The sequence below is a fragment of the Ctenopharyngodon idella genome, chromosome 22, assembly GCF_019924925.1.
Source record: "Ctenopharyngodon idella isolate HZGC_01 chromosome 22, HZGC01, whole genome shotgun sequence".
Lineage (NCBI taxonomy): Eukaryota > Metazoa > Chordata > Actinopteri > Cypriniformes > Xenocyprididae > Ctenopharyngodon > Ctenopharyngodon idella.
This window is the reverse complement of record NC_067241.1, coordinates 15,063,255-15,351,612: the sequence shown is the minus strand read 5'-3', so window position 1 is coordinate 15,351,612 and position 288,358 is coordinate 15,063,255. Positions and strand designations below refer to the sequence as shown.

At 37.1% G+C, this 288,358-nt stretch overlaps 8 protein-coding genes and 1 long non-coding RNA gene across 23 annotated transcripts in view; 5 read left to right on the top strand and 4 right to left on the bottom strand.

The window, feature by feature from the left end:
* Window positions 1-11,681, top strand: part of LOC127504484 (interferon-induced very large GTPase 1-like) — a 16,244-nt gene extending 4,563 nt beyond the window's left edge. The window contains exons 2-6 of the mRNA XM_051879139.1: window positions 227-268; window positions 544-1,232; window positions 3,699-5,053; window positions 5,209-5,964; window positions 6,385-11,681. Coding sequence (XP_051735099.1) covers window positions 1,040-1,232; window positions 3,699-5,053; window positions 5,209-5,964; window positions 6,385-11,043 — 6,963 coding nt within the window. The 5' untranslated portion in view covers window positions 227-268; window positions 544-1,039 and the 3' untranslated portion in view covers window positions 11,044-11,681. The remainder of the gene's footprint in view (window positions 1-226; window positions 269-543; window positions 1,233-3,698; window positions 5,054-5,208; window positions 5,965-6,384) is intronic.
* Window positions 11,682-15,822: 4,141 nt separating this feature from the next.
* On the top strand, window positions 15,823-34,978 carry si:rp71-80o10.4 (uncharacterized protein LOC100307105 homolog). Of its 5 annotated transcripts, none has more exons than XM_051879140.1 (4): window positions 15,823-16,108; window positions 16,193-16,564; window positions 17,771-17,919; window positions 33,494-34,978. In XM_051879140.1, exons 1-4 carry the CDS (start codon window positions 16,075-16,077, stop codon window positions 33,572-33,574), a joined length of 636 nt encoding a protein of 211 aa, XP_051735100.1. In that variant the 5' UTR covers window positions 15,823-16,074; the 3' UTR covers window positions 33,575-34,978. The 5 variants fall into 5 exon arrangements, 3 of the variants coding, with proteins under 3 accessions (XP_051735100.1, XP_051735102.1, XP_051735101.1); XM_051879142.1 differs by lacking the exon at window positions 33,494-34,978 and adding an exon at window positions 18,953-20,303; XM_051879141.1 differs by lacking the exon at window positions 33,494-34,978 and adding an exon at window positions 18,833-20,303.
* Window positions 25,551-28,232, top strand: LOC127504487 (uncharacterized). Its single transcript, XR_007927395.1, has 2 exons — window positions 25,551-26,049; window positions 26,731-28,232. It is a non-coding gene; the product is annotated as an uncharacterized LOC127504487 (long non-coding RNA).
* Window positions 34,979-36,375: 1,397 nt separating the features above from the next.
* Window positions 36,376-40,467, bottom strand: LOC127505308 (SLAM family member 5-like). Its single transcript, XM_051880772.1, has 5 exons — window positions 40,331-40,467; window positions 38,821-39,147; window positions 38,619-38,672; window positions 36,932-37,174; window positions 36,376-36,515 (listed from the first exon to the last, which is right to left on the bottom strand). The coding sequence occupies exons 1-5, from the start codon at window positions 40,365-40,367 to the stop codon at window positions 36,376-36,378; spliced, it is 801 nt and encodes a 266-aa protein (XP_051736732.1). The 5' UTR covers window positions 40,368-40,467.
* Window positions 40,468-49,432: 8,965 nt separating this feature from the next.
* Window positions 49,433-56,729, bottom strand: tgm2a (transglutaminase 2, C polypeptide A). The gene is made up of 12 exons (XM_051880175.1): window positions 56,552-56,729; window positions 55,434-55,661; window positions 54,735-54,853; window positions 54,434-54,562; window positions 53,995-54,172; window positions 53,480-53,609; window positions 53,052-53,155; window positions 52,733-52,975; window positions 51,457-51,732; window positions 51,213-51,373; window positions 50,013-50,149; window positions 49,433-49,580 (listed from the first exon to the last, which is right to left on the bottom strand). Exons 1-12 carry the CDS (start codon window positions 56,727-56,729, stop codon window positions 49,433-49,435), a joined length of 2,031 nt encoding a protein of 676 aa, XP_051736135.1.
* A 1,412-nt stretch (window positions 56,730-58,141) lies between these two features.
* si:dkey-65j6.2 (pleckstrin homology domain-containing family G member 4B) lies at window positions 58,142-95,488 on the bottom strand. 4 transcript variants are annotated; one of them, XM_051881128.1, is made up of 25 exons: window positions 95,175-95,488; window positions 77,382-77,579; window positions 74,386-75,561; window positions 74,022-74,189; window positions 73,274-73,397; window positions 73,102-73,195; window positions 72,914-73,000; window positions 72,675-72,791; window positions 71,508-71,606; window positions 71,214-71,365; window positions 70,888-71,026; window positions 70,163-70,285; window positions 67,902-68,093; window positions 67,075-67,375; window positions 65,711-66,143; window positions 64,904-65,153; window positions 64,718-64,801; window positions 64,261-64,485; window positions 63,861-64,031; window positions 63,126-63,303; window positions 62,866-62,982; window positions 61,100-61,276; window positions 60,788-60,996; window positions 59,092-59,150; window positions 58,142-58,853 (listed from the first exon to the last, which is right to left on the bottom strand). In XM_051881128.1, exons 3-24 carry the CDS (start codon window positions 74,927-74,929, stop codon window positions 59,103-59,105), a joined length of 4,032 nt encoding a protein of 1,343 aa, XP_051737088.1. In that variant the 5' UTR covers window positions 74,930-75,561; window positions 77,382-77,579; window positions 95,175-95,488; the 3' UTR covers window positions 58,142-58,853; window positions 59,092-59,102. The 4 variants fall into 4 exon arrangements, 3 of the variants coding, with proteins under 3 accessions (XP_051737088.1, XP_051737086.1, XP_051737087.1); XM_051881126.1 differs by lacking the exons at window positions 58,142-58,853; window positions 59,092-59,150 and having other exon boundaries at window positions 60,017-60,996; XM_051881127.1 differs by lacking the exons at window positions 58,142-58,853; window positions 59,092-59,150; window positions 95,175-95,488 and adding an exon at window positions 80,845-80,984 and having other exon boundaries at window positions 60,017-60,996.
* A 20,590-nt stretch (window positions 95,489-116,078) lies between these two features.
* Window positions 116,079-252,262, top strand: dlgap4a (discs, large (Drosophila) homolog-associated protein 4a). Of its 6 annotated transcripts, none has more exons than XM_051879836.1 (13): window positions 116,097-116,359; window positions 152,382-152,482; window positions 217,382-217,746; window positions 219,036-219,884; window positions 221,548-221,786; window positions 224,147-224,303; window positions 227,295-227,514; window positions 242,087-242,511; window positions 244,333-244,421; window positions 246,178-246,575; window positions 247,896-247,987; window positions 249,577-249,792; window positions 250,916-252,262. In XM_051879836.1, the coding sequence occupies exons 3-13, from the start codon at window positions 217,453-217,455 to the stop codon at window positions 251,138-251,140; spliced, it is 3,204 nt and encodes a 1,067-aa protein (XP_051735796.1). In that variant the 5' UTR covers window positions 116,097-116,359; window positions 152,382-152,482; window positions 217,382-217,452; the 3' UTR covers window positions 251,141-252,262. The 6 variants fall into 6 exon arrangements, with proteins under 6 accessions (XP_051735801.1, XP_051735796.1, XP_051735798.1 ...); XM_051879838.1 differs by having other exon boundaries at window positions 116,098-116,359; window positions 219,039-219,884; XM_051879842.1 differs by having other exon boundaries at window positions 116,114-116,359; window positions 219,039-219,884; window positions 249,577-249,729.
* Window positions 252,263-257,591: 5,329 nt separating this feature from the next.
* Window positions 257,592-264,148, bottom strand: myl9a (myosin, light chain 9a, regulatory). Of its 2 annotated transcripts, none has more exons than XM_051879816.1 (5): window positions 263,975-264,148; window positions 263,158-263,364; window positions 260,982-261,143; window positions 260,591-260,801; window positions 257,592-258,143 (listed from the first exon to the last, which is right to left on the bottom strand). In XM_051879816.1, exons 2-4 carry the CDS (start codon window positions 263,342-263,344, stop codon window positions 260,626-260,628), a joined length of 525 nt encoding a protein of 174 aa, XP_051735776.1. In that variant the 5' UTR covers window positions 263,345-263,364; window positions 263,975-264,148; the 3' UTR covers window positions 257,592-258,143; window positions 260,591-260,625. The 2 variants fall into 2 exon arrangements, with proteins under 2 accessions (XP_051735776.1, XP_051735778.1); XM_051879818.1 differs by having other exon boundaries at window positions 260,630-260,801.
* Window positions 264,149-266,309: 2,161 nt separating this feature from the next.
* On the top strand, window positions 266,310-287,474 carry pfkfb2a (6-phosphofructo-2-kinase/fructose-2,6-biphosphatase 2a). 2 transcript variants are annotated; one of them, XR_007927446.1, is made up of 16 exons: window positions 266,310-266,474; window positions 266,588-266,728; window positions 268,361-268,486; window positions 269,307-269,403; window positions 271,409-271,475; window positions 272,117-272,191; window positions 272,905-272,961; window positions 273,395-273,519; window positions 275,401-275,608; window positions 276,933-277,079; window positions 277,451-277,555; window positions 279,807-279,936; window positions 280,182-280,244; window positions 280,967-281,031; window positions 284,168-284,284; window positions 284,438-284,582. XR_007927446.1 is itself a non-coding variant. In XM_051879815.1 (16 exons), exons 2-16 carry the CDS (start codon window positions 266,671-266,673, stop codon window positions 285,924-285,926), a joined length of 1,560 nt encoding a protein of 519 aa, XP_051735775.1. In that variant the 5' UTR covers window positions 266,310-266,474; window positions 266,588-266,670; the 3' UTR covers window positions 285,927-287,474. The 2 variants fall into 2 exon arrangements, 1 of the variants encoding a protein (XP_051735775.1); XM_051879815.1 differs by lacking the exon at window positions 284,168-284,284 and adding an exon at window positions 285,882-287,474 and having other exon boundaries at window positions 284,438-284,629.
* Window positions 287,475-288,358: the final 884 nt, after the last annotated feature.

The window sequence follows — 288,358 nt, the reverse complement described above, 5'->3', positions numbered from 1 at the left end:
AACTTCTTTTAAAAACATTAAAAATCTTACCGATCCCAAACTTTTGAACGGTAGTGTGTGTGTATATATATATATATATATATATATATAAATACTGAGGTGCAATAACATTATAAATAAAATTTAAAATTTTGTTCTTTTTGTGTGAATTATTCCTTTAATAAAGATGATAACAGCATTTGGTAAAAGTGAAAATTTTAAATTGTGCATGTTATTTTATTTGCAGTTAAAAAAGGACCACAAAATCCATCTCTTGACCGACCTAATCGTAAGTCAACAATTATATGGAATTTGCACTCGTTTTCAGTGAATATTAACACAAGTGCATTGACAAGCGCTGTTAGACCGCTAAGGCAGACCAGCCTAAAAATGTAACTTTTAAAACTTTTTGTCATCCTAAGAACAAGCAGAGCAACAAACATTGTCCGCCTCAATGTTGATGGTGGTTACAGCCCTGCCTGATGTATGCGATTTGAAATCTGTTGTCTATTCCCATGGGTTCAATTCGTCAAGTGTTACTGTTAATTGTGTTCTGTGTTCCAGTGAGTGATTTGAGGATTGTTCTGCTGGGAAGAATGTAACAGAAAACAACAGAGTGGGAAACTTCATCTTAGGAAGAGCAGCGTTTGAGAGTGAAGCACCTGCTGATGTAGAGCTGAACATTGAGAAACACAGAGGAAAACTGAAGGACAGAGACGTCACAGTCATCAACCCTCCTCACCTGCTGAGGACAAATCTGTCAATCACTCAGATCACACAGGGAGTGAAAGAGTGTGTGAATCTGTCTGCTCCTGGACCTCATGTGATCATACTGGTACTGCAGCAGAACGACTTCAGTAAAAAGGACAGACATAGAGTGAAATCTGTGCTGAATGAATGCAGTGAGGAGGCTCTTAAACACACTATAGTGTTGACTGATGAGAGAGAGATACACAATAACCGTATTCATCAATTAATAAAGGAATGTGGAGGTGGACATCTTCAGTTTGATGAAAGAAAATCAGGATTGCACTCTGAGATACTTGAAAGAGTTCAGGAGATGCTTGAGGAAGAAGAAATCAAAGTTATCTGTGACTCGGAAGCGGGAGAAGGAACACCAGAGGATGAAGATCAGAGCAGATCTGGAGGTTCAGTCACAGCAGAAGAAGAGAAGGATTATGATCATGAAGATATTAAAATCAAACAGAGCAACAAAGAGAAAAAGGAAGTCGCTGTCCAAATGAATACCTTGAGTAAGTTTTGTTGGCAAGAAAGTTAGTTTAATCTACACACATACACCAAGAAAACAGTGTTACCATTTTATAATGTCTTCAGCAAACATATACAGAAAACTTACAGATATACTCTCTTTAAAAATGGTTTTATTTGACTGCATATTAGTTTGGGGAGATTTGGAAAAAAATAAACTGATAAAACAAAACATTTATGGTTACTCATGTAACCCTGGTTCCTTGAGATAATGGAGCATTGTGTAGCTTGCTGTGCTACTACGCTCCACAGTGAATCATGCTAGATAGAGATAATGGAAACAAGCATTGCGTTAGTTCACTAACGTTTATGGTGAAAACTCAGTTTTGTCCGAATCCTGAAGAATGATTGGTTTACATCTGTGCAAGTGCACAGACAAATGGCATTTCAGCCTGTCGAAAGGGGCGGCGTTGGTTTCCTGCCTGTATAAGCCATGCGGAAATGCCCATTTGTTAGGATCTTTCCACTGAGGAGCAGTGAGTAGAGAGGCTTCTGTTGTCTTTAGAGTCAGTGAAGAGATTGTCTTGAAAATCAGGAAATGTTTATGTCGGAACAATGAACCAAGGAGTAGATATGCGGACATTCACTACCGTAAGAGGGAAAATGTGCACATAATCTCAGTCAGAGCATTGCACAGCCAAAAAGCCTGTTATTTTCTTCTTAAGAAAAAAATATGTTCTTAAGAAAACATGAGAACTTCTTAAAAAATGTTCAAGAATTGCACTTAGGAACATTCTTACAAGCTTTCTAGAATTTGCCCTTAAAGTCCCCCCTGAGGTGAAAATCAAGTTTTTAATGTTTATATGTATATGTGGTGTTTTTAATATGCTTTAAGACAAATGTGCAAATTCATAAGTGTTACGTGCTTAAGGATATTAAATGGAATGAACGCAACATTTAAGTGAGATGCAGTTGTTGCAGTGTGAGGGAGATCAGATCAGACAACAAGGTTGCAGAAAAAAACCCAATGTTTATTAACACGGGGAAAAGGGAATACAAGAGAAACATGAAACTCAAATTAAAGAAAAAAAAGAAACGAGGGTGTCGCTAAACAAAAGAAATAATCAAAACAAAACCCATTAACTAACGCCCGAGCCCCTAAACTGACTACCAAAAAGAAAATGTAGAAATAATACCGCAAGCTTCGGCGTGTGCGACGCCTTAACTAAACTATACTACATAAATAAACAAAAATACAATAGAGGCGAACACCCACACACTAACTAACATAACATAGCTGGGGTTTCGAGCCAACGTCATGTACGCCGGAATTAACAATTGTCAATGAAATTGAGATTAACACTGGGTAGGTTTGTACATAACAAAGGGATCATTATTTGTCAATCAAGACCGAATCAAGTGGTTAACAGCGTTCTGCGAGGTGGGCAATAATAATAAGTTCTACACGAATGCGCACATGCAATGAACTGTGAAAATTGAAGCACGCTCTTTCTCCATCAGGTTAACTAATACACGAGTGCATCTAACAAACTCACAGGAATGCCGTCTCAATAAACCACAGACTAAACGAACAGTTTAAAGACTCGCTGGCTGGTAGCACGACAAAAGTGAGTGAGGTCCGAAGCCCAAACGCTCACTGCAGGTGTAACGCCTGCCACAGCCTTTTAAACGGTCAGCAACCCTGCAGATTGGCAGAATGCTGGTCATGACCTCAAAACGTCGTGACGTCACCAAGATTTTAAATAGCTGGTGTTTCTGACGTCACAAACTACCTTGTAACCAATCATGTCAACCTTTAGCATATCATTACTATGCCGTGAAGCAAATTAGTCTCAAGAAAAGCCAGGTTATCCTGGTATTTTTTTCTGTTGACATGAAAAATCATGTAGATTTAGCAATATAGCATGAATGATGTATATTATGATGTTTTGATAAACTACTCCACTGACGTTTTAAGTTGTTCAAAGCATTTCTAAGGATGCTGATTTTCAGAAGGCTTTGACTCTGAGGTGGATTAAATATCATTTTAATGATCAAAGATGAGTTTTAAAAGATACAGTTATTCACTATTCAGGGGGACTTTAAGAACTTTCTTAACTTTTTAAGAAGATTTTCATTAATCCAGCCTCTGGAGAGGCTGTGGCTTTTATGCAGAATTTGGTTATGGTCATAAAAGATTTACAACCCTACATAGTTACTGAAAAAGTTGCATTGAGAATTGTTTTGAAATGCGATCATAACACCCACTAAACAGAGTTAAAAATCAGTTTCAGTGGGCCATAAAGAAATGTTAGTTTGGAAAACTATAATAGAAGTATCTGGAATTTCAGAGATGATGTGTTAAATACGTGTTCTTCATGTCACAATTAAAGAATCACATAATTGTCAAATTTACATAAAATTCAAATTCAAAATGTATTTTATTTCAGTTTGTAGGACGTAACTTTAAAAGACTTGCAGCATGACTCAAGCAGTTTTTTCTTTTTCAGATTCAAGAGAGGATTCAGATGATGTGAGGATCGTCCTGCTGGGAAAAACTGGAGTTGGGAAGAGTGCAACAGGAAACATGATCTTAGGGAGAGAAGCATTTGAAGAAGACTTGTCTCATGAGTCCATTACTAGAGAGTGTCAGAGTCGGACAGCTGAGATCGATGGCAGACACATTACTGTGATTGACACTCCTGGACTGTTTGATACTAAACTTAGTCAAGAAGAGATCCAGAGAGAAATCAGCAACTGCATCTCCATGATTCTGCCAGGACCACATGTGTTTCTGTTAGTGATCCCAGTGGGACGATTCACTCAGGAGGCGGAAAACACTGTGATGAGAATTCAAGAGAGTTTTGGTGAACACTCATTAATGTACACCATAGTGCTCTTCACCAGAGGAGATGATCTGAAGGAGAAGAATAAGACCATTGAAGAGTTCTTGGGAAAACCTGGATCTGCTTTGATGAACCTCGTTGGACAGTGTGGAAACAGATACCATGTGTTCAATAATAATGAGACTGGAGACCGTGAGCAGGTGTCTACATTACTGCAGAAAATCAATGACATGGTGACAGCAAATGGAGGGAGTTACTACTCATGTAAGATGTTCAGGCAGATGGAGAGAGAAAAACAAGAAAGAAAAGAGAAGATGCTAATGGACAAAGTGGAGGAACTGATGAGAGAGAGAGAAGAACTGCTGACCAAACATGAAGAAGAGAAAGTAAAAATGAGAATAAAGATAGAGGAAGAAAGACAGAATTATGAGAAAAAGATGCAGGAGGAATATTACAGATTTAAAGAAGAGAAAGAAGATCTTCAGGCTAAACATGAAGTAGAAATAGAAAAGATGAGGAAGATGATGGACGAAGAGAGACAGTATCATGACACAGAAAGGAGGAAGAGAGAAGATAAATTCAGAGAGAATGAAGAACGATACAAAAGAGAAATTAAAGTAGAACAAGAGAAATGGGAGAAAAAGATGCAAGAGGAAAAACAGAGAGGAGAAGAAGAATTTGAGAAAAGGAGGGAGAAAGAACAAAAAATGTGGGATGAATGTTATCAGAGACTTAAAGAAGAGAGAGATGAAATCAAAAGAGAGAAAGAGGATCTTCAGGCTAAACATGAAGTAGAAATAGAAAAGTTGAAGATGATGATGGAGGAAGAGAAACAGAATCATGACACAGAGAGGAGGAAGAGAGAAGAAGAATTCAGAGAGAATGAAGAACGATGCAAAAGAGAAATTAAAATAGAACAAGAGAAATGGGAGAAAAAGATGCAAGAGGAAAAACAGAGAGGAGAAGAAGAATTTGAGAAAAAGAGAGATGAAATCAAAAGAGAGAAAGAAGATCTTCAGGCCAGAAGAAGAATTCAGAGAATGAAACGATACAAAGAGAAATTAAAATAGAACAAGAGAAATGGGAGAAAAAGATGCAAGAGGAAAAACAGAGAGGAGAAGAAGAATTTGAGAAAAAGAGAGATGAAATCAAAAGAGAGAAAGAAGATCTTCAGGCCAAACATGAAGCAGAAATAGAAAAGATGAGGAAGATGATGGAGGAAGAAAGAGAGAATCATGACACAAAGAGGAGGAAGAGAGAAGAAGAATTCAGAGAGAATGAAGAACGATGCAAAAGAGAAATTAAAATAGAACAAGAGAAATGGGAGAAAAAGTTACAAGAGGAAAAACAGAGAGGAGAAGAAGAATTTGAGAAAAGGAGGGAGAAAGAACAAAAAATGTGGGATGAATGTTATCAGAGACTTAAAGAAGAGAGAGATGAAATCAAAAGAGAGAAAGAGGATCTTCAGGCCAAACATGAAGTAGAAACAGAAAAGATGAAGAAGATGATGGAGGAAGAGAGACAGAATCATGACACAGAGAAGAGGAGAAGAGAAGAAGAAGTCAGAGAGAATGAAGAACGATACAAAAGAGAAATTAAAATAGAACAAGAGAAATGGGAGAAAAAGTTACAAGAGGAAAAACAGAGAGGAGAAGAAGAATTTGAGAAAAAGAGAGATGAAATCAAAAGAGAAAATGAGAGAATAAAAGAACAAATGCAGAAACAACATGAGATACTCACAAAAGAAATCCAGAATGAGAAATCTCTGAGAGAAGAACAATGTAAGATTTATGAAGACAGAATTAAGTTAATAGAACAACAGAAGGAAGATGAACTAATGAGACTAAAACCAGTGGATTATGAAGAAGACAGAAGAAAAGACATGGAGAACATGAAAATGTGCTGCTCCCAAACAGCCTCTTCTCTAAAGGTAAGAGATCAATGAAAATCAAGGGTCAGGAGCATTTAGAGGACTTAGAGTTTTTATAACCATTAAGAGTTGAGTTCAGATTCCCTCATTCACAATTTAGTTTTTTTTCTGTATGGACAATACTACAGATTATTACAGAATATTACAACCTACAAACATGATCTATACACTTGACTTGCAAATATAACACACTACAGAGAATTACATTTTCATTAAATGTAACTTAAATGAACTTTATTTTGTCTATAACTTTAAAATGCTTATTGCAAAACTATTTCTTATATAGATTTTCATTGCCGTAGTTCTTTAGTTCATTATCATATTTTTTTTTTTTTACTAATCTGTGTTTATCTCTGCTAATGTTACACAATAACAAATTAAATTTACTTGTTTTATGTGAATCTGTTCATGTATTTACAGAAAGTGGAATTCGGACCAAAAACCACTGAACAGCTCGAAGAACTCTATGATAGACTAGATCTGACAAAAAGTCTGACACAAAGACGTCAAGATAAAATGAAGACAGCAGACATTCTTCAAATCACCAAGTCATCATTTCAGTCTCATGAACCACAGGATGAGAATGAACTGGTGAACTCATTCCTACAAAAGCTGATTAACATAGACTACAGAGCAAGATACACAGCTATAAAACACAGAAAGAAAGAAGGTAACAAAGATATTCACCCAATGGATGTTCAGATGACCGTGTTTCATTGTGCTGATGGTTTCCTGAAGCAGCTGATGGTGACTAAACTCTCACAGTGTCAGTATTCACTGCCTCTGCTTGTTCCTGATCCATTCACACAACAGATTGAGTTTCCTCTCTGGACATTTAGACAAATCAACAAGAGCTGGAAGAAGAAGAACAGCAACAATGAGATCATCAGTCAAACTCAACCGGTCTACAAGGCTGAGACTCCAATGGTGGCTTTCTTCAGGTTTGGTTCAGTGTCTTCATCTAAGTCTCAGCTGATAAACGGCCTCATCAATGAGAAACACCACACGTTCTTCCACAGGAACTGCTCAGGCAGCAGAAGAACCAGATTACTGATGGATGGAGTGGTGGAGATCGCCTGGTACTGCCCTTCTGGGAAAAAGATGGATTCATTTGATGACTGTGTTGCTTTCTGTAATCTTCATGGTGATGCAGCAGCCAATGAGAAACAATATGAGATTCTGACCAGTATGTCTTCTGTGAACGTCCTCTTCTTACCTGATTTTGGACAGAAGAACCAGTACAAGGGTTTGGTGAGATCACTCTTCAAATCTCCTCAGCCTCTCATTTGTCTGCTCACTGACAATGACTGTGATAAAACTGAACTGGGGGATGAAAAATTAATAATTGGTCTTTTGGACAAAAACCAATCTGATTTATATTATCAGATTAAAGAGACTATCAGAGGGGCTTTAACTGAGCAGAAAAAGACCTTCAAACTTGAAGATGTGGCCGAACACACAGGAATCAGAGTAGATGAGGAGGATCCAGAGTGTCAGATAGGGAAAGAAGCAGCGGTCCAGATCATGGGATCACTGAGAGGAAAAGATCCATCAACAGTGAAGGAAACAAACCTGCTCTGTCAGGGGAAACTGTGGCATGACTGGTGTAAAATCAACAAAGAGCTGCGTCACCTAGAAGGAGAAAATCTAGAGGAAGATAAAAGTACCAAACTGAAGAACATGAGAGAAATAAGAGAAAAGCAAGTGGAACAAGGACTGAGTGAGTTTATGAGGACATTTATTGAAACAATGAAATCACAGAAAGACAATGAAAAAAACTATTTCCTCAGATGGATGATGAACCTGTTGGATGACTTCACTTCAGAGAAGCTCTGTGATCTTCATAAGGAGTATGCTGTGAAATGGCATGAAGTTTTAGCACTGAAAAAAAAGCCTGACAATTTAGATCAACTGCAGACTGAACAAACAAACCTGGAAAACATTTTAGAGCAAATCAACATAACAGGTTTTGGCTTAGAGCACATCCTGAGAGAGTTTGGTCAGATCTATGAATCGTGGTCATCTGTGAAGAAGAACAAGAAAGACAATCTGCAGTTTGACTTCCGTTCTCTCCCGAGTCTTGCAGCAGAGTTGATGATCTCTGGATTTCCCATGGAGCTGATGGATGGAGATGCTGCTCATGTTCCTCTCACCTGGGTAACAGCTATTCTAGATGAACTTGTTAAGAAACTGGGAGACCAGAGAGTGTTTGTACTGTCAATTTTAGGGATTCAGAGCTCTGGGAAATCCACCATGCTGAATGCCATGTTTGGACTGCAGTTTGCCGTCAGTGCTGGCAGATGCACCAGAGGAGCTTTCATGCAACTGGTCAAAGTGTCAGAAGAGATGAAAACAGAGCTGAAGTTTGACTACATTCTGGTTGTTGATACTGAAGGACTTCGAGCACCAGAACTGGCTGGAAGGTCACATCGTGACAATGAAATGGCCACATTTGTTGTTGGTCTTGGAAATATGACCCTGATCAACATCTTTGGAGAAAACACATCAGAGATGCAGGACATTCTTCAGATTGTTGTTCAGGCTTTCATGAGGATGAAGAACTTTAGACTGACTCCCAGCTGTATATTTGTGCATCAGAATGTCTCAGATATCGCAGCTGGAGAGAAAAACATGGAGGGAAGGAGACGACTGCAGGAGAAACTGGATGAAATGACAAAAATCGCTGCTAAAGAGGAAGTCTGTGATGCAGAAGGATTCAGTGATGTGATTGAGTTTGATGTACAGAATGATGTGAAGTATTTTGCTCAGCTCTGGGAGGGCAGCCCACCCATGGCACCACCAAACCCAAACTACTGCGAGAACATTCAAGAACTGAAGGAATCTATTCTTACACATGCTTCAAAATCAGATGGCATAATGATGACACACTTAAGAGACCGTATTCAAGATCTCTGGGAGGCTTTGCTTAATGAACAATTTGTGTTCAGCTTTAAAAATTCCCTGGAAATCGCAACATACAAGAAACTAGAGACTGAATACAACAAGTGGGCCTGGAGCCTTCGGAGTGCCATGATGGACATTGAAAACAGAGTACACAATAAAATAGAAAATAAAGCAGTTCATGATGTTGAGGAAACTGATCTTCAAGCAGAACTAAATGCCAAAAGTGAAGAATTGAAAAAGACAGTGTCTGATTTCTTTGAGAAAGACAGAGATGCAGCTGTACTGAATCAGTGGAAAGGTTTCTTTGAGATAAAAATCAAACAGCTTCAAGAAAACATTGTGAGAGAAACTAAGAGGAAATTAAATGGGGTTCTTCAGCAGCGTCACCTGAAGAAAAAGATTGATGATCAGAGGACACATCATGAAAACACACTCTTTGAAAAGAGCAAAGAGCTTGCCTTAAAATTCAAAGAACAAGCAAATGATGAAAATGTCATGAAATCACAGTTTGATTCCTTTTGGAAACAACAGACAGAGATCAACAGAGACAATCTTTTAGTCAAAGATATTGACATAATAGGAGATGTGAAAAAGCTCTTCAGTGAGACCTATGCAAGTCTCTCTTTAGACCGTATAAAAGAGAGCCGTCAGCAGAAAGATATGATCTGTTTGCCAAGCTATATAGAATATGTACAGTTAAAGAAATCCAGTGGAATCACAGGAGCTTTGAAAAGTGCTTACAAACGAGGTAAAGAGATGATTGGTCGTGTTTTATCTGAGGAAAATGAAGTCCAGATAAGATCCTTAATCACAGACACCGCTGAACACACAGATAAAATGATTCAGTCATATAACATTGCAAAGATGAACTACGACATCAGCTACATTCAACAACTCATGGATTACATAAAGACAAGAATAATGCAGCATGAGGAAGAGCCAAAAGTGAAATATGTGTTCAAGAGAGAATTCTTCGTGGATCTGGTACTTTTCATATGTCACAGAGCAAACAAGACATTCACTGACCAACACAAAATGTTCAGGGAAGCCAATGATCCTATTGTATATTGGGGAAGAAAGAAGCAAGAGTACTACAGGATTTTCCAGAAATACTGTCAAGGAGCAACATCAACTGCTATATTTGGTGAATTTGTTTGTAATAAACTTAAAGAACCTATTCAGCAGAATGTCTACAAAAAAACTGCTAGAGATTTAGCAGATGAAATGACAACAAACTGTGAATCACTAAATGGGAACCGATCAAAACTGGAAAAACACATCCTGAGGACGCTGGCAGAAAAACAGGATTTCAAAGCGTGCTTGACCTATATTAATAATCCCAGAAAACACTTCAAGAAATTCATCAGAGAAGAAGTCAATCAGTACATCACTGAAAGATTTGAAGACAGTGTTGTACCAAAGATGGAAAACAGCATTAAACTGCTGCAGCAGAAGATCACAAACGCAGCACATGAATCCCACAAACAGGCTGTACAGATCAATGGAGATGCTTATTCGTGGTTGCTTCATTTCACACAACAGCTCTCTGATGAGCTGGTATTGTCTCTAAATGATCTCACTGGAGTGAATCATGAAGACGTTGAAGTCAGCTTCCTAGAAGATGTGATAAAGAAAGAACTTCCTTCTATAATGTCTGACATACGCAGTGAATTCAGTACAGAAACTTTTCCAGTAAAGCTGGAACACACAGACAGACCAGATGAGCTTCTGATCAATCACTTCTGTCAGTGCTGTTGGGTTCAGTGTCCTTTCTGTAAAGCCATCTGTACAAACACAATAGAAGGCCATCCTGGAGATCACAGTGTTCCTTTCCATCGTGTTACTGGACTGAATGGGTGGTTTTACAGAGGAACAACAAACCTATCTATCAGCATCTGTACATCAGCAGTAGCCAGCGATCGATCTTTCTGTCCAAATAGCTCAGATGATAGAGTCCTCTGGAAGGAATACAGAAAAGGAGGTCCTGAATATGCTTCATGGAGTATCACCCCGGATCTCTCTGAGCTGCCGTACTGGAAGTGGTTTGTGTGCAGATTCCAGGAAGATCTGGAAAAGCACTATGGAAAAACCTTTCAGGGGAGTGGCGAGATTCCAGATGAATGGAGAAAATACTCTCTAGAGGAAGCTATTGAGAGTCTGGATAAATACATTTAATGAAGCAATTAACAAGGACTCTGATACATAATACACAGATGAAATGAGATTATGTCCATACTTCAGTGAATGTGGCATATACTGAACTAAATATAGCATACTGAAGCTGCTCAAAGTAGTAGTTTACAAAATAGATTAAAAATTTTAAAGATATAATCAAAGTGTTCTGTTCTACACAGCAGTAACTGATCTATACTTAAAGACAGATGATGTTTGAAGAATACACCAAATATATTTTTATATAATTTTTTTTACACACTAGTTTGTCTCCTGTGGATGTATTGCAAGATGTATTGTACTGCTCTACAAATGTCATTTATTCGTCATGCAGCTATGAGAAAATGCATTTCACTATATTAACATGACCAAAAGCATGCAAAGTTGAAAATTTTACATCATTGTGAAAATAAAACTTGCTTTCTGTTCTCAGTTAAGTAGTAAAGTGCTGGCTGTTTGTATTCCACTTACATACCTTATCATTTCTCCCCGCCCTGCTTTTTAAATATGGAGACATCCTTGCCTGCTGTTCCTTAAACATTTTTTACCTGTTAGCTCATGACATTCTTTAATGTATCCTTGGCATTGACTATAATGTACCCTATCTGAACAATAAAGGTCTGAAGAAGCTTGAACATGAACACTGTCTTCTGTGTTTCTTCCAGCACTTGTGTATTCCTGATTGAAGGGGCTGAGAATAACAATCATCTAGAGAAACCAACCAGACTGAACATGAACTGATCCTCAGCCTTTTTCAAGCAGACTTGTTAGTGAGCACTGGGTTTGGAAGAATTAATTCACACCAAATAAACTAAAACAGACTCGTATATACACTGAATGGTCCAGTGTAAGAAATGCTACTGCCTTTGTTTAAACTATGTATACAAGTATTGATTTTTGCCTAAATTTAAGAAGGATGCAAGAAAATGTAGAATATAAACAAATGAGTGCAAATTTATTTATTCAGCTTTATGCTTAAATGATTTAGTTGTAAATCTAGTTGTATTTTTGCTCAAATGTTTGCTCATTTGAAGTCTTTGTAAGAGGCTGTGTGGTCATCCCGAGGTAGAAACAAAGGAAAATGGAAAATAATTAGCATAGATGCTGTTCATAACATTTCAAGCAAAAGATTTTTTATGCATTTAATCTGATATAACTGGAATTCATGTTATGAGATACATTATGTGAATGCTTGGCTAAAGAGATGTCTTTAATCTTGATTTCACTAGTTCGATTGCCCATATAATCTTTAAGCTATTAAGGTTAAATGTATTTGAGCTTAGATAAACCCCCAGTGGGACTATGTGCTTGGAGGATGAGTCTGGTATCAAGATGATATCTATATTATGTTGGTGTTGGCGAGGAGGACGGATGCTAAAACAGCTGATGCCAGAGCAAGATGAGCGGCTGTTTTGTGATCTTAAAGAGCGTGAAGGATTGTAGGACGATAGAAGATCGGTTAAATACACAGGAGCTGAACATTTAGGGCCTTATAGGTCAGTAGCAATACTCTGCAATCGATACAGAACTTAACCAGTGTAGAGATGATAGAATTGGTGTTATATGATTATATTTTCTTGACCTGGTAAGAACTCTTGCAGCTGCATTTTGGACTAATTGTAGCTCATTTATTGAGGATGCAGGACAACCAGAAAGTAACAAGACAGCAAGCAATCATTGAAACAATGTTGAGACAATGGTCATGTGTCAATGCTGATTGTTGGTTCAAAATCACTTTTGCACCCGCAAATGATGTTGAAACAATGGTAAGATTTCAATGAAACATTGAATCAACATTACAGTATGATTGATTCTACATCACTGCTGTTGAATCAACAGTGAAATGAACAAAAAGAATCACTGGTAATATTGTTCGATCAATGTTGGTGATGTTGATTCTAAACCACTTTTGTTGAAACCCTGAAAATACAACTGAAATGTAAATGTCATCATTAAACAATGTTACCATCTGATGTACCAAGTTAATGTTGAAACAACATTAATATTTCAACTAAACTTCAATGGTACGTCAACAAATTTTTGACCATTTCAAAGTTTGGGGAAAAACTTTTAAAGTATGACACCTTTCAATTTAGTCTATTTAACAGTTTAGACACAATCAATGACAAAAAGATAAAAAATAGAAGTCTGATAACATTATAACTACAAGAGGTCCATGTTTTCATCAAACTACTGCCTCTTTTCATTTGGGTTCTCTGAAATCTGAAAAAGAAAGCATGATGTTTAAGATCAAATCAGTTTAGCAGTCACACAGTCACATTCAAGAATATGCTGAACACAATATGATTCACTTCTTTTTAATTGCTCAACACAAAATAATCAAACTATGATTATAGTATTAAATTCTGTTTATTAAATATATAGTATTAAATTCTGTTTATTAAATCTATAAATCTAAAATCTATTAACGCCAGCCGAGATTAACTTATTAAGTAACACACACACACACACACACACACACACTATTCATTTGTGTCTATTTATTAAATGAGTCATTTTATTTTTTAAGCATACATCTACTCCTCCATAATGGTCAGCAGGAAGCTGTAGGTGAGTGAAACAGCAGACAAATGTAAATAGAAATAGAAAAGTGACCCATTTTTAGTTAAATATACTGTATGTCGCGGTGTGGCACGCTAACCAGCCACTGTTAATTTTATTCACAAGATATTCAGTCCACCATCACAAGATGGCAGTGATTGACTCTCAAAAACCGGTCCGACATAACGACCTTGGAAGTTAATGTAATATTCAACTCAATGAGTGAGTTGTGTATATTATTTATCATAATCAGGGGAAAAGCCTGATTATGACAAATAACATACACAGCTGTGACGCAACTAATTTAAAGCAATGTAAAATGTTAATTAAATGACTTAATTGTCTTAAAACAATAAATAAAATCAACACAATTTCTAGTTGCAATCCTCATTGAGTTGAATATTACATTATTTTCGAAATTAAAATACAAAATCTGGTTTTGTTTTCATTGTTTGTTGAATATCTTTGGTTGAGTAAATGGTACAATAACCCATGGGTTAAAAAAAAAGTTAGATTCATTATCAGGGAATATATTTTCTTAATATTATTATATATATAGCCTATATACACTATATTGCCAAAAGTATTGGGACACCCCTCCAAATCTTTGAATTCAGGTGTTCCAATCACTTCCATGGCCACAGGTGTATAAAATCAAGCACCTAGGCGTGCAGACTGCTTCTACAAACATTTGTGAAAGAATGGGTCGCTCTCAGGAGCTCAGTGAATTCAAGCGTGGTACCGTGATAGGTTGCCACCTGTGCAATAAGTCCATCCGTGAAATTTTCTCACTACTAAATATTCCACGGTCAACTGTTAGTGGTGCAATAACAAAGTGGAAGCAATTGGGAACAACAGCAACTCAGCCATGAAGTGGTAGGCCACGTAAAATCACAGAGCGGGGTCAGCGCATGCTGAAACGCACAGTGCACAGAAGTCGCCAACTTTCTGCAGAGTCAATAACTACAGACCTCCAAACTTCATGTGGCCTTCAGATTAGCTCAAGAACCGTGCGTAGAGAGCTGCATGGAATGGGTTTCCATCCAAGCCTTACATCACCAAGTGCAATGCAAAGCGTCGGATGCAGTGGTGTAAAGCACGACAACACTGGACTCTAGAGCAGTGGAGACGTGTTCTCTGGAGTGACCAATCACGCTTCTCTGTCTGGCAATCCGATGGATGAGTCTGGGTTTGGTGGTTGGCGGTACTTGCCTGACTGCATTGTGCCAAGTGTAAAGTTTGGTGGAGGGGGGATTATGGTGTGGGGTTGTTTTTCAGGGGTTGGGCTTGGACCCTTAGTTCCAGTGAAAGGAACTCTTAATGCTTCAGCATACCAAGACATTTTGGACAATTTCATGCTCCCAACTTTGTAGGAACAGTTTGGGGATGGCCCCTTCCTGTTCCAACATGACTGCGCACCAGTGCACAAAGCAAGGTCCATAAAGACATGGATGAGCGAGTTTGGTGTGGAGGAACTTGACTGGCCTACACAGAGTCCTAACCTCAACCCGATAGAACACCTTTGGGATGAATTAGAGCGGAGACTGCGAGCCAGGCCTTCTCGCCAACATCACTGCCTGACCTCACAAATGCGCTTCTAGAAGAATGGTCAAAAATTCACATAAACACACTCCTAAACCTTGTGGAAAGCCTTCCCAGAAGAGTTGAAGCTGTTATAGCTGCAAAGGGTGGGCCAACTCCATATTAAACCCTACGGATTATAAATGGGATGTCATTAAAGTTCATGTGCACTTAAAGACAGATGTCACAAAACTTTTGGCAATATAGCGTATATATATTATTAAAATTACCATTTAAGATTTTATTCATTTCAACCATTTTATCAATCATTTATAACTGTCTCAGTATATTCTAAATCACTCTAATCCCCATATTGGGGACTTTTGGTATTATTCCAGAATCAGCAACTAAAAAACTCTTTCCTGTTTTATGTTAAAGCGACTCTGCTTATAAAGGTAATTATCCTATGTTTCAGCGTTAAACAAACTAAAGCTTATAATCTAATTGTTATTTATGCACAATAGTTTATATGTAGGCTATATTGTTATATGGTGTCATGTGTTAGCTATGTTTGGTATGATTACAGACTATGTTTTGCCAGAGGTGTCGTTAGGATATGCTAAACGAGCCAATGGCATTTAAGTAGCCTAATTTTCACTTTCTCCCAACGTGCATTCATTTAAATCCGGCTCCCCGCCTCTCTCTGTCGCTCTGTGTACCTGACCTGTACCACTACACTCGGAGCGTGTCCCCCTTCCTTCTTTTACATAATGGTATGGTCCTAGTCTGTCACATAATGGTATGATCTAGAACACCGGCATTCGCGAACGACACATCGCTGTCACCGAAAATCTGTTTCAGACTATAAACTCTGATTTGAGCAGTCGCGTGATAGACTATCATCAAGTCAAGTCATAGGACATTATCACGTCGTTTTCCAAAAGACTGGAGATGATACTGTTCGTTGTAGTAACGTGTTGGATTGGTAAGTAATGTGCCGGTTTGACAGTTACTCTCACAGGTTAATTTATACCGGGTGCAGTGTATTTACGGTTCAAAAACTTTTTAGGCATTGCTGCTGCTGCTGCTGTTGCTACGACTGCTGCCGGTGTTGATGATGATAAAGATGAGAATGAGACTCTCGGGGTTTCTGAAGGAGGAAACCTCACCATCTCTATTCACATCAATAACAAGGACGAAGACCCTCAGGTTTTGGTTACCCGTCTCAAAGGCTCCTCACAGGAAGCGATAGCACAGCTAATCTGCCACAATCGAGTCTGTGAGAGCGAGTACTGGATATCCGGAGTTTCTTTAGTGTCTGATGGAGAGAATGTAACGCTGTTCCTGATGAACGTCAGCCACAATCAAACGGGGCGTTACGAAGTTCGCAAACTGAGCGGAACACAGCTGGAAAACAAGATTTACACCATTATAGTGAATCGTAAGTATTATACGAGCATGTCATATTGTCTTTGATTGAAGTATCGCGCAGTGTTTCATGATGAAATATGTTATAGTAGTTGCTAATTTTATTTTGAGGCATTTTTACATCCAAAAACTTTCGGAAAGAACGAAATTGCTATTTAATTACATTTTTATACATATTAAGAACAGTTCCTGATTTTGTCTCCGGAAGCTGAAACAACATTAGCCACTGTATGCTATTGAAATGAATGTAGATATTTGCACACATTTAGCCGTAGAGGAATAATCTTTGGCTTCACACTATGAATGACTGAACTCAAGTGACTTATGGGTGGGATCGATGATGTGATGTTGCGTCGTAACACTCATGGTGTAGCGGATGTGACAGAGAGCGCTGACTGAACCGAAGCAACCATTGTTCTGGTGAAGGAATGCTGTAAGTTTATGCAGCAACATATATATATAAACAGTGATTGTGGACTAGAAAAGGAAAGATCGCCAAAACAAACTCATTTGAAAGTCTTCACGTTATTTGGGTGATTTTTAATATGGGGTTTTTCCTACTCCCTATAGTTAGTAGTACTATATACTGTTGGATGTATTATTTATTTATTTTAATCATTTCTTTATTATTAATTTAGTTATTTAAATCAATTTTAATGTATTTAAATTACATTTTATTATTATTGATTTATTTCAATTAAATGTGTAAATTGATTTTAAACTAAATGTATTTATTTTTTAAAACTGTTTTTCTCTAAACGTTTTCATAGACCCTGAACCCCTGATTTGTACTTAATTTGTCTTATATCTGGATATTTTGTTGTGTTGTTCTTGTTCTAAAACTTTAATTTGTTTCTTCCATGGAACACAAAATTATATTTTCTTGAAGAATATCCTGGGCACAATAAATGGGAATTCTGGTTATAAAAGTACTCATAAAAATATAAAGTAAACCATATGCCTCAAGCACTCATCTGAAACCATACAACAGCTTAATGTGAGAAATGTGGTGATGTTTGAGAATAACCTGCTCAGGTTTTTATACCAGTTGCACCACTTTCATTGTACATCACTGGTGTTGATCAGAGATGACCACAGGACATAAATTATACATTCTTTTGTACATATATATGTTAATCTAATTTGTGAAAATCCATGGACATTTAATACAGTTATTTAAGAACCCACTAACAGTTTTTGTTCGTGTTGTCCCATACAGAGCCTCGACTCAGTACCATCAGCCCTGAACTGCTGCCGTCTGTCAGGAACAGGAAGTCATTCACTGCAGGTGTAACCTCAGCTGCTGTGAGCATCTTGCTGCTCATCACTGCTGCTGTCATTGGTGTCGTTTATATGAAACGCAGGAAGGCAAGTATCATCACAGAGAAATGTATCTTAATCTGTCAAATCATGATGACATTAAAGATGACAACTTATTTTCTCTCCTTAAAGGAATAGTTCACCCCAAAAATATGAATTTGCTGAAAATGTACTCATCCACCCTCAGGCTATCCAAGATGTAAATTAGTTTGTTTTTTATCTAAAGAGATTTGGAGAAATTAACATTACATCACTTTCTCACCAGTGAATCCTCTGCAGTGAACGAGTGCGTCAGAATGAGTCCAAACAGCTGATAAAATCATCACAATAATCCACCTGACTCCAGTCCATCAGTTAACATCGTGCGAAGTGAAAAGCTGCGTGTTTGTAAGAAACAAATCCATCATTAAAGCATTTTAACTTTAAATCATCTCTTCTGTCCAAAATACCAGTCCATGATCAAAATCTACTGACATATTTGTTTAGATCAGTTTTGGACTGTAAATGGTGTTTGATCTGTGCATATTTCTCTCCTGATTCAGACAAGGTGAATATTATAGATAGAGGACTCGTATTTTAGCAAATGATGGATTTGTTTCTTACAAATATGCAGTTTTTCTCTTCACAAGATGTTAATTGATGGACTGTAGTCGTGTGGATTATTGTGATGCACACATTCACTGCAGAAATCCATCGGTGAGCAAATGATGTAATGCTAAATTTCTCCAAATCTCTTCAGATAAGAAACAAACTATCTACATCTTAGATGGCCAGAGGGTGAGTACATTATAGCAAATGTTTATTTTGGGATGAAATATTCCTTTAAGAATTTTATTGTGCAATGGCATGGTTTAGATATTTTAACCCTAAAATAGTTCTTGATTATGCTTTTGCATCTACACTATTATTTTCTCTTGGTTTGCATTACATCCAGTAATTGTGTTTTTGTATTAACTAACAGGCAAAGTGTCACACGATAACGGATCCCTGAGTGTTATTGATACTTATTGAATGTGGGAGAGTTATTTAACAACTGGCAACCTCATCTGGCCGGTTGTTTTTTCCATGTTAAATCATAAAGAGTCAGCAATAAGGATTCAAATGATGTTTGACTGCCTGAAGAGTGTAACCACTGGGACACTGGTGCTGTGTTTTGAGTGAGATCCAACCAGTGTGTGGATCAACCAGTGGGATGTGTGGAAAATCCCAACTTTCAAGTGATTCTGCATCCTTTGAGCAGCACGTACTGGAACAACAGCTGTTAGTTATAATGATGTTTATGTGTCCTTGAACTGCACAAGAATGTCCCATTTGTACATTTATAATTATTTTAGCATTATTATTAAGGGTTTGAACACTTAAGATTGTCCACTAGAGGATGCCAAAGGGATAAAAAAAATCCTGTTAAGTCTAATTAATAATTAATATAGCATTAATGTGAATGCCAAATAACTACTGATTTTATTTGTACAGTAGGACCATTGTGCACTGACAATATCTCCTTTGTTGTGCATAATTATTTAGGAAAGAATTATGTGATCTCCAAAATGATGTATAGAATATTTTTATAAAAGCACAATTTTGTAATTGAAATTACGTTATGCATTTATAAGTATTAATACAGATACTGTAGCACATTTTCTACTCAACAGCTCATAAGCAGCGACTGTGAGAGTCAATCACTTTATCAGAGCTTTTGTGATCTCTGAGTATAAGCTGTCAGTTTTTTTTTTTAATTTTTAATTTTTTTTTATTATATTTAAACATTTATTTAGGATGTTTTTTAGGACCTACATGTTTTTTCTTAAGCTGTTTCATCAAACCCTGACTTATCAGTGGAGATTCAAGATTGTTGTATTTGAAGATATACAGCATTTGTATCACTGAATCATTTACATGATGGTTTTGGTTTTGGATTGGACCACGATAACTGATAACTATAGGGTGAATTCAGGATTTATTGTTATATAAATTGTGAGCAGTGCTTTTTTTTTTTAATGCCTTTTATTAATTAGATGTATTGTTTTTATTTATTTTATTGTATACAACTACAGTTGTTTAAAAATATTTATACTGAAGGATGTAAGGATTCTCAATAGTTTGTATTACAACCATACATCTGTGTTGTGTTTGTATGGTTTAATTATACTATTTATAATTTAATCATTTTATTATTACTATCGTCATTTTATGTATTTTATGTTTCTAATTATTTCTTTTCTATTGTTGTTCATTCTTATGATAGTGTGGCATTAAGGGATGTTTGTCTCCATTTCAAGGTTTTTAACGTCCCAGGATGATGTTGTGAAGTATTAATTTTCCATGGTTTTTCTCTTGGTATAACAACACTTGTTGGATTTGTACTGGTCAGACGAAGTCTAAGCATTGAAACTAAGATTATTGAATAAACTCAGCTGTTTTTATTATCATCACTTCATCTCCTGCTTCTTCTCTTCTCTGGCTTTCTCAGTCAAACTCTCAGATGACTGTTAAAGGGTTAGTTCACCCAAAAATGGTTTTTGAAGCTTTACGAATCTTGAGCGTATATCAAACTGCCAAAGTCATGTGATTTCAGTAAACAGGGCTTAGTTACATTATAAGTGTTTCAAAAGTTCAATAGTTCACGTGACTTTGGCAGTTTGATTCACGCTCCGAACCACTGATTCGAAACAAAAGATTCGTAAAGCTTCATGAAGCAGTGTTTTGAAATCGCCCATCACTAGATATTGTTGAATAAAGTCGTTATTTTGTTTTTTTGGCGCACAAATAGTATTCTCGTCGCTTCATAACATTAAGGTTGAGCCACTGTAGTCACATGAACTGTTTTAAATATGTCTTTAGTAGCTTTCTGGGCATTGAAAGTGTAAAATTATCTATGTCAATGTCAATGGAGGCCTCACTGAGCCATCGGATTTCATCAAAAATATCTTAATTTGTGAAGATCTAAAGGTGAACAAAGGTCTTATGGGTGTGAAACGACATGAGGGTGAGTAATTAATGACTGAATTTTCATTTTTGGGTGAACTAACCCTTTAATAGAAAACAGAAATCTTCTGACAAGATCCAGCGTCTGATTTTACATTTCTGAAGTGGGGATTTCATCTGATCTAACACTGCTCTGAACAAAGACATTCACCACAGTGTATTTCTTAAAATCTCAATTGCCTATACACACACACACACACACACACACACACAAAACGTTTTATAATCTTCATATTCATACAAAGAAATATCTTCACAATTCTACAGGACAGATTAAAATGATTCTATATTATATTATTTTTAATCACTTTCAACTTTAACTTTACATTCTGTCACTCCAAACACATTTTGATTCAGAAATGATCAGATTCATATTAGTGTCCATAATTGTAATAATAAAATAAAAAAGTGCAGCAATGGTATGCACACTATTACCAGTTAAACACTGGTTAACCAATGAGTTAAGGAACAATTCCTGATATGAACTTAATGTATTCAGCTTGATTCATTCATATTGAGTCAAGTTAAAAATATCTATTTTACAAGTTAATTTAATGTTACCACATTATGTACATTTTTGGTTTGGACAAAACATTTTAAGTGTTTTGTGTATATATATATAGCAGTCAGTGCCCACAGAAGCAGTCACAGGCTTCACCTGTAACAACTGCAACAGACTCTGCCGCTCTCGTATCGGACTGTTCAGCGCAGATACTCCATTGTCTCTAGAGACAGAAGGATGCCATATATATATATATATATATATATAGTCTGTCACGATCACCAGTGAGAGTGCCAGTCATTGCCATCAGAGGGCACTCCAACCTGGATTACTATGATTGTCAAAGACTTCATTACCCATAACACACTGCCTGGTCTATCTGCCATTATTGTTCACAGCTGTTTCTCATTATTCTCATTAGCCCTGTCTTCATAAGCCCGTTTCACCCTGTTACTCACTGTGAGGTTTTGTTAGTTGTTATGCTGCATCTCTGAGCACTCTATCTGGTTTCATATCTCTTGGTTTTTTGAATTTCTTGCCTGTCTTCTGGATTACCCCTTTTGCCTGTGTTCCCTGATTTGTTTGCCTGTTTGGATTGCCTGCCTGGATATTGACCTATTGCCTGTTCTTTTGGATTACAGTTCTGGATTGTCCCTCTATTAAAGCTGCATTTGGATCTTCACTGTCTCGGAGCAGTTCGTGACACAGTCAAACCAAAAATTATTCAGACATTTTGATATCTGATATATTTTTAAGAGTGGTTGCAGGACACTATAGTTCATTTATGTAAGTGCCGACAGCAAAATAAAGTAAACTTGACATATTATACCCAAAAATTCTTCATACAGTGGGACTACCAGTAAAAAACCTGTATAAGTTTCTTTGTTCTGCTGAACACAAAAGAAGATATTTTGAAGAATGTGGGTTACCAAACAGTTGACTTTCATTGTATTTTTCCCCAATGATAACTTACTAAAATATTTTATAGGGAAAAAGGCAACAAAAAATATTTTTTGTGAAAAAGGTCAGAATTCCTATTATGATTTACATTTTTGAGGGGCACTCTTGTCATAAATTAATCTATTACTGTTCCTACGTAATTTGTAACAAAAAACAGTGGTCAAATATCTATTTAGGAGTCTTAGACCTTTCCAACGATATATAATTTGTCATTAGATTAGATTTTAATTGTAATAAAGTGAAGTAAACTTAGGTGTCCCGTATACGGGACGGTGACAGTTAAGAGGAAGCCCTTTTATAGCGTCTTGACCTGTAGGATTTGTAGTCCCTCTAATTTGTAGTCCTTGTACCCCATCACAAATAGATTACTAAGGTTTATGTGGCAATATTAAAGCAATATATAAATTTCAACTGTGTACTAGATAAACGAAAGACTGTCAAGACAACTGTAAATCCTGATTACTGAATGATCAAACATCTTTAACTTTTGTAGTCTCACAATAAACAAAAATTTCTTTATTCACATTATTTGGGTAACAGGGGTTTTCAATCTTTAAGATGCCAAATAAGGTCAATCCTAAAATATGTACATGTATACAATTTAACCTAAATCATTAAAATACATGGACATTTATTACAGATATTTGCAAAATGTGTTGTCCTTTACAGAGCCTCCACCATATACTGTCAGCCCAGAACAACCACCACCTGCCATCTACAGTAAATCATTCACTGCAGGCTTAACCACATCCGCTCTGCGCATCTCTGTGGTCATCACTGCTATCATTGGCGTCTTCTCCTGATAACACATGAAGGCAAGTATCGCCATGAAGCTAAAGAGAATGACACACAACTTTGTTTCTCTCCGTAAAGGATTAGTTCACTTTCAAATGAAAATTACCCCAAGCTTTACTCACTCTCAAGCCATCCTAGGTGTATATGACTTTCTTCTTTCTGATGAACACAATCTGAAAAATATTAATAAATATCCTGGCGCATCCGAGCTTTATAATGACAGTGAGCGGGATCAATGAGTATGAGCTGAAGAAAGTGTCTCCATTCACATCCATCCATCATAAACGTACTCCACACGACTCCAGGGGGTTAATAAAGGCCTTCTGAAGCGAAGCGATGCGTTTGTAAAAATATCCATATTTAACAGGTTATGAAGTAAAATATCAAGCTTCCGCTAGACCGCCTTCCATATTCAACTTACAAAAAAAAATGGAGCTGGCGTTGTGTCAGTTAAGCTTTTTCCGTAAGTTGAATAGGGAAGGCGCGGGACGTATAACGTAAGCTTTTCGAACTGTGAGAGATTTACACTTTCTTTATAAGGTGAATATGGAAGGCGGTCTGGCGGAAGCTATATATTTTGCTTCATAACTTGTTAAAAATGGATAATATTTTTACACAAACGCATCAATTTGCTTCAGAAGTCATTTATTAACCCCCCGGAGCCGTGTGGAGTACGTTTATGATGGATAGATGTGGATGGAGACACTTTCTTCAGCTCATACTCACTGAACCCGCTCACTGCCATTATTAAGCTCGGATGTGTCAGGATATTTATTCATATTTCTCAGATTGTGTTCATCAGAAAGAAGAAAGTCATATACACCTAGGATGGCTTGAGGGTGAGTAAAGCTTGGGCTAATTTTCGTTTGAAAGTGAACTAATCCTTTAAGAATATTATTGGATTGGTTTGGAATTCTAACAATGGAATAGTTTGGATATTATAAGTCTAAAATAGTTTATGCTTTTGCATCTAAACTATTATTTTTACTTGATTTGACTGGCATCCTGTAACTGTTTTTTATATTGACTTACAGGTAACACATGAGAAACTCTACGTCCAGTAGAAGTGACCATCACACTGAGCCTTACATACAGGTGCTGCGGTTTACTGGGTGTAAGATCCGCTTACATTCCTCTAATATAACACTGGAAACCTCATCCACAGGACTAAGATGAATGTAATAACAAGATAAGTCCTTTTTTCAATGACTACATTTACATGTGCACCAATAATGTGATCATTTCAAATAGTCAGAGTAAGAACTTAATCACAGTAAGATGTTTACATGACACAAGCAAACCTCTTCAATCACGTTTACATGCACTTTTCATTATTCCTCTAAGAGTTGTATTCACAACACAAGTTATACAGCCCAAAGGATGAACTAAATAGAGTAGGCGTGTTACTGCTCACTGTTTTGTCAAATGCAAAACGCATTTTTATGGTATATGGCATTAAATTTATGTTGCACAACATTGTCAACATGAACTCCGTTTCTTTAGCACCCCAAAAATGTGATGCGTTCTTCATCTCTGATGAATCTGCACATGACGGCATCATCCGTGTTCATCACAAGCACATGTGTACTTTGGCCAGAGTGAAGTAGATGTGATTAAATTGTTTACATACCTGCATACAGCACATATTTTACTTTAATCATGGTTACTATTAATCGCATCAATTTCATCAAAGTATTGTGTTTACATGAGGTGAAGATTAATCGTCTCGTTATGATTCACATTATGAGGGTGCCTGTAAATGTAGTCAGTTATAATAAGTAAGCTATAAGTAATCAAATGGTACTGTTTAATGGTACTGCTTATTGAGTGACCCGACATGTGCATCAGCCAGTGGGACATGTAGAAATTCACAAGAGATTCTGCTGCCTTTGAGTGGCACATACACTCTTAAATATAAAGGTTCAAAGAGGTCAATTTTTGTGCCATGGAACAATCTTTCAGATGAACAGTACTTTAAAGAACCATTTTTTTTCTTGCTGTGAAGAACATTTTAATAAGCAAACAGTGGAAAGTTTCCATGGATGTTAAAGGTTCTTCAATGAACCGTCAATGCCAATAATGAAGCTTTATTTTTAAGAGTGTGGTGGCACAACAGGTGTTACTTTTAATGATGTTTATGTGTTCTTGAACTCCAAGAGACCAAAATGTGTTCCATTTATCATTTTAAGCACTGAAGGTTGTTCACTAGAGGGCGCCAAAAGATAAATCCTGTTAAGTTCACTTTCATATAAAAATTTCCTGATAATTTACTCACCCCCATGTCATCCAAGATGTTCATGTCTTTCTTTCTGCTGTTGAAAAGAAATTAAGGTTTTTGAGGAAAACATTCCAGGATTATTCTCCTTATAGTGGACTTCAATGGTCTCCAAACGGTTGAAGGTCAAAATTATAGTTTCAGTGCAGCTTCAAAGGGCTTTAAACGATACCAGACGAGGAATAAGGGTCTTATCTAGAGAAACGATCAGTCAATTTCGAAAAAAATGTATATGCTTTATATAAACAAATGATCGCCTTCCAAGTGCTTCCACCAAAACCGCACTTTCGTATTCTTCAAAAAGCTTACGCTGTATGTCCTACGCCTTCCCTATTCAACTTACGGAACGAACGCAGCGCCAGTTAAATTTTTTCCGTAAGTTGAATAGCACTTGGAAGGTGATCATTTGTTTATATAAAGCATATACATTTACATTTTTTTCGAAAATGACCGATCGTTTCGCTAGATAAGACTCTTATTCCTCGTCTGGTATCGTTTAAAGCCCTTTGAAGCTGCACTGAAACTATAATTTTGACCTTCAACCGTTTGGAGTCCATTGAAGTCCACTATAAGGAGAATAATCCTGGAATGTTTTCATCAAAAACCTTAATTTCTTTTCGACTGAAGAAAGAAAGAGATGGACATCTTGGATGACATGGGGGTGAGTAAATTATCAGGAAAATTTTATATGAAAGTGGACTAATCCTTTAATAACTACTACTTTTAGGACCATGACAATATCTGCTTTGTTTTTATAAATAGCTTGCTAAGAAATATATATCTGCAAAATTCTTGTAGATCATTAAATGTTAACATATTTTTATTTCCTTTTTATTAAGTTGCCATACATGATTATATTTTGCAGTATGATTAAAGTGAAGAGACAATATTATTTGTCTCTTTTAATATATTGTGTAGAATGGTATTTCAGTAAAAGCACTTTTTTTGCACATAAATGGGCAACTTAATTATTTCTAAGCTTTTAAGTATTATTACAGACAATGTAATCCATTCTCTTGTAACCTTGTAAGAAGCAATGATATTGCAAGTGTCAATCTCTATAGATTGTTGTGATTCTGAGATTCAAGGCAATTATATCACCTTACACAAGCTTTTAGTTTTGCACCAAGATAATTGATAAAAGATTAGCATTATACGATTTTTGTATTACCCATTGTATTGTCCATGTTCATTAGAAACATTGTATGTTTAATTATATGATTTTTTTTTATTTTTATTTATTTATATATATTTTAAAAATAAAGTTATATGGAAGACTATCAATTTTGTTAGACTGTTCTGAATGAAGGCATTTACCACAGTGTGTTTCTTAAAATCTCAGTTGCCTACACATACATGGATATAGAGATGAGCCAAAACATTAGGACCACCTCCCTAATATCCTGTTGGTCCTCCGTGTGCTGCCAAAACAGTGCCGACCCGCTGAGGCATGGACTTGTTGGTCCAGCACATCCCACAGCTGCTCGCATGGATTGAGATCTGGGGAGTTTGGAGGCCAGAGCAACACCTTGAACTCTTCATCATGTTGAGTGTGTGGTAGGGTGTATTATCCTGCTGAAAGAGGCCACTTCCACCAGTAAACACCACTGTCATGAAGGTGTTTCCCAGCAGAACATAGAGCATCATGATCACACTCCCTCCATCGGCTCCTCGTCATCCCACAGGAGAGGCTACTCACTGCAGAGCCATGGGTGGAGTATAACCTCCAGCTCCCCCTCCCTCGACCTACTGTGGGCATGATGGGTGGAGCTGCATCCTCCAATTACACCCTACCCTACCCATAACCCTATCTCTCCATCCATTAAACAGTTGAAGCTCCACCTTCATGCTCCAGAGAGGTGGAGTTGGAGGTCATTTGGCTCTGCAGCGAGCACCACTTGTCCCACAGTGATCCTGGTGCATCACTTCCCCAGGTAAACGCCACACACATCCATGTGATTTAAAATAAAACGGGACTTATCGAACCAGATGACCTTCTACTGCTCCAAGTTCCAGTTCCGATGCTCATGAGCCCATAGGTGCTTTCGACGGGGGACAGGGGTCATCGTAGACACTCTGGGATACACAACTCCATACAGAGCAAAGTGTGATGCATTGTGTGTTGTGATACATTCATCCCATAACTATCCCGTCTGGTCCGTGCCAACAGAAGCTATACTGTGACGCAAGTCACATAAATTGTAATGGGCATTTGGACGTAAACCCGGGAGCGCTGCACTGTGCTTACTGTGTCAACTACGTAAGAGACTGCCAGGGGAGAGAAGAAATTATTCAACAAAGTTGTTATTTTTGATTTGTTTTTGGGTTAACTAACTCTTTAACTGTGTAAATTTATAATTTCCTTTTCATTATTTTTTCATTTAAATTTGAAGTTAAAATAAATGTATTTTAAAATTTAGAAATACAGCCTTGCTTTATTAGGCAATTGCGCAGTGAAAATTACCCCAAAGTACCACCTACTGTCCAACCTTGGGATATTTTACTTTAATATAACAATTTTTGTTTGGCAGCCATTGCAGCCAGTCATTTGACCGTTTTGTTTTTTTTCATGAGAAATTATGCCAACTGTCCTTTTGTGCCATCTGGTGGTGATTGTGAAAATTATATTCAGTCCAGCATCACAAGATGGCAGTGTTTGACCATTCTTATACTCTTAAAAACAGGTCAGTCACTTTGGAAGTTTTTTTTCCCACCTGATTATGATATATAACACACAACTGTGACACAACAAATTTAAAGCACATATATTGAGTGTAAAATGTTCATTAAAAGACTTTCTAAAAATGTCTTAGAATAATAGATAAAATCAACACAATTTCTATAGTTGCAGTCTTTTGTTTTCATTGTTTGTTGAATATCTCTGGTTGAGTAAATGGTACAATAACTCATGGGTTAAAAAAAAGTCAGATTCATTATCAGGGAATATATTTTCTGAATATTATTATATATAATATTATAATAATATTTCCTGAATGCAACAGTGTTAATTTACCAATGTGAAGCAGACAGAAAAGATGTTTATTTGAGATCAAACTATATTTAGGCCTATACATTTTCTTGATTTTATATAAGATTTTATTAATTTCAACAATATTTTCAATCTTTTATAATTGTCTCAGTATATTCTAAATCACTTCTCATCCCCATATTGGGGACTTTTGTGTACCAACTGTATTATTTCCAGAATCAGCAACTAAAAAACTCGAACTTATGCTCTTGGAAGCACATCTCAGTGGGGTGATGTGTGTGGTGTGATGTTGTGGGGTGGGGTGGGTTGGGTTGGGTTGGTTAGGAGGAGAAAGTGCCAAACCATAGATAAATATAAGTAGATGCTTCATGACTGACTAATGGCCGCTATGCGTAAGCCGTCCGCCATATTGGGACGGTCAAAGAAGTGATCTTTATTTATTTTATTTTTTTAAAGCCACGAGTACTTGAGTTGCAACCTTGACATGAATATCTATATCTGCAATCAGCAGATGAGTTTTGTAGTATTTAGTTTATCATTTATGTTAGATGATTCTACATGTGCTAAAAATATTGTTTAAAGCACTTTTAAATATTATTATCAGAGAACCTTGCGGCCAAATTGCTCTTAGCTTCTAATGAAAGCAGTGATCTGATTATAAACATTCTCACATGTTAAATGTTATCCCATTTCTTTGGCAAATTAAATCGGCGGTTGTGGCAATGTGGTTATAAAACTCAGTTTTTTTTTTTTCCTGAGTGAAGACGGCATCTGTACTGTTGACCGTTCAAAGATGGCGGACGCGTTCACGTGTCTATAGCAGTTGAATGAGGAAACTACTTTTATATACATCTATGTTTAAAGTGCCGGTGAATTTGAGACCGTTCGCCATCTCTGATTTGAGCAGTCGCGTGAGTGATAGACTACTAGGGTCTGTCAAGTCAAGTCATTGGATTATCAAGTGTTTTCCAAGGGATTGAAGATGATACTCTTCGTTGTAATGATCGGTAAGTAATGTGCCGGTTTGACCAGTTACTCTCACAGGTTAATTTATACCGGGTGCAGTGTATTTACGGTTCAAAAACTTTTTAGGCATTGCTGCTGCTGCTGCTGCTGTTGCTACGACTGCTGCCGGTGTTGATGATGATAAAGATGAGAATGAGACTCTCGGGGTTTCTGAAGGAGAAAACATCACCATCTCTATTCACATCAATGACAAGGACGAAGACCCTCAGGTTTTGGTTACCCGTCTCAAAGGCTCCTCACAGGAATTGATAGCACAGCTAATCTGCCACAATCGAGTCTGTAAACGCGAGTACTGGATATCCGGAGTTTCTTTAATGTCTGATGGAGAGAATGTAACGCTGGTCCTGATGAACGTCAGCCACAATCAAACGGGGCGTTACGAAGTTCGCAAACTGAGCGAACCGCTGGAAAGCAAGATTTACAACATTACAGTGTATCGTAAGTATACGAGCATCGTATGTTTATGATTTGATTGAAGTATCGCGCAGTGTTTTCATGATGAAATGTGTTATAGTAGTTGCATCATAAAAAGTTGCATCATCATAATGTCATAGGACAGCAAGAAAGCAGCAGTATAGAGTTTGCTATTTTAGAGAAATAAATGTTTATTTTGAGGCATTTTGACTTATGCGGGCATCTAAAAACTTCGGGAAAGCATGAAATTACATTTTATACATATTGCAAAGAACATCCGGTTTTTGTCTCCGGTAAGCTGAAACGACATCATAGCCACTGTATGCTATTAAAATGAATGTAGATATTTGTGCACTTTTAGCCGTATAAATATAATAACTTAAAGGTTTTGACTTTATACGATGTATGACTTAACTCATGTGGCATGCGTGGGAGGGATCGCAAGTTTTGACGTCGAGTCGTAACCTTGCGTCATCACGACGCAGCGTTCGTGTGCGCGGACATGACAGAGAGCACTGAACCGAAGCTAGCATTGTTCTGGTGAAGTTGTCATTCATTCACAATATGCAAAGTTTATGCAGCAACATTAAAAAAAAAAAAAAAAAAAAAAAAAAAAAAAAAAAAAAAAACTTAATCGTAATTGTGGGCTAGAAAAGGAAAGATCACCAAAACAAACTTTTTAATGTGGGCATGATGACAAGCTAAGTAATCAAACATCTTTAACTTTTGAAGTCCCACAACAAACAAACTCACTTGAACGTCTTCACGTTATTAGGTGATTTAAAACAGGGGTTTTCAATTGTTTAGATGCCACAGACCCCAAATATGATTATCCTCATGAGAAGGCCACAATCCTAAACTTTAAAAGGCAGCTATATATTTTCTTGTAAAAACCCAATTCATACTATATGAAAAATAAATACTTTAATAAAAAAATGTGTAAAATATTATTTATGAAATAGTTTGTTCCTATTACATTACATTTTTCCTGCTCACTATAGTACTATAATGTTGATGTATTATTTATTTGTTTGTATATTTATTTTGATCATTTCTTTATTATTTAGTTATTTAAATCTTTCAATGATTTTTTTTTAGTTTATTTAAATTATATATATATATTTATTATATGCATTTTTTTTTTTTTTTTTTTACACTGTTTTACTCTAAACTTCTTTGCAGACCCCCCTAGCATTTACTTGTGGTCCCCAGACCCCCGTTTTAAGAAACATTTTTACTTCTGTCTCATACCTGGATTCACTGAAAATGATTTTTTATTGTCCTAAAACTTAAATTTGTTTCTTCCATGGAACACAAAATTATATTTTCTTGAAGAATATCCTGGACACTTAATGAAAATGAGTAGGACTTAAGGTTATAAAAATACTTCAACACCATAAAAGTATAAAGTAGTCCATATGGCTCAAGCACTTATCTGAAGCCATACAACAGCTTCATGTGAGAAATAAGAAATGCGGTGATGTTTGGTCATGAGATGTGAGAATAACCTGCCTGGATCTTTATTCCAATTGCAGTACTTTCATTGTATAGATTATCTCTGGTGTTGATCAAAGATGACCACAGGACGAAAATTATACGTTTCTTTGTACATATATACATGCTAACCTAAATCGTGAAAATCCATGGACGTTTAATACTGTTATTTGTTAAGAACCCAATAACAGTTTTTGTTCGTGTTGTCCCATACAGAGCCTCGACTCCGTACCATCAGCCCTGAGCTGCTGCCGTCTGTCACACACAGGAAGTCACTCACTGCAGGTGTAACCTCAGCTGCAGTGGGCATCCCGGTGCTGCTCATCACTGCTGCTGCCGCCATCATCGGTGTCGTTTATATGAAACGCAGGAAGGCAAGTATCATCACAGAGAAATTTATCTTAATCTGTTAAATCATGATGACATTAAAGATGACAACTTATATTCTCTCCTTTTAAAAAATGAAAATTATCCAATGATTGACTCACCCTCAAGCCATCCTAGGTGTATATGAACACAAATGGAGCTATATTAAATAATATCCTGGCTCTTCCCAGCTTGTTATGGCGTTGAATAGAGCCCGAGTTTTTGAAGCTCCAAAAAGCGCATCACAACAGTAATCCATACGACTCCAGTGGGTTAATATTTGTGTTTTGCAGAAAGAAGAAACCTATTTCCTTTAAAGAAATAGTTCACCTAAAAATGAAAATTTGCACCCTCTGGCCAACCAAGATGTAAATTAGTTTGTTTCTTATCTGAACAGATTTAGAGAAACTAACATTACTTCACTTTCTCACCAATGAATCCTCTGCAGTGAACGAGTGCATCAGAATGAGTCCAAACAGCTGATAAAAACATCACAATAATCCACACGTGAATCAATCCATCAATTAACATCTTGTGAAGCGAAAAGCTGCGTGTTTGCAAGAAACAAATCCATCATTAAAGGATTAGTTCACTTTCAAATGAAAATTAGCCCAAGCTTTACTCACCCTCAAGCCATCCTAGGTGTATATGACTTTCTTCTTTCTGATGAACACAGTCAGAGAAATATTAATACATATTCTGATGCATCCAAGCTTAATAATGGCAGTGTGCGGGTTCAGTGAGTATGAGCTGAAGAAAGTGCTTCCATCCACATCCATCCATCATAAACGTACTCCACACGGCTCCGGGGGATTAATAAAGGCCTTCTGAAGCAAAGCGATGTGTTTGTGTAAAAAAAAAAAAAAAAACAGATTCATATTTAACAAGTTATGAAGTAAAATATCTAGCTTCCGCCAGACCGACTTCCATATTCAATGTATAAAGAAAGTGTAAAACTCTCACAGTTTCATAAATCTTACGCTACGTCCTATAACTTCCCTATTCAACTTACGGAAACAGCTTAACTGACGCGACGCCAATTTTTAACTTTCTTCGTAAGTTGAATATGGAAGGCGGTCCGTTACTAAATGAAAATATGTTTTTTTTTTTTTTTTACACAAACGCATCGCTTCGCTTCAGAAGGCCTTTATTAACCCCCCGGAGCCGTGTGGAGTACGTTTATGATGGATGGATGTGGATGGAGACACTTCTTCAGCTCATACTCACTGAACCCGCTCACTGTCATTATAAAGCTCGGATGCGTCAGAATATTTATTAATATTTCTCAGATTGTGTTCATCAGAAAGAATAAAGTCATATACACCTAGGATGGTTTGAGGGTGAGTAAAGCTTGGGGTAATTTTCATTTGAAAGTGAACTAATCCTTTAAGACGTTTTAACTTTAAATCATCTCTTCTGTCCAAAATACTAGACCATGATCAAAATCCACTGACATATTTGTTTAGAACAGTTTTAGCTTGTAAATGGTGTTTGATCTGTGCATATTTCTCTCCTAGTTCGGACAAGATAAATATTATAGCTAGAGGACTTGTATTTTTTTTTCTTACAAACATTCAGCTTTTCACAAGATGTTGATGGACTGGAGTCAGGTGGATTATTGTGATGATAAGAAACAAACTAATTTACATCTTGGATGAAGTCTTTATTTTGGGGTTAGCTATTCTTTTACTGTGCAATGGGATGGTTTGGATATTATAAACCTAAAATAGTTATGTATTATGCTTTTTCATCTACACCATTATTTTCACTTGGTTTGTGTGGCATCATGTAATTGTGTTTTTGTGTTGACTTACAGGCAACTTTTTACAAAGTGTCACAAGATGACAACAGCGCAGCCAGCAGTCTTTGTGGATCCCGGAGTGTTATTGATATTTAATGAATGTGGGGGAATTATTCACACTTAGAAACCTCATCTGGCTCAGGACTAAGCTGGAAAAACAGGGCATGTTGTTTTTTCCATGTTAAATTAGAAGCCAGCAATAAGTAATCAAATGATGTTTGACTGCCTGAAGAGTGTAACCACTGGGACACTGGTGCTGTGTTTTGAGTGAGATCCAACCAGTGTGTGGATCAACCAGTGGGATGTGTGGAAAATCCCAAGTGATTCTGCATCCTTTGAGCAGCTCGTACTGGAACAACAGCTGTTAGTTATAATGATGTTTATGTGTCCTTGAACTGCACAAGACCACAGAATGTCCCATTTGTATATTTATAATTCTTTTAGCATTATTATTAAGGGTTTGAACACTTAAGATTGTCCACTAGAGGATGCCAAAGGGATTAAAAAAATCCTGTTAAGTCTAATTAATAATCAATATCGCATTAATGTGAATGCCAAATAACTACTGATTTTATTTGTACAGTAGGACCATTGTGCACTGACAATATCTCCTTTGTTTGTTATTTCCAAAATTATTTAGTATAATATATAGAATATTTTTATAAAAGCACAATTTTGAAAATTGAAATTAAGTTACCCATTTATATGCCTAAGTATCTATACAGATACTGTAGCACATTTTCTACTCAACAGCTCATAAGCAACGACTGCGAGAGTCAATCACTTTATCAGAGCTGTTATGATCTCTGAGTATAAGCTGTCAGTTTTCTGTGTTTTTATTTATTTTTTTTTTTTTTACATTTTTTATTACATTTAAACATTTATTTATTAATTTTTTTTTAGGACCAACATGTATTTTCTTAAGCTGTTTCATCAAACCCTGACTTATCAGTGGAGATTCAAGATTGTTGTATTTGAAAAGATATACAGCATTTGTATCACTGAATCATTTACATGATGGTTTTGGTTTTGGATTGGACCACGATAACTGCAGCCTGTGACTATAGGGTGAATTCAGGGTTTATTGTTGCTGTTGTTATAAATTATGAGCAGTGTTATAGGATTTTTTAACTGCATATTATTTAAAAAAGTTATTTATGTGCTGGTTTAATCTGTGTTATTTTTATATGGTTTAAATTTACCATTTATCGTCATTTTATGTTTTTATATTTTATATTACTTTTCTATTGTTGTTTAATCTTATTATTGTGTGGCTTTAAGGGATGTTTGTCTTCATGACTATAAGAGAATGTCTCCATTTCAAGGTTTTTAACGTCACAGGATGATGTTGTGAAGCATTAATTTTCAATGGTTTTTTTCTTGGTATAACAACACTTGTAGAATTTGTACTGGTCTGACAAAGTCTGAGCACTGAAACACAAAACTCACTATTCAATAAACTGTTTTTTCAATAAAGCTGTTTTTATTATCATCACTTCATCTCCTGCTTCTGCTCTTCTCTGGCTTTCTCAGTCAAACTCTCAGACGACTGTTAAAGTGTTAGTTCACCCAAAAATGAAATTTCTGTCATTAATTACTCACCCTCATGTTGTTCCACACCTGTAAGACCTTCGTTCATCTTCAGAACACAAATTAAGATATTTTTGATAAAATCTGATGGCTCAGTGAGGCCTGCATTGACAACAAGATAATGATGCCCAGAAAGCTACTAAAGATATATTTAAAACAGTTCATGTGACTACAGTGGTTCAACCTTAATGTTATGAAGAGACAAGAATACTTTTTGTGCCACAAAAAAACAAAATAAAGACTTTATTCAACAATATCTAGTGATGGACGATTTCAAAACACTGCTTCATGAAGCTTTGAAGCTTTACGAATCTTGTCGCTTGTCTCTCGTCGCTTCATAACATTAAGGTTGAACCACTGTAGTCACATGAACTGTTTTAAATATGTTTTTAGTAGCTTTCTGGGCATTATTATCTTGCTGTCAATGCAGGCCTCACTGAGCCATCGGATTTTATCAAAAATATCTTAATTTGTGTTCTGAAGATGAACGAAGGTCTTACGGGTGTAGAACGACATGAGGGTGAGTAATCAATGACTGAATTTTCATTTTTGGGTGAACTAACCCTTTAACAGAGTTTAGGGCACCAGACAAGACTTTCTGTTGACAGGTTTTACTGGTTTTGGACACCAAGCAAAACAGAAATCTTTTGACAAGATCCGGCGTCCAATTTGACATTTTTGAAGTGGGGTTTCATCCGATCTAACACTGCTCTGAACAGTGTATTTCTTAAAATCTCAATTACCCATACACACACAGAGAACGTCTTATAATCTGCATATTCATACAAAGAAATATCTTCACAATCCTACAGGACAGATTAAAACTGGTTATGAAACAGTGTCTCTTGTTTTAAAGATGGAAACAGAAGCAAAAAAGTTAAAAGATTAAATAAAACACTTAAAGATTTTATTTTTAATCACCTATAATTTTAACTTTACATTCTGTAACTTAACACAATTTAACACTTAATTCAGAAATTATCAGATTCATATTAGTGTCCCTATTTGTAATAATTAAATAAAAAAGTGCGGCAATAGTATGCACACTATTACCAGTTAAACACTGGTTAACCAATGAGTTAAGGAACTATTATGATTTAACTTAATGTATTCAGGTTGAGTCATTCATATTGATTCAACATAAAAAAAAAAAGAAGAAAAAAAAAATATATATATATATATATTGCAGAGCTTATTTGTTGTTTTTGTTAGATAGAAACTGGTATAAAACACAGCAGAACCAAAGAATCTTTTTAAGAGTGAAACAAGAGAAGGCAATTACACTAAATCTCACAAAAGTATCATCATCACACAGAAGCAGCAGCTCTTCTCTGAACTGAGCAGATCCTCACATGTTCGACCAGAAAGAAAACAGTGGCGATTCCCACCAGACCAGACAGAACCAGTCGAATCAGAGCTTCGGTGACGCCACAATGATCCAGACAATCTGAAAGAGAAGAGACTTATTCATTATAGACTTATTATTATACTGAGCCGGCGTTCTGACATAGAACCAGGAAGCGCTGCACTGTGTTTATAACTTCAACAGCATAGGTGACTGACAGGGAAGAGAAGAAATAGTTGAATAAAGTCATTATTTTTGTTTTGTTTTTGCGCACAAAAAGGTTGAACAACTGTAGTCACATGGACTATTTTAACAATGTCTTTCTGGGCCTTGAAATTTGTTATGACGTTGCTGTGTATAGGGAGATCAGAAAGCTCTCGGATTTCATTAAAAATATCTTAATTTGTGTTCTGAAGATGAACGAAGGTCTTACAGGTGTGAAATGACATTAGGGCGAGTAATTAATGACATAATTTTAATTTTTGGGTGAACTAACCCTTTAAATGTAGTTCTCGTACCTTCATGTCGTGGGCAGATCTCTTTCATGTGAAGACTGACGCTCTTGTTGCTCACTGGATTTGCAGCCGTGCAGCTGTAGATCTCTGAATCATTATAATGAAGCTCTAATTGTAAACTGAGGTTGATGCTGAGATCAGGATTGCTGGTTTGATTCACAATTTCACCCCCTTTATACCATGAGATGAACACGTCTCGATCATTTCTCACAGAGCAAAGCACAGAGCATATTTCCTCTGATGTACCTGAAAGACATGAAAGACCGATTCAGAAAGTGCTTACATTCCTACTGTCATAATTTACAAAGAGTCCAACAAACTACATCATATCAAAAGTACTCAAAGGGATGTCATTTTTCTGTATTTTTGCAAAAGTTCTGGAAGCAAACTATGGAAACTTTTTTTCCACAATGGAATACAAAATTAAAAAGGTAGGCCAATTATGACATCACAATTATGACTTTTTTTCCTTGCAATTGTTAATATTTTTTCAAAATTATTAGACATGCAGAATTCTGAGAAAAAAGTCAGAATTGTGAAACAAAATAAGTCAGAATTACGAGATGAAATGAAGTCAGAATTGAAATAAAGTCAGAATTGAAATAAAGTCAGAATTGCGCAATGGAGGAAAAAAGTCAGAATTGATAAAGTCAGAATTGCAAGATGAAAGAAAAAAGTCAGAATTGCGAGATTAAATAAAGTTAGAATTGAAATAAAGTTAGAATTGAAATAAGGTTAGAATTGTGCGATGAAAGAAAAAAGTCCGAGTTGTGACATGAAATAAGTCAGAATTGCAAGATGAAATAAAGTCAGAATTGCATGATGAAAGAAAAAAGTCAGAATTGTGAGAGGAAATAAGCCAGAACTGTGAGATGAAATAAAGTCAGAATTGAAATAAAGTCAGAATTGCAAGATGAAAGAAAGTCAGAACTGAAATAAAGTCAGCAATGCGAGATCAAAGAAAAAAGTCAGAATTGTGAGATGAAATAAAGTCAGAATTGAAATAAAGTTAGAATTGAAATAAAGTTAGAATTGAAATAAGGTTATAATTGTGTGATGAAAAAAAAAAGTCCGAGTTGTGACATGAAATAAGTCAGAATTGTGAGAGATGAAATAAAGTCAGAATTGCATGATGAAAGAAAAAAGTCAGAATTGTGAAAGGAAACAAGCCAGAATTGTGAGATGAAATAAAGTCAGAATTGCAAGATGAAAGAAAGTCAGAACGGAATAAAGTGAGAAATGCGAGATCAAAGAAAAAAGTCAGAATTGACAGTCAGAATTGCGAGATGAAATAAAGTCAGAATTAACAAAGTCAGAATTGCAAGCTGAAATAAATTCAGAATTGCGTGATAAAAGAAAATTCAAAATTGTGAGAGGAAATAAGCCAGAATTGTGAGATGAAATAAAGTCAGAATTAGGAGATGAAACAAAGTCAGAACTGGGAGATGGAAGCTCAGAATTCTGAGAAAAAAGTCAGAATTTCAAGATTTTATAGCCTAACTTGCAATTATAAAAGTGCAATGAGGTATAAACTTGCGACTGCAAGAAAAATGTCAGAATTGTGAGATAAAGTGAGAATTACATTTTTAAATATATATATATATATATATATATATATATATATATATATTCTTCCTGTTGCGGAAATAAGTTTCCAGAGTAAATTGTATTATTACTCATAAAGTCAGACCTGTAGATTGATGCAGAGCTGAGCTGCTCCTGATGGCAGGTACAGAGACAGGTGCTTTAGGACGAGAGGAAACATGTACATCACCTTTAAAAGGCCAATAATGCAGTGGCATAATTACCATTGAACCATATCTAATCAATTACCATCTTTACATTTACATAGACCCTATTATTAATGTTATTTTTCAACAGTGGCAACTTACCATAAACATCAACTTTGTACCTCCGTCCTGAGATGTGTGTATTGATGACGATTAATGCTTTATACAGTCCAGATTCATTAGTTCTGATGTCAGTAATGGTTAAAATCCCTGTCTCTTGGTCTAGCTGCACTCTGCCAGTGAGTCTCTTGTCATAATGAGTGTATATTTTTCCTTGATGCATCTGTGCGACACGAGTACTTTGTCTGCCGCTTTCAAACGTCCACAGTATCTGAACGTCTCCGTTAGGATCATGAAGTCCCGGATTCAGATTGAGGAAACCTCCCTCTTTCACTTTCACTGTTTCAATGTCATCAACCTCTCCACACACTGAAACGATATGAAAATAGCATATACAGGTAGACAAATTATTAATATGATATTGACCATTTTGGTTTCTAAACACCTGTTGATTTTAAATGTTTACATATTCTGGGCAGCCAATAAAACGCACTGTGGTTGTTGATTTTGTCATCACTTTTAGTTAACTGTGATGTGGTGCTGATTTGAACTTGATTCATTTGTATACATTTACATTTATGCATTTGCAGATGCTTTTATCTTCTATACTGTGTGTTGATTGTCACTGTCATTGAGATTTGTGTGTTAAGTGTTGTGGTTTATGTGCAACCAAAGATGCACAAAGATTCAAGCTTCAGATAAAAAAAGAAGACTGTAGAGTTAATTTCATATAAATTCAGATTTAAGCTCTTGTGCAGCTTGACCAACAAATAACTGGTTGAACTATGATATGTTTTTTAATCAATGATAAGACCTTTGATGACTTTTTCATGCATGTTTGTAACATTGCAACACTAGCAGGTCTGCGGTTAGACAGGGCATGATCTAAGGAGGGATAAAGGAAGTCATACTTTTTGAGGTTTCAGACAGTGCTGCATGTAAATGCCTTGACCAGAAGTTGTTTCTGTTCTTGAAAAATGAAACCAACACATAGAAATAAAAATATGAAACATTTTACTTTCATCAATGCAACAGTTTTGCAAGGAATTACAAAAATCCTATTTAAAAAAGAGTTTTGTGTGAACATCAAAGACACAGCCCATAAGTTGACAGGAAATTGTTATGTCACTCTCTCCACTGAGGTACCTCGTGTATAATTTTATGTAAATGTTTCATTTTTCTTTTTCTTTCATGATCTGTGAATGTCATGGCAACATCAAGAGGATGTCCACAACAAATGTGACTATTAAACAATGACTAAAACAAAGAAATGTCAGAACAATCATTTACTGTGCATATTGATTAGTTTTGTTATGATTTGTGTATATTTACTGAAGATGAAGCAGTAATTTATGCTGCTTATTGAACATGACACATGTTCACCTGCACTTTCACACAAAAGTTCATGGTTATGCAAGTCAAGCAGGATGTTTGCTTCTTCATGATTTTTCTTACGGACAGTAAACTAAGTTTCCAGTCAAAATTTGAGAGCTTTTATATTAAGGAAAATTAAAGAAAATTTCTTAGAACACAATAAATGTGTGTATCTTACCCTCCGCACAGATGAAATATAAGATGAAAGCCCACATACTATTGAATGTTTTTGATGTGTTGTTCTTCTCGATGATGCTCCTTCAACTCAACTGAGCAGGATCGACACCTGCAATGAAATCACTTACATTGGTCCCACCAAAAGGTGGCACTGAAAACTGACTCTCAAAAAAACTCTTTATATATTTTTTCACTTGATAGTAAAATTCATCAACAAGGCCATTAAGCTGTCTAGGAAGCTCACCGAAACAGACAGATGATTAGCTTTTTCTTTTTCAGATTAATTCCCCTGGTAATGTGTTTGTCACTTTTGTATTCCTTTTTTTCCCTCTTTTTTCCCTATACATATGAATTTGTAAAAAAAAAAAAAAAAAAGAAGAAGAAGAAGAAAAAAAAGAAATGTCATAATGCTGCATATATTCGAGTATTCTTAAAAAAAAAATCTACTCCTTTTTTTTAAACTGATATTTGGACGATAACCCAACATAGCTGATTTACCGTTAAAACTTGGGCGGGAAAACAGTGCGTGACGACAGAGAGCAAAAAGTGCACAAAGTTTTCATGTGAGGTCATTGCTGTCACATCGAAAATCATTCAGAGCTGCAGTCTGCTCTATGAATAAGACGTAATATTGCTCATTAAATGCTGCAAATTGTAGCTTTTTCCAGCCTTTTGTTCCGTAGACAAATCTGTCTGAAGAACGAGGTTTTTGTCGACGTTTAAGTCGGAGCTGCGCCACTCCCAGATCATATAAGCACTGAATATTAAGACCGTTAGTGGGGACCTTTTAGTTTTGTCTCCAGTAACATTTATTTTAAAGTGTATAATTTTTCAATATCTAATCAAATCCTGGCTCAGTTTGCATACACGGTGAGCTACATAGATTTTGTTTAAATTTAGTTTTGATAACTAAATTCTTAGGTTTGTTTAATGCAAGAAATAAATTCTCTATAATTAAGAAAAACACAAATAACAAGAAAAGCAATCTGTCTTCTTTTTCCTTCATTTCTCCCCATCTGTATTCCAACTGGGCATGACATTTGTCAAGCTATTGGAAAAAAGAGAATAATAGCCAAGATGCCAAAACATATTTGACTTCACTGATTTTATACGTATTGGTTCTTGTGTGTCTTGTAATTGATCATAATATGGTAGGTTTGAATATGTCCAAACTAGGCGAGTGAGATTTGAGAGCTATTGCAGATAGCAGGTGTGCTTGACTGAACTCATCATGCATGATGAGTGGTTCTTATATGGCATTTCAATGCAGATTGCTGTTTCATAAATTATGGTAAATGCACAGGTGAAACCACAGACTTTGAGTTGAGAGGCATACAGGTTGTGATGTTAGAATATTATTACATGATGGTTTTCTAGGTTAAAACACTTATTATTGACACAGCTGGTAGAACAATCAATAAAAGATACAAGCACACCAGACTAAATGACTGGAAACTATGTAAATTGTGCAGAAACCCGAACTCTCTAATCTTCATATGGTTTGGCTGCATGTTGGATCTGGGGTCTGACTTCATGTGGAGCATTCACATACAACCCAAAACTCAATCAATATCAGAACCAAAATGCAGGATGCTTTTATTTGGCATTTGGGTTGATGTGAAAGCAAACAAAATTATTCCCTTATAAATTTATGACATACTTTAGTACATATATATATATATACACATACACACACTGTATATTGTGTATGTGCTGAGGGTGTGTAAGTTTGATGTTTTTGGATACTGCAAAAACATAAAACAAATGTAATGTCAACATTTTGAAATATTTTTTATTTATTTTTCAGAAAACAGAAAAAATATGCATTTTGGGAATCTCATTTTTGGCAATCTCTTTTATACAAATATTTATTCAAACATGTATTCTGTTCCTCTTTAACTACATAGTAATGGTATTCAGAATGCATTCATTTCAGGTCCTTTATGATTCAAAGTAGAGCAGATCTGCTAAACACTGCTACATCAGACAGGCTTTTGCAAATTGGACATTGTTGTATTTTTATGTACAGACATTTAGAGTTAAGGTACATCACAAGTATCCATAGTTTTCTTTTTCAACAGTTTATTTTCTTTTTCTTTTTTCCTCTCTTTTTTTTGTTTTTGTTTTGTTTGGTAAGGTACGAGGTAAAGACGGGCGCGGGAAGCTTGCCCTTTTTGGTGGCTGTGCATCTCTAAGGAGCATCTCAATACTACCTTTCCCTCCGACGAAAAGCAGAAGCGTGTGGATGAAGTAATGATACACTGAGTTCCTTCAGTGTATTTAATAAATGTGTTGTTTCAGTTTGATTTTGCCGCCGCTACCATTTTGCATTCTGATGACCCTGACCTCTTGACGCGCTGACGTAGACACAAAGTAATCAGTTCAATGCGTTTATGGCAGAATTTTTATTTTGTTCAGTTTATAGAAAGGTTTATCCCACCTCTCTCAAACCAATTACAATTTCATTTGGTTTGGCCATTTTTATGTTTATATGGAGCATTTTCATTTGGATTGGACTTTTAAACCGATTACAATGCTCCATGTAAACGCACCTATTGTTGTTTAGACCACAACATTTTTCAAAATATCTTTTTTGTGTTCTGCAGAAGAAAAACAATGTATGTTAGAATGACATAAGGGTGGTAAATGGTGTCAAAACCTAATAGTTCTCACAAGAAAAACATTTTGTCTGTCTAATACTTTTTGAAACAACAAAATGTACCCTATATGAGAATTGCCTCTAGCAAAATGGCAGTTTTTTAACTCTTTTGAGATAGAGGAAAGGCTGCACAAACCCTAACATGAGCCCAAAGCACAAGGCCCCAGACCAGGACAAAAGAAACATCTCTAAATCCATAATGTAATAAAGCACAAGAGAGATGATCATAGGACCGTACATAAGCACAGCAGATGCCCACACGATCCGAATGATGCGAAAAGCCTTGAGTTTGTCTTGATTCACTCCATCTTTCCTCTTGACCTTGTCACTAGGTCCAGGACGCTTCAGAGCTTTCAGGACCATCAAGCAGCTGAACGCTTTAATAGTGAAAAAAACAAGGAGCTCTGGCAAGACTAAGCTATATAGTTCAATGATGTTCACTGAAACTATTAAGCTTGAGCTGATGGTCAGAATCCATCCAGTGACGGAAATGGCAATCCTGTATTTCATGGGTTTGAACTTCAGGAAGGTCACAGGATGGAGAACCCCTATGTAACGCTCCACACAGATGCAGCTCTGAAACAGAGGACGACCAACCAACAGCACCAGTCCAGGAAAGTATATGCCAAACCTACAATCGGCACAATTAAAGAAATACTGCTCTATGACAAAAACATAGGAGGAACAGAAGAAGACCTCAACAAGTGCTGCATTGAAGACAAAGATTTCGGTGGACTGTCCTTGAATCATCTCCTTCATGCTCAGCCATAGGATGTAACAGTTTGCTGGAAGACCAAGAACCAGGTTGATGCTGAGAGAGACGGCGATAAAATAGAAGGGTGTAAAGTAACACGAGCTGGAGTTCCTTGAGAAAATCGATGGTATGCATGTTGAAGAATTAGTTGCATCCCACATCACCATTTTTGTATTTTCTTTTAATCTATAAGAAAGCAAAGGAAAAAGTGGAGAGATAAATAGAAAACAATAAGTGTAAGCCTTTTATTAAAAAAAATTGAGTATAAAGAATGTTTCCTCACAAGAAGCTCCTGGTTCGGTAGATGCTAGTTTGACTCCAGCTGATTGAAGTGAACCGAATGTGGTTTGTTTTAAATGCTGAGAGTTTGAGACTTTTGAGCAGTTTTGCATTGATGCAGCATTCAAATTCTGTTTTTCTAACATGAGAAATGCACATCAGGTATGCAAACGAAAAGGCAATTTATTCAGACCACACTTCTATTTGTAAAGTGGAATCATTTTTACTGTGTTCACAGTAATTATAATAAATCAACAGTATAGTCTGACTGAACAGCTCCGGTTAGAACGTCACGGGTTGCCATCTCTTAATTACGGTAGTTATGGCGTGAACACAGCATAAGCTTGTTGTTTTAATTTGGTAGGAACTGTAAAAGGTGGCTGCTGCTTGTTTGATGACATATGATGTCTGTGCGAACAGGGTGTGTGAGGGTATGTAAAAAAACGTCTCCAAAAAGGGTCGCCCCTTGGTCCTGAGCCACAACTGTAAAGGTCCCATGTACAGCAGGCCAAAAGGTATCATGTTGGATGCAGTTGCCATGAGACCCAACAGCTGAAACTGTTTCACAGTTGCGGACAGGCCTAGTTTTAACTTGTTCACGGCTGCTAGAATCGATATGACCAGGGGAAAGATGTGCCTGCGTCATCCTTGCGTTGAATCCCAAATCACTCCTAAAAAAGTGGTCCTTTGAGCTGGAACAAGCACACTTCTTGGAATTGAGGCTTAACCCCAGTTTTCTCATGTGGTCGAGAATGACATCTCGATGTCGAACCACCAACTGCTGACTGAGCCAGAATGAGCCAGTCGTTTATTGTTAATATTTTCCTATAGGGAGATGACCACAGCACTTAACCCCAATTACCACCCCCCTTCCAGAGGGACATTATCAAACACTCTTATACCTTCTTGGTATGAAATTGGGAAAAAAAAGAAAAAAATTCATGTCCTTGCCAGTGTTCCCAAAGTAGCGTTAACCAGCGATGGATGGACAAGCCTGACACAAGATCACTATATTAAGAAAGATCAGCTAAAACAGAAAGTTCTCACCATTCAAGCTGTATATGAGTCTCAGAGCGGTCCAGTTGTGGCAGAGGAGATAGGAGAAGTCATTCAAGAATTCGGTTTAAGAGAGAAAGTAGTAGCAATTACTGTAGACAATGCTGCAAATATGGAAGTGGCCATACGGCAGCTACAGATCAGAAAGCTTGGGTGCTTTGAGCACACCCTCAACCTTGCTCAACATCCCAGCCGTCTCCAAGTGGTCTGCAAAAATAAGGGGTGCCATTGTATGGATAAAAAGTTCATCCATTGTGAAGAACATCTTTGAGGAGAAGCAGCGTCTCTTGGGTAAGAAAATTTTTTGTCATTGTTTCAGTTTTATTCATGCATTAGTTACTATTAATGCATGAATGCACTGGTGCTTATTAATGCATATTAATAATTATTCATTTAAATTTATTTCAGTTGGCCATTATGTTTCAGGCTTTCCAAGCCATTCCTTTGTCCTGGACTTCAACATCTTTTCACATCATGTCTTTTTGCACCAAATTATAGAGAGTAGTATCGATAAGAGTATCGATAAGTACCGATATCGATAAGCGGTATCAGTATCGATAAAATGTAAACGATACCCATCCCTAGTTCCCACGCTGCCAAAAATTTTACTAAGGGAACCAGTCTCTCGACACTGGTCTCCGGTTTTGTTTGTGCAGACACCTTGGCACCCAGAAGCAGCGAATCAGCAGGGAACAACCAAACCGGGTGCCGAGAAACCCTCCTCAGTGGGAGCGAGTGTCCCAGTGACACAGCATCGGGGGACCAGCCCAGCGATGTCTTTGACGCAGCCTTGTGTGACTGGGTCATGCGCTCGCTGGAAACCTCTGTGTTCCGAAACAGAAGGTTTCGGGGTTGGCAGAATGGTCTTCTGAGGGCATCGTATAATGAGGTGTAATCTGTTTCGGCCGGAGGGGACTGCCCTCAGAAGCCCGACACCACTGGCATCAGGACTTATTTTCTGAAGCCTTCTTTGAGATGATAATGGTCCTCAGATCCGTTCTTCCCAAAGCTGGCTTTGGCTGAGTGTGCCAGCCCGTCTTTCTAAAGGGCAGTATGGGTTGCGACGGTCTGCTTTTGCTGCGCCCGGTGCAAGGAGCTCGTAGATGGCTTTGGCTGCTCCTGCTCAGCAGCCACAGAGACCTGAGGGTTCTTTAGAGGAAGAAACTTAGAGAATACTGCAGCTTGTTTCTTCAACTCTTGGAACCACTCAACGACAGTTGTAACTGTGTCGCTGAAGAGGCCCATGGGGGAGACAAGGGCATCAAGGGGAAATACTTTATCATGTTCCTTGATGCTTGAGAGGTTCAGCCGTAAGTGCCTCTCCGTGGCCACCAGGAGACGAATCAGTAGCTTTGCGGAGCTCAACAACTTCAGGGCCTGCACCCCCACGCTCATCCAGGTCTCTGAGCAGGTCGGCCTGGTATGCCTTCAAGATTGACATGGTATGCAGACATGCTGCGGCCTAACCTGCTGCCAAATACGCTTTGCCCACCAGCGCTGTCAAGTACATGCAGACTCAGGGGAGAGACAACTGGCAGGTGTCTCTTCAACTCCAAAACCATGCTTTTTAACTCCTAAGATATTAGAGTAATTCGATGTTTAAGGGGAATATACTCTATAGGAGACCAGTTTTCTCCATGACCTCGACACCTCAGTGTGGAGGTCAGGAAAAAAAGGTAAGCCCCGACATGGAGGTTGTGTGCGAGATGGAAGAGAACGTTCATCAAGCTTGCTTTTCTGACACACTTCTTGTTTCTCTGTTCCGTCACGCCATTGGACTGATTTTACACGTTGACAGGCACGTAGGACATCGTATTATTTCATTTGGACCGAATATAATAATTGGATGAACATTTTCCTATGCCCTCCACAGATGATATATTTTTTATAAAAATACATTTAGACCATTTAACACAGTAATTGCTATCAGGATATGAGGAGACTTTCAACCAGTGTAACGAAATGTTTTTACATACTTTTTTAACGTGGTAGTTCATTCTGATACATATTTGAAGCTGACAAGATGTGCTACCCCTGTTTTTACATCCTTTATTAAGGTGGTAGTTCATTCTGAGATGGAAGCTTATATTGTTATTTTAACATGACAGCTTGAACTACCAGTAGCACATCCTGCGCGGGTAGCACAGATTGTCAGAACGGCGGCACACCACGGCAGAATGAATGTAGCGGAAACACTGATATATAGTGTATATTGTGGGTTTATAAGTTTGACTGTTCTTGGATAATGCAAACATACACAAAACAAATGTAATGTCAACATTTTGAATGATTTTTTTATTTATTTTTCAGTAAAAACAAAATGATAAGTATGCATTTTGGCAATTTCTTTTTATTCAAATTGCTTTCATTCAAACATGCATCCTCTTTAACATAATGGTATTCAGAAAAATGTAATTTCAGGTCCATTGTGATTCAAAATAGATCAGATCTGCTAAATCTCGTATGCACTACTACATCAGATGTGCTTTTCCAAGTGGGACACTGTAGTTGTAATTTAAGCACAGACATTTAGAATAAAGGTACATAACTAGTGTTCATATGTTTATTTTTCAACTTTTTTTTTTTGTTGTTGTTGTGTTTTTTTTTTTTTTTTTTCTTTTTGAATGAGTGTAAAAAGCCTTTACTGTTACAAATTTTTATTTTTAAATCTGTATACATTTATTTGTCTATAAAAATATGAAGGTCAGTGTTGTTTAGACCCCAACATTCTTCAAATATCTTTTTTTTTGTGTGTGTGTGTTCTGCAGAAGAAAAAAAAGGATGTTAGAATGACATGAGGGTGGTAAGTCGTGTCAAAAATATAATTTGTTAGATCACATCTAATAGTTCTCACAAGAAAAACATATTGTTTCTCTAATACTTTTTGAGACAACAAGATGTACCCTAAATGGAAATTGCCTCTAGAAAAATGGCAGTTTTCCCACTCTTTTGAGATAGAGGAAAGGCTGCACAAACCCTAACATGAGCCCAAATCACGAAGCCGCAGACCAGGACAAAAGAAATGTCTTTAAATCCATAATGTAATAAAGCACAAGAGAGATGATCATAGGACCGTACATAAGCACAGCAGATGCCCACACGATCCGAATGATCCGAAAAGCCTTGAGTTTGTCTTGATTCACTCCATCTTTCCTCTTGACCTTGTCACTAGGTCCAGGACGCTTCAGAGCCTTCAGGACCATCAAGCAGCTGAACGCTTTGATACTGAAAAAAAACAGGAGCTCTGGCAAGACTAAGCTATGAAGTTCAGTGATGTTCACTGAAACTATTAAGCTTGAGCTGATGGTCAGAATCCATCCAGTGACGGAAATGGCAATCCTGTATTTCATGGGTTTGAACTTCAGGAAGGTCACAGGATGGAGAACCCCTATGTAACGCTCCACACAGATGCAGCTCTGAAACAGAGGACGACCAACCAACAGCACCAGTCCAGGAAAGTATATGCCAAACCGACAATCAGCACAATTAAAGAAATACTGCTTTATGACAAAAACATAGGAGGAACAGAAGAAGACCTCAACAAGTGCTGCATTGAAGATGAAGATTTCAGTGGACTGTCCTTGAATCATCTCCTTTACGCTCAGCCATAGGATGTAACAGTTTGCTGGAAGACCAAGAACCAGGTTGATGCTGAGAGAGACTGCGATAAAATAGGAGGGAATAACATAGCACATGCTGGGGTTCCCTGAGAACATCGATGGTTTGCATGTTGAAGAATTAGTTGCATCCCACGTCACCATTTTTGTATTTTCTTTTAATCTATAAGAAAGCAAAGGAAAACGTGGAGAGATAAATAAGTGTAGAAAACAATAAGTATAAGCATTTAAAAAAAATTAAGTATAAAGAATTTTTCCTCACAAGAAACTCCTGGTTCGGTAGATGCTAGTTTGACTCCAGCTGATTGAAGTTGAGACTGAATGTGGTTTGTTTTAAATGCTGCAGAACTGCATTACAGTGACTTGTTGGAGAGTTTGAGACTTTTTGAGCAGTTTTGCATTGATGCAATATTCAAATTCTGTTTTTCTAATATGAGAAATGCACACCAAGCATGCAAACGAAAGGCAATTTATTTCAATCACACTTCTGTTTGTAAAGTGGAATAATTTTGTCTGTGTTCACAGTAATAGTGGCAGCAATACAAAATATTCAGAAGTAATCTGAATATTCTGTAATTAAGTAAACCTGGCATTTGGGAAGTTCAAATCCTGTTGTGCATGTTTTTCTGAAAATTCAAAAGTGCCAGTATCAAAATTATGTCTGGCCCTGAACAAGTTAAAAAAGCTTGATACCATTAAAAGAATAAGACATCACAAGCATAAGTAAAAACAGCTCATTTATTCATAGATGACTAGATTCTCGTAGGTCTCAATGTTTTGAAGTTTATCGCTGGTAAAATCTATCAGTATTTTTCTTTGTCCTGGCAACTTTGGTGTGAACTCCACTTTGGCGGTGGCAAACTCTTTAGGACCAACTGTTCCAACTCTGCCAAAAAAACAAAAAAAAAAAAAAAAACAGTTAAACCCATGCATTTTTTTATATTATATATTAAAAACAGCTACAAATGTTTTGACACTGTACCACATCATGGGAAAAATGCTGTAGTCAGAAAACTGTGACTGTTTAAGATGTTTAGGGTTTTAATGAGCAACACAAATTCATCAGTCATTAGTTTATCTTAAACAGCTAAAATAAGCTGAAATTTTAAAACATACAATACTGGACTAAATTCAGCAATGTTCACTTAGTTAATGTTTTCAGTAGCAATGTATTGATGCATTAGCACTGAAGAAATGCTGCATCAGTCTCCCAAACTGGTCAAGTGATGAGTTAAAATGATACCAGGTATGTTCGCTGGCAGAGGGGGGGTGGGGAATGTAGTTTCACACCCCGGTCCTAAGTGATCCCATGACTTACTCATGAGTGATGGGTTTGCCGTCGGTCAGGTTGGCACCATGTATAGTGAACACACAGTTCTCTAGGGGCTCCGGCAGTGGATTCTGCAGCGCTAAATCTGCCACCAGGATCTGGCCCACTTTCGGCACACCCAGAATCTGTGGGGGAACGAATCGCACCTCATTAGAGCCATGAGTCATGCATACGTTCATTCAGATTAAATATGTATTATTGGCTGTCTCAATTCAGCGAGCAACTTGAAACCCTCCTGATTCAGTCCAGCACTAACTAGGCCCACTGTGATTTAAGGTCACAATGGTATTAAAAATTTCAATGAGCATAATCTAATTAGTCCCTGAATGTTTGTAAAGTTCAAAATGTGAACAAAAACAAACTTCTAATCATTTCACACTTTTGGATAAGTGCTTTTTCTTAAAAGATTAAGGGTTTTTGCTTTAACCACTGAGACATTTAACATTATTTTGTAGTTATTTAATTGATCCACTATGGAAAATCCATAAATCTAATCTGTTAAGCCCCTTTCACACAGCGCTTTGATCCCAGAAAAACCTTCTGTCTGAATGCAAACACTGGGATGGGGACCTAGTAACATTGCCGGGATCAGTCCCAGAACATGCCATGTGTGAACAAAAGGCAGGACCAATGCCGTAAGGGGTATGTCGTAATGATGACGCCAAAGCTGAGATCGTTCGCCAGCTTAGTGGAATGGTACACAATGCGCTAGTTTATAATCGAATCAGAAAAAATGCACAAGTGTGGTTTCGAGAGAGAGAAATCGCAGATCATAAAACTTAAGACGCTGCGGAGACATTACACGTCACATCCTGATGTCACATGTCTTTACAGAATGTGTGTGAACATGCCCACAGATTCCGGAAAATCTCTGGCAGTGTGAATGAACCAAAATCAAATGATCCCGGGACACATTATCCGTGTATTTTCCTGAAACTCTGTGTGAAAGGGGCTTTATAAAAAGATTTAGAAAGTGGGATCAAAACAGGCTGATGGTCTGTGCCAAATATGGTGCATCTTGCTCAAAAACTCCACGAGTTGAATAATGTACAGCATTTTAGTGTCTATTTAGGGATTTAACAAACAAAAAACTTCTGCCCAATAATAGTATGTTAATTTTGTAAAGCCCACATATTGTTAATGTAAATCGTTAAGCTTAGTATAATGAAATCAGAAGATTAAATTTACATTGACGATTATTTCAGGGCTGTCCAGTACAATAGTTTTCTTTGCTCTGTAGAAATCCCGTGTCTCTGCATCAATGAGCAAAGCCATCAGTTTGATCATCCTGTCTTGAGTTATGGCTTTACTATACTCCGCATACTCCAGTCGAAGAGTTACCTTACCCCCTGAAACATAAAACAAGATGAGACATGGCTACCTGATTGAATACACATGAATACACAAAGTACAAGTTAAAATGTAATCTTACCCTCAGTAGATGCTAAATTCATCTCTGTAAACTCGCCCAGTCCACAGGTTTCTCCAAGTTTGCCATTGTAGGAGACCGCCTGGGCGTAAAACATGACCCGACAGGTCTTTGTGACCATGGTGTTGTTTTTGAGCTCTGCGTAGACATCAAAGTCAGAGCCGATCTGCATATCCGGAGTCACTCTGATCTTGATGTGTAAACCAGGTTCCTCTCCGGCCTGTGCCAGTCGGTTGTGATGATTTGCTTTCTCATAAACTTTTCTCTCCTCTTCAGAACCTGAACAGAATACAGTCTTTATTATGATGGGGGCAAGTGAAATTTGTTAAAGGTTAGTTCACCCAAAAATGAAATTTCTGTCATTAATTACTCACCCTCATGTCCCATAAGACCTAAGTTCATCTTTGGAACACAAATTAAGATATTTTTGATGAAATCCGAGGGTATCTGAACCACACATAGGCAGCAACGTCATTGTACCTTTCAAGGCCAAGAAAGGTAGTAAAGACATTGTTAAAATAGTCCATGTGTCTACAGTGGTTCAACCTTAATGTTATGAAGCAACGAAAATACTTTTTTTGTGCAAACAAAACAAAAATAAAGACTTTATTCAACAATTTCTTCTCTTCCCTGTCAGTGTACTAAGCTGTTGACATTGTAAACACAGTGCAGCGCTTCCGGGTTCTACGTCAGAACGATGGCTCATTATTGGCCAGCTCCTGCATCAGCATCACACACCTGCGTTGTGGTGCTCATATGAACAGCGTCGGCCAATACTGAGCCGGCATTCTGATGTAGAAACCGGAAGCGCTCTCGGATTTCATCAAAAATATCTTAATTTGTGTTCTGAAGATGAACGAAGGTCTTATGGGTTTGAAATGACATGATGGTGAGTAATTACTGACAGAAATTTCATTTTTGGATGAACTAACCCATTAACGTCATAATTTATGGGTACCAGAAAACGCTCAGGCTTACTCTCAGGAATCTGTCATGTTTTGGATGCTGGTGTCTCAGGCTTTTTAACTAGTCTCACCAAGTCTACCATTGCTAAAACACCAGCTAGACCAGCACCAAACTACGACTGAGTTACTGCATTCAGTATTTTTTTCCAAGCAGAACAGACACACCAGTTCTAACGTAGCATTAAGTGTTTTTCTCAATAGTACAAAGATGATAGTTTAAGGATTCCATTTTGGGAGTTGAACCTGCAGTGAATCCTGTTGCTTACCAATCTAAATCCTTAACCATGAATGAAGTACCCAGAATGCCTCCCTACCCTCTGGGTACTTGTAGTTGTGTGTAATGTCCTCTCTCTCATCTCGCCCCACTGCTTTAGTGCTGATGGACTGCCCAACCTCTGTAGTGGATCCTCCCATCTTAAAGACTCTTCCATCTCTCAGTTTGATGTACTCCACCACGTCAGCATTCACCTCAGCGTACAGGAACGGGACGTCATATTGGAGAGTGAGCTCACCTTCTTTAATTGCTCTGACGGAGGCTGGACCACAACAGTAGACGCCTGACAGAAGGAGGACAACAGAACTGAAATCCTTCTCCATTGACTCTCTTCTATCAGACTTTGAATATTGGCTCACCTTCACTCGTATGCTGTGGTGTCGGGTCGCTCGCTTGCCAACCCTCGTACCCAAGCGCCAAGTCTGAACGTGTCATCCAGTTCTCCACCCAAACGTGGAAGTTCCTGAGCAAGGACAAGGCACCTTACTTCATATTTGCTTTACAGTCTTTAAAATAAAGGTCCCAAAAGGCCGTAGAAAAAACATATTTGGTTCCCCAAAGAACCTTTCAGTGAACAGTTCTTAAAACAACATTTTTTCCCAGTGTAAAGAACATTTTAATATTCTGAAGAACCTTTTTTCCAATATAATGAACCTTTTGTGCAATGGAAAAGTTCCATGGATTTTAAAGGTTCTTCATGGAACAATCAATGCCAATAAAGAACCTTTATTTTTAAGAATGTACCATTTAACTTTATCTGGATTAATTTTGGCTTCACTACACATACCATATGGAGTCATCAGCAATGTTCTCGTCAAATTCGTTGTAGAAACGCTCCATTATCAGGTCACCATTGCTGTCACGTGCTGATCCAAAGTTAGTGACGACTCTGCATGGGATTCCCAGAGCTCTGGACACTTGGACACAAATCAAGCATAAAATTGGGATAAGAATCTATCATAACTGAGATTGTTGGTAATTGTTGGCACCTAACTGGAAGGAACAGTTTGAATAATTGGGACAGGTATAGGCCTTTAAAAAGTAAACATAATTCTTGAAAAGTGGAGGTTATGAACCAAGGTTATTAAAACATTTCAATGATGAATCTACAAATGCCCCCAACCATTATTATAATTATTCTTTGTGTTTCATATTCAGAACCATGCAGACCGCCTTGGACAAATAAAATGAACACAAACAAACCTCCGGCAACTACTATAGTGCAATGGTGCATCTGCTTGCTAATTGGTTGAATGATTGTTAATAGACTTGTTGTAATTATTGCAGAGGTTAATGAATCACCTGTGCAGGCAACAGCTGCGAACACCCAGCACTGTCCGTAACGCACCGCCCTGCAGCCGTCGCTACTCCACTGCCGGAGGATGGAGCAGCTGTCCTTCCAGACTGTGGGCTTTACCCCGTCCTCATAGTCATCTGACCAGTTACCCACCAGAACTCCTTTATCTCCTAGACTGTTGATCTGAACAATACAAGACAACACATGGCCGTGAGTTTTGCACTTGAAAGAACCTTTAACATTTTCTTCAATGCATGCATGCATGCAAGTCATTCTAGACAATTCTAGAGCTAGATTATGTTGTTTAAGTCTCAAAATAAGAAGAAATTGATTCTAAACATCAAGTTCTAGATTGTAACGTAATAGCAGTTGAGCTGGTGAAACACTTAAACTATAGTATAGTTGGTATAGTAACTTTAGTAATGTTTGAGGTGTATTACTAACCATGGCACTGAGGACTCGAGTCACGTACACAGGATTCCTCCTCTCAGAACAATCCAGAGCTGCATCACTTATGTAGTTTGGACTTTCATCCAAAATCTGCAGACAGATGTCCAATATGCCAGACTCGAACTGTGGAAACAGAAACCAAACATGCCAGTGAAGCGTAAATGCCAACTCAATGTTTTATTGGCTGCTTCTGCCGCTAAGAATGATTGTATTAAAGGAAGTTGAATTAAGGGTAGCTTCTGATGAACATGTTGCTACTCTGAAGCAATCATAGAGATATTTCGAGAAGCAGAACCTGTCCAAAAGTCCACGGTAGGACTGTGATACGCTTGGGTATCCCGCGGTAGATCAGCCCATCCTGAGAGAGGACGTATTCCTCCCTCTCAGCGTCACTTGCCAGATACACTGAATCCCCTGAAACAACCAACACAGACTGAGAAGATTAATTTGAACGTGTTTATTGATTTTATCCAAAGTGCTTACAACTAATGTAAAATGCAAACCAAGCAATATTAGCAGTGCCGACATTAAAATGTTAGAATCAAGTCTTGGTTGACATTATGATTTGACCCAAAAATTGGTGGACAGGTTTATAAAATGCTGTAGAATAACACAGCCCTGCTTCTGATTGGCCTAATGTTACCTAATTTGATGAAGATGAGTTTAAAAAATCAATTAAAACTTTCCTTTACGTACAGTTTTTATCTATGTATTAGCTTTAATGCACTCATCAAAATAAAAGCAGTCAAATGTCAAAAGTTGGCTTTAATGACAAAAAGAAGTAATATATATCATATGCACATTGTGTCCAGAGTGACAAAAACTTCTAATCTGACCTGTTTACACTGAAACATGTATGCCAAAATCCTGTTTTAACCATTTGTGCTGATGCCATTGAAGATATATGAAAAAAAAAACTGATTTATGCACAAAGCCCCTGCTTAATTACTGTATGTGCTCATCAATATTGATCACTAATGATAAAACAGCTTACTTTTGCACCAGGGGTTAAAGAGCAGGACAAAATCTCCCAGACCAACTCCTTCTCCCTGATCCAAGATCAGCTTATAGACTCCAATAGGGGCGTTTGGGTGCGAGCACACGGTCAGAGAGACTGTGCTGTCGGACGTCGTCTCTGCAGTGGCGCTCCAGCATGATCTGGAGATGAGTTTACTGAGGCTGAATTGGGCTTTGGTTTGTGCTTCCACTGAGGGTATTGGACCTGAAATTAAACAGAAAGACATGAATGGATAAACACAAGTACTCTTAAATGTGACATGCATGTTTTGAATCCTTTGCATAATGTTTCTAATTATATATAGCATATGATCTGATGACTGTGTGCAGCATTACTGTCATGCCTTTCGGCAATGTAAATATTCTAAATGCAGGAGTAAACTTTAATGTCATGGGACGCCCCATAATAAAACCAGCCCTAATTTGTTATAAGTATTTTAACGAAGTTATTAGCACTGAAAGTGAAACACGCCTCAATGCTCTTCATGCACGTTCCTGGTTTAATTGTGAATGATTTAGAAGTGCATGTTACTGCATAGGAAGGAAAAAGTTTGGCATCATAATTATTTCATTAAAGTCCCCCTGTAGTCAATAATTTTATCCCTTAAAACTCATCTTTGATCACCAAAATTACATATTTAAACATTTTTTCCTGTGAAAAAAAAAAAAAAATCGTCATGCCTTATAATAGCTTGAATGTAACTCTACACCCTTCATTCATTTAGTGTACGCAGATCTATGAATATGCTATTAGGCCCTCCTCCACTCACTCACACAAGCTCAGAGATCCACTCGGTCAACTTACTCTCAGTCAATAGTTTTTAATTACAGCATCTGGCAGTTAAACTCTGACCTCTGTCAACTACAGTTTCCAGGCTTCGCTTTCACATGAGCTTAACTTTCTGCACTCCCATTGGTTGTTGCTGCAATCATTTGCATAAAAGTTAAAGTCTACTCAACTCTGATCCATTGGCAGTGGTTGCTTTCGCTCATATCACCAACTCATGATGTTAGGTTGTTTTGGTATCTAATGGTTCAGATATGTAGTTGCATGTTTTATACAAAGTCAGAAAAGAATGAAACTGATTGAGAAACCTGTTTTGGCAATAAAATTGATATTGGCCCCATTTTGAAAGTGAGTTCCCGGTCGGAGGTGTAGAGTGATGGTGAACGGCTGTCCTCTCCTCACGATCAGTCTGTCCACACCGTTCAGAAGCGTGTGGTGATTCGTGTTGTTCTCCTCACACGCCAGATCAATGTGTTCAATCTCCATGACTGTGAAGGGAAAAGACAGAAAACATGCAGTCTTTGAAAAATGCATTGTGCATATATATTTTTTATATATATTCACTTGTATTTGTGATTTTCAATGGCAAAGCAGTTCTCGACACATGCACAACATGCTGCCATTTAAACATTTCTATTTTTGCCACATGACCCATCAGTTCTTGACTAACATTTGAGGAATCAGAATAAATGGGTTTGCATGCTTTGCAATGGACAGGAACATCATGCACAGCTAGAAACGGATGCAAAGCATTGCCAAACGTCATGCCATGAAGCTATGTAGATATTTTAAATGGATAAACACCAGAGTCACGAGTGATAGCACAATGTCCGCAATACATACTGTTGTAGAAAAAAAGTATTGAGAATGAAGTATTTTAAATGGAGACAAACAGTTTTAAGATACTGCAATGCAGTCATCTGTTTGATTGACAAGAGAAGTGAATAAACTGTTTCACATGCTTCAGATAACAGCTGTGGATGATCTTTACATTGCAGCCACATGTACATAAAGAACGGACCATGCTTTCACAGTTCCCATAAAGACGCATTGGAAAGTAATTTCTCATGCATTTTCCCAATAAATATCCAAAAGCACCACAAAAACGTGCTGTATTTGCTTCAAATGCTACTGTTAAGTTGATCTTACCTTTGTCCATCGTCCCAGGAGGTAATGCTTAGCCTGCGCGTGGCGTGTGACTCCGTGTTAGGTGACTTCAGCTGGTGTTGGGGTCACTGGAGAGATATTTCTGGCGTCGTGTCCTAATGTTACGGTGGTGTCGGGGGACGTAGACTTTGAACCCTGCTCTTATTTATGACAGTTCCTGTCTTCTACCGAAGGCTGATGGCATTAAATCACATTACAGCATGTCATGTTACATGAGTCTATTTCTGAAGAACAGTCTCTGTGGGGTCATAGAAGCACATTAATTATGATCTATATATACGTGCTTACAACTGTAAAGCTGTTAATCAGAGAGGCACTTTCATTCATTTGAGGATGTGGTCTGTTTTTAGCTCTGACGGAAGCTTCCCTCGAGGTGTTTCTTGATGTATTGGTCTCTGTTAGGTGAACTTTAAGTCATTTTGAATAAAAAATTAATTGAAATGACTACTTGCACACTATTACCCATGCAAGAGTGACTTGTTAATGTTGAACGTTTAGAAGTTATACTTCTCTTGCTACACTCTTAGAAAAAAAGGTTCAGTGGGGTTCTATATAGAACCTTAGGGTTCTTGACTCAATTTTAAAGGAGGTTTTATGCCAAAAGGAGAAATGTCTTAAATGATTGCATAATATCTGTATCTGGATATAACACTGGGTTGTATGGCTGCTTATGCATGTCTCTTTGTCTGTTTATCTGACTGTCTGTCTAAAGCAAAACACAAAATAGCAAATTATAATAACCTTCTTTTATTTATTATAAATCTTTTAAATAATAAAATACAGTTTTGTCTCTCCAGTGAGGTACTGACATCCTGCATATCACAGTACACAAAATAAACATAAAACCCTTAGACAGTCTAAACGAATTATCAAAATGAAATTTCAAGCAATTGTTTTTTAATTATTTATATGTATTTTCAAAATTCCCTGAACCCCATAAGCTATACTGGGGTTTTTGAACTGGTTAAATGTACAAAGCACAGCATTTCAGTGGTATAGCAGGTGGTTTCATGATCATGGCACAGATACAAATTTAGCTATTAGTTCATATACTGGTTATTGTAATATTAGACATTGGGTTTGCTTATGTAATCTGATTTTAAAATGCATTTTTATTTACAGTTCATCAAAATATATTGTTTCATGCGAAATAATGGCCAAGCTTTAACAGAATGTTTCTGTTCTTTTTCCAGAACTGCCAGACGCGACAGCAAAATGTCCATGTAGTTCCTCAAATGTGCCTTTTCTGATGATGAAGTAAGTGGTCCACCAATAAGGTCTGGTCATCTTGTTTTATCTTCTTTTATACTACAATCTGATCTGATATCTGTTCTGGTCTGTTCTGTGTCAAGTGGTTCCAAACTGTAACATCTGACTTGAGGTTCCTGATGACTTCACTGGTTAGAGCATCACATGACCTGATCCGATATCAATAAACTGCTTCTGTAAGCAGAAATTTTGCATCATTAGTATATAATTCACAAAATTGCATGATGTTAATGTTTATAATATCTTCATGCTTTATAGCCACATTAAACAGATTAGAGCCGTGCGATTATATTGTTTACATTTTGCAATGATGCAAGCAATCAAGCAGTTGAGATTTGCTATAAAGTATATTTCGCTTTATGCAAGTACTTAGATATCTAACTTTATCATTTGTGTCTGTATTAAAACTCACCTCTATCACAGCTAAACTTCTGTTGATGCCTTGGATCGAATCGGCTCTTGAAACTGACACTGAGGTAAGCACAGAATAACATCATTCACTTCTTGTTTTCCTCATGAAATATCACTGTTAAACTCTTCAGCTCTGTTCCAAATCCTAGTTTTTGTTCTATACAGACTAATCAGCATCCTAATCAAAATAAAACCATGTAAAAGTGTAATTTAAAATATAGGGAAACACCTGTGAAAAATCAATATGGAAAATTCCTTCATATTAAGGCAAGGGTAAAAAAAAAACTCACTAACAGATATCACCAAAATTCCTCGGATCATTGATTACATTAAAGGAACACTCCACTTTTTTTGAAAATAGGCTCATTTTCCAGCACCCCTAGAGTTAAACAGTTGAGTTTTACCGTTTTCGAATCCATTCAGCCAATCTCCAGGTCTGGCGGTACCACTTTTAGCATAGCTTAGCATAGTTCATTGAATCTGATTAGACCGTTAGCATCTCGTTAAAAAATGACCAAAGAGTTTCAATAGTTTACTATTTAAAACTTGACTCTTCTGTAGTTACATCGTGTGCTAAGACCGAAGAAAAATTAAAAGTTGCGATTTTCTAGGCCGATATGGCTAGGAACTATACTCTCATTCCGGCGTAATAATCAAGGAGCTTTGCTGTTGTACCATGGGTGCAGCAGGCGCAATGATATTACGCAGCCGGAATGACAGTATAGTTCCTAGTCATATCAGCCTAGAAAATCGCAACTTTTAATTTTTCTTCTGTCTTAGCACACAATGTAACTACAGAAGAGTCAAGTTTTAAATAGGAAAAATATTGAAACTCTTTGGTCATTTTTTAACGAGATGCTAACGGTCTAATCAGATTCAATGAACTATGCTAAAAGTGGTACCGCCAGACCCGGAGATCGGCTGAATGGATTCGAAAACGGTAAAACTTAACTGTTTAACTCTAGGGGAGCTGGAAAATGATTTCAAAAAACGTGGAGTGTTCCTTTAACAATTGCAAACACATTTTTTTGTATTACAAGTTTTCTGAAATGTTATGTATTACACAATACATACAATTCCACAACAGATATTCGAACATTGGATAAAGCCAAGCTCAAAAAAAAAATTTTTTTTTTTAACATAGAGTAATTTATATTAGTCAGAGGGGAGTCATTTACAGAGGGGATTTTTCTCACTTTTTTTTTTTTTTTTTTTTTTCACTCCATAAATCAGAAAATAATGTCAACAGCCCCCCAAAAAAGCTCATAAATTTTTTTTTAGGAATAACATATTGTATAAAATAAGGCAAATGATATCTGAACAAACCCCTCAGTAAAAACCTTCAGAATATAGATAGAAATAAAACTGTAAAGTTTGATGTGTGTAAGTGCTACTGAAGTGGAGAATTTTTGTAACCCTTTCTATAGACACAAATATATGAAGTGCAATAAAATAAACAATTTATTTTGGATGTTTTCTTTCCATTAATCTGAAATAAACAGCCCAAAATTGACCAGTGCATTAAAAAGTTTTTGGCTGTATTGTCTTGCTTTAACTCTGTACATTGGGCCCTAATTTTTTACATCTTTTTTAGAATGTAGGGTCTTATAGGTCATCATCATCGTGCCTAATAATGTTGTCTAGGTAGGCAGCTCACTGGGTTTTGGAAAAGAGCTGATTTGCATTTCTAACTCAACCTTGAGAGCGCCGTGAGCGTCTGTCTGTGGACTGAGCTTCTTTCTGGACAGGGCCGGTGAGCTGTGGTGAAGAGCATGAGCGGGAGACGCCGGACACGCCGCAGGAGCTGAAGATCTGCTGTGAACCAGTGATGACACAGACGCTCTCCTTCCTGTGGGGCAATTAGGATCCGCACAGCTAAATAAACCTGCATTCTCCGCAGAGGAGTCTATGAAGAATGGATGGAGAGAGAGATTTTCATATTATTAAGCCCTTTCCCTTAATATACAAACACTTGTATTTATTTTCCTGTAATGTTTTTGCTCTGGTACCGTATTTTACTTGAAAAACGCTCGGGGACATGGAGCCCCGCCCAGACGAGGATGATGAGTGGCTGCCTGCGGTTGATGTGCTGCTGCCAGAGCCAATTGAATCAGGCCGTGGCAGAGCCACGCCCCTTTGAAGGCTGGACACCAAGGGATTGGGAGTTTTCAGAATTCCTACAACTTCTGTCAGAAGAATGTTCAGGTAATTAATGAAAAGGGGTTTTACTTTATTAAATCATATAAATGAAATACAATATTTTTTTCAGGGGCGTAACAGCTATTATAGAGAGCTGCAGTGATGATGTATTTTTGTAGTTCGCATCACCCTGGTTTCCTCGACATGAACCCAATAAGATTTTTCATTGGCTTTTGGATTATTGCAGAAGATGATCTCTGTGACCAACTAAAGTTTATGATCATTATAATCTTCACAAATCAACAGAACATTTGAAGCCAATATACAATCGGCAGAAGTTAAAAGCTATACAGAAACTACACCACGGTCACATGACTTCAACGTCCTGACCGTTAAGTTTCAACAACTCTTTCTGTCTTTATTTATAAAGTAAAAACATTTTCCCTGCTGTACATAACTAGTGAATTTATGTTGTAGAATAAAAAGTGAAAATATCTTGAGCTTGTGTTCACCACAGACTATATTTCAGGCATTTAACCAAAAACTCATTGACTTCAGGACGATGGAACTTTAAGTGCTAAAATGCAACTCGTTTCTGGATTTTGGCCTATAAAAATAAATCATTATATGTCCACTCTATATGTCCTTACATTTTAGGAGATAATCATTACTCTATATTTAAAAAGGTTTATTTTGCTTGGCCGCAATGCGAATGGAGAGTTAAACGGCAGCTTTAAGATCAAGCTGAAGCTTCGGTCAGCCTGGGATTGTGTTAAACAAATGCACAAGTGTTAAGCGGTAATCATATTATGGCTTGGGTTCACTTACCAACATCTGCCTTTCAGCAAATTAGCACTGCAAAAAATGAGTTTCTACCTCAGTATTTTTGTCGTTTTCTAGTACAAATATTTGAACATTCTTAAATCAAGATAGATTTACTGGTAAACCAAAATTACTTTATCAAAATTAAGTGAGTTTATGCTTAAAAAAATAATAAAAAAATCTGAATAATAAATAAATATAAATATATAAATAATTTAAAGGAAAAACATGTTTTTTTTTTTCAAACCCCCTGATGGATATTTGTTCTTATTTTAAGCATAGATTCAGTTCATTTTGATCATTTTTTTCAGAAAACAAAACTTAATATCTTAAGTCATTTTGCTTCTCAAGTAAGTGCATCTTGATTTAAGAATGTTTAGATATTTGTTTTGGAAGACAAGACAAAAATACTGAGGAAGAACATAATTCTTGCGCAGTGTGCAAATTAGTTAGGGTGAATGTCACATTGTAATTTGTATTCATGACCCAAGCCGCACCTGGTAGAGTTTGTGCACTGAGACTCTGACAGAAAATAATCTAAATAAAATCTGAGGAAAAAAAGACAACAGAAGAAAAGTCATCTTTGATAAAAAAATAAATAAAAAAAGAAGCATTTTTTTTTCATGGTTGCTGCAATAGTGTTTTAATCCTAATTGTGATATTTTCATGATAAATATACTAGAATAACTAATTTCAGAATAGTTTTGTCGCCCCTCTTTTTCAAACCGTTCCTACGCCCCTGAGTTTATTACTATGAGAGTTACATGCGTCAAAGAGAATTCAAATCGTCAGCCTGTGATTGGCTGATAAATACCTCTTCCTGTGACATCACCGTTCACGGAGTGATTGTTAACTGCTGCATTTCTGGGCTGAATGTTTACAAAAGGTTTCCAAGCCATTCCCATGAACAACCTCTCCTGCCTCCTCAGCTCTGAAACACAAAGATCAAGTCCTGTGGATCTACACAGACATACAAGCACAAACAACTTCTACAGTAAGCTCGTGTTAGACTTTGTTTCTAAATAACTAATTTATCATATATTTACCATATTTTGTATTGTGCTATGCTCTGACCTCTGCTCTTCAGCGCTTGTTCCCAGAGTATGTGCTCCAGGTCTCTGGTCCAGGCCTCCTTGATGTCCCGTGTCTCTGCCTGTAAGATGTAGGTGTCCTGGGATCGTCTCCTCCTGAACCAGATCTCGAAACTCCGGCCGCTCAGACCGCAGGAGTGGGTCATTCCAATCTCACAGGTCTGCGTTGAAACATCAAACAAGACTTAAATTAAAATCAAAGGAGACCTAGATTAAATTGTGCAATTTAAAAAAACTTATTTTATCTGAAAATAAGTATTAAGTGTTGGCAAAGTTTTCTGTAAACTTTTGATACTGACTGGTTGTTGTTGACACTATAGTGAGTGTTTTATACTATTTTGAGGTTGGATTTTGTAATGTCTTTCAAAGAAGTCTCTTCTGCTCACCAAGGCTACATTTTTTTGATCAAAAATACAGTAAAACAGTAATAATGTAAAATATTATTACAATTTAAATTAACTCTTTACTATTTGAATATATTTTACAAAGTAATTTATTCCTGTGATCAAAGCTGAATGTTCAGCATCATTACTCCAGTCTTCAGTGTCACATGATCCTTCAGAAATCATTCTAATATGATGATTTGCTGCTCAAGAAACATTTCTGAAATTGATTAAATGAAATTATGCCACTGCATATCATTACACATTGATGCTAAGAGTTGATTTTATTTCACAAAGGTAAATATGGACTAGATATAATATTAAAATGCACATACCTTGATAGACAGTTTGTAAACGTACACATCATCTCCACGGTCGTTTTTTTTGGTCTTGGTGAAGAGGATGACATCTTGGAAGAGGAACACTCTCCGGAGGGAACGTTTCTTACGGAAAATTACCCAGAACTCATCCTGCCGCATCAGTTGACCCTGCTCGTTTAGGTTCAGCTGAAGAAACAAAACGACAAAAATAAAGAAAAGAAAAAAAGAATCATGATTACAAATTGGAAAAACAGTTGTATAAGGAAAAAGACCAAAATTCTTCAATATATTTTATTGGTTTTATATATTAGCAGTAAGGGTGAGCATATGGTGACCAAATTGCAATTTTTGGTGAACTATGAACTTTTTTTTTTTTACAGGTTATTAAAATTCAATTTGAATCATCACCACTAACATCACAGTCCCGGATGGCGTCCATGGTGAGCAGGTCGTTCCCGTGCCGCAGCTGGAATCGCACCACCTCCAGAGCCGCCTGGATCTCCTCTCGTTCTCCGCTCTGATCCGGCACACAGTCGTCTAGGATCTCCTGCAGCAGCAGACTGTATTTACTGATCCTCTGGACCGGCTTTAGCAGGTACGAGGAGAGATCCATGCTGTCACCCAACTCCATCTGCTTACGCTGGACAGGACGGGAAGAAGTTTGATTTCATATATATATATATATATATATAGTAAGATATTTTTTTGATACTTTTATTCAGCAGGAATGCATTAAATTGATCAAAAGTGACAGTAAAGACATTTATAATGTTACAAAAGATTTCTATTTCAAATAAATGTTGTTCTTTTGAACTTTCTATTCATCAAAGAATCCTGAAAAATAAAATGTATAACAGTTGTAGCTTCCTCACCTTGAAGTATCTGTGATGTTGAATGAGCGCATCAGACTGGGGTTTGTTCTTGCTGTACAGTGCATAAAGTCCAAAACTCTCTCTCTGTTTTAACAGATTTTTGTACAAGGTCAAAATGATGTTCTGTATGTTTTAAGAAGTGAAAGCAGCAGCATGACTATGGTTATAAATACAATGTTGTCTTACGTGATTTAGGAAACAGCGCCCGACTCTCAGCGGTTCTGCCTGACAGGCCTCCAGTTCCTGCTGGAAGTGCTGGCAGTGGAAGTCATACAGTTTCTCCAGGTTACCGAAGATTCGTCCGCGCTGACCGCGCAGATCCTGCGGGACGTCGGATCTGGCCAGCAGGGGGAAGTAATGAGTCAAGATGTAGCCCAGAGAGCGGACGTACTCCACCTCCGTCAGCAGGAGCTCCTCCATGACACGGTGAAGCTTCCTGACGGGAAATAAAGATAAGGATAGATTTCTAAAATAATATGGCACCATGGTAATACTATAGCTATTTTGGATGGTCAAAATAGCTGGTCATGATCACTATAGAAATCTACACTATTTACATAGTGGTATGTAAATAATAGTACAATCTTGTTTACCATTAAAATTACAATTATGGTTACCAGTAATACCATCTGAAACAACACGGTGTTGTCACTTCTAGATTTGCTCTATTTACCGTAACTTTACCTCTCTGGCATCAGTGAAAGCTTTTGGACAGAAAAAGAAATAGCATATGAAAAATATTGAGACTTTTTTTCCCCGTTATACACTACTGTTTGAAAGTTTGGAAAAAAGAAAAGTTGATTCAAAGGAGAAGAAAATTATTACATTAAAAAAAAAAAAAAAAAAAATGCTTTTACATTTTTTTAAAATAATGCACACTGATGAAATGTTTACAATTACACCGGAAACATTTATTAAAGTAAACAGTATCAGATTTAATTTCATGCTGTCTTTAAGCTTCTGAAATGGGCACAAGAACACAATATAACTCACATGGTTCTGCTTGGGCTTTCTGGGGTGGATGCAGTGTTTTCTCCATCAGTTCTCCAGTCGTCTCTGGCGCTGTCGGTCTCTCCGCAGAAGCTGCTGTGGTGAGGGTCCTGTGAGAAGATGGGCTCTGTGATGTGGAGCTCAGATCTCTTGCTGATGTTTCTGTTCGCTGCTGCCTGCCAAGGGAACCACTGACAGCCCACCGTAGCCGAGCCTGCGACGGGCTTCTGGTCTTGGGATGCTTTTCTACCAGAGTTTCTGCCTCTTTGCCCGCAGTCTGCCGGATTTTCCTTTGCGCTCTGTGTGGTTTTGGAGTCTCTCCGTGTTTTGTGGTTGGATCTGAAGTTGAAGCAGGTGACGGTGCCGTGTATGCTGTCTCTCGCTCGATTCGCCCTGCTCTCCGACGGATCAGGCTCAAACTCCTGCTCATCTTGTACTGGGGTGGGTGATATGAGCAAAAACTTATCTCACAATATGAGAAATTTGATTTCATAATAATCAGATATATCACAATATAGTTAGCGAAAAATAAGAACAAAAAAGCAACTTTTACTTTTACAAAAATTAAAACAAGTACAATAGAACAAATATACAAATATGGAAGATTATTTCCACCATGGAATAAAAAAATATATATAAAAAGGTAACTGAAACTTTTTATCTCACAATTCAAACTTTTGCAATTGCAAGAGTGTGAAATATACAATATGAATTGTGAGGGGAAAAAAGTCACAATTACCTTTTTTTTAATTCTTTATTTTGTGGCATAAACAATAACACCAACATAATAGAATTGCGAGACGTAAACTCAGAATTACGAGAAAAAAGTCAAGATGTATAACTTGCAATTGTGATGGAAAAAATGCCTGAATTGTAAAAAGATGCAATTACCTTTTTATTTTTTATTCTGTGGTGGGAAAACAACCCCCCAAAAAAACAGAATTGTGAGATATAAAATCACAAATCCAAGAGAAAAAAGGCCAAATTGTCAGATTAAAAAGTCACCTTTTTTATTTCGCAGCAAAAAACAATTTAAAAAAAAAAAATTGTGAGATTTAAACTCAGAATTCTGGGAAAAATTCTTCGGAATTGTAAGAAAAAAAGTCTGAATTGTGAGCGAAAAAGTCACAATTATAATTTCTCTTATTCTGTGGCAGAAACAACAACAATAACAAAGAACAGAATTGCTAGGAGAAAAAAAAAAATCAGAATTGCAAGATGTAAAGTCGAGATTAAAACTTGGCAAAAGCCTGAATTGTGAAATAAAAAGCCGAAATTACCTCTTTTCTTTTTTATTCCATGGCAGAATCAAGCATCCATATCACACCGCCCCACCTTATCTTGTACGGATGCTTCTGAATCCTCACCTGGAATCATCTCCGGCCAATCAGAGCCACATCCAGCAGGTGTTTGAGCTCCTTCCAGAAGCGCCATTCTCTCCTCCAGCCGCTGCCGGACCTCCTGGCAGTGGATCCAGGCGGCGTTCCACACCTGCAGAGCCCTGGAGCTGGAACACGCCTGCGCTCTCACGTCCTGGAAGTGCTCGGGAGAAAACTCGTCTAACCTCTGCAGGTAAGCGTGAAGACGGCTCCAGCTCTCTTCATCTGGGGAACAGCAATATTGCTCCTGTTCCAAAAATCGTCTGCAGTCGCTGGCCACGGCTGAAGCCTGAGAAAAATGATGGATTAGATCATGTTTTTGGGCGGAGGGTTTTGGCATTATATTGATAAAAGTTCAATCTCAGACAATATTTGATTAGAAAAGATATTAATATTTACTGCAGGCTCCAACAAAACATTTAAAAACAGGGTGATTTCTTAGCTGAACTGACCAGATGTAATTTTGGTGACTAGTTATAACAATAAACACTAGATGGCAGCATTTTATTCTAAAAGGGAGGAAACTTCTGGTGAATTACCCTTCCATGTTGGCCAACAAAATGACATCAAGACTGACCAGCTTTATTGCTTTACTATCAAGTCTTATTAGATTGAGCGTCACTAAAAAACTATTTTCAGTGAGATTTCTGTGTTGAAGTGTGTGTGTGTGTGTGTGTGTGTGTGTGTGTGTGTGTGTGTGTCAGTTAGTGAAACCTAACTGGAATTGATCATAATAAACTATATGAATGCTTTGGTTTTGGTGTATATGTAAAGTATGTAAAGAAAGAAACAAAAAACAAAACTTTCAGACGTACCCTCTCGCAGAAGTGGCAGATGTACACCATGGTCCCCAGCTCTTCACAGCAGCGCTCGGCCCGCGACACGAAATCAGCCAGGCTGGATTTAAACATGGACACCATTCTGTGAAACACCTCCGTCTCGGGATAGTTTGGCCCCTGCACGCTCTCCGCATCGGACACCAGCATCATCGCCTGATGCTTTCTCTCCTGAAAATTAACAAAATACACACAATTAAACACTGCAGATTTTTTACCGTTTCCCACACTTTAAGAAGAAAAGGTTCTATATAGAACCTTAAAGAGTTCTTTCTGTCAGATGCTTTTAGAGGTTCCCATCATGTGATCATTTTATGGATTTAGTTTTAATTAATTTTGTTTTAATTAACTTTTAACTTTAAATTTTATGAATAAAGCAGCTTGTAAACATATTTCATCACTAGAAGAAATTGAAATAACTCATTAAATGTGAAAGTATTATGCAATCATTTAAGACATTTCTCCTTATATAGAACCTTTTTGGCATAAAGCATTCTTTAAAATTGAGTTAAGAACCGTATGATTCTATATAGAACCCCAGAGAACCTTATTTTCTAAGAGTGCGGCTAATAGGGAATGTTCTCAGAACTTTGGCTAATGTTCTTGCATGATTCTCTGAATAAAGTTATAAGCAAACATTCTTCCAGTAATGTTAATAGAACGTTCATTCAGAGTTATCTGGTCTTTGATAATGTTCTCAAAACGTTAGCACAAAAACATCATTTATACATCATTCACGGAATGCTTTTTCTGAAGTGTTTAAGTTGGACGGTCGTCTAATGTTTTTTAAATGTTTCAGAATGTTCAGAGTACATTTAAAAGTAACGTTCCCATAAATGTTTGTAAAAAGATAAAATTAAATGTTCCTTTAACTTTCTCATAACCCCCAAAAAAACTGAACGTTTTGAACGTTCAGATACCTCTCAGTAATAATGTTTTCATAACCTCATGGGAACATTTGCAAAATGTTCTTAGAACATATGAAGAGTTCCATTGCAAAATCCTCTAAGTCCACCTGACATCTTTTCTTTTAAATTATCTTTTTTTTACCAGGCTCCTATGTTTAGGTTCAGTAATTTCACTTTAATGGCAATGAAAGTTATTGAATAATAATAATAATAAGTTATTAGTCAGTTATTGAAATATCTTATTTTAAAAAATGTCACTTTAGTCATTTCATTGGTATTTAACAAATTTGACTGTCTTTTGCTGCAAAACCAGCTAAGTCCATGTGTGCTTTTTTTGCAAAAAGTCCACCTCTTTGGACAACAAGACATATTATAAAATGGTTAGTTCCTGTCCTTGATTCTGATTGGTCAATAGCTGTGATTTATTCATGATAAAACACGGCTATGACCGCTTTGACCGTTTTATGACCGTTTTAATATCCGATTTATTATCTTGTCCTTTTAACAGTTAAGGGCTTTTCCCGTGACTGACAGCGCTAGTCAAAGTATTTGTCAGTTGCGTCTTGTTCCATGTTCACAACAATTCAATGTTTTCAATGTAAAAGTCTTCGCTACTAACTGACACACTCATAAAGACAGTCTTTGCCGCCATCTAATGGCGTAATAATGTAACTTCTGTTGCTGTTCACGGTCAGGGACAATTTTTTCTGGCAGAAGGACGGCTTTTAGTGAAAGTTTACTTCATGAAAGTTGCATTGATGCATATTTTTAGCTTTAATATTTGTATTGTGTGGTAACTGTTTTATAAAAGCAATAAGGTACTCGAGTTTAGTGCTGTATCGTGAATAAGTCATGGCTTCGCATCGTGCCTAACAACGCCCTTCAGCCGTTACTTATTCATGATACAGCACAGCCTCTTGTACCTTATTGCTTATGTCAAACATCACTTTCTGTCAGTTTTACAGCAGCAAAAGGAACACTGTTCAGTTTATTTGCTTCTTGTTAAATCCTGTCATTGCCACTGTAACAATGGACAAAACATGATAAAAACTTGCAGCTCAGCAATTGAAAGTAGGCTCATGGGCACACCGTCATTCATCTTAAAATCATATGATTTGATTTGCATCTTCCGATTGGTTCTTCTGTGGACTTAGAGGCTTTTGCTGACAAAGGGAAGTGGCGTTTAGCGGTTTCTGCCAACGAATCTGTATTTCTGAATTGGCTGAAAGCGAAAATTATTTGATGAACGTATACTATTTGCGGAGAGTATTTGCTCAATATCATTATCACTTCTGCAGCAGCACAGTATAAAGTTTCTTGACTTTCACTCACGTTTGCTTCAGAGAGAAACGCTTTGAAACTCTGCAGCGTCTTTTGGATTCGTTCACTGGAGTCGTCCACAGATTCAGCCTGCAGGAGCTGCGCTTCTCCTTCTGTGTCGAACCATTCCTTCATCTACAGAGAGACACACTTATTGAACGTCTGAATGCTAGAGATCAAACTAATTGAAATACAAAAGATGAATGTACACTACTGTTCAAAAGTTTTTTTTTTTTTACTTGTATTGACACTTATTCAGCAGGAATGCATTAAATTGATCAAAAGTGACAGTAAAGACATTTATAATTTTTCAAAAAATTTCTATTTCAAATAAAAAGTATCAGTTTCTACATAAATAACAACTGTTTTCAACATTGATAATCATTGATAGAAATGTTTCTTGAGCAGCAAATCATCATATTAGAATGATTTCTGAAGGATCATGTGACACTAAAGACAGCAGTAATGATGCTGAAAATTCAGCTTTGATCACAGGAATAAATTACATTTTACTATATATTCATATAGAAAACAGTTATTTTAAATTGTAATAATATTTCACAATTTTCCTGTTTTTACTGTATTTTTTAATCAAATAATTACTGCCTTGATGAGCAGAAGAGACTTTCAAAACAATAAAAAATCTTACCGACCCCAAAACTTTTGAACAGTAGTGTATATTGTGGCCTTAGGGTATAAGAAAATATTGTGTTTTGTGGACCGCTCTGTGATTGTACCTTTGCGAACCTCGACTCCATCTCTCTGAGCTGTAACAGGAAGTCCAGGTGCTCCAGGGACATATTGGACTTCCTGGCCAGCACATGCACCTGCTCCTCCATGGCGTTGTACAGATGTGTGACCGTGTCAATCACCTCACTGCAAGAAAACAGGTGATTTACTCCATCAGGTATCTTTAATATTAAATGCATGATCAGTAGAATGTGTTTCATTATTGGTATGTCATTCATCACATGTAGTTTGAAGTGATGTCTGAATTAGTTTAATTGCTTAGTCAATCATCTAGCTCCAGTTTGAGAGTGAAGTGTGTTGAAATGTGTTTTACCAGCTCTGTTCACAGTGTGGCGACCTCACATCAGTTTCCCGCCTCAGCCTCGCCAGCATGGCTCCGCCTCCCCTTTGCAAGCCGACCAATCGTGTGTCTTCCAGCACATCCTTCATTAGAGCTCCCTGCTCCTCGATGCACTGATGCACATCCTGATTCCACACAAGAATTTCTGCCATTTTACATATTCACAGAGGTCTGTGCATCATCTTTAAGTAATAACAGCATGTTTTTACTTGTGAATAATTTTGTTGGGAGGCATTTGGTTTAAGCAGATGAAAATGTTTAACTTACCTGCACTGTGTCGATTTTATGAACACCTTCCAGTTTCTTTATAGCTCCTGATAGCAGAGCGGATGCCTCTTGCAGGTCTGACACAAACGGATACAGTTTCTGTAACATAAAAAGTGGTGCATGTTTGTGCAGATATGCAAGGTTAGAGAAACTATTAAGTAAAATAGTTAATTTATTAAAAAATAGAATAATAATGACAATGTGTTAATATTTACATAACAATAAATATATAATCACAATCTTAATAATATTTAATAAATATTACAATATTATTTTTTAAATATAACAATTTAATGATTATATTTAATAATTTAATAATATAACATAATAATTTAATACAATTTTATAATATTACATAATAATATATTCATGCTAATAATAATAATACATAATAAATATTACAATATTATTTTTTAAATATAACAATTTATTGATTATATTTAATAATTTAATAATTATAATATAATACAATTGTATAATATTACGTAATAATATATACATGCTAATAATAATATATAATAAATATTACAATATTATTTTTTTTAAATCTAATGTAATTTAATGTAATGTTATAAATATAATATTAAAAATAATAATGTTTTAATATATTATATATAATATATAATAATGAATATGAATATATAATATAATATATAATATCTATTAAAATATAATTTTACATATAATTTAATATAATATTATGAATTGTAATATATTACATATTATAATGTTATAATTAATAAAATACTAATAAAAATAATATTATTTTTATAAAAATAAGGTTAAATATATAATGTAATAATAAAAGTATTATATAATAAATAGTACAAAATTATTTAAACATATAATTTCATGTAATATAATATTGTATTAATAAATATAATATTATATTATTATAATTGATCATATAAATATAATATAATTCTATTTAAATATAGTTTCATGTAATATTTATATTAAATATTTTAAATTAAATATATTAAATTATAAATTATAATATATTATAAATATATAAAAGATACATTATAATTCATTAAATATATTATATGATCAATTATAATATTATAATATTATATGTATAAAATACTAATACAAATATTATTATTATTAAATTAATATTTTATTAATAATGCTGGTAGGAATCAGATTGGCTGAACAATAATGTACCTGATGGATTTGTAGCCAGTCACAGTGACTGTACGGTAAGGACCCGTGTAGAGCCGCAGTTAACTGACTGGCGTCCACTATTTTTTGTAGAGCCTTAAATGACGTCACTGTTTCAACCTGCAGAGAGTTGAGAAGATCAAAGTCTGTTAGAAATAATCTTACTTACACAACTATATTATAAAGAGAAGCACTGAAGCCAGCTGTGTGTGTGTAATGACAGAAAAACCAACTCTTCTGACCGTAACGCCGGGCCTTTTCTCGTGACTGTGGCTATTTTCCTTTTTCACCAGCAGCAGAATCCAGTGCACAGCATGAGGAACCTGTTCCTGTGGACAACGCTCAAGATTTACTGCTGAAATATTGATTTAGATTTGTGTGTTTTTAAGAGGTTCTCAAGCTACAGTTTAACCCAAAAACACACACACACCTGGACCATCAGGAGAGCTTTAGCAAACTCTGGATGCATTGGCTTCTTCCGTGCATCAAACACCACAGTCATCCCTACATCTTTCATCTCTTTCCTAAAAAACACATGGTTAACATTAAAATTGCTGGCTGATATATCAGTATTTTAGCGGTGAACATGTTTGCTGTTGTACCTGGTGATGGTGTGGAAGTACAGCAGGAGTTTGCAGATCTCCTGGCTTGAAATCGCTGCAGAAGCCCAAACCTGATGATCTCCATAAATCTCCAGAACTGCTCGGCCTGAACGGTCCCGACCACCTGGAGGAGGCAGAGGAGGTTAGACGGACATGTGACCATGACAGCGCTGGTTTCATTACTGCAGTCTGGGATCATCTATTTTCATTTGCCTTGCAGAGAATATAAAACATTCAGTTCCAATAGAAATCACAACCTGGGCATGTTGTTGGAGAAGAAATAGATTTTATTCATGGGGTTATTGGAGAAGAAACAGATTGTATTCATAGTTTTTTTTAGTTTGTGGTTTTGTTCGTCATTGCGTTCGGGTCAAAGGTTGCTCCTCCGCCCAAGTCGACTTGCGCAGTATGCGTATGGTTGTCCGCTGGAAGCTAGTTATTTGAATTTTTAAAGTTTTAAATGTGGATATTTTTCTTACAAAAACGCATCGCTTCACTTCAAAAGGCCTTTATTAACCCACTGGAGCCGTATGGATCACTTTGATTATGGATGGATGCTTTTTTGCCTTCACTACCATTATAAACCTTGGAGGACTAAGGATATTTTTAAATATATCTCTGATTGTGTTCATCTGAAAGAAGATAGTCATATACACCTAGGATGGCTTGAGGGTGAGTAAATCATGGGATAATTTTCATTTTTGGGTGAACTATTCCTTTAAGTTGGCATGGTAAATGTGTTTTTTACCTGTAAGACACACGATTCCTGAGTGAAGAAGGCCATCAGCTGTAAGTGAAGTAGGAGTTGATGATCTGGATGGTGGTCTCTCTGTTTCAGCTTGCGCTGAGGCGTCTGAAAGATTTATCCGTGGTCCAGTAACAGGAGGGGACAGAGTTTTTGGGTCCTGAGAGAGATCTTCAAAGGAATAAGTCAACATGCATTAAAAACATGTTTAAAGAGATTGTTTTGCTTCTAACAGGGTGATCATAAGGACTGTAATATCATGTCTTTAAATAAAACATATTGAACATATTTGATCTTTTCCTCTTTTTTTCTTAGATTAGCATCTTGGAAAGCCGCTGGCCTAGAAGGAAACAGACATAATCCAAACCTCGAGTCACGAATCGTCGTCTGTTTATCTTTGGAGACACAAGTCCGAAAGTGGTGGTCTTCTTCCCTGGAACCACATGTAGTCTTGGGATCATTTCTAAGTAGCTGCTTCTGTCCACCTCGTTAGTTTGTCCTTGGACAACAATGTGGCATTTCTCAGACGTCCCAATCACAGGTGGAGTAAAACAGTCCTGAGAAACGTTCTGGGATTGTTCCCTATGCCCTCTGCTGGAGTAATTATCTAACGGACCTTTTTCTGAGGAGCTGCAATGATCTGGAGTTTCCTGAGCAGGTTCATTTGGATGCTCAGATCTTTCTTTGGGTTTAATGGGTGCTTCCATGAACCGACATTTTTGCACTTTGGTCCCTTGTCCGTGTTTCCTCTGCATGCACGGCGAACAGGGTTCCTCTGCAAACCTCACGGTGCGCACGCAAGCAGTTCGGTCCCGAGTAGCACCGCTGGACCTCAGCAGAGGAGTATGAGATTCAGCCCATGTCTGTGAATATCCTGGGTTTCTTTGGTAAGGTCCATTCGAGCATTGCATTTGCTTCCAAACTGCTCTTACTTCTGCTGTCCCATGTGTTTGGAGACACCCAACCCACCGGCCGCATCCCAGACTGAGCTGGATCCATTTCAGCGTGTCTGGAACTACTGCTGCTGTCTACCAAACGCAAGGACACTGCTATGCCATCCCGCGCAGGACAAATCCTCGTCTCGACGGAGAAAACTGGAAGGGGCTGGTGTATGCGGACGACACAAACTCAAAGACTCCTGATGGTTTGACGGAGACGAGGAGGCCATACTCCGGTTGTCCTTGAATTCAGGGTTGGCCACCTCTTCCCAGGGAACTTTGACTATGCCCTGCTCGGTTTTGAGGACGCAGCGAGCCAGAGGCGTTCCATGTCTCCCGTCGTTGAGCTTCCAAAGCCAGGCTTCAGTGAAGATGCTGGGATATGAGGTCTCAGATATTGGGGTTTCCTCCAGCTCACGTTCCTCCACCTCCAAAAGGCTCTGGACCACGATGCGGGCGTCCTGGTTTGCAAACGGAACAACCTGCAGGTAAAAGTCTCCTGGTCTGAGCAGCAAAGGGTCAACGGGAGCAAGCTGGATCACGATGCGATCCTTTAAACACAAAGGCCACCCAGCACAGCTGAACACCCTCTGAGAATATGGAGCCTGTTAGGACACAGAGAATTCCAATTGGAATTTTAACATTTAAATTTGAAAGTAGGCGTCAAACAGGATGCAGCATTCCAATTTGAATTTGAATATAGACCTTATGTAGCTCCGCCCCTCTTCAGCGCTGTGCTCGTTGTCTTTTGACTTACGGTTTGTGTTTCCACAGCGATCTTACGTATTTATGAATGAACTGCTCGTTTTAAAAACTTCCTGTTCTACTGACATTTGTTAAGACATCTGCTTTAAACATTACAATGCTCACGATAACTTTCATTAACTCTACAACAGGTAAATCCACTTCACCAGCTAAATATTCTTTGACAGCGATGCCATAGAAATACACAGAGCTACCGCGAAAACGGAAGTTCAAAGACAATATTATAAAGATGACGGCGTGCTTGTTTCTCTGCCGCATAAGGTCTATAAGGAAGCAGTTAAAATGAATCTAAAATATAAATAAAAGAAATTCACATAACAGTAGTTTTTTTTTAAATAAAAACTTTAGATTAGAAAATTAAAAAGTTTTGAAAAAGCCTTGATGGATGGATAGATAGGTAGATGGATGGATAGACAGATATAAAATGGATGGATGGATGGATGGATGGATGGATAGAAAGACAGAAAAATGGATAGATGAATGGATGGATGGGTGGAAAGAACCTCAACAGAGAGAATGACAGAAAGATGGATTGATGGATAGATGGATGGATAGAAAGGAAGACAGACAGAAAAATGGATGGTGATGGATGGGTGGATAGAATCTCAACAGAGAATGAAAGAAAGATGGATGGGTGGATGGATGGATGGATGGAAAGACAGAAAGATAGATGGAAAGATGGATGGATGGTTGGATAGAAAGATAGATAGAAACATGAATGGATGGATGGATGGATAGAAAGAGAAAAACTGATGTTCTTTCATTAATCATGAAGTATATACCTTTAGTGTCAGTGCAACTTATTCATTTTCATGCATTTTGAAAACAACTTTTGATTTGTAAGTAATGAAGCAATAAGAGTCCAGCTGATATTCCTCAGTTAGCCTCTTTCACACATACAGTCTTTATTCGTTAATTACAGGTTAATTACCATTAAGAGATCATGTGTGAACAGCACATTTGTGTATTTACCGGAAAAGTCATTCTGGTAATTTTTTACGATGTTTTATTGGGATTTCTGTGTGAAAGGGAAATTGTCACATCTAAGTGCTTTTATCATTTTTTAAGAGTTCACATTCCAGTGTAAAATGCTGACAGCCTACAATTAAACAATCACTGCTGATTATATTAAGATCGCTCTTCTTTCTCTCATACAGATAGTGATTATGAATTGAAAATTAGGAAGTGCAGCCCATGGCTTCAGATGGATATCTGTGGAAGCAGACTGATGAAGGGCTTTAAAGGACAGCGCTTTAAGTGAACAGCATGCAGCGATGCTCTTGATGTCAAAGACACGTCCTATAATCACTGCGCTGAAGAACATCTGAGCAGACGAACATCACACGGCCGACTGCCTGAGTCACGCATTGATTGACCTCAGATACTGTGGTCTAGAGAACTCTTCTGAATCTCATAGTGAGTGAGACGACAGTCTGAAACACTTATCTCAAAAAGATATCGGAGTGAAGATGCGTCTGAGAGACATATACTGTGATAGCCTCTCAATAGCTGAGCTCAGACTGTCCTTGTATGATACGTCTGAATAACATCAGATAATGTGCTACTAACAATTTTAGGAGAGCTCATTTTTTGTATGTTACTAGTTCAACTGTAATTTCTAAGGTCACTTATTTTTACAGGTTTTTCCCCCCACACTCACACAGGCCGCCTGCTGCACGCTCTCCAGAAGGTGCCTGGCAGGGATGAGGAAGTCGGTCAGACACTGGAGGGCGTCTCCGTGGTAATGGGCATCAATGACCTGGAAGAGCTGGCTGAGGACAGTAGAGGCCGTGACCTCAAACGGTGGGTAGAGGGCGGACAGACAGCTCTGGATGGATGAGTCCAGGGACTCTGGATTCTGTCAGGACACAAAGACCGTTACATTCCGTGAATATATAATATATATTCATACACAGACACACAATATTGTGTATATGTAAATATAACATACACCAAATCAAAGTCCAAAACACAGGCATCTTCTCCTAGAATCTGGTCCTGAAGGAAAGATTCATCCTGAGAAATGATCTCTCCTGAAACTCACTTGATTGAAGTCTTGTGTTTTTGGTTGAGTATTACAGACAGACAGACAGGTGTTGAGACAGTCTGTGGGGAGTTTTCAGTTTCAGATTGAGTTCTCTGACCCTCAGGCCCAAATTCTCCGCTTTAGTCTCTGGATCTGGATTTAGCCGCTCGGCTGGTTCAGGAGGGTTAATGGACATTCCTAGTGTCCAGTGGCTCAAGCATATGCACACATATATGCATGCCATAGAGGTGTACGTTTAAGGACAAGGGCCCAAAATTGTTAGAGAGTAGAGACACCAGAGATGGGGACAGTTCAACTGTTATTGATCACCCAGGATTTACTGTCCAGATTAATTATTAGAGGAATTATTACTGTATATGCAATCCAAAAGGAGAAACAAAAAGTCATTGTGAAAATTTAAAATTGACCCTGTTTACTTTTTTCTTGTTTCTAGTCTTAAAGTGCCCCTATTATACTATTTTAAAAGTTCATAATTTAGTTTTGGAGTCTCCTACAACAGGTTTACATGCATCCAAGGTCAAAAAACACTTTTTTCACATTTTCTCAATACACACATACATATATATATACGCATCAGCTCTTTTCTCACAGTGTCTGAAATGGTTCAATAAAGGATTCTGTCTCTCTAAATACCTCCTTTCTGAGAGCCTGCTCTGATTGGTCAGATGACCCAGTCTGTTGTGATTGGTCTACTCTGCTCTGATTGGTCAGATGACCCAGTCTGCTGTAATTGGTCGACCGCTTACAGCACGTGTTGGAAACTAAACTCCCATTACCATATCTGAATTTCAGCTCTGCACAATGATACGAACAGTAACAATGGTGTCGGTTTTACCGTATCAATTTCAGCACGAGTCTCATCTTTTGAAGTGCAACTAACTGGATTTGCAGCACAGAAAACAGCGTCTTCTCGACATGAACAACACGAACCAAACTCTTTCAGTCTCAGACACAACTACAGTGTTTGAGGATTAAAGTAGACATTGTTCGCGGCAGCCAATGAAGACCATAGACTGGCATTATGCAAATTTGTTACCAACCTTTGTAGGTTCATCCGGGAAGTGAGACTGGAATTGCTGACTCCATTAACTCCATTAATCTGCACTTTGATCTTTGAAACTTTGCAGACCTTTTACCTTCACTAAAGCTCTCAGCTCTATTACACACTGCATTAAAGGTAATATTCGAAAAAGCATAATAAGAGCACTTTAATGGCCATTCATAACTATAATTATAAAGTTTTAATAATTGATTCTAATTTTATCAGAATAGTGAAGTCCACACCACAAATGTAAACATGACAACATGGAGGAACGATATCATTGGAATCACTTTCAGAACGATTTTTTTTTCAGCTGATGAATTATAAAAACAATGTCAGCCATCTGATTGAAACTACAGCGCACGCTTAAAATAGACAGAATGTCCATTAAAACAGAAAAATCTTCAAAATAATGCTCTTTTAACTTTAATAAAAATTAAACAACTTTCCATTTCTGCTGAGATCTCAAATCCTCCTGACATTACAGCTGCTTTTGAGTGACTTTATGTACTGGTATTTTGATAAAACAAAAAAGAGAAATCTTCGTGTAGATAAACTTTAATGAGAACTGACATATTGCTCCCTGATTTTTCTGTGAGAGATTGTTTTGACTCCAGCCCGGATCATTTCTTGAGTTTTATCTTGTGAAGTGTCTGATGTGAGAGTGGACATGTCTGTGACACTGGATCTGTCCTGCCCGGTATATTTCTGACTGATCCGCATTTATGTCGAGCGAGAAACCGACGCCATGTTTGAGGACTTGCTGAAATATACTCGCAGCGACCTCGAAACTCCTCTGACCTCAGCGGCCATCCATCAAATCACATGACTGATGTTCTGTGTGTGTGTGTGTGATTCTTGAACATTAGTTCCTAGTGTCCAGTTTCTCATACTCAGAGACACTCAATATAAGCAACATTCTGTAGCACTGTAAAACAAAAAATAATTTTTTGAAGTTATTACAAGAAAATACTATTTCAGTCTTTCTTCTTCCAAATTTGTTTACTTTGATGTTACTTGCTGTTCTACTAGCAATTTCTGAGTGAAAATAGTTTCTTCACCATTCTTTTTTCAATGAGTGTATACAATAAATCCAGTCACATTTGTTTTTAAAGCACAGGAGAATAAAATAAAACACATTTAAAACCCTTTAGTGACAGACAGTTAGATTTGTATTGGCATTTTAACTTCGCATTGGCTTTCAGGGTTTGTACGTTTCAAAGTAAATCCTACACCAATTGTTTTTCAGTGTATTTTGTGTCGATAAAATTATTAATTGATAAATCAGTTGTATTTATCACCATTTTAAACTTGCATCCTTGTTACTTTTATTTACTTGTAAATAATGATTTTCTTCCTCAGTATTCCTGTCTTGTTTTCCTGTACAAATATATAATCATTCTTAAATCAAGATACATTTAATTGAGAAACAAAATTAATTAAGATATTAAGTCTTGTTTTCTGAAAAATATATCACAATAAAGTGACTTAAAACAAAGAAAACAAGAAAAAGTATCTGCCAATGAGGTCAGAAAAATAAACTTTATTTAAAGGGAAAACAAGTTTATTTAGTCAATGACTAAAGTTTATCAGTCAAAGACTCTGTTTGCAGACCTTATAGACACATTTCTGTGACTTATTCTCAATTTAAGAAACTTTTTAGCGAACAAACAGTAACTCCGTTATGTTCCTTTATCACATGTTGGAGCAAATGTTTGCGTGTTTATCCAGGACAGTCAGGCAACAAAGAACATTCAAGCATCTGATGCATGAGGAACGAGACGCTCGACTTTCCTCAGAGGAATGTCATGCGTTATGATTCACAGAAACATTGCTCATTCCTTGTGTCACGTTTCATTGTAAAACTTTCATACATGCCATGAAGTGATTCTATAAAATGCCACAAAGTCTCAAATTGGTTTGCGGAATGAAACGGCAGAATGTAAATGATCTCTTTGCATTATCATTAACAGTTCATGACATGAAGTCACAGGTGCAGGAGCTTCGAATACAGAACAGCAAAAGTTACCGTACCATTCTTAGCAGACGACAGCGCTTCTCCAGTTAAACCTCCATGTCAACTATCTCTGAAGTCCCTTCTGAAGCAAGTAAGTGTTTTATGAAGCGGATCCATCCATTCTGTGCGTGTCTGTCCAAACCGAACACTGCAGGACTCTGATTCCTCTGTCTGTCTGCTGTGTCTTTGAAAAGGGGCTGTCCACAGTTCAGAGAGAGAGAGTCCCTGTTATCAGGGATTTCCTTTACTTTTGCCGCTATTATGAAATGGTGGCTGTACCAGATTCTACATGATACTTCAAAGAATACAACTATGGTAAATGTCTAAAAATAAAAAATGGTATAGAATCATCCTGCCACAATTCTCTCTCATATTCTGAGCTTTCTTTAATTTGTAAATAACAAATTATAATCAATAATTTACATCTGAAATTAAATTTGTTTCATAATTGGTGGGTTTTACAACATTAACACTGTTATTTTTCTGTTTAACACTGATTTGTATTGTTTAAAGCACTGTATAAATACAAAGTTCTGCCATGAAACTCTAGATGGCACAGGCTGATAGGTCATTAACTCAATCTGCTTGCAATCACATCATTCTCTTTAGCAATTTAGCAAAAATAATGCAAATAAATTACTGAAGCATGTGAAATTGCATCATTAATGTAATTTACGTCACACAGTTACATGATCTTAGAAGCTGGAGTTTATCACACTGAACTTCTACAACAGCACAAGCACCTGTAACCCTGGAAGGCGGAAATTTTTATTCTAACCCTTTGACCTGATTTTGCTTCTCTGTTTGCGATCAGATCATTTTAAGTGGTTTCTGAAGAGCGTGAACCCTCGTGCTGTGTGAAATACAGACTGAACTGAACGCCGCTGTATGACCAGATGATACGCAAACTACTCTGCTGGATAAAGCAAACCAGCTTTTTGCTATTAAAGTTTTGATGGATGAGGGTTGCAATCAAGGTAAAGACGACTGCTGTGACGTACAGGAGTCATTATTAGGTGCCTTCCTAACCGTCTTCCGTATTCAAGTTACAAAGAAAGTGTAAACTGGCGTCGCATCAGTTACACTTTTTTCGTAAGTTGAATAAGGAAGGCGTAGGACGTAGCGTAAGCTTTGTGAACTGCAAGAGTTTTACACTTTCTTTGTACGTTGAATACGGAAGCCGGTTTGGCGGACATATTACTTCATAACTTGTTAAATATGGATATTTTTTTACACAAATGCATCGCATCCCTTCAGAAGGCCTTTATTAATCCCCCGGAGCCGTGTGTAGTACGTTTATGATGGATGGATGTGGATGGAAGCACTTTCTTCAGCTCATACTCGTTGGTCCCATTCACTGCCATTATAAAGCTTGGATGCATCAGGATATTTATTAATATTTTTTATTTAATGCTTTCTTGCATTCCACTGCGCCGTTTTTCCATAGAAACCTGTTTGTTTGACTGTCGCACTCGTGTCTTCCGCAGCATCTCGTGCATGACGCGGCGCTAAAACGCGGCACTCAAGTTAAAAGAAGTTTTTCAAACACGCCTCTAGAAAAACAGATACCTCAACAGGCCATACCTGACTGCTAAATCTGTGTCTTTGTTCATATGGACATCTGACAATAGCGTGCACCCTTACTTTACTGAGAAAATAAGGTCAGGGAAAAACCTGTAGATGGAAAATCTCCATATAAGTGCCTTTTTTGCATTTGCAAATGTTTTTTTCTACTTGTTATTTTGCAGTTTTTGTTAGCAAAGGTTTATTTATTATTTATTCAACATTATTATTTTTTTGACGCTTCAATTCCAGTATCTAAATATTCTTAAGAGTTAAGTTCATTGTCATATGAAAGTGTGTAGGCCTACTTGCATTATTATGCTGTTATTTTATGATTATATATTCAGTGGCATAAAATGGTCTTAAAATGACAATAATATCGCATATCGCAATTATTTCTGGGGCAATATATCGCACAACAAAAAGTAGTTATCGTGACAGGCCTAGAGCCAGCATTCGGACGTAAACACGGAATCGCAGCACTGTGCCGACTGCGTAACAGACTGACACAGAAGAGGAAAAATTGTTGAATAAAGTTATTTTTGTTTTTGCGCACAAAAAGTCGTTGCTTCATAACATTAAGATTGAAACACTGTAGTCACATTGACTATTTTAACGATGTTTTTACTACTTTTCTGGACATTGAATGTGGCAATTTTGTTGCTTTCAGTGAAGGATAAAAAAAAACTATCAATATATCTTAATTTGTGTTCTGAAGATGAACGAAGGTCTTAAGGCTCTGGAACAACATGAGGGTGAGTAATTAATGACAGAATTTTATTTTTTGGGTGAACTAACCCTAAGTGTTAATTAAAAATTTTAATCTATTAACAGCCCTAATTTATATATATATATATATATATATATGTATATATATATATATGTATGTATAATGTATTTTGGAGTTTTTTGCTGCCATTAAAGAACCATTGACAGACCATTATTTTTTAAAAAGTCGACAGTTAATAGGTTAAGGTTGATATGGTAGCAGTTTTACAGAGTCATATGTAAATCCGTGACTCAAGGCGAGACATAGAACCTCGTAAAAGCAACCGAACGGTTAACAAGTGCAAACCAACAGCAATCCCTCAGATAACAGCTGACCACAGTCACGGACGTGAACACAGACTAAACCTCATGAGATGAACGCAGAGACACATTCCCCAGAAACTCAACGTTACGTAACTCACAATTACTCATACAGCCAAGAGAAATCATTTGTTTGCTTGGTAAAATCAATCAGCAAAAGACATGCAAACACAATTTGTCATTTTAAGAAACAAAACTCTGCCATAAACCACATATACACAGAAATGCAAACGTTAGTCGGGTAGAAAGAGAGAGAGAGGGACGTGCTGTAGACGCTCAGCTCATAATTTCTCTACGTGCTGAGTGAGAAATTGCTGTTCTCTAGAGATCCATTAGATAAATAGCAGTTAAAGATAGCAGCCATTAAACCGGCCCGACCCACTCAATGAGTGAGACAGATGTGTGTGTGTGTGTGTGTGTTTAACTGATACAGAGAGTTTAGACCCTGATCACAAGTAGGAAATGATTATTAAAGGGTCTGGACATCAGATAGTGTGTTTAATGTCCATATTATGTGCTTTATGAATTAAAGTGCCCCTATTATTATCATTTTAAAGGCTCCTACTTTGGTTTTGGAGTCTCCTACAACAGGTTTACATGCATCCAAAGTCAAAAAACACTTTCATTTTCTCATAATACACATTGAGGCATCAGCTCTTTTCTCACAGTGTCTGAAACGCTTTGATAAAGGATTCAGTCTCTCTAAACACCTCCTTTCCAACTATATCACACACTACATGAAAGGTAATATCCGACATTAATTATTTGGATTAATAGGTTGGAATATTTATATTGATATATCAGACCTGCAGTAATCAATCCTTTCCTCTGTGTTTTCTTGGTTCCATAACCTCAAGCAACAAGAATTCTTTTAAAGGATTTTAAGGACTTTTGCAAGAAATCTTACTGAAATGATTTTGCTGCTTTTGTGCTGTCGACAGCAGAGGATTCGGCTCTGTTCAGCATACAGCAGCAGCAGCTCATTTAAAGCTGATCACTGGTCCCGCGCGTCTGAAAACATCTAAACAGTCATGACCTTAACAGAGAAAACAATGACTGATGCGCTTTTCTCTCTCTACAGCACAGACACCTCCGGGGAAACGGGAAATGCCACAGCGCATCTCTGAAACCTGATCCGCGCGGACGAGAGCGAGAGTTGTGCGGCCTGAGGCGGCTGGTCGTGTTGGTTTGTCAGCGCTGCCGTGACTGTCCTTGGCCCCGTGACAAATTCACATTACGTAAGAATGTAAACTGAAGTGAATTGACAACAGCGCTAAAGTTAGTTCCGCTGTAACCGGGGAGTCCAGACACATCATCCGTTAAAGACAGAGAGAAACTCATTTGTTACTATGATGAAGTTTAGTTCATTCACGTTTGACAAAGATTATATAAATGGCATGTTTCCTAGAAAATATTTCAGAAAACTATTTTAAAACTATATACAACATTCTCAACAAAGTAAACTGGGCTGTTAAGAATTCATCATGGTTGTGTTACTCATTTCACATGCAAAGAGGCTAGCCAATCTGATCAGAGCTCATTTACATAGAGTATAGATGTCTTAAAGGTACAGTAGCAATACAGCCTGTTTAAATTTAAGGGGTGGTTGATTATGATTTTTACTTTTTTAACTTTAGTTAGTGTGTAATGTTGCTGTTTGAGCATAAACAACATCTGCAAAGTTACGACACTCAAAGTTCAATGCAAAGGGAGATATTTTCTTTTATAGAAATCGCTTTTTAGGACTACAACAAAGGGCCGGTAGGGACTACAATGAGCTTCTTCCTGGGTTAGTGACATCACTAACCCTAAACACACAAGAACACACAACAAAGGGGATGAGGCCATGTTGGGCTGCTTTAGAGAAGAGGAAGAGTTGTTGTAGTAGAGTGTTGTCGTCATGCCGTCATTTTACGCTGGACTGCTTCACAAACGAGGGTCAATTCAACGCTGGATTTGCACAAAAGATTAACATGACGGCACATGCTAGTCGATGAGTTGAATCAACTCCACAGCAACTACATAAATTTATCCACTAACCATTCAGAAACGTCCAGTTTCATTCTAAAAGTTGTAACTTCTTCCTGAGTCTCTCCATCAGTGTCGACTCCGGTTTGAACAATGTAAGGCTGAACACCGTTACTGACAATCCTCATTTAGGCTGCGTGAGATTCTCCAGCTTTGTTGTTGTTGAGCAACCGAAGCGTGAGCTGTTAAAGCTCCGCCCTCTTCTGGAAAGGGGGCGGGGAGCAGCAGCTCATTTGCATTTAAAGGGACATACACAAAAACGGCGTGTTTTTGCTCACACTCAAATAGGGGCAAATTTGACAAGCTATAATAAATGATCTGTGGGGTATTTTGAGCTGAAACTTCACAGACACATTCTGGGGACACCAGAGACTTATATTACATCTTATAGGTCTACTTTACGGATGAGATAGAGAGGGGAAATAGTTTTTAAAACTTTAAATGATTTTTCTTTTTGTGCAAACACAAATAATGATTTATTCATGTTCCTCACAAACAGCATCGTGAATAACTGCATCGTCAAATGATGCAGTTAAGTTTAAGGTAGTTTCCTTTTTCTATTCACTTTTATTGTATGAATAAGAGAAGCTTGAACATTCTGCTAAATATCTTCTTTTGTGTTCCTCAGAAAAAGAAAAATCAAACAAGTTTGAAATGATATGAGGGTGAGTAAATGATGGCAATTTTCGTTTTGGTGTGAACTAAATTACAAAATCATACTCATTTTCCTTGTTTAGACAGATAATGACTCACAAACCCCTTTCTGAAGTGGGTCACCCGGCGCAGCAGGTGCAGCGTAACGTTCACAGCGAGTGTTTGGACGATAAACAGTGTGACTGGACTAATCAGAGATCCGACTGTAATTCCTGACTGTTGATGAGTGCACAGATCTGAAATCATAATCCTCAGGGATGTTAATATTACATGCAGTAATGCAACACACGACGGGAATGTTGCAGTTATGCATCTGCCTCCTGCTGTCCCGCCATTCGTTTGCGCTCGTTAAATTTACCCACAGAGAGACGAGTGCTATTTTCAGTCATGGTGAGCAGAAGTACTCATCTATCAGAGATTACTTGAGCTATTTAGCATGGCCGGTTTTCACGGAATGATATCCTTCACAACATCCACATGTGTTTGTGTGGCATTCTGGGATTTGGTGTCTTCTGAGGTTTGGTTTTGAGATCTCCATGCTGAGTTTTCCTGAGCAAAAGGGAATGTTAGAGGATTTCCTGATAATTTACGCACCCCCATGTCATCCAAGATGTTTATGTCTTTCTTTCTTCGGTCGAAAAGAAATTAAGGTTTTTGAGGAAAACATTCTAGGATTTTTCTCCATATAGTGGACTTCACTGGGGCTCAACAGGTTGAAGGTCCAAATGTCAGTTTCAGTGCAGCTTCAAAGGGCTCTACACAATCCCAGATGAGGAATAAGAGTCTTATCTAGTGAAACGATCGGCCATTTTCTAAAATAATAAAAAATTATATACTTTTTATCCACAAATGCTCATCTTGCACTGATCTGTGATGTGCCACGCATTACATAATCACGTTGGAAAGGTCACGCGTGACGTAGGCGGAAGTACCGATCCAGTGTCTGCAAAGCGAATGTGCAAAGATTAAGTCAAACACCCTTTACAAAAAAGGTAAAACAATGATGTTGGACGATTTTGAGAAAATGAAATGGATTTTTTCACCCTACTGCGGTACTTCCGCGTGACCTTTCCAGTGCAAGATGAGCATTTGTGGTTAAAAAGTACATAATTTTTATTTATTTTAGAAAATGACAGATTGTTTCTCTAGATAAGACCCTTATTCCTCGTCTGGGATCATGTAGAGCTCTTTGAAGCTGCACTGAAACTGACATTTGGGCCTTCAACCCGTTGAACCCCAGTGAAATCCACTATATGGAGAAAAATCCTGGAATGTTTTCCTAAAAAACCTTAATTTCTTTTCTACTGAAGAAAGAAAGACATAAACATCTACTACTTCACATTCTAATTCAGAATGGAATTCTGCATCATGTTTGATCCGCCTCAATTCAAATCAAGCAACTGAACTGGAATTTAAAAGGCATTCTAATTATTTCCTAGTCCAAATTGTATCAGTTTCTTGGATGGAATGTTTTGTTACTGCTCATTTGTTCTGTGCCATTTATTTACAATTAGTCTTAAATTAGCTTCCATACTTAAATACTGCTGTCCTCCTCCTTCAGAACAGCTTGTAGATCCTATCATGGGATGTTATCTTCCACATCTGTGCATCTGAAGGCAAACATTATGAATTCCTTCCTCCGAGCCACACCAAAGAAAATGGTTTAGTTCATTCTTAAAACTTAAATTCACAGGCCTTTCATTGGCGGAAAACTTGAATCATGTACATTATGTGTGCTGAACATAACTAAAATATATATTATGAGATCTGATACTATCTGATTTTTTTGTTTAATTAAGCAATAAATCACTTGAGGCTGTGCTAAAGTCTCTCCGCTGTATGTTGTGCATTTCATGCCCTTTAGCTGTGACTAAACACACAATACAGCACAGCCTCAAGTGACTTACTGCTTCATTAATAAATTCACAGCATCCCAGAAAAGCCTTTGGGCTCATTTCATGTTCTGGAATCATTTTCACTTCTCATTCGAGTCTTTTGGACGCATATTAATGTCACGTCTCAATCCCATGATGCTCTCTGCTGGTTCCTGTGACCCCAGACAGTGCTGAGGGTCTGTATACTGACGCAGTACAGCTGCATACACAACAACAAACAGAGATTAACAGCTGAGCCGCTCTCAGACGCCACCTTTACTGCCGAACTGTGTTCATACAGCAGACATAAAGACCAGAACAGCTGAAGAACTGCCCTCTGAAGTATAAATCCCTTTCCATTTCTCCATAGAGAGATTGATACATAACAATTCTGATTGGTGGATCTCTGTTTAGTAGATTGTGGCAAACAATCATGATGAAAGAGCCGTCAGCATAAACATTGTGAGTGAGTCGGCTGAGTTATTCTCCCAATAAATGTACTATAAAAAGTTTTCATGCTTGAATGTTGATTATTTTCCTCATATTCTCCATTGTTGCAGCTCCTCTCTTCCCAGTCTGTCAGTAACGCTCTGTTTAGTTCCTGTCTCTATGAAGCCCCTCCTTCTGAAAAGCACAATGTGCTCTGATTGGTCGGCTGGAGCAGTGTGTTGTGATTGGTCAAGCGCTTCGAGCGTGTTTGGGAAATGTCCCGCAAATACGGTTGCTGGGTTTTGTTGAGTCTGTATGAACTTTCCCTTCATGATGCATCTTTTTACACTTACTAATAGATCATTTTCTAATGTTTAGTCATCTAGCATGCTCTTGCTCAAGAAACTGGCCTTAAAAATCAGAAACTGTTGAAAATGCCCGTCTGTTGGGATGTTTTTTGATTTCATAAAAAATGACTCTCAAACCAGCACTGCAGCAGACTATTTCCACAGAAATTGCAGATAACAACATTAAACCAAATAATGTATGACGATTTAAAAAATCCAAGTCCAGCAAAAGCAACACGTGAACAGCTGTACAGAAAGCTAAAACTCTGATAAAAACCTGTTATATAATGAAGCCTCACTATCATTTATTTACAGAAGATCTAACAGCCTCGAGGGGAACATTTCATTCTCTTCTCATCTTGTCTAGCATTTTTCTACGAGATGATACACTGTGCTGCCGTTTGGTTTGGTGTTATGCTGTTTTCTCACTAGATATAATTTAGTTACTCTGTAAAGTCAGTTTTAAGGGTTTTTATCTAAATAAAGCTGTTTGGTTTCTTGATAAAGTAAATTGATATTTTTGAGGAAACTGTGGCTGAATATCACTGATGTTTGTGTCCCTCTACATTTCTTATTTCCTTCATAGGAGCCACTTATTGTCAAGAACCATTTTGGCTGAATATATGTGATGAATTTGATCCGAGACGCTGCGCTCCTGCGACCGTACATTGGAGAAGCGGAATAGAGAATGAATGGATGGATTCTGGCAGTATGAGGTTCTTGATGTGCTACACTTACTGTTCAAAAGTATAAAAGTTTTTGAAAGAATTTGATTTTTTCTTCATCAAGGGTGCATTAAATTGATCAAAAGTGTCAGGAACAACATTTATATTGTTACAAAACTACATGCATCAAAGAATTCTGAAAAAACAATTGCTGCATCTGAAATCGAATACTTCTCCACTATATAGTGCACGAAAAACAGTATGCGAACATAGTATGTTCGAATTAATAGTATTTGAAAAAAATGCAAATAAGCTGCTGCTCCCGGCCCCCTTTCCAAAAGAGGGCGGAGCTTTAACAGCTCGCACTTCAGTTGCTCAACGACAACAAAGCTGGAGAATCTCACGCAGCCAAAATGAGGATTGTCAGTAACGGTGTTCAGCCTTACATTGTTGGACACTGATAGAGAGACTCAGGAAGAAGTTACAACTTTCAGAATGAAACTGGACGTTTCTGAATGGTTAGTGGATAAATTTATGTAGTTGCTGTGGAGTTGATTCAACTCATCGACTAGCATGTGTCGTCATGTTAATCTTTTGTACAAATCCAGCATTGAATTGACCCTCATTTGTGAAGCAGTCTGGTGTAAAATGACGGCAACAACTCTTCCTCTTCTCTAAAGCCCTGGGTATACTTCGGCCGTCTGCATTTGTGCACTGTCTGCATGACGTAATTTTCGTCATGCGGAGGGCTCACGGCCGGCCGCACACCCCGTCCGCGTGCAGCCCAAATTTCAAGACGGTGCGCGTGCAACAACGCATGCGCAAGCAGGACAGAAGAGTCCACTAGGTGGCAATACGCACAGTACTGAGCACAATGTGCAGTCGTCGAAGAAGAGACTGTAAAGAGCGATTCAAAAACAAGACGAGTAAACTCAGAAGCATGCCTTCTCCATCGTTTTTGTTTCTTGTTCTCTTGGTGTATCTTCTGAACTATGTTGCAATGGTGGATGCACTATTTTTCTTCTCCGATCCTGCCAGCGAATGTCCCGTTGATGACACAATGTCTGGTAAAGAGTATAAAAAAAATTGTACTGCGCATGTGTTGAACTCGGTCATCCGCGCGCGTCCGTGGTTTAGTATACTTTGAAGGACGCGCGGACGCGACTGCGCGTGAGACGCGTCCGGGCGCGGAAAGTGAAGTATATCCGGGGCTTAAAGCAGCCCAACATGGCCTCACACCCTTTGTTGTGTGTTCTCGGGGGCGGGGTTTATGTAAATTTTAGGGTTAGTGATGTCACTAACCCGGGAAGAAGCTCGTCGTAGTCCCTACCAGCCGTTTGTTGTAGTCCTTAAAAAGCGATTTCTGTAAAAGAAAATATCTCCCTTTGCATTGAACTTTGAGCGTCGTAACTTTGCAGATGTTGTTTATGGTCAAACAGCAACATTACACACTAACTAAAGTTAAAAAAGTGAAATCATAATCAACCACCCCTTTAAAAGTTCTTGACATTTCATAATATGTTCTTTATCGGTTCTTCAGATCAGTGTTTTAGTTTAGGGTTTTTAAAGCACCAATACATTTATGTTTTTCTATAGAATTAGAGAATAAAAAGTTCTTTGTTCACCTTAAAAAGTTTCTCTTTTGACATCAGGCTGTAAAGCTCCAGTTTTGGTTTTTATTGAAGTCTTTGCATTTTTGCAGCATGTTGTTTGTATTTGTTTAGCTGTCTCTTTGTTTCAGTAGTTGCACTGACACAAACACCTGTTTGACTAATAAAAAGAGACTATGGCTGCATCCGGAATCACATACTCTCTTGAGTAGGTATTTATTTTTTAATAAGTATTACTTTGTGAGCGCTAAAAAAGTATGTTCTATACAATATGAATCAGTTGCATCGCTTCACTACCATTCATAACTCCTCTCCCATGGAGTTCAGAATCTCACCAGAAATAGTAGGTCATGAGGGACTTTTTGCAGACTCTTTTTATGAATACTGTAAATTCAGACATACTACTTTTGTCACATACTGTTTTTCGCCTACTGTATAGTATGCATAATAAGTATTTCTGCAGTATAGAGTATGAATACTGTGCATGTTAAGTGCAATTTTCTGCATGCATTTTAACATGTCTTTCTTAATTTGACTCCTGAAAGTCAAGATATTTTTATACAAAAATAGTTGCATTTACTTCCTACATGATAACTGGATGCCGCTTGCTGAATTAAAGCTATTGAAATGAGATCAGATGAGGATTTCAGCATGTATACTACTGTTTGAAATGGTTGCATAATGTGTACTCCTACAAATACTCTTTTTAAAAATAGTATTCAGCATACTGTGCAGTAAGCAGTGGGCTAGTATTCCATTCCCATCATAGCTGAGAGCAAGAGGGGAAAACGGGAGAGACGTTGCTGACACGAAATGAGTAAAAGAAGCAAACGGCACACAAGAGCGATCAATGGCCATTATCCCGGACAGAAGCGCTCTCTCTGGGAAAAGAGACGAGGCTCTGAACACACATTAGTGTGTAATGTACCTTCACTGTGTCATAAACAAACAAGTGTCTTCACAGACAAACACACGAGGCATTTTCTCGTTTTACTGACTACAGCGAAGCATTGTGATGAAGCTTCAAACCCTCATTCCAGGATCACTGGAGCGTTTTAAAAGCTCCTCTCTGCTCTTTTTTTAGGATTGAATTCTGTATGAAGAATCAGGCTTCATTCTGGGTCATTTATTATAATCACTGCAATTAGAACTATAAAGGGTTTTACAGCTTGATTATAAGAGAAACTATTGAGTTTCTTATGAAAACCATCGTGCTTCATAAGACCCAGAAACCAAAATGTGGATCTGAAAAACATATCAAGAGATTTGTAATATCCAAAGAGCCATATATCCAACTCAAGCTCTCCAATGGAGCCAAAAAATGGTTCTTGATCAGAAGAGGGTTGTTTGAAACTAAAATGCTGCAAAGAACTAATGAGGAACCTTTATAAAAAATATTGAAATACTAGATGCGCAGAAAGTTTATGGGGAGAATGAATTTGTTTTTTAATAAATATCTTCTCATCCTGATAAATAGATTAACATGATTACATCATTTCTTTTTAACAATGAACCCTTTTTACATTTCTGTGGTTCTCAGAAGCAGAAGTTGTCAAACTTCTGTAAGTGAATGAGAGATAACAGCAAATGTCATTTTTGCCAAAGTAAAAATCCATGATTGTGTTTCCATGACTTTCAGAAAGAGAGGATATTGATTATGTTGGTCAGAAGAGAGAAAGATGTGAAATTTACTCCCTATTAGAAACTACAGTGTATATAGTCTTAAAAATAAAGGTTCCTAAAGAGGGTTTTTGCAGCAGTGCCGTACAATCTTAAAAATGCTGGGTTAAAAACAACCAAAGTTGGGTTAATTATGGACAAAACCAGTGGTTGGGTTAAATGTTTGACCAACATGCTGGGCAGTTTTATTTAAGTCAACTCTTGATTAAAAATGACTAGATGGCAGGCTTAAAATGAACCCAAAATAGGTTGGAAATGAAAAATTATAACTAGAGGCAACAATAATAATCATAAGGTGAACATATGTGACCCTGGAGCACAAAACCAGTCATAAGTCACATGGGTATATTTGTAGCAACAGCCAACAATACATTGTATGGGTCAAAATGATCAATTTTTCTTTTCTGCCAAAAATCATTAGGATATTAAGTAAAGATCATGTTCCATGAAGATATTTTGTACATTTCCTACTGTAAATGTATAAAAGATTTATTTTTGTGAGTGGATATGCATTGCTAAGGACTTCATTTGGACAACTTTGAAGGTGATTTTCTCAATATTTTGATTTTTTTTTTTTTGCACCCTCTGATTCCAGATTTTCAAATAGTTGTATCTCGGCTGAATATTACTATTTAAAGCTTAATTATTCAGCTTTCAGATGATTTATAAAAGTAAATAAAAAAAAATAAAAAAACCCTTATGACTGGTTTTGTGGTCCAGGGTCACATTTATTAATAAGCCATTCAATTAATGTTTATTGTTTAATTATTATTTATTAAACTTATTAATAAATGTTCATTTATTAAATAATAATATGTTAATTTGGGTTTATTTTAAGCGAGCAATAAAGTAATTTTTAAACAATAGTTGAGTTTCAGACATTTAACCCAACCGCTGGGTCAGTCGCTGGGTTTGTTCATATTTAACCCAACTTGCGTTTTTTTAGAGTGTAGAAGAACACAAAGAAGCTTTCAGTAAACAGTTCTAAAAAAGAACCATTTTTCACTATGAAGAACCTTTAGTGGAATAAAAAGATTCCATGGATGTTAAAGTTTCTTCATGGAACCATCAATGACAATAAAGAAGCTTTATTTTAAGAGTGTAGTTTTTTATATTTGATGCCAAGGTAATATAACACAAAGTACAGTGTTATAAATATACATAATTGAATTATACATACATACATATATATTGCCTGTTTTTGCTCATTCAGTTGCCTTTTACATTGCATACAATATAATAGTTTACATTGAAAAGCAGATTGTCTGAATATTATGTTTCTACTGTAAAACTTATAGGTAAATATAAATGGTTCCCATTTCTGTTAACCAAACACTGACATGTTTTAATATCTCTCTCTTTTTCAGGAACTTTTTTTAGGATGAAGATGCATTTTTGACCCAGAAATGAACCCTTTCCTCTGTTCTGTATGTAAACACGCTCAGCAGATCTACAGATGAACAGCAGGCCGTTCCAAAACCACACACACGCCGTATGCCAGTAAACATTATTACAACATCAGGTAAACCAATAAAAGCCCAGTAAATAATGATCCTGATCCAGAAGTGAGTGAGAAGCTGAGCTGAAGTTCTCCACCTGTGCTGCTCATGTCACTGAGAGGCTATTTTTGACCCTTCACTCGGGACACTTTTACTGCTGTCAGTACTGTCAAGAGCTCAAAATCACCAGGGCAAATATTGGTGCCCAAATATCATTCGTGAAATATCATCACGGTTTAATTTATTTTTTATCAGTCACTCAGTTGGCAAACTGTGACACTGACAGCGTTTACTCAGTTACAGTAAAACAGAACATGACATCTAACTAAAGCACCATTACCAAACTGGAAAAAAAGAAGGAAAATAGTAAATAAACATGTTTTGGTCATTATAACAATGTCTTTGTTAACTGCCACAATATTTTCTGTAATTTACAATAATCGATTTTAGGAGTTTAACTGAGTCAGTGAGTAAATTAAAAGGTTGAGAATGTGCAGTTAACTTTTTTTAAATACTGGCATCAGTTTGATTGGATTTGAAAGATTTAATGCAGCAATTTAACAAAGTTTTCAGTTAAATTTGTGTTTTTTTCTTATGCATCTTTCACTAACAAACTATACTGCATTACGCTTAAGAAATGATTAGTTCATGAACATTCAAAGAGTTTGACATTTAAACACTGAAATGCTTTGCATTTCTTGATATTTGTAATTTAATGTGCATTAACTGCTGATCTTTATATATGCTGATGTTTGCTGCGCAATAATAGAAGTTTCGTTTGAAAGATTCCAAACACATTCGCGCGTAATATCCGATTTAACCTTTTAACCCCAACCGTTCTAGAACATTTTAACACCATCATAGATGAAATACAATAATCACCTGAATAAATCCAGACGCGCGTCTTACCTGAACTGCGCTTTGGAGACTCCAGACTGACTCTGCGCGTGTGTTAATCTCGAGTGGAGTGTGACGGTCAGACAGAACGAGGGTGTGAGAATGTGAAAGCGAGGCTCGTGACTCTCTGAACTCCTAATCAATAGTGATGTGGATGACAGCTCCTGCTGCTCAGCTCTGGGTCTGTCAGTCACCGCGGTGCCGAAGCGTCTCCAAACCCACCGAGCGCCAACGGGCTTCCAGCGCCACCGGCGTCCTAAAATAAACTCCTGTGGGAATTCCTTCAGGAAAACATCTCGACCGCTGACAAAACACAGCGAAAGAAGATCAAATTTACAGACAGCGACTGCGAAGCGTTTATAAACCACAGCCACTAACTGATCCTGAATAACTGAAGAGAACTGTACGATATTCCAATATTAATATAACATATATATAATATCTAATAATATTCGAATTTATATATGTATGCATATGTGAATATGCACTGTGTGTGTGTGTGTGTGTATATATATATATATATATATATATATATGTGTGTGTGTGTCTATATATATACATACATACTGTATATACACATATATGCATACATATATATAGATATAGATTATATATAGATTAGATATTATGTGTTATATTAATATTCTAATATATATATATATATATATATATATATATATATATATATATAATATTAATAATAATATTATATATATATATATATATATATATATATATATATATATAATAATATTATTATTGTATGTTATATTAATATACACACACACACACACACACATATATATATATATATATATAGTTTATACTATAATTTACAATTATTAATTTATAAATAATTGTATATTGTAAGTAAATTATAGATATTTTCAAATTCATATTTATATTATGTATAGACTAATTACTAGAAATGTTTGTATAATTTTGTATAATTATATATACAAATATATTGTATAAATACATTATATATATACATACATACATAATATTAGATTATTACATATATTATATATATTATTAATGCGGTTTATATTATAATTCTTGAATTGATAATTACAAGTATTTGTAAATTTGTCAAATTTGTGAATTATATACAATAAATGCATTAAATGTAAAACTCCAAGAATCAGTTTAAAATAAATAATATTTGCAAATAATTAACAAGTACAAAATATAGGCTAATTATAGTCATTATAATTATTTATGATAATAAGGTTTTCGATATTTAGCATGATGTTTTTAGAAGTTTGTGAAATAAATTTACTCATAAAAGTTCAGAATCATCCAGTGTCTTATATTTTACTGTACACAAAAACTGACACCATGCAAAAATCTGGCCCTATTTCCCCCAGTTTATTTGTAGCCAGTTTAGTCTGAGGAATCTGTCCCACATATAAACTGAATTCTTCATGAGTGACGTGTCTGTGAGATGAATGTGGCTCTGAACGCTCTGGAGTCAACAGTACAAGCAAATATCTCTCATATGTCTGTTTTGTTTGTGTATAGTGTAATTAGGACTAACAAGCTCTTCCGTCATGGCTGATAATAATGAAAATAGCTCATGGATAATTCAAGAGCTTCTCGTGGGAAAATGCAGAGCAAAGTAGGCTATTTAGATCATGTTTACATCATAAACTGCTTCTTCTCTTTTATTTATTTGATTATTATTAAGTCTCCCGGCTATAAGTAGGTTAGGGTTCATACAAAGTATGTCTGATGAGAAATAAAGAAGAATATTCTTAAACAAATAAACAAATTTTGTTTGTGATTGTTTTATATATATATATATATATATATATATTCTTTTTGAACATAAACATTAACTTAAAAGTAGAATTTGTATGTTTATTAATACATTTAGTTCACTTCTTAAGTTTTCTCCATCATCCTGCGATACATTAAATATTCCAGTAGGTGGCGCTATGACGTCACACGTTTGATCTGACCTCTAAAGCCCAGCAGTGTGATTAACATTCATCTGCTTCTGTGAATATGTCAGGGCTGTGATTGGTCAGTGTGCTGCATACTTGAAGCTGATTGGCAGATGGTGCTCATTAAACAAATCTCCACTCTTAACCATGATAATGTAGGCTTATACCATGCTTTTGAATGATTAGGCCTATGTATTAATGTAATTAGATGTACTACGGTATTTACATGGTTCTTTGGTGACTGATACGTTTTTGGTCACTGTCATTTTCAATTTCATTTCAATCTCTCCGGCCCCACAATAAACTCAGAATTTATACCATAAGTGAATCATCAGAACACTTTCAAATGAACAGATATCAAGATTTCTGCAGTAGCTGCCGTTTTATGAGCAAACATGACCATCCAGTTTAATTCTGTATATTTTTACATAACCTTCAAAGACAAACGGTCATAAATCCTCTCTGTGTAACGACAACAAGTCTCGGTTTTTACTGCATCCAGTCTTAAAATATAGAGCCTGTCTGGCCTGTGAAGAATATTCAAGCGCACAAGTTCTCCCTGAGAAATGCACTTTGTTTTTATCTTTATCTCTGTTTTAATGGTTACTGAAGCTCATGACTGTATGAATCTGTATGAATCACCATCAGGTCATTTAACCACAACAGATCTGATATGACACAACAGGCATCTGCTTGGAACATATAGTTTGGGTTTTTAGAATCATTTTGTATTGATTAAGATTTCTCTTGTGAAGAAATAAATGCACTTTTTAGCAAAAAGAGTTTGGAAATAGGCTTAAGTGCAAACTGAATGTAATGTTTTCAAACACTTAACTGCATATAAACTATCTGACTTATGACTTTGTCTTTTAGACCAGTGGAAAGATGATATCTGAAGACCCCTCAGTATATACTTCTGCTATAATGCCAAAGTTTATTTACATAAACTTGATATCCCTGATATCCATGTTCTTCTACAAAAATGAGTTGAGGGAATAAATTAGGAAATTTGTATTTAAGATTTATATTAAGATCTATGATTTTTAGCTTTTTTTAGGTCATTTTAAACCTCATTTTATCTTATTTTAAATCATTTTTTAAGCCTTCTTGGGCCCCTCTTGGAAGTTTTCTGAGACCCCCTAGTGGCCAAAAACAGTCCAGAAACTCCCATAGACTTGCATTGACAGAGACCCTTGTCATATATTCAGGGTGATGTCTATATCTGCGGGTTTGAACAGTACAAACAGTGCTTTCTTGAAGCCTGCCGTGAACAAACATAGTGCCACATTACAATTAGCTAGCAGACAGTACGTTCATATTCGGTTCAAAATATCCCTGAAATTCTACCCATAAGCCCCTGCTAATCCACACAAAAGCCTCCATAGACTCGATGGAAAAAGTGGCAAGCTGTCCTACTTCAGAACTGGATATCATCCACATTGTTAGACTTTAGACAAACAAGCGAGTTTGTGACCTTCCGACGGAGAGCATTCCCAGCAGCCCTTGAGGTGGAGCTGTTGAAAGGTGAAGCTGTCTGCGATGTGATTTTCATACTGTTTGTGTGTTCAGATTGTATTTAGCACAATGTGGTGAGATCCTGCCAGCTCCCCGATGCCCATCTGTGTGTGTGTGTGTGTGAGCTGAAGGCTGGATTACGTTACTGATGGTCCCTGGCACACGCTGCACGCGTCCATGTGAGCCAAGTCCGCTGGGAAGCTGCTCTAGTTCTGGTATGTGGGTATGTGTCCGGTTGCGCTTCACGCTGAGGGCTGCTGGGATATAATTGATTTCTGTGGAAGAGGTTGCCATGTAAACTATATGCTAAACACATCTGAAAAAACAAGAAAAAATTGTGCACTAATGATGCATTTTCAACAAATTTACAGTATGGCTGCCAAAACTTCACACACTAATGATAACCAGAAACATAATTATTTAAACAAAATGCCATCAAATGTAAAGTGTCATGTAGAAGACTGTTTGATTGTCAACTTGCGAATCCTTGTAAATCCTAAGATTATAAGACTATTCGTTTTTACTTCCAAAATCTGCACATTTCACAGTAATTACACAAAATATCCCATTAGCTCTATTACAGTTTTTCACCATATATAGTAATGGAAATCTATGGAAGCTTGTTTCCAATAAAAAATAAAAAAGGTAATTGCAACTTTTTATCTCACAATTCTGACTTGAGATATAAAGACAGAATTGTAAGTTATAAAGTCAGAATTGCGAGATATAAAGTCAGAATTGCGTGATAGAAAGTCAGAATTGCGAGTTATAAAGTCAGAATTGCGAGATATAAAGTCAGAATTGCGAGTTATAAAGTCAGAATTGCATGATATGAAAAGTCCGCGAACAGGGACCTCGAACTCGGGTCGCCCGAAGCGCAATGGCGCTGCCCACTAGGCTATCGCCGCCGATCAATTAACAGGTTTTGAAGCATTTTTACTATTAAAATTACAATTATTTTTACAGAGTAGGGATCTGCACTTGTGTACAGTGGAAGTTTAATGAGGAAAGACATTACGTTTCATGCATTATGTATTGTGTGTTAAAATGAAACTAGTGTAATAGAATTGCTTGCCATTGTTTTTGTCTTCCAATATATTCACTTTTGTGACTAACCATGGTAAACATGGCAAGAACACCAGAAACTAAAAAGGGAACTTTACAGCTCCAGTAACTCCAGCCATTTTGTGTCAATTCTGTGCACTATAGATTTACTTTAAAAATGATTTCTGCTTGGATTTAGAAACTGAGGAACATGTTAAAATGATTTTCTGTTAAAATGATTTTCTGATCGATCCACGACTATACATCGCAAAGCATTGCACTGCATCCTTTTCAAATTAGGCAGTCCCAGAATGCATTGCAAAACCTGGACTGTTTTAATCAAATATTTGTGTGAATTTGTACTTTTATGATTATTAGAGGAGGGTGCAGATTTTAAAATAACTGTTTTCTAATATACTGTATATTGTAAGACATTTTATTCCTGTGATCAAAGCTGAATGTTCAGCATCATTACTCCAGTCTCCAGTGTCACATGATCCTTCAGAAATCATTCTAACATGGGTGTTTTCTTCGTGTTTTCAGGATCAAATCTTTCGAGGAACCTTTCCTGCATGAATGCATTCACATGCAGCCCAGTGGAAGCATCAGTTCAGAGATGCACACAGACTTCAATTACATTATGAAGGCAGCGTTCAGCCTCCTGGTAAATAACACTGATGAATAAATGGACTCTAATGTACTATACTTACCTAGCCAGGGCAGATTTACTCCGGTCACTACTGAAGATCACGCTGCACACTCTGCGGCTTCTTCTACAGGTCTGTGTCATTTAATTCTGCCCCATTAGAGCTGCACTCTTAATAATGGAGCAATGGGCAGTTTGCTTAGATTAAAAGCTTCCCTCTCAATAGGGTCATAATAACAGAAGCGCAGTCCAGACCGACGCTCTCGCCACTTGCGTAATGATCTGCTCGCTGTACTAGCGCTGTGTCTTTCTGTCTAATTCACTCATTTACTCAGCTTCATGCCCTTTGCAGGGAATGCCATTATTATTATTATTATATTCATAAAAGCCTCGTTATATTACATAATTGGGGCCTCATACAATGAGTTCCACAATAATGTCATATTATTCCAAAAAAATAAAAAGTATTGCGGCGAGATGTGGTTAAATTGTTGTCTTGTTTAAAGGTTGGCTGTATGTGCCATTTCTCTTTCATAACACTAAATGATCCATTCAACACCCTTCTAAACATCCATAGAAATGACTTGAAGTGCCCCTATTATGGATTTTTGAAAATTACCTTTCATGCCGTGTGTAATGTAGCTGTATGTGAATGTAAACAGTCTGCAAAGTTGTAAAGCTGAAAGAGCATCAAAAATAAAGTTATTGTATCTCAAAAGAAAGAGTTGACTCTGAACTCCTTAAACGAGTCATTTGTAATTCGAATCCCATTTCCGTGAAGTTCACACATCACAAGTTAAGGTAATGGGCGTTTGTTTCCGCATGTTCCCATTTAACCAAAAACGCATTGATTTTGGGACGATTGAACCGGAACTGCTAAAATGCTAACTCGCTTCCGGGTTTTGGCCTACAAAAATGCGTTAAGTTCCACCACTCTAACAATACTGATTAAAATTATTATTATTATTATTATGTACAAAGCTTCTTTCCACAACAAGACTCATGTTTTGAGGCAATCTTCTGCTGAATTATGCAAAAAAAAATTTGAACCCACACAAAAAAAGTTGCACAACTTAAACGTCCTGAAATAGAGCAAACGTAACACTCACTGCAGGAACCCAAACAAGACTAACGGCCGGGGGGGGGTCACATGCCTGTGATGTCAGCACATTTCCACAGTCACGATTGGCCGAGCTCAGCGTGAGAGGGGGCGGGGTGACGCTGGGTGCCGCGAGGTCTTCCGACCCCGTTGGCTTATTTTAAGCCAAAAACGCCTCCGCAAATAAACTGCCCCCACCGAGAGGAGTAATTGGTGTAGTGTCTCCCAGCACTAGCATGAGATAATGTCTGCGTCGGACTGCCAGCGCTCCACAGGACAGACCTATTTCCATGAGCCACTGGGCCAGAGTGCCACAGATGCCAAATGTTAATGACCTACAGTTTCAAACTCATAAAAGAGATAGATGTTCTCCTTTTGTGTGGGCAAATGTTCACTTTTAACAAAGGGTCTTTTTCAGAATTACATACTTACAACTGTATTTAGTGATTTTGCTTTAATTATATGCCAAAGCTGCATGTTGAGTAAAAGAAATGGTGTTATTGCATACTTGTACTCAGGGCCTAAAATGAACACTCACCAAGTGCCAAATGCGAGTAAAAATTGGTGTTGGTGAGTATATGAAACGGTGTCAATTTCCAGTTGGCCGGTAACATTTTTATGAATCCTAACAATGCAATGTTGTGAGAACATGAATGTGAATGACGCTCGGGACAATTGAGAGGCCAGTGTTGTGTCATCACGAAAGTTTAAGCCTTGATAATTGAAATATTCAAGCACAAGAAGATGCAAAAGGGAACTTGATTCGTTACTCATTACTCAATGTGTGTGAAGTTTTCTGAAGTGTGAGTGCAGAACAAGACAGCGTTCGAATACTAAATTGAGTTCTCTTTCACGTCTTCTTGTGCTTGAATGGACATTTTCAAACAAAATTATGTCGAAATGCCCGTCTTGGCAAGTATACATAGTCCGTTACGACTTAAGTGAACATAAACGGTCGAGAAAGAAAACGCATGTGTACCAGTATATTGGATCTGTGAATTAGCTCTTAAAGTGACAGCAGACCTAATATACCTGCTGCAGTCTGTGTCCTTAATGTTAATCAAACAACAAAAGACAATGAAAAATCACTCACTGCTTTTGACTGAATAACTTTTGTAACTTTTAAGGATGGCTGGTAAAAAATATTAATGGCCAATAAATTTTCTTAAGTCACTGGCTGTTGGCAGGTGTGGCAAAAAGTTTGCCATCACTTTAAGGAGATACGGAAAGCGGTAAAAAAAGACGTACTTGAACATGAACTCAATGCAAAGGAAAGGTAAAGTATCTATTTTTATATCCAAGAAGGTAACTTGGTGGTCATGTGACACCAATGTTGTTTTGAAAGGTGTATTGTTAAATCATCTGTGCATGTGTTTCACATACTGTTTTTGTTCTTTGGGGTTTTTTTATGAAAAAAATATCATATAGTGTGCTATTATTCCATTGTTGAAATAGCCACGAGTACGAGTTATCAGAACAAGAGTCGTTTTTAGGCATTGTCTTCATTTTGATTTATGATATTTGAACAGTGCATTTATTTTTATGCAGACAGCAGATCCATGAGGCTGCCGTCCCCTCGTGGGACCAAAAATAAATACCACGGTAACATTTTCAGTTGGTTGAAAGCACATTCAGAGCAGGACTACAGTAATTAATGTTTAATGCAGCGGAGGTGATTCGAGCGGTTCAGGGTGAACAGAACGCTGTTAACCTGGGACGTGGATGTCTGTAGTTAATCTTTCATGCAAATCGTATTTCTGTAATTGTAGCGTGCTGATGTGACATGTCATGTTCCCTGAATCCAGCCGCGTGTTTCATGAATAACTGAAGAGGTGAAACCGGCTGCTTACAACAAATGCATGTCAATTGCCTTTTCTGTGTTTCTACTGGCTACATGCTTACTTCTTCTGGTCTGTAATAAAATATGTTTTGGGTCCCTCCTTCAATGCAGGGTTATTATATACATAATTAACACTGTTTCATTGTGCATCTGTGGGCTTTTTTCACCTGTTTTCTCATCCAGTAGGTGAAAATGGTGCATCTGATCACTTAGTAAAGTAACAGAACGCCTCTGATTAATAACATACATGATTTGAGGAATCAAGCACAGATGTAAACGCTGCAGGGCGTTTAATACTGTGAGTATGAGCTCTAGTAATAATGTTACATACATTACAAAAACACTTGTTTTCTTGTGTATTTGCCTGGATGGAAAGTGTTTCTTTTTTTTCTTTTGGGTGTTTTTGGGAGCTCAGGGATGGTTGCGACATGCACTCCAGAAACAATTTTGTGCTGTGAAGATAAAAATTGTTCTCAGTGGGGGTTTGAGATGAGTCACATTCACAGAAGGTCCTTTTTTATAAAAATTCACACTCCAGTGGAACAAACTCTGTGTTATGGCACAGTCACTTTCTGGTGATATTTCACTTAAAGATATTTATTTAAATTTATTTTTTAATAAAATTACTTTTAAAGGGGTGGTTGATCACTTTTTTAAATTGAGTTAGTGTGTATTGTTGCTATTTGACATAAAATTTACATAAACCCCGCCCCCGAGAACACACAACAAAGGGGATGAGGCCATGTTGGGCTGCTTTAGAGAAGAGGAAGAGTTGTTGTAGTAGAGTGTTGTTGCCATGCTGACATTTTACCTGTACTGCTTCACAAACGAGCGTCAATTCAACGCTGGATTTGCACAAAAGATTAACATGACGGCACATGCTAGTCGATGAGTTGAATCAACTCCACAGCAACTACATAAATTTATCCACTATCCATTCAGAAACGTCCAGTTTCATTCTAAAAGTTGTAACTTCTTCCTGAGTCTCTCCATCAGTGTCGACTCCGGTTTGAACAATGTAAGGCTGAACACCGTTACTGACAATCCTCATTTTGTCTGCGTGAGATTCTCCAGCTTTGTTGTTGTTGAGCAACCGAAGCGTGAACTGTTAAAGCTCCGCCCTCTTCTGGAAAGGGGGCTGGGAGCAGCGGCTCATTTGCATTTAAAGGAACACACACAAAAATGGCGTGTTTTTGCTCACACCCAAATAGGGACAAATTTGACAAGCTATAATAAATGATCTGTAGGTGTAGATTACAGTGATCTTACCATGGTTTAAAGGGGTCTACTTCATCTCATACCTAAGAATACCCCTTTTAACTGTGGTAAAATCACTGTAATAAGTCTTTAATCAAGCCTATGGACCTGAAGAATTGAACAAAGCGGTTAGAAATAGAGCATAATCATGTAGAGCCAGTGTGAGTTCGTGAGCTCAGTCTGTGCATGTTGTGCGTGTTTGTGTTTATCCTCTCGGCCTTGTAGCCGTGGGGTAATTCATCAGTCTGTTGTGGTTTGGGGTCTGAAGGGCCAGCCGTGACGGCACACTGCATCACCCATGAGTTTCACTTGATGTCAATGACTTATACTAGTGCAGATGCCAGTGCAGCTCTAGAAATCACATTAACACATGGAGATAATGAAGTCTTTCAGCTAGACGCATCACACGTCACAGATAAAGACTTTCATTACACTCACACTTTGAGGAATCTGTATTGAGATGCAGCATTGGAAATGAGGCCACTGTAACAGTCATAAAAGCAAATATGATAAGAGCAGCAAAGTAATATTCTCCATCTTATTTTATTACTTATGGAGCCAGACAGAAGACAGTGTCACTCGCATAAACTTTTGCTTTCAGATTTGCGGTATTGAGATTATGGATTTAACAAATTAATTATTTTGTTTTTTGGTCTGAAATGCTTTTTGTGAAGGCATTTTGTGGAATAATCAGTCTGGTTGTGTCTCTTTCCTGTCCCTAGGTAACCCAACGTGAAATTTCTCTGTACTATCCGTCTTTCTATTTGTAATGAATTTCTTGAATAAATGTCTCAATTACAGTAGGCCTATAGATAACAGTTATTGTGTGATATCTCTGGCTTTAAAGCAAACTTAGAACCATGTAACAACGCACTAGAAACCACCAAAACACTGCAGTGACTGCATAGCAATGCCTTAGTAACCATCAACAACCTGGCAACCACTTACAAGTCCTTAGCAACCACCCAGGACACTAGAACACCCTAGCAATAACCCAGAACATCTTAGAACCATGTAGCAATGCAGTATAAACCATCAAAACACTGTAGTTACTGCATAGCAATGCCTTAGTAACATTCAACAACCTGGCAACCACCTAGAAGTCCCTAGCAACCACCCAGAACAACTTAGAACAACGTAGCAATGCAGTATAAATCATCAAAACACTGTAGTGACTGCATAGCAACGCCTTAGTAACATTCAACAACCTGGCAACCACCTAGAAGTCCCTAACAACCACCCAGAACATCATAGAACCATGCAGCAACACACTAGAAACCACCAAAACACTGTAGTGACTGCATAGCAACGCCTTAGTAACATTCTAGCAACCTGGCAACCACCTAGAAGTCCCTAGCAACCACCCAGAACAACTTAGAACAATGTTGCAATGCACTAGAAACCACCAAAACACTGCAGTGACTGCATAACAACGCCTTAGTAACCATCAACAACCTGGCAATCACCTAGAAGTCCCTGGCAACCATGCAGAGCATCTTAGAACCATGTAGCAATGCACTAGAAACCACCAAAACATTGTAGTGACTGCATAGCAACGCCTTAGTAACATTCAGCAAACTGACAACTACCTAGAAGTCCCTAGCAACCACCCAGAACATCTTAGAACCATGTAGCAATGCACTAGACACCACCAAAACACTGTAGTGACTGCATAGCAACGCCTTAGTAACTATCAACAACCTGGCAACCACCTAGAAGTCCCTAGCAACCACCCAGAACAACTTAAAACAATGTAGCAATGCACTAGAAACCACCAAAACACTGCAGTGACTGCATAGCAACGCCTTAGTAACCATCAACAACCTGGCAATCACCTAGAAGTCCCTGGCAACCACGCAGAGCATCTTAGAACCATGTAGCAATGCACTAGAAACCACCAAAACATTGTAGTGACTGCATAGCAACGCCTTGGTAACATTCAGCAAACTGACAACTACCTAGAAGTCCCTAACAACCACCCAGAACATCTTAGAACCATGTAGCAATGCACTAGACACCATCAAAACACTGTAGTGACTGCATAGCAACGCCTTAGTAACTATCAACAACCTGGCAACCGCCTAGAAGACCCTAGCAACCAAATAGCAACCCCTTAGCATCCATCCAGAATATCCTAACATCTTAGTGGTGAGTTTTACACATTGTATTGTAGAAATCTACTTTGCTTTTGGGATGCATTGAGTATAGTAACACAGATCCACTGCCTCAATCTCTCTTGCTTTCTCTCTCTGATCCGACCTCTTTCCCGACAGGCCAGTTTAATAGTCCATCTGTGTGACAGACACGACTCTAAATGACCAGATTTCTCCATCGCCCTGCACAAAAGAGACACCCTAAAGGAATGCTATACAAATTTGCATACTCCACCCCCTCTCGACCGCATCCCATTAGCCGATTTCTTTGGTAAGGTTTTTTTTCTTGTCCTCCTATTCCAAAAAGATCTTATCAGGTTTTCCCCTCGCCATTTCTTCTTCATTCCCCGGTTCCATTACAGCGTGGAGGAGGGATTATTTATGAGGGAGGTGAGTGTCAGGCCACTGAAATGAGCCTCAGACTCTGGAGAAGATTTCAATCACTGCAGATCCGTGGCTCAGGCCCTGACCTTCCTGTAAGAGCACTCTTCCTGGAATGAGGAATGGGGGCGGGTGAAGACTAGGATCGAAAGAGAGAATCCAGACAAAATCATTAATGTTTAAATGTGCGATATTCATTTGTAAAACACAGCCACATTTACAATGACAAAATTAATGACGAATAAAATGTGATTCGCTATTGGTCAGGAAAAAAATCTGCTGGGAAAATGAAAAGTTCGTCGTTTACTTTATCTAATCCATTAAATTTCAGTGTTGGAGCATTTTAATGGCTTTTTACAGCTTTATTGCATCCCTCGTTTTGGATTCTCAATAAATGCAGATGTAAAGGGATAAAATCTGCCATTTCAAAGAGCATCATAATTTATATGTAATGTTTATGTGAAGAGGAATATAGTTATTGTAAACTAAAACTATTAAAAGTCACACACACACACACATACACACACATAATCAGAAATATTTTTTTTAAAAATTTACAAAAGCACAAAATTACTAAAATAAATACATAAAAATATTAATAAATACTATAATAATACTAAAATAACACTTGTGAAGAATGACTCTAGGATCTGTTGGCGTTGGTGACCTCAGTGGATTTGGGTGTTAAACAGACGACCAGCAATTCTGATAGAGATAAACAGTTAATCCATGACCTTTGAGAGTTACTAACACATCATTAGTCTTTGCCCAGCAGCTCTTAGTGATGCAAACCATGCAGACGCCCTCAGCTGTGCTGTAGTCCTCCAAAAGAATCTGACTGTTTCATCATGTGCTTGAGAGAATTCTGGCTTCTTTTCATTCTCATGATGATATTTGGAACACTCCACCCTTGGTTTTTCATGGGTGCTGCCTCTATAATTAGTGTACTTTCAATAAAAAAAAAAAGCATCTGTTAAATTACAAATAACATTAGTAAATGCAAGTCTGGAGTCGTGACATCGAAAGCATAATGAAAAAATGGTAACACTTCACAATAAGGTCCCATTAGTTAATATTTGTTAATGCATTTACTAACATTCAATGAGCAATGCATTTGTTATTATTTTATTAATCTTTTTTAGCTTTTGTTTTTACAAATACAGATATTCATTGTTAGTTCATGTTAGAAAGGCAACAGTAACTCAAATAAGCACTTGTTAAAGAATGATTTTTTGATGCTGTTCACTTTATTTAAAGAACTTATTTTGATTCAACACCATTGTATTAGGTTTCTGGTTCAAATTTAATTGCTTCATGTTAAATTGACTTGAAACGATTACTTTTTGACTTAACTTGATGTTTTCATATTAAAATAACATGTTTCAATCAAGTAAACTCAACCAGGACTCAATCAAACAGGACTTTCACTTCCCATCATGCTTTGCAAAGGGGCTGATCTGGGAGAGTAAATGTTGAAATAAAGTGTTATTTTAAGCAGTTTTTAGCAACATGAGAAAATGGAGAGACTTTTTAATGTTTACTGTTCTGTTAAGTTTCTGTTATGTTAATATATAGTTTTGGGGTTACCATTGTGGTGAAGTGTAGAACATGTGCTTGGGTTGAGGACCTGCTAACAACAATTAAAGTTGTTTTAATAATAAAAACAACTATTTTGGGCATGCCATAGATGGAGTAAAACCATCTTCTGGCTGACACCTAACCATAAGAGTCTTTACAGAGTAAAGATTTTGTAAAAGTTGTGAAAATTGTTCTTGAACGCATCCACTAAATAAACTAATCAATTAAACTGGATTTTTAAGATGATTAAATGTAATGGTTTTGGGGAAAAAAATAAAAATGTTAACCTGATTCAACTAAATGGCATTGAGCTAACCTTATGTAATAAATTTAAGTTAACTGAAATAAATAATGTTAATTAAATGCAACATAACCAAGTTACGTGGAACCTGTTGACATAAAAAAATTAAGTAAATCCAAGGTCTGCAGAAGAGCATCTCTGAAAGCACATGTCCAACCTTGAAACAGATGGGCTACAGCAGCAGAAGACACACCGGTGACACTCCTGTCAGCTGAGAACAGCAAACTGAGGCTACGATTCACACAGGCTCACCAAAACTGGACAATAGAAGATTGGAAAAATGTTGCCTGGTCTGATGAGTCTGGATTTCTGCTGCGACATTCAGATGGTAGGACAACATGAAGCATGGATCCATCCTGTCTTGTATCAGCAGTTCAGGCTGCTGGTGGTGTAATGGTGTAATGTGTATTTTCTTGGCACACTTTGGGCCTTTTAGTACCAAGTGAGCATCATTTAAACACCACAGCCTACCTGAGTGTTGTTCTGACCATGTCCTTTATGACCACAGTGTTCTCATCTTCTGATGGCTACATCCAGCAGGATAACTCTCCATGTCACAAAGCTCAAATCATCTCAAACTGGTTTCTTGAACATGACAGTGAGTTCACTAAACTCAAATGGCCTCCACAATTACCAGATCTCAATCCAATAGAGCAGCTTTGGGATGTGCTGGAACGAGAGATTCACATCATCAGTGTGCAGCCGACAAATCTGCAGCAGCTGTGTGATGCGATCATGTCCTATCAGATATCATGTTTTCAGCACCTTGTTGAATCTATGCCACGAACATTTAAGGCAGTTCTGAAGGCAACCGGTCTAACCCGGTACTAGCAAGGTGTACATAATGAGTGGCTGGTGAGATTGTAATCAAGAAATGTTTGTAATGATAATGCACTGAACTATTTCTGAACAACAGAGCTTAATTCTGATTCGTTGCATAACACATTTTCAATCAGCAAGAATGGAAGTAATCTGATCTCATATCTGTGCGACAGGTGCAGAATCATCTAACACTAATCGACCCTAACTAATCTATCTAATCACACTAATCTACCCTAAATGAGGGTCCATCAAAGGCCAATACTTCTCAAACTGTAATGAATCAACAGTGATTTAGTTTGGGTAGAGGTTGGTGTGGTTCTGAGCACCTGGAGCGATGCACCTGTTATACGCAAATCTGTGATGGATGCTTGATTATTTTAGCCCACTGTTTTAAATACTTCATCTTTACTTTCAAAAGCATGTCAGTTTACTCTCAAGAGCAGGTTTACAGGTGCATGTGCAGTAAACTTTACAGCATGTGCACCAGATGAATGAGAGAATGGAGGCATATGGACCAGCAGCTGAGTGTTTGTCCCTGCTGGTTTGAGCTCAGATCCGTGTCAAACTCAGCTTTCATGCTTTTTGATGTTGGCCTAAATAACATCTAGATCTACAATCTAGATCATTTGAACTACTTTTAAAGTTTGAAAGCTGAAAGTAGCCCATTCGTGCAACTTATTTTATAGATTTGAGGAGTTTAGCAGCATCTTTTGTCCAACTGTGGAAATGTTACACTTGGTTTGACTACCATAAAGTGTCCAAATGATTTTTTGGTCTTAATTTTGAACAATATATCTATTGCTTTTTAATTTGAAAATCAATTTAATTCTTTTATAAAACTAACAAATCTTATATTTTGCTTTGAGATTTTTCAATATAATAAAAAACGTGCAGATATTTTTAAAGGGGTGGTTGATTATGATTTCAGTTTTTAACTTTAGTTAGTGTGTAATGTTGCTGTTTGAGCATAAACAACATCTGCAAAGTTACGACGCTCAAAGTTCAATGCAAAGGGAGATATTTTCTTTTACAGAAATCGCTTTTTAAGGACTACAACAAACGGCTGGTAGGGACTACAACAAGCTTCTTCCCGGGTTAGTGACATCAGTTGAATCAACACCACAGCAACTACATAAATTTATCCACTAACCATTCAGAAACGTCCAGTTTCGTTCTAAAAGTTGTAACTTCTTCCTGAGTCTCTCCATCAGTGTCGACTCCGGTTTGAACAATGTAAGGCTGAACACCGTTACTGACAATCCTCATTTTGGCTGCGTGAGATTCTCCAGCTTTGTTGTTGTTGAGCAACTGAAGCGTGAACTGTTAAAGCTCCGCCCTCTTCTGGAAAGGGGGCCGGGAGCAGCAGCTCATTTGCATTTAAAGGGACACACACAAAAACTGCGTATTTTTGTTCACACCCAAATAGGGGTAAATTTGACAAGCTATAATAAATGATCTGTGGGGTATTTTGAGCTGAAACTTCACAGACACATTCTGGAGACACCAGAGACTATTACATCTTGTGAAAAGGGGCATAATAGGTCCCCTTTAATGTTAATTTCAACATTTACGAACACACTATTTAAATCAAAAGTTGTATCTGGTAATATTATTTATTGGACCTGAGCTGACATAAACTAACAATGAACAGTTACTCAGTACTTAAATGTATAAATACACTGTAACAAGGACACCTTAAAATAAAAAGTTACACTTTATTTTAAGGTGTCCGTGTTACAGTGTAATTATACATTTAAGTACTGAGTAATAATAATTAACTACTATAGGGTCTGGTTTAGGGTTAATTGCATGTAATTATACATAATTTATAGTCATTACTATACCGTAACTACATGTAACATGTGTAACAATGACACTGTAAAATAAAGTGTAACCACCATTTCTTTGTAATTGTTTGTAAAAATTACTGAGTGAAAATTTAGTCAGTGTATTTTTATTAACTAACATTAACGAAGATTAATAAATACTGTAACAAATGTTATGCTCATTGAATGATAACTAATAGGACTTTACTTTAAAGTGTTTCCAAACTTTTTAGGGTCATTGTACATTTACATAAATTTAGCAGATGCTTTTATCCGAACGCTTTTATAGTGAACAGAAGGTGAGCAGGCAATGAGCCTATTTATTTAGTGGTTTGCAGAAGTGACCTTCAACTATGAAGCTGAAACTTGCTCTTATAAACTCTGGTGTCCAGTTTCATCATTTAAAACACATGACGTGGGTTATTTACAAATGTTCCTGCCTTTCATTTGCCCTTTAGGTGCAGACGAGCATTTGATGTGTGAACGGGAAACATCTACATCTGTGTGTGTGTGTGTGTGTGTGTGTGTGTGTGTGTGTGTGTGTGTGTGTGTGTCAAACCTTCTGCTCACCCCCTGCAGCGCCGATGAGAACAGCGAAAGCAGAAACATGACGTCCACTCCAGTCATCTGGGAATGAAACAGTTCATCCTTAAGGAAGGAGGGGTCAAGACGACAGAGTGGCTATAGCGCTGCTTCATAACGTGCCGTACGTATGTGTTTGCCCTTGAGTGTACAGCCACGTATGCATTTACATGCAGCATCCTCGTATAGAGAGTCACTGGAAACACACTTCAAACATTAAACCCAGTCAAGTGCACAAGCGCCTGTGGACATGAAGGGCTCTTGGTAACATAAGAGTAATCCAAGCTTACATTCAGCACTAAACCACACCGGCCGACTCTGTGCATCCCAATCAGTCGTTCATCAGTTCACACACGTCTGTTCTGCCCTTAACACTGAGCCCAGGGACGCCGGTCTCCTTGAGCCGAGACTCCAGCAGCTTAAACTCTATATGAAGAGAACACAGTAACCAGAATGAGTCCAAACCCACGCCACGAACATCTCCATCATCTCCACTTCACTCTGAGAGCTTTTCTACAACTCTTAATATCAAAACAGCGTTTTGAAGATCGTCCATAGAGGCTGAGTTTGCATATATTCTATGACATACTTGCGTAATAGTCTGCTGTGGAAATGTTTCCATTAATCAATCAGTCAATCAATGTTTGAAAAGTGAAGGAATGTAGACATTTCTGAAAGTCTGAAGACGTTCAATGGGAAAAGTGAGACTGCTCTTTCATAGCTTATGAGATTCATTGAGTTCTTAGTTAAGTTTCATTTATATACTTACATATACATGTGCTCTATTTCATCTCATTGCTGTCTTGGAGACAATTGAGATATTAAAGAGATGTCATTTATGAATTTCCTCAGGTAATTTGGTAATTTGGAAGAATTAGATGAGAAATGTTTGAGACTTAATTGGAATTTTGGCATAGCTGAACATTTTGGGACATTGTGAGATGTTAAATTACTAGGTTCTTTTACTATAGGAGAAAAATATGAGAAACGGGGGACTCGAATTGCTATTGGTTTAATCTTATGTTGTCTAGGAGAATCAGTTGAGTTTTTAAAGAGATCTCATTTGTGATTTTTCTTATGAGATACTCAGGTTATTTGGTCTCAGAAGAATTAGATGAGAAACACTGTTTTTCAAGTTCATATGGAAGAATCTGACTTTTCAATGCAGATTTTCAATACAATGCAAAATTGAAAAAAAAAAAAATGAGACATTGTTAAGATTTCTAGAGGAGAAAGATGTGAGATCACTGGGGTCTTGATTGAGGAGAAAAATCTGAGAAGCAGATTGCTTTATTTAATCTCATTGCTGTCTGAAGAATTGATTGATATGTTAGAGATCTCATTTGTGTGTTTTCTCATGAGATATTTGGGTAATTTGGTCTCAGAAGAATTAGATGAGAAATGTTTGAGTTGATACTGGTGAATTTGACTTTCAATGCAGATTTTCAATGCATGTTTGAGACATTATTGAGATCTCTAGAGTAGAAACATGAGAAATCACTGGGGTCTTTTACTTTAGTAGCAGAATTTGAGAAGCAGAAGACTGTAATTGCTCATATTTAATCTCACTGCTATCTATCAATTGAGATGTTAAAGGGACCTACTTGGGTCATTTGGGTCTTAGAAGAATTAGATGATACATATTTGAGATTGTATCGATGAATCTCACTTTTCAAAGCAGATTTTCAATGCAATGCAAATTTGAGAACAATTGAGACCAGTGGGGTCTTTTCTTTTAGTAGAAGAATCTGAGAAGCAGGAGAATTTAATCTCATTGCTGTCTAAGAGAATCGATTGAGGGGTTAAAGAGATCTTATTTGTGCTTTTTCTCATGATACATTTGGGTAATTTAGTCTCAAAAGAATTAGATGAGAAATGTTTGAGTTGATGTTGGCGAATCTGACTTTTCAATGCAGATTTTCAATGCAAGTTTGAGACATTGTTGAGATCTCTAGAGGCAAAATGTGAGATCACTGGGGTCTTTTACTTTAGTAGAAGCATTTGAGAAGCAGGAGACTGTAATTGCTCTATTTAATGTCATTGCTGTCTAGGAGAATCGATTGAGATGTTAAAATTGATTGTGATTTTTGAGTTTGTATTGATGAATCTCACTTTTCAATGCAGATTTTCAATGCAATGCAAATTTGAACAGTTTGAGACATTGTTGAGATCTCTAGAGGAGAAACATGTGAGATCTCATTTGTGACTTTTCAGGGCAGATTTTCAATGCAGTGCCAAAATGACAACAATTGAGACGTTGTTGAGATCTCTAGAGGAGAAACGTAAGATCACTGGGGTCTTGATTGAGGAGAAAAATCTGAGAAGCAGGAGAATTTAATCTCATTGCTGTCTAGGAGAATCGAATGAGGTGTTAAAGAGATCTTATTTGTGCTTTTTCTCATGATACATTTGGGTAATTTAGTCTCAAAAGAATTAGATGAGAAATGTTTGAGTTGATGTTGGCGAATCTGACTTTTCAATGCAGATTTTCAATGCAAGTTTGAGACATTGTTGAGATCTCTAGAGGCAAAATGTGAGATCACTGGGGTCTTTTACTTTAGTAGAAGCATTTGAGAAGCAGGAGACTGTAATTGCTCTATTTAATGTCATTGCTGTCTAGGAGAATCGATTGAGATGTTAAAATTGATTGTGATTTTTGAGTTTGTATTGATGAATCTCACTTTTCAATGCAGATTTTCAATGCAATGCAAATTTGAACAGTTTGAGACATTGTTGAGATCTCTAGAGGAGAAACATGTGAGATCTCATTTGTGACTTTTCAGGGCAGATTTTCAATGCAGTGCCAAAATGACAACAATTGAGACGTTGTTGAGATCTCTAGAGGAGAAACGTAAGATCACTGGGGTCTTGATTGAGGAGAAAAATCTGAGAAGCAGGAGAATTTAATCTCATTGCTGTCTAGGAGAATCGAATGAGGTGTTAAAGAGATCTTATTTGTGCTTTTTCTCATGATACATTTGGGTAATTTGGTCTCAAAAGAATTAGATGAGAAATGTTTGAGTTGATGTTGGCGAATCTGACTTTTCAATGCAGATTTTCAATGCAAGTTTGAGATATTGTTGAGATCTCTAGAGGAAAAATGTGAGATCACTGGGGTCTTTTACTTTAGTAGAAGCATTTGAGAAGCAGGAGACTGTAATTACTGTCATTGCTGTCTAGGAGAATCGATTGAGATGTTAAAGTTGATTGTGATTTTTGAGTTTGTATTGATGAATCTCACTTTTCAATGCAGATTTTCAATGCAATGCAAATTTGAACAGTTTGAGACATTGTTGAGATCTCTAGAGGAGAAACATGTGAGATCTCATTTGTGTTTTTTTTTTTTTTTTACTTGGGCCATTTGGTCTCAGAAGAACTGTATAAGACATATTTGAGTTCACATGACTTTTCAGGGCAGATTTTCAATGCAATGCCAAAATGACAACAATTGAGATGTTGTTGAGATCTCTAGAGGAGAAACATGTGAGATCACTGGGGTCTTGATTGAGGAGAAAAATCTGAAAAGCAGGAGACTGTAATTGCTCATATTTAATCACACAGCTGTCTATCAATTGATATGTTAAAGAGATCACATTTATGTTATTTGGGTCTCAGAAGAATTAAATGAGACATATTTGAGTTCATTTAGAAGAATCTGACTTTTCAATGCAATGCAAATTGAAACAGTTTGAGACATTTTGAGGAGAAACATGAGAAAAGATTGTAATTGCTCTTCATTTAATCTTATCGTTGTCTAGGAGATTCGATTGAGCTGTTACTGAGATCTCCTTGCTATTTTTTCTTTCCTATGGGATGTCCAGTCATTGCTACACCCCCATGTTTACCGTGTGTGGTGTAGCTCTTCAGTCTTCACGTTCACATTCATCCAGTGGTTGGTGTGGGATCCGGTCGCGTCCTTCTCCCGCAGCATCATCATCATCAGCGCTCGTCATGAAACCCGTCCTCCTCATTCAGTGATGTGATGTGCGCTCGTGCACCGGCGCTCGCCGTTTCTCATCATCATCATCAGCAGCGGCGGCGGCGGCGGTCGGAGCGGACAGACAGTAGCGGATTCTCTCAGCTTCTCTAGAGGATGTACCGCGTTACCGGAGGGAAACGGCGGAGAGTCTTTCTGGGGGCCCTTCCCTGAGAAACGAACAAGGACGGAACGGATCGACACGGATTTTTTGACACGATCTGTGCGGTGAGTGAACCTGACATGCTAAAAACACGCCAAAATGAATGACACATGCATGTAAGAACGGGGAAGAGCTTTATAACGCTGTCAAACATGCATGTAAATTTCTGCTGCATCGGGTCTGACGCATTTTGCAGTTGTCTGTGTGCCAGGGGCCAAAGCTGGAGCTCAATTCAGTCTGTTCGTTGCTCTCGGTGCTAAAGTTATTTATTTAGTGTGCATTTATTTATTTATTAGTGTTCACATTAATGCAACATTAGCTTGGGCATCTTCAATGACATTTTTGACAAGGCTGTTTGTTCTTATATGAAAGTTAATTGACTTTATATGCATGACAGTTGGTGATATCACAGCACGGCATATATAGATATAGATTTGTTTGTGAATATGTAAACTGTAAGATTTGTCTGTATAGTTTGTCTGAAATGCATAATGATTAACCCTTTGATGTCTGTGTAGTTACTGTAAGAGATGCTGAGATGTTTGTTGTCATGGTATCAAAGTAAACGGTCAGTTTCTTTGATAAGATACAGCAGATATGGAGATATTTCTGAAGCTGAAGCATCACTGATATTCAGTCTCCTTTTTTCAGTTGCTTTAATAGGGTTTTTGCTTATATTTCCCCAGAGTTGTTTTGCTTAATGCCTTTTAATTGATCTTCTATGTATCACAATTAATGCACATTCGAGATATGTCATAGGTGGACTGTAAAAAATGAATATGAGCAGCTGTTTCTACCTCAACTGATGCTTAAACATGACTTAGCTTGTGTTTTTTTATGTTTTACTTGAATGAAAATCAAGTATATTTCAAATTTGAAGTTATTTTGTATAGAATGTCTGGCTGTATTTGTCTGCAGTGTGTCTGAATGCATCATTAACTCTTTAAGTTAATTGTCTAAGTATAGTTACTGAGAGAGACTGTTGTCATGGTATCACGGTAAACAGACAGTTATGTTCATGACACACTAATCAACTTATTTTGTTGATACTGTTACTGTAAGAGATACTGATATTTGGTTGTCATGGTATCAAACTAAACACAGCAGAGCAGAGATTCAGTGAATGACAAGATCCGAATCAAGATACTTAAAGGGACAGTTCACCTAAATATAAAAACACTGTCATCATCTACTCACCATCAACCAAAGGAGAAGTCTCCAAAAATTACAAAACAGCACCATGACATACACTCAAAAATGTTTAGGCCTAAATTTAAGATTTATGTATTTGAATTGCATATAAAATTTCCATCCATTTGGATTACGCCATTTAGACATGAACTAATAAACCTGATGTGAGGTGTATTTGTCAGTCATACATACATGAATCAGGTACAAACAAATAGTGTTCAAGCATGTTTATATATTTATCATCAATAAATCCAATTTGTTTCAATCTCATACATTTGAACTAACTGAATGTTGCTTGTTCCACAGCTATAGCCCCATTTTTTCCATACTTTATAAATGAATGAATTTAATTGTTTTAACAATAAACAGAATTATGCTGTTTTTAAGCAACTTGAATGAATGCATTTTAAAAATATGATTATTTAAAAAATAGTTAATAGATATCTAAATGCAAATAGTTAATAATAAACTATGCCATTATTTTTGGTGCAGAAATCTTACCTGTTTCTTACCTGTTTTTAATTTATGTATATGACTGACAGTCATAAATTGCTAGTAGGCCTGAATATTACAAAGAATTAGTAATAAATGACAAGTAACATATTGAATTAAATGTGGAATTTAAGGTAGGTAGTATTTTCCTTGTGTAACATAACCTACTCCAATAATCTTTGTTTTATTTACGACTTTGAAAAATAATTTTTTACTCTCTAGACTTCTGACGATTGTAATCGAACAGGTTGTTATTTGTTAAAAATCTTCGCCAAGAGCAACTAAATATGTATTCAGATTCCCAAAATGGCACATCCGCTTTTCATTGAAGAACATCTTAAATTTCCATTTGGTTTATTGGAAAAAAAATCAGTGTAAAATTTCTTCAGCAATTCTCCCTTTGTTTTCCAAGGAAAAAAAACAAAAACAAAACAATCTTTGCAACAACATTAAGGTGAGTAAATAATGACTCTGACTATCCCTTTAAGCCTTCATTATATATTCTCTCGATCTCAAAAACAGCGATTTTCACTGAATTTCAGTGTTGTAACTCGCCTCCAGGGCGTCTTTAACTGCTGTTTTAAGCTCGAGAGACACAAACCGCTGATAGATTCTCTTTCTGTCGCTAAACTGTAAGCAAAAACCAGTCAGCGATTGATCCCAGAGTCCCACAGCTGCCTGATTTAACACATATTTAGGGCTTTTCTCCCCCCAGATGTTCCGTCCCGGCGCTGGCGCGGCTCCAGCTGGCATGCGCGGCTGCGATTGGTTCTCTCCGCAGGTGTCTGACGGGCGAGGGGTCCCGGTTGGACGGGACCTTCCGTAATTAAAAGCCCGTTGTAGCGGTGGGGGGTTTGATTGATTGTGCTTTTGGGTGTTGTGGCAAATCTGAAGACCGCGCGGTGGGCGTCGCTCGGCTCTGCAAGAATAAATCAGCATTTAAAACAAACACTGCCGTTCATCTCAATTAGAGGAAGCGCGGCGTGTCATCGGCACAGTTTTAGTAGAAGGTGGCCGCGGATCTGAGCTCACGCAGCCGCAGGCGGATGACCCTGTGCCTCTCCTCCACACAGCCATTAGACAGCAGGCGCTTTTAATGAAACACTTTATACGTGTGATGTCAACAGGGATTTATCCTTTGGCTGTGATGCAGGATGAAGCTCAAACAGTGCAATCAGGATCCAGAATTAACCTTTTCCACACCTGCCAATGGCATGTGGATTGCTAGCCATAAATATTTCTGACCGGGATGATTTTATTCTGCATTATTTTTTTCTTTGCCAAAAAATGTTTTCAATGTGAATATACAGTAAAATGTAATTTATTCCTGTGATCAAAGCTGTATTTTCAGCATCATTACTCCAGTCTTCAGAGTCACATGATCCTTCAGAAATCATTCTAATATGACATTTCTGATTATTATCAGTGTTGAAAACAGTTGTGCTGTGAGGAAACAGTGATATATGTTTATTTTCAGGATTCTTTGATGAATCTAATGTTCAAAAGAATGGCATTTATTTTAAATAGAAATCTTTTGTAAATGTCTTTAATGTCACTTTTGATGTTTATTATATGGTTTGCATGTCTTGTATTTAATTTGCATGTCTACACCAGTGAGGGTCAGACTATCATTCTTACAGTTCAGTTTAAGCTGTATACAGTGTTGCCAACCATCGAGTAGCTGTTTAATGTATTTGCCAAGGCCAGTTTTACAGTTTTTCACTTGGCAAGTGTTCATTTTGGACCCTGCAATCAATGAATTGAAAAGAACTGCACATGAGTGTTAAATGAATGTTTTCCTGTCAATATTGCTTTGTTTGGGCGCAGCTGCATTACTTGGCCACAAAAAATCAAACCACATTTTAGATTATGTATAAACTAATTAGTTCTGATCTAGTTAATTTTGACTGAAATTCTTGTTAAACCCAAGAAAAAATGGTCTACAAGTGGTCAAAACCTCTCCAATGACTTACTGTACCAAAGAACGGAAATGTAATTTTCTGTATCTGTGTAGGCAGATGTGTAAGCTGAAGATTCAGGTACATGTTGAGAGTTTAAATGACTAATCTGATCAGTAATATTTTCTTCAAAATGTTGTGCTGCTATGTATGGAAGCTTGTTTCCGCCACTAAATAAAAAAATAAAAAAGGTCATTGCGACTTTTTATCTTACAATTCTGACTTTTTTCTCAGAATTGTGTGATATAAAGTCAGAATTGTGAGTTATAAAGTCAGATGTGTGAGATATAAAGTCAGAATCGTGCAATTCTGACTTTTTTTCTCACAATTGTGAGTTTTTATCATGCTATTCTGACTTTATATCTCGCAATTCTGACTTTATAACTCACAATTCTGACTTTATAACTTGCAATTCTGACTTTATAACTTGCAATTCTGACATTATATCTCGCAATTCTGACTTTATAACTCTCAATTCTGACTTTATATCACGCAATTCTGACTTTATATCTCTCAATTCTGACTTTATATCAGGCAATTCTGACTTTATATCTCACAATTCTGACTTTATAACTCGCAATTCTGACTTTATATCTCACAATTCTGACTTTATAACTTGCAATTCTGACTTTATATCGCAATTCTGACTTTATAACTCTCAATTCTGACTTTATATCAGGCAATTCTGACTTTATATCTCACAATTCTGACTTTATAACTCGCAATTCTGACTTTATATCTCACAATTCTGACTTTATATCAGGCAATTCTGACTTTATATCTCACAATTCTGACTTTATAACTCGCAATTCTGACTTTATATCTCACAATTCTGACTTTATATCAGGCAATTCTGACTTTATATCTCACAATTCTGACTTTATATCAGGCAATTCTGACTTTATATCTCACAATTCTGACTTTATAACTCGCAATTCTGACTTTATATCTCACAATTCTGACTTTATAACTTGCAATTCTGACTTTATATCGCAATTCTGACTTTATAACTCTCAATTCTGACTTTATATCTCGCAATTCTGACTTTATAACTTGCAATTCTGACTTTATATCGCAATTCTGACTTTATAACTCTCAATTCTGACTTTATATCTCTCAATTCTGACTATATCACGTAATTCTGAGTTTATATCTAGCAATTCTGACTTTATATCAGGCAATTCTGACTTTATATCTCACAATTCTGACTTTATAACTTGCAATTCTGACTTTATATATCACAATTCTGACTTTATAACTCGCAATTCTGACTTTATATCTCACAATTCTGACTTTATAATTTGCAATTCTGACTTTATAACTTGCAATTCTGACTTTATATCATAATTCTGACTTTATAACTTGCAATTCTGACTTTATATCACAATTCTGACTTTATATCGCAATTCTGACTTTATATCTCGCAATTCTGACTTCATAACTCGCAATTCTGACTGTATAACTCTCAATTCTGACTTTGTATCGCAATTCTGACTTTATCTCGCAATTCTGACTGTATAACTCTCAATTCTGACTTTATATCTCGCAATTCTGACTTTATATCTCACAATTCTGACTTTATAACTTGCAATTCTGACTTTATATATCACAATTCTGACTTTATAACTCGCAATTCTGACTTTATATCTCACAATTCTGACTTTATAATTTGCAATTCTGACTTTATAACTTGCAATTCTGACTTTATATCATAATTCTGACTTTATAACTCACAATTCTGACTTTATATCGCAATTCTGACTTTATAACTTGCAATTCTGACTTTATATCACAATTCTGACTTTATATCGCAATTCTGACTTTATATCTCGCAATTCTGACTTCATAACTCGCAATTCTGACTGTATAACTCTCAATTCTGACTTTGTATCGCAATTCTGACTTTATCTCGCAATTCTGACTGTATAACTCTCAATTCTGACTTTATATCTCGCAATTCTGACTTTACATCTCACAATTCTGACTTTATAACTATAAATGCGTGACAAAAAGTCAGAATTGTGAGATAAAAAGTCGCAATTACCTTTATTAATTTTTATTTCATGGCAGAAACAAGCTTTCATAGCTATGACAGTAGTTGACCTGAAGGAGAAAACTGATGGTAGAAGAAGACAGTTTATACTAATGTCTGTTATAGCACCCCTTGTGGCGTCACTAAGGATGCGCCTTTTACTTGCATTGCACTGTGAATTGCTTGCTGACATTTCAGATCATGATGTGTGAAATTTAACTTGCGTAGCTGGAAGTGTCAACATTCACATATACTTCTCTTGGCATTCTTATTCTGATTTTATTAAGAAAACTAGCTTTGTATTTGATGCAATAGGGAAAAAATCAATGCAAGCATAGCAAAGCAGTGTGAAGCTGTGTGTGTGTGTGTGTGTGTGTGCACTGTATGCGTAACATCATCCGTTTCTCTGGAGGTGGGTCGTTTTGACACATTCAAGACAACTGAGTTTGTTGTCTTGCACAATCATACAGCAGTGCAGAGAACTGAAACAATAAAGCTTGTTTTTATCAGCTTTTTCTTCTTCAGTGGCTTTTGTGCTTAAAAAAGCATCTACATGAGTTGATGTCTTTTTAATGAAGTTAACTTCATGCAAATACTGTATAACACACCCAGTAAAGCTCTTTTGCTCTTACAGTTACAGCCTTGCAATAAGGAAAGAACCATCAATCTGCTGTCCAATCAGATGAACCCAGCTCTGTGACATCATAACCAGCCTCATATCGGATTTTTATTTTTATCGTGACAGTGGTCACCTGTCCTTTGTTTACCGCTCTCAGAGGACCTGAGAGGAACACAGCTGTAAGTAGGCTTCATTGATGTTGTTGTAGACTCTACCTGCTGTGATTATCAGGTGTGATAAATGACCTCACACAGTGTCAGGAGTGATCGATTATTTACATCAGAGAAATGAGCCGTGAAATGGTGGAGTAACGGAGGGGCTTTTGTGTTGGCCGGTGCTCTTGTGGAGGGATTGTGTGTCTTTCTTATTATATATATATATATATGAAATTTATATATGATATTATATTTATTTAAATAAATATGTCATTAAATAATAATAATAGTATTTTATTTATAAGTAAATATACAAGTAATATTTATTAGATGTATAAATACATCTATAAATAAAATATAATAATTAATAATTAATTATAATTATATAAAAGGTGTGTGTATGTATATATTTTTTTATAAAAGGTGTGTGTGTGTATATATATATATCCCCACAAAGACTGCAATATCCAAAATCCTTGTCATTGTGGGGACATTTTTTGTTCCTCATGAGAAAAACAGCTTAAAAATGTAAATATGCAGAAAGTTGACAGGTAGGTTTAGGGATAGGGGATATAATATACAGTTTGTACAGTATAAAAATCATTATGTCTATGAAAAGTCCCCATAAAACATAGCAACCCATCTCGTGTGTGTGTCTGTGTTTATTATCTGAAATGGCAAGTTTAATCTGATCGTTAAATATAAAAAACAAAGGATAGCTGATTTTTATATGTGATTTTTGTGGACAGTTGTTGTACATTGCTGTTAGTCCAAAGTCGGGCTACACAAGACTAGATGTAGTTTGATAAACACGCTCCTTTTATGCATTAGTCTATTTGGAGAGTCATCTCAATACTCAAAGTGACATCATGCCAAGACCAGGAACTGATGCGGCTAATTGGAAGATTTACCAAAGGTGGCAAGAAGACTCGGGCAAAATGTCTGTTTGTAACCTTTGCAGAGATGCGAACATAAACTATTTGAAGTGAAAATGCTAAAATAACCATTGGCGAAGTCATAGCCGAAGAGCCTTCGAGCAGTTATTTTCACATTCATTGTTGTTTTAAGACATTATCTCCATAGGCTATTCACTATTCATAGGCTATCAACTCAATATATGCAGAGTTATTTTAATAATAACATAAACCCTTGGGTGGGTGTTAATCATGTTACTTTATTAAAGACTGAATATTGTATCTACAACAGATAATTATATTCCACTGAATATATCCACATTTGTGTAAGTTTAAATAAACTTAATTTAGTGTGCAAATATAATTTCAGGCATAACTAAGATTGTTAAGTGTGCAAAAGACTTGATGCTAAAAATATGGCAATTCTTGTTTTTGTTTTTTGTTTTTTTAAATACTTGTACAATCGACACATGGCTATTTTGAGCCCATAAAAAGCTCATAAAGGTGACTGAAAGCAGCTCTTTACTTCTGTAATGTGTATTTCTTGTCCTTGAGTGTGGATGTATTTTTAGAGAGGGGGCTTTTGTTTGTTGAGAAAATGACAGTTATATTTCCCATCTAACGATCACTTTCACAGTAAAGCGGTTCAAGATGAAGAGAAACGAGATCTGACAGAGGAACTGGGTCTTTGTAGAGTCGCGCCTGAGTGTTTATTTACAGATTGGATCTGTTGGATCTTCTGTCACGTTCACGAGATATACACAGACCTTCTTGAATACTTGATTCTGATTGGTCCATGGCAGATATTGTTGTATAAATCAAGAATATAAATCACGTTGCAACTTGTATAGACCGTGGCAGTGATTGTTTTTTGTAGTTAGCATCAATCTGGTTCCCTTGAGAAAAACCCAATGGCATTTTTCCACTGGCTTTTGGATTTTTGCAGAAAATAAGCTCTGAGACCAACAAAAGTTCATGATTTTTATATGTTTTGTTCATCATGATAATCTTCACAAATAAATGCAACTTTATGAACCTTTTTTGGAGCCTAGATAGATACAATAGCCAGAAGTACAAAGCTAATCGTAGGAAAAAATCACAAGCGTATTTTATGTCGTAGAATAAAATGTGAAAATATCTTGATCTTGTGTTCACCACAGACCTTAATTCAAGCATTTAATCCCATACAAAAAACCCATTGACTTCTGGACTTTATTCCACACGTGTTGGGTTAATTTTACCCAGCAAATTGGGTTGTTTGTTTAACCCAGTATAATGGGTTGATTCACTAACCTAACCCTAACCCTTTTTTTTAAATACTCCACACAACCACTGGTTTGCATTATAATTCCTTTATTTTCGAACATATTTTATAGTATAACATATTTTATATCGTTTTTAACACATATTGCCTACATTTAAGCTAGTTTACACATATTAGAAGTAAAAATTAAACATTTAGAAGTAATTCAATTGTAATCAACCAGTCTCTGTTGTCCTGTTTCCGTCGTAATGACACTGGATCTTCGGCAGAGGAACTGCTAACTTCAGCCCTGCGTTTCACTCATAGCTGAAAAATGCTGTGACTGACTCCATAACCTGTCCATAAAAAAAATCAGTGTACAATTCTGAGAACATATTTTAACATCCTACGTATTTATATTCTGTATCTTTTTGAATAAAATCATAAAATTGTATGCAAGGCATCAGGCGTTTCCATCACACGAAAAGAGTCACTCGCTTAGGTGACTCACATCACACCCCTGTATGTTGCTTTGCATAAAATTAAACGATATACAGAACAATAACAAATTTTTAGATAAAATAAAACATACACAAACCTGTATTTTACCGAAGACATGCACTGATTTGACAGAACTGCACTGCTCTCTCCTGAAGAAGGCGCAAAAAGCCTGCAATAAATAACTCAACCCCTGGGTTATTACGTCTGACCCAGGATCTGGGTAACACAAAAACTACCCAAACACTGGGTTATTACGTCTGACCCAGGATCTGGGTAACACAAAAACTACCCAAACACTGGGTTATTACGTCTGACCCAGGATCTGGATAACACAAAAACTACCCAAACACTGGGTTGTTACGTCTGACCCAGGATCTGGGTAACACAAAAACTACCCAAACACTGGGTTGTTACGTCTGACCCTGGAGCTGGGGAACACAAAAACTACCCAAACACTGGGTTGTTACGTCTGACCCAGGATCTGGGTAACACAAAAACTACCCAAACACTGGGTTGTTACGTCTGACCCAAGAGCTGGGTAATACAAAAACTACCCAAACACTGGGTTGTTACGTCTGACCCAGGATCTGGGTAACACAAAAACTACCCAAACACTGGGTTGTTACGTCTGACCCTGGAGCTGGGAACACAAAAACTACCCAAACACTGGATTACGTCTGACCCAGGATCTGGATAAAACAAAAACTACCCAAACACTGGGTTGTTACGTCTGACCCACGATCTGGGTGACACAAAAACTACCCAAACACTGGATTACGTCTGACCCAGGATCTGGATGAAACAAAAACTACCCAAACACTGGATTACGTCTGACCCAGGATCTGGATAAAACAAAAACTACCCAAACACTGGATTACGTCTGACCCAGGATCTGGATAAAACAAAAACTACCCAAACACTGGGTTGTTACGTCTGACCCACGATCTGGGTGACACAAAAACTACCCAAACACTGGATTACGTCTGACCCACGATCTGGGTGACACAAAAACTACCCAAACACTGGATTACGTCTGACCCAGGATCTGGATAAAACAAAAACTACCCAAACACTGGGTTGTTACGTCTGACCCAGGAACCGGGTAACACAAAAACTGAAAAAATAACCCCCCAAAAAATTATCCAATGGGCTCAACCCAGGACTTGGGTAGAAACAATAACCCAAGATTTTTTAGAGTGTAGAACCTTTTTTCCTGAAACATTTTAGTTGGATGTTTGTCTAACATTTTTTAAATGTTACAACTTGTTTCAGAACATTCAGAGAACATTCAAAAGTTCCCCTAACATTCACATAACCGAAAAAGATTTTAAAAACATAAAAAAAACTGAACACAGAAATTGCTTTTTCATATATAAAAGATATTCCTTCATATCTAATTTAGTCAGGTGCTACTTGGCCTATATTCTGGAAAATACCGTAATGAAATGGCGGATAGCAAATTGCGTACTTCAAGAGGGTCCTGTAGCAGCCGAATCATTGATATGAAAGGGAATGCTAACATTTAGCTTTCTCCAGGTATTGTAGAGCTCCTTGGCTTTGATCTCAGGTCAGTTCACTGAAGTTCTCTGTCATATTCTTGGACAAGACTAGCCCTATTTATCTCCAAGATCACTGCCCTTTCTAAAGCTCTTGTGCTTTAGGACATTTTCTGTCAGCTCTGATCTCTCACGTTTGTTCTCTTGAGCACGGACTGTCCTCTTGTAAAATAAGCCATCACTTTCTTAGCTCGTTGGGCAATAAGAGCGTTTCGTGTGGCACGAGTGCTTTAAACCACCTGACAGACACAGCACTTAATTTACTATCATTTTCACGCGACAATCCACCTGACGTTCTTCGCGGAGCAGCTTGTGTTAGCCACCGTTTTCATTCACAGAGCCGCTGTCCCACGTCACTGTTCTCGCTCTAATTCAACTTCCTCATTATTTTAGCGTCTCGAAAAATGAGAAAGAGCGAGAGAGAGGGAGATAAGGACAGAGCATGAGGAGAGACAAATGGAGAGCAGATTGTTGAAGTTTAATTGAATCCATCAGAGAAATGAAGGGAGCTGGTGGCGCAATTACAATATGAGATTTGCATTTCTCCCATGTTTGTCATGTTTGACAGCGTTTGCTTCCCTGCGTTTGTTTCCAGACAGAAGGATCTGCCCGATAACTTCCTGTAAGTGACCCGCACATGTGAACTTGTCCAATCAGATGCCGGCAAAGCACATGCATTTGCATGTGAAAAAATGCGACCACCTCAGGGGATGTTTTGTCCCCCCGCAGCTACTAATGACGCCGTTTCCCCGGGTAATTAATTAGTTTCCGAGCAGAAGTGATGCGGCTTGTGGTAATACCAGATGTTTGTTCTATTTACAACTGCACAGTTGAAAACGGCTGCAGTCTGTTGGTGTGTTCCTAATTGTGTAATTGCGCCTTTGGCGATAAAGATGATGAATGCTTCTTTGAACGCCGGCCCCCCCGGAAGGGCCCTTATCGCATTATGAAGACGTGCGCACCAGCGGGGCTTACGTTAAAGCTCATTTGTTTGGCCCTGCTGCATTAGCTGCACTAAAGCATGCACACTTTCAGAGTTCAATTGGGAGACGAGAACGGCAATGTTCCGAATGCAATACTAACTTAATAATGCTTATTAATAACTTAAGTATGCACTGTATAGATTGCTGCAGGGAGGATGTATTTTTGTACACCAAAACCCAGAAAAGAGTTTGTATTTTAGCACTTCTGGATCCTGAAGTCAATGTTGTTTTTTGTTAAATGCCTGAAATAGCATCTGTGGTGAACACCAGCTCAAGATATTTTCACGTTTAATTCTATAACATAAAATACATCAGTAATACATCCTTGTGATTTTGAAGCTAACAAGTTCTAACAAGCGTCTAAAAAAGTGTAAACTCACCTACTCACTAGTCGCTTTCACAGCCTCGTTGCGTTTATAATCGCGCTCTCGCAAACTATTCTAACTCAAACTTTCAGGGAAAATGTTTTTCAATGAAGACTGAAAAGCTTAATTGTGGTGATATTGGAGTCATGTGACCATGGTGTAGTTCCTACATTTAGCTTTTTACTTCTGGTGATTGTATTTAGGCTTCAAAATTCATAAAAGTTGTTGTTCATTTGCGAAGATTATCATGGTGAAAAATACGTGTAAGAACTTTTTTGGTCACAGAGCTTATTTTCTGCTATAATCCAAAAGCCAATGGAAAAATCACATTTTTCCATTCCATTGCACTACTTTTCCATTGTTTTTCTATGTAAATGTAACCCCTCCATTTTGCACCGCCCACTCCAAGCGGGACGCAAACTCGGGCCCATCCACATGGGAGGTGGGCGCTCTAACAAGGAGGCTAAAGGAGTCTCTAGAGCGCCTCTTGAGTTCAGGGGAGTTTACACGCACAGCGCTTACCGGCCTATGTCTGTTACATAAACACGCGTTACATGGCCGCGTATGACCGTAAATCTGTAAAAATATTGTAGTGTTTGGCAGGCAGATCCAAGAGGTCAATGTTTGCGTTAGCAACTCTGCTGGAAGATGTTGGAACTACACCATTATTGGGCGAAAAGCATATTTCTCCAAGTAGCAGTGTAAAGAAGTAAATTTACTTGCAAGCGACATATAAATTGCAAATATTTCTGCTTATTATTAGAGTAGATGTTTTATCAATTTTTGGAGTGCTCTTAAAGTATGAAATGCATATTTACTTCCAACTTTTTCTCATTTAAATTGAAATGTATGCAACTATGTTTGAGATGAATGGCAATGCTAACAGATGGCGCTCTTCAGGTACCATAGACATCATTCACATGAGTCAAAAAGATATTGAGACTGAAATGACTTCCAGTTCATTAGTCACAACTGAAATTGAAGGTTAAATTGAGACCATAGCATTATGGCATACAGCCAAATTTCATTCAGATATTATGTTCATACAGAAAATCTGCATTTGCACACGTACTGCAGAAATGTTAAGGTTTCCCATCCAACCGGCAATAAATATAGAGGTACTGTAGTGTGCTACATTTCTGAACACATATTCTAATTGGAAAATTTCTGCTTCCTAGACAGACAAGCTCTGAAAAGCAGAGCATGGAGCAGACAGAACAGCAGCTGGGCCTTTCGTTTGCCTGAGCGGCCATGTTCCAGTACAGACGAAACCTCGCCAACACTGTTCAGATGAAATTCGAGTACTTAAATCCCTCTGCAAAGAGCTTCTTTCTCTAATATTTACATTTAAATGCACTCATTCGTCAGATAGCGACTCTCTGTTGGGTTCTACAGTCAGAATGTGCAGTGGGTGCAGTTTAACACTGGTAAATTCATGCCTGGCAGCGCTAAAGAGCTAAACGTTTGGGAGAATCCAGCAGACTTTGCTATAAAAAGGCAATCTGGGGTTTAACAGTGTTCTTTGTGTCTCATTGTCCTGGATGGAACAGTGAAGTGAGATAAAGAGCACAATGAAGAACCCTGCTAGGTTCGAAGAATGCTAGTCAATAGCACAATGTAAAGGCTATAGTTAACGCAGGAGGAATTGTCATATGGTACTATTTCAAAAGCAATTTATATAGGATCACAGAGAGGAAATAATTAGTGGGTCTCATTACAAAGTTTGTGTAAGGTTTATTGGCTGTAGATTTCATTCTGTTTCCACACAGAGAAAGTGATTTGAACTGATACGGGTGTTGTCGTGTATGTACAGTGTAATCGAAAAAGGAGCCTTTCTTTTTAGTTCTTTTGCTGCTTTTTTCACTTTTTTTGTAAGAACCGTAAATATGTGTTTTGAAGTCACTGTGAGGGACTGAAGTCTAGTGCAAATTTGTCTGTTCTTTGTCATTATTGATTGACAGATTGTACTTTATGACTCCAGTAAACAGTCATAATTTGTTGCATTGCTATAAACTTAAATGCACACATTTGTGTGACAGTAGCTTAGCTTTTTTCGAAACAAAATGTTTTATTGTGTGTGTCACTTGCACTTTTCTAAACTACTGTTTCTCTCATATTCTGAAAATTGATTCATTCTAATGAACTGGTTGATTCAAATGATTCATTTTCAGTGAACAAGTTAAAAAATAGTTCAAAGATTCATTTGAGTCTCTGCACAGATGCTGGGATTACATTTTTAATGGCTTTTTTGGTTTTACGATATTATAGACTACAACTAATTACACAAAATATAAATGAAAAATAAATATATATATATTTTGCAAAAAATATATCTAATGGGATAATTTTTTTTGAAAATTGGGCAACATAGGCAGTGTTATTTTAGTATTATTAATATACTTTTATAATTTTTATAATTTTAAATATTTTTTAAATAATTTTATTTTATTTCAGTTTTTGTTTTATTTTAAGTTTTCAACTTATTATAATTAATTCAAAAAGTATTTTATTAACAGTTAAATGACCAGAAATGTCTTTTTATAAGTTTAAGTTTTATTTTTTGTTAAGGATATTGCTATGTGGTTACTAAGGTATTCTGAGCAGTGTGTTATACATTGCTATGTTGTTGTTAGGGCATCCTTGGTGGTTGCTAGGTGAGTTTTAGACGACTTGCAGATCCTGCAGGGTACGTTGAGGCACTGTATCAGTCTATTATCAAAAGCTGGCTAGTGGCCTTGAAATCGTTTGACAAGGTAAATGGTTTGCAGTCATGTCATAACAACTTCACTCTCTGTGACCCCACAAGCTGCCCTCCATCTTCACCTTTGACCTCTCATGCATTACCTTTGATGAAAACCTCCAGGCGAGCATTTCTACAGTGATGGGATTTGAACAGGACTCATGAAATATTCATTCTTCATCATTTAATGCAATGCACAAACACACGCAAGCATGTTTGAAAAATCAAACCACCTATAATTTGACAGTTATTAAAAGGTACATAAAACTGCATTTGCAACACATGAAATAGCTGAAATAATGAGATAAATAAGTGTGGCAGGACTTTTTCCATAAGGAATTGTTTGGATCTTAGTATGTATTTCATATTAGAATGGAGTCTGATCATTATGTTTCATTATCTGGTATTATTGTCGTAACCTTAATAGCATTAACCAGAATTAAGTTACTGCATTAACTAAGACTGTAAAAAGCCTGCATTACCTAAAACAGTGATTAAATAGCTATTTGGTTTTTAGCTGAAATTATTTTCCCTGTCTGCTATATCATCAATGCAAAAAGAGACTTTCAGATGTGCAGCAAATTATGGCTATTATGTAATTTTGATAAAGACAAGGTCAGTCCTTATAAAACTTGCAATAAGACTATAAACATGTATTTAAGGCAAGACTCTACTGGGTAAACATTTAATATATATCACCATACTTCCATACTGATAAATCACTGTACATTAAACCATTTGTTTTCTATTACATGTTTTTTAAAACGTTATGTCTAAATATGCAAATTAGGCATTATCTAATTAAATACACACTAATTTGCATAGATAAATCTGAACATTGGATAAAGCCAGGTCCAAAATTCTTGTTTCATTTTGTTGACATATTAGAGTTAAATATTTTTACTGAGGGGATTTTTGATATCTCTTTTTATCACTCCATAAATCAGAAAATACTGTCAACAGCCAGAAAAAAATACATTTTCACCATGATTTAAGGATTAAAATGTAATATATATCAGGCGAATGATATACGAACAAACCCCTCAGTAAAAACCTTCAGAATATAGATAGGAATAAAACTGTAAATTTTGGTGTATGTAAGTGCTGCTGAAGTGGAGAAAAAAACTTTTAAAGATTGAACTTTAAGTATTACTGAAATGTACAGACGCAAATAGATAAAGTGTAAATAAACACTTAAATGTGTATTCTGGATGCTTTCTTTCCACTAGCCTGAAATAAGCAAAGGAAACAAAACAGCCCAAAACCTCAAAATTAACCAGTGCATGAAAAATCAATGTTTTTTGCCTGTAGTGTTTACATAAATGGAGTCCATTTTGATCTTATTTTGACTTTAAAGACACATCTGCGCATGATTTATGTCTTTAATATCACATTAGTACCTTTTTCAAAAGGCTTGATTTGAAATTGTGGCACATTAGCATCAGTTTCAGGCTGGAGTATTTCACAGATCGCAGGCCCATTGGTCACTATCAATAGACTAATGCTAATGCTTTGCTTAAGAAAGATATATGGGCCACTTTAGCGTTTGTACAGTATGAGATAATGGATCTAGAAATCGAGGAACGGCTCAAAGAAAAGCCGCAGTGCGTAATCAGCGTTCTTCCTCAATACCCATGCATTTAATCCAAGTTCAGAGAGCCAGCAGGCTTTTGTACTGATTTCCTGAGTAATTAAAATGGGAAAAAGCTCATTTAGCTTTGCTTCTCTCTCTGCTGACAGGGTTGGTCGTGGCCTGGGATTTAAAAGAGAATTTTCTGCTCTTGACGGAGAAGCTTCATGCCCTGCACTGTATCCTGAGATTAAGCCGTTCCGCTTTTCTTTTCTTCGAGGGTTCAGAGTCACACTCTGGCAGCTGGAGATTTATTTATTCCTCAAAGAAGTGAACAAAAACACAATTTTGCAGGAAACAAAATCAATTAATGGTTCAGATGAAGGAACTCGAATAACCAAAACCTTCTGAAGGATAAGTTTCATTATAAAGTGACGTATAAAATTGCTTCGTGAAGTTAACTAATGAACTATTCCTTTAAAATCAAAAATCTTGTGCCCTACTGTGACTAATAAATAATCGTCAACCATTAAAGTTGGTTGAATGGCTGCTGAAACTAAGTGCGACTTAAATCTTGCTAATAATGTACGCAGCGTGAAAGCAAAGGCAAGATGGTAACATATTTTGTGTCGCATAATTACTTCTTCTAAAGATAAAGCTTTAGATTTGTTGGAGTTCAGTCGGGGGGGAAGTTGGAACAGAAGTTGTTTTAGCTCAAAGGGTTTTGACGTGTGGAGCGTGAAGGGAACATTCAGCATGCGTTCAGAGCGTCACGCGTGTTTAATGTACAGCACGGCTCCAATAAATGACTGCAGTTTCTTGTAGAGAATAAAAGTTGCTTGTGTTGATGGATTGAACTGGTTTGCCTGATTATGTTGCATGAAACCATTGTTTTTGGTTATTGTGTACATTGGTTGGCTTTGCAATTGTCAAAATAGTTTTGCTTTATATGATCAGATGCAGCATTTTCACCTGCCGGATGATAAAACAGGAGAAAAAACCCACAGACGCACACTGAAGGACCCGAGACATATCTGCAGACCAGAAGATCACAGATTAACACAAATGGACTGATGAATTTTCTTTCTTACCATTTCATTATGAAGAATCCCATGGAAACTTGTTTCTGCCACGGAATAAAACAATTTAAAAGACAATTGCGACTTTTTATCTCACAATTCTGACTTTTTTTCTCGCAATTGTGAGTTTATATCCCGCAATTCAGATTTTTTTCTCGTAATTGCGAGTTTATATCCCGTATTATGATTCTTTTCTCGTAATTGCGAGTTTATATCCCACAATTCTGATTTTTTTTCTCGTAATTGTGTTTATATCCCACAATCCTAACTTTTTTCTCGCAAATACGAGTTTATATACTGCAATTCTGACTTTTTTTCTTGTAATTGCGAGTTAATATCTCACAATTCTGACTTTTTCTCGCAATTGCGGGTTATATCCTGCAATTCTGATTTTTTCTCGTAATTGCGAGTTTATATCCCACAATTCTGACTTTTTCTCGTAATTGCGAGTTTATATCCCACAATTCTGACTTTTTTCTCGTAATTGCGAGTTTATATCTCGCAATTCTGATTTTTTTCTTGTAATTGCGAGTTTATATCCCGCAATTCAGATTTTTTTCTCATAATTGCGAGTTTATATCCCACAATTCTGACTTTTTTCTCGCAAATACGAGTTTATATACTGCCATTCTGACTTTTTTCTTGTAATTGTGAGTTTATATCGTGCAATTCTGATTTTTTTTCTTGTAATTGCGAGTTTATGTCCCACAATTCGGACTTTTTTTCTCGCAATTGCGAGTTTATGTCCCGCAATTCTGATTTTTTCTCGTAATTGCAAGTTTATATCCCACAATTCTGATTTTTTTCTCGTAATTGCGAGTTTATATCCCGTAATTCTGATTTTTTCTCATAATTGCGAGTTAATATCTCACAATTCTGACTTTTTCTTGCAATTTGCGGGTTTATGTCCCACAATTCTGACTTTTTTTCTTGTAATTGTGAGTTCATATTTCACAATTCTGACGTTATAACTTGCAATTTCAAGTTTACATCTCGCAATTCTGACTTTTTTTCTCAGAATTGCATGATATACTATAAACTTGGAATTCTGAAAAAAAGTCAGAATTGTGAGATAAAAAGTCGCAATTACCTTTTTTATTTTTTATTCAGAGGCGGAAACAAACTTTCATAGAATCATGTTAGAACATCATCCTTCACTTTACAGATGAATTACAGTGAAATCATCTTTTTGAATGTGAACACTATAACATAAATGCATATAAAGTGAACAAGTTAACGTAATTAGATCATTAAGCCTTAACTTAAATAGATAATGATAGATTGTGGCAAAGATTTAATCTTTTAAGAGCACTACTTCTTAAACTATTTAAAACTATTAACTACCTATTATTATAAATTAATTTTTTCTATGTCAAACAGTATGCTTTTAAGTAGTATAGTGTATAATATTGACCATTTATTAACCATAATATGACATTTTATTTTTTTGCATATTTCATAGCATAATTTTCATGGTTTTATCATGCACACTGGCTTTGAATAGGAAAAATAGTATTCATTTAGTGTCCCTACAGTATGCCTTCAGTGAACTTGGGAAGAGAGTAGAAATATGCATGTGCGCCGCTTGCACGTTTTGAATTAAAAATTCCAGTGCTCTTGTTAATTATGAACATTTTTACACGGTACTTTGTTAATGTTTTTGGGAAACGTGCTGTAGATATGAAGTACGACTGACATGCTGCTTGGCAAACATCTTTTGTATGCGGTTAAAAGTGTGCTCATACTATACCTGTATGTTTGGTTTTGGTTAAAATTAATCCCTGAATAAAATCCAATTACACTGATTCTGTCTTTACCACAGAATATGGCGATGACCAACAGAGCAGGTCGATCAAAAACCCAGAAACACCTTCAGGATTCACAGCAAAGCTGAAAAGCCCAGTTGAAATGCTGATGGATCCGTCTGCCTGCTCTTGTGTGCCGCTTTCATGCTGTGACTGATGAACACGGTATGGGCTCTTTGGCAAGGCCGTCTCTTTTATCTGCTCTCAGGAAAGGGGTCCGTTCTGCTCGGCTGAACACTCAGACACTTGTGCACTGCAAATGTACAGTGGGATTGACCCGCGCTCTCAGAGGAGCCGCGCTATGCCTTTTTTCTTCTCCGCAATGTAGCTTTCCTGAAGCAGCAGCACCATTTTTGGTCCTTTCAGAGTATTTTTGTGTTTGTTTAGTAGTGCGAGGGTTGGACTGGTACTGTTTTATGTGATGTTTTTTGAAGTACATATCAAGTGCGGTTGTAATTTAAAAGGTCATATCGTGGAAAATAGTTTTTTTTTTTTTTTTCAGTAGACAAACTCTAACATTCACAATACAGTATGCAAGAGCATTTACGGAAACTGAGGTCAAAGCAGAACATGACGCATGTGTTGAGAGGCGCACTGAAGCCCTGACATTATAATTGAAATATAATTAGTGCATTAATTACGTCAAGTCACCTTTATTTTGTACAGCGCTTTATACAATACAGGTTGTTTAAATGCAGCTTTACACTCTAAAAAATGGTGGGTTAAAAACAACCCAAGTTGGGTTGAAAATGGACAAACCCAGCAATTGGGTTAATGCTGGGTAGTTCTTATTTAACTCAACTATTGTTTAAAAATTACTGTATTGTTTGCTTAAAATGAACCCAAAATAGGTTGAAAATGAACATTTATTAATATGTTTCATAAATAAACATTTATTAAAAAGTTTAATGAATAATAATTATACAATAAGCATTTATTAAATTAGTTATTAATAAATGTTCACCTTTTGATTATTATTGTTGCCTCTAGTAATTATGTGTCTGATTTTTAATTTCCAACCTATTTTGAATTCATTTTAAGCCAGCCATATAGTAATTTTTAAACAATAGTTGGGTTCGATAAAACTGCCCAGTAGGTTGGTCAAACATTTAACCCAACCACTGGGTTAAAACAACCCAGTCGGTGGATTTGTCCATTTTCAACCCAACTTGGGTTGTTTTTAATTCATTTTTATTTTAATAGAATTTTATGGATTAAACACCTCATAAACATACTTTATCATTAGAAAAAACTGAAAACCTGATAAACATGAAAGAGTTATGCAATCATTTATGACATTTCTCCTGATATAGAACCTTTTAGGCATAAAGCGTTCTTTAAAATTGAGTCAAGTACTCTACGGTACCTTTTTTTCTAAGAGTGTGATGTTTTCAAATCAGTTTCCCACTTGATTTGTTAGTCATAAAAAAGATATTTCTGCGTTGATGAGTTCTCGCTGTTGGGGCCAAAGCCTTCAATTCAGCAACTACAGAAAACCAATTTAATTAAGGTGAATATATCAGCGCACTGAGTGGAAAATCAAAGCCGCATCTCGGTGAATTTAAACTGTGAATTGAATTGCGGCGCATCTTCTGAATTTGAATGGAAGTGCTGCGCAAACGAGATCTCCAGATAGTGAATCTCTTTCTTTGTGAAGTGGAGCTCCACTTATAGTGCAGATATCATGTTGTTCTGTCAGAGATTTCCCCGAGGAGAGACAGAGAGAGAGATACAGTGAGACCGGCCGTGGTTCGGTCCCTAGATCAGGCTGACAATTGAAAAGCTCCACACGGAGCCCGAAGAACTCCGACTGACACCATCATTTAGCGTCTCTCCTCAGGACTGACCTTCATCTGGGTGAAAAGACCTCGTGAACCCTCTGGCGGCCCTCCAAATCCAACATACGGCCCATGATCCTGTGTGGGAGTGAGTGGGTCTTCCAGACAAACGCACTGAAATATTTGTGCCCCTGTTGTTGTTGTTCCAAACCTAAATGCTAAATAAATAAATTATTATAAGAGATATATATTTTTGAAGAATCTGCAAACTGCTGCATGATGTCATTGCCGTTTAAAAATTTGGGGTTAAATGTTTTCGAAAGTCTCTTCTCTGCTGTTTTCTGTGTGACTATACTGTAAAAATGTAATTTATTTCTGTGATCAAAGCTGAATTTTCAGCATCATTACTTCGGTGTCACATGATCCTTCAGAAATCATTCTAATATGCTGATTTGCCTCTAAAGAAACATTTCTGATTATTATCAATGTTGAAAACAGTTGTGCTGATTCATATTTTTGTGGAAACTGTGATACATTTTATTTTCTGGATTCTTTTATGAGTAAAACTACAACACCCAAAATGCACTGGGTATGTTTGCCGTCCAATGCCACTCCCACCAGTCTGTTATAGATACGCTTACCAGACTCAAACACCGCCTTGCTTTTGTAGGAAATACTTCTTAGCAAACTTTTAGTCATAGGGCCCGTTTACATGACACCATTTTCATTTCAACTAAAAGCAGGAAACTTTTTATGCGTTTTGCATGGTCGTTCATTTACATGACAATAGCATTTTGGGGGCCTGAAAAATGCTTTTTGAAAACGGGTTTCAAAGTGCAAGTTTTTGAATATTATATCGTTATCGTCTCTGTGTAAACTACAAAAAACATGAATTTGTGAAAGCGGTGACGTCATTCACATGTGTATAACGTGTTCAGTCTATAGGTGTTATATATGTTTCTTTACAAACTGACATTGCCATCTACTGGCCTGGCGGCAGAATACAGCGTTTTTAATCGTTTTCGCACATGAACAGGAATCATTTTGACAACGTTGTTGTCTGTACTTGAAAAATGCAAAGGAAAAAGTTTTCCATTTTTTAGTACATTGTTGTCATGTAAATTTACCCTCAGTCATAGGGGCTATTTACATGACACTGTTTTCAACTAAAAACGGAAAACTTTTTTGCGTTTTGGCCCTTCATTTACATGACAACGGTGTTTTGGAGCCCTGAAAAAGCAAACTTTTGAAAACGATGATGTCATGTGCATGCATATTATGTGTTCAGTCTATAGGCGTGTAGTGTTTCTTTACAAACTGACATCGCCATCTACTGGCCTGGCAGCAGAATACAGCGTTATTAGTAGTTTTTTGCGGATCACTGTGAACTGGGATCATTTTGACAACGTTGTCGTCTGTACACAAAAAACGCAAAGGAAAAATATTTCCATTTTTAGTGGAAACGTTGTGTTAACGTACCCATAATGTTGATGGTGCAAGAATTCAAAGGGTAAATGTTTGAACCATACTCAGCCAAACAATGAAGTCTATTCCAGAAAAGATCTGCGGCCTGGTCTTGTAAACAACACTGACCTTTAGCAGATCTGAGGGAAAGTATGTCCTGAAAATGTCCTTTTAGCCTCATAAAACTGTATTCTGCTTTGATTGGTAAAGATCGTTTCAGCAGTCTGCGTGGAAACGGTCAGTTCTGCGAGCTGATGGATGTAAAACATGATTTGTCATGACAGGCCTGTTCATTTCCGCTGACTGCAGGATGTCTTACTGTAACGCTGCGCTTTCCATTTACGGTATGTTTATTAGCGTGAGGCCGTTTTGAGTTGACCAAAGTATGTTCTATTTTTATTTACAGAGGGAAGCGGAAGGCTTGAACGCAGTGCTGTTTATTCACGCTGTAATCGGCCCACTCTATAACTGCTGAAGTGTCTCCCAAGGGTCTCGAAAAGCATTTTTTGTAGCTCGGTATTATTGTCCTCAGTGGAGCTGTTGTTTTTTAATTTAATCAGCATTGAAAAGAACCCAAAAGGGATGAATGAGGGGAAAATACAGCCAGGGCAAGAGCTTCAGGAATATATGAAGGAGAAAACTACTAAACCTGCAGGGAAAACGTTCTCTCTTTTTCTTTCTCTTTTGCTTTTTCCCAGCATGCCGTATCCAGCTAATCCCTGAGGTTGGAATCATTGTCAGTGGAGTCCGGTGGAGTCTGAATTTGTTCTCACTACCCATTTAAATCCTGCCAATATATCTGCATGATAATTCATTCATTTCCTCACTTTTACCCAATAATCATATGCTGCATATTTGATAATTAAGTGATTTTATGCTAAAAAATAATCTGCCATTTGTGTCAGAAAAATCCATTTAATATATAGGGAAAAGTTTATTTTTCTGACCCCATTGGAAGACATTTTGTAACACTTTACTCAAAGCCTTTATATATAATGCTTTATAAAAGTGTTTTTAATGCATTAATGATGCCTTGTTTAGATATTTGTACTGGAAAACAAGAAAAAAAAATACAGAGGAAGAAAATCTCTTTTTTAATAGTGAAGCTTGCCTTAGCAAACATTGCTAATTGCAGGAGTTTGTTGCTGTGGTTAATTCACAGCAGCTCATATTCAGAATACATCAAAACAAAGCTTGAAAATCAAGGTCTTAAGCTTGTAAACACCTTGAAAGGACTGTGTTTATTTGAAAACAGTTTATTTAAGCAGTATTTAGTCTGGAAAGTCACCATAAACTAATTATTCAGCTCTTCAGTTGGCATGTAACCTCTGGATCTGCATGAACGTCTCGCCTCTTATTCTTGCTGTGGCTTATGGAAATTCATGAATTCATGCGCCGGTTTGCACAGATCAGAAATGCGCTGGCACATTCTATCATTTGACCTAGTCAGACTTGTTCTGTTTGCAGAACAAAAAGTGCAGCAGTTTTACTGTAAACACAGACACACGAGCGTACTGCATTATTTACAGTCAGAGGACAGACAGAATAGAGATATCAAGACAGATGCAGATATAGAGCACATGCCTTCCAGAAGTAAAGATCCCAATCATTTTCTCTATAGAGAACTGATAACAACATATCTTTGGGATGTGCTGACCTCTTACAAGATCTTGACAAAATTGATGCACCTCTTGATGGAAATAAATGTTGAGATGTTATTTCCATCAAGAGGTGCAGCAATTTTTGGTCAAGATCTTGTATTGACAGTGCAAGAGGTGAGCACTATTTGGGTGTAAGCAAAAACAAGTTGTTTTTGTGTGTGTCCCTTTAAATGCAAATGAGTTGCTGCTCCCGGCCCACTTTCCAGAAGAGGGCGGAGCTTTAACAGCTCACGCTTCGGTTGCTCAACAACAACAAAGCTGGAGAATCTCACGCAGCTAAAATGAGGATTGTCAGTAACGGTGTTCAGCCTTACATTGTTCAAACCGGAGTCGACACTGATGGAGAGACTCAGGAAGAAGTTACAACTTTTAGAATGAAACTGGACGTTTCTGAATCGTTAGTGGATACATTTATGTAGTTGCTGTGGAGTTGATTCAACTCATCGACTAGCATGTGCCGTCATGCTAATCTTTTGTGCGAAACCCTTATGGACTATATATAGCATACCTGTTTGCCAAACAGAGCCATACACACCAGGCTAACGTTTGCTATCAAATGCTGTGAATTGTCTAATATTAATATCATCTTGGACAGAAACGCTCCTTTTTTTATCAATCGAGCTTGTCAGGGTCAACTTGCAGGCTATCCAAGCTAGACTCTAAATAGTGTTCAGTGCTCGTCTGTGCAGCCAACAACAGAACAGTTAGCATGGTTTGCTCGAACTTTTGCTATGGTGTTAGAACCGGTACACCGTTTTCAGTTTGTGAAAACAAAATGGCGGCATTGTGGGTGGAACCGTGCAGATTAAGGCACGGTAACATTATAATAAAATCCCATTCCTACATCACAAGGGGCTCGTTTTTTCACATGCTTGAAGAGAAAGGCTTGCCAAAACAAAGTTACTGGGTTGTCCTTTTTCACGTCTTCTGGGTTGATAGATGCACCAGGGACCTGATTATACCACTTAAGCACGGAAAAAGTCATATTTTCATGATATGTCCCCTTTAAGTGATTTTTTCTTTATGCATACAACACCTGGATTAACTACTTCTTTTGCCAAACTACAGTAGAGCTTCACAAATAAACTTTATCACACAATGAAATGTATTTGCAGTAGTATGCAGTATGTTCTGTAGTGTATTCTGTGCAGTATACAGTAAGTAGTATGCTATTATTCCATTCTGAACATAATGAAAGAAAGAAAGTGTAAGAGAGATACTGAGAAACAATCACAGAGAGTATCCATCTCTTTAGTAATTATCTGCTGCTGATAGACTTCCATTCTGTACGCCTCAAACTCTGAAGGGTCAGAGGTCATGGGCGGCCACATTAAAGGGGTTAAGTGCTTCCCTCAAGGGCAGAAAAGTGGAGCATAATAGTTTTGATCTTCTTGCTACCGCTCGGATTGTATGGCAGGGCATCTCTCCAGGCCGTGTCCCATTTCTTTGGTCACTCAGGACAGAATGAGCGTGTTAGAGATTCATCATAGGACAAGAGACAGAGATAAGAGGCTCTAAATAACTATTTCACTCTGTTTGAACTCTGTACACTTACTAAGCGTCTCTCCACCACCGCTCACTGCTTTAGGAAGGAAGGTGATCTGATTCTGTGCCGAGGGAGACTCTAGAGACGTCTGCTGTCACACACCCGCCTGCTTACTTGTTAGTCCGTTCAAAAGGACCTTCAACAATTGGTGTTTCTCACCCGCAAACACATGCAAACTCGCACACAATGTGATTTAGAACTAAATTAGATTATTGTAATTGTGTCAGGGTGAAAAAAGAGACACGGATAATAGTCGGAAACCTTAAACAGCAGGTCTTTTATGGTTCATGGTTCGCAGCAGGATTGTTTGCCACTCAGAATTGAATAGAGAATTACTAACATAATGAAATTATTTATATTTAATTAAACAGGTCCCTTCCCATCTCATATATTGAAAGCAAAAATTTTGCTCAAAACCTGCATCGCAGTGACCTTTTAAAGGGGTCTTTTCCATGTTCAACTTTATTTAGTGTGTAATGTTGCTGTTTGAGCATGAAAAATATATAGTGTCACTGTTTCTGAACTCCCTGAAACGCCTCCATTGTAGTCTTGAGTTTTCTTCTGGGAATGAACACGTCACAATATTCCTCATTTAAATAATTCATATGCAGAATAAAGGGGTGGGGCCTGGTTGAGTTAGTTAGTAGTGTGTTGAAACTGTCAGTTATGGTAAGGGGCGGGACATTTCCCAAACACACTCGAAGTGCTTAACCAATCACAACACACTGCTCCTTGACCAATCAGAGCACATTGTGCTTTTCAGAAGGAGGGGCTTCATAGAGACAGGAACTAAACAGAGCGTTACTGACAGACTGGGAAGAGAGGAGCTGCACCAATGGAGAATATGAGAAAAATAATGTGTTTTGAATATTCAAGCATGAAAACCTGTTCTAGTAGAGCCAAAAAACAAAATTAAGCCTTTGTAAAAGACACATCAGGTGACAAACAGGCTGTTAGTTCAACACTTCTATATAACAGCATAATGTGTTGCTTTAGTCCATGAAACCAGTGAATGTCTCAGCATCCACAGCAGAACGGTGCTGTCAGACGGTGACAGCGGTTCTTTGTGGAAAAAGAGATGTGAAACACACAGCTGCCGGCGCAACAAACTACAGGTGAGACGGTGGGAACGAGTCACTCGACGGTCAGACGCGGCTGTAGTTTATCTGCTGAGACGTTTAGTGTCAGTTCACAGAGAGTTCGGCCTATTGTTTGGGGTTTTTGTGAGTGTGTGTGTGTGTTTACTGGGTGAAATGAATGAGAAAGAGATTAATAAACATGTCCTCTTCTGTATAGAGAACTAACAATGATTCGCCACATCAAAGGGACGCTGGGGACGTGTGTGTGTTTGTGAATGGTGTGAGGACATGTTTCTGCGGTTGTTGTGCACAAGCGTTTTGTCTGCATCTATATGCACCTGGGTCACGCAAACCCTCTGCAACCCTCATCAGTATGTGCGTCTCGCTGTCTTTCTCTCTCTCAATGCTAATAGGAGCCGCTTGCCGCATTGTCCTCAAATGGCTGGTCTGAACCTCCGTACGAGAGGTGAGAATCTCCAGGGATCTCACGATGAGGGAATGTCACAATAGCAAGCGTTATTGTGATCTCTCTTATGTTTTGTGATGCCTCTTTCATATGCAACTCTCACCGCTTGCAGTTTGGATGTTCGAGATGCAGCTCACATACAGTATTTAAATGCCGTAGTGCTGCAAAAACCGAAGTGAATTGGATTGGACGGAGCGTGTCGATTCAGTTCAGCACACTGCAAAAAATGATTTTCTTACTCAGTATTTTTAAGACTTAAAATAGTCTTGTTTTCTGGAAAAAAAAATTTTAAGTTCATGCTTAAAACAAGAGGAACTCACTTAATTTTGATATATTTTAAATATTGTTGTTATTTTAATTGTAACTTTTATAATAATTACAATGCAATTAAATACATATAATTTAGAAAATTATACATTTATTAGAAAATTTAGAAAATATCAGATATTTTTTAATTTATCGTACCATTATTTTATTTTCATTTTTAATTTATAAATAAGAATATTTATTTGTAACACTGTACATTATAATGTTGTGATGCCTAAATTCACTTGTAAAATGACTGATTGATTTAGAATGTTATTTATTTAGACAAAATGATGTCCATAATATATATTTTATTTCATCAAAATAGTATATTTGAATATTGGCCATTAATGTGCTATTGTCATAAAATTGACATTTTTCTTGACTCTTGCTATCTTGGATTCATTTTTTTCGCACAAGGCAGCTTTTTGAGCGGCCAATGCTCTGTAGTTAGTTTTGTGTTGTGTGAAATTTGTGTAAAGCGATTCCCTGGTCGCGTGGCATTACAGTGCAGTATGAGAAGTTTCTGCTTCAGAAAACAGGAGCTCTTCTGTGAAGGTCAAGCTTTGAGGTTTTCTCAGTGTTCATCTCGATCTGATCTCCTTCTTCTAATCCTGCTTTCTGCCCTTTCCAGTGATGATCTGTGTCTGTGTCTCTGTTTGCCTCCTTGCTCTCTTTCATGGTGTTGCTACTGGAAATGCAGAGCTTCAGACTGTAAATGAGCGCTGCGGTCTGACAGCTGTGCCGGTTTAATCAGGTATTCTATTGGAAACACCGTCGCTGTGACAACTCTGTCAGTGTGGCGATGCTTGTTAAAGACCCTGCGGCTCGGAGCGTCTCCGTTTGTCTCGCCCTGAGAAACACTGCACAGCCTCCCTGCACAGACTGAGCCGTGTAGTTACACACGTACCATGATACGCCGTAAGTGTTTGTCCTTTTTCACGTGTTTGTCTGACGAGATCTTTTTCACACACCCACCTTTTTTTCTCAAAGCTAAAGATAAAACTTGTTTTTACGTTTACTTCCAGGAGAGAGTAGAACACATTTGCTTACTGATTAAGATGAATATGTCAGCTTAGCTTTAGCATATACTGTGAGGCAGTTTTATTATGGTTTTATTAAAGACCCCCTGTGGTGAAAATCAATTTTTAATGTGGTTTATGTCTATGTGGTGTTTTTAATTTGCTTTAAGACAAACCATGTGCAAATTCATCAACAGCAACAGCAGCAGCAATAACTACCAACAGCAGCAGCAATAACCAACAGCAGCATCAATAATCAACAGCAGCATCAATAACCAACAGCAGCAGCAATAACTACCAACAGCAGCAGCAATAACCAACAGCAGCATCAATAATCAACAGCAGCATCAATAACCAACAGCAGCAGCAATAACCAACAGCAGCAGCAGCAGCAGCAATAACCAACAGCAGCAGCAATAACCAACAGCAGCATCAATAATCAACAGCAACATCAATAACCAACAGCAGCAGCAGCAATAACCAACAGCAGCATCAATAATCAACAGCAGCATCAATAACCAACAGCAGCAGCAATAACCAACAGCAGCAGCAGCAGCAGCAATAACCAACAGCAACATCAATAACCAACAGCAGCAGCAGCAGCAATAACCAACAGCAGCATCAATAATCAACAGCAGCAGCAATAACCAACAGCAGCATCAATAATCAACAGCAACATCAATAACCAACAGCAGCAGCAGCAGCAATAACCAACAGCAGCATCAATAACCAACAGCAGCAGCAATAATCAACAGCAGCATCAATAACCAACAGCAGCATCAATAATCAACAGCAACATCAATAACCAACAGCAGCATCAATAATCAATAGCAACATCAATAACCAACAGCAGCAGCAGCAGCAATAACCAACAGCAGCAGCAGCAGCAATAACCAACAGCAGCATCAATAATCAACAGCAACATCAATAACCAACAGCAGCATCAATAATCAATAGCAACATCAATAACCAACAGCAGCAGCAGCAGCAATAACCAACAGCAGCATCAATAATCAACAGCAGCAGCAGCAGCAATAACCAACAGCAGCATCAATAATCAACAGCAGCAGCAATAACCAACAGCAGCAGCAGCAGCAGCAGCAATAACGAGTTTAATGAGAAATGTTTGAGTTCATATCTCTGACTTTTGATTACATATTTTGGAATCTTGGCAAAGCACAGTTTGAGACATTATTGAGATCTCTTCTGATTACTAGGGTCTTTCTGTACTTTAGAAAAGTCTTTCACTTTCCATTTAATCTCATTGACACCAAGAAGACACTATTGAGATATTAAAGAGATCTCGTTTGTCATTTCTCCATCCTACATGGGAGAGAACCATTGCCTGCTGCATGAGACGAATATGGCCACTTCTGTGTCGTATAGCACAAGTTATTATGCCTCTTCCACAGACGTCAAGCATTATGTATGAATTTTAGGAGAGCAGGGCGCTAAGTAGCCATTAGCTCCTGGATGAACCCGATGGTATGTCGCAGCGCTTCTTTCTATGACTCTAAATAAACTGAACTTCCCACTGGAATCATCACGGACGGCTTCAAGACTGACAGACTGGAAATGGGATTTTGCTAGCGAGCAGATGAATCTCTAAATGGGGAAGGCAGGAGGGATATTTGGCCATTTACCTCATAAAGATTTTATTTGACAACCCTTCAACCTCCACCCACTGCTGCAATATCTGCGTGAGCGTGTGTGTGTGTGTGGGTTACTGAGTAAATCAGATGTCAATCTAGCTTGTTAGTCTAGTTTGGTGTCTTGAGTGGGTCTTTCAGGTAGAGAACACCTACACGACAAAGTTTCATGTGTGTGGGCGAGTGTGAATTAGACAGCTGTAAGGTGCCACGGACCAGTCACCAAATCTGTGACAGCAAAATGAATATCACTGGAAATGGTGAAAATATATTCCCACATTTATTCCCAGAAGGTGCGATTTTCGTTCGGAGCAAAACACAGCTTGTCGCAAATAATGTGTCTCCGGACAGACAGAATATTGACAGTCTTTTGTCTTTTATGAATGTGATTTGGTGTGTTTAGTAATGTGTGTTTTGACTAGTGCTGAGATTCAAAGTTTGTCATCTGCTCATGAATCTTATTCAGATGAGACTAGTTTTCTCTGAGGGCATCAGGTAAATTTGTGTTTCACAGACATACTTTGTGATTTAAATCTCATCTGAATCAAACACATCTGTTTTTTTCCACACAGTCTCTGTAAAAGAGAAAATTACCTATTTTTTGCCATCTGTGAAATCTAATCCTGTCCAGATAGGAGTGTCTGTGATTGCGGTATATTAATGAACCGGAGGCAATATCTACAGCAGTTTTTAGCATCTCCTTCATGACTTGCAAAATATAGTGAGGTCATGTCAGGGTTATTGTAGTTAAAGCTACTAAAGCTAAAACCATTTAAAAAAATATTACTTGAAATAAATGTATATATAATAATTTTTTTTAATTAAAATATTTTATAATTAAAAATGATAAAATTAAAAATAATTGTTTATTAAAGCAAAATTACTATATATTTCTGAGATAACTTGATGCCACTCATATGCGTGTTAACAATAAAGCAGACTGTTTGAAATGAATAGCAGTGCATACTATTTCACTTACTATTTTTATAAAGCAGGCATTATGCTATCTATACTGCACAGTATAAAGTAACTAATAAGTCAGTGTTACATTCCGAACATAACCACACATTATTTTTAAAGACAAACTCAGCATTGTGCAGTGTATACTGTGCATTATGCGTGTATATACCCCAAAGTATGAAACTGATTATCAAATTTGTTATGCTGTACTGGTTTAAGTGAGGTACAACCTTCTTGATTTCTAAAATAGTCCCATGGCCATGTTGTTGGTGTTTGCTGGCGAAGCTGGACTCAGCGTAGCGTGGCGCTAAAATAAGCCCCTGACCCTGTGACATCAGTTCCTTTCAGCGTTTTCTTCTGCTCATATTGCTGTTAGTGCCCGCAGAGAATGTGTTCATGAATAATTTAGCGGTCCTTCACAAGGGGGCCTCAAATTGGGTCTTTCTTAGAGACGAGACTGACGAACCTTGACTGAGAATGTTGTAGAATATTTGCATTTCTTATATTTGTTTGCTAATATACAGTAAAATGCGGAGTGAACATTCTGTCTGATTATGATGTGTGCTTCTATTGCCGCCTCTATGATGTCATAATTGTGTCGCAGTGTGGGCGGGGAGAGAGATGGAAAGGGAATGAAATGGTCACAGGCAGCTGTGCGGACGCCAGTAGGAGTGAGCATGAAAACAAGCCTGTCTGTTTGCTGACATTGTTGTGCAAGATTCAGTCCCCTCACAGAATATGACACCAAATAGTTAGAATACTCCAGTTAGACCCTGGTGGTAGATACTGTAACTACACCAGTATGCTGCCAAAATCTTTCTTCATTGACGACCATTCAAAGATACATTAGCTGCGTGTTTTAGTGGAATTTTAAATTTATATATAATTATTTAATATATTTAAGTATCTAATTATAGTTTTATTTTATTGAATTTTATGAAGCGATGCTTTGTTTGCGCAAAAAAAAAAAAAAAAAACTCTTTATTTACAAAATAATATTATCCAAAGCACGTCTTTAGTCAACGCAACACACGTGTCGTAGTGCTTTACCTACTGGATTGCAGGTCAATGTTTCGTAAATAAAGTGGTAAAAAAAAAAAATGTTTTTGTGCAAACAAAGCACTTGCGTCGCTTCATAAAGTTGAAGTTAAACCACTGGAGTCACATGGATTACTTTAATGATGTCTTTCCTATCGTTCTGGACCTTGAAATTGCATTGCTCCCAATGAAGGGACTGAAAGCTCTTGGATTTCGTCAATAAGATCTTAATTTGTGTTTCAAAGATGAACGAAAGTCTTACAGGGTTTGGAACGACATGAAGGTAAGTACTTAAAGGGTTAGTTCACCCAAAAATGAAAATTCTGTCATTTATTACTCACCCTCACGTCGTTCCACACCCATAAGACCTTTGTTCATCTTCGGAACACAAATTAAGATATTTTTGATAAAATCCGATGGCTCAGTGAGGCCTCCATTGACAGCAAGATAATTAACACTTTCAATGCCCAGAAAGCTACTAAAGACATATTTAAAACAGTTCATGTGACTACAGTGGTTCAACCTTAATGTTATGAAGCGACGAGAATACTTTTTGTGCGCCAAAAAAACAAAATAACGACTTTATTCAACAATATCTAGTGATGGGCGATTTCAAAACACTGCTTCATGAAGCTTCGAAGCTTTACGAATCTTTTGTTTCGAATCAGTGGTTCAGAGCGTGTATCAAACTGCCAAAGTCAAGTGATTTTAGTAAACGAGGCTTCGTTATGTCATAAGTGTTTCGAAACATATCGAAATTTCAATGGTTCACTTGACTTTAGCAGTTTGATACATGCTCTTAATCACTGATTCGAAACAAAAGATTTGTAAAGCTTCGAAGCTTTTGAAATCGCCCATCACTAGATATTGTTGAATAAAGTTGTTATTTTGTTTTTTGGAGCACAAAAAGTATTCTCGTCACTTCATAACATTAAGGTTGAACCACTGTAGTCACATGAACTGTTTTAAATATGTCTTTAGTAGCTTTCTGGGCATCTGAAAGTGTTAATTATTTTGCTGTCAATGCAGGCCTCACTGAGCCATTGGATTTTATCAAAAATATCTTAATTTGTGTTCTGAAGATGAATGAAGGTCTTACGGGTGTGGAACGATATGAGGGTGAGTAATTAATGACAGAATTTTAATTTTTGGGTGAACTAACCCTTTAATAAAAACTACGATGGTACATAACACTGGATCAGACATTATAAAAAGCGACCCTTGGGGTCAAAAGAGGATGGGATTCACAGTTCCTGGTCATGCCAAGCCATTTTCATCACTCATTTACACTCATATTTTCTTGTTATTTTCCCAAGCTTATCTTCAAAGGGCACCAAACACTCTCTATGAAGATGAAAAAGACAGGGCGAAGAAACGCTGTCTGGTAAATCAAATAAATTAGCTATTTATAAGAGCGTTAGTTGAAGAATCAAAGCTTTCGCGGGGCGTGTATCACAGAGGCTGACGGTACGTGTTTCTGAAACAGAGTCCAGCATTATTGAATAATTTACGATATTTGTTTTTGCATAGTCATGCTTCAGATAAGAGTGTGTTTCTGCTGCTAATCTCGCAAAACAAGCTCCTGTTACCTCACAAACCTCGTCTGCTTTCTTTTGGACATTGATGAATGCTTTTCCAGCGCTCTGAAACATTTTGCTTGGCTTCTGTCACTCATTCAGTTTGGGTCTTGTTGTGGTGTTTTTGTTGTCCTGTCTGTCTTTTATTTTAACTTATGTGTTTAGCACTTTTTATTACTGTCATTGCAAACCCCTTAATGTTGACTGTGATCAATGAGTTAATATATCTGGGGAGCTCTAACCGTGAGCATTCCCATTTATTCCAAAGGCAGTGTCTGGCTAGAGAATGCAGCGCTGGAATTTAACCTGGATGCAACTGGCATTGAGATGCATGGGAATGATAACGGATAATATGGACTCATTGTCTTTGTAGACATATAACCTTTGTCTGTTGTTGTTTATTATACTGTATGAGTCTTGTTTCATAGGCCATGTTCAGAACAACATACTAAAGTATGCATTTTTTCTGCATACTGTACATGGAATGGCCACTACATTTCCACAGTCTTCACAATGCAATGCATTCAACTTGACCTTCCAGTTCCGTTGTGACGGATGAAGTACCTGATGTTTAATGTATTTATATTTAATTGGACTGCCAAGAGTTTGAACACAAAATTTGATTCAAAGTTCAAAATAAACAGTTTTATATCTGACAATGTAGCTTTACTTTACCTATCTATCTATCTATCTATCTATCTATCTGTCTGTCTGTCTGTCTGTCTGTCTGGCATTTCAAATCCATCCATCCATCCATCCATCCCTCCATCCATCTTGAATTTCAAAATCAATCAATCTATACATCCATCCATCTAGCATTTTAAATCCATCCATCCATCTATCCATCCATCCATCCATCCTTCTATCTGGCATTTTAAATTCACCATCCATCCATCCATCCATCCATCCCTCCATCCATCTGGCATTTCAAATCCATCCATCCATCCATCTGGCATTTTAAATCCATCCATCCATCCATCTGGCATTTTAAATCCATCCCTCCCTCCATCCATCTGGCATTTCAAAATCAATCAATCTATACATCCATCCATCCATCCATCTATCAGGCATTTTAAATCCATCCATCCTTCTATCTGGCATTTTAAATTCATCCATCCATCCATCTGGCATTTCAAAATCAATCCATCCGTCCATCCATCCATCCATCCATCCATCCATCCATCTGGCATTTCAAATCCATCCATTCATCCATCTGGGATTTTAAATCCATCCATCCCTCCATCCATACATCCATCCATCTATCCGACATTTCAGATCCATCCATTTATCCATACATCCATCCATCTGGCATTTCAAATCCATACATCTATCCATCCATCAGGCATTTTAAATCCATCCATCCATCCATCCATCCATCTTTAATTGGTTCATGTGGACAGATATATAATGTGCTCTTGCAGAACGGCCTCTGATACTGTAATCTACTCAATTATGATATTTTTAAAATGATAATTAATGCTGATTTTGTATTGGAACACTATAAACTAGCGCGGTGTGGCTTTCTTTTTGAATACCGTTGTGTACAAAATACCCAGCTCTGAGCAAAACCAAGTGGCTGATGAAATAAAGGTTAACACTGCTCCAGACTTTATTACATTGTTTCTTTATGGTGACAAGAGTAATTGATCAAACCCAGGATTAAAATCATCGTATTCAGGGACAGGGAGGTCTCCATTCCCTTTCATTAGATTTGAGTGAGTGGTTCATACTCAGTTTGTTTATTGAATCTGCTGCTGAATTCATTCGGTTCAGACCTTGGTGCAATAAAACCCAAATTATGTCCCTGAGGGAAATGTTTTAAGGATATTTAATCAGGACAGGATCAGAATTAATTTTCGCTGACTCCCAGGAAGCTTTTCCTGAACTCAATTTGAGTGCTTCTCAGACCTTGAAATGATTGTCAATGGAGAATCATTATTAGGCAAACATTTAGTCCAGAACATTGTTAAATCCTGTTTAGTCTGGGAAGGTTTAACTTAGACTGAATCTTGAGTTTGTTATTAACAGTGTTTGTGACCCTAATTATTTGTTCTGTGGATCATGTGACTTGTTGAGGAGAACAACTATTACTTTTCCAAGCACAAACGTGTTAACAAAAAACACAGTGCTTTGCTTTTGTGTCAATGAAACACCACACAATGCAAACACTAAACGTTTAGTCAATCATTAGTCTCCTGATTGTGGTATTATATTCTGGCTAATTATCTGTGAAGATTAATTTCATCCTCTTGAGCTGCTTAAAAACTGAATGTGTTCATTTCACAGGAATATGAAGGTTCTGATTTGAATGTCTAACTGAGCTGCCGTCTGCTTCCAGAATGACACAAACCGCTGTGAGGATTTTGCCGTATGTGAGGAGCGCTCCGGACTGTCCGTCCAGTCTCACGCAATGCTGAGCATGTAAAGAACCCGACCGAGGTAAGGACACCTTTATTAAAATGGTTCTCAACTGGTTTCTGCTAAAGGGCTCTTGTGCCATTGCTGTTTTTTTTATCGTTCACTTTCCCAGCTCAGTGGACTTGGCTGCGCTGATTTGCTGCATGTGTAATGTACTTCAGAATGGGAAGATCAAGTTTGTGCTCTCGCAGTCTTGTTCAATCAATAATGAAACGAGGTCTTGTCAGAATTGTCTAGCACCCTGTCACACTTGTCTTTTTGCTCAAATCTTGACTGGAAATGGCGAATCAGCGATGGTTTATGCATGCATGAGAATTTGAGGCTCCGAACTCTCCTAGAGGAAAGGCAGACTCTGTTGTCGAAAAGATAAATGACTCCCTATCGGAGCGCTGGTGGACTATAAACGAATTCATCTATACAATGTCCCCTAACCGCAACAACGTGCACGTAGTCAACAAAAGCCAATTTGATTTAACCTTCATGACATGCTCATTTTTTCTAGGTGATCCTGTAGTGTTCTTCAGATTGAATGAGTGGCCCCTGGGGGCCGGTCTTGTATATGAAGAGTCAAACATGGAGATTTGTGTGCAGATTGATGGGCTGCCTGCCAATAGTTCATCAGCTGGCTGTACGCGCCACTTGCTCTAGTACAGATTTATGATGTCATAATGCCGATGAGTGACCTCCACTGAGGCAAAACCTCTGCTGCGTTTTCATCACTTTGATGGGAGTTGCGTCTTTAACTTTGCCAATAACTTTCAGATGGACGATCCATCCAAAACTAGAACTTCACAGGATATGTGCTGAATTGTGTGGTCGTATTTAGAGACAACTATAAGTAAGCTATTCTTAAGTTGACTACCTTACAAACTCATTCTTTGTAGTGCTTTCTGTTCGAGTGATCTGACATGTAAGGTCAAAGTTGTTTAATGTTTTTGGGGTGAGGTTACTTATTGAAAATAACATATACACACAAATGCACACTACTGTTTAACAATTTACTAATTACTGGCCAAGCACTGAAGGTGTGTAGACACCTATTGTAATCGTTGGTGTTCTTATTATTCTTCTTCCGTTTCCGCTCTGGATGTCTATGGCAGCCCATAAAACCGCTGGCGGGAAAGTTATGAAATTTGGCACACTGACAGAGGACAGTCTGAACTGTCACCAGAGCAAATTTGGGGTCTCTAACTCAATCCCTCTAGCGCCACCACCTGTCCAAATTTGAACTCACGTTTATGCTAATAACTCTTGAACCATATAGGCTAGAAACAAAACTCTTTTTCCTTGGCTCTAAACGATTCAAATGCACGATCCCTTTGATGTCATTTTCTGTCATGAAAAATTCTCCACCATTTCGAATTTTCCTATGACGTCGTTTTCTGTTATGAAAATTTTTCTGCCATTTTGAATTTTCTGAAAAACCTACTTTTTCAAACTCCTCCTAAGCTGTTGCTACAGTTTTCACAAACATTGAACCATATCATCTTCAGACCATGCTGACAAAAAGTTCTGGAATTCAAGTCGATTTGTTGAAGTTTTCAAAAAGCGCGCAAACGAATTTTACGTGGCGCTTGTGAAAATTGACGTAAGGCTGTATCTCCTCAACGCTTTATCGTATTCAAACCAAACCACGAAGATGACCTGAGGTTACATGCTACGTTTCAGCACAGCGCCACCTACTGGTCCAGAGAGACAAAAAATGGCTATTTTTGCTTCTGAACGGTTTGTTCAAAAATCATAAATGTGGTCTTATTACATTCAGGGAGTCGAATGATGTCCAATTTTCGTATATCAGCCATTTTGAGCATTGGCCATTTTGAATTTTGTCGCAAAATGCTATATTTTACGAACGCATTGCCGTATCATTATAAAACTCAATTAGTGTCTTTGGCACCATGCCCTGAAGGTACTCAAAAAGTTATAATGAAATTTACAAAAATGCTAATAACTTTTGATTAAATTAGCCTATTGTAATGAAGTGGTCTTAATAGATTCCTTGGGTCATACTAAGAGCAAAGATATCAATTTTGCCATATTCTGGGCCGAACTTCCTGTCCACCATTTTGTTTTTCTTTAAAAACCTACTTTTTCTAACTCCTACACGGTTGCTCTGATTTTCATCAAAATTGAATCATATCATCTTCAGACCATCCTGACAAAAAGTTGTTGAATTCAGGTTGATAAGTCAAACCGTTTTTGTTTACCGCAGCAACAAAGTTGAGGCATAATGCAAAAACGACTCTTGAAGCTGTAACTCTGCAAAACTTTGGCATATTGACACCAAACTTTGCATGGTCACAGCGCCACCTATTGGTCGACTGTAATAAACCTTTCAATCATATTTTGTATTTATGATTTTTCAGCCAATTTGCCTAAAATCATGTTAAAATGTTGTTACTTGCTTGTGTTGCAGCTGGTCTGATGCTTCCAGCCATGTTGGCATGGCTTATTATGCTCTTTGTGCTTGGCCCCGATAATTGCTGCTTGCAGCTATATTTTATTCCTGTGATGGTAAAGCTGAATATTTATACTCTTCAAGCCCATGTGAGAATGGCTTGTTGTAGTTTATACATAACAATACCATGATATATGGCTCCAAAACTGGCAAATTTTTAGAACTCTTACAGATCCTTCCTCATGAATTGAAAGACAAATAGCCACGATTGCATTGCATCACAGGCTTGAGAACAGGGTTTTCTTTCCTTAAAAGCTAAAGGCCATACACACTGAGATCTGACATAGTGCTCCGTAGTGAAGGAGTCAATGAAATGATAATTTGGCTGTTGGTGAGTGACAGGCGGTTGGATTAATGAAAGCCTTTAGGTTCAGTGGCCTGAGGAAGACGTGATGACCTGAACTGAAGATGCTTCATTTGATGAGTCATTTCGCACAATAGCGTCACACTGTCTTCTGCAGTTCTGTAGGAGGAGCTTCTGTCTGCTGTCAGATATTTACCCCATTTGTGTAACCAACCTCAGAATGTGTTTGTTCACTTCATTATTGATCAGATGATGAAAATTATATTATAGCATTTGTTAGTTAGCATGTAAGCATCCCTAATGGAAAATGGATATTAAGGTCCAAACACAGCTGCCCAGCTAACAGGGAATGTTCTCAGAACTTTGGCTAACGTTCTGGCAAGGTTCTCTCAAAGTTGAGTAAATTTTCTGGCTTTCCGTCTTTTCTCTGTTATACGGTAGGGGGCGCTATTACTCATCTTCTGAGAGTTCAGAATCTTCGGATCCAAACACAGGCAAAAAAGGAGCAAAAACAAGGGATAAAAGCATTGCTTATGCATGTTGTAGTCTTTGAAGAAAAAAAAAGTGATTTTCTTTTGTTCAAATGTTGCTTTTTTATTAAACTTACCCACATTCTCCGTACCCAATGTTCTCAAAACATTAGTACAAAAGCCATTTATACATTGTTCATGGAACATTTTTTCTTGAAACGTTTTAGTTGGACGTTCATCTAACATTTTTTAAATGTTATACTTGTTACTTTTGAATGTCCTCTGAACATTCTGAAATGTTTGCAAAATGATAAAATGGAATGTTCCCTTAACATTCGCATAACCAAGAATAAAGCATTTTTTAAATATTTTAAAAAGTGGATGTTTTAAACGTTCAGAGAACATTCAAAAATGAGGTTTTTATACCTTAATTGGAATGTTAGCAAAACATATTTAGAAGATATTTTTGTTATCTGGGTGTTAGATTTTCCAGTATGTTTTTCTTTTAAAAATGTATACGTTAAATCAACTAAAATCAGCAAGGTTATTTTGTCATCATCTATTTATTTTATGGATGCATTTTACTGACATTCGGGAGCTTTGAAGGATAAGCAGTAGAATCAGTTCAGAAATGTTTATCTGCATGAAGCATTAAACAGTTTAATAACTCAGTGCTTCTCTCTGATCTTCATGAGATTCCATCATACCTGAACACACTCACAGCAGAGACGCATTAACGTCAGTGACGCGCAAGGAAAAGTTGCAGTAGATCACGGCAGTCGTGCACTGAATTCACTGATTTTTAATCAGAAAATGTTGTAGTGTAAAACACAGTGATTGTCATTGTTTTAGTGTTTGAAGTGATTTTTAGCTTGTTTCTATTCAGTTGCTAGGGTGTTCTGGTGTTTCTTAGTGTTGCTATGCAGTTGCCAGGGTGTCGTGTATGTTTATGCACATTTTTATGTGGTTTCTAAAATGTTCTATTTCTAATGTTCAGTTGCTAGAGTGTTCTGGGTGTTTTTTAGTGTTGCTATGCAGTTGCTATGCAGTTTTTATGCTGTTGCTAAGATGTTCATTTCTATACAGTTGCTAGAGTGTTCTTTTTTAGTGTTGCTATGCAGTTACTATGGCGTTATGAGTGTTTATGCACATTTTTATGTGGTTGCTAAGATGTTCATTTCTGTACAGTTGCTAGGGTGTTCTGGGTGTTTTTTAGTGTTGCTATGCAGTTGCTAGGGTGTTAGAAGTGTTTATGCACATTTTTATGTGGTTGCTAAGATGTTCATTTCTATATAGTTGCTAGGGTGTTTTGGGTGTTTTTTTTGTGTTGCTATGCAGTTGCTAGGGTGTTCTTTTTTAGTGTTGCTATGCAGTTGCTAGGGTGGTCTTTTTTTAGTGTTGCTATGCAGTTGCTAGGGTGGTCTTTTTTTAGTGTTGCTATGCAGTTACTATGGCGTTATGAGTGTTTATGCACATTTTTATGTGGTTGCTAAGATGTTCATTTCTATACAGTTGCTAGGGTGTTCTGGGTGTTTTTTTAGTGTTGCTATGCAGTTGCTAGGGTGTCGTGAGTGTTTATGCACATTTGTATGTGGTTGCTAAGATATTTATTTCTGTACAGTTGCTAGGGTTTTCTGTGTGTGTTTTTTTTTAGTGTTGCTATGCAGTTGCTAGGGTGTCATGAGTGTTTATGCACATTTTTATGCGGTTCCTAAGATGTTTATTTCTATACAGTTGCTAGAGTGTTCTGAGTGTTTTAGTGTTGCTATGCAGTTGCTAGGGTGTTCTGAGTGTTTATGCACATTTTTATGTGGTTGCTAAGATGTTCATTTCTATACAGTTGCTAGGGTGTTCTGGGTGTTTTTTTAGTGTTGCTATGCAGTTGCTAGGGTGTCGTGAGTGTTTATGCACATTTGTATGTGGTTGCTAAGATATTTATTTCTGTACAGTTGCTAGGGTTTTCTGTGTGTGTTTTTTTTAGTGTTGCTATGCAGTTGCTAGGGTGTCATGAGTGTTTATGCACATTTTTATGCGGTTCGTAAGATGTTTATTTCTATACAGTTGCTAGAGTGTTCTGAGTGTTTTAGTGTTGCTATGCAGTTGCTAGGGTGTTCTGAGTGTTTATGCACATTTTTATGTAGTTGCTAAGATGTTCATTTCTATACAGTTGCTAGGTTGTTCTAGGTGTTTTAGTGTGTTGCTATGCAGTTACTAGGGTGTTATGATTGTTTATGCACATTTGTATGTGGTTGCTAAGAGGTTCATTTCTATGCAGTTGCTAGGGTGTTATGAGTGTATATGCACATTTTTATGCGGTTGCTAAGATGTTCATTTCTATACAGTTGCTAGGGTGTTCTTTTTTAGTGTTGCTATGCAGTTACTTCGGCGTTATGAGTGTTCATGCACATTTTTATGTGGTTTCTAAAATGTTAATGTCTATACAGTTGCTAGGGTGTTCTAGGTGTTTTTTCGTGTTGCTATGCAGTTGCTGGGGTGTTATGAGTGTTTATGCACATTTTTACGCGGTTGCTAAGATGTTCATTTCTATACAGTATCTAGGGTGTTCTGGGTGTTTTTTAGTGTTGCTATGCAGTTACTTCGGCGTTATGAGTGTTCATGCACATTTTTATGTGGTTTCTAAAATGTTAATGTCTATACAGTTGCTAGGGTGTTCTGGGTGTTTTTTAGTGTTGCTATGCAGTTGAAAATGGTGTGTCTGATCACTCAGTAAAGTAACAGCACATCTCTGCTCAACAACACGCACGATTTGAGGAATCAGTCATGTCTGTAGTGCCAGTGGTGCGGGACGGGTTATGCCTTAGCAAACACCACTTATCTCTGTATCCAGCCATGTCTCTGTGTTGGACAGAAACAGTGTGACTGGTATTATAGGATGTCATTGTGAGTGTGGATGTCCTCTGTACTTTGTCCTCAGGCTACATGATTCAGCAGCTTCACATGAGAATGACAAAGTTAACACCGCATGCTTGCGTTCAGCAGAATCACGACATAAACACACACATTAGTGCTTGACTGTGTTTGAATAGCTCTGTGTCAGAGGACGTGACTGAGAGTCGTATGGTGTTCAGAGAAGATGCTCTTTAACTTTTGTTTAGACACTGTCAGTCAATACTGGATCGATCTAACTCCCATGCACTGCACAGGATTGCAGATTAATTCCAGCAGTTCTTCTGTCTGTGATTATTACAGAGGAGTATTGCTTCCACACCTCTCTTTCTCTCTCATTCTGCACAGCATGTGATGGTTTCTAGAGTTATACAGTAAAATGCAGATATAGACTGAGGTCTCACCATGTCACATAACAGTCAAATTTCCTCTCTGAGTCACCCTCATTTTGCTCATGTTTGTGTCAGAGGACAAACAAACTGAGAGGGATGCTGGGAGGTTTGAACGCTAGCATGAATTTATCATTAAAGATTTTTATATTTTATGAAGAAATTATGAGTCTTGTCAGTGCTAAACACAATCCAAGAAAGCTAAGGGTGGTGAATTGTTGCAATGCAGTTGCTGATTGTTGTTGTTAGGGCATTTCTAGGAGGTTGGTATTGACATTTGATATTGACATTTATGCCATTAAGAATTGAATTGAGAATGCCTTAATTCAGATGCTGAATTTGAAGTGAGTGTGCAAACAGGCTGTAATTTAGAAACACAATTTAAGGAAGGAGAATTCAAATGAATAGAAATGTAAAGAAATTCACATAACTCATTTTTAACCAGATATACAGATGGATAGATGGATAGATGTATGGATGGATGAATTGATGGATGGATGGATGGATGGATGGATGGATGGATGGATGGATGGATAGAAAGAATGATGGATGGATGGATGGATGGATGGATGGATAGAAACAACTATGGATGGATGGATGGATGGATGGATGGATGGATAGAAAGAATGATGGATGGATGGATACAAAGAACGATGGATGGATGGATGGATAGATGGATGGACGGATGGATGGATGGATGGATGGATAGAAACAGCTATGGATGGATGGATAGAAAGAACAATGGATGGATGAATGGATGGATGGATGGACGGATGGATAGAAAGAACGATGGATGGATGGATGGATGGATGGATGGATGGATGGATGGATAGATAGAAAAAAGAACGATGGATGGATGGATGGATGGATGGATAGAAACAACTATGGATGGATGGATAGAAAGAACAATGGATGGATGGATGGATGGATAGAAAGAACAATGGATGGATGGATAGAAAAAAGAACGATGGACGGATGGATGGAAAGAACGCTGGATGGATGGATGGATGGATAGAAACAACTATGGATGGATAGATGGATGATTAGAAAGAATGATGGATGGATGGATGGATGGATGAATAGAAAGAAAGAACGATGGATGGATGGATGGATGGATGGATGGATGGATGGATGGATAGAAACAACTATGGATGGATGGATGGATGGATGGATGGATAGAAAGAATGATGGATGGATGGATGGATGGAAAGAACAATGGATTATGGATGGATGGATGGATGGATGGATGGATAGAACATATAATAATATAACATGAAAAACAAAATGTCATTAAAAAGTTATTGAAAAAATCATAAAATGTATAATAATATTTCAGTATTTTGTCGCTACACTTGGAAGCATGTGAAGGAAGTTCTGTTAAAAAAATTAGGGGCATAAAAAAAGTTTTTTTTCCATACAAATACTGTGTGAATGTGTTCAAAATAATCTTTATAAAAGGCTGGACATTAGTGAGAAGGAATCTGTCAATAACATAAATGTGTACATAAATGTGAGCTTGAGTGTGTGAGGGAGAGATAGTGTGTGCACATGCTCCTAAATCTCCAGCATTCACACTCCGACTTTGGTTTCGTTTTCCTGCTTTTGTTGCAGTGAGTGTGGAGCCAAGACCCCACTCCATAAGAAACATCCCGTATCAGAGCGCCACAGAACCTCTCTTGCACACTCCAGCATCTGAGCGACCGAGACACGGCAGCTTCAAAAGAGAAGCAGTGACATTCAAACACGCTTGTGAATTTCTGAACCGTCCCGTGCATGAATATGGATGCGGGCGTCCTTTGATTGGCTCAGCTGTGGTTGAATGACAGCCTCTGACAGACCCCCGCTTCATGTTTTATTGAAGATCACTGGAGACCCCGGATTCATAACTCACACTCGGATTTAAGACGTGACCGCCATTAGATATGAAGAGCGCAGTGGGGTTTAATGTGGGCTGAACATACAGTTTGAAGGGTCTATGTAAATCAGGGCTGTAACCCCCAGAGACATTGAGGAGGACGAGTCCCCCCCAGTATTTGATTTTATTGATGCTGCTTTGTTGTACTCCATTATGCACCGCTCTGTTTGTTGTTTGGATGACAAAAAAAGTTTTAAAAGTTACATTTTTAGGCTGGTCTGCCTCAGCGGTCTAACAGCGCTCATCACTGTCAGAATGAGTGAGCTGGCCAATCAAATCAAAGAAGGCGGGGCTTACTGTTCACAGAAATAGACATGTTAACAAATGAAACCTGTTCTCATATGAATTAAAATGGAAAAAAGAACTGGAGATGCAATTCCGTAGGAGTCTCACAGATGTGACTAACAAGCTCTCTCTTTTGATTTTTCTTCCTCGCCTAACTGACTTTCTAAGCTACCAGTGCTTAACATCGGGGAATCAATATTAAACAAATCTCTCCCTTCAGATGGCGTTTGTGCTGAAATGGCATTGACAAGCTAGCGGTTCATATAAATGCTTGTCAAAGAAGTCTATGTTTTATAGGTTTGCATTCATCTGTTTTGCACAAAAGATTAACATGACGGCACATGCTAGTCGATGAGTTGAATCAACTCCACGGCAACTACATAAATTTATCCACTAACCATTCAGAAACGTCCAGTTTCATTCTAAAAGTTATAACTTCTTCCTGAGTCTCTCCATCAGTGTCGACTCCGGTTTGAACAATGTAAGGCTGAACACCGTTACTGACAATCCTCATTTTGGCTGCATGAGATTCTCCAGCTTTGTTGTTGTTGAGCAACCGAAGCGTGAGCTGTTAAAGCTCCGCCCTGGAAAGGGGGCTGGGAGCAGCAGCTCATTTGCATTTAAAGGGGCACACACAAAAACGACGTGTTTTTGCTCACTCCCAAAAAGGGCCAAATTTGACAAGCTGTAATAAATGATCTGTGGGGTATTTTGAGCTGAAACTTCACAGACACATTCTGGGGACACCAGAGACTTATATTACATCTTGTGAAAGGGGCATTATAAGTCATCTTTAAATATGTTGTCTATTCTGCCTTAATCTTTAGTAGTGACAAGATGCACTCACGCCACCTCGTAATTGCCGTAATTACGAGATTCTAGCTTGTAAAAAGTGTTCACGTCCTCGTAGAGCTCGTAATTACAGCTTGTAGGATGGGAGTTTTCTGAAAGCTCCCACATGTACCACGTGGCCGCTGTACCACCTGACCGCTTTAGATTCATTTAGGCGTTGATAGTGGTGCCATAGAAACGCATAATTCCCAGTCCTAGGACGTGAACAGCTCCGAATATAATGTCACATGCTGTCATCTCAAAATTCCAGTAAATTCGAGGTGGCGTGAACGCAGCAACAGTATGGAGATGCAAATGAGGACTGTGATTGGAGGAGATGGGTCACATGACCTCAATCTCAGTCAGAGCAGGTTAGCTCAGTTCTTTTGCTTCTTTGATGAACGTTATGTGATTGTTCCATCATTTTAAGTGAACTTGCTTTCAGGCATCTTCATGAGAGATCACAGCAGCACAGCTCTGTGTGTGTGCAGATATTGAGGACTGAGGCAGAGAGTCAATATCCAGCTGTGATGTAGTGCATGTGTTTACCGGCTGCTAATGTTGAGAACCAGCTGTCCACTTGAAAAACCAGTGTGAACGCTTCCCTTTCCTGTGACACTCATCCTTCTTAGATATATATACTAACGTGTGTGTGTGTGTGTGTGTGTGTGTGTGTACTATCCAGCTCTCGTCACATTGATTTATTGTGCATCTTTGTGCAGGTGGAGATGGATGTGCTCAATGATATGTAACTAAGACATGAACAATATTCATGCATGATGTAAACTCATTGACATCGCTTGGCTGTAGTTGCGTGTTGTCTAGTCAGCTGTCCACTGCCAAATAGACTACCTGAGGGAAACCTTCACTTCCTGTAACCTTGCCTCCTCAGTTCTGATTGGATAAGAGCATTGTTATTTTTTTAATTGTAACATTTCAAGCATTGTTGTTTGAAGAATCTATTTAATGCCACAAGATTTGACCCCAATAAGGCATTGCATGCAAATTAGATGCATGTTACATTTCCCATTAAATTAACAAAAATATTTGAAATTTTTCTTGGTGACAGGATAGGTTGGTTGACTTTGACAAATGCAGTCAAGTAAATAATAAATAAATGCGTCATGTCAGTTGATCAAGTTTTTTGGCTGTATTTGCATGTTCAAGCGTGTTGTGTGTTGGTTCGTCGGCTGTTGTTCCTTGTAGCTGAACCCAGCTGTCTCTCTGAGACAAAGCGCTCGTAAACCTGGCGTCCTGCATGGCCTCGTGAATAATTCATGACATGCTAAAGAACTCTTTAAATCTTGACTTTCATTGCGGCCCTTCTCGCTGCGTCATCAGCATATTGGTGACCCGCCGCTGTGTGTCTGTCTCTGTGTGTTTGTGTAGGTGTGTGTTTTCCTCGTCCACGCGTCTCTGCACTGTTACGGCCCTCGTGTGGATAGAATTCAAATGAGTGCTCCTTCGCTCACAACATATTTCTTCAGCTCCATCAGCGAATGAATCTCCAGCTCTCATCCATCATTGGGCTATGGTCATGCTGTCATCCTCTTTAAACCTTTCATTTGGCCGCTGGTCACAGACCTATAACAATTTCATTTATTACTTATCATTTATAATGAGCAATTTCACTTTGTTGCTCCATCAGTAAATAATGAATCACGCAAACAAGCCAGAAGTGACCTCAGATGTCTTCCCTCCAGCACTGCGTTAGTTAAAATGGCTGTAATGAGGCTGTTTAATATTAATAGGATCCTAATAATTAATAAGACATTGTCAAGCTAAGTGATAGTTGAATTAGCATGAAAATACATAGCACACACAAATAAAAATGTTATATATTTTGAGATTAACTGCAAATGTGTGATATTCATAGTACAGTAAGTTAGTGATTTAGTTCCCAGAATGCACTCTGGTATAATTAAATTATTTATTATTTTTATTTTTATATGTTTAGAATTGTGGATATAAAGTAAGAATTGTGTGATATAAAGTTAGGATTGCGAGATATAAAGTCAGAATTTTGTGATATAAAGTCAGTCGCGTGATATAAAGTCAGAATTGTGTGATATAGAGTCATAATTGTGTAATATAAAGTCAGAATTGCAAATTATAAAGTCAGAATTGCGTAAAGTCAGGATTGTGAGATAAAATATATATAATATATATTGCATGATATAACATTATATATATATATATCTCATCTGGGAAAAAATTGAAGTATAAAATATTTATCCTATAATAGTAAGTGTGCCTTTATTCAGGCTTATGTACAGTGATTGAATTACATGTGGTCAGTGCGATACATTAATCATTTTTAATGAATGTAGCACACGTTATTTACGTCACGCATGTGAAATGGCATCAGACTTTGGCCTTTGGCTCTTTTTCTCTTTGTGCACTGCTGGTGCTCAGCTGTTTAATTACCCAGAATGCACTGTTCTGCATCAGGCTGCAGGGTGAAGGAGCCCATTTCAAAAGATTTGTTTCCTTCTCTTGCATAAATATGGACAAAAATTAATGCAACGTTCTGCACTGACCTGAAAATATTTGCCTGAGATTGTGTGCGCAGACGAATCTGATATGCTACAGTAACTGCGCTGCACTGAAGATCTCTGAAATATTGATGTTTTTTCTATGATGCAGGATATTAATCTCACATCATTTGCATTATTAATTGAAGTTAATCCTTCTCACTTTCATCTGTAGTTTTTAAATGATTCCCGTTAATCAGCGAAAGGCAGCAGATGTGTTGTAATCTAAACTCTTTCGTTCCCTTCTGTGTTCCTGATGTGCTCTAAATGCTTTGGGCCGTTGTTTCATGTCTCGTTATTTTCTGAGAGTATTTGAAGTGTCTGAAGAGCTGCTTTCTAGACTATTGAGAGGCAGAAACATCAAAGAACTTTAGATAAACACAAGTTTATTAATAAATAAGCTTTTTTCATCTGGATCATGTTTGCATTTATTTCTGTCACTGGCCATAATTCTAACCTTGAAATCATAAAATAATGTGAAAAACAAACCTTTGTGATCTGGCTCAGAAAAGGAGAGGAATCATGTGTTTGAGGCAGTTATTCTGCTAAATTAAGGGATAATCCAAGACTTCGTCACCTTACAAATGGTTGTCAAAAGCAAAAATGTTATGCAATCATATGTTGTGAGAAAGTGACGTGCTGGAGCAAAACTTGTACTGTTCTTGGAATCAGCATACCAAAATTAGTAATAAACGTATTGGATTTCATTCAGCAAATATGATGCAGGGCAGTGTAATGACAGAATTGTAATTTTTAGGTGAACTATCCCTGTAAGGATTGTAAATGCATAGGAATAATGCCAAGCAGAGCTTTGATGCTCCGTTGGTCTGTTCAGTGTCAGCACTGAGTGGAGTCCAGATCCTGGACGTGTGATTAGGCACGCCTGAGGTGTCGTGATGTGCCAGACATCATTGATCTCCAGCGCTTTCCTTGCACAGCGTTTGGAGCTGGACTGTTGATGGGTTTTCTGTCATGCACACACATCCAGAACAAGCACACAGAAAGCCGCCTCTCATACTGAATAGTGCGTGATACTGAACTGAGTTCTCTTCTGCATCTTTTTGCACTTGAAGGGACAAATACACACAAAAATATGTCAAAATGTTCTCGTAAACACAGTCGGTTATGTCTTAAGTGAACATAAACAATTGACAAAGAAAACGCATGACAGTATATTGGATCCGTGCAGCTCTTAAAGTGACAGCAGCCTAAAATTCCTGCTGCCGTGCCGTCTCTATAATAATGTTAATCAAACAATAAAAAACAAAGAGAAAATTCACTCGCTGTTCTTGACTGAATAACTTTTGTTACTATATTTGTAATGTATATTTTATTTATAAAGTGCAGTTATTTTACATTTGATTAAAGTTTCTGGTAACACTTTATTTTAGGGTCTTTTAACTAGTTGCTTATTAGCATGCATATTGCTAGAATATTGGGTATTTATTAGTACTTTTTAAGCACATATGAATGCCTTATTCTGCATGACCTTATTCTACATTCTTAATCCTACCCAATACCTAAACTTAACAACTACCTTACTAACTATTAATAAGCAGTAAATTAGGAGTTTATTGAGGGAAAAATCGTAGTTAATAGTTTATATGTGTTCCCTATACTAAAGTGTTACCAAGTTTCTGTACCTGAATACCAGAACATCTTAAAACTTTTTTTCAAACTTTGTTCAGTTGTATTTATCTGTGCGATTGCTAATTTGTTTATATGTTCTTTTTCAATTACTGAGCGTTTACTTGTCTTTAATAATGATTGAAATTTATATTAGTTAGGCAAGTTGTTTTTGCTGTGGTACTTTTAAACCATAGGCAAAAGTTAATTATGTAAGTGTTCTTTAGCCTGTAGATCTTTGTTCATGGTATTTAGCTACAATAAAATGTTTTGCAATAAGTGTGATAAATGTAAATAAATGTTTTTTTTTTTTACCTTATTGGAATCGAAATTAGGAATCAATAAGAATTGGAATCGATAAGTAGAATCAGAATCGGAATCGTTAAAATTCCAACAACACCCAACTCTACCTGAGATCTACCGAAGATTTTCCATCATGAAAATTTTTCTGTCATTTTGAATTTTCTGAAAAGCCTACTTTTTTGAGCTCGTTCTAGACGGTTCGTCCAGTTTTCACCAAAATTGGCTCACATCATCTTCTGACCATGCTGGCAAAAAGTTATGAAAAGATTTTTGATAAACCCAACCGTTTTCGAAAAACACACAAACAAATTTGGATGAAGAACACGCCAAAATGGAAGCAAGGCTATATCTCCGCAACGCTTTAGCATATTGCGACCAATCTTGGTACATGCCATCACAAACATGACCTGAGGCTACAAGCAGTGTTTTGGCACAGCGCCACCTACTGGTCAGTCGAAATGAAAAAAAAAAGCCTCTATATAATACATCAACTATATTATGGTAATGCAATTATTTTTATTTAAATAAGACTAAATTAAAGGCAGTTCAACAAATTCTACTGTTTAGAAATACTTCAAAATATATTACAATAATGATGGGAAAATGTGCTTAATTGCCATTAAAATATTGTCACAATGCAAAAATAGGTTTAATTTTTTTTTAGCAAAATTCTATTTATTTATTACAGGTTCAAGCGCGTAGCGCTGAAACCATATTGTAATTGTAAAAATTTCCAAGGATCAGCATTCTCCTCTAAAAGTGATCGAGCAGACCAAACCGTAAGTTGTAGAGACTTGAAACTTTGAGGGCTGGTAGTACTCACACCATCTACAACGTCACCAAGGCTTGACCTGATAGGGGGTGCTACAGCGGTCAAAAGTACGAAATGGAAGATTCTCTGGAGTCTGATTGTCAATAATTATCGAAAGTTGAAATTTCAATTCACGGTCCCTAAGGGCCGCCAAAACGTTCGAAGTGGGAGGAGCCATTTTTACAAAAATGGCTTTAACTCCTAAACGGAATGAGATATTTTCACCAAACTCGACACACATATGTAAGAACTTATTCTGTGGTTGCATGAAAAATGACGAGGTGACTGGCCACTTGGTGGTGCTATAACAGAAAAAAAAACATGAAAATGTCTATAACTACTTCACCGTTAGTCTGTTCAACTTGAAAATTGCCATGCAGTGTCTTTGTCCGAGATGCCATGACTGTCTATGAGGACACTAACGAAAAACATTTCGAAAAAACATGTCCGCCATCGGCCAATGAAGTTTGAACAGCTATCAGACAAGGTTAACGGAGGCTGCCTTCGAGTTTTTCACGTGCATAAAGGATCGTGTATCGCGCGATTTTTCACGACATTCATACCACATGGTACAACTCCTCATTCTGAGCAACTTTGCCTCCAGGACCGCCGCTGTCCATCGAATCGTTCATTAAATATTGGAGGTTATTTCAAAAACCAACTTTGGTGAACTAGTCCTAGGTTTTTGGCTCAACCTCCATAACTGCTAAAAAGCTTTAAAAACCATATATTTTTATGGTAAATTTCCTGTATTGGCTGTAAATTTTTTCCATCTATGATCTAGATGGTTACAGGCTTGCTAAATAAAACATAATACTGTTTTATGCATGTGCTTAAAGGCCTTAAAACACTTGAACCCCGATAACTGCTGCTCGCAGCTATATTTTATTTATTTTTTTGTTGAGGTTTGCACGTGCACATTGTCTTCAGAGTATTTAAAAATCTATTTTTCATACACTGTCCTGAGTACCTTAACATGAAGTTACAAGGATATTTTTTGTACATTTTTTACTGTTGTAATCACAGACCAGGGCATCTCATTATTTGAGCTGGATGGTATTTGGCAGTGAAATGCCATGTGAATATTACATTGGTCTGTTAGGCTGATGAAATCTGATGTAAGGTGATTTGAAACATGTTACACACCTGCTTCGGCCTGCAGCTTGACCACTACAGCAGGGAAACCGCACTGAAAACCAAATAAAATAGAAAGACACAAGGAGCGAAACATTCTGGCATCATAAAGCTGATTCATATGTGTAGGCTAACATGCATGACGTGTCTCCTCCTCATGGGACTAATTAGCATCATGATTTAAAACCATTTATAAAGTCTCTTTTTAGAAATATTAAAATGTTTTGCATTGTAATAAATAAAGTCTGTCATGTTCCTGAAAGGCTTTGTGAGATTTTTGCAATGCAATGTATTTTATACACCGCTTCATTAATTCCTTTTAAATGGAGTTTTGTAATGATTTTGAAGTGGTGTGTTTGTTAATCAGATGAAGTACTTCCAGTTTCAATCTAGAACATCATATCTGACCTGTGATGCATGAAGCACAAAACAACTTTGTGACACAAACAGTCTTGTTGTTTTGCTCCAGAAAACATCCTCAGAGCAATTTACCGCGCACTATGTGCACCTGGCGTGTTGTGATTCGCTCTGTTATTGCTTTTTTCCTCCTGTTTTTCCTGGGAGGTGGAAGATGAGGAGGAAATAGGTTGAGCAGCAGCTGGAATTCACCCAGACAGGCTGCTTTGTTTGCTCTCGCCGAAAATGAGCAAACGAACGGTTTTAAGTGCTTTTTTAAGGTTAACAAGATCCTCAGACCCGGCGAGGCTGACTGACAGCAGGACTGATTGCTTTTAAGAGTTTCACTGTCGACCCAAACGAGAGTTTTGTGGCTTACAAAACTATTAATGGTTTCATTTTGCCTTAAAAGTGTAATGTGTGTCATTTAAATGATAAAATATACAGTACCATCTTAAAATGCAGAGGCAACTAGACATTATATAGTAGGTTGATACCCACTATTGTTCTATATCTTTATTACCTTCCTAGAAGTAGTACAATTTTAAAACTATTTAAAAGATTTTTGCTAAATGCTAAATTGACCAAAATTACTTTTTACAGAGAAATAGAGTGATTATTTCTTTAATGTTCACAAATAAATGTGAAACGTATGAAAAATATAGGGAAAATATGTGTGATTCTAATTATATATTTGCCAATATTATATATTTGCCAATAATTAGTGAATTTATTTTCATGATTTTTTTCCTCCATTTATTTCTGAGTTTTGGGGTTTTCTGCAGGATCTGGTTTTATTTATCATGCAAAAGTAAACAAATTACCATGAATTGCAAATCTCCTTAATAATTTGTTTTGTGCACATATGAAGCATTGTGTGTGTGTGTGTGTGTGTGTGCATATAACATAAAACATGAACATAAAACATTATTCATTTTTCTTCTGTATGAACATGTAAGGCTGGTAAGGTTACTTCATGTTTGTGTAGTGATCATTTCCTCTGCATCAGATCTCACTTGACTCTCAGAGGAAATACTGATATGAAATAAATGATATTTTCCACTAACTAATCTATCGGGGGATTGAGTTCATTGATTTGTGCAAATGAAAGGTTTTACATTCCTGTACGGCTGATGGTTGAAGTGTTAGCGGTTGAAGTGTGTTTCTGACTCTAATACATCGCTGTGGATTTAAATATTTAATTTCTGCATTACAGAAGACGCCTATTCCAATTTGCATAATTCCATATGTGGATTGTCATGCATAATTAATATGCGTTAGATTTCTGCCCGTGAGACATCGAAGGATCCTCTGTTTAGACACACCAACAGAACCCAGGTGTACTGGACAAGTGTTCATGAAAATGGCCTGATGAAATCATGAAGGTTTGAGGATAGTGATCTTTATTTAGCATCATTACTACCAGAATCTGGTAAATTACATCCTAGGTGGCAAAAATATGTTCTCAGAATGTTTCAATAACATCCCCATTTAGTTATGAAAACGTTATTTCTGAATGTTGTCTGAATGTTCAAAGCATTTTTTTTAAATTGTTCTAAAACGTTTCTGTCTTGGTTATGTGAATGTTAAGGAAACATTCCATTTCATCATTCTTCAAACATTATGGGAATGTTACTTTCGAATGTTCTCTGAATATTCAGAAACAAGTAGGCATAGTAACATTTATAATCATGTTATATGAATGTCCAACTAAAACATTTTAGGAAAACTTTTCATGAACGATGTATAAATAATGTTTTTGTGTTATCATTTTGAGAACATTATTAAAGACCAGATAACTTTGAATGAAAATTGTTCATAACTTTGAGAGAACCTTGCCAGAACGTTAGCCAAAGTTCTGAGAACATTTCCTGTTAGCTGGGATAGTTTCCATTATGTAATTTATTTTGATAAACCAATTTGTATCTCTGTATATAAAAGTGTTGCCAAGTCTGCGGTTTTCCCGCGGAATTGTGCTACTTTTAAGTTGTTGCCGCGGGTAAATTTTTTTTCCTGCGGGTTGATTTCCACCCCTGAACGTACAATTTCGGCACTCCAACACCCTTAAAACACCCCCCAGACATACAAATTCAGTGAAGAATTCGGCCACCCAATGGAGAAAATTGCATTGGGCTATTTTTGGGCTACTTTTGACTGGCCATTGGGCTAATTTTGTTGCACAAACCTGGCAACCTTGGTATATAAACAAAGCAGGTCTGTAATAGTTGGAGAAAGCTATCTGTTATCATTCACGTTCATCTCAGTGACCAACACATTTTTATTTTACCAGAACTGATGGCTACTTTTGAATATGAAATATGAGTGTGAATTATTGGTGTGTGATATCATGATATTAGATTTTGAATGATTAAAATGTCTCCCCGATCTACCTTTGAAGAGAAATAGTAGCATCGTGATATAGTATGGAAGCCCATTTCTGCCACATCAGAAATAAAAAAACATGCTTTGGAAAATCATAATTATGACATTCAAAGTTGAAATTGACATGCTAAGTCATATATTAATATTTTTATTTTTATATTTTTGACAAAATATGTCAGTCAAAATCAGTCAAAATATGATATGCTTAGTGATAATTATGACATTCAAAGTAAAAACTAAGGCATAAAACATTAAAATCATCAAATACTAAGTCATAATTATGACATACTAAGTCAAAATTGACATACTAGGTTGAAATTATGACAAAAAAGTTAAGATGATCACATAAAAAATCTAAATTATGACAAAAAAAGTAATAATTATTAGGATTTACGTAATAATTATGACTTAGTATATCATAATTATGACTTTTTATGTCCTAATTTAGACTTTTTATGTCATAAAGTCTTAAAAAGCAACATGAAAAAGAATTGCGAAAACATTATGGATTGTGATCCTGCCTGAAAAAAAAAAAATCATGATATGATATTCTTGCCATTTCGCCCACCACGACTGTGTATTTGTCATATAAATATATGTGTCTGATAAAATATTTGATATTTAAATAACCTATAAAATCAGGTTGTATATATATTTATATAGCTATAATAATACTGTAACCTGCACACATTTCCAACAGGAAAGATTTATCTTTGTTTTATGTGCTTTGGGCTTCAGCTCAAGGTCACATGCTATAATAATCAGTAAAGTATGTAATAAGCATAAAGGATATTCCTGACATGATGTTGATCTTGTACATCATACTCTGTGAAATAACAGTTTTGTCTCTGTAGTAGATACGGCTCAGGATAGGCAACTAGTGATCCACCAATAGCTGTTCAAATTTGTATTAGCTGTCATATTTTTAGCAGTGGTAAAGTGAATAAATTAAGAGATGCAACTTCTCAGAGATGATTTTAGCATGCTGTGAGACTGTCAGGACTCTCTCCCAGAAGTTGCATCTCTAAATTCATCCACTTTGAAGCATTTAAAGCCATTAAAACACTCGCTGCAACCAAATATAACTACTCCCATACTATATAGTAGGCGAAAAATAGTATGTGAGCCGAGTAGTATGTCCAAATTCACAGTACTTATAAAAGAGTAGGCTAACTGAATCTGGCAGGTCACATGATAATGACAACATGGCGGATGTAGTACATCCAGATTACATTCATACTATATAGAACACTTTTTTAACAGTTGCAAAGTAAGTTTCAAACCAAATGTACTTACTATATAGTATGCGATTACAGCCGAATATGTGATCTTCCCAAATATGTAATATATGATAACTGGATGTAATTCTCTGAATTCAGCATTAGAGACATGCAAGTTCACAACCAGTGCAGGAGTTTATTACAGTTCCCAGTGCAGATGGACAATTTGATGAATTAGTGTGAGAACAGAGTAATATATGGAGCGCAGGTGTAGAATATTTGCTTAAATAAATTATATTGTAACACTATAGATCATATTGCAATTCTAGTCATCAGCTTTGGGACTGAAATATGAAAGAAGGTTCAATTTTGTTGAATTTAAGACACAGTTCTCCTGCATGTATTTATAAGACTTAGTGTTTTTTTTCATAGAGCCCAGATATGATTATCTAACTGGGGCGAGGAAGGAACAATCTCTCTCTGAGACAGAAATCAATGCTAGCGCTCCGCTGAGGAGAGATTGCTCAGTGCCGGTGGGTCGATTCGGATTCTGCGAAGCTTTTCAAGCAGAATTAATGCTACTAGACCTCACAGTGATAGATCAGTGCTGGTCTCTGCTCAGTGTCTTCAGGTCATCTCAACATGTATGTTTGCTGGAGCAAAGATGAAGCTCAGATATGAAGGGAGCCATTCAAACAGTCTGCTAAATAAACATAAATCAATGAGCCACCAGAGGCTTATTCAGGGCTCAATGCTAAGGATTTTTTCAACAGTAGTTAAAATGTTGCCCAGTCACAAAAAAATTATAATAAATAGGCCTGAATAATATAAAATAGTTATTTGTTTTCATTGTTTTTGACCCATGTAACCTTAAATTCAACACTGTAAACAATAATTTTTTGAAGTTGTAAATTAAACAATAGCCGTTTTACCAAACGGTTCTATGAACGGCAAGGAATGGTTCCAGTTATATTTCCACTTGAGCCTGGTTCGACATGGTTACAAACCACTCTCGGCCCGGAGATCTCAGCTGGTAGAATCCGTGAAGTGACATTGCCACTCACTTATAATTTCGCTTATAATTCAATGTGTAACTTACCGATTCTTTGTAATTACTTGTGAAGTTTACTAGCAATTTCTGAGTGAAAATTGTCTTTACACCAATAATTTTTTGTTTTGACACCAAAATTTTAGATATCAGTGAAATTTCACAATTCCCGATTCCAATTTTGGTACCACAAAAAAATAAAAAAGACTAGCCTTGTTAATATTAAAGGTGCAGTGTGTAAATTTTAGCGGCATCTAGCGGTAAGGTTGCGAATTGCAACCAACTGCTCAGTCCACCGCTCACCCCGTAGTACATAGAGAAGCTATGGTGGCTGACACAGGACAAAGATGTCGTCGTCTGAGACAGAAGAGAGTAGTCAGTCAAGTAAACGCACTCTGTAGTACAGTTTGTCTGTTTAGGGCTACTGTAGAAACATGGCAGCACAAAATGGCAAAATCGATGCAAGGGGACCTGCGGTGTATATAGATAGAAATGGCTCATTCTAAGGTCATAAAAACGTGACGGTTCATTATGTAAGGTCTTTATACACCACTGAAAACATAGTTATGTATATTATATTGCATTTCTGTCAATAGATCCTCCTAAATATTACACACTGGACAAATAAACAGTTAGTAATAAAATAAACAAATTATTATATAAACATAGAAATAAATTAAATATAGAATAATCCTTATTAAAGTTACAGAAAAGATTCAGTCAAGAGCAGTGAGTGATTTTCTCTTTGCCTTTTGTTGTTTGACTAATATTAATGACAGACAGCAGGTTTATTAGGCTGCTGTCACTTTAAGACGGATCTGATGATACACATGCGTTTTCTCTCAGCTGTGTATGTTTTCTGTGTATTTGTCTGTTCAGGGTCGTCGCTAGACATTTTTTGCGTTCACTTGCAAAACTTTTGCATTCCCCCGAGAAACTTTGCGTATGCTGGCAAACAACTCAAAAGCATTGACATAATTTTTCCTCCCATCTCATATTTTTTTCCTTCTCCATGTCCCTTTAGGGGCTCTGTACTTGTAAACGACAAAGTAGCTCTTTATTGTGTGTGTAGCTTGTGAACGACTCTTTACTGCAGGTATATCCATTTACATCCAAAACAGAATTTAAAAAAAGTATCAAAATATGGGCAAACTTTTTTGATGTGCTTGTTCCCCAGTACAGATAAACAGCTAGAAACGCCTCTGTGAAGCGCAGGAAGATGCAAAATAGACCTTAATTCGCTATTCAGCCACTGTCTCACTTCTTTTGCTGCTTATTCTGGCCAAGAACCACCCAATTTAAAAGGTTTGATTGACATGTAAAGTGGCCAACCGGAGTTCATTTTGTTTTTATGCACTGTTTAGGTGCAGGTAAATCTTAAATCGTGAGACTTTGAATTAAATTGATGTACAGTTAGTTAGGGTTAGTTTAGTTAGTGCATATATTGAATGTTTTAATACAACTAATACTATAATGTCAGAATGTGGCTCATGCAGTCACATTTTAGAAGCATAACCATGCTTTTTATAATAATAAATAACGTATTACTCTGCAATTGAATGCTTCCTGTTATTATTTGGTCCTTTCAGTCATCATTGAACACACTCCGTCATGCTACTTTACTCTAATGTGCTCTTGCTGCTGGAAATTGTTCTCATTTCACAGTGAGATTAGATTTGTGCCGCAACAAACAGGGTCTGTGTTACTCCGAGACTGAGACTCCACCTCCTTCATTTATCATTTGCAGCGTATGTTATATATTTATATAATATATTCTTGTCTGAAAGCAGACAAATTATGATCACAGAGGGGAAGCTGATTATTAATGTGCTGTTATTTATGTTTTCTCTGCTGTCACACTATTTGTCCACTGAAAAGTGTCTAATCTAGAAGTGTTGTTTATTACTAGCTGGGTGATACAGCTAAAAGAATCATTCGATCAGCAGAGAAGAAAAGAAGAGGTTAACATTTGTTCAATAAAGGCTGTTGTGTCTGTTGTGCATCTCTGACATTAATGTGTCCTGCTCTTACTAAAGGTTGAACACACGGTCACAAGTTTCATGAGGGAAAGCAAACCAGCCTGCATGACAGAGATTCTGCTGAAACTTTCCTCTTTACGGCAGGGACAGATGGTGCGGGTTTGTTCTGCCGCTCAGCCTTCGTGTGCTGAATGGATAACACTGATCAACCTCCAAATACAAGCAAAACAACAGCCAAAGTATCCCAAAACTTTCTGATGAAACAGTGTCATTTGGCGCATACAACCTTAGAAGCATGTGACCTGCATGCTGCCGTATTTGGCAATACTTATGCATGTTAAGTGACTTAAATGTTCAAATCATTTTGGGGCCTGCAGATGCAGATGAACTTAAATATAACGTGTCTAACATCAGAGATCAGCGACACACAGCTTAGATTAGCCGGCCCGGTTGAGTCTGAAGGTGTGGAAGCAGAGGGCAGCTGGTCTCATGTCGTACAGGATGATGGTTTGTTGCCTGCTGGGAGATTGTGTTTGTCAGTACGGATGTGATCAGTCAGAGATGCGAGGACAGATGTACCATGATCCTCACCCCTGCTGCTCCTCATGGGACTGACAGGAACAGCTGTGTCAGCGCCCCCCACTGACTGTGTTCAGAAGTGATCCAGCTCTCCTCCAGAGCACAGATGTCATGTGCAGGTGTGTTCAAAGAGACCATATTCTACTGCACCTGTGCTCAGTGTTGAGCAAGGTTTCCTGTACCAAAAACAACACAACAATTTACATTAACATTTTTTCACACTATGTGTGTGTGTGTGTGTGTGTAATATTGTAATAAACAGTAATATTGTGAAATATTATTAGAATTTATTAAATATATTGTAAAATGTAATTTATTCTTTGATCAAAGCTGAATTTTCAGCATCATTACTTCAGCCTTTAGTGCCACATGATCCTTCAGAAATCATTCTAATATGTTGATCTGCTGCTCAAGAAACATTTCTGATTATTATCAATGTTGAAAACAGATTTTTATGTAATTTTTGTGGAAACCATGATGCAAAGGTTTATTGAAATTGATTTTTTTTTTTAAAGAAATTGACACTTTTATTCAGCATTGATGTATATAATTGACAGTAAAGACATTTATAATGTTACGAAAGACTTCTATTTCAAATAAATAAGGTTATTTTGAATGTTGTATTCAACAAAAAAAAAATCCTGAAAAAATATGTATCCAAAAAATGTAATCAGAAATGTTTCTTGAGCAGCAAATCATCATATTAGAATGATTTCTGAAGGATCATGTGACACTGAAGACTGGAGTAATGATGCTGGAAATTCAGCTTTGATCACACATTTTAACATATATTCACTTAGAAATCTGTTATTTGAAATTATAATAATAGGCCTATTTAAAATTTTAACTTTTTTTACTGTATTTTTAATTAAATAAATGCAGCCTTGCTGTACATAAAATGCTTTCAAAAATCTCAATTATGTATGTTACATCGTTACACCAGTAGGGGGCGACAAGTGACTTTCATTTTGAATAAATCATTTACTCCTTCAAAGTTCGTTCAAAACAACTGGTTAGTTCAGGATTGTTCAGATAAATGATTCATTGAATCATTTACTCAACCAACTCTTTCAAAAAACACCGCATTCAGATACGAAACAAGTCAGTCATTAAGCCTGCGTCTCAATTCATCGTAAATAGTATGTGATATTAGTAATATTCAATACGATTTAGGGTGGATAGTAAGCACATTGGGATGCAGGGTGAATCTTTTTCACGCAACAAATTAATTCGGGAAAGAAACACATGACTGAGTTTATGATTCTATGAACCATTCATGTAAACGATTCGTTGAAGAAACAAGTAATGACTCATTGATCCGTTCACTCAATCGATTTGTTCAAAACGATGATTCGTTCAATAACGTCACTAGTGTTGCGTCTCGCTGGCTTCCCGCCTTGCCTTTGGAAATATTTAATTCGACGGAGCAAAAATAGAGAAGGTATGGGCTGTCAATATTGTCTCTTAAATGTCTTAGTTACTCAATAGTATCTTCTTTCTTTTTTATTGAGCTGTTGTATAAAGACTTCGCACTGGAAGTCGTGTGTTGGTCTGAATATCAGATATTATTTCAAAGACAGTTGTGACACCCAGAGATGTCAGGAATAATTTGAAGGCTTTCGTGGTGGTTTGAGTGGAACTATTGATTTTAAGATTTTTAGCCCTGCTTTAGCTAGCTAGTGCTAATGAACACAGGAATCGGATCCTTTTATTTATTTACCTTGGACAGCTAGGAAATTGCTTATCTTTGGTTATCTTTATCGATTTGGCAATGGTTATACATAAATAATGCAACATACAGTATGTTTTTTTTATTCTGAGTAAAAAAAAATGACGCAATAAAAAGCATACTGGGTGAAATGTAGATACAGTAGGTGCGGTCACATAAAATTAATCGGCGAAATGTTATTGATGTTGATTTTATCACATAACTGATCGTACTGTCGTTGTCAGGATGCCTTTGGTCGATACTCCAAATGGTCCGTTTGTTACCCTTGTTGTGTTTCTTGTAGTGTTGAGGTCTGTGTTTGGCATTTTAATGCGATTCATGAGAGTTTTCGTTTCATGTGATTAGTTTAATACAACAAGCGCTGTGTTCTCCATGACATGGACATTTTTCATAGAAAACATTAGTGAAAATATAAACATGAAATGACGAAAATAAAGGGAACTTTTTGCATAGAGCTCTTTTTTTTTAGGTTGTTTAGGTAGATTTTGTTGCAATGATGTATTTTAAGTCATGGCAACTTGACATTTTAAAATAAGTTGATTAAGTAAATGAATCAAAGCCTTGAACCATTGCCTTCTCTTTGTGTATTTCCATAAATGCCTTTTTATTTTGTTTTTTACTGTGTAATATTAGCCTGGAATAACAAGAACTTTGCTTTGGAATTGAAAGTGAAAATCAGAAATCTTCTATGAATACAAAGGAAAAGAGCTCTCAAATTTTCTGGATAATATTTTTATGCCAGAATGCCAGCAATGAAACTAGCAAGAATGCAGTCCCATAGGACAGTAAAATCACAAATGAGATCCCTTTGAAGATGATGTGTGTAATTTTTTGGATGTTAAAACCCTTTCTCATATCCCAGCTTAATGTTAGAGACAGCTACATTGATTTCCCTAAGAAATATAAACATTGCGACTCAATCCAAACATTGTTTGCACGTATCCACCTTGAAGCAGCAATATTTCCCCAACTAATGGTGTAAGTTTGGGGTGGGACTATCTATTTTTCCAACCAGTATTTTTGGTATTGAATGAAGTATTTCTCCCATTTTGCATACATTGTTTTTTGACATCATCTCTGTTCCAGGATCGCTTTCTCTTTGATGATAAAATGAAGTATGTTGAGGAAATTTCTCTCTTGATCAAAAAAGAAGTTTATTATAATGTTCAAGCTCTTCTTGTCCATTCATTATTGTCAGGCTTAAAGACAAAACCAATGAAAGTAGCAGTAGTCTACATGTGCTATATTCCACACCGTAAATGTTTTGAGTGTAAGTAATATAAATTTAGTGTATTTTACTACCTGATTCTTTCCAAAACCTAGTGAGCTGCCTGTTGAGGCAGCAACCCTGTTGAAAAAACCAGCATATGCTGGTTAGGTATGTTTTGAAGCATGGCAGCTGGTTTGAGCTGGTTTAAGCTGGTCTTAGTTGGTTCTTAGCTGGTCATGAGCTGGTTTAAACTGGTCCTAAGCAACTAGCTCCAGCTCAGAACCAGCTTAAACCAGTTTATGACCAACTAAGGACCAGCTTAAATCAGCTCAAACCAGCTGCCATGCTTCAAAACATAGCTAAACAGTATGCTGTTTTTTTCAACAGGGATGTAAGGCATTATATACATACTCCTGATGCAGAATCAAAATGGCAAACGAAACAAATGTTGATGAATTCATTCAGTACTGAAAAGTATAAATACTATTGTACGTGCTATTTGTGTGTGCTGTGTATTTTATGCCCATTTGTGTATTGCACTATTAGCTTAGCTACACAATTCTTTCCTCTTCCTCAGTCCAGGCTAAAACAAATGTCTTTTAAGTTTCATATTGTGTGTGTTTAGGTGACAGATACTAAAAGTGAGGGTTTTGATGTCATTATAATCTAGCAGAAAGACTATGATGGCTCCAATAGATAACGTGAAAATGAAGTGCTTTCAATTATGAATTTTGAATGGAATAATCACTGACTCATTATTTAGAAATTACATCCTTATACACTCAGATACTGGACATTAGAATGTCTTTGATTGCACTTTAAATCTGTCAGAGAGAAGAATAATGTGTTGAATAGTAAATCTGCACAGTTTTACAATTCAGCTGCATAGAGGAACATGAGTGAATAAAAAAAAATAGTAATGGTAAAAGGCTTAAAGCCTTGGTTATCTCATGTGTTTGAAGAAAGCAGGATATGGGAGAGACTAGTATGCAAATGTCTTGAGAGATTTCAAATTACAGCACTGTATGAATTGCATTAGCTTGTTTGCTGTTTGCTCTGCGCTCTTAAATTTACATGCATTAATTTAGCAGATACTTTAAGATAAAGTTACAAATGAGGAACCAAAAGCTATTCATCCTATAGGGAGAACATGAGAAGTGCTATGATACTAAGTCCTAGTATTACATAAGATCCTAACAATTTAGTATATTTTATGTATTTATTCATTAAAGCAGGGAGATGAATATGCATTTGGTGTTTTTGGGTAACCTCTGTTTTAATGCAGACATCTCCAGGGTACGTTTTGAAGTGAAGGGTAAGTCAGAGCTCTAGGGGACAGATGGGATTTTACTGCTCTGTTTAACTACACAATAGTGGCAAGGAGTCACCTTTGCAATGCAAAGTATAAGGCAAAGTCACAAACTCTGAGCTACATCACGACCGCTTTCATGAGCAGTACTTCAAAACCGTTTGTCATGTATTTAGAACAACCTAAAGTTCATTATAAGTTCCCCTACGTTGTTTTGCCAAGCTTGACAGCTATTGATAACAAATACAAAACATTCAAAGATTTTGCCCCTAAGTGCACTGGAAGTGTCATCAAGCCATTTTTGAAAGATGTTTACAAAACGGCAGCTTTCCAACTCTTTTAAGATGGACGAAAGGCTGCCCAAACCCTAACATGACGCTCAAGCACAAGGTAATGGACCAGGACAGAAGAAACTTCTCTTGATCTATGAAATAATAAAGCACAAGAGAGATAATGTTAGGGCCGTACATAAATACCGAACACACCAGCACCATCCGAATGATCCGAAATGCCTTGATTTTATCCTTGTGTACGCCATCTTTCTGCTTGACGTCGTCACCGGGTCCAGGGCGCACCAGAGCCTTCAGGACCATCAAACAGCAGAAGAGTTTTACACTGAAAAAAATCATGAATTCAAGCAGAAGTAAGTTAAACAGTGTAATCACTTCCAGAGTGTATATTATGCATGAGATAATGATCAGAATCCACCCAACGGTCAAACAGGCGATCCGGTATTTCATGGGTTTGAACTTCAGGAAGGTCACAGGATGGACAACCCCTACGTAACGCTCCACACAGATGCAGCTCTGAAACAGAGGACGACCGACCCAAAGTACCAGTCCAAGAAAGAGCAACCAAAACTCACAGTCACTACAGCTAAAGAAAAACTGTCGGATGAGAAAAACGTAGGAGACGCAGAAGATGACCTCAACAAGTGCCGCGTTGAAGACGAAGATTTCAGTGGATTGTCCTTGAATCATCTCCTTCACACTTAGCCATAGGATGTAACAGTTTGCTGGAAGACCAAAAACCAGATTGATGGCGAGAGAGACGGCGATGACATGGGAGGGTAAAACGTAGCATGCACTGGAGTTAATGTTCACTACGTACATTAACGGCAAACACATCGAAGCATTTGTCACCTCTAACATGGTGGTGGAGTTTCTGAAACCCTTGGGAGAAGGTGGAAGGAATAAAGATTCATTAGGACTGCAAGAGTAAATATAATTTTCTAGTTTTATAATAGATTAAGACTATGTTTTCCTCACCAACTCCTCAGTGTTTAAGTTGTCCGCCGAACACTCAAAATAACAGCTAGTTTGGCTCTGAACGGGTTGAAGATCCACTGAATATGATTAGTTTCATATGCTGCCAAAATACCTTACAGTTATGATTCATGACTTGGATCTTTTGAGCAGTTTTGCATTGATGCAGCATTCAAATTCTGTTTGTTAAGCATGGAAAATGTGTATTACACATGCAAATATAAAACTATTTATCACAATCCTATTTGTCAGGTTTAGAATAACTTTGTCCACATTCACAGAAAAATGAGAAGTCTAGCCAGTATAATGTGTGAGTAATATTAGACATTATTTGGACAAAGTAGTCAATTTACAGCTGAAGATCTTTATTAGCAGTATTTTCATAATTGTACAATCAGACCAGTCTTTTTAGAGTCCTAAAGTTGGACGATGATCCAAATTTTGTCACAAAATATTGTATTTTACAAACACATTGACATATTGTGACAACACTTACTTATGTTTCAGTGGTACTGTGCCCTGAGGATACCTGAGTGCATACAAATGCTAATAACTTATGATTAATATAGCCTGTTTTCATGATTTTCATTATCATGCTGAATTATAGGCCATAAATTGGAAAATATAGTGTTGTAACTTATATGACATCACTTGAGTGCGTTTTGCTACACAGCTAAACTCAATTTTAAATTTTGTTTCCCATTTTTTATTAGGTGTTTATAGTTTTTAATTATTTTATTTCAGTTATTTCCAAGTTAAATAAAAATGAGAAGTTTTTATTTTATTTCAAGCCATGCGAAAATTCTAAATATGATTATTGGTTTAGGCATTGTCTGTAATGGGTGAGGTATGATTGGTCTAAATTATTCTGATATAATTTTTCACTGTAAATGATTGTCTTAGGCAGGACCACAATTTGGTGGGTGAGGAATTGTTTTTCATATGTATGGCTGTCCCAATCCTTGAAAGAAACAGATTTAAATAATTTAAAGTGTACAAATGTCTACAGTAAGACACCCCCCCCCCCCCACCCCGGTGTTTACCGCCCAGTGGTTTAGATAATGAACAGTGGTATTCAAAAAGTGCCAATTTCTAGTCACTTTTGCAATTCAGAGTAGAGCAGCAGATCTGCAAAATCTCTCCGATACACAGCAGACAGTCAACAATGATGAGACACATTTGATTGGATTTTAAAGTGTATTTTTATATAAAGACATTTAGAATAATTAGAAGCATACTGACCCTACTGTAGGTTGTTCTGTTGAATGAGTTCATATTAATAAAGGAAAGGGTAAAAGTTTGGTTTTGTCTTCTGCTGGACATGACGTTTCATTAAAACGCTTTTTTTAATGTTAACAAAAGTGCAGTTTTCCAATTCTTTTGAGATGGAAGACAGGATACATAGACTCTAACGTGACCCCAAAACCCAAGGAAATGGACCAGGACAGGATAAACTTCTCTGAATCTAAAATATGATAAAGAACAAGAGAGACAAAGATAGGACCATATGCAAGTGATGAAGAGACCAGCAGGACCAGAATCGTCCTAAAAGCCTTTATTTTGTCCAGGTTTACTCCATTTCTCTGCTTGGCATTGTCACTAGGTCCAGGACGCATCAAAGCCTTCAGGACCATCAAGCAGCTGTACAGTTTTACAAGGAAAAAGAAGAGTAATTGTGGTAGAAGAAAGTTGTAATGTTTAATCACACCTGTTGTACCGATTACACAAGAGGTAATAATAATAATCCATCCGACAACAGATATGGCGATCCTGTATTTCATGGGTTTGAGCTTCAGGAAGATGAGAGGATGGAGAACCCCTATGTAACGCTCCACACAGATAAAGCTCAAAAACAGAGGACGACCGACCAACAGCACCAATCCAAAAAAGACCTCTGGTAACCTACAATCAATGCAGTCAAAGAAATATTCTGCTATGGCAAAAAAAAGAGCAAAACAGAAGATGATTTCAGCGAGTGCCCCGTTGAAGACGAAGATTTTAGTGGACAGTCCTTCAATCATCTCCTTCATGCTCAGCCACAGGATGTAACAGTTTGCTGGAAGACCAAGAACCAGGTTGATGCCAAATACGGTGGTGATAAAGTAGGAGTGTAAAACTTTGGAAATGGTGGAGTTGACAGGGAAAAACAATGCTGTACATGTTGAGATGTTTGTCATCTCCAACATATCCATTTTTTGATCTGTTATAAAAGAAGTACGTTGAAGGACAAAATATGAATTAATTAAGTAAAAAAGTTACAAATCAAGTTTTTAAAAGAAAAAATGTTTGTATAGAATATGTCTACTCACAACAAGCTGATTTTCAATTTATTTTCCGTCGTTCCCCAAGAGGATGTCAGCTATAACTGCTGAACGTGTTGAATGTGAGCTGTAAAGTTCATGTTTTGACTTAATGAGGTGTCTTTGACATATTGAGCAGCTTTGCATCGATGCAACATTCAAATTCTCATTTTCAAGGGCAAAAATTCCATTCCAGGCATGCAAATGAAATTTATTTTGAAATGTATACTGTATAAATAACACACTGCAAACCGTGGACGCACACACCCGGAGCAGTGGGCAGCCATTTTTGCTGTGGTGCCTGGGGAGCGATTGTGGGTTAGGTGCCTTGCTCAAAGGCACCTCAGTCATTTCCTGCCGGTATTGAGACTTAAACCCAGAACCTTTGGGTTACCAGTCTGACTCTCTAACCATTAGGCCACAACTGCCCACCAAAAAATGTCCTAAGATTTGTATACGGCCCAGTGGAGTATTCAGAAATGTTTGGAGCAAGGCAAGCTTATGTTTATTGTCCAATGTTTTAGCTACACAACAGTGGTATTCAAATAGTGACAATTTTCTATTCAGTTTTGCAATTTAAAGTAGAGCAGCAGATGTCTCCAGTACACAGCTACACTAGACAGGCAACATTGGATTTTTTTCTATAAAGAGATTTAAAATAATTAGAAACATACTAATCCTAGGTTGTTTTGTTGAATGAGTTCAGTGAAGGAAAGGGTAAAAGTTTGGTTTTGTCCTCTGCTGGACATGACATTTTATTAAAACTTTAATGTTAACAAAAGTGCAGTTGTCCGATTCTTTTGAGATGGAGGACAGGAAATATTATTCCTAATATTATCCCAAAGGCCAAGGAAATGGACCAGGACAGGATAAACTTCTCTAAATCTAAAATATGATAAAGAACAAGAGAGACAAAGATAGGACCATATGTTAGAGATGCAGAGACCAGCAGGACTAGAATCATCCTAAAAGCCCTTATTTTGTCCAGGTTTACTCCATTTCTCTGCTTGGCATTGTCACCAGGTCCAGGACGCATCAAAGCCTTCAGGACCATCAAGCAGCTGTACAGTTTTACAAGGAAAAAGAAGAGTAATTGTGGTAGAAGAAAGTTGTAATGTTTAATCACACCCGTTGTACCGATTACACAAGAGGTAATAATAATAATCCATCCGACAACAGATATGGCGATCCTGTATTTCATGGGTTTGAGCTTCAGGAAGATGAGAGGATGGAGAACCCCTATGTAACGCTCCACACAGATAAAGCTCAAAAACAGAGGACGACCGACCAACAGCACCAATCCAAAAAAGACCACTGGAAACCTACAATCAATGCAGTCAAAGAAATATTCTGGTATGGCAAAAAAAATAGCAAAACAGAAGATGATTTCAGCGAGTGCCCCGTTGAAGACGAAGATTTTAGTGGACTGTCCTTGAATCATCTCCTTCATGCTCAGACACAGGATGTAACAGTTTGTTGGAAAAGCAAGAACCAGGTTGATACCAAATGCGGTGGTGACATAGTAAGAGTGTAAAACATTGAAAATGGTGGAGTTGACAGGGAAAAACGATGCCGTACATGTTGAGATGTTTGTCATCTCCAACATATCCATTTTTTGATCTGTTATAAAAGAAAAATAAGTACATTGAAGGACAAAATATGAATGTTAAGTAAAAAACATGATAAAATATTTGTATAGAGTATGTCTACTTACAACAAGTTGATTTTAAATTTATTTTCCGTCGTTCCCCAAGAGCATGTCAGCTATAACTGCTGAACGTGTTGAATGTGAGCTGTAAAGATCATGTTTTGACTTAATGAGGTGTCTTTGACATATTGAGCAGCTTTGCGTTGATGCAACATTCAAATTCTCATTTTAAAGGCAAGCAAATGAAATTTATTTTGAAACTGTATAAATAACATCAGACTGTTCACATAAGACATAATGAACAAATCTACAAAATGACCCATACTTCCCATGTGCATATCCTATGTATATATATAGGGTGAATTCAGGATGATTGGGACACTTTTTGCCATTGAGATGACTGGGAAAAAGTGTCCCAATCAACCTGAATTCACCCTACTTTATTTATTTATTATAATTTTTATAATGCTGACTAGTTTTACGGCATTATTAGGAATAGTTCACCCAAAAATAAAAATTCTATAAAAATTTATAATTACTTACTTCAGGGACATGAGGCTGAATAAATGATCACAGAATTTTCAGGTTTGGGGGAAACTATCCCTTTAAGAACTTTTATATTATTATTTCAATCATGATAACTCTCAAAATAGTTTTAGCATGTTGATGAATAAGGCAGTGTTGATGTATTTGGTTGTATTTTGGACTAGATCTGCTATGCTGCTGTATGAAGTATGCAAGTATGAACTTGATACTGCTAATAGATACTAGTGTTGTCACGATACTGGAATTTACAACTTCGATATGATACCTTGAAAAATATTTCGACATTCTATACCATTTTCGACACCACGGGGAAAACGCCTCGGTTATGACTGTAGCCTCGGTTCCCTGAAGAGTGAACAAGATGCTGTGTTGAGAATTCATGGTATGGGAACACTCTGCGTGATTGCGTTGTGAAGCACTTGTGAAATCAGTTCAATGGCATAGACAGGTGACGTCATGACCAGGAAGCCCTGAGGGCACCGAAGGGAAATGGGCGCCATGTACTGAGGTGTTGACCACTTCCCCACAGAGGGGACTGCTTTCCTGCAGATAATGACTATCCTCAGATCCATTTTCAAGTCTTGTGCTTGAATGGACAAATTCACACAAAATTATGTCAAGATGCCCGTCTTGAAGAGTATCCTAGCAAGCATAGTCGGTTATGTCTTAAGTGAACTTAAACACGCAAGAAAGAACGCTTGTGTTCAGTATCAGTGTACTGATCCGTGTATTATGTCTTAAAGAGACAGCAGCACTTGCATTTCTGCTGTCTGAATGTGTTTTTAATGTTAATCAAACAACAAAAGACAAGGAAATCACTCATTTGTCATGACTGAATAGTAACTTAATAATGATTGATCTTTATTTAATTTATACAGTGAAGATTACATGCAATGTTGTTTTACATTTTATTAGCTACTTTATTCAGTTTCTGTACCTGAAAACTGGATACATGAAAAACCTGAAAAGCTTTATTTATTTGTATTTTTGCTTTACTGTATTTATTTGTGCTGTTTGATTATTTGTTATTATTTTCTTTATTTTTATTTGAGTAGTAATTTTTTACCTGAACATAGCACATAACGAACCGTACCGAAACTGTGAGCCTAAAACCGTGATACAAACTGAACCGTGAGTAATCTGAACCGCTGCACCCCTAGTGTATATTTGTGTATATATGAGCGTATATTATGCTTTGAAGTGTATTATTTTAGACCACTCTATAATGTACTTGTCTGTGTGAGTTTTGAGTGTGTAAACCGAAAAACTACATTTATTTGGGTAGCTCACCAAGAATCATATGTATGCTGTGAATATATGCACCCCCCCCCACAAAAATATAATTTCAACATATTTATTATAATTTTATTTTAACATAAAACAATATGAATGATGATAAAAATGAATATGCATTTGGCTTTTTGGACATTTATATTTAAGGAACTTAACAAAACGGCAGTTTTCCAACTCTTTTGAGAAAGAGGAAGGGCTGGACAAACCCTGACATGAGCCCAAAGCACATAGAAATGGACCAGGACCATAGAAACCTCTCCCAATCTATAAAATAATAAAGCACAAGAGATATAGTTGGAGGACCATACGTCAACACTGAAGACACCAGGACCATCACAATGATCCAAAATGCTTTGAGTTTATCCCGGTTTACTCCATTTCTCTTCTTCATGTTGTCACCCGGTCCAGGACGCAACAGAGCCTTCAGGACCATCAGGCAAGTGAATAGTTTTATACTGAAAAAAATAAGGAATCCTGGCAAAAGTAGATTATAAAGTCCAATGACGTTCACCGAAACTAATATGCATAAACAGATGGTCAGAATCCATCCAGTGATGGATATGGTGATCCTATATTTCATGGGTTTGAACTTCAGGAAGGTCACAGGATGGAGAACCCCAATGTAACGCTCCACACAGATGCAGCTCTGAAACAGAGGACGACCGATCAACAGCACCAGTCCTAGAAAGAGCACACCAAGTTCACATTTAATGCATTCATAGAAATGATGTGGTATGACAAAAACGTAGGAGGCGCAGAAGAAGATTTCAGCAAGTGCTGTGCTGAAAACAAAGATTTCGGTGGACTGTCCTTGAATCATCTCCTTCACGGTCAGCCACAGTATATAGCAGTTTGGTGGAAGACTAAGAACCAGGTTGATGCTGAGAGAGACGGCGATAAAATAAGAGGACAGATTGCTGCATGTCCTGAAGTACTCCGAGAGCATCATCGGCACACACGTTGAAGTGTTTGTCAACTCCCCCATGTTTTACTTAGATCTTTTGAACTTTAGTTTAGTAGGTTTAGTTTTAGATTTGTAGATACTTGACTCCAGCTGTGTTGGTTGAAGGTCTGCAATGATTGTGGTTCATGTCAAATGCTGCCGAGCTGCTTTACAGGTTTGATTTAACGGAGATTTTTGTTTTGTTGAGCAGTTTTGCATTGATGCAATATTCAAATTCCGTGTTTCCAAGAAATGCCTCATCAGACATGCAAAATAAACAGCATTTTTTTTCAACCGCACTATTTTCATGTTAAGAACCAACATTCTTACAGAGAGTTTTTGGAGGATTCAGTCTGAAGTACAGCCATACAGGGGTCTTAAAGGGATAGTTCACCCAAAAATGAAAATTATCCCATGATTTACTCACCCTCAAGCCATCCATATCTTCTTTCAGCCAAATACAATTAGAGTTATATTAAAAAATATCCTTGCTCTTGCAAGCTTTATAATGGGAGTGAAGAGTAACCAATATTTTGAAGCCCAAAATAGTGCATCCACCCATCATAAAAGTAATCCATACAACTCCAGGGGCTTAATAAAGGCCTTCTGAAGAGAAGCGATGGGTTTTTGTAAGAAAAATAACCATGTTTAAAACTATAAACTAAAAAAACTAGTAGAGCTGCACGATTCTGGATAAAATGAGAATCACGATTTTTTGGTTTCAAATAGAGATCACGATTCTCCCACGATTCTGAATATACAACCAAACAAAATAACGTAATTTACTAGAGGTTCTGACAAAATATAAATTGCTGACACTAATTGCTGGAAAATGTTTGAATGAATTATTGAAAAAATGGTTTTGAATGAATTCAATGACTCATTAATAAATACTTGTTTCATTGCTGGATGAATCAGTGTTTTGGAACGAATCTTTTGAATGAACGATTCAATGACAAATAAATTTTTTAAGTCAGTTGTCGCCTCCTAGTGGAATTAGATGTAATTGAAACAACCGTTATTTGACGTGCCAAGTTCATTTCAAAAGGTAGTTTGCTCTATTTTGATCGCTATCGTAGACATTGGTGTTTAAATACTAACTTAAAACTTATATCTCAGTACTTCTGTGATAATGTGAATATTTGTAACACAGAAATAACTAATGTGTGATTCAAAACGGCTCTCTCTGGCTCTGGCAGCACGGACACAGATTTGAACGTTCCGGTATGATTTTGTCAAAGGTTTAATAGACGCGGGAGAATCGTTGTCATTAATAAAGTAGGATCGTGTGGGTGTTTGAATCGAGATCGCGATCTTTTTACGATTAATCGTGCAGCTCTAATAACTAGCTTCCGGCCTATACAAGTCGACTTGCGCCAAAAGAGTAACCCCTGACGCAATGTTTGACGTAGGATGTAGTAGTAGCATAAGCTTAGACGCCTTTCGCGGTTCAAACAAATAGGGCTGGGCAACAAACTCAAGCTCTTCCGACATTTCTCTTTAAAAATTCTTGTTTTAGATTTCTTATTCCTGACTGGTGTTTTGTTTTGCTCTATCCTCTGTGCTTCCGCGTTCGTCATTGCGTCATGCGTCAGGTCAGATGTTACTCTTCCATCTGCTGGAAGCTAATTATTTTAGTTTATAAAGTTTTAAATATGGAAATTTTAAAGAGTTAAGTTTTGTGCAAAAATTTAATCATGCCATTAATTTTCACTAATTGTGCCAAAGAATAGATGCATTTTTGTACTCCGCTGATTAGACATATTCAATACTGTTGAAACAATTTAATCATAACCATCATGAATTTTATTTCCAGATTTGAATCTACTTACATGAATTCAAATTTATATTATATTTCTGTCCTGTTTGTCAAATTCAGCAATTGAATGTGAAACCTGAATGGCGCACAAGCCTCGCAAAGCTTTTTGTTTTTCAGCAGTATTGCAGAAGTTGTTTGATTTGACACCTGTGAACACCTGTGTTTGTTTGAACAGATCTGTGTGTGGGTCATGTGACATCCATCCATCCATTAGTTTGTCATGTGCACTCGCATGTTGTTTCTGTAACATCAAATGTTTTGAGAAATGAGCATCTGACTGTGTGTGAGCGGGAGAGAGAGCAGATGAGATTTTCCACCATAGAAATAATGTGTGGTGGTCCACATGCTGATAGGACTCATACATCACAAATTATTGACATCACTGAAAATAGATTCCATTATACTGTAAATAACTAAACTCTAGATGTTTCTTAAAAAATAAATCTTGAGTTTTACTGATGTTCAAAACTATTGAATGCACGTTAAATATTAATCACATTTTGATTATGATTAACTATAAGTCTCATATTCCTTAAAATCCAGAAAATATTGAATGAGGAGAGAGATGGCAGTATATTATCACAATATATTCATAATGATTTTGCTGGCGATATTAAATAAAACATGGTGAATATCACAATGATTTTAGTGTGCTTTTTGGTTATTAATTTTGACATACAAACACAAATTTTCAGATGAGGTAGATTTTATTCATACCCTTCAGTCAGTTCAAACAGTCCATTTCAGTGAACTCTGGAGATTCATGATTCGATTGTTCATGTTTTATAATCTTTTATAATTTGAAATATTGCTTTATTGGTGCATATAAATAGAAATGATCATTATAAATACTCCTTAATATATATATTATATTTTTTTCATTCTTGCATTAAACATTATGTATGTACTTGACTACAAAGATTTATTTGAAATGAATTGGCTCAAAGTAATTTTTCATGTTAAAGAGCTGAAGCATAAAGAAGTGGGGTAAGATAACCAAATGAGTGTTCATTGAAATGCAAATTAACTTCACTGATTGTAGTTTGAAGTTGTTAGTTCTGCACTAGCTGGCAAGTTTCTCTGCAAAAAGTTTCTCTGCAAGTATTTTCCTATCGTCAATTAAGACAGGAATAGGAAATCACAGTGACTAGTGTGAAAGATGTCGTCCTTTACTCTCTGCAGGAAATAAAGTCAGTGCAGTTGAACACCTAGTTCTAGTTAATGCAGATCTGACCACCGTCTCTTAATCTTCACTTTCAGCATGACATAAGTGGTCAAATATTCCCAACAGAATTGCACGACTCATTGCATTGATTTTGTCTCTGAAAGTAACCTTTAGATTTCTTTCTATTTTTGCAATTTTCTCACATTAAGGCCAGTTTCACACATGGTCCGCCACGTGCATTTATTTCGGCACCCATATTAACAGTGTGTGGCATTTACACTACACATGTAAGCAGCACAGTGCTGCATATCAGAAGCTTTTATGAGATAAAATACTATAAAATACTCACACAGCTCACAGTGACACAAGCACGTTCTATTATTATTACAAATTTACAGAATTACATTTGTAATAATTCTCAGTGGCACACTATTTTTAACCCACAGATTAGTTTTTCTTTGTTACATAGCAGAAATGTTGTTAGTGTGATAGCACAACGTATAACCAAATTTCATTTACTGAATCAGTCACATGACATGCATTCATTTCGTGTCACGTTATTCATTCAGACCACAAAATTTGTCTTGGCACCCCATAATCATGAGCCTCTTACAGAAAGTTTTATCCAAACAACAAAAGTTTGCACATTTAAATGTGCTGAATTCCTCTGCATTTGCATGATGTTATTGCTAACATTAAGTAATTGTCGCACATCTCCTGCCATGTTTTGTAGGATAGTCATGTTTTTTGTGTTATAAAACTGAGAGTTTTCACCCTGATGGCTGTAGTTTGAAGTTCATTTGGCACTTGAGAACCATAGAATAAAATGTGTTCATTTGTTCTGCTGTGTGATTTGTCTCAGATGAGGCTCTCTGGCTGAAGTCCTGAAACAATTTACTCTAGTCAAACAAGATCTCTCACTGGTGTTTGACCGTCACCGAGACAGTTTTTCTGTATATATTACCATTTGAGAGATGATTTACATTATTAGCTGTGAGTCAAAGTGCCCCTATTATGCTTTTTGTAACCTTTAATGCAGTGTGTAATATAGCTGTTTGTGAATGTAAAAGGTCTGAAAAGTTTCAAAGATAGCTTTGTCAAAAGTACTGACTTCGGTAATGAAATTTAAAAAATGTGACGATACCAGTATTTTGAGCGCCGTTGAGCGGATTTCTTAAACACCTCTGATTGGCCATTGTGTTCACGCACTCAACAGATTTGTCTGTGATTGGCTACAATGATCAATGCTTCAAAAACATGTTGTAAAGAGACATCTTTGACTGCTGATAGATGCCTGCTTTCAAACGCCTGCTTTCAAATGCTCCCGTGTGTATCTGTGTAAGTGCTCAGTGAAGATGTCTGTTTACAACATTTTTTTGAAGCGTTGATCATTGTAGCCAATCACAGACATATCTGTTGAGCGTGTGAACAAAATGGCCAATCAGAGGTGTTTAAGAATTCACTCAACAGCACTCAGAATGCTAGGGGGAAATGCTGGTATCATCACATTTTAAAAATTTCAGTTTTTTATTTGGTTTCTGACACCAAACACAACAGACTGGACAACCTGACCAATCGTAACAGAGTAGGCTCTCGGAAAGGCGGGGTTTAGAGAGACTGAATCCTTTATTGAACCGTTTCAGACACTGTGAGAAAAAGGTGATGCTACAATGTACATTATAGGAAAGTGTTTTTGACCTTGGATGCATGTAAACCTGTTGTGAGACTCCAAAATAGCATAATAGGAGCACTTTAAGATCTAATTATTGCTCATATTTAGAATTAATTATCTGATCAGACACCTTACCAAGTTTTAAAGGGGTCATGACATGGATTTTTTTGTATTGTTTGAATATGTTCCTTTAGGTTCACTTATAAAGTTAATAAAGTTTTTTGCACAATATATATATAGTTCAGTCAAGAAACTCTAGATGGTGCAGGCTGGTTACATTCACTATAGCAGCTGCAGCGCGCTTCAGAGTTCCTCTAAAACCCTCCAATATTATATATTTGCTTTTGACGTGACTCTCTGTTAAGCGACTGAACGCCAGTGGGCGGGGCCTATGGTGTGATGATGTATAACTATTTGTCAATGGCTTGCTCTGGAGGCAGTCATATGCCAATTAATTTGCCCGTGTGATGTCACAGATCCCGCAATACCCAAATGAGCCTTTATTAAATAAATGCTTTGTTTAAAATGAGGGCATTTTATGCTTTAAAACTTGCAGGTTTGTGTTTCTGTCTTCCTCTAGAACGCTCACCTGCAACGTGTGCAGATGCGAAGCACGTGCAGAATGAATCGTGAAATTGAATGTCTGTACTCGATCAACTCGAGGGGAACATGAGAACTGGAGAAAGTGTTTGGGAATTACACTGAGTCACAGATGAACGTGGGCTGGAGCTGTAGTGAGCATGTGTGTTTGAATTGCCCCAGAGAAACGCGCCTCGCTCCCCTGTAATTACACTCGTGATGGTGTAGCGCCGCTGAGATGCTGCGTGTGTGGGTCGAACTTTAATAGTGAAGGTGTTGTTGGCAGAACCCAGCTGAGATGTGCAATACACACTGAATATTTCATAGCATATTTTCCTCCTGCTTTCGGCTCGGAAGATGAAACCTCAGAAGCACACGTCAGCAGTAATGCTGTAAATAGTGTTTCCTTTTAGAAGGACGACGAATGCAGGGATTGTTTTGTCATATTTTTCATTTAACTAGGATAATTCGTAGAGCTGAAGTTTCCTGCTTTTCAGATGTTTCTCCTGAGAAAAAGATAATCTGGTAATCTCACATGTGATTCATCTAGAAGTTGAGCAGAGATCTCAACTGTTTCAGACTGTAAATGTAATTTTATAGCAGTATATTCTTACTGTATGTCAACTCACTTGTGTCTATGTTTTTATTTTCCTCTTTTTGGAGAACATTCTGAGACAATGAATAAAACGTCCCCATTATCCAATACAATATACAGCAGCAATACAATTTTCCTCTGTGAACATCAATATGAATGTTCAAAAATCGTTACATATAATGTATGCACAGTATACGGTCAACTAATTGCAATATTGCACATTCAGTATAATTTTTTAAAGGTGCATTGTGGTATTCTGGACTCATTATTGTACGGCGCCCCACACATGACATGCAGGAAAAAAATAGTAGGCTAAATCATGCACTCTATTTACTAATTCGTTCCCTCAATTTGCTAAATCATGTGCACAATTTATAAATCGAGGGAACAAATTAGTAAATCTTGCGCACGATTTAGCAAATCTAGGGAACAAATTAGTAAATCTTGCACACGATTTAGCAAATCGAGGGAACGAATTAGTAAATCTTGCGCACGATTTAGCAAATCGAGGGAACAAATTAGTAAATCTTGCGCATGATTTAGCAAATCGAGAGAACTAATTAGTAAATCTTGCGCACGATTTAGCAAATCAAGGGAACAAATTAGTAAATCTTGCACACGATTTAGCAAATCAAGAGGATGAATTAGTAAATCTTGTGCACGATTTAGCAAATCGAGAGAACAAATTAGTAAATCTTGCACACGATTTAGCAAATCAAGGGGATGAATTAGTAAATCTTGCACACGATTTAGCAAATCGAGGGAACTAATTAGTAAATCTTGCGCACAATTTATTAAATCGAGGGATCTAATTAGTAAATCGTGCACACATGAGTTTTTCATTAAACAAAATGTCATAAAACGAAAAAAAATTCTTAAAGTCAACATAATACAGAAGTTGTGATGGTCTTTTCTCCGCTCTTGTGACATATATCCGAGTGAAAAGGCTTCTCAAGCAAGAAAAAATGTAGGCTTGATTTTGTCCATGGGGATTTGATGGTTGTGGTTTGCTATTGGTGGATCTCTTGTGAGTGACAGGTTGCCCCGCCCTCATCATCAGAGAAGAGAAGAGATGTCGCTGCAAGAGGGAGGGGAAGTTATTTTGATTAAAGATTACGAGGCACATGAATTGAAAAAAATAATGATGTGCACGGATAAATCATATATAATAAATACTGCAACACTCCATAAAAAACAAGAACTGTCCATTTTGATTTCATGGTGACTTTAATGCTCTTACAAATAGGCTTCATTTTCAAGCAAAATATACTTTTGGGCAAAATATAACATTTAATTAATCCAAAATGAGCTAATTTAAGTTCTTCAACTGTAAATGCAAGATTTTGTGGTGTATTCTTTGTGCTCTGTTGGCTAGCATGCATTATGTAAAAGAGGAGAAAAATACAGCAACTGCAGCGTCATGTCATGAATGTGCCGTTCAGTTTGCTAACAAAATGAGGATATTTTCCACCCATGTTTACTAATGGAAGATTTGAGCACTAGAGTTTGCATATATGTGTGTGTGTGTGTGTGTGTGTGCAAAACCAGGAGATGTGCGATTGTGGGGAGATGTTGGTAAAAGCTAGAAACTTCTGGAAGGAAAATGTATGTCCTCATTTTCACTATCAGATCAAAACGTCCTCGGAGAGCAGTCAGCCAAGTGAATGATTTCCATCAAATACCGGCCTTTTCTTTATCTCCAGCCTCCTAATGTAAGACATTCACTTGTGCGCACAGGAAACGGTGGCTTGATTAACGTTTCTTATCATCCCTGTTGAGTTTAGGGAGATAATTTATTCTAAACAGCACCGACTGCTGCAAGATCCGCTGTAAATAATGGATATACTGCGATATTTTCAATTAATTTTAAACGATTTCATGCCTGTTTGAGTTAAATTGCTCTGCAGTGCTGTTTAAACCACTCTATCTCATAATAAACTGTTTGCATCGTTTTTAAAGTCAACATGAAATGAAAATTTACACTATTTACTTTAAAACTCGATCCTGGTCGTATTATGAATAATTCACCAATGCATGTCAACAAAGAATGAGAAAGAACATTTCTTATTTCTCATTTATTACAGGTTGGTTGGTGGGTTGGTTCTATTTAAACTTTACTTTATGGTTACTGATAGAAGTTTAAGTTGCGTCTTGTAAAGAGTAAACCCTAAGTTTTTCCCAAATCGTTCAGCCCTAAAAGGATGGTTTGCCAAAGTCTTCAGAGTAAACAGTCAGTTTTCATCATTTTAAAAATGTATTTTATTTTCAACTCCCCAACAAAATCATTCTAGAATTATTCATTCTTTCCAAATATAACTATTCAAGTCATCCGGTATAAATTCCTGTATTTTTACATATCGCAATATATTGCAGAAAAACTAAATATTGCAATGTAATTTTTTCCCAAAATTGTGCAGCCCTATCATAGAGTCTTTTATTAGTGGGACTTGATTTCAAAATTGCACTCTACACATAGACATTTAGAATAATCCAAAATCTCTAGCGTTTTTGTCAAATATGTTGTTATTAAGCAACAGGAAATGTAAAATTTTAAAATTTTCACCTCAGATACATTTACTAAAACAAAGGCCCACTTTGCTAACTCTTCTGAGATAGAGGAGAGGCTGCACGAACCCTAACATGACCCCTGAACTAAAGCAAACAGACCAGGACACAATGAATATTTTATAATCTATAATATGATACAGCACGAGACAGATAACCATAGGAGCGTACGTCACCACCGAAGACACCAGCACGATCTGAATGATCCGGAAAGCCTTGACTTTATCCCGGTTCACTCCATTTTTCTTCTTGATGTCTTCACCTGGTCCAGGATGCTTCAGAGCCTTCAGGACCATCAAGCAAGTGAACACTTTTGTGATGAGAAAACTGATATATTCTGACAAAAGTAATGTGCAGATGCCAATGACTTCCATTGTACACAAAATGCATGTACAGATGATCAGAATCCATCCAGTGGCAGATATGATGATCCTGTATTTTATGGGTTTGAACTTCAGAAAGGTCACAGGATGGAGAACGGCTACGTAACGCTCCACACAGGTGAAGGTTTGAAACAGAGGACGACCGACCATCAGCATCAGTCCAAAACTGACTGTTACATACTTGCAGTTAAGACAATTGATTAAAAATTCTTTGATTATTAAACCATAGGAGAAGTTGAAGATGACCTCAATGAGTGATGTGTTGAAAACAAAGACATCGACAGACTGTCCTCGGATCATTTCTTTCATGCTCAGCCACAGGATGTAACAGTGCGCCGGGAAACCAAGAACCAGGTTGATCCCGAAAGAGAGGACTAGTAAATAAAAATTAAAATTGTGGAATTCACTGGTGTTGTTTGTGAGAATGGACGTCTGGCATGTTGAAATGTTTGTCGCCAACGACATGATCACACCTAAAAGTTTAAAGAAAGTTAAGGTTTGTTAGGACAGTGTGAACATTAAAGACACATTAAAACATCCTTAAAATTCATCTTACCTCACTAGAAGAACTGTGCTGGTTGAATGTGTGACTGAATGGGGATTGTTTCAGATACTGCAAGATCTGCTTTATAATTTTGATTTGATTAATTATTGGATTATCTTTGACTTAAGTTTTGCATTCATGTCTGCGTTATATCATCCCAGCCTGTGAAATGCTATACTAGTCATGCAAATAAAAAATCACTGAGATAAATAACACACTATTTTTTACATTTCTCATTTAACAAGTTGTGATGAAAATGTGAATAGTGCTTCCATGCAAAACTTGCTGCCACGTTGCTTGGGTGTTTGCCATCTTACAGTATGTTGAATTTGGCAGAGCATGCTGCTCTTACTATCTTTATATGGTAGAAATACAAGTAGTATGCTAGCATGCTATTCAGAAATCAGCCATAGCATCAGTATTCTGCAGAGGTGGAAAGTAACGAATTACAACTTCTTTCATTGCAGATCTCGTCGTAAGTTTTATGAATTTATGAGTCTCACTTAAAGGGATAGTTCACCCAAAAAAAAGCTTTCGAAAGCTCAAGCATGTTCGTTAGACGTGTGAGAACCAATAAGGTTCATTCTTGTGTGTTACGCATTATGTTTGAGTTTCCGCAAGAACCAATGAGGTTCATTCTCATGTTATGTAGAACTTTTGAGCTTCAGCAAAAACAAATGAGGTTCATTTTCATGTTCTACGCATCACGTTTGAGCTTCCACAAGAACCAATCAGGTTCATTCTCATGTGCAATAGCCAATCAAATCACTGTCATTCCTTTAGTAAAAAGATGTTGTTTTGGCACATCTAATCAGCGTGGTGAAATTAAAGGTACATCTTCGTGTCTTGCTTGACTACTGAAAATAAATTGACTATTAAAAAGAAAAGCTGATCATTAGTTCACAATTCACAAAGAATATATATATATATATATATATATATATATATATATATTTAAATTGTTACTGCCTTTAGTTAGCCAAATATTTTGGAATAAATGTAAAAATGCGTAAAACTTGATGAAATTAATACTTGGTTTTAATAAATAGAACATCACATAGTGTAAAAATACAAATTAGAATTGTATTTGGTCTCTTGTATTTGTATGTTTATTTAACCAGGAAAACTGTGTAACAGGAACATAAATTTACATATTATATATATATATATAAAAAAACAGACTTTACCTCCTCATTTTAAAACACTACTGCACACCACGTGTGTGTGTGTGTGTGTGTGTGTGTGTGTATATATATATATATATATATATATATATATATATATATATATATACACACACACACACACACACACACACACACACACATATTTAGCAACATTCTTTGTTCTGTGATACCAAAAATCATAAAACACAAAAATTTATATTAATTTTGTTTTTAACAGAACAAAACTATGAAATATACCTGCAAACAGCAATTACATGGCTAAGAACACATTTAGTGAGGATTTGTAGACATTTTTGAGCCACCTTAACTGCTCAGATATCCTCAGAACATGATGCTAAAGACCTCTAAGAAGTTTTATCTCGATAAGACAAAGTGTTCCCGAGTTGCAACCTGACTTCTAGGAGGACAAGTTGTGAAATATGACTTGACAGTTTGATGAACACGGCACGACCAATGAAATCTAATGAGAAAAGAATAATGTTCGTAGGCCAAAATTTCAATCATGTATTTGTGCATTTCAGCATGTGGTGCTGTTGAGTTTGAGTGGCAGATCGGAACTTTTTGGAGCCGTAGACTCTAATTCTTTTTTAAAAAAAAAAATATATATATATATATGAGACTTGATTTCGAAATTGCACTCAACATAAAGATTTAGAATGATCAAAAAAAGTATTACAAAAATCTCTAATGGTTGTTTTATCTTCTTGCTATTGACCTTATGACAGCTAAATGACTGACTATGATAAACTACATTTGAAGTAATGAGCGACTCATGCCGTCGTTTTGTTTAATAGACATTGACAAAGTATCCACCCTTGAAAATCGGTGGACATGGTTAACTAACCCCTGCTATAAGGCCAATTGAACAATAAGTGCAAAAGTTTCACATTTTCACCTCAGCTACACACTTTTAAATGTTAAAACAAGGAAACACTTTTCTAATTCGTTTGAGATAGAGGAGAGGCTGCACAAACCCTGTCATGATCCCTGAACACATGCAAACAGACCAGTACAGGAGAAATGTTTTATAACCTAAAATATAATAGAGCATGAGACAAATAGCTGCTGGACCATATGTCACCACCGAAGACACCAGCACGATCTGAATGATCCGGAAAGCCTTGACTTTATCCCGGTTCACTCCATCTTTCTTCTTGACGTCTTCACCTGGTCCAGGACGCTTCAGAGCCTTCAGGACCATCAAGCAAGTGAACACTTTTGTGATGAGAAAAAAAGGGTATTGTGGCAAAAGTAAGACGTTGAAGTCAATGACACCTATTGAAACTAAAAGGCATGAACAGATGATCAGAATCCATCCAACGACAGATATGATGATTCTGTATTTTATGGGTTTGAACTTCAGAAAGGTCACAGGATGGAGAACGGCTACGTAACGCTCCACACAGGTGAAGGTTTGAAACAGAGGACGACCGACCAACAGCACCAATCCAAGAATGATTGTTACATACTTGCAATTAGGACAATTGAAGAAATACTGTTTGATTACTAAGAGGAAGGAGAAGTTGAAGATGACCTCAATGAGTGATGTGTTGAAAACGAAGACTTCGAGAGACTGTCCTCGGATCATTTCTTTCATGCTCAGCCACAGGATGTAACAGTGCGCCGGGAAACCAAGAACCAGGTTGGTGCCGAAAGAGAAGGTGATGAAATGGTAAGGTAAATTGTGGCATTCGCTGGTGTTCTTTGCGAAAATGGATGTTCGGCATGTTGAAATGTTTGTCGCCAGTGACATAATCACACCTGGATGTTTGGAAGTTCAGTGAAAATCAATGAGAAGGTGGAAGGAAAGACACATTAAAGGCACATTTAAACATCTTTAAAATTGATACGCTACCTCACAGATTCGTTTTCAGTCGTTCTTCAGTGCTTTCGTTGTCCACCGACAGACATTAAACACCCAGACTGCTTGAGCTGTGCTGGTTGACTGTGGGACTGAATGTGGTTCATTTCAGATGCTGTAGATCAGAGTTTTGATCAATGACTTTTTGGATCACTTTTGACTTGGTTTTGCATTCATGCCTGTGAAATACCATCCCAGGCTGTGAAATGCTTATACTAGACATGCAAATGAAATATCACTGAATTAAATAACTTGTTCAACTGTTGCTTCCATCCAAAACTTGCTTCCACATTGCTAAAGTGTTGCTAGACTAGTTATGAGTGATTTTCATATATATTTCTTGCTTACTCTATATATATATATTGATCAGTTTAATGACATACATCTCAACACTCCTGCCATTAACACTACTGCACACTCTTAAAATAAAGCTTCTTTATTTGCGTTAATGGTTCCATAAAGAACCTTTAACATCCATGGAATCTTTACATTCCACAAAAGGTTCCATTCCACACAAATGTTCTTTAAATTTTTAGAATGTTCTTCACACTATGAAAAAAAAAAAAATGGTTCTTTGAGGAACCAAAAATCTTTCTTCTATGGCATCGCTGTGAAAACACCCATTTGGAACCTTTATTTTTAAGAATACAGGTTACAGCATCAAAGATGCAGTCTGGTTAAACTCTCTCTCTTCTCCTTCCAAATCATAATTATCATCCACAAAGATGCTGAATGCATCGAGACTTCAAATTACATGAAATGACATGACAGTTTGGACGCCTCTGGTCCTCTGCTCCGCTCGTGGGCTGAAACACTTGAGGACTATGACAGGTCTCTGAGAGCTCTTATATTATCAGTGAAAAATACAATTATTTAATATGACATATTTCTGAGATTAGCAAGTAGAAAAAGATAGCAGAGGATCATACAATCAAGACTCTTACGTTTTAAAGGTGTTTGGAAACATTATTTGCTCTGGAGATCTGCAGGATGTCAGGTCCTCCTCCTCACAAAAAAAAACTTCCTCAAAGCTTCTTACTTATGAAGTTGAACAAACCTATAAAGGATGACTAGGGTGGCCACAATCTTTTACTTCTGTATGTGCAATTTTAGATCATTTTAACAGTATATCCCAAGTTAATCTTCCTGAAAATCAACGGGTGTTTTCATAATTGTAGAAATCATGCCTTTTTTTTTTCTGTATTTACTTTTGAATCTCAGAACAAATAGGTTTGTTTTGAAATATATACTTGATATTATGCAAAGGCTGTAAAATAGATAGATATCCCCCTTAAACATCTTAGTCAGACTAGTGAGAGTCCTGAAAGGAATCCATGTTACACTGGACATCCATGGCTTTGAAATGTGTTCGGCAAACAGAGAAAATGAGGAACGCGTGTTTTCTTGTGCAACTCTCACACTCTCAAACTAGCCATTTCTCACACTTTCACACGTCCAGCGCCAAACCCCACACACACACAGATACTGAGTCATCAGCCTCACAGGGATGTGTGACATCTCTATTTTTCTGTCATTCTCACAACTTCTCCTCTCGGTCCCCTGCCGTGGACGTGTTGGGCGCGTGAATGGGTTTTTTTGCGGTCTGCTCTCGCTGGGGTTTGGTCGTTATGTCAGCGATGGTCCATGGAGCTCTGAGAGTAACAGAGAGAGGGAACGTCTGACCCTGTGGTGGCGAACAGAGACTAGCTGATGCGACCCGGTCTGATGTGATGTCACAGTCAGACGGCCCAGTGTTTATTTCACATCGCGTTCGTGCTCTGGGAATGACTTCTCTGTTCAGTATTCTGAAACACATTAAAATGAATCTTGAAGTGATTTTATTCTAGACAAACACTCTCCATAATTCTGAATTGAATACACTATGATTTGAACTATTTGAGTTCTTGGCTCAATTTTAAAGGTGCAGTAAGCGATTTCTAAGAAACTGAAAATCAACCCAAAAAAACAAAGCCCCCAAAATGCACAACCACACAATGCAAGAGTGGATGTCTCTTTATCATAGCAGAAGCGAACCAAAATAATGACGAACGAATGACGAGGAAGAACAAAAAATGAACATATGGTACACAAAAGCATATACAGGCAAGAGTTGGTTGTTAGTCGCCAGCAGCTCCAGACAAACAATGACACTCAAAACTGTCCTGTTACTAGAGCTAACATTACAACAACAGCATATCTTTGTTCTGTGAAACCAATGTTACTCACGTATGGAGCAAAAACAAAGTAACCTCAACGTCCATTTTCAGGCCTTCCCGCTTCGGTCTCTCCAGCGCTGGAAAGCTTTTCTAATATTAACGTGGATCCTAAAGCTCTTAGCTGATCATAACCCTTCTTTTTCCAGTGATATTCCTCTGAGCTTTTCTCTTTTGTAATGTCTCTCAGCCATCACTCTTTCTACAGTCTTTCTTCAAATCTCCCTCTTGCTCACTCTCTCTCCTCCCCCATCATGAATGGGCACGCCCCCTACTGCTGATTGGCTCACTCTCTCTCCTCCCCCATCATGAATGGACACGTCCCCTACTGCTGATTGGCTCACTCTCTCTCCTCTCCCATCATGAGTGGACACACCCCCTACTGCTGATTGGCTTACTCTCTCTCCTCCCCCATCATGAGTGAACACGCCCCCTACTGCGGATTGGCTCACTCTCCTTCCCCATCATGAGTGGACACGCCCCCTACTGCTGATTAGCTACAAGTGTGTTGTGGTGCTCGGCCCGATCCACTTTCAACAGTGTTTCTCAGAAATCGCTTACTGGACCTTTAAAGAACTCTTTATGCCAAAAAGTTTCTACATAAGGAGATGTCTTAAATGATTGCATAATACTGTCATGTTTAATGGGCTATATATTTATAATTTTAAAAAGTATGTTTTATAAGCTGTTTAATCCATAAAGTTTGATCAATTAAAACAAAATTAATTAATTAAAACTAAATAAACTGATCCCATAATGGGAACCTCTAAGGTTCTATAAGAACCCTTTAAGATTCCAAATAGAATGTTTTCTTCTAAGAGTGTATTATGTGCAAAAGAGCAAGAAAAACCCTGTTTTTCTCTTTATTTGATTGTGGTTTTGTACTTCTGTGTCAGTAGAAGCTTTATATAATCTGTAACCTGCTGTAGTGTCTTCAGAATCATGTAGTTCTGCATTTATTCAGTCTATACGCATCTGGCAGATGCTCTCGTTCATCCGACGATGAAGTGAACGTCCTCTTCCTGTCCTTCACTCTTGCTTTACCTCCACAGGAAGCGGTTCAGAGCCAGTATGAAGCATGATAAATGACCGCAGCGTTTGGTGTCTGCCGTCTCGTCCTTGTACCTGGGAGGTCGTGTTCAGTTCATGACAGTGATTATTCGTGTTAAGTGCTTGAAAGTGGGTCACGGTGAGTACAGAGAGGTGCACAGACCCGCTCAAGGACTGCAGCAGAACGACAGGAATGTCTTATAGTGTTTTATCTGAAGAACGTCTTATAAATTCAACATCTCTGTGTCTGAAATATAATATTAATATATTGGAAAGTGCATACACACCATTGAGAGCATATGAATTCAGTTTTATGTTAGTGGCAAGTTGCTTCAAAGCACATTTGCTCTTCTATTATTTATTAGTTATGCTATTGAAGTATAATATTTGTGGAAGAAGTGTTTGTTGTCATTTTTGGTTTGATAAATTTAATTATTAGGGTTCACATATTCATGGAACACCTCTGTTCAAAAGTGTGTTGTTGTTTTTAATAGAAATTTGTAATTACACTATATCTAGCAAGGATGAATTAAAGGTCTTCTTCTGCTTTTGAAGTCTATGGCGGCCCATAGAACCGCTTGAGGGAAAGTTATGAAATTTGGCACACAGATAGAGGACAGTCTGAACTGTCACCTTAGCAAATTTGGAGTCTCTAACTCAATCCCTCTAGCGCCACCAGCTGTCCAAATTGGCACTTATGCTAATAACTTTTGAATTCTTTTTTCCTCTGATTCCTTGGCTCAAGGCATTTCGATCACACCCTATGACTTAATTTTCCATCATGAAAAATTTTCCGTCATTTTGAATTTTCCAAAAAACTAATTTTATGTAAAAAAAAAAAAAAAAAAAAACTTCTATTTTTGCTTATAAATTCTCAATGGTTTACCCAAAATCATAAAATTGGTCACGTTAGATTCGGGGCAGCATGCCGAGTCGATTGATATCCAATTTTCCTGTATCAGCAATTTTGGACATTGCCCATTTTGAATTTTGTAGTAAAATGCTGTATTTTACTAACGCATGAACGTATCATTACGAAACTCGGTATCGGTCATCGGCACGATGCCCTGAAGGAGTCTGAGAAGTTTCTGACCAGCGCCACCTAGTGGAGAAAAAAATTATGCTAATATGCAAACATGCTAGGTTTTGCCTTATGGTTAGTGCAACGTTGTGATTTAGCGTTTAAACAACTTTTGTGAAAATCTTCGAAACCGTTATTCTGATGGAGGCTAAAACACCATAGGAAAATCTGAAACATTGGTTGTTGACTATACTCCAATGGAGAGACTCAGTTTAGTATTATTTATTATATTTTACTTTTACTCAAATTCATTAGTGAATTTTTTAAATAAAAGTCCTTATCCATTATCGTTATAATCTTTCATTATAATCGAATAATCCGCCTCTTAAATTACTTTTCTTTTTTGGTTGATGTCATGTAAGCCGTGTGTGCTATTGATGAGTGTCGACCAGTATCCAGCTGTTAAGTCATTGTTTTCAGCTACTGTTGTAAATTGAACAGCCTTTCAAAATCTTTGCAGTATATATATATATATATAAAACGTTAGCAATGGGATACATAGAGATGCTCTGGAGGGTGAGCTTGACCTTCATAGCAGTCCAAAACAATATGCAATAGTGATGCTTGTCTTTGCAAACACCACTAACAATGTAAACTATAGTTTGAGCAGCTGCAGGCATCTTTTCAAGGTCTTAATGTGTGTAAGATCTGCTGTCAGGCACATTTTAATACAGGCAGAATAATGAATGAGCTGCAGTGCCGTTCAGTCCTTCAGTGATAAATGCAATCAGTGAGGAACAGAAGCTGCTCCTGTTAAGTGGCGGTTACAATGACGGAAGTCTTTTGTGCGCCATTCAGATACAGAACAGATGTGTTTGATGCCTCAACAGAGCGGAGGAAGCTCATTTATTTCCTAATGAATTTCAACACGACTCCAGCGCTTCATGAGCACTGCTATCTTGAAAGTTAAAAAAGGGTGTTTTTGGTGTCGTGGTGCGATGCTAGGAAGGAATAGATTTAATTAGGCCTGCAGGATTTGGGGGAAAAACGTATGGATTCGCATACGTTTACTTCAAATTTGCTTAGAGAGAAGTATTATTTTTCCAACATTTCCCAAAATAGGGTGTTGTGAGCATTAGTGAGTACATACATGTCCACTCGCCCTTTAAGTCAGATGTGTCCACTAAGTGCAAATCACCCTGCTGGTTCTGGAGAGCTTGACAGCTGAGGTAGTGTTGGGGCGTCCCAGGGTGATTCAGCACTCCCCATCAAACACCAGAGCACTCAAGGAGGCCATCCACATTTTCAATCTCATGAAATATGTCCACGACAGCAATTTGCAACACACCAGGGTTACGTTTACCACCAGATGAAGTTTGTCCATAAGGGAATATTGTTGTGTTTAGCTTTTGAATGACACTTCCAGATGGTTTGTAACCACCTGGTACTGCTGGGATTAAAAGGCCAAACAAAACATCCAAATCAGCCAAATAAGAGTTTTGTAAAATGCAGTCTACTGTTGCTAAACTGCGGGACATGTTTGATATTAAACAGTGCTATTAAAAGCGCATTAAGCCACAAAAGAGACACTGTTCCCCAGGCGCTGAATGTGGATAAGCAAATGGGCTTCAGATACGCGCCTAAACGCATACACAACAATGTCAAATGCCTTTTTGGAGAGTATTTACGTAAACGCAGTGGGTTCTGTCTTATTGGGTTATTGGATCCGTGCATTAGCTCTTAAAGTGACAGCAGCCTAATAAACCTGCTGCAGTCTGTCATTACTGATAATTCTGTTAAGACAGCTCTCAGGAGATTAGTATGGTAATAGAGATTGGCATGGTAATGGATATGGCAATGTTAATGTATTTGGTCTTGGCGGAATAGATCTGCTACGCTGCTGCAGAGCAAGTACTGAGACTTGTTACATACATTCACAGACATTGCTGGAAGCATGTAAGACATGCTGCTGCACATGTAACATACATGAATTAACCCCCGTAGCAGATTTATACAGGTGGAGGGTTTCTGAAAGAGCATTTTGGAGTGTGTTTATGGGAATTTTTGACCATTCTTCTAGAAGCGCATTTGTGAGGTCAGGCAGTGATGTTGGTGAGAAAGCCTGGCTCGCAGTCTCCGCTCTAATTCATCCCAAAGGTTTTCTATCGGGTTGAGGTCAGGACTCTGTGTAGGCCAGTCAAGTTCCTCCACACCAAACTCGCTCATCCATGTCTTTATGGACCTTGCTTTGTGCACCGGTGCGCAGTCACGTTGGAACAGGAAGGGGTCATCCCCAAACTGTTCCCACGAATTTGGGAGCATGAAATTGTCCAAAATGTCTTGGTATGCTGAAGCATTAAGAGTTCCTTTCACTGGAACTAAGGGGTCAAGCCTAACCCCTGAAACCCCACACCATAATCCCCCCTCCACCAAACTTTACACTTGGCACAATGCAGTCAGGCAAGTACCGCCAAACCCAGACTCGTCCATTGGATTTGCCAGACAGAGAAGTGTGATTGGTCACTCCAGAGAACACGTCTCCACTGCTCTAGAGTCCAGTGGCGGCGTGCTTTACACCACTGCATCCGACGCTTTGCATTGCACTTAGTGTGATGTAAGGCTTGGATGCAGCTGCTCGGCCATGGAAACCCATTCCATGAAGTTCTCTACGCACTGTTCTTGAGCTAATCTGAAGGCCACACGAAGTTTGGAGGTCTGTAGCTATTTGTTGGCGACTTCTGCGCACTGTGCGCCTCATCATGCGCTGACCCGCTCTGTGATTTTTCGTGGCCTACCACTTCATGGCTGAGTTGCTGTTGTTCCCAATTGCTTCCACTTTGTTATGATACCACTAACAGTTGACCGTGGAATATTTAGTAGTGAGGAAATTTTACGAATGGACTTATTGCACAGGTGGCAACCTATCACGGTACCACGCTTGAATTCACTGAGCTCCTGAGAGCGACACATTCTCTCACAAATGTTTGTAGAAGCAGTCTGCGTGCCTAGGTGCTTGATTTTATACACCTGTGGTCATGGAAGTGATTGGAACACCTGAATTCAAAGATTTGGAGGGGTGTCCCAATACTTTTGGCAATATAGTGTATATTTAATGTGTACAGTAAGACTATGCAGTGTTTTTTACATTCGATTTTTGTTGTTGTTGTAGGCTGTTACTAATCTGAATATCACTGTTAGTACATATTCCTGAAAAACTTAAAACACTGCTTATTTACTTTGTATTTTCGTTCTGTTGTTTTTATTTGTCCGTTTTGTTTGTAATTACTTTCTTTGTTCTTATTGTATTGCTAACTGTTTGCTTGTTATATGTAATTATTTTGAGGACCTTTTTCTTTCATTAGTTAACCTAGTATTTGTTTATCCATAATTGTGAAATTTCACTGATATTTAAAATTAATCATATCATGAAATAAAACTTTGATCATTTCCCACACCAATAATCGTGTTAAATAATCATGATTTTAATACTAACCAAAAATAATCGTGATTGTGATTTTTGCAATAATCGAGCAACCCTACTCTGCACTAAACTCTAGCACCATTACCTCCACCTTCGACACAGCTTCATATTCACCCCACCTTCCACATATCACTTTTGAAGCCTTACCCCTCCCCTCTCCCCTCTCACTCCACCGAGCCTGTTAAGCAGTGCTGTCACGAACGAACCAAGCTCTCCCTCCACAAACACACAGCCCTCACTCTCTCCCGAGTACTGATCACTCACACATACAGCTCACCACCACGCCAATCAGCTCCCCTTCATAAGTCACTCTCACTCCACAGTCGGTGTCTGGTGTCCCATTGGAATTCAGACTGCTTACCTGCTCCATAGCCATTGCTACAAGCTACAGCTGTTCTCCAGCGATCTCCTAATAATCTCACCTGTGCTCCAGCGATCATCTGTGCTACTTGTCTGAACTCCAGCGATCTCTAAACTCTCAAGTAACCTGCCTCATCACTCACCTGCCATCAGAGGTGGCCTTTGCAATTTGGAGACCCATTTCAAATAAACAGTTGGAGTTGGATGGAATGCAAAAACTTTGAAGCTCAATATCTCAGAACTGTTTAGAATTCAGATAGAACCTTATAATTCCAAGGTGGCGAAATATAGAAAATGAAACGATGGGGGGAAAAAAATGTAATAAAACTAAAACTGCCATTAGGTGGTGGCAAATAACAAGTGAGTTAGTCATTCAATCATTCAGTCAAATAATTCCTTTAAAACGTGGACTTATTCAGTTGCTCGGACACGCGCAATGGCTCTACTGTGGATTTGTTGCAAAATAGAGCAAAAATGGACAAGGTTCTAAGTTTAAAATGAAAGTCACCTAACATTAACTTCTTGTTTATTGAACTGTTGTATAAAATCAATAGGCTATCACATTTGCAATCGTGCCGATATTCGGGAAAACAGCAATTGATATCCTGTTATAAATATTAAAAACAAGAACTAACTAACACAGGGCCATTTTTGTCCCATATATCTTGTTTTTTGGGTCACACAGCTTTTTGTAGCTGTGTGTCAAAAGATATTTAGTACACTTTTGAGTGGGACTTGATTTTGAAGTTGCACTACATAAACATTTAGAATAGTCAAATGTATCACGTCTCTAGTGTTTGTTTTGTCAGATATTCTATTATTATTGACTTTATGACAGCTAAATGACTGACAGCCCAAATAGTCAATCAATTCGCTGCGCTGAGAAGCCTTGTTGCTATCCACCATTTTGTCCGTCAAGAACACATACAAACCTCCTTTTTTGGCAAATTCCTTTAACTATAGTAAAAAAGGTGTTGTTTTTGACACATATATTTTGAATACTAGTATCCAGAGTGGCTAGTTATTAAAGGGGTCCTTGATTATGATTTCACTCTTTTAACTTTAGTTAGTGTGTAATGTTGCTGTTTGACCATAAACAACATCTGCAAAGTTACGACACTCAAAAGTTCAATGCAAAGGGAGATATTTTCTTTTACAGAAATCGCTTTTTAAGGACTACAACAAACGGCTGGTAGGGACTACAACGAGCTTCTTCCCGGGTTGGGGACATCATCACAAACCCCAAAATTTACATAAACCCCGCCCCCGAGAACACACAGCAAAGGGGGTTGGCCATGTTGGGCTGCTTTAGAGAAGAGGAAGAGTTGTTGTAGAAGAGTGTTGTCATGCCGTCATTTTACGCCGGACTGCTTCACAAACGAGGGTCAATTCAACGCTGGATTAACATGACGGCACATGCTAGTCGATGAGTTGAATCAACTCCACAGCAACTACATAAATTTATCCACTAACCATTCAGAAACGTCCAGTTTCATTCTAAAAGTTGTAACTTCTTCCTGAGTCTCTCCATCAGTGTCGACTCCGGTTTAAACAATGTAAGGCTGAACACCGTTACTGACAATCCTCATTTTGGCTGCGTGAGATTCTCCAGCTTTGTTGTTGTTGAGCAACTGAAGCGCGAGCTGTTAAAGCTCCACCCTCTTCTGGAAAGGGGGCCGGGAGCAGCAGCTCCTTTGCATTTAAAGGGACACACAAAAAATGGCGTGTTTTTGCTCACACCCAAACAGGGGCAAACTTGACAAGCTATAATAAATGATCTGTGAGGTATTTTGAACTGAAACTTCACAGACTTATATTACATCTTGTAAAAGGGGCATTATAGGTCCCCTTTAATTGAGCTTTGTTTCGTTCCATTCCCAAAATCAGCCAGTAATCTTGAAAAATGCAAGCCAACTTATAGTTTTTGACCTTTATTCATTTTCTATGATTCTGTGATGTTTTCTCCATTAAATATAAAGTCTATATGAATAAGGTTTGTGCATTTGGAGAGTTTAGATCCAATTTTATATGGCAGTATGCTTCTATGTCAGAAAATTTAAGGAGGATATTTGGTTTATTTCCTCTGTATATTTCTATCTGGAGTTAGAGTAAATATCTGTTGGGCTTCATCCAAGATACTTGTGCATTTGTTGACTTCATCTTATGTGTGGATTATTTGGTAATATTTGAAAAACAGAAGCATGCCAAATAGACTTCAATGTGAATCTCTGGTTTCAACATCTCTGTGCTCTGATAAGTAATAGATAATGTGAGCAAAATGGCAATAGTGGCAGCCAAAGTGAACTATTTTAAGAAAAATACACAAAACACATTATTTACCCCTGTTTCCACCTGCAAAGTGTTACACATTTTTAATGTCAACTGTCGGACAAACCAGGGTTACTTTACCCATCATGGTCTTTCCAGATGAAGTTAGCCCATAAGTGAATACTGTTCCATTAGCCTGGAGAAGTCTTTCAACAGAGTGCCCCACAACCTCATCTGGCACACCCTACAAGCTCACGGTGTCCCTGAAGCCTACGTGACTTGGATCAAGCCTCTCTACACCAGTGTCAGCAGTGCCATCCGCTGCCCAGAACATCACCGCCCTTCCCAAATTAACATCGATCCAAGGCTCGGCCCGCCACCAAGGCTCGGCCCTTCTCACCACTCCTGTTTGTCCTGTGTATGGACATAATCACCACCAACTTGTAAGCGCCTCCCCCATGGTCACTCATCTACGCTGATGACTTCTTCCTCACGAGTTGTGACACTAATACATTATTATTAATAAATTATTTAACTTAATATCTAAAGAATGTGCACGGGCTAATTACGAGCTTCAGGCAAAACAAGTCAAAAATGTAGATTTTGGTCGAATTTAAGATTTTCTCAAAAATGAGTTCATTAAGCCCTCATCTAGTGATCCAAATGCTTCAAAGAGCAACTGAATATCTAAACTTATCTTTATTTGTATGTTTTCTGAGAGGATTACCTTTCCTTTGTCCATGAAAAATGCAGTTTTTCTTTGCTCGCTTCTGAACGACTGGTGCTTCCTCTAAGCTCAAGTTTGGTATCATTGTGTAGTGCAGCGTTCCAACTTTGTGAATATACATAGCGAATTCTCAATGGCATGAGTCTGAACCAATGAAATGTGATTTTCAAACTCATGCTGATGTAAACAAATCGATCTTACTCACGCTGACTGATTTGAAGTGTGCACACAAACACACCTCAGCGCGCGATCCAGATATACACATACAAACAGAATTTCAGTACTTCAAAATATTGAAAAAAGAAGTTGAATATATATTTTTCCTATAGATATTTGGTTTTGACAAGGTGTGTGCCAAATTAAGTGTTATTACCAGTGATTTTAAGGTATGGTTGGTAGGTGATTTTGTTTTGGAACCTTCAGAAAACTTTAACTCAATTTTTAATAATAAATTATAATTTAAAATTAATTTATTTTATTTTATCAAAGCTCAATAGTCTCCCAAGTCAGTAACTTCGCCAACACATAATGAAGATTATAACAGAAATTTGAAAGCAAAAGAGAAGTTTAGCTTTTTCTATATAAGCACTCGGTGTCTAATCAGGACCCATAATCCCTGGCTCGGTATCACGGAAGAGAATTATCTCAGTTCATCGTTCATTGCACTTCCATATCCCAGCCTTTTGAAACTCTCATTATCCGCTTATGGCAATAATAAGCACTGATCTGGAAACAGTTGGCTCTGCAGACTCTGCTCTTCCTCATTAGAATAAGCCGAGGAGTCTTAGCCGCCCTGGATCAGTCATTATCTTACGGCCCCGTTCGTAACGTCTATCATTTTCCTGGTTCCTATTTAGTTTATTAAACGCAGCCCATAGATCCATCAAAGGGCCGTTAATGACTTTCTAAACCTGACAGGTCCATGTAAGGCTTTAATCATCTCCAGAGGGGATAACTGCTTTAAATGACCGGCCGCAGATGGTCCATCTTAGTTTCGCACATCATTTGCTTCCTGCCATGGTCAGCGGCGCAACATTTTAATGAGCTTCCGCACGTGCAGGGATTCTTCAGTCAGATTCATCCATCATCCGTCGTGCAGGGTGGCTGACCAGAGATGGAGTGGGTGTGGCCTATTGGGCTGGAGGGGGAGGAGTTACGTGACTGGACTCCAGGTGTGCTTGAGGCTGGTTACCCTAAGCTGGTCAGGCTGGTTTTAGCTGGTCTCTCAGCCTGGTCATAGCTGGTTTTAGAGGGGTTTTGGTTAGCTGGGAGGCTGGGAGACCAGCTTAAACCAGCTGAACACCAGCTAACCGAGGCTGGGAGACCAGCTAAAACCAGCTACTTCCAGCTTAAACCAGCTTAGGCTAGTTTTAGCTGGATTTTTCAGCAGGGTAGTATGGGTAGTTAGTTAACCACTGCTGGTGCTATAGATGCTTGACTATATTTTGTGTGCATGTAAAATGCATATTTCTCCTTTATTATGCACTCTAAAAATGCTGGGTTAAAAACAACCCAAGTTGGGTTGAAAATGGTCAAACCCAGCGATTGGGTTGTTTTAACACAGTGGTTGGGTGAAATGTTTGACCAACCTGATGGGTAGTTTTATTTAACTCAACTATGTTTTAAAAAAAAAATACTATATGGCTGGCTTAAAATTAACCCAAAATAGGTTGGAAAAATAGGTTTCTCTGATCGAATCTGATCAGAGAAATCGCATGAAGTGTGTAAACAGGCCCATTGTGTTCTGTTGTATTCTGCCATCCTTAAATGTAGTAGGTCACCTGGATATTGTATGCATACAGAAAATGTGCATACTGTACACAGTACATACTACTGTATATACTGCAGAAATACTCCTAGTAGTATTGTAGTTTGCTGTTTTGACAGTCTGTCTCAGTACTGTCGATGTTCATGACATCGTTGTGTTTCCAGCTGTGTTCAGGATAGAGAGGAGCGCTGGGCTAGTGATCACAGAGGCTGCCGTCTCAGTGTGAGCTGAGGAAGGTAGGATGTCCTGCTGGCACGTGTCCTTGCTTTAAAGGGGACCTATTATGCAAAATTCACTTTTATACGGTGTTTGAACACAGATGTGTGTCCACCAGCCTATGGTGGTAAAAATCCACTCACTCCTAAATAGTCTCTCCAAATAAGTAGTTCCAGATTTCCCCCTACTCTTGCATAAGAGAAGCCCCGGCCATGACTGCTGACGAACTCCGCCCCTATTAGCTTAGCTCCTCCCCTGAGTGAGCTGTTTATCTCCTCGCCAGAGCATTTAACATCAGCATCAGCTCTTCAGTCAAGAGCAGTGAGTGATTTTCTGTTTTTCTTTTGTTGTTTGGTTCATATTAACAGCAGTAGGTACTGTATATTATGCTGCTGTCACTTTAAAACACAGAACTAATATACACATGCGATTTGTTTACGTTCACAGACATAACCAAGTTTATGTGAACTTTGTGTGTTTTTGACATAACCTTGTGTGTATTTGACAGTTTAAGTGCAATAAGACGTGAAAGAGAACTTAGTTTAATACTCACAGGACGCACCATCTGACAACCAGCTTTCTGTGCGTGTTCCTCGGATGTGTGTGCACAGAAAACCATATATCATAAGTTTAAACTGTTATAGCTTTAAAATGCATGCAAATAATAACTTTCATGATGACGAAGAGCGTGACAGAGATAGAGATGATAATCAAACCATCAAAACCAAACAGATGTTTTGTTTGAATTCTACAGGATGTCCGGGAGACGTGTGTGTCGCATTCTTTAACGGTCCGCCTGGAAATGTCGTGACGCTAAACCCCCTCGTAGAAGAAGAACGCCGCCGTGTTGCGCTTACCAGGATCAAATAAATGCTGGACTTTCAAAAGTATGAGAAGTTCGTGGCTCCATTGTTGCAGTAAACTTGCACAACGTTCTTGAATGAATAATTTGTTAGATGCACGCCGGTCTGTTATTGTAGAGACATCGACATTCATTTTCATGCCCCTAAACTTGACGCAGAACAAAATGAACTGTGATTGGTTGCATTACATGTCAGTCAAACGTCCTCTTGGGCGGTCCTTGGCCAATAAAAGCTGCGATAGAGTCCAGACCTTCTGCCGTCAGTCTGAAGGTCTGGCTACGTGAGACTAGTATCCGGGAGGCACAAGCTGTACAGGCTCCACCCTCTACTGGAAAGGGGGGCGGGGAGCAGCAGCTCATTTGCATTTAAAGATACATGCATGAAAACAGCATGTTTTTCCTTCCACTCAAAAATGGGCATTTACAACACTGGATAATAAATGAAAAAAAAAACACCTTAATTTTATTCTGAGGCCCAAACTGAGCAAAAATATGAAATATGATGCAGATGCTGATATTTATATGGCCAAAAAGTAAGGTGAAATTTAGATTGCTTCTAATGTGATTTTTATAACAGCGTAACAGGCTACTTACGTAAAAATATAAATATCAGTCGTCACTCTATATCTGCCAATAATGTCTTATTAAGATGATATTTAAATGCTTAGTTTTATGATCAAAGCTCTGTAGTTTTAAAACATACAATGCAATGCAATACATTGATGACTGACAGTTGAACATATAGACCTTCCTTAAAAGCCATATGATCATAATTGATACATTCGAACATGATTTTTCTATGAAATGATGAATGGATAATCAAGTAAACCTAAATTGAAACCCCAAATGACATGATGGTTAGTATATGGTGGTGACAACATTTTTATTTTAACGGTCAAAGGTCGCTGGAGTGACATTTCTTTATGTGAGTTTCACATTATACTCACAAAACACGTCTCACCACCACATGTGATTTCTTTTTTATTTTCAGCCTGGCATCAGAAGCCCAGTTGGTGGCTCTCAAATTGTGCAAAAATGACTGTCGAGTCACTCATTTCCTCCTAAACGTGTGTGAGGTGTTTGTAAAGCGTCTCTGCAGCTCTGGCTGATCCGCGCTGATGTCACGGGCCGAGCGCGGGCTCGATCGGGAGGAGGTGCAGCTGCGGGCTGAATGCTAACGAGGTTTTCAGCCTCTTTGACGGCGCCGTGACTCATCGCGCCGGCCCCATTGAGACCGACTGCGGCGTGCAGTAATGACAGATGAAAACAGCTATGTTTAGCATGCCGATAGAAGCTGGCGGTTTTGTGAATGGGGCTCCGTAGGTTCAATGTCTCGTGCGATTCGGCTCCTGATGAGTGTGACTCACATATTCATCTAGCGATGAATGTCAATGGGAAGACTGACTCGCAGACGACGGGGACGCTAGTTTCATGAGCGCATGATGTGAGCATGAGACAGTTTGATTTGTAAGAGTTTGCATGCATAAAACCTTGACAAATGTTTTTGTACATTATGTGTCATTTGACTGTGTTCTGTGTTGATATAATGAAGATGTGCACTCAGAGCTTTGACATAGGCAGACTTTTGACGTGCTTCCTAAAGTCTAGTCCATATGTGGTGCTGTAATATAGTGCTGTGTTTTATTTATAAAAATAAATAAAACTCTCTGCCAAATGCATAAATGTTTAAAGAGCGGCACAGCTGGATATGTGCCCAGTTGTTATGCTTATATCCATTATTTGATCGTCATATGATGAATCACTGACATACACTACCATTCAAAAGTTTGGGATCGGTAAGATTTATTGATGTTTCTAAAAAAAAAAAGTCTCTTCTGCTCACCAAGGCATGCTTTTATTTGATAAAAATACAGTAATATTATGAAATATTACTACAATTTAAAGTGCCCCTTATGCTATTTTAAGGGTTCCTAATTTTGTTTTGGAGTCTCCTACAATAGGTTTGCATGCATCCAAGGTAAAAAAGCAAACAAAAAACACATTAATTTTCACATAATATCCATTGCAGCACCTACTCTTTTCTCACAGTGTCTGAAACGGTTTGATAAAGGATTCAGTCTCTCTAAACCCTGCCTTTCTGAGAGCTTCCTCTGCTCTGATTGGTCAGATGGCCCAGTCTGTTGTGATTGGTCTACTCTGCTCTGATTGGTCAGATGGCCCAGTCTGTTGTGATTGGTCTACTGTGCTCTGATTGGTCAGATGACCCAGTCTGTTGTGATTGGTCTACTCTGCTCTGATTGGTCAGATGGCCAAGTCTGTTGTGATTGGTCCACCGCTTACAGCACGTGTCGGAAACTAAACGTCCATTACCATATCTGAATTTTAGATCCGGATCTTCCTCAGCACTTGATATACAGTGATCCGAACTGTAATTTCAGCATGAGTCCTCATCATTTTAAAGTGCAGCAAAGTGGATTTGCTTTAGTAGCAGAAAACAGCATCTTCTCGACATGTCGACAACACAAGCCAAACTCTTCTACAGTGTTTGAGGGTCAAAGTAGATGTTGAAGCAGCCAATGAGGACCATAGACTGGTATTATGCAAATCAGTTACATTGTTACGTAGGTTTGTAACAGGAAGTGGAATTACTGAAGACTCGTTTCAGCAGTTCAGAATCGTTAGAATAGTTTTAGTTTTATTTACCATTAACAACGCTGGTTGTGTCATCCTGGTACCTTGTAAACATGACTTAGAAAACCACTTATTCTCATTCACATGTGCATGTGTGTTTGCTCTCTCTGTCCTCTAGGGGTCGCCCTCCAGGGCCACAGTCTCTCTTCATCTGGGAGCATGTTCTAGGACGGACCCTGCACAGCAACCATGAAAAGCTTAGGGGCCAACCGTAGCCGACATCTGTCAGACAGCTGTGACCCCACCGCGGGCCCCCAGGAGCCCTTGTGTCCCTTGGCCCCGGACCCCCACGCCGCCTACCTCCTGAGCCCCACCGTCAACCATTACGGCACTCTGGATCCTCACTTCCATCATTTTCCAGTTTCCACCCCGACGACCCTGCAGTCGGACTGCCTGCTGCCTCTAAACAACCAGCTGACCAACAGCAGCACCTTCCCACGGCTGCACTACACCAGCCAGCCGGAGCAGAGCGAGTACACGCAGGTACTGCCACAGCCATTGAGTTACAAAACATTCTCCACAAGGATCCTGCTTTAAAGGATTAGTTCGCTTCAGAATTAAAATTTCCTGATAATTTACTCACCCCCATGTCATCCAAGATGTTTGTGTCTTTCTTTCTTCAGTTGAAAAGAAATTAAGGTTTTTGAGGAAAACATTCTAGGATTTTTCTCCATATAGTGGACTTCACTGGGGTTCAACGAGTTGAAGATCCAAATGTCAGTTTCAGTGCAGCTTCAAAGAGCTCTACATGATCCCAGACGAGGAATAAGGGTCTTTTCTAGAGAAACCATCGGTCATTTAAAAAAAAAATTAATTTGTATAATTTTTAACCACAAATGCTCGTCTTGCACTGCTCTGTGATGCGCCACGCATTACATAATCACGTTGGAAAGGTCACGTGTGACGTAGGCGGAAGTACCGCAGTAGGGCGAAAAACCGAAAAACCCCATCTCATTTTCTCCTCCAACTTTAAAATCGTCTGACATCGTTGTTTTACCTTTTTTGTTGTACCGTTTGACTTAGTCTTTACACGTTCACTTTGTAAACACTTGCTCGGTACTTCCACCTACGTCACGCGTGACCTTTCCAACGTGATTACGTAATGTGTGGCGCATCGCAGAGCTAGTGCAAGACGAGCATTTGTGGTTTAAAAAAGTATATAATTTTTTATTTATCTAGCTTCCACCAGACTGCCTGCCTTATTCAACTTATGCGTCAATCACGCTTTTTTCGTAAGTTGAATAGTGAAGGCGTAGGACGTAGCGTAAGCATTTTGAACTGCGAGAGGCATTACACTTTCTTCCTAAGGTGAATATGGAAGGCGGTCTGGCAGAAGCTAGATAATTTACTTAATAACTTGTTAAATATGAATATTTTTCTTACACAAACCCATCACTTCGCTTCAGAAGGCCTTTATTAACCCCCTGGAGCCTTGTGGAGTACGTTTATGATGGATGGAGGCACTTTCTTGAGCTTCATACTCGTTGATCCCATTCACTGCCATTATAAAGCTCGGATGCGTCAGGATATTTATTAATATAACTCCGATTGTGTTCATCTGAAAGAAGTCATATACACCTAGGATGGCTTGAGGGTGAGTAAAGCTTGGGGTAATTTTCATTTTAAAGTGAACTAATCCTTTAATGACAGAAATTTCAGTTTTGGGTGAACTAACCCTAAAGGTGAAACTCTTCAGGACTAGGTTTTGCACCCCTGGTCTAGTATATCTGCATAATTTTCACATGATTTCATGATGATGTGGTTTGTCTCAGCAGGGTTGTGTGGCTCAGACAGGCAGTCGCGCTGGCACCCTCACGTCCTCCATGTCCATGGGTTTGGGCCTGGGACTGGGCGCCCCCGCCATGATCAGCAGCGGCACAGCCACCATCTCATCCGCGGCCGCTGCCAAGATGAACCGGCTCCCGGCCAACCTGCTGGACCAGCTGGAGCGCCATCTACCACTGCAGCGCGACGGCTTCAGCACGCTGCAGTTTCACCGGCGCAGCCGCGGCTCCAAGCAGCGCAGCGAGAGTCCCAGCCGCATCCGAAACCTGGTCCAGTCCGTCCAGAAACTCTTCGCCAAGTCACAATCTCTGGAGGTTTCGGCGGTCAAAGGGAGCATAACCGCCGGCGACGCGGCCAAAACGACCCGGCGGAGCAAAAGCAAAGACCGCGCCAAGACCGAAGGCACCAAACGGCGTCCGCGGCCCAATCTCTCAGGCTTCTGGAGCTCGGACGACGGCTTAGAGGATGATCCGCCGACTCAACCCGCCGCCGGCCCGCTGGCGGTGGCGTATCGAAACCCTCTCAGCATGATGACATTGGGCAGAGCCGTGTCGGACAGTCAAGCGGCACCCAGACCGCATCCGCAGGGCTACAACACCATTGCGGCACATTCGCTCAAATCCTCCAAGAGCAGCGGCGACCTCAAGCCGCAGGTCAGCCTGCCGCCCTCCGGTGGCCAAACGGGGGACAGCGTGCTGGTCAAGAGAGGCTCCTGGTCAACGCTGACCCTCAGTCAGGCCAGACAGGTGCTACAGAAGGGCTCCGCCACCGTTAACCGGACCCTGCTCAAGTCCAAGTCCTGCCACGGACAGGAGATGACCTGCAACTTCCTACAGGTGACACACAGACCCCAAAATGAGAATTCTGTCATCGTTTACTCGTTCCAAACCTGTAAGACTTTCATCGTCAAGCAAGTACGGTTGAGCTTCTGTTTACCATATCTGAGTCCTCTTTGTACAGTCACTGATCAATGTTTATATGTGAGTAAAAGCGTATATAGTGATTGTGTCTGTTTAGAAAACTTGGATTAAACCACCTGATTTAAATGAATTTATTTTACAATCTCTTTATGAATGTTTTGAAGTGGTTTAGGTGAGTTATGGTGAACAGACTTTTAATGCAGGGACAGAAATCTCCCAGATTTTATTTAAATATCTTCATTTGTGTTCTGAAGATGAACGAAAGTCTTACGGGTTTGGATTTTTGGGTGAACTAACCCTTTAAAGTGTGAGAGAAAGAAGTGAAGTAGAGAGATGGATTTCTTGATATTTGAGGCAAATATTACTAGGATATCGCATACAAGATTTCATAATAGGGTGTGTTTGAATTATAACATGGATTATAATGCCAAATAAGCACTTTATATCACTTTTTATTATTATTATTATTTAAGTGCAATAATAATAAATACAAATATTTGTTTAATATTAATACATATTTGTTAGAAAATATATATTAATTAATTGAACTAATATTTGAATTTATATAAAAATTATATTGAACAATAATTCAACATATAAATGCCATTTCAAATGTTATGTTGAAAAAAACAACATTATTTTTTCTTATTTTATGTATAAAAATAAAACATATTTGTAAAAATATATTATTAAATATTTGAAATATTTACAAATATTTGTATGATAATAATTTTTTTTTATTATTACTTAATTTTTTATTTGTTTTTAAATGGGTCAGTGATATAATTGTTATTGTGTTACCTATTTCTGAATTTAAATTATATATTAAATTATAATGATAAATATAATAAATATTTGTTAAAAGTACAATATTAATTTGAATATTTTTTCAGATATTAACAGTATATATATTACAAATATTTGCATAATAATAAATACATACTTATTAATAAATGCAACAATAATGAAAGTAAAAAATCCAAATATTTGTATAATATTAATACATATTTGTTAGAAAATATATATTAATTAATTGAACTAATATTTTAATTTATATATAAAAATAATATTTGAGCAATAATTGAACATATAAACGGCATTTCAAATGTTGTTGAAAAAACCAACATTAATTTGGACTTATTTTAGGTATAAAATTAATAATACATATTTATAAAAATATATTAATAAATATTTTATCAAAATTTGAAAATAAAAATATATGAATATTTTAGAAAAATTGTAAATATTTACAAATATTTCTATGATAATAAATATACAAATAAGTGCAATAATAATAAACAAACTTTTCTATACTGATTAATAAAAAAATACAAATATTTGTTACACATTTGAAAATAAAATTTGAAGTAATATATGTAAATAATATTTGAACAATAATTTGTTGTCCTTTTGAATGGCATTTCAACAGTTGTATGTTAAAAACGAGATTTTAAAATGCATGAAAACAAAGAACTTGTCACATGCATTTCACACTTCATTTAAAGTTTTATTTGTGATCCTTTGATCTAGATGCATTGTGGATAGTGTGAGTGTATTGTAAGTGTAAGTCTTTCGAAAGGTGCCTACAGGTGAGTGGAGCGGGACGCTGGGTAAGGCAGGGGGCGCGGGCGAGATCCCCTGCAGGCGGATGCGCAGCGGCAGTTACGTTAAAGCCATGGGAGATGTGGAGGACAGCGATGACTCAGACGGACCCCCTTCACCCAAACCCTCGCCCAAGACCGCTGCCCGGCGACAGAGCTACCTGAAGGCCACCCAGCAGTCTCTCAGCGAGCAGCAGCCGCCTTTACCGCCACGCAAGTGAGTGAAACACATGAAACACAACATGGACACACTCAACTGCAGCTGTTTTACAATTAAAGACATCTCTAGATAAACTGACACAAAGATCACATGCATGAATGATGACTTTAAATGTGATTCTCTCTGTGATACTTGCTGGACCCATCACATGAGGTGCATTACTGAACATCTCAATGATGCCATTAGGAGTATATTCACTGTGACCAGCAGATGGCAGCATGTTGACAGGTTGATTAGTTGCTTTAAAACTCCCTATCAGAAGTCCAAATGATCTTTATACTCATTAAACACGACTCACTTTCTCCATAGCCAAAGAAAAACTACAAAGGAGATCTCTTTAATATCTCAACTGTTTCTCATAGATGGTGAGATTAAATGGAAGGACTTTTACTGAAGTCTCCTGCTACCTTTTGTGGTTCTTCTTGAAGTAATAAACATCTTTTCTGGGGCGTTTTATCAAACTGTAAATAGTAAAGATGCTTCACAGACTTCCATTAGAAATGGCACTCACTGGATTAAACATGCACGTTGTATAATACTACTTACTGTGTACATAATGCATACTATTTTTAAAAAATAATAGGAAGTATACACTACATACTACACATTATGCTTGTATTCAGTTTCAAATGTAACCATAATGCAGTGGTTCTCAACCAGGGCCTCAGCAAACTTACACATGATTTAAAATAAGACAAAAACAACACTTACAGTAACTAAACTAATAGAAACCAATATATTTATATATATATATATATATATATATATATACAGAATATATAAATGTTTTAGTTATACCAAGCTCTAATATGTATTCCAGTAGAAATTGTGAATAAAATATATTTATCACAGAAGACTGGAAAAGTCATGCAAATTCATTGGTTAAAAAGAGTGTGAATCTATGGCCATTTTATAATAAATATACTTTTTTCTTGCTATGTTAAGCTCTATAATATTTAATCAGGCAGAAATTGTGAATAAAATATTTTTTTTTAAATATTTATTATTAATCCTTATCCAGTAAATCACAGATTATTGGAAAAGTCATGCAAATTCATTCAATAAAAAGAGTGGTAACCCGGAAAAACTTCTGGAATCTGGATGGTTTTTTTTAAACATATGATTAAAATTGATTCATTTGATCTACGTTGTTACCTTTAATGAGACATATAAAACTCACATGATTTTAATTTTTTACAAATATTTGTATAATAATAAATTCATAATTAATACAAATATTTGTATAATAATAAATAATAATTACAAACATTTGTTATGGTTATAGAAATAAACAAATAATCATTATTATATAGAAATATATATTAGAATGTGAATATATATATTCATTAAATTCATTTTCAACATATATACACACACACACATATATAATATTTGAACAATATTTTGTTGTCATTTCAAAAGTGGTATGTTGAAAATTAATTTTTCAAAAACATAAATTCAAAGAATTCCTTAATCATATGAAATAAATCACAGATGACTGGGAAAGTCATGCAGATTCATTGGTTAAAAAAGTGGGAACCCTGAAGAACATGTGACTTAAATATTCTAGAATCCAGGAATCTATTTACGTAGATTAAAATTGATCATTTTGATCTACTTTGTTACTATTAAGCAGAAGGACGAGTGAATTGAAGTGCCATGTTAACATCCTCGTTGCTCCAAGAACTGCATTTTTGTCGACCAGAATTTATGAATAGGGAAAAGATTAGCTTTAGACTTTGGACTGGATCATTTATCGTTAAATAATACTTGGAAAAATCCCTGTGAATTGCTCAGCAAAAGATGGCGTTTCTGTTTATTGCGTACTAGCGTATGTCATGCAGTATTCAGTCGAGTCAGTGTTGATGAACCTTAGAAATAACAGCAGACGTTGATGTTCAGCGGTCCGTGTAACGGCCCAAACTTCCTATACACTCACTAGCAGACAGAGTCCCTGTCCGTTCATGCGGGAGCAGTTTGGAGTGGTTTGGTCTCCTCTGCAGAGCGCCGCCTCAGTGCCGCACCTGCACAGGTTAGTGTTTTAGCCCCGCCTCCACCTGATCACGTGACACATTCTCACTCTATGTTATTAAAACACGTCATAAAATTCCCCACAAAACACCCCAATGCACGACGTCCACCTCCACTAGAATCCTGGCTGAATCCTCACCAAACTTTATTTATTTTTTTAGCTTGGTCAGCTTGGTCCTAACATCCTGCACCTGGCTCTCGCTCACCTCGTCTATGAAGCTACTAAAAATAAAGTCAAATGTTATTGGCTGCTTGGCAAAAGGGAGAAGGATGTGAAGATTTCCTGTTGAATGCATTGTGATCCTGCACTCATTCTCTTCTCTCAGCTGTATGCCGTCTCTATGCGAGGTCTCCACCAATCGCAGTCTGGATAACCTGGACTGTTTGATGGCTCCCGGTGACGCGGGTCTGCAGCACTGGGACACTGACGGGGGATTCGGTCTGCGCTGCGCGACGCTGGGACGAGGGTCTACCATGAGACAGGTCACAGACCTCATTTAATTTATTTCAAATCATTAAATCATCACTGTTATTATTGCTAACACATTGTAATTTTTAATACTTAGTTTAATGCACAATTAACTTGGGCACATTATCCCAAACAAAACGTGATCAGAAGCAATTTTCATGTGGTAAAAAAATCTCACAGACTTGCATTGAAGGAGGAACTCAATCCATACCTAGAGACCTGCAACACCATAGCAACCCCTAGAACACCCTTACGACACCACAGCAACCCCCAGAACACCCTTACGACACCATAGCAACCCCCAGAACACCCTTACGACACCACAGCAACCCTCAGAACACCCTTACGACACTATAGCAACCCCCAGAACACCCTTACGACACCACAGCAACCCTCAGAACACCCTTACGACACCATAGCAACCCTTAGAACACCCTTACGACACCACAGCAACCCCCAGAACACCCTTACGACACCATAGCAACCCCCAGAACACCCTTACGACACCATAGCAACCCTCAGAACACCCTTACGACACCACAGCAACCCTCAGAACACCCTTACGACACCACAGCAACCCTCAGAACACCCTTACAACACCACAGCAACCCCTAGAACACACTTTCGACCCCATAGCAACCCCTAGAACACCCTTACAACACCACAGCAACCCCCAGAACACCCTTGTAGTAACTACATAGCAACCCCAAGAACACCCTAGAAACCATATATCAACACTATGCCAACCCCCAGAACACCCTAGTAACCACATATGCAACCCCCTGAACAACCTAGCAACCACATAGCAACACCCTAGCAATATCCCCGAACATCCTAAGCACACAAAAACACCATAGCAACCACATAGCAACATCATAGGAAACCCTAAAACACTCTAGCATCCATGTAGCAACACCATAGCACCCTCCAGTACACTCTAGTAACCACATAGCAACCCCCAGAATACCCTAGCAACCGCATACAGTCACAACACCATATCAGTCCCTAGAACACCATAATAACCATATAGAAACCTCCAGAACATCCTAGCAACCACTTAGCAATACCTAAAACACTCTAGTAACCACATAGAACTCCCCCCCCCCAAAAAAAAATCCAAGAACCGCATACTAACACCCCCCCCCCCCCCCCCCCCCCCCCCCCACACACACACACACACACACACACCCACACCCACCCACACACACACCCACACACACACACAAAACAACCTAAGAATCACATATCAACACCCTAACAACCCCTGGTACACCCTAGCAACCACATATCAACATTCTATCAACCACATAGCAACACCTTAGCAATCCCTAGAGCATCCTAGTACCCACATAGAACCAACCCCCCAAAAAAACACCCTAAGATCCGCATATCAACACCCTAGCAACTACTAAACCACCATATCAACCATATAGCAACACCTAGAACACGTTAGCAACTCCCAAAAGAGCCTAGTAGCCACATGCCAACACCCTCACAACCACCCACAGCAACCAATCATCTTAGCAGAGAGTTTTGCTCTGGCTACGCCACTAACATTTTCTTCAGAAGATGTAAAAGTCTATTTCTGTTTAGTCTTGTAAATCGCTCCGTTATGTGTTCTGCATCACAGAGCAAATGCTGAAATGTGTCAGAGAGGTTTTGCTGTTTACTTGACCTGCAGGAACAGAGTGTTCCAGATTAAAAATGCTGTACGACATCCTTAAGCTAGTTTAAGGAGACTTGGAGGGTGGGAAATCAGTTTGAGAGCATGTTATCGGGCGGAGATACTTGGGCGTTCGCCTACATTCTCTCTTAACATACTGATGAGGACATCAAGACTTGTGAAGCCAGTCGAGGGTCTGAAATGTTGCTGATTTTTTAAGAGGAAAGAGAATTGATTTTTTTTGAAGATCTGTTTTGCTTAGTGAGATGATTGTGAAGACTGATAGACACTTTATGGAGTTGTTTCTGAGATTGGAAGAACGCTGTCGGAGAGAAATTGCTTGAATCAAAGAGAAAGAAGTCCTTTTTCCCAGGAATTATCTCGTGATTTTAATCCAATGAGCTCTTTCAAAAGTCACTTTAATTACTGCAGTTTGGTATGTTTTTTCTATTTGTTTGCCTTTAATTGTCAGGTTTATCCATGACAAACACACACAAACCTCCAGTTCTGTTGTGTCCCTGTGAGAAGTGTCACCTGCTGGATGAACAAACACAAACTTTCACTTTACTCTCCATCTAAACGGCTCATTCAGGCTTGAAAACTACCGCTGCTTTTCCTTTCCCAGCAGGCATCAAGAGAGTTTGAACCGTGATTGTGTTTTGTTTGCAGGATAGTTTGGAAAGCCTTAAGGTCAGTTGAACCACAGAAGAGTTCATTGACTTTCTAAAGTGTTTTCTCTGCTTTCTTCCTGATGGATTTGGAAAAAAAAGAGAGAGGATGAAAATATTTCAGGTTTAAGACCTGCTATGTTGGCACTGCCAAAAAAGCAAATTCTTTTGTAAATTATTTGTGTGTCCTGCTTTAGTTAAGCAAGGCATTTATTCTATTCTATTCTATTCTATTATTATTTTTTAAATAATTTAATTTTGAATTTTTTTTTAAGTAAACAGATATAAAACAATACAAATAATATTTTTCTTTTTTCTGCAATTTTCCAAGGTTTTTGAATAAGAATTTTTGGTAAAAATGGTCTAAATTACAAGCATTTTGTACCATTTTATAAAAACCAAGTCCTCATCCACAGCCAAGGACCAGGATTTTTCTCATGTTATGCCTCATTTGTTGCATAGACTAAATGGAAACCACTCAAGATTCACTAAAGCATGGAAATCTGCTGTTGGATTTAGAGCCGTTTCCTCTTCGTGTCCACACAACAATGCGCCAGTCCACCCTAAAGCGGCGGCCCCATCTCTCCCCATGCGAGGCACGCTTGTGGGTGGGCAGCGGCCGTCTGCCCCGCAGGCTTCGCACGGGTCGTTTCAACCTGCACGTGTCCTTTCAGGTGGAGCAGGGCTACATGAGCAACGCGGCTTACGGGCAGGTGGAGTCTCAAGCGGTGGAGGCCTTGGATCTGCCCACACCCACCTGCTTCCGGTCTCGAAGCCACAGTTACTTGCGGGCCATCCAGGCCGGCTGCTCTCAAGATGATGATACGGGCTCTGTGGACTCCGACGAGACTCCACCGATAACCTCATCCATCAGCAGCTATAACAGCATCACCAGTGAGTATTGCACGCATGCAAACACACCTTCAGAGAGGATCGCATTAATGAACCTGCTATATAACATAAACCACCCCAAAATCAAAAGAAATTATATTTTGCCTATAGAAAATCAAGCCTGTTTCTATGATGGTTAAAGGGGTCATGAATTGAGAAATCAACTTTTCCTTGAGCTTTTGATATATATATAAGAGGCCATTGTACTATAAGAATATGCTGTAAGTTTCAGAACTGAAAACTTCCTTGTTAGTCCAATAAAAGCTTTTATTGACACCAGCTCATTGAACAACTGATTCTGGAATGTGCCTATCTATGATAGGTGAAACCCCGCCTCCGCAGAAGAAATCAACGCCTACTTCATCATTGCAGCGTTAGCCCCGCCCACTGGCGTGTTAGTGAGATGAGGAGGAGAGAAGAGCGATACAGGACTAAAAATAACATTACCTTTCAAAGGATCCTAATGCTAGGAATATGGTTATTTATGTTCAACAATGTGAATGTCTCAGTTGAGCTTTATTTATTTGTATTCGGTACATTTCACTCTGGATTCTTTGGTAAATCAATCGCATTTCGGCGCAGGCTTTGCAAACAGACTTTTACGATATGGACTCGACAGTAATGCAACAACATGTAAGTAACTGTGTTAATTCTAATGCCTGATCTGATATGTAATGATTCATGTACAGTCAGATGTTCTTTGTCTGTGTCAGTAAATCAAACCAGTGACTACACGGTCAACTTTACATTGTTTCTCTTAGTAGGATGACAATAATCTGTTATTTAAATGGTGATTAAATTGTATATAGAAAGCGATCAAAGAACGCTCCCTTTACAGTCGCTGGAGCTGTCAATCAAACAGCGCGAGTTTATCAGTGACTGAGTTCTGGACACGCACCAAAACTCCCGTTTTATTCAACGAATGTCTTAGTTATATCGAGTTTGTACTGTTATTTATGATAAAAGCATTTGTTAGTGTGCAGAAATTGAGTTACAATGACGATGACAATGACATGTCTGTGATCGGCTACAGTGTTCATCACTGCAACCTTTCATGCCACGATCTAAATGTAATGCTATAATCAACAATTTACACGATTAGTTAACCTTGAGAGCTGTAATAGTAAAAATGCACTAAAAGTTTTCAAGAGAGTAATTAGCTATATCAAATGCAAAGATTTTAGCCAATCACAGCAGTGGGCGTTTAAACTGAAGTCTCACAGCAGACACGCCCCTTAAAACAGAGCATTCAAATCAGAGGGCTAAAATCAGGGTAGGAAAAATGCCTTTTATTTCTAAATTATTATATTTTTTTCATGTAAAAAGCATGCTAACATTGTAAGTGCACCTTAGGTAACATTATAAAACAATAAAACAACGCAGTTCATGACCTCTTTAAGACATTTTGCATTGTGACATTATGCATCCAGACATTTTTTTTATTATAATAATAATATTCATTATTTTCAGTGCGGATTCTCAGTAGATTCAAAATAAAAATACATACAGTATTACAGAAAATGTACACCAGCATTAAAAGTCGGACAAAAAATACTATCATTAAGTATTTTACAATTTAAATTACATCATTATTAGACCTAAAACCAAATTAAAGGTGCAGTAAGCAATTTCTGAGAAACGGTGTTGATATTTTAAATCACCAAAATAGACATGCCCCTACCCAAAAGGATCACACCCCATCTTGATAGCTCCGCCCCCACATTCATGAACACCCTCTGCAGCACAGGCACTTCCCCCCTCATGAGTGGACACGCCCCCTACTGCTGATTGGCTGCAAGTGTGTTCTGGTGCTTGATCCAATCCACTTTCAACAACGTTTCTCAGAATTCGCTTACTGCACCTTAATGTTTAATGTTTCTTTAAATAAAACTGATTTCAACATTGATAAATCATTGATAATAGTCAGAAATGTTTCTTACGCAGCAAATCATCATATTAGAATGATTTCTGAAGGATCATGTGACACTGAAGACTGCAGTAATGATGCTGAAAATTCAGCTTTGATCACAGGAATAAATTACATTTTACAATATATTCACATAGAAAACAGTTATTTTAAATTGTAATAATATTTCACAATATTACTGTATTTTTAATCAAATAAATGCAGCCTTGGTGAGCAGAAGAGACTCTTTCAAAAACATTAAACAAACCTCAAACTTTTAAACAGTAGTGCATGTTGTTCTTCTGTGGTTTATGACTGATTTGGTCTAAAAAACATTTTATGACATGAAAAACTAATGAAAGCCAGTGAATGATTGATGCGTTTGATTATAAAATCACCGAACACCTTAAGGTAATGATGCCAACCACTGCAAAAAACAACATGTGACCTGGTTATTGAGAATCACAGAGATAGCGCTGAATTTGCATGTGCATAAACAGAAACCATAAGCACTGATAAAGGTGGGCAAAGTTCACGACAGGCAATATAATGACTTCATGATAAGCACAGGCCTCATGGACTTTTCGATTATCATGATGTCATTTTATTGCCTCCAAAGGTGATGTCAGTGCAATCAAACCGGCCCTGTTATTGTTTCTCAGTAATGAAGACCTTAGTGTGAAGTCAGATCGCTTTTCCTTTGAGAGGTCGGCATGTGGGCAAGTCCAGACAGATGATCTGGAATCATGGTGTGAGAGTCAAACAGCCGTAGACCATGAAGACAGTCTCATGATAGATCCTTAAAGGAATAGTTCACATAAAAACGAAAAAATACTGTCGTCATTTACTCACCCATCTCATCTCAAAAGGCATATATATGTAAGTGCATGAGTCAAATGAACTGCTTTGGTTCATTTTGGAGATAAACGTGGCTTTTGGACGGATTTGGTCCTTTTTCACTCAGTTCACGTAGACTACTGGACGTTTATAACGTCTCAAATGGCCAGTGCCAAGTGTGCAACAGCGAGTTGTCTTTCTCTCACACACACACATACACAAGTCTTCTGACCTACATTTGTACTGGTGGTGTCCTGCGGAGATGAATCCTTGAGCTTAACGGCTAATGTTTCTCGTCCCATCATGACCGACTCTGGCAAAACTTCCACTGCAAATTAAACCTCATCTTAGCCGGTTTCAGAGGAATTAACAGACATCAATCAGATTAGTTTGGCGCAACGCTTGATAAACCAGCAGTCAGTGGGCCGTCTGGTTTTTCACATTTCATTAAAGATGATCTACTTTATTTGTATTGCTTTTCACTGTATTTTGATATGTCTTATAATTTAATATGCAAGACCAGATTTATTCAATCGAACAACATTCCCATAATTTCATCATAATGGTTAAATGTATTGTAATTCATCTTGAGTCTTGAAAAGATACACCACTTGTGTAGTGTTAGTACAGAGCTACACTCAGAACAGCAAATAATGAAATCTAGTCTATTTTTGGAGAGGAATCTGGCTAATGCAATTTAGTTTAGGTAGCAAGCTGTCAAGAAAAACAAACCTTGGCCGCAATTCTGCTGCATTAAAAAGCCTGTGCTATCATTGCCCAGTCCATGGCTATGGTTGGAATAGCATACTATAATATGTATAATGTGCACAGTATAGTTGTAAATTTGATTTTTCTATATGCAACATCCAGATGACCTACTATATTTGACAAAATGAGCAGCTTACTGCATGGTATACTGTATAAGGCACTCAACGTGACGTATAACAAAGACTTTAGATATACAATGACGGTGCACTCATATTATGAATGGGAGAAAATGCAATGTGCAATATGGCGGAATAAGTCCTGATAAAGTCGATGTATTTTTAATGCTATTTGAGCATAAGAAACAACATTTATGGGACAGTTCATGTCAGATTTTGTTTCTGATTTGAAATATGTTATGTAAATGTGAGCAGTTTTTGAGATTTCAGGATTTTCCTATTCAAGTAGACCGGAGTTGGTCTTGGATGCCCGAAATAGCTGCCCGGAGGTGTTGCAAATATGGCCACCGAGTGAACAGACTTTCCTTGAAAGGGACTTTGCCGATGTGATGGATGAATCTGAAGTAATATCAGCCGTGATTTTGAACATCTCTTTCATTTGACCAGATTGACAAATGATAAACATTTTACACAAAAATTAGATAGCTTTCTAAATTATAAACACGGAACATAATGAGGTTATGTGGCCACAATATAGCATACTACTGTTTATGGTGGAATAATGCATACGGTTTCACTTCCCTTTTAAAGGGAACCTATTATGACCCTTTTCATAAGATGTAATATAAGTCTCTGGTGTAACCAGAGTGTGTCTGTGAAGTTTCAGCTCAAAATACCCCACAGATCATTTATTATAGCTTGTCAAATTTGCCCCTATTTGGGTGTGAGCAAAAACACACCGATTTTGTGTGTGTCCCATTAAATGCAAATGAGCTGCTGCTCCCGGCCCCCTTTCCAGAAGACAGCTCGTGCTTCGGTTGCTTAACAACAACAAAGCTGGAGAATCTCACGCAGCCAAAATGAGGATTGTCAGTAACGGTGTTCAGCCTTACATTGTTCAAACCGGAGTCGACACTGATGGAGAGACTCAGGAAGAAGTTACAACTTTTAGAAGGAAACTGGATGTTTCTGAATGGTTAGTGGATAAATTTATGTAGTTGCTGTGGAGTTGATTCAACTCATCGACTAGCATGTGCCGTCATGTTAATCTTTTGTGCAAATCCAGCGTTGAATTGACGCTCGTTTGTGAAGCAGTCCAGCAAAAAATGACGGCATGACAACAACACTCTACTACAACAACTCTTCCTCTACTATAAAGCAGCCCAACATGGACTCACCCCCTTTGTTGTGTGTTCTCAGGGGTGAGGTTTATGTATATTTTGGAGTTTGTGATGTCACCAACCCGGGAAGAAGCTCGTTGTAGTCCAAAAAAGCAATTTCTGTAAAAGAAAATATCTTCCTTTTCACTGAACTTCGAGCGTCGTAACTTTGCAGATGTTGTTTATGCTCAAACAGCAACATTACACACTAACTAAATTTAAAAAAGTAAAATTAAAATTGAGGACCCCTTTAAAAATAGTGGGCAGAATATAGTCCCTTTTATAAAAACTCCCAAGGCACATTATTCATGACCAAATTAATTGGCATAAAAGCACTGAATTAGAATAGTGATTTTGTTGTCCTCAAAACTCATAAGACACATAATCTCCACACTTTATTCTCCCCTGCTATCTAAATAAGATATTATTTAGGCCTATTTGTGTACATTGATGGCAGCTTTATTATTTAAATGTCTTGCTGTTGCATCAAAAGCAGCTTATAATGGCATAAAGATGCTGAATCAATTTACTTCAGATGTGAAAACTAGACTGATAAAAAGTAATAGTGAGTTTTATGGGTTCAATAACGACAGACAGAGAAACTACACACACTAAATCTTGTTCTCTGTTTTCCAACCAGTAACAAACCTAAATACGTAACTGTACTCTGGTAATAAGCCCAAAAATCTCAGCCCACGACTGCCTAAATCTATAAGCGACTTTCTGAGGGAAAAAACAAGGCCAAAATTGCTTATAATAAGCAGACTTGGCAACTCTGCTGCCAAAGAGAGAACGCGCGCGCAAGCGGGGATTCTGTGTGACGCACAAACAGCGATTCTGATTCGCCCGCGTCAAGAGCTTACGCCCCGCCCACCGGCCAATGAGAGCACAGAGAGTGAACGCCTCGAGCGCGTCTTTCTCCAATCCCGCGTCCTGAAAGCGGATTACCGGATCGGTTCTTTTTCCTCGGCTCCTCGAGACGTGGATGGTGGGATCCGTTGAACGGAAGGATATTATAGCGAGTGGGTTCGGCAGTGTGGACGAAACAACACAGAACAGAAAACCTTTCAGTGGATCAATTAATTGTGTCCTTTCGGTTTAACGTGTCGAGATGGAAATACGCCATCGACGGTGATCGCTTTACACAGAGAGGAAGAGGAAAAGGTGTGTGGATTTTTGTACTGTGAGTGGGCACGCGCGCGGGAACGAGCGAACGCGCGCACAGCGCCTCGAGACGGATCGCGTGTGCTGGTTTTGGCATGTGCTCAGGGTCAGAGGAAGTCACTATTAACACATCTGATAATAGCGAGATTTAGCGTCGGAAATGCATTTCCGTTGATCATTTTAATATTTGATTTAGTGGTGCTTGGATTGCATTAGCAGGTTAGCTCATGTTAGCATGGTATGGTGGCTACCGGAGGAGTGTTTATATTGATGCATCCGTCTAGACAGGCAAAGCATGACAGCATTTCCTACCTGAACATGACAGCGTACACTTCACGCATGCTGCTTTTCATGCAAATGCTGCTTTAGGGCATTTAATGCATCTGTGTCTACGCTGCACGTGTGAGATCTGAATCTGATCACAAACAATGGCCAGTGTCTGTGCACCGTGTTTTGAATAAGGTCGAACGCTTTTGTCAGGAAGAGAGAACATACACTTTGAATAGTGTTTGCATAGATTTTAAATCTCCTCTGATTCATGCTGAAAATGTAGAGGATGCCTAACCTAACCCAAACATAAGTTACCCTCCAGAAGAATGAGATTACATGGAGAATATTGTGAATAACTGCATTTGCAGGAATTAATTTATAATATATGTTTGAAAAGTTAACTCAGTATTTTCAGCCATGTCCTACTTTTAGATAAATGTTTCTCTTCTTGGTAAACATTTGCTGTGCTTTGGAGAGAAGATGTAATCCTTATTAGGATTTGTTTTTTTATTAAGTGCACAAGCCTGAATGTGATGAAAGAGATGGGATGGGTTCTGTAGTCTGTTACACGTCTTTGCATTTATGGGTTGTATGGACCAAGATTTATTATTTAGTTGTGACATTACTTAAGGGATTTGTTCACTTCAGAATCAAAATTCCCTGATATTTTACTCACTACCATGTCATCTAAGATGTTTATGTGTTTCTTTCTTCAGTTTAAAAGAAATTAAGGTTTTTGAGGAAAACATTCCAGGATTTTTCTCCATATAGTGGACTTCACTGGGGTTCGTCGGGTTGAAGGTCCAAATGTCAGTTTCAGTGCAGCTTCAAAGAGCTCTACACGATCCCAGATGAAAAATAAGGGTCTTATCTAGCGAAATGATCAATCAGTTTCTAAAAAATTTAAAATTTATATACTTTTTAACCGCAAATGCTCGTCTTGCAATGCTCTGCGATGCATCACGCATTACGTAATCACGTTGGAAAGGTCACGCGTGACGTAGGCGGAAGTACCGCGGTAGAGTGAAAAACTTCAAAATCGTTCAACATCGTTGTTTTACTTTTCGTGTAAAGGCAGTTTGACTTAGTCTTTGCATGTTCACTTTGTAAGCACTGGATCGGTACTTTCGCCTACGTCACGCGTGACCTTTCCAACGTGATTACGTAATGCGTGGTGCAGAGCAGTGCAAGACGAGCATTTGTGGTTAAAAAGTATATAATTTTTTAGAAAATGACCGATGGTTTCTCTAGATAAGACTCTTATTCCTCGTCTGGGATCATGTCGAGCTCTTTGAAGCTGCACTGAAACTGACATTTGGACCTTCAACCCGTTGAACCCCAGTGAAGTCCACTATATAGAGAAAAATCCTGGAATGTTTTCCTTAAAATCTTCATTTCTTTTCGACTGAAGAAAGACATAAGCATTTTGGATGACATGGGGGTGAGTAAATTATCAGGAAATTTTAATTCTGAAGTGAACTAATCCTTTAAGCTACTCAAAGTCATTGTACTCAGACTGGCTCTTTAAACCACTGTCACTCAAATAATTTTCTAAATTTAAGGTAAAACTAGTTTTGTTTTCTTAATGGAATCTGGTACTTTTTCCTACTCTAACTCTGTAAAGTCTGAAATGATAGCCAGAGAAAAAAAAATCCTTAGATTATTCGATTAATCGAAAAATAATTGATAGATTAATTGGTTGAAAAAAAGTCATTTTTAGTTCCGGTCCTCGTAGGCTTTATAGGTCTAAATTGTTTGTGGTGGACTTAGTGTTGATGATTTCCAACATGCTTTAAATCATGCTTTAAATCGCCCTCATGTTGTTTCAAACCTCTATGCTGTTATTTTTTTCATTGCAGCACAAAATATTTATCAACCGTTCGCAGTGACCACGTCAGTCAAGCGGCAAAAGCATCATGAAACTAGTCCATATCGACTCATGAAATGGTTTTTTGATAGACGTGGTTACGATGAAGTGTCATATGAAAAATAGTTATATAAGACTTTCTCCTTTTGTGCCCCACAGAAGAAATAAATTGGAACGGCATAAAAGTGAGTAAATAAAATCAGAATTTCATTTTTGGGGTGATCCATAACTTTATTGGTGACTCTTTAACAATAAAAGGAAAGAAGCCACAGTGCAAGTCCTTCTCAGTTTGGTGGTATTTTGGTGCCTGTCCTCATGCATTCACAGAAAGGCCATGCGAGGTTTGGCTGGTGCCCTGGGGCAAAGCGACTGGCTCTAATGCGTTAATCTGGATCTGAGCCTCCCCTGTAGAGCCACAACTGTGTCATAAACTCATATCACCCTCAGTGCTGCAAAGTACCCAATATTAAGAGAAAACTACTGTATTTTATTCACGCCACTCAACTGTTGAAGTTCCCGAGGGAGGTTGTGTGATGTAATTAATTCTTTGAGATTTGTTCTCAGTATAAAAGTGTTTAATTAAATTGCCACTACATCTCAGAGAAGCAAAGCTGAAGTCAGTCGTTCAATAGCTGTCAGTGGAAATAATTAGCCATTGCACTTTCGTTATTATAAGGGTTTGTGCTTTCCTTGATGGCATCTTGAGTAACTTATTTCTATGCTGATAGAGGTGAGCATTACTGCTGCCAATGCTTATGCTTTTTTGACTCTCTTGAGTGCCATAGTGTAGCTTGTAGGACTGGGCATTGACTGGCTTTGCTGAGATAAATGTGACATTACATGACATATCGTTTACAAGCTGTTTAATTGATGTCTTTCCGTGGCTGAAACACTGATTACTAGGGCTGGGACAATAAATTGATGCATCGCAATTCGTGGATTGATTCTGATATTTTCCAAATGCATCGCGATTCTCTCTCGAATCAATTCTGAGCTTAGTTTTTAACAGCAGATGGCGCTCTAGGCTAGTTTTTAACCGCACGCTCAAATGCTCATGAAGATCACTCGTACCTTTGGCTGAGTCTGAGAATGTACTTGAACTTCAAAATGCTTTTATAACGCAAGATTAATGTAAACAGCCCACTGCAAACACCCTTGTAATTCGCATCAACCTTTTCAAACTTTATGAATGATTATTTTAGAGAAGGTTCAAGTGGTGTGAGTAAGGAATTGGAAGCAAGCAGAGTACAGCTGTTTCTAAAGCATGTAGTGCCTTCTGCTGTTTAAAAACTAAGCTCAGAATCAATTCGGGAGAGAATAGCGATGCATTCAGAAAATCTCAGAATCGATCCAGAATCATTTCTCGATTCGCGATGTATCAATAGCTATATTGTCCTAGCCCTACTGATTACATGAGACATGATACATTTTGGTAAGTTGTACTGTATCTTTCAAAGTACCTTCTGATGTTCATGTTTATTTCATGCTGTAACTAGTAGTAAAGCGGAAGAGATGATCGGTTAGCCTAACAATCCGCTTGAACTAAAGCACAACAGCTGTAACTTCACATTAAAGAGCACCAAAAATGTATTTATTGTTTCAGTTTCTTCATAAAACTGCATTTTTGCTACAAATCATGTTCAGTTAAGTTTTGTTCAGGCATCAACTCAAAACAAGATTAACGCTGTGTATGAAATAGAATACTTCTCTACTATATAGTATGCAAAAAAAAGTATGCGAACAGAGTAGTATGTCCGAATTTATAGTATTTGAAGAACAGTAGGCGAAAAGTACCCGGTTGACTTACTACTTCCGGCGAGATTCTGAAGTGCGCATACGATGGTCACTTTACTATCCCATGAGGCCACAGGAGAGGATTTGTGAATGGAGTTGAAGGGATGTTACTGACGCTGGTAGGTCATGTGACAGTAACAACATGGCAGATGTAGTATGTCCGGATTTCTTTCATACCTACACACAGTCATACTATATAGAACGTACTTTTTCAACAGTCGTGAAGTAAATTTATATTCAAATGTAGTACCTACTCAGACAGTACGCGATTTCGGACTCAGCTTAAGGGTGCATTTACACGACAATGCTGTACTAAAAACAGAAAAGCTTTTCCTTTGTGTTTTTCGCCTACAGATGACAACATTGTCAAAATGATCCCCATTCACACGGATCCGCATAAATGACTAAAATCGCTGTATTCTGCTGCCACGCCAGTAGATGGCGATGTCACTTTGTAAAGAAACACGCCTATGGACTGAACGCGTAATACATATGCGGATGACATCACCGTTTTCACAAATTCACATTTTTATAGTTTACACAGAGACGACAATGCTATTGCTTTCAAAAACTTGCACTTTGAATCCCGTTTTCAAACGTTTGCATTTTCAGGGCCCCAAAACGCCATTGTCGTGTAAATGAATGGCCAAAAAGCATAAAAAGTTTTCTGTTTTTAGTTGAAAATAGTGTTGTGTAAACGGGCCCTTAAAGATCAGTTCTTTGGATATAAGATATATATATATATATAGATATATAAGATCAATATCTGTTAATGAAAATTAGAATCAATTAAAATCGAGAAATTGACATTTTTAACCCAGCCCTAGTAGCTTGTTATCTGTTTGTCCTGTGTCCTACTATTAGTCATCTGTGTTAGCAATCAAATCGTCATAGACTGCTGTGTGGCATCTGTCCTGGCACCAGACGGCGAGCACAGCGGACAATGCCAGAGAGAGGAAACAGATTTATCCAATATTGTCTGTGAGCTCCACAGTCCCCGCATTGGACTTGTCCTGGCACCGAGTCCTCTATACAGCACAGACAAGATAGAGGAGAATTGTTCACCAACAGTTCTTCCTCTTCAGGGAGGGCAGATATTGCCCTGATTGTTCAGTAACACAAGTCATTGTGCTTGTTGCAAAACTGTTGACTATATGTCATATTTTAGCCCAACTCTGTTCTTCAGTATTGACAGAACACAAATACTACATATCTGTCATGACAGCTCTCGGAGTGTTAGGCATGGTAATGGATATGACAATGTTGATATGTTTGGTCTTGGTGGAATAGATATGCTACACTGCTGCTGTTAATGCTGCTGCTTCTGCAGAAAAAGTACAGGACTTGTGCTGTACAATATAGCATGAATTACCCAAAGCAGATCTATACATGTGGAGCTAGGGAAGGTGGAGTGTTTCTGAAAGTGCGCTGCAACTGCTACAGGAAATGCTGACTAAGTATTTGAAGGTTGAGCAGCACAGATTGATTTAGCAGATTGAGTTAATGACCTGTCAGCCTGTGCCATCTAGAGTTTCATGACAGAACTTTGTATTTATCAATAGTGTCATCGTGAGTGTTGAACTGTAATTTACGGAAAATAGCAATGCTGTTAATTTAACTTTTTTTAGTAGGATAGTTGAATTCATCGCAGTTTGGACTAGGCTATTGGTCATTTTGCTACTGTTTAAGACTGTTTTCCAGTTCAGTGATTTCAGTCAGGAAAAAATAACACTATACCGGTCAAAGGTTTGGGGTCAGTAAGAATTTTTTAATGTTTTTAAAAGAGTCTCTTCTGCTTATTACAATTACAATTTTATTATTACAATTTAAAATATCTGTATCCGATTGTAATATATTTTAAAATGTAATTTATTCCTGTGATCAAAGCTGAATTTTCAGCATCATTACTCCAGTCTTCAGTGTCACATGATCCTTCAGAAATCATTCTAATATGATGATTGGCTGCTCAACAAACATTTCTTTTATAATTTTTTTTATACATTTATATTTCATGTTAATTTGTGTTTTATGCTGTCACACTAATTGAGATTCTTCCTTATTGTTTTTTCCCAGAAAAAGTTATTATGCAATTTAAAACAATCTGATAATTTAGCAGATATTGTCGTCTTAATGTTTTTCTTGTTTGTGTTTCATAATGTAAAGCTGTTTGTGCGCTGATATTGTACTTACCATTAGTATGCTACCAATAATCTATTCACTTGCGTCCATGAATTTGAATTTCCATTTTTTTTTTAAGCATTTAATCCACTAGATTTTCAAACATTGGACGTCACATTTCATTTAATAAAACATTTTGAGGCTGAATTTCCTGCAAAAATAACTGTATCGTGATATAAAATGACTCACACCGTAAGATTTTAGTCAGGCCGCCCACTAGCTTATATAGTTTCAAAGTAGCTTCTCCTACACTGTTCAGCAGGCTAATAATACGCCGTTGAGCGTTATCATCAGGCTTCGTGACACGCCGTACAAAACATGCAGTCTCGTCAGCAGATTGCAGCCCATGTTTTGTGGGCGCAGCCCGACACATTCCTGACGCGGTCTGCCATCAGCCGGCATGAGAGGAATGCTGTCGAGATTTGAGTATGTAAATGCCTGTCTTTGTCTCATCTCTTACTGTTGCTCCTGAGAGCAGAGGCTGCTGGGAGAAAACGTGTGACATTCTGAAGAGACATTGTATTAGGGTTGTTTCTGGGTTGGTGAGAATTAGTGGTGTCACAGTACCAAAATTTCAGTAGTCAGTGCCAATACCAGTAAAACTTCACAGATCTCTGTACCAATTTCTGTAGCATTAAAACTTTATTTTAGTGAAGTCTTTAACTATTTGAAAATAAAACAATATTAAATAAATTAAATGTTAAATACTAATGCTATTTAAAAGTTAATAATGCATTAAAACTTGAAAAATAGGTTTTCTGCGGTTCTTAAAACGTCTTAATTTGCTCTTCCACAAATTAAGGCCTTAAAAACGTCTTAAATCAGAGTCATAAATTCATAAAGTCATGGCATTAAATGTTGCTTGCACTATGAAAAATGAATATCTTCCTCAGTATTTTTGTCTTGTTTGCCAGTACAAATATCTAAACATCTTTAAATCAAGATACATTTCTTGGAAAAGCAAAAAGAAGATATGACGTCTTGTTTTCTGAGAAATTAAGGCAAAATGAACTGAGTTTACACTTAAAACAAAAAACAAATATGCCAATGAGTTTTGAAGTAAGCTTTGAATTAAGTTAAATTAAGTTTTCAGAGCTCACTGGCAGATATTTGTTCATTTTGATCATAACCTCCTCATCCATTTCACATAAAACAAGTCTTATATCATTTTGCTTCTCAAGTAAATGTATCTTTATTTAAGAATTTTTCAATATTTGCCCTGGAAAACAAGACAAAAAAGATGGAGAACACCAAGAGCACTGCTTTTTTTTTTTTGCAGTAGGGTGAGAAGGTACAGTAAAAGTTATGTCCATATTCTAGTGGTTAGAAAGCTTTTTTTTTTTGTAAAATGAATTAAAAAGTAATGGAGATCAGTTGGAAGTTGTATTTTTGAAACTTTGAAGTGTTGTTAAAACAACTCTAAATATTTACATGTAGAAAACATATCGATCGTGTGTTTTTCCTTCACTTTTTTCCTTAACTTTTCTTTACTTGGCCTTAAAAAGATCTTTAAAAAGTCTTAAAGGAGTGGTTAATTATGATTTCACTTTTTTAACTTTAGTTAGTGTGTAATGTTGCTGTTTGAGCATCTGCAAAGTTACAACACTCCAAGTTCAATGCAAAGGGAGATATTTTCTTTTACAGAATTTCGCTGTTTACAGACTACAACAAACGGCTGGTAGGGACTACAACAAGCTTCTTCCTGGGTTAGTGACATCACTAACCCCAAAATTTACATAAACCCCGCCCCCGAGAACACGCAACAAAGGGGGTGAGGCCATGTTGGGCTGCTTTAGAGAAGAGGAAGAGTTGTTGTAGTAGAGTGTTGTTGTCATGCCGTCATTTTACGCCGGACTGCTTCACAAACGAGGGTCAATTCAACGCTGGATTTGCACAAAAGATTAACATGACGGCACATGCTAGTCGATGAGTTGAATCAACTCCACAGCAACTACATAAATTTATCCACTAACCATTCAGAAACGTCCAGTTTCATTCTAAAAGTTGTAACTTCTTCCTGAGTCTCTCCATCAGTGTCGACTCCGGTTTGAACAATGTAAGGCTGAACACCGTTAATGACAATCCTCATTTTGGCTGCGTGAGATTCTCCAGCTTTGTTGTTGTTGAGCGACCGAAGCGTGAGCTGTTAAAGCTCCGCCCTCTTCTGGAAAGGGGGCTGGGAGCAGCGGCTCATTTGCATTTAAAGGGACACACACAAAAACGGTGTGTTTTTGCTCACACCCAAATAGGGGCAAATTTGACAAGCTATAATAAATGATCTGTGGGGTATTTTGAGCTGAAACTTCAGTGACAAATTTTGGGGAAACCAGAGACTATTACATCTAATGAAAAGGGGCATAATAGGTCCCCTTTAAATCTGCCTTTATAAAATCTACAGAAACTTTGAAAGTTGAAAATGTAAAAAAGCATAATAGGTGCTTTTTAAGTATCGACTTGGTACTGAAGTAAACAATAGTGAAAACGTTCTGACAGTCCATCTTCCTGTCTTTTTTAGTCTCCACGTGTACGGCCATCTGTAAGAAGGCTCCTCCTCCTATTCCTCCACGCACCACCTCCAAACCCTACATCTCGGTTACGGTCCAGAGCAGCACAGAATCTGCCCAGGACACGTACCTGGACAGCCAGGACCAGCGCAGCGAGGTCAACAGCCAATCAGGACGCAGCAACTCCTCCGACAGCCTCGCCAGCTCTCGGACAGGAAGTCTGGTCAAAGGCGCCAAGCGGCCGCCTATCCTGCCGCCCATCCCTGCTCCGCGGGAACCCGTACATCTACCCAGTGCAAGAGTGACCACGCCTCCTCCTGCTATAGTCCCGCCCTCTCCCGCCGCAGACGTCAGAAACGAGCCTGCGAGTCTCACAGTGGCACCTGACGAAGCGCAAGCTCAGCCCAAGAGAAAACTCTCATCGATTGGTATTCAGGTGCATGCATGAATATTTATGATGTTGCCGTGATGTATGCTATTGGATTGCATTTTTGGTATCGGGTCATGTGACTTCACTTGCGTTGGAGGTTGCCCGTTGCTCAGTTGCATAAGCTTAAACTCCTCTCTGTTTTGCATCTGCAGTAGTTGCTCATTTGAGCTTAAAGCAACTTCTGGTTGATTTGTTGCTGCAAATCGCTGTCATCGTGAGCACATTATTAGATATAAAAAAGCTGTTTTTGCTACTGTACATTTAAGACTTTTTTTTTTATTTATTTAGGATTTTTATATATTTGACAATTTATCACTTTATTATTATTGTAATAATGAAAGAAATGCCCATCTATACTATGGAGGGCCATTAAATTTAATTGTTAAATATTTAAAGAAAATCATTAGTGAATAAACACATCAAATTGTTTAATTATTAAATCACCAAACAAGCGACTAAAGAGGAACAAAAGCAATTCATCAATTTAAGGATTAGTTTTCATTTTTATCATATTCCATGCTTTACGCTTTTTATTTACAAAAATAGTAAAATACATATAAACCACAAATATATAATAAAAAGTAATACATGCAAAATTATTTAATATTGTACAATTCTAAACATTTAAAAATGTATTATAATATATAATGATATTTTAATATATAATATAATAAGAAATGCATAATCATGAAGTCATATTTAGCCCCTTAACTATCACCGTCTCGCTAGCTAGTTTTTATTTATTGCCTTTTTTTCGTATCGCATATTTCAGTAATCATCATAAATTAGGTAAACTCAGCATTCATCCTGTGAAAACCATGGAAACGGTACTTTAAATCCTTTTAGCGGGCTCCTCCCCCTAGTGGCCGTTGTCATCTTTCATATTACAAAATTTATTTTAACTACTTTATAGTCACTTATCTAATCTTGACAAAACACATTGTCAGAAAGGTCTGAATCTCAAGCAAGTGATATTTGGACAGAAATGTATTTATTTGCTACAGGAGAATGGATCAAAAAAATTTCAATGGAATATGGGCGACACCCAGTGGCTATTTTTGGTACAGCGCCAAAGCAAAATCTCATGGGATCTTTAATTTTTGTGATATCAACTTCAAATTTGGAACACAACTTGGTTCGACATATGCGCTTTGATTTTTATATTGATTTTAGAGTAAAAATTATTTTGTAAAATGTATATTTTATAATAAATACTTTTTAGTACAGTACACAGTAAATTTAAACTTCAGTAACTTTTTCATACATTCATTCTTTCATTTTCAGCAACAATCTGCTGAGAGTCTTCTTTAAAACAAGACCAAACTTAGGTCTATATTCCAAAGCATTCTTGAATTATAACCATTTCAGTTTGGATAGTGCATTTTCACGTCTGCTCAAAAAGGGGAGTGACAGTTAAGAAAATTTAGTTTTTTTATGAAAATGTTTTAGAAAATTGTAGATATTGTCTGTTTTTGTTATAAGGCGTGTAAAATCGTATGCGTGCCGTTCATACTGTCATTCATCAGGACAGGCTAATTTGTTGAATACAGAGTAGGCACTGATATGTAAATGTGGGCGGTGATATGTTAATGAGCTCATGAATGTGTCATACCATGACTAATTCTGAATGAAATGTTTTGTGTTTTAGTTTCATTCAATGCTCTGGGGAAACTAGGGAGGGAGGTTTGATTTATAAATGTTAAGTATGTCACATCGTACTTCAAACTTTATTTCAGAAGAGCAGGAAATGTGTTGAACTAATTGTATGAGAACATTTGAGTTGTATTGTGTTGCATCCTTTTCAGATGAATAACTTTTTTGTCGCAGGTGGATTGTGTGCAGCCGGTTCTGAAAGAGGAACAAACTCCCACCACCAGGTTCCAGTCCATCGGGGTTCAGGTTGAAGACGGCAGGCCGTGAGTTTCCTCTCTGCCTTTTGCATCCTTGAGCAAAGAAATGTTCCTCCTCCGTTTAGCACTTTGGAATTTGATACGCATGTTGACGGCAGCACTTCTCACAAAAGCCTGGTCTGATCGGCGTCTGTGAGTCAGCAGCGCAGCTTTCTCAGCCATGTATGGTGCTGGAAACACTCACAAGTAATGATTCAGTGTAGACGGCAAGAGATAATGAGATTCTGTCCGCATCTCCCGCGCGCTTTGTTTCCTGGCGCTCTCAGTTGCAGTCTATTTTCATATCTTTGCATCTCTCTCATTTACATGTCTCTCTTTAAGTATGCTGTCTCCCACACACCAGCTGTCTGTCTTTCTCCTGGCCTGCGGTCTCTTTTCTGCTCCTCATGTTCAGTTCTTTTTCTTTTTTTTTTTTCCTAAGCTGGACAAATGAAGTGGAGCATTTTTCATATTTAATTGATATTAATAAATTAACATAAATTTCAGGTTTTTAAATGTTAAGAGGAATGTATTTTGGAGTATTAATTTTTTTTTTATTTTTCTTTCTCTCATCTGCTATTCCTTTTTTTTAAATAAAAGAAGAGCACATTTTTTAATCATGATTTTTTTTTTACGTTTCTTTACATGAAGGATTTTTATAGTGATATTTTACAATATCACTAATAATATATTTAATACGTTTATAAAGATGTATTTTTAGTTTTATAAAAATAATATTTATAATTGTTTAATAGTAAATTGCAATATTTAGGATTTTATGATTTACAACTTTTTATTGGTGGTGATAAAAAATAAACATTATTGTAGAATTTAAAAAAAATCATTTTATTTTTAATTACAACATTCAAGGGAATGCATAATTGTGATGCCATGTTTATTGTAAAATTAGAGAATTATAAAATTATTATAAATGTATAACATGGTAAAATCAATTTTTTTGGTGGTGATAAAAAAATAATAAAAAAATTATATAGTAATTCTAAAAATTTGAACTTTATTTTAAATTACAATATTTAAGAAAAAATGCATAATTGTGATGCCATGTTTATTGTAAAATTACAGTATTATAAAATAATTATAAATGTATAAAATGATAACATCAATTTATTGGTGGTGATAAAAAAAATAAATTGTATAGTAATTCTAAATTTTAATTTTATTTCAAATGACAATATTTAAGGAAATGCATAATTGTGATGGCAAGTTTATTGTAAAATTACAGTATTATAAAATACAAATGTATAAAATAAATGATGAAAAATCAATTTATTGGTGGTGATAAAAATTAAACTATATAATATTGTAGAATTCTAAATATTTTAATTTTATTTTAAAATACAATATTTAAGGAAATGCATAATTAGGATGTCATGTTTATTGTAAAATTAAAGTATTGTAAAATAATTATAAATGTAAAAAATAAATGATAAAAATCAATTTATTGGTGGTGATTAAAAAATTACATAATTTTTTTTAGAATTCTAAATATTTTAAGTTACAGTTTTTAAGGAAATGTATAATTATGATGTTTATTGTAAAATGACAATATTATAAAGTAATTATAAAACAAATATTTCAGAAGAAATGCTTTTTTTTTTTTTCCCAAGTAGTTTCAAACAGACTTCCAGCTTATTGATTTTTACATAATGGATTCATAAACTAATGGAAGTGTCTAGTAGAGTCCGTGTTGACCTGGAGCTGAACTCTGCTGTCAGTGTTGGTCAGTGTCTTTAACAGCCCATCTCTTCTCTCTGTGTGTTAGACTCAGTCGCTTCACTAGCATGGCGTCTAGACAGGAGACGACAGAGGCCGAATCTCAGGAGCAGACCGACGGTAAACCTTCGGAGAATAAGACGCCCAACCAGTCTCTGGACGGCAGTGTGCACAAGCTCTCACGAGCGAATGTGATGCGCTCCGGTTCTGCCTCGCTGCAGGAAAAGCTGGATCCTGCGCTGGACCCATCCTCCCTCCCGCCGCCGGATCCGTCTCTGCAGGCCGGGACGGGCAGCGTAAATGGAGCCGTGGAGCAGCCCGGGGGCTCGGCGTGCCTCAGGGACGGACGCTGGTTCCAGAAGCTTCTCCAGGCGGAGACGGACCGCATGGAGGCCTGGTGTCAGCAGATGGACCAAGAGACCAAAGACAAAGAGCTGTCAGAGGAGGGTGAGTTACTCGCTTAACATCTAATCGATAATAAAAATAACCAACAATGAATTTCATTATTCAAGCAATTCCTAATGGATAAAAGCAATTAATTTAATTCACTCAATTAGTTAACGGCGTTACCGGTGTTCAGCCGCAAGTTGCAACACCGGTTACATCACTTGCCCACCGCAGGCACCGCCCCCACCGTCGTTTTGATGTTTAATAGTAATAAAAATCATTTAGTTCAGTTAGAGAACAGACACTACAATTAAAAACTGAACGTGTTTGCTCAATTCAGCGTGTGCCGAACGAGAGTCGCAGCACAGACCAGCAGCAGGAGTCAGATTTCATTTATTACAAGAGTGAGGAGATGACTGACAAGACGATGGCAGAAGATTTTTTGGATTTTTGCAATATTTTGTATTTAAACCCAGTGCTAATTGGGAACCTGCAAAGGATAAGTTTTGTTTTTCATTAAGAACAATAATGAACCCACCATTCAAGCAATTGCCGCCCCCGAATTGGAAAGCGAAAGTAAAATGCGCACGGCCACACGGGCATTCATAACAGTGTGTGTCTACTGGCGCAGAGCGTTTTCAGTTCCTTCCTATTATATATATATATATATATATGACTAAAAAATTCTAATAATATCTTGCTAGAAGGGCTTTGAATGGCAGTGAAGTTGGTTACTGTCATTCTGTTTAGGGAGAATGTCACCCTGACGTAACAAATCTGTGAATAATTACTTTGAATTACCTTTTTTTTTTTTTTTTACTATATTTAACCGAAAACCTTATTTCAGACTTAATTAATTAATATTAATTCAGACTTGTAGTATTTTCAGTGCCGTTACTACTGAAATGAATGTCCAGGAAGCTGCTGTTAATTGCAGCAGGTTTATCTTGACGTTCTGTCCCTCAGATCTCAGGAGCTTCCATTTACAGACACGAATCAAATGCCCAGCGGATCCATGAATAAAGGATGATATCACTCTCTCCCTAAACGTGTGGCCTCATTAATGAGCTTTAATCAGAAACGTCTCTCTGTTGCCTGCTAATTTTGGCTCCTCGAGCCTGTGATTAAAGTTATTAGGTTTGAACCTGGCATGAATGGAGGGAGAGAGAGAGAGAGAGGATGGAAAATCAATGGCAGCTTCTGTGACATGATAATGCAGAAATGATGATGTGTTTCTCTCTGCTCCACAACAGGCAGTAGCAAACGTAACGAATCAATGTTGCTGCTGTCTGTGTGGCGTGATTGACGGCACGCTGTCAGAGTTAAACGTATAGATAGCAGCCTGACGAAGAGCACGTCTCTGTCTCTGTGTTCCTGTAGTGTTAGGAAAGGTCCGCAGTGCGGTCGGCAGCGCTCAGCTCTTGATGTCTCAGAAGTTCCAGCAGTTCCAGGGCCTTTGTGAGCAGAACCTGGTGAGTATCCTGATAGAGCCCACTTCACTTATAGGGTCAGTTCTGATTTAATGTCCAGGGCATATTTAAAAAAAAAAAAAAAAAAAAAAAAAGTCAAAATGCAAAAAATATCTGACTTTTTTTATACCACAATTGTGCCTCTCAATTACTGTAATTCCCCCACGTTTTTTTTTTTTTTTTTTCCTAAATTAATTTATTCTTTATAGTGATTCTATCATATATAATGTATCCTTTTATTATCATTTAATTTTTTTTTCATTATTTCACCTCTATTATTAATTTAATTCATATTTAATTACATTAAATAAATGTATACATTTCTAAAAATATTTTAATATATAATTAAATTATGAAAATAATGTGTGTGTTATATATATATATATATATATATATATATATATATATATATATATATATATATATATATATATATATATATATATATATATATATATACACACACACACACACACACATACAGTTTTCATAATTTAATTTAATTCTATATTAAAATATTTTTTGAAATTTATATATTTAATGTAATTAAATGAATAATTAAACGATAAAAGTTATATTATATAATATAAATATATAATGTATATATATGTATCTTATCATTTAATTATTCATTTAATTACATTAAATATATTTGTAAATATATAAATTTCAAAAAATATTTTAATATAGAATTAAATTATGAAAATTCTGTGCGTGTGTGTATACGTATGTATATGTGTGTGAAAAGAGTATATGTAGTATTTCTATTATTTACTATCTTTAATTTTTACTATCTTTAATTTCTATTAAAAATGTCTAAAATTAGAGGAAGGAAAATACTGAATAAGGAAGGGAAGAAGGAGTGAATGAATATGAGGATGTGAAATGAACAGACTGAGAACTTTATCTTATGAGATTAAAATATATGTGGACAAAGTTTTCCTTTTGGGGACATTTGCATTTAAATAAAAGGTAATAAATCGCAATGTGTCACACTTTGTTACTGCAATACTTAGTATATCGTCACAATTTCTTATTGTGGCTTTTTTTCTGCTGATATGACTGAGGCTACAGGATGTGGAGAAATAACATCCAATAATATCTTAGTGTGTTTTGAATGACTCTATTACGTTCAATCTGTTGGATAAAATCTAGTCCCGCCATTCTTATTTCCTGCTAAATATGTTCTTTCACTTGGAAATACTGCAGGAGTGGTGATCGTCAACCCAGAACCGCTCATGTGACTCACAAACATGAGGTTGGAGTTGAAGCGCCCTCTGCTGGCACTCTGTCCACATGACTGAACGCTGATGTTCTCAGCACCTCATTTCAGTTCATTCATCTAACATCGATTGAAGATTTCATAAGGTCACATCGGTGTTGTAGTGTATGTACCGTATGTTACACAGTAGGACTCAAATCATCATTGTGCTGGTTGGGAAATAAAATCATATTACAAATATGTAGTGGTCATTTTGACACACAAACCGTTTCGATGGACCTGAAGTGGATAGATGTCCTCTTCCAGTTTCTCTTGGTTTTAAGTATTTAAAAATTCACTCAAGCTACAGTCTGATGTCTGTTTCCGTCAGGATGCAAGCGCTCAGCCGCGGCCCACCGCGCAGGATCTGGCCGGATTCTGGGATCTGCTGCAGCTGTCCATCGAGGACATCAGCATGAAGTTCGACGAGCTCCACCTCCTCAGGTCCAATGACTGGAAGATGTCTGAGACCCAGGAAAAAAAGGTCCAACTCATGTACCTTTCCAACATCGTAACGCTTCCTTTTGCTTGTATAACCAATGTGAAGGTAGAATGAAGTTCTGGTTTCTGGTTATATGTCAGTTTTTAGATCTAGAACTGTTCCCTTATTGGAGCTGCCATCCTCGTAATTAAGGTCATGTGATGAAAATGTAGTGCGACAGATGCTACTTGTATATATTAGTAGGCATAAGTAGTAATACACTGTGCAAATGTAGTGATACACTAGCATAATGCATTTAAATGTTAAGAATTCATATTAATTACATATTTATTTGATAATTGATTTTATTATTTTATACATATATTTAATATAATGCACATTATTTTATACATGAGTTTTGTTATTCTATTTTTGTATTCTAAATGTATTATATAAATTATTTAAAATTATAAAAAAAAATGAAAAATGTAATTTCTATTTTAATGTTATAAGCCAGCATAGTGTATTTTAATAGTTAAAATTAATGTTAATGATTAATTGTAATATTTATTTTATTATTTTTATTAGTAACTTAAATAACTTAATTCATTAAATATTTGCTTTATACATAATTTAATTTATATTCTATTTTATAAATAAATTATTTAATATTTAGTATTTATTTATTTATGTATGTTTTTTTATGTATTTATGTATTTTAATTTTTTAATTAATGTATATTTAATATTAGTTAGCATGGTGTATTTTAATTAAAATTAATATTACGGATTCAATTAAATATTTATTTTTATTAATTTAATTAGTTTAATAGTTAAAAAACGTAAGGATTAAATATGAATTATGTTATTGCAAAAATATAAATATATAAAAAAAAAATATATATATATATACACACACACACACACTTTATTTATTTATTTACTTATTATTAGTTGTTTTTTTGTTTTTTCTTTGGTAACTGAGGCTGCAGGATATTTATTATTAATGATTAATTATGAATATTTTATTTTTATTATTTAATAATTATTTTAATTGTTTAAAATTATGAATATTAATCATTGAATTTAATATTTCTTTTCAACATAATTTAGAAATATTTAATTGTAGTATTTTTTTTTTTATTAGATCACAGAGTGTTTATATAATATATTTTTATATAATTTTTAATATAATAAATGTGATATTTAGCATTATAATCACATTTTAATTGTTAAATGATTGTCCTCAGGAGGAGAAGAAGTCCGCTCCAGCCCACACACCAAAGAAGACTGTAAAGGTAAAATCCAGCGGCGGGAAGGAGAAGAGCGGCGACTCGGTGGCCGACAAGCAGCGTCAGGAGGCCAGAAAGCGACTGATGGCGGCCAAGCGAGCCGTGTCTGAGCGGCAGAACTCTGCCACCGAGAGCGCCGAAAGCATCGAGATCTACGTTCCCGAGGCTCAGACGCGACTCTAATAAACCACAAAGTAACAAACTCCTCCCAATCCAAGAGACGCTTTCTTGTGCTCACGGACACGCTCACTCGTACAGAGCGCAACACGGTCGGATCTAAAGGTGAATGGCCGAAACAACGAGCAAAAAAATACAATAAAAAGGCGAAAAATTGAATTTGAACGCTGCCGCAGAAGAACCTCCTGTTGACGTTTGTTTATATGGTTTCCCCTTGTTATAATTATAAATGTTATAAAAGTTAACTATCTCATGGAATATATCAAGACTTTGTCTGTAAATTGTGCTAATATCTCTGATGGTGAAAAGACGTTCTTTACCGCGTCAGATCTCAGACCCTTTACACTCGTCACATGACCCGCTTCACACGTCACATGACCCACGGACAGCATGCACTCAGGATCCTGCACGTGTGCACTTGTCTTTCATCAACGCAGTCTTCCTGTTCTCACAAACACCTTTCTTTTCTTCGTCGGGAGCACGGACACGTGACTTTATCACGCGAAGCGTTTGAATGGCGTTACGTATGTGAATGTTTCACTGCATCTGGAGTTTTGATGGTACAAGAGATACTTGAAATCTGAAGCGAATCACCGTAGGAAGTCGTAGAGTAGCACAGGAAGCAGATTTTAGCACTCCACTAGTTTTTTTTTGTTTCACGTCACTTTTCACTCCAGTAAAATTTAAAGCAGAAACACATTTCGGCTTGATTTATTTTCCACGTCAAACAATCCATTTATATTTGATAGGGTTGAAATATGACCACTCGACTTTGTTTTTATGATGAATGTTTTAAAACGTCAACAATGACTGTCCAGATTTTTACTTGGACCAACTTCCTGTTTGTTTTGTAATAATATTATTATTATTATTATTATTATTATTATTATTATTATTATTAATATTATTTTAATTTTAAAGTTTTCAGTTGTGTTTTCTGTTTTCCATTCCATGTGTTTTTCAGCACGGTTTCCTGATGCTACGGTTCAAGCGATGACCGTACAACCGTGTCTTTGTGTGACCAATTAGAGCCCTTCATTTGTGATCAACAATGTTTTTTTTTTTTTTTTTTTTTTTTTTTTTATTATTATTTGACAGACATTAAAAATTTCCGTTACCCAAAACTCAGCTGATTTAGTTTGGATAAGTTGTTTCATTGTCAGTTTTCCACACATTGAGCCCAAAAGTGTCACAGTATTTACTCTCTTTTCAGTATGTTAACCAACAGATGGTTTACTTATAGTTAACTGTGCATATTAAACTAGGTTAAAATGTTTTTAACACACTTCACCTTTCAGCTCTTGGAGAATCACTGGTTTGCTCATGTGCCAGTTTGATATAATCCTGATCTATGAGGCCGTTAGTTCACAGAAAATTGTTTAAATGGTGAGTGAATTGGATTATACAGGAGATTTGGCACTTTTATTAATAATTTTTAGAGTTTGTATTCCATTATTCATTAAGTGCATCAGATCTGAAGGACAGAGTCTTGTACTTGTTATAAAGTTCACTCTGTATCTGAGCTAGAAGATCCCTGCTGGTCCACGTGAATGTTTCAGGAGCTTGATTCTCATGGTTGGTGTGGTGTGTGAAGTTCAAACTTGCTTTAACGTGAGTCATGTTTATTAAAGGTGCAGTAAGCAATTTCTGAGAAACTCTGTTGATATTTGAAATCACCAAAACAAACACGCCCCTACCCAAACTTGATAGCTCCTCCCCCAAATTCACAAATGCACTATGCAGCACAGGCACCTCCCCCCTTCATGAGTGGACACGCCCCTTACTGCTGATTGGCTACGTGTGTTCTGGTGCTCAGTCCAATCCACTTTCAACAGCGTTTCTCAGAAATCACTTACTGCACCTTTAAATCTTCTATTTGTTCACATAATGATGATGAACAGTTACTCATTCTGAGCACACATGATTCAGTTTACTTTAGATCTGGAGCCTCTCCCTTCCTCTCGAAACAGGCAGTTATAATTATATAGTGTATCTTATTTTTTGTGGAAACTGTGATACTCTACCATTCAAAAGTTTGGGGTGAATAAGATTTAAAAAAACATTAAATTGATCAAAAGTGATAACCGTAAAAACATTGATAATGTTACAAAAGATTTCTATTTCAAATAAATGCTGTTCATTTGAACTTTCCATTCATCAAAGAATCCTGAAAAAGTAACATTGTGAAACATAACGGTTTTACTAAGCAGAAAAACTTGTGAAATGTTTCTTGAGCAGCAAATCAGCATATTAGAATGATTTCTGAAGGATCATGTGACACTGAAGACTGGAGTAATGATGCTGAAAATTCAGCTTTGATCACAGGAATGAATTGCATTCACATAGAAAAGATATTTTTAATAATGGGCCTAATAATAATTCACAATCTTACTGTTTTTACTGTATTTTTGATCAAATAAATGCAGCCTTGGTGAGCAAAAGAGATTTCAAAAACGGCATGAGGGTGAGTTAAAGATGACAGTTTTGTGGGAATGTTTACATGCACTGATATTCCTCGATCCGAATGCAGTTGTAGAATCTGAAAGTTTTGTTTATATGTACCATAAACTGCAGTCCATTTCAAGCATTCGTTTGCATCTGGTCAAACAAAATTTCAGCGGATATGTGAGCATTTTTTTTGCCTCGATCATATATATGAAAATATGTCTGAAGTGTTTTTTGTTTTTTTTTTCTTTAAAGTAATATGTAAATAAACATACAAACCACCGCACTAATTTTGAATCCGATTGAGAAATTAGTTTGGTGTACAACCGGGCCTAAAACTAACTTTTTGACATGCCTTCCAATGGCCGATGACTTCAGAAAATGTACCTGCCATAAACATTTTTTTACCAGCCATGAAACTGTTTTTTGCAAAAACAGGCAGTTATGACACCAACATTTTAGATACCAGTGAAAATTCACAGTTTTCAGGTACAGCAATTTAATAAAGTAATCAAATGTAAAATAACACTGCATGGTCTTCATTGAATAAATAAAACACAGATTAATCCTTATTAAAGTTACAAAACTTACTCAGTCAAGAGCAGTGAGTAATTTTTCTGTCTTTTGTTGTTTGTTTAACATTAAGGACACAGACTGCAGCAGGTATATTAGGCTGCTGTCACTTTAAGAGCTGCACAGATCCAATATACTGATACACATGCGTTTTCTTAACTGTTTATGTTCATTTGAGACTACACTTAACTATGTTTACAAGGATACTTGCCAATACGGCCATTTTCAAGCACAAGAAGAGAGTTCAATTCAGTATTCGCGCAGCTTTCTGGGCGCACAGAAAACTTCCCACACAGCGAGTAACGAATCAAGTTCTGTTTTGCGTCTTCTTGCGCTTGAATATTTAAATTGGCAAGGCTTAAACTTTCGTGATGACACAACATTGGCCCATCAACTGTCCCAATCGTCGTTCACGTTCATGTTCTCACAACATTGCATTGCTAGAATTAATAAAAACATTACCGGCCAGTGGCGATTGAGACCGCTTCATATACTCACCAATACTGATTTTTACTCGCATTTGGTGCTTGGCGAGTGTTAATTTTAGACCCTGAGTACAAGGCTAATATTTTCATTTTTAACAGATTGTATAAGATCTATACATCACAGCTTTTAATCGGATCGAAATTTCGGGTTGATCGAGCTACGTGTTTACATAAAGAGTTTTCAGTCCGACTGAGCTGTCAATCTGATTTTAACGGATTGTTAGATTGCATGTAAACCAAAGGTATGTGCATCTTTTATGGAATATAATAATTACCATAAAGCCAAATGATTATTTGTTCATTTCTAATTCAAAATTCAATTCTTGATCTATTTTTGGTTGTAAAAAAAACACCAAAATAAAAATCCCAGTCTACTGCAGGCACAGAATGCATTTGAGGCAAAAATAAATAAATCAGAATCAAATCATAGTCAGAGCAGATATTTAAACATGTATTCCTTACCTTTTAACCTCCAACTGTTTACCAGAGCACATAAACTAGGCCTAGTTGATGCAATTCCAACCTATAAAACTAATTACTGATCACAGTAAACTGATTTTAGCACTAGTTCAAAGTTCAACCGGAAAACTGTAAGCTTTTATGCTGCCTTCACATGTTATCAGAAAATTGATAATTCCCTCTTCTAAAGTCATGATTACGATCTCAACTTTCGAAATGGATAGGGCGTTTATGTGCAATTTTTACACAGTAGACTCGTATTTACGATAATTCAGAGAGCACACGAAGGCAGCATTAGTCTTTGTTCATGGTGATTATTAAACATGATAATATTTGTTAAGCGGAGTTGAACCATTCACATTCAGATTGTATATTGACTTTTTATTATCTGACCACAGTTCTTTTTTAGCATGACATTTTATGACAGATAGGAAAGATTGGCTTAATAAATTTCTGGACCACTCTCAGCTCAGAATGCTCGGATTCATCAAACGTTTTACACAGTTGACTCGAGCAATAAAGTAGCATCTAATGTCACTGTTTGTTATAGATGAGAAGGGTTTTCACATTCTTCTTGTTTATCATGTTCAACTTTGATGTCTGTTTTTCTTTTTTCCGTTTCCTCACCTGCTTTTCCAACAGATACTGGTATTCAGCACAAATTTCTGATCTCTGCATGTGAGCAATATCAGAGTCTTCAAACCTTTGTGTTCCTGTGGAAGGATTGATTATTTGCTTTCGATTGAGTATCAATGAACTCAAACCCATCGAATCTTAATAGGGCTAAACTGGACTGACACTTATGGACTTTCAATGGACATCTCGCCTGCCTTTGTATATTTTTATTTATTTTATTATTGTGTGTGTCAGATGCTAATGGACACAGATCAAATGTATTTCACATTGTCATGTTGTTCTTAGGATAACTTTGGAGAGAAATATTGTAGACGGAGAGGGCCGATATGGACACTTTCATGCACGTCATCTTGTATTTGTTCAAGCCATCAGGTTGTTTCTTGCACTTTTGTGTGTTTATAGTGAATCACCAGGGTTAAATGAACTCTTTTAGTGGTAAATGGCACTTTCCATTTGTAATTGTGTTTGTCAGTTAGTTTCAAAATACAGATATGTTGAATTCAATAGGCTTTAGATAAAACATACATTTTAATGACCTTATTTATTATTATTATTAGCCAAAATTATTTAATGAAAAAAAAAAAAAAAAAAAAATATATATATATATACACACACACACACACACATATATATATATATATATATATACATATACACATATATATGTGTGTGTGTGTGTATATATATATATATATATATATATATATATATATATATACACATATAAGTGCTGTCAAATCGATTAATCATACATACTAACTAACACAAGTGCTGTCAAACCATTAATCATGATTAATTGAGATTAATCGATTAATCTCGAATAATCATACACATGTATATTTACAAACTTTTGTTAGCTGTGCTTAATCGCGATTAATCATGCATACACACACAAGTGCTGTCAAAACGATTAATCATACACTCATTTAAGTGCTGTCAAATCGATTAATCGCGATTGATCATAAATACACGTGCTGCAAAATCTATTAATCACGATTAATCTCACGTGCACACACGCATATATATATATATATATATATATATATATATATATATATATATATATATATATATATATATATATATATATATGTATAGAAGTGTGGTTAAATCGATTAATCACAGCTAGCATAAAAGTTTGGAAAATATGTGTATGATTAATCACGATTAATCGATCTGGCAGCACTTACGTGTGCTTAATCATACACATATATTTACAAACTTTTATGTGATTAATCGATTTGACAGCACTAATATATATATATATAAACAACTTTTCAAATATTTCAAACCTCCTATAGAATCAATAGAAAATTGTAGTTTGTCAGTCTGAGCATAGACAAAATTACTTCATTAGAGATTTAAGCATTTTTCATACCCTTTTTGTGGAAAGTGCCAAAATACGATTAACTAGAATTCAGTTTGTTTAACAATGGTGAATTTCTCTGTGGTTTGGTTCTGTTTTTGAGCACCGGTATAATAATGAACACATGAAATCTGATCTTGGATCAGTAAATTCAATATGCATAAAAGGCCCAAATCCCATCCTTGCGTCTCCAGAGTCCAGAGAAAGAGAGATTTACTATAGATATCTATCAGTGATGGTTATTATTTTTCAGAACTGACATGTTTTAAAGTAATATAGATATACAATGTTACACTCTGTAGATTGTAGGATTGTTGTGGGATCATTTCTTTTACAATCAAAATAAAGTTTTATTTAACAAGAACAGCAGAACAATGAATAGAGTATTGTTCTTTGAGCTCCATTGGGTGACATTGCTTTTACTGTTTATGTTCGTTTTTTTATTGTTCATCACTATAAAAAAATTATATGATAAATAAGTCATGACAACATATGTTTTTCCATTACTTTAATTCATCAAAATAATTTAACCAATTGCAACTTCATTTTTTTAAGTTATACAAGTTTAAACTATAGGCAAGATTTAAAAAAAAACAAGTTTAAATGACTTGTAGAGCCAATTTGATTATACTTAAAAAGTTCAGTTGCTGCCTTACATTTTTAAGTTTAATTTTTTTTTTTTTTTTTTTTTCTCATGAAATCTTGGCTCCTGTTTAACCAATTTTGATGTAAAATCTTATCCGAATTTTTAAAAGCTGGATCAACCTATTTATCTTCTGTTGAATTTTGCACGATGCAGCAAAACAGTGAAGAAAGTGGAAAAACATCTTAAATATAACAAATAATTATTCATTCAGATTCTTATAGAACTTATTCTGAAATGTACAAACTTTATTCTCAATAGATAAATTCAGAAAAAAAAATGATATTGTGGAGATTAGGCTTTTTGATATCTTCTTGATAACTTCATATCTTTATCTTCATGTTAAGGACTGCTTTCGTCTTCTGTAGATTCAGTCTGATAACTTACACAAGGTGATTTTATCTGGAGAGACAAAGAAAGAAAACAGGTCACATACTGGATCTTGATGTTGTGAAGTATGTTTGCCCGTGCAAAACTCGCTGCCACAATGTTAAATATATGATCGTTGTTTATAGTGCATTGCAATGTGGTTTCTTATAGAGTGTTGCAGGGATGACATCAAAGACTAAGGACCAGTTCACACAGAACGCTTTTTGTGGTTAAGTGTTGGGGGTGTAAAAGTAATCGGATTACTTTTTTCAAGTAACTAGTAAAGTCACGCATTACTTTTAAATTTACAACAAAATATCTGAATTACTTTTTCAAATAAGTAACGCATTTTCCCATTTATTGACTGACTATAGCTCTCCTGTCCCCATGTTGAGAGAAATCGAGAGTAAGTGCAGAGGCGTTGTGTGTGAACATGATGGTTATTGTAGTTCTAGACTAAATGTGAACATGCATTTACTCATCTCACTTGCACAAAAACAGATTCAATATTCCTCAAAATGAATAAAAACAGTGAAATGCAAACTCAGGAAGCTGCCATGATTAAATGTGTTAAATTACACAAATATACTTTATGTATTTAATCTCACTTTATTGTTTTTGCTGCTGACCTTTGATGGTCCGATTCAACCATACTATTAAGCAATATTGAGTTAAACATCACAATTGTTTAGTTTTTTGTTTTTATTGTTGAAGTAAAATTGGTGAATTTTCTTTTCCTGTATCCTATTCTTCTTTAATCCAGAATGGCAGCACAGCAGAAAGGTTTGTTTGAGCGGCACCCTCTACTGTACAGGCGTGATTTTGCATTTCCTTCAGCCTGATAAGGCGTTCACACCAGACACGACTTGCGCGAATAAATCACGCTATTTGCGTGTAGTTGGACGCTTGAACATTTTGAGTTTACTTGCTTCATTCGCGCGTGAAATTCACTTCACAACAGACGAGAATTCGCGTTATGAGAGGGGCTTCTGCCAGGCGGCTCCAGTCTCATTTCTGCACACTTCCTCTAAATAAACACATCAACTCGTCAGCAGGAAAGTAGTTGTAAAATATGGCGAATAAGCTCAATTTGCTGGCTTTAGCTAGCTTGTAGTCTCAATATGTATATATATTTGAGTAAAGAGCGTTTTTTACAACTTACCAGATTGTCCGACCTCCTCATTCACTTTTTTCCAAGCAAGATCCTTTTTATTCCTGTTTCTATAAAAGTATGAAGATGTATCGTACAGCTCCGGGTATCCACATACAGCGACGATGATTTTGTCCTCCATTGTTGTTTCGGATTTCTGCCTCCTCTCGCTACGTCATAATCACGTCACTACTAGAGCAAGCTCCTGATTGGCTAACGCAGTGCAAATTTTCGCCAAAGTTCAGATTTTTCAACTCGTGTGATTCGCGCAAATCACGCGTTACGCGCGTCAAATGCCCGAAACACTTAATTCGCGCCACGTCATTCGCGCCGCCGGATGTCTATTCGCGTCTTTGCATTGACTTAACATGTAAATTACTCGCGCTTAATGCTTTATTCGCGTCTGGTGTGAACGCACCATGAGGCTTATTCATTTCACTTTTGGTGTGAAAGAGCCTTTATATTTGTGAAAAACAGAACTTTTTTGTTTATAAAAAAAAACAAACAAGCAAGCTCAGCCCAGATGAGAAAAAGTAACGCAAAAGTAATGTAATGCATTACTTTCCATAAAAAGTAAACTAACACAATTAGTTACTTTTTAAATGGAGTAATGCAATATTGTAATGCATTACTTTTAAAAGTAACTTTCCCCAACAATTGTGGTCAGTAGAACGAAAGAAAGCGTAACACTTAAAGATATGGCAAGCCAAAAGTATCGTAATTACGCTGTAGATGAATCGCGTTTACATCAGAACGTTTAAGATGGTTTTGCCGCCATCAAATCAGTCCTCATTCCAAACGCCGTAAAAAGCGTACGCAATTAATTTTAGTGTTTGTGAAAAGAGCTGCTTTTTACACCATTTGGTTTGCCATGAGACAGCATAAAAAATGAGCCACGCACTCTGATTTCCACAACCAGTAAGTTTGAACTGTTCTCATCGAATCAATGATGGCCTGAGTCAGACCAGACCAATTTAACGTTGATCGTTAAGTATATGGTGTTTTTACCAATTGGTGTGCGTTTTTTACAGCGTTTGGAATGAGGAGGGTGCATTTTGACCGCCTTAAACGGCGTCAAATAAGCCATTTTGAATGTAAACGTGATTCATCTTTACCGTAATTCTGACCCTTTTGGCTTGCCATATAAAGACATCTGTTTAGTCCAAGTTATGTTTACCACAGACCTTATTTTACTCATATATTGAAAACCCCCATTATAAAAACCCATAGTAACCACTGGCGAATTATTCTTCCAGGTTTTGACGTCTCAAGTGACAAGACTGAACTATTGGATCATCAATATCAGTAGATATTGAGGATCTGCACACACATAATAAAATGCTGAATGAGTCCAGCTGCTGGTTTTTACATGTCATCCTTGTCTTTGGCGCCGTGTTTGAGGATGCGAGTGAACTCTACGTAGTTGAAGTTTCCTTTCTTGTCGATTGGTGCCTCACGGAAGAGCTCGTCCACTTCTTCATCTGTGAAACGATCGCCCATGGTGGTCAGCAGCTCTCGAAGATGATCCTCATGTATGAAACCTGTTAGAGACGGCAGATTATAATGTATTGTAGTCATTTTAAACTGTAAAACTCTCAATCCTGTAACCTTGATGAGGGAATAATTATACCCCAACATATATTAAAATGTATTAATTTGGCTTGAGATGGTGCAATGCAGTTTATTAACACTTGAACATGTTATTTGTCTGATAGATGTACCAGAAGCATCTTCGTCGAAGCATGTGAAGGCGTTTCGAATGACATCTTCAGGATCGGTTCCGTTCAGACGTTCTCCAAACATGGTGAGGAACATGGTGAAGTTGATGGGACCTGGAGCTTCACTCATCATTCCCTCCAGGTACTCGTCAGACGGGTCCTTCCCTGGATCAAACAATCACATCAATAAACCCTCTGATGCACACACTAAACCTGCTCTTCACATCAACTTCACTGTCCTGGTCCACGTTTCATTTGTGTTGGTGAATCCATTCCAATGCAGTTGGTGATAAATTATTGATATTTTGCATGTTATTTGGCCTGCAAAAAGACATTATTAGATGATCTCAGATATTAGATGATTATTAGATGACCTCATCTTACATAAGGTCATATTTCAGCCCAAAACCAAGAGAAAAACAATGCCTATTTTTAAAAATAAATGAATGAAATATTTAGACAAAAAATATATATATATTTGATTGAATTAACCTTGCAAACCAGTGAGCAGCAATTATCAATTATCATTATTTAAGGCCTTTAAGCACATGTATAAAAAGGTATTATGTTTTATTTAGCAAGCCTGTAACCATCTATACAGCCAGTTCAGGTAATTTACTAAGGAAATATATTGTTTTTAAAGATTTTTAACTGTTATAGTACCACTTATCTCCCGAGCTCCATTAAAGTATGCATGATTATTTAGAGTCATACGTCACATGTGCTCACCTAATTTCGTGAAGTTCAGAGTTTTCTTTTAGGGATTATAGACCTTAAGCACCAGAGAAACAAGCACGCAGCCATCTTTAGAATTTTGTGTTTGAACTTCTGTTTTTGCTGTAGCTCTGTATATTTTTATGGCATCGCTGTTCTAAGAGTAATTAGCTGGTAAAGTGGATTTACTTATTGTAGGGTTAACGAAAGTTATCATGAGCATTGTAATATTTAAAGCAGATGTCATAACAAATGTCAGTAGATTTCATTCATAAATCCGTATGATCTTACCTTCATGCTGTGGAAATGCAAACCGGAAGACAGAACACGATGAGCGCAAAAGGGGCGGGGCTACATAAGGTCTATATGTTTTTGTGTACCATTGGCCACGCCCATTTTCTAAATTACCCTGTTATAGCTATAGAACGTCACTACCAAACACCTTTTTTCTGCAGTTAAGCAAACTTTTTTGGGTGTTATTCCAAAAATGTAGTTTTTATACAACTGTTCAGAACTGTGTTAGCTAACCATATGCTGATTAGCATCTTTGAGCTAGGCACTACCGAAACAGTCACGACCAAAACATGCGGTGAACTTTCAGTTGTAACATCATTGTTTTTTGGGGGTTATTCCAAAAATTTAGTTTTTATACAACTGTTCAGAACTGTGCTAGCTAACCATGTGCTGAGCTAGGCTCAAAAGTATCTAAAATTGTCACTACCGAAACTTCACCACATGTTTCGGTCATGACTGTTTCGGTAATGACATCATTGTTTTGGTAGTGGCAAAAGGGAACATTAAATCATTTATTTGGGGAAAATAAACACAATTTTAGTTCAGTTATGGAAATCATTAGAATTTTAGTATGTGAGTTAAAATTTGGTAATGTAATGTGGTCGCTACCAACACATTACTGTCACTACCGAAAACGTGCAGTCATGACCGAAACATGGGATGTCAAAAATAAAGTATATTGAATTATCAACTAAGATGTTATTATAGTGTTTGGTTCAATGTATATTCAAACTAATGAATCCTTAACTTTGAAATCAGTATGATAAACTTTACGCCTTTTACAAAGAAAGATACAACAAATCTCATAAATTACACTTGAAATATTGTTAAAAATGTAATTGTTATTGATTCACCTGTGAAAACATTTTTTTTTAAAAATAGCAAAAAATATATTTACAAGATAGATGTAAACAAAATCTTAATAGGTCAATGTAACCCTTCTTATTAAATTATTTATTATTGTGTTTCGGTAGTGACAAATTTGGGGAGAGGAAAAATATTCCAAAACTTTCTGAAAATACAATATGAAAATTAACTGCACAATTACTAGAAATGTGTGCCTTGGATATTATACAATTTGCATACATACAAAATTTGTGGAAAAAGACTTTTCAAGACGTTTCCAACTCTGACTTTGAACCAATTCTGTAGAATGGCCCGTATATATTACCAAGAGAGGCCAACATGTCGTGTAGATCCTCCTTATCGATGAAGCCGTCTCTGTTCTGATCGATCATATTAAAGGCCTCCTTGAACTCCTGGATCTGTGATTGGTCGAACATGGCGAAGACGTTGGAAGTGGCCCTCTGCGGGCGCTTCTTTGTGGTCTTTCCCTTGGCACGCTTGGCCGCAGACATTTTGACCGCAGGGTTTGGTTCTGCAGAAGGAAGAGATAAGAGATTAAATTCATTAGAGTCGACTTATCGCAGTCTAGAGGAAAATTCACAGTGCAATAGAGCCATCGACTCAAGTATGGTGGATGAAGTATGTTTTCAAGCTCTTTCAGTGTATGAAATTGCACGAAAAAAAAACACAAGACATGCATCCAGTCTTATATCATAAGAGTTAGAGGGACATTTGATGCAGTCGACATGAATTTTCAGCGGCATCCTGCGGTGTGACATGCTATAATTCATCTAAAACTATTAATTCTTCTATTAGTATGGAATATTGTACTGAAAACAATTAATTTATCACACCACAGGACCAATTAAATCAACCCAGTAAAGACTGAAAATAATGACACTTAACAAAACCTGAGATATACTTTCACTTATATACATTTGAACCCATAATCTTGATTATTAAACATGTATAATTTCAGACTATACATATTTCAAATGTAAAACATCCTATTAAATCACTGTTTTGAAACTATAATACATGTTCTCTGCTAGCATTTATCAGAGGTTCAGACTGAAACTGTATTATATCTGTTAACCATTAACAAAACCAACAACGGTTAAAAGTTCTTAGAGTAAGTGTACCTTGTTTTCCTGTTGAAAAAGGTGGAGACAAGCAGTGTGCGTTGGATCTGTTCGTCTGCTGGGCTGAAGGGAAGTTTGTTTGGTTTTTCAGGCTTTTCTCCACACCTCCCTGTTCCTGAACGGCCAATAAGGTCAGCCTCCCGTCTGGAGCCTTTAGCCATACAAGGCAAAGGAATCTGAGAGCCGCAGACCTCACATATCCTGAGAAACAACAGAGCGTTTTCACAATGGCTCGGGTCTGGCCAGAAGGAGGCCTTATTTAGCAAATAAATGACTTGGTGTGCAGCACAAAAGAAACATTTCCTTTGGCAGTCAGTGCAGATGAAGACCAGCGCAGGGCGGCTTTCGAAAGTCATTTCGAGGCCTGCTGAGGGATTTGCGTTATAGGAAAAAAGATGCAAATTTATGAGCTGCTGGCTTGGTTACAGAGATATATCTTCGTTACCACTCTTCTTCTTCTGCTTCTCAAATATGTATATACACAAATGAATGGATTTTATCATTCACAGGAAAATTCAGAGCTATAAAAATGTTCCCACTGCAAGCAGTGTCTATTGTTTTAAAAAGTAAATAAAAGATAAAAACAATGTGCACAAAGCTAATGCATAAATTGCATAAATAAAACAACTATGACTAGAAAATAATAGAAAAGGTCACAGATTTATCCATATTTGTGCATAAGCATAATTTTTGGTAAGAAGCCAATATAAGTCTATACACCAATGTTCATGCTATTGTCTTTTTAGATCTGCTTTACAGTAGAATTTAACTCTGTTTGCATCATTGAATCATTATTTTTCCTGTTTATCACTGTAAAGCTGCTTTGAAAAAAAAGCGCTATATTAATAAATGTGACTTGATTTGACTTGACAATGTCTTTATTATATTAGACTAAACAACATGATAGCCTACTCAATATACAACAAATATTTTTCATAAAACCTAAGGTTTTAGATGTTTTAAATTAATAAAATAATCAATAAACCATCATTAACCGCTATAGATATTTAACCGCTTCACTGGCGCCTCACACTTTCTGATTGATGCTAAGTGTATCCAATCAGATTAGCGCAATAAACCCCGCCCCCAGCGTCTTCATCACAGTGATTGGTTCAGACCGTTGAGCGGCAAAATTTACTATGCTGCGTCCCAATTCGCATACTATCCGTCCTAAATAGTATTCGAAATAAGAATTAGTATGTCCCAAATCGTAGTATGTTGAAATGAGTATTCCAAAAATACCCGGATGGTCTACTTTTTCCGGTTAGAATTCGAAGTGCAGATCCGTGCACGCTCTAACGGCTAATATTGCCCATTCGATTAGAACTACAAATACGAATAATGTTAAAAAACTACAAACATGACGGATGTGCGAGACCGACGGTTAAGCAGAGCGGTTAAGATAAAGGGGCTTGAGTGATTAATAATCAGTATCTAACCTGACGAAAAGATATTTATTAAATGTTATCCACATTATATTTCATCTGCAACAGCATTGTGAACTTTTATAACGATGCGTTTGGTCATTAACTTTTAAATGCATCATTATGCAAACATGAGGAGAGTTCTCTGCATGAAAGACCCATGACTGGTAGATAAACGTGCGACTACATTTCTCTCCGAAACGGTAGGAAATTAAATTTAATTGAATGTAGAGGATATTAACTGTGACAAGATGATTGACAGGGTAGTTTAAACAGTTAGCGACAGAACGTCTGTTAAAGACGAGTTAGTATGTCCCAAAGCTTGCATACTTTTCTGCTACACACTTTTTTACAAAAACAGTACATACTTTTAGGACGTAGTATAACTAGGCGAATTGGGACGCAGCACTAGTCACAGAGACGTTCTTCCTGCAGAGGGCGCTTTACGGCTCTCCGATCTGAATGCTCATCTCATGATTGAATCCTCATTCTTGTCTTACTGGAGACATTTGTAAACCAAAACTTAAATAATAATAATAATAATAATAACATTAATTTAGTTTATTTATACCTGACATACAAATAAAAATGTGCACCGTTCTTAACTACAAAATTATTTTTAAAAGCCTCATCTAGTTCATCAGCGCTGTGAAAAGTAACATATATCACGAGACGATTTTTTTTTTTTTTTTTTCCCAGAAGCGTTGTGGACATTTTTGTGCAGCTGAATAATGATACTGAAAAACATTAATATTATCGAATTGAAAAAAAATCGCAATGAAATGTAAAGATAAAAGAGTTATTATTTACACCCATCGTGCTTGGCCAATCACAAACAAGATCCATGCCGCTAACCCCGCCCATTCTGTCACTCCGTCTGTGCTAATGGCCGTTCTAGCGTTTAATCTTCTTCTATGGGTTGGATCTTGTGCCGTGGGCATCTCCAGACACAAACACTTCCTGAATCGCAGCGGTCACATCAAATCTTCTCTGCTCCAGAGCTTTTAAAGGAAAAACATTTTTAACTGAGTTTGAATGGAAAATGGACAGTGCGTTTGCGTTTCCCCCGATGCAGGGTGAGTAAATCCAGCTTTGTTTTTAATCACTCTCGGAGACTAATAAAGCAGCAGATTTGAAATGATGCCAGGCCGTTAATTATCTAATCTCGAGTCGTGTAATACCTGCGCAGGTGGACTAACCTCTAATGACCTCTGATGACCTGTGCTGACCCTCACACCTCTCCTTCAAGATCGACAGTCTGCATATAAAGTCATGGACAGTTCAAATGACAGCAAGAAGGCGGAGCCCAGAGTCAATGAGAAGAAATGCTGTGAGCTATTACTATTATTATTTGTGCTAATTTTAGTACCTTGTGTCTTCATCAAGTGGTTAACCTTTGTGGGGATTCGAACTGGTAACCTTTTGGTCACTACCCAATTATTAGATGTTATAATGAATGAAAACTTATCATAAATGTTTGTTAGAGTGTATTGATGTGGTTATGAAAGTAAAAACTAAATTTATATCCTTGTATATTATGTAAAGAGCCCTTGTTTTAGTTGGCAGCGGTCGGGATGGCCATCTGGGAACTTTGCAATTGCGTAAAGACTAGCCATAGTTTAACAAAATGAGCCCGTCATTCAATCCCAGAGCAGAGAGTTGAGCTTTAACATGTTCCTTCAAGTTAAAAGAGAATCTAAATCAGATTGGAATTTGAGCTTTGGGTCCAGACAGTGCTTTTATGGAATGTAAAGCCCAGTTGGATGGCGTGTCAGGGTCCTGTTTCTGCAGAGTAATATATTGATGAATAGTCAAGAAGAATATCTTACAGACTTGGGGTACGGCCAGTAAGCATTGCAACCACCTAACAACCACCCTGAATGCCTTTGCGCTCATACTGAACTCCTTACTAACCCTATAGCAACACTCTCATCATGACAGTGCAGCTCCGCTTACAATTTCTTTATAAAATTGAAATATATAATTGATTATTGTTAGCTAAAACTATTAAAAATAGATTTTGCTAATTGAAATAAAGCTGAAATAAAATACAAATATTAGATGAAAAACTAAATCTGAAGTTAAAAATTAAGTTGAAGTACTAAAATGACTAAAACTGAAATAAAAATTAAAGCTAAAAACAATAAAAATGACAAAAGCACATAACAAAATGAAAAGTGAAAATATACAAATAAAAGCTCATTCAAAATGTTAAATAGTACTATTATAGGATATACTGTAAATAATACTAAAATAACACTGATTTGCAGAAATATGCATGGTTGGAATGTAAAAAATGATGTTCTTCCTCAGTATTTTTGTTTTGTTTTTCAGTACAAATATCTAAACATTCTTGAATCAAGATACATTTACTGGAGAAGCAAAATGACTTAAAATATTAGGTCTTATTTTATGAAAAATGCATCAAAATTAAGTGAGTTTATGCTTAAAACAAGACAAAAATCTGCTAGTGGGGTCAGAAAAATAATCACATTTTCCCTTTGAATTAAGTTTATTTTTCTGACCCCACTGGCAGATTTTTGTCTTGTTTTAAGCATGTTTTAAGCATGGTGATGTCACCAACCCGGGAAGAAGCTCGTTGTAGTCCTTAAAAAGTGATTTCTGTAAAAGAAAATATCTCTCTTTGCATTGAACTTTGAGTGTCGTAACTTTGCAGATGTTGCTCAAACAGCAACATTACACACTAACTAAAGTTAAAAACTAACTAACTAACTAACTAAAGTTAAATAACTTCAGCAGCATATGAAAGCTTAGTGCCTGCCATCCTTGTGAAATCCTCATGAACGTCACAGTTGAGAACCATCATAATATAAGTATTATGAGTATAAATATGGTGACCGGAACAGAACGTTGATGTCATCTGATGTCATCATACTGGTTTGTGCTGCACTGAGAAGAAAAATGTTGGAAGTAAATCATGTGTGTTTGTTTTGTTTTATAGCATGGGCGTCATACATGACCAACTCGCCCACCGTGATCGTATTAATCGGCCTTCCTGCCAGAGGAAAGACGTACATATCGAAGAAGCTGACGCGCTACCTCAACTGGATCGGGGTTCCTACAAAAGGTGAGAGTGTGAGTTTACAGAATAGTGCTTATTCAATTCCAGAGTTCATCATACTTCTGCTAACGAAATATAATTATTCCTGGGAGTTGATACACCAAAATGATTTCTTAAGTTGAACCAGGATGCTTTAAAAATCTGAATTCCAATTTTATTAAAAAAATAAATAAAAAATCAGTTATTTTGAAAAAAAAAACAGTTATTTTATCAGCTTTTTGAATTCATTATAATTATTATGGGATTGCAACTGTCATGGAAAACTAATGGAAATCAGAGAATTTTAAAATATAATTTTTTTTGCCCAGCTCATCTTGAAATGACTCTTTATCCAGAAATACGTAATGACCTGCTGAAGAATTCAAGTAAAGTTATTAAAATTAGTTGTTCAAAAGATGCGGGATCCGTAATTTAAACTTTCTAACATTTGTACTGTATATATTAAATATTATACTAGCTTTAAGGCCCGTTCACACCAAGGACGATAACTAACGATATGTAAAAGAATAGCAGAGTTCACACCACAACTATAACGATAACGGCACAGAGAAACAATATCACTGGAATTACTTTCAGAATGATTTTTTCCAGCTGATGAACCATAAAAACATTGACAGCCAATCCAAGAGCTTGAGCATTTAAAGTGACATTATAATATAACTGCAGCGTGTGCATTCGCAGAACAATATCGCTGGACACTAATATAGTTATTGTTATAATTATCTTTACAGTTTTTGTTCTTGGTGTGAACGGGACTTTACTCCGAAGTTTCCAAAAAGACTGTTGCTTTTCCTGTGTGTTCATAACAGTTTTGTGTTTCTGTCAGTTTTTAACCTGGGCGTTTATAGACGTGAGGCAGTACAGTCCTACAAGTCTTACGATTTCTTCCGCCACGACAATGAAGAGGCCATGAAAATCAGGAAGTAAGTATCTACACCGATCTGTGTACAGTTTAAACACAGCATACAACCAGCCGAACATTACACAAAAACCTCACACACAAGAGGATGTTTCTGCTGCAGAATCACTCACCTGAAGCAATTTCAGGAAGTGTATAGGGGAGGAAGTTTTGAGTTGTACTACTATATGTGACATACTTTGTTGTAATATTCACATCAAACTATGTTTGGGGACCTTTTATGCCTTTTTCAAAGTCTTGATTTTGTTTTTGGGCTCTTCTAGAATAGGTTTTCATGCTTGAATGTTCAAAAAGATTTGACAATGAGCATGTTTACATGCACATCAATACGCTGATAACTCACAAAAATTAGCTTATTGAAATAACTGGTTTAAATGCAAACCAGTAACCTGGTAACGCAATTAAACCATGTTTACAAGACTTAATTAAAGGGGACCTTGATTATGATTTCACTTTTTTTAACTTTAGTTAGTGTGTAATGTTGCTGTTTGAGCATAAACAACATCTGCAACAACATTACGACGCTCAAAGGTCAATGCAAAGGGAGATTTTTCTTTTACAGAAATCGCTTTTTAAGGACTAAACGGCTGGTAGGGACTACAACGAGCTTCTTCCCGGGTTTGTGACATCACTAACCATAAAATTTACATAAACTCCGCTCCCGAGAACACACAACAAAGGGGGTGAGGCCATGTTGGGCTGCTTTAGAGAAGAGGAAGAGTTGTAGTAGATGTTGCCATGCTGACATTTTACACCGGACTGCTTCACAAACGAGGGTCAATTCAACTCTGGATTTGCACAAAAGATTAACATGACGGCACACGCTAGTCGATGAGTTGAATCAACTCCACAGCAACTACATAAATTTATCCACTAACCATTCAGAAACGTCCAGTTTCATTCTAAAAGTTGTAACTTCTTCCTGAGTCTCTCCATCAGTGTCGACTCCGGTTTGAACAATGTAAGGCTGAACACCGTTACTGACAATCCTCATTTTAGCTGCGTGAGATTCTCCAGCTTTGTTGTTGTTGAGCAACCGAAGCGTGAGCTGTTAAAGCTCCGCCCTCTTCTGGAAAGAGGGCCGGTAGCAGCAGCTCTTTTGCATTTAAAGGGACACACACAAAAACAGCGTGTTTTTGCTCACACCCAAATAGGGGCAAATTTGACAAGCTATAATAAATGATCTGTGGGCTATTTTGAGCTGAAACTTCACAAACACATTCTTGGGACACCAGAGACTTATATTACATCTTGTGAAAAGGGGCATAATAGGTCCCCTTTAATAAATCATGTCCCATACCAGTAGACAGTGATGTCAAAACTTGAATATTCCATTTGTTATGTCCGTTGTGAAGCATTAAAAACAAAAGTGTGTTCCAACATGTCAGCGGGACTCATATTATCCTCTCATGCAGTTAGTAGACAGAGTAGAGACTGTGCTGAGAGTTGTGTTGACAGAGTTCAGCGATTTGGAGAAGAAAAACTTTCTGAATAATGTCACAGAGTTCATTCATGAAGTCGTGTGAACGACACATGCACGCTTTCGTGGGAATAATGTGATTAAGGTGTTTACATGCTTGTTTATTGCAATTAAAATCAGCATACACCACATGGTTTAATGCGATTATGGTTACTACGATTATGAGCTTGGTTTGATCAAAGTGTTGCGTTTACATGAGGTAAAGTTTAATCGCAATATTGCCAAAATCTCATTATAATCGCATTATGAGAGCGCATGTAAACTCATGTAGAGAATAACTCCTGCTGGAGGGACTTTGTAACTTTGCAGACCTTTTTCATGCTCAAACAGCAACATTACACACATCATCTACACAAAGATGAACATGAAAAAAACCCCACAATAGGTCCTCTTTAAATGATTTGACAAAAAGTGGTTCCTCAGATCGTTGCGTGTGAATTGAGTCAGCATCAGTCAGCATCATCTAATGATCCTGTTGAGTTTAATGTGATTATTGCAGTTCTGGTCTGATAATGTGTTTTCCTCTCAGACAGTGTGCAATCGTGGCTCTAGAGGATGTGAAGTCGTATCTGAATGAGGAAGGAGGGCAGATCGCTGTAAGTTCTGCTCTTTGGACACATTTTATCTTTGGATTTCACATACTGAAACTAGAATTTCTCAATCTATTAGATTAAATATTATTCACATGTATTGTTATTTGTGTTGTATATTATATGGAGTTGTTTCTAGTGATCGACCGATATTGATTTTTTAGAACCGAGACCAATAATTTGTGTGTTTATGTGCCTGATAACCAGTATGCAGAACCGATATTTATTTATTGTTATACTTCTGTTTTTGACACGATTACAACACCACTGAACTGAACAAACCATTTTATTTATAACAATCACTCCCACCTTGCATAGAAAACAAAATAAATCTTATTTATACACCAACAAATTTTGTTAATTTTAATCTTCATATTAAAAAAATAGTTTTATTTATAAAAAGCATCAGCAGCAACACTAATGTTAACAATAAGCAAAATAAATGTAGAATGTCTAATGTTTTCAAATGGAGAAAATAAATTAAAGACAGGAGTCATATCAACTTTGCAGAAATGTAATACTTTATGTAATAATTACTTTTATGTTATCTAATGGCAGTTGTATCATAAACCCATTACTATAATATATTTTCATTATGATTGATGATTTATTTCTCATTCTGTGATGTGATCGTTTGTCTCTGGCAGGTTTTTGATGCCACAAACACAACCAGAGAGAGAAGGAACCTCATCCTGAGTTTTGCGCAGGAGAACTCGTATAAGGTCAGAGCGTCCGTGAATATGAAATATTAGCAGTTATTTGTAATATCGCAGTTGTCAGGTTACGCTGGAGAGAAATCATCTCTAGAGCTGCTTTGACAGTTACTTCACAAGCTTTTCACTGTTTCATTTGAGAAAACTACCTCAAATACACAATGAATCTAGAACTGAAAGATCTTCACGACAAACCGTCAAAATAAAAGTTCGGTTTAACTTCAAGAAATTATGACAAAAATATATTACTACCGTATACTAAAATGTAATTCTCAAAGTAATAATAATGATATTATTATTTATAATGTCAAATCCACACTGAAATTAAAAGATCTTCACGAAAAACTGTCAAAATAAAAGTTTGTTTTAACTCTAAGAAATGATGACAGAAATATATCACTATTGTATACTAAAATGTACTTCTCACTTTGTTTTAAATGTTTTAAACTTACACAGTTCTATTGTGCAGCATCTTATTTGACAAAAAAAATGCAGTGTTTTGTTGTACATTAATTATTATATTTTCATTTTATTATATTTTAAAAGCTTGATTAAATTGTTAAAGTTTATATAAATTTGATTTAATATAAACATCTCCTTCCCCATTAATGGTAAATAAATATTGTGATACATATTGATATTGTATGATATAGAAAAAAATAAAGTGATAAGATTATCACCCAGCTCTATTTTGATGTGGTTATTTTTGCTTTTGTTTCCAGGTGTTTTTTGTCGAGTCACTTTGTGATGACCCAGAAGTCATTGCTGCCAACATACTGGTGAGTGTCAATGCAGAAAATATTCATATACTCCCATTAATACCTCATTAATCTGCCTACCACTGCTGTTATATATGTCAAGGGTAGATGACATTAAATGTTTTTGTGAAGTTGAGTTGTCATGTTATTATAATTATGCAACTTTAATGAACTTATATTAATTGAAACTATATGGAAATATTTTTACATTTAAAAAAAAAAATACTTATTACACTGCAAGACTATTTCAAATGATTTTTATTGATTAAAACTGAGTAAAAGTAACACCTAAAAATATACACACATTCCACCATGTATACTGAAACTGAAAGTATACATAAGCTATAATCTTGATGATGATAAAAATAAAGTTGATATCAGTGATCCGCAGGGATTGTGTGTCTGAGTCAAACCATGGCATCACTGTCATAACATTTCATTAATTTGGGAACAGGATGTGAAGGTTTCCAGTCCTGATTATCCTGAGAGACACAGAGAGAGCGTGATGGAGGATTTCCTGAAGAGAATCGAGTGCTACAAAGTCACATATCAGCCGTTAGACCCAGATGAACATGACAAGTAAGATTACATTTTCATTTCAAAAGTAGCTTTTCATCCAGTTATTACTTTTCCAAAACATAATCTAGGAGCTGATTGATCTCTGAGGAGACTTTTCCTTTGGGCAACTGTTTTTTTCTTTTTTTCTTGTTTTTTGATCAAGTTAAATTATTGCTGCTTTTTGTATTTTAAAATTTCAGGGAAACTATGTGATGATATTCATTTTCAGCATTTCATCTGTGACTTGAACACTGTCTATATCTTTTCTGTTGTTATGTCAGAAAGCCTCCAGCAGAGAGCAGTACAGTTTCAGTACAGTTTGCTGAGTTTATTTTATTAGCATGTGGTTTTGTTTAAGGATAATAATATATCATAATTACCTGTAAATACCTTCTAGTAGATGAGGTTATGTTAAAATTATGTGGCTTTTCAAATATTAATTTACTATTTTATTTACTCGCCCTCAAGTTGAATTAATTTATTTTTTCTGCTGAACACAAAAGAAGATATTTGGAAGAATATGGGTAACCAAACAGTTGATGGACCCCATTGACTTCCATAGTATGGGAAAAAATTATGACAGAATTTTCATTTTTGGGTGAACTGTCTCTTTAAATACAGCATCTTGAAAACTTCAAGTTTCAGTAATTTTTGTATTTATTTTTTTAGATTTCTATTTAGTTTCCTCTTCTTTTTTTTCTGTATCAGTTTTCAATTTTAGTACTTCAATTTGAACTCATTTTATTTCAGTTAAATGCCAAGGCAACATTTCTAAATGTTCCATGTAATATTTGCATTTTATTTTATTTCTCTTTTATTTTAATTATCAAAAGTAGTTTAAGTTAACAATAGCATTTTTGCCAGCAAATTTACAGATAGCATTGTAATCATATAATTTAAATTAAAAGCCCGTTTACAACAAGAATGATAACTATATTGGGATTGTTGTAGGTAATTAAGTACAAGCTGTTCTTAAGATTATATAATGTTGATTATGTTTTTCATTAGGCACGTCTTGTAGATAATAAATGCAGAAACTGGACAATAATGATAAGACACAACTGGGTCATTCTGTGTCAAATCAACTAAATTTCGGATACCTCCCCAGCTCAAATTTTTGATTTTGTTAATATTTTTTCTGTAGAAAGAGAAACATAAATAGTGATGAAAGCCAAAATATTAAATGTGTCAGATGTATATTTACTGAGTAATCCGCTATTTTGTAGAGTGGGTCAAAATTACAATTTTCACCTGAGATTTGTACCCAATATACAGGGGTGTAAAAATGACTCTAGAAAGATGGCAGCATTATTATTTTATTTTTACACAGAGATCAGTAGGTTTATTAGTAAAATCTGTTGACTTTATCAATCTTTGTTTCATTATATGCCAACGGTGACCGTTCAAAAATGGCTTAAAAGCACTTTGTGTTTTTTGCCTCAAGTTTGCATGCCTGTAACTCAAAAAGTATTAAAGGTATCTTAATATCCTTTTAGATTTTGGTTCTTAACAAACATTTCTTGTGGTATCTTCATTTTAAATACCCTCAATGGTTCAATCCCAAAGATATGGAGATCTTAAAGCGTCTCTGAGTAAATTGGTCAATTGTACACATTTCCAGTGGTCAAAAACCAAATGTGGGTCACTTTGCATATAGCGGATACTCTAAAAGTATTCAAGATATACTAATATCCTTCTAGATTCGCATTCTTAATAAACTTGCCTTTTAAAATCCTCATTTTCAAGGCCTTACATAGTTCAGGCCCACAGATATGGGGATCTCAAAGCAGCTCCATGATCAAATTTTTGAATTGTTGTATATCCCTAAATCATTAGGCCACAACCACATATTTAACAGTTTGATTAGTTTGTGGATCACGGATGTTTTTTGGCCTGTTTCAGGGACTTGTCCTTCATCCAGGTGATTAACGTGGGTCAGCGTTTCCTGGTGAACCGTGTTCAGGATTATATCCAGAGTAAGATTGTCTACTACCTCATGAATATTCACGTTCAGAAACACTCCATCTACCTCTGCCGCCATGGCGAGAGCCAACACAACGTCCAGGGCTGCATCGGCGGAGACTCGGAGCTCTCCACCAGAGGAAAAGAGGTATTCCTTTCATTTCACTTCATGAATGAGTAGAATACAGATCCTTTAAAGGATGTTTGTTTTGTTATGCATCAAAACTGAGAGTTATTTACAATGTGTGCATTTGGTAATTACTGTATGTATTTCATTGTGGGTTCCTGCAGGTCATTTAAAAGCCTTAAAATGAAAATATACCAATTTGGGGACTGAAGAACAGGAGGTGTGACACAGATAATGCGATTATTAAACTTCAAAAGACGATGATTGAAATAAATAAATATGAGTGCTGCACATTCAAAGTAAAAATACGGATAAATCTTTTATAATAAATAAGAATTGTCGATTTTGATGACTTAATGAACTATTGATGAATTATGACAATGTTTACGCTATGGTTTTTATATTGTAATATGTTGTAGATGATTGTAAGTGTAAGGGCTTGTTTATAATTAAAAGTACCATATTATGCATAAAATCTTTTTACTCTGGATATTATTGGTATTTTTGTTACATAATAAACTGTATCTGGCATTTAATTCACTGTAAATTCTGGTGGCCGCCTCGTCACAGTAAAGAAAGACTAGAACATTATTCATTATATAGATTTCACAACTATTGGCACAATAATTTATTTATTGTTATGTATTGATATTTTAGGACACAAACCAGTTTTAGTACATACTATATGTATATACAGAATAAAACATGTCTTGAGTATTTCAAATTCGGTATGAAACGGAAGTTGCGATAGTCTTTTCTTCTCTATTGTGATGTATAGAGTGGAAAGGCTTTGCAAACAAGAACAAATGTAGGGCTTGATTTTGTCCTTGGGGAATTGATTGGATGGTTGTGGTTTGCTATTGGTGGATCTCATATGAGTGACAGGTTGCCCCAGCCTCACGCCAGTAAACACGTCATCAGAGAAGAGATGCAAGAGGGAGGGAGGTTATTTTGATTAAATGGGATCTATTATGCCCTTTTTCAAAATCTTGATGTTGTTTTTGGGCTCTACTAGAACAGGTTTTCATGCTTGAATTCCTAATTTTCTCCATTGTTGCAGCTCCTCTCTTCCCGGTCTGTCAGTAACGCTCTGTTTAGTTCCTGTCTCTATGAAGCCCCTCCTGCTGAAAAGCACAATGTGCTCTGATTGGTCGGCTGGACCAGTGTGTTGTGATTGGTCAAGCACTTAGAGCATGTTTGGGAAATGTCCCGCCTCTTACCTAAGATCTGCAAATACCCTGTAGTCACTCTGTGTTGATTCCCAGCATGCTCTTTTTCAGTCCTTTACCACAAACAGGTGAGAAATGTTTGGAGGCTTGTTAACATCTTTCCCACTCTGTGTCAGTTTTCTAAAGCCCTGCGTGGGTTCCTGGAAAACCAGAAGATCCCAGACCTGAAGGTGTGGACCAGTCAGCTCAGACGCACCATCCAGACGGCGGAGGAGTTGGGCGTCCCGTATGAGCAGTGGAAAATACTCAACGAGATTGACGCTGTGAGTTACGCACCGCTATTTTTATTAGAGAAGCAGCGCTTCCTGTTTTCATATAAACACTGGGCTGTTCTTCATCATTATTTACTGTGATAAAACACAGGTGTTTTCTGTTAACACGCAATTAGTCCATTTGAGTCAGATGTTTAATGGTGGTGGATCATATTTAACTCGTTTACCACACCAAAACTAATTCAGCTATATAATCCTGTGCCATGAGTGCAATAAAAGTCTGTGCTTCCAGATCAGTGGACATCATATGTTTTTAATTCCAATAGAGAAAACAAAATCACGTTATTGCAAAACATCTGAGTTGATGATGGAGAAATGTTTGTTAACTGGTATTTTTAATATGTGTGTGTGTTTTGTATCAGGGCATTTGTGAGGAAATGACATATGAAAAGATTAAGGAAACGTACCCGGATGAATATTCCCTCAGAGACCAGGACAAATACCATTACAGATACCCAGGAGGAGAGGTACGACACTGTAAAACATGATTTTTGAAGTTGTAAACAAAACCCCAAAAGATTATTGGAATATGTTTTACAGGAAAATACTATTTCAGTTGTTCTACCTCAAAATTTCATGTTTAATTCAATGTTACTTGACAATGTGACGCGACTTGCGCGAATAAATCGTTTCCTGTTTCTATAAAAGTATGAAGATGTATCATACAGCGACGATGATTTTGTCCTCCATTGTTGTTTCTGATTTCTGCCTCCTCTTGCTACGTCGTAATCACGTCACTACTAGAGCAAGCTCCTGATTGGTTAACGCGGCATGAATTTTCGCCAAAGTTCAGATTTTTCAACTTGCGCGAATCACGCGTTACACGCGTCAAATGCCCGAAACGCTCCGACGTGCCGCGTCATTCGCGCCAGTCACGCCTCAGGATGTCTATTTGGGTCTTTGCATTGACTTAACATGTAAATTACTCGCGCTTAACGCTTCATTTGCGTCTGGTGTGAACGCACCATTAGCGGGAACCGGTGTCTGAAACGCTATCAAATCACAGCAATTGTATTGGCCGGCGACAGCCTATGACGTCACTACTAGTGCGACCCGAACACACATAAGGGGCGCCTAGAGAACAGATTGAGCTTTTAGGTTACCTCTCCCTCTGTGAGAGCCATTACAAATTTAGTTACCTCAGCTCCCTGTAGAAAGGAATAAGGGGATGTTTATTCTATGTTTTTTGTATTGGGGCATTTAAACTGGGGCCCTGGAGCTCCCATTATTAGGGAAGGTTATCGTGGCACCCTTACTATGTGCCTCTTTTCTTTATGAGGTCTTAATAGCGGGTAGCATTAAGAATGAAATATCACCTGTAGCGCCTTCCAGCTAAGATAGTATTCTGACTCCCTAGAGTTATATCAGAGTGTAGGCTCTTTAGGAGTCTCCCTGGTACTTGCATTGAGCTTGGTCAGTACTCGTCTCGGTTGAGTCCAGTGGGTACTCCCCTCGCATTAAGGGTCGTTCTTTAGAGTACTGCGCTCCCGAGGTCTGATCGGAAGGTTGAAGGTCTCTCGTGAGACCTCCCTGGGAGGTCAGTATTGAAGGCTGAGGACCTCGCCCCTGAGTTGGTCATTGAGGTTTAAAGGGTTCTTTGTAGTAAGAACTCCCTTGATCGATCAGCTCCTGTTGGAGCTGGAGGTACATCTCTCTTTAGGGACCCTTTTTAGAGTATTCAGCCTCCAGAGTGCTTATTAAGAACCGCTCTGTAGATCCTAGGTTGAGCAGAGTAACTCCCCTCGATTGCAAGGGTTCTAAGCGTTATGCCGAGATGCCCGTCTCTACGTCCGTTCTGAGTTGGTTACTTCCAGTTACTGCCAGTTTCCAGTCCCTCTTTCTGGACCCCTCCTCTGAAGGCTAGTGCTTTAGAGATTCTGTTTTGGTAACAGACAGGTTGCTGGCCAGACTAGGTTTCTACTAAGTAGGACCAGGTCGGCCTCCCTGGTGGCAGTCAGGGTAGACTATGCTCCCCTGAGAAGTGACTGGCCAGGGCTCCTTTCGGCTCCCTGGTCACATTCCCTTAAAGGGACCCCTTCTGTTTGAAGTTGTTGGTTCCAAGCCTTTGAGCGGCCTTGGTAGGCCTATAGATGTTTCTGGAGGCCTCTTTGAGGCTTATAGCTTGGGTGGTGGCCGTAGGGAATGCTTTCACTGACAGCCTTTGCGACCCTTAGGAAGAGTGTTTTTTGGCATTTCAGTTGAAATGGTTTCTGATATTTGTCACAGCCATTCTTTGGCATGCACTCCCCTCAGCATGGCGGCGTGGGTATTCGTTCCCCAAATGCGTTAAGACGCAGTGCGAGTTCCCTTTCGAAAGGGAACGTCTCAGGTTACGCATGTAACCATGGTTCCCTGAGAACAGGGAACGAGACACTGCATCTCCCTGCCATGCCTCGGGGCCGCCTGCTGGACAGTCCCTTCAGACGATGAGTGGATGACTTGTTCTATAGGCACCCCTTATGTGCGTTCGGGTCGCACTAGTAGTGACATCATAGGCTGTCGCCGGCCAATACGATTGCCGTGATTTGATAGCGTTTCAGACACCAGTTCCCGCTAAGGCGTTCCCCAAATGCGTTAAGACACAGTGTCTCGTTCCCTGTTCTCAGGGAACCATGGTTACATGCGGAACCTGAGACGTTTTTTAATATTAAAATACTTCTGTCTCCATTTAATGTCATCTATAAATAAGCCATTCATGTCCCTCTTCTCTTGCCGTAGTCATATCAGGACCTGGTGCAGCGGTTGGAGCCGGTTATCATGGAGCTGGAGAGACAAGGTAATGTGCTGGTCATCTGCCACCAGGCCGTCATGCGCTGCCTCCTCGCCTACTTCCTGGACAAGAGCGCAGGTGTGTAACAAACACACACACATACACTCAAATCATACCAGGGCTCATGTGACTGACTGATGACCACAATCAGATAATGAGAGACACGAAGATGTCGGCTTCTGACTGCTGGTGTTTGAGTAATAAGCATCCAAAGAAGTGATTTTCCTGAGCAAAACCTTTCCATTCACGACCACTTTGACTCAATTTATGTTTGTTTATAATCAGAAGATCTGCTCATATTTAAATGTGCTCATGTTGTACAGATGATTTGCCGTATCTGAAGTGTCCCCTCCATGCAGTCCTGAAGCTGACCCCAGTGGCTTATGGTATGTGTTGATTTACATTCACACAGACCTAAAAAATAAACAAATAATACAAAATAAATAAATATATATATATATATATATATATATATATAATCACACACATAAAAATATATAAAGTTAATAGTAAATAAATTAAATAATAGTAATTAAAAAATAATTAAGAATATGTATGTGTATATATGCATATGTGTTTATTTATTTAAATCAAAACATTTCATATTTTATTTTTTTTTATTTTATTTTATTTACATTTTAAATATTTGATCTAAATTGTTTTCATACTAGATAACTATAAATAAATTTGAAAGTTAATATTAATATTAAGTATAATAAGAAAGAATAAAATAAATTAAATAAGAAATTAAAAAAATTATTCAAAATAGGTGTGTATATATATATATATATATATATATATATATATATATATATACACACACACACACACACACATATAGATAGATAGATATAGATAGATAGATAGATGTGTGTTTATTTATTTATTGTATTAAATTTTAAATATTTGATTTAAATTGTTTCATTATTAAAATATCGATTAATTAAATTAATTAATTAATTATTAATCAAAACTTTATTAGAAACTGGCATATTTTTATATAATGTTTTTATAATATAGGCTATATATAATTATTATTTTTTTTTAGATAAGATTTAAATACTGTAGCAAAATTCTGATATTTTTCAGTGTTTTTTTCCCGTTACAGGCTGTAAAGTTGACATGTTTGACCTGAAAGTGGAAGCTGTAAACACACACCAGGACAGACCGCTCGTAAGCAAATATATAACATTTACCTCATATTTTTGTTGTTTGCTAAAGCAGCATCACTGTTATTACTAACAACCATTTACTAAGATGCTGTTTCTCGTCTTCAGGGAAATTTATTTTTGTTTTTTGAACATTGTTTGGTTTTTACCATCATTTCATCTAAGTTTTTTTTTTTTTTTTGTGTGTGTGTGCTCAGAATGATTCTGCATGTTTATTTTTTCGATATTTTTGGAATAATATGTGATTATGATCGTGCGGTCTATCCAACACAAATACAGCATCAGTAAATCAGCAGCTGAAAGAAGCCCTCAAACAAGAATAACTTCTTGAACTCTTCCTGTTCCTCTAATGGAAAACTAAAGGCTGACAGGCAGTGCGTCAGTCCGCAGAATTTGCTCATAAATCGTGGTGTGTTTTGCGGTGTAAGTCTGTAGGTGTGAGTTTGACACCCTCACAGTGAGACTGAAAAACACAAACCACAGGTCTGCAGTCAGAGGGGCAATATAGTACAGAGATTCTCTCAGTATTTCTGGCTTCTGGCTTGTTTTTGCTCTCGGTTGTAGACGAGATCAGCATGCCATTTCTTTCCATGTGATTATGGGCGGCAGTGTCCCTGCTGTTATTTGTCCGGGACAGACAACACAGGGAGTATCCCTGCCAGACTGAGCTTTAATTTAACCTCTGTATGTGCATCAACACGTTTAGTTTCCACTCTTTTTTGAAGAGCCCATATCATGAAAAACTTTCAATTTAACAGAGTTTGATGTAATATGTTGACATACTGTGACATTCTCCAATCCACCCTGAAGATTTATAGGTGAAAATCATACTGTCTGGATATAAGCATTTTTATTACTTAATTAATTAATTTATTTATTTAAATCAATACATTTCACATTTTATTTTTTAAATTTCATTATTTACATTTTAAATATTTGTAAGTATTTAAAATAAATAAGTTATTTTAATATAGAAACAATTACTTAAAAAATAGTTAATATTACTATGAAATAAATTAAATAAAAAATCATTTAAAAAACAATATTTAAAATATGTGTGTGTATGTATGTATGTATGTATGTATGTATGTGTGTGTGTATATATATATATATATATATATATATATATATATATATATATATATATATAATATATATATGTGTGTGTGTGTGTATGTGTAAAATATATTGATTTAAATATATAAACATATTTATATATTTAAATCAATATATTTTACATGTTTTTATTTAAAAAAATACATTTAAATATTTGATTTAAATTGTTTCATTATCAAAATAACTATTAATATTTAAATTGAATAATAAAAATTAAAACATAAAAATTGGCTTACGTTTTTTAATTTTTTTTTTTTTTTTAATTTTAAATGAGATTTAAGTACTGTAGCAATTTATTTAGCTAATTTACTTATTTAAAATGAGCGTAAATTAAATTAAATACACAGATACTACCACACAGTATACTTATAGTTGTACTTCACAAATGTACTCAAATCTTAATAGTACTGAAAATAAGCTTTGTTTTCTTCAACCAAAATATAATTTTTATTTTTTTCTTTTGATTTTTGTGTGTAATATGTCCCAGACATTTTTTGATGATTTGTTTTGTTTGTTTGTTTGTTTGTTTGTGAGTCACTAATAGAAACTAAGCTTCAAAAACGTCTCATCCAGAAATTGTCAGTTATGATGTCAAAACCATGAGCACATTATTAAATGACCCACATTTACACATCAACACCTTAACCAATCACGGCAGATGTCATTTACATATTAAAAAGTCTAATAGGTACAATAGCAGAAAGAGCATGTTAAAGAGATAGTTCACCCAAAAATGAAAATTTGATGTTTATCTGCTTACCCCCAGAGCATCCAAGATGTAGATTACTTTGTTTCTTCAGTAGAACACAAATGATGATTTTTAACTCCAACCGTTGCAGTCTGTCAGTCGTATAATGCATGTCAATGGGAACACAATCTATGAGAGTAAACAAAACATGCACAGACAAATTCAAATTAAACCCTGCGGCTCGTGACAACACATTGATGTCCTAAGACACGAAACAATCGGTTTGTGCGAGAAACTGAACAATATTTATATCATTTTTTTACCTCTAATACACCACTATGTCCAACTGCCTTGAGCGCACGCGCAGCATCCGGTGCGTGAGGTGTGTACGCGCTCTGGCGTAGTTTAAAGGATTAGTCCACTTTCAAATAAAATTTTCCTAATAATTTACTCACCCCGATGTCATCCAAGATGTTCATGTCTTTCTTTCTTCGGTCGAAAAGAAATTAAGGTTTTTGATGAAAACATTCCAGGATTATTCTCCTTATAGTGGACTTCAATAGTCTCTCCAAATGGTTGAAGGTCAAAATTACAGTTTCAGTGCAGCTTCAAAGGGCTTTAAACGATACCAGACGAGGAATAAGGGTCTCATCTAGCAAAACGATCGGTCATTTTCTTAAAAAATACAAATGTATGCTTTATATACACAAATGATTGCCTTGCACGTGCTTCTGCTTTCCGTATTCTTCAAAAAGCTTACGCTGTATGTCCTACACCTTCCCTATTCTACTTACGGAAAAAACGGAACTGGCGCTGCGTTTGTTCCGTAAGTTGAATAAGGAAGGCGTAGGACATTCAGCATAAGCTTTTTGAAGAATACGGAAAGTGGAAGCGCGTGCACGGCGATCAGTTGTGTTTATAAAGTATATACATTTGTATTTTTTTAAGAAAATGACCGATCGTTTTGCTAGATAAGACCCTTATTCCTCGTCTGGTATCGTTTAAAGCCCTTTGAAGCTCCACTGAAACTGTACATTTGACCTTCAACCATTTGGAGAGACCATTGAAGTCCATTATAGGGAGAATAATCCTGGAATGTTTTCCTCAAAAACCTTAATTTCTTTTCGACCGAAGAAAGAAAGACATGAACATCTTGGATGACATGGGGGTGAGTAAATTATTAGGAAAATTTTATTTGAAAGTGGACTAATCCTTTAAACTACGCCAGAGCGCGTACACACCTCACGCACTGGATGCTGTGCGTGCGCTCAAGGCAGTTGGACAGCCGCAGGGTTTAATTTGGATTTGTCTATGCATGTTTTTTTTACTCTCATAGATTGTGTTCCCATTGACATGCATTATACGACTGACAGACTGCAACGGTTGGAGTTAAAAATCATCATTTGTGTTCTACTGAAGAAACAAAGTCACCTACATCTTGGATGCCCTGGGGGTAAGCAGATAAACATAAAATTTTCATTTTTGGGTTTTCTCTTTAAGGGTCAGAATTGTGTGCAAGAAGCCTTGACTCATTATAGCCCTTTATAATCATGCCTGTGTCACAGTGTTCATCCACAGACGTAATCCCTACTTTGTGTGTTATCAGAGAAGCACCAGACAAGAATTGCCACCAACTCTGCTGAGGAGAAACAGCTTTACGCCACTGTCAAGTCAGGATCAAGTCAAGCGGCCCCGCCTCTTCAGCGTTGGCAACCCGCCCCGGATAGCAAGCGTTCCTGCCTTATCTACCAAACGATTCCCAGAGGCACAGAGGAACGAGGAACTGAATGAGAGCCGGGTAAGTTTTGGCCGTGTGTGTGTGTGTGTGTGTGTGTGTGTGTGTACAGGTTGGACCAAATGTCCTCACAAACAAAGTGAAATATTATGACAACCGTCTAGGGAGGACACTTCCTGTGCTCTCGTAAACCAAATACCTTAAAAAAGACCTTACCAAAGTCCCTTTCAAGGAAAGTCTGTTCACTCTGCGGCCATATTTGCAAAGCCTCCAGGCAGCTATTTCGGGCATCCAAGACCAAATCCTATCTATTTGAATGGGGGAATCTTGAAATCTCAAAAACTGCTTGGCGAACTCACAATTAAATAACATATTTCAAATCAGCAACAAAATCTTGACATGACCTGTCCCATAAAAGTAGTTTCTTATGCTCAAATAGCGTTAAAAAAATCATGTTTTTCAGGCTAGACGAGCCAATGCACATGTGCAGTCCTAAGCGTGAGTCTTCTGAGCTTCTGACGGCAGCTGCAGTGACTTTATCAATCAGCGATTGGCTGTTTTACTTAGAAGGCGGGAGGTATTCCGCCATATAGCGCGTTGCAGTTTCTCCCATTCATAAGTAATGGGAGTGAACCGTCTTTCTATGTCTATAGTCTTTGAACATACTAAAAAGTTTTTATTTTTATATATATATATATATATATATATATATATATATATATATAGTAAAAAGTAATTTATTTCTGTGATCAAAGCTGAATTTTCAGCATCATTACTGCTCAAGTTGTTGCTCAAGAAACATTGATTATTATCAGTGTTGAAAACAGTTGTGCTGCTTCATATTTATGTAAAACTGTGATACACCACTATTTAACAACAGTAAGATTTACTACTTTTATTCAGCAAAGGTATTAAATTGATTAAAAATGACAGTAAAGACATTTATAATGTTACAAAAGATTTCTATTTCAAATAAAATCTGTTCTTTTAATGTTTCTATTCATCTAAGAAACCTGAAAAATAAAATGTTTTACTGTTTTTACAAAAATATCACTGTTTTATAGTGAATATTTTGTGTGAAAAGGTTGTCTCTCTCACCTGTTGAGCTGCCTACTGCCAAATTGTAGGCAGCAAAATATGCTATCTATATATTTAATTTTTTCCATAATTACAAATTGGTAGTTTTATAATATGTATTTTTCTACTCGGAGCATCAACTAATTAGCTTAGCTACATGCTAATGTCAGAATCGAACACAAGTGGCGTTGTTTATGTGGTGACGCCAACAAAGTAACCTGTGTGCTCTGTCTTATAGGAAATACTCAACTGCTTCAGACCGGCCGACTCCATCCAAGAGTGAGAACACAAACCACAAGTTGTGTGACACCCGTCACAAATTAAATGCATTCAAAGGTTTTCTCCAGACATGATCCAACTCCAGACGCCTGCTCAAAATTGGCATCATGAACGCTGCTTTATGTAACACACATGAGCGAACGACAGCTTCATCCATCCGTCCTTCTCAAGCTTCATCCACCCACAAGCGCCCACAAGGACGGTAAAATCCCAACAGCTACAATTAGAAGTTATTGATTGAAATCCTTAATTAATGCAAGGAGATTCACTCCCACTGTTGAACAGATTGACAACTTGTGGGGCCAATTAGAGCACAGTTGAACTGATTGAGTGGGCGTGTCTTGTGTCAGTTAAGCTGATTGGCCCTTCAGGATCAGAATCTTTAAAGACAGAGCACTTCCTGAAATGGATCTAGATGGGAACGTTCAAGCACTCTTTTTGTTGTCGTAGCATATATTTTGCGCCGTCTTCTTCTTAATAATGCCTTAGTTTTGTGTCTGATTTGACTGGATAATCGTGTAAAAAATTTGGCATAATTTTAGCTGTTAATTGGTATGTTCTGCTTTGTTATGGTTTTGATGTTGTGCAGAATGTTTTGTTGAATATAATGAATGTGAAGTTGAATGTTTTATTGAATATAATGAATGTGAAATGTAGAAAAGTTTGTGAAATTTATGTTCCGCCGGTTTTTCTCCCATCAAACTTTCTATAATTTTTATAGAGGAACATCAGGGTAGTTATTTTAATAGAAAAGCAGGTTGTTTTAGTTGTTATAAATAATTGATATGCAAGGAAAACTTCATTCAATCTTGAACGAATGTGTCCTTTCATACGCACAGAATTGGTAAATATAGTTATCTTGAGTTTTTAGTTTTTCAAATGGATCTGTAAGAACATTTAAATCTACTGAGAATATGGCAAGCCATACTGTTATATTAGTTTTCATGTTTAATGTTATTTAGATTTATCATTTGTTATGAAAAGATATTTATACATGCTGATATTTTGCCTCATATCTGGAAGGATGTTCTTAAAGGATATTGTAAAATATTTTATAATTATTATGTTTTATAATTTGAGTTTATGTGGTCTAATTTTTGGATGCATGAAGTATGTTCTTAAAGTGCTTAATATGTGTTGAATGTTCTGATAGCCTGTTAAGATCATGGTTCTATCAAGAGTCATAGAAAGTGGCTGCATTGTTGTAGCTTTTTGCAGCTTATTATTGCAAATATAAATGTGTTGGCATGATTGGATATTATCCGATTTGTAAGTGCCTTTGCTTCGCAACCAAAGTGTAACCAATCAAAGTCTAAACAACACAACAGATCTCTGAGTCAGACTGCAGATTCTTGAACGCAAAAAGACACATTTACCTCAGAGCTGAGTCTTTTATTTTAATGTAATAGTGTTACAGAAAATAAGTTTTGCGTTCTGGTTTCATTGTGACATGATAGCATTACAATATCAATATCTGTGGTGACTATGTAAGGTCATGCTAATCTATTGATAAAACTTTTGTGACTTAATAAACCAGTCTGTGATGCAAATACTTTTTTTGTCATTTAAATATATTAGCAAATTATATATATGTTGCTTTAAAGCAGCTCTAAAAAGACAATAGTGTCATTGTCCAGCTGAAATCAGTTCAGTGTTGATTCATTTTGGTTCAATAACTGTACAAAATGAATCAATTATGCAGCCATCAAGTGTTCAGTATTATTCTAGGTTACTACATGCAGGGGGTTTTTGGTCAAGTAATTAAAACCTCTGTTTTTTCAGAATTTACTAGTAGGAAATTACTAGTCATCCAAAAAAAAAAATAATTTATATCAACTGTGCATTCTGTTAGTTTTGTGAATTGGTATGTTTCATCAGGCCACAAAGAAATCATTACACTGATGATGCTCAGCTCTACGTATCTCCCAAGGGTAGCATTTACAGGGTGAAAAGCAACGGTCCTAGTACTGAGCCTTGTGGTACTCCACACTGAACTTGTGATCAATATGATGCCTCTTCATTTACTGCTATGAATTGATGACCGTCAGATAAGTATGATTTGAACCATGCCAATGCAATTCCACTAATGCTGACGTATTTTGTATTACACATTTTTCTTAATGATGCTAGTCATCATTTTTCTGTCATTTAAATATATTAGCAATCAAAATGTGCAATATTGTAGAAATCATACATGCATTATTTAGTTTGCATGATTTGTCAAGTCAAGCCACCTTTATTTCTATAGTGCTTTATACAATACACATATCGTTTCAAAGCAGCTTTACAGTGATAAACAGGAAAATAATGATTCACTGATGGAAAGGTTACTACATGCATCTAGGTTACTACATGCAGAGGTTTTTGGTCAAATAATTAAAACCTCTGTTAGTAGGAAATTACTAGTCATCCAAATTTTTATATATATCAACTATG

Excerpts from the sequence above, each read along its gene's own strand:
- si:rp71-80o10.4 (XM_051879140.1), top strand. The coding sequence starts at position 16,075 with ATGATACTGTTCGTTGTAGTAACGTGTTGGATTG. Across the intron at positions 16,109-16,192 it reads TGTAGTAACGTGTTGGATTG|GCATTGCTGCTGCTGCTGCT; the intron begins GTAAGTAATGTG and ends AAAACTTTTTAG. Across the intron at positions 17,920-33,493 it reads TTTATATGAAACGCAGGAAG|GCAACTTTTTACAAAGTGTC; the intron begins GCAAGTATCATC and ends GTTGACTTACAG.
- myl9a (XM_051879816.1), bottom strand. The coding sequence starts at position 263,344 with ATGTCTGCGGCCAAGCGTGCCAAGGGAAAGACCACAAAGAAGCGCCCG. Across the intron at positions 261,144-263,157 it reads CGACATGTTGGCCTCTCTTG|GGAAGGACCCGTCTGACGAG; the intron begins GTAATATATACG and ends TGTTTGATCCAG. Across the intron at positions 260,802-260,981 it reads CTTCGACGAAGATGCTTCTG|GTTTCATACATGAGGATCAT; the intron begins GTACATCTATCA and ends CGTCTCTAACAG.
- dlgap4a (XM_051879836.1), top strand. The coding sequence starts at position 217,453 with ATGAAAAGCTTAGGGGCCAACCGTAGCCGACATCTGTCAGACAGCTGT. Across the intron at positions 242,512-244,332 it reads TCTCATCGATTGGTATTCAG|GTGGATTGTGTGCAGCCGGT; the intron begins GTGCATGCATGA and ends TTTTTGTCGCAG. Across the intron at positions 249,793-250,915 it reads CTTGTATAACCAATGTGAAG|GAGGAGAAGAAGTCCGCTCC; the intron begins GTAGAATGAAGT and ends GATTGTCCTCAG.
- tgm2a (XM_051880175.1), bottom strand. The coding sequence starts at position 56,729 with ATGGAGATTGAACACATTGATCTGGCGTGTGAGGAGAACAACACGAAT. Across the intron at positions 52,976-53,051 it reads ACCACAGCATACGAGTGAAG|GCGTCTACTGTTGTGGTCCA; the intron begins GTGAGCCAATAT and ends TCCTTCTGTCAG. Across the intron at positions 51,733-52,732 it reads CAACTACAAGTACCCAGAGG|GTTCTGAAGAGGAGAGAAAA; the intron begins GTAGGGAGGCAT and ends TATTCTGTTCAG.
- si:dkey-65j6.2 (XM_051881126.1), bottom strand. The coding sequence starts at position 74,929 with ATGCAATGCTCGAATGGACCTTACCAAAGAAACCCAGGATATTCACAG. Across the intron at positions 73,196-73,273 it reads TACTTCCACACCATCACCAG|GAAAGAGATGAAAGATGTAG; the intron begins GTACAACAGCAA and ends TGTGTTTTTTAG. Across the intron at positions 65,154-65,710 it reads GAAAGCCCAAGCAGAACCAT|GAAGCTTCACCGTGTCATGG; the intron begins GTGAGTTATATT and ends ATTTCCCGTCAG.
- LOC127505308 (XM_051880772.1), bottom strand. The coding sequence starts at position 40,367 with ATGTGGGCTTTCATCTTATATTTCATCTGTGCGGAGG. Across the intron at positions 38,673-38,820 it reads GTACAAAGTTGATGTTTATG|CACCTGTCTCTGTACCTGCC; the intron begins GTAAGTTGCCAC and ends CTCGTCCTAAAG. Across the intron at positions 36,516-36,931 it reads GATCTGCCCACGACATGAAG|ATTGTCTGGATCATTGTGGC; the intron begins GTACGAGAACTA and ends CTTCTCTTTCAG.
- pfkfb2a (XM_051879815.1), top strand. The coding sequence starts at position 266,671 with ATGGACAGTTCAAATGACAGCAAGAAGGCGGAGCCCAGAGTCAATGAG. Across the intron at positions 272,962-273,394 it reads TCATTGCTGCCAACATACTG|GATGTGAAGGTTTCCAGTCC; the intron begins GTGAGTGTCAAT and ends ATTTGGGAACAG. Across the intron at positions 279,937-280,181 it reads CTTCCTGGACAAGAGCGCAG|ATGATTTGCCGTATCTGAAG; the intron begins GTGTGTAACAAA and ends CATGTTGTACAG.